At 45.0% G+C, this 254,586-nt stretch overlaps 7 protein-coding genes and 2 long non-coding RNA genes across 24 annotated transcripts in view; 5 read left to right on the top strand and 4 right to left on the bottom strand.

Annotated features, from left to right (window-relative positions):
• Positions 1–11,755: 11,755 nt before the first annotated feature.
• DEAF1 (DEAF1 transcription factor) lies at positions 11,756–55,036 on the bottom strand. Of its 5 annotated transcripts, XM_039537475.1 has the most exons (14): positions 53,944–55,032; positions 51,154–51,251; positions 50,604–50,733; positions 48,188–48,334; positions 47,308–47,447; positions 46,463–46,528; positions 45,624–45,750; positions 43,355–43,483; positions 39,431–39,559; positions 27,705–27,955; positions 18,785–18,850; positions 15,609–15,698; positions 15,068–15,184; positions 11,756–12,354 (listed from the first exon to the last, which is right to left on the bottom strand). In XM_039537475.1, the coding sequence occupies exons 1-14, from the start codon at positions 54,206–54,208 to the stop codon at positions 12,250–12,252; spliced, it is 1,860 nt and encodes a 619-aa protein (XP_039393409.1). In that variant the 5' UTR covers positions 54,209–55,032; the 3' UTR covers positions 11,756–12,249. The 5 variants fall into 5 exon arrangements, with proteins under 5 accessions (XP_039393409.1, XP_039393411.1, XP_039393412.1 ...); XM_039537477.1 differs by lacking the exon at positions 43,355–43,483 and having other exon boundaries at positions 53,944–55,036; XM_039537478.1 differs by lacking the exon at positions 48,188–48,334 and having other exon boundaries at positions 53,944–55,033.
• On the top strand, positions 55,020–68,113 carry TMEM80 (transmembrane protein 80). Of its 3 annotated transcripts, XM_039537482.1 has the most exons (5): positions 55,020–55,036; positions 62,623–62,639; positions 64,667–64,760; positions 64,873–64,965; positions 67,282–68,113. In XM_039537482.1, the coding sequence occupies exons 3-5, from the start codon at positions 64,745–64,747 to the stop codon at positions 67,485–67,487; spliced, it is 315 nt and encodes a 104-aa protein (XP_039393416.1). In that variant the 5' UTR covers positions 55,020–55,036; positions 62,623–62,639; positions 64,667–64,744; the 3' UTR covers positions 67,488–68,113. The 3 variants fall into 3 exon arrangements, with proteins under 3 accessions (XP_039393416.1, XP_039393415.1, XP_039393417.1); XM_039537481.1 differs by lacking the exon at positions 55,020–55,036 and having other exon boundaries at positions 62,623–62,738; XM_039537483.1 differs by lacking the exons at positions 55,020–55,036; positions 62,623–62,639 and adding an exon at positions 62,735–62,793 and having other exon boundaries at positions 64,688–64,760.
• LOC120404630 lies at positions 61,289–204,637 on the bottom strand. 2 transcript variants are annotated; one of them, XR_005598079.1, is made up of 4 exons: positions 203,897–204,637; positions 199,450–199,536; positions 91,974–92,070; positions 61,289–62,669 (listed from the first exon to the last, which is right to left on the bottom strand). It is a non-coding gene; the product is annotated as an uncharacterized LOC120404630 (long non-coding RNA). The 2 variants fall into 2 exon arrangements; XR_005598080.1 differs by lacking the exon at positions 61,289–62,669 and adding an exon at positions 71,360–71,482.
• EPS8L2 (EPS8 like 2) lies at positions 81,792–198,290 on the top strand. Of its 2 annotated transcripts, none has more exons than XM_039537474.1 (21): positions 81,792–82,074; positions 110,021–110,084; positions 112,069–112,124; positions 142,120–142,184; positions 155,848–156,009; positions 157,069–157,218; positions 158,392–158,471; positions 160,396–160,541; positions 168,692–168,771; positions 169,353–169,479; positions 169,834–169,922; positions 181,057–181,131; positions 182,026–182,174; positions 182,475–182,601; positions 184,305–184,399; positions 188,266–188,377; positions 190,107–190,226; positions 193,165–193,297; positions 195,751–195,934; positions 196,941–197,070; positions 197,432–198,290. In XM_039537474.1, exons 2-21 carry the CDS (start codon positions 110,041–110,043, stop codon positions 197,501–197,503), a joined length of 2,196 nt encoding a protein of 731 aa, XP_039393408.1. In that variant the 5' UTR covers positions 81,792–82,074; positions 110,021–110,040; the 3' UTR covers positions 197,504–198,290. The 2 variants fall into 2 exon arrangements, with proteins under 2 accessions (XP_039393408.1, XP_039393407.1); XM_039537473.1 differs by lacking the exon at positions 81,792–82,074 and adding an exon at positions 98,574–98,727.
• On the bottom strand, positions 157,469–160,369 carry LOC120404631. Its single transcript, XR_005598081.1, has 2 exons — positions 160,178–160,369; positions 157,469–157,715 (listed from the first exon to the last, which is right to left on the bottom strand). It is a non-coding gene; the product is annotated as an uncharacterized LOC120404631 (long non-coding RNA).
• Positions 204,638–204,879: 242 nt separating the features above from the next.
• TALDO1 (transaldolase 1) lies at positions 204,880–217,158 on the top strand. Its single transcript, XM_039537480.1, has 8 exons — positions 204,880–205,083; positions 210,958–211,081; positions 212,462–212,569; positions 213,386–213,517; positions 213,860–214,035; positions 214,213–214,410; positions 215,687–215,832; positions 216,637–217,158. Exons 1-8 carry the CDS (start codon positions 204,987–204,989, stop codon positions 216,667–216,669), a joined length of 1,014 nt encoding a protein of 337 aa, XP_039393414.1. The 5' UTR covers positions 204,880–204,986; the 3' UTR covers positions 216,670–217,158.
• A 5,839-nt stretch (positions 217,159–222,997) lies between these two features.
• On the top strand, positions 222,998–238,399 carry LOC120403970. Its single transcript, XM_039535992.1, has 5 exons — positions 222,998–223,293; positions 225,843–226,021; positions 232,265–232,423; positions 234,895–235,037; positions 238,377–238,399. Exons 1-5 carry the CDS (start codon positions 223,156–223,158, stop codon positions 238,397–238,399), a joined length of 642 nt encoding a protein of 213 aa, XP_039391926.1. The 5' UTR covers positions 222,998–223,155.
• LOC120404665 lies at positions 238,384–247,127 on the top strand. 6 transcript variants are annotated; one of them, XM_039537539.1, is made up of 8 exons: positions 238,384–238,572; positions 239,723–239,864; positions 241,248–241,409; positions 241,542–241,579; positions 242,768–242,794; positions 244,429–244,599; positions 246,089–246,165; positions 246,270–246,428. In XM_039537539.1, exons 1-8 carry the CDS (start codon positions 238,404–238,406, stop codon positions 246,288–246,290), a joined length of 807 nt encoding a protein of 268 aa, XP_039393473.1. In that variant the 5' UTR covers positions 238,384–238,403; the 3' UTR covers positions 246,291–246,428. The 6 variants fall into 6 exon arrangements, with proteins under 6 accessions (XP_039393473.1, XP_039393472.1, XP_039393477.1 ...); XM_039537538.1 differs by lacking the exon at positions 246,089–246,165 and having other exon boundaries at positions 246,270–247,127; XM_039537543.1 differs by lacking the exons at positions 238,384–238,572; positions 246,089–246,165 and adding an exon at positions 239,180–239,484 and having other exon boundaries at positions 246,270–247,124.
• Positions 247,128–250,763: 3,636 nt separating this feature from the next.
• The window catches only part of GATD1 (glutamine amidotransferase like class 1 domain containing 1), a 19,507-nt gene continuing 15,684 nt past the window's right edge, over positions 250,764–254,586 (bottom strand). For 2 of the 3 annotated variants that reach the window (XM_039537545.1, XM_039537547.1), the window contains exons 7-8: positions 253,737–253,848; positions 250,764–251,723 (exon numbers count right to left, since the gene is read on the bottom strand). In XM_039537545.1, the coding sequence (XP_039393479.1) occupies positions 251,714–251,723; positions 253,737–253,848 (122 nt within the window). In that variant the 3' untranslated portion in view covers positions 250,764–251,713. The remainder of the gene's footprint in view (positions 251,724–253,736; positions 253,849–254,586) is intronic. The other variant, XM_039537546.1, reaches the window with a different exon arrangement.

Genomic DNA, 254,586 nt, shown 5'->3' with positions numbered 1-254,586 from the left:
CAAACTGGTTGTATGTTCTATAAATACGTGTTATGGGGTTGGTGAAATGTGTGAACTCCCAAAGCACTTTAATAGTCCTACTATGGTGTCACAGACACCCCTTGTGCTTTCCACTCTATCTTGCTACCCAGGCAAGCTGGCCTTAGTAATAGATGGTTGCTAGACACCAAAGATCACAAAATAGTCAGGTTACGCCCAGTCCCAAAGGACCAGTTACTTGCCCCAGGTCAACTGAACTCAAACCAAAGACAATGCGTGTAGCCAGCCCAGTAAATAACAAAAAATTAACTAAGAAAAGAAAGGATAGTTATTACAAGGTTAAAGCAGGCAAACCACGATGATATACAGGAAGATCTGGATGACCTTGTAAACTGGAGTAATAGTAATAGGATGAAATTTTAATAGTGAAAAGTGCAAGGTCATGCATTTAGGGATTAATAACAACTATTGTTATAAGCTGGCAAGGCATCAGTTGGAAGTAACAGAGGAGGAGAAGGACCTCAGAGTATTGGTTGATCACAGGATGACTATGAGCTGCTAATGTGATATGGCTGTGAAAAAAGCTAATGTGGTCTTGGGATGCATCAGGCGAGGTATTTCCAGCAAAGATAAGAAGGTGTTAGTACCATTATACAAGGCACTGGTGAAACCTCATCTGGAATACTGTGTGCAGTTCTGGTCTCCCATGTTTAAGAAGGATGAATTCAAATTGGAACAGGTACAGAGAAGGACTATTAGGATGATCCAAGGAATGGAAAACCTGTGATTTGAAAGGAGACTCAAAGAGCTTGGCTTGTTTAGCCTAACCAAAAGAAGGCTGAGGGGAGATATGATTGCTCTCTATAAATACATCAGAGGAATAAATACCAGGGAGCAAGAGGAATTATTTAAGCTCAGTACCAATGTGGACACAAAAACAAATGGATATAAACTGGCTATCAGGAAGTTGAGACTTGAAATTAGATGAAGGTTTCTAACCATCAGAGGAGTGAAGTTCTGGAACAGCCTTCCAAGGGGAGTAGTGGGGGCAAAAGACATATCTGGCTTCAAGGCTAAGCTTGATAAATTTATGGAGGGGATGGTATGATGGAATAGCCTAATTTTGGCAATTAATTGATCTTTGACTACTAGTGGTAAATATGCTCAGTGGCTTGTGATGGGATGTTAGATGGGGTGGGATCTGAGTTACTACAGATAATTCTTTCCTGAGTGTCTGGCTGGTGAGTCTTGCCCACCTGCTATTTGGGATCCGGAAGGAATCTTCCTCCAGGGCAGATTGGCAGAAGCCCTGGGGGTTTTTTGCCTTCCTCTGCAGCCTTGGGCATGGGTCACTTGCTGGAAGGTTTGCTGCACCTTGAAGTCTTTAAACCATGATTTGAGGACTTCAATGGCTCAGACACAGGTTTGATAGAGGAGTGGGTGGGTGAGATTCTGTGGCCTGCATTGTGCAGGAGGTCAGACTAGATGAGCATAATGGTCCCTTCTGACCTTAAAGTTTATGATTCTATGAAACATACATACTAGGGCTATCAAGCAATTAAAAAAATTAATCATGATTAAACAATAATAGAATATATCATTTATTTAAATATTTGACTGTTATATTTTAAAATATTGATTTCAATTAACACAGAATACAAAGTGTACAGTGTTCACTTTATTTTTGATTATATATTTGCACTGTCAAAACCAAAAGAAATATTTTTCAACTCACCTCATAAAAAAACTGTAGTGCAATCTCTTTACTATGAAAGTTGTACTTACAAATGTAGAATTGTGTACAAAAAATAACTGCATTCAAAAATAAAACAGTAAAACTTTACAGCCTACAACTCCACTACTCCTACTTCTTGTTCAGGCAATTGATAAGAGAAACAAGTGTGTTTACATTTACAGGAGATGATACTGCCCACGTCTTATTTACATCACATGACAGTGAGAACAGGCATTCCCATGGCACTTTTGCAGCTGGCATTACAAGGTATTTACGTGCCAGACATGCTAAACATTTGTATGCCTCTTCATGCTTCAACCACTATTGCAGAGGACATGCTTCCATGCTGATGATGCTTTTTTAAAAAAAATGCATCAATTAAATTTTGTGACTGAACTCCTTGGAGGAGAACTGTATGTCTCATGCTCCATGGTTTTACCCGCATGCTGCCATATATTGTGTTACGGTAGTCTCGGCTGACGACCCAGCGTATGTGATTTAAGAACACTTTCACTGCAGACTTGACAAAAGCACAAAGAAGGTTCCAATATCAAATTTCTAAAGACAGCTACAGCACCCAACCCTAGGTTTAAGAATCTGAAGGGCCAAGGTGTGGAGCATGTTTTCAGAAGTCTTAAAAGAGCAACACGCTGATGCAGAAATTACAGAACCAGAACCACCAAAAAAATATAATCAATCAACCTTCTACTGGTGGCATCTGACTCATCAGCATGGACGCATGTCCTCTGGAATGGTGGTTGAAACATGAAGGGACATATGAATCTTTAGCACATCTGGCACATAAATAGCTTGCAACGTTAGCTACAACAATGCCATGCAAACACTTGTTCTCACTTTCAGGTGACATTGTAAACAAGAAGTGGGCAGCATTATCTCCTGTAAATGTGAACAAACTCGTTTCTCTTATCAATTGGCCGAACAAGAAGTAAGACTGAGTGGATCTGTAGATGCTCACATTTTATATTTTGTTTTGAGTGCAGTTATGTAACAAACAAAAAATCTACATTTGTAAGTTGCACTTTCACAATAAAAGCAGCAAAGAATCCTGTGGCACCTGGCAGAACCAGACTAACACGGCTACCCCTCTGATACTGTCACAATAAAGAGATTGCACTACAGTACTTGTATGAGGTGAATTGAAAAATACTATTTCTTTTGTTTGTCATTTTTACAGGTCAAATAATGTAATATAAAGGGAGAGTGTACACTTTGTATTCTGTGTTGTAATTGAAATCAATATATTTGAAAATGTAGAAATACATCAAAAATATTTAATAAATTTCAATTGGTAGTCTATTTAACAGTGCAATTAATCACAATTAATTTTTTGAGTTAATTGTGTGAGTTAACTACGATTAATCAACAACCCTATACACAAATGAGTTACAGTCTAAGGTTCCAAAAGGTGACAGAGTTGTAGCAATCTGTCAGCTCTGCATGTCTTTTAGGGTTGACTGTGGGGATCTCTGCTTCGGTTTTGTAGCTCCAGCTCTGTGAGAGTCCAAACAGCAAAAAGAGAGAGGAAAATTTTTCTTGTCAGCTATTTGTATTGCCTTCTGCCAAAATTCAAGCTGATGGGACGAGCCCTTTTGCACCTCTCTCTTTGTGGGTGTGATGTCCCAAAATGACCCATTTAGTATTGATGGGCAGGAGATAAGCACGTCTGACGGGGTTCATAGTTACAAAGCAAAAATTTAAATATTATGTTATAGCATGCGATAAAGACATTATAAGTGAGATTAATGCAGCAATTTACAAGCATATCAAAGCATATCACAAGTCCAATCCCCATCTTAAACATACTAACACATGGGTGAAACAGACTCATTTCCAGCAATGCATTCTTCAATGCTTAGATGATGCCTAAAGCCTTGGCAAGAGCTGGCACCAGGTCTTCCAGCATCACTCAAGGTTTCTGACAGGAGATAAAACATGAAAAAGAGCAACATCAGATTCAGCACAGCCCACTTACTGCAGTGTCAGGGAGCTGTGCCCTAGCAAACAGAGCTCAAGGTGAGAGCCAGGAACAGGTCAGTTCTAATCCCAGTTCTGTCACTGATTTACACTGACACACGCCTTCGGGTGGCCTGATTTACCAGAGGTGTTGAGCAGCCCACTTTCTCCTTTGACCTCGATGGGAGCTTCAGGTGTTCAACACCACTCAACATTGGCCCATAATTACCTTTCTATACCTTTGACTTCCCCAGCTGTGAAAGGGGGAGACTCCTTGTTACCTCACTGGGGGCAGGGGCGTGGCGTGAGTGTGCATGTGTGTGAGTGATGATTATAAATGCTGAGCATTAGGATCTGGGCACTGAAAAAATGACATAAAAGGGAGAACAAACAAAATACAAGGGCTCTGCTGCTGTGCGACGGGGGAATTGCCCTGCCCCAGAGAGGATTTTAGTCAGACAGTACCACGGCCATCAGCCTGTTGCATATGAAGCTGTTAAATGCTTTGCGTTTCATTAGAATCCAGATGTTCATTTCCCCCAAACTCTCACAGCTGGATTTTCCATTCTTTCTAATGAGCTCCTGAAATACTAAGCAAACTCTCTCATGAGAGGGACCCTGCTGCTGCCTGACAAAACACACAGGGGTGGTAAGTAGTGGAGGAAAGCCAAGTTGCAGGCTAACTAGAGCTCCTTTCTAATTAGCTGTCGGCTTTGCAAAGAGGGCCAGGCTCAGCGATAAACCAATGCTCTCATTTTTTATAACACTACCCCAGGGCTTACTCGCAACACGCTCAGTCCCCCAAAAGTTTCTTTTTATACCCTACACATAGCAGGACTGTCACATCTGGTCTCCTCTGCCTTTGCTGGAGAGTTTTGGAGATTCATTGGGCAAATTCACACCCTAATGGAAGGGGCTAGGAGCACTGAACACGTAATGCAGACTAGTGTTAATTAGGCATTGGAGTTAAATGGACATTAAGGTTTTACCTCCACTAAAAGCAGCAGCCCCTCTCAATGGCTACCCCATCAAGCTGTCATGAATTCACGAGCTCACGGAGTTTAATTCATGATGCAGAAAGCCTTGTCTAGACTCGCACTTTCACCAGTGCTAGCACTGGTTCAGCTGACACAGAGGTAGCATGAAATTCCCATTAGTGGGAAAGTTGGAGAATTCCTGTCATCGTTTTCTACTGTAAAAAGCAAGCACTTTTCCCCCCTTCATTACTCAGACTTGCTTATCCATCCTAAAGCAGCACAAAAAAAGGGCACAAGCCCGTTTACTTATTTTTGCAGCTCACGTTTAAAAATGACCAGAACGGTGCTTAAAATGACGCAAACTCTGAACAATCCAGAGAGGCAGACTGACAAACCTCAAATTTGCAATGTAAAGCAGTAGCTGGAAATCAGCTCCTTCCCTCCCCTCCCCTCCCATGGCTGGTCTGAGAATATGGTCTTTGTCTTTGTTGAGTTTGAAGACACTACGGCCATCACCTTCCGTAGTGAGGTTCCGGCTAGACACTAACAATTTGCCCCCTCAGCCAGGGATACACATGACCTTCCATCCCTAACCATCAAACCCTCCCTCCCCGCATATCCAGCAACTCTTCCATCCTATCCCTGGCCTAATATCCCTTCACCACCATGCTTCCCCCATCCCTGTACCTCACTGAGACGGCTCCTCTTCCTCACCATAGCACTGGCAGGTGGTTGTCCTGTGGGGCAGGGCTGGGAAGTGAACACAGGATGGAGGTGCTCTCACCTACCTGTTGGGAGAGGGAAGCAGCTCTCCTTCGGCCATTGGGTGGTGGGGGGAGAGCTCCAGGCCCTCTCCCTGTACCAGTTTGGCCTCAGTTCTCCTCCTTTCACACAGCTGAAGCAGCCATTGTGGCCACCGGGGGGGGGGGGGGAGAGAAGAGAGTGCATGGTGCACCTCCCAATGCACATTGAGAGCAGTTGGAGGCCTTTGTAACAGCTGCTGCATTTGCACTGGGAGAGCTGAACGCTTCACTGAGCAGAGCCAGCTCTACCAATTGTGCCCCTGTCAGCTTCCCCCAACACGGCAGGTGCCTTTATGTGCAGCTAATTCTAGTGGCTGAGATAATCCGAGTGTGCAGCCCCACAACATCCCGGCAGGAGGGACTTCATGCCGTGCCACAAGTGTTCCAGAAAACGCATAGCATCTTCCGTGCGTTATTTCCCGCTGAGTTTAGATGTTTGACTGGTGTTTCCGGCCTTTTAATCCAAATGATTTTGCAAAGAAGAAACTCGGGGCTGTGGGAAGCCTGGCAGGGGAAAGCAGAAAACAGGCCGGAATGAAGGGATATGAAAATAGTTTACCAATAAAAAGACAGAGGAGACACTGGTGTCAAGTGGTTAGAGCAGGAGAATGGGGGTGAGTCAAAACAGCAAGGGTGAAATCCTGGCCCCATTGAAGTCAATGGGAGTTTTGCCATTAACTTCAGCAGGGTCTCCATTTCACCACTGGATTCTATCTATGGCTTCACCACTAATACACGATGTTAGCTTGGACAAGTCGCAAAGTCCGTGCCTTGGTTTCCCCCTCTGTAAAATAGGGATAATACCTTGGTCAAGTTAAGTTGAATTCACATGTGCAGAGAGCTTAGAAGTTCTTGCAGGGAAGGCTCGACAAATGCAAGATATTATTAAATCATTTGAAATATACTGCAGTACTCAACAGATAAGCAACCAAGCAATGAAGAGCTATAAATCAGTCATGGAGTTAAAATGACGTAACTATGAACAGGGACCAAAGTCTGCTCAGTGACAGCACTGTATATCAAGAGTATAAACTTTATGGAATTCAATGGAGTTACTCCAGATTTACACCATGGTAACAAATCAGAATATCTTACTGATATTCTGTGTTTGGGCAAAACAGTAGAACTTATTTATTTTCACCTTGTTGCACATTTGTTATGCTTAGATTATAAAGGTTTTCATTTGACATGAGTGTAAGAAGAAACCATTTTAAAGAAAAACTGATCACTATCAAGGAGTGAGCTCTGCACTCCTACAGATCTAACATTAAGAAAACTAGAAGAGAGAGAGGAATTTTCAGAAACTGACTCTTTTAAAAATCTCAAAAATTAGACAATACAATAGCTAAGCTAATGTGGAGAAAGCTCTTTTTAAACTATCCAACTTGGACCAGGTGTAGGACATTTCCTATATTTTATGGCCAAGACTTTCAAAAGTGACTCATGGTTTTGGGTGCCCAATTTCAGATGCCTTAAAGAATCTGATCCTCAGATAGTGGACAACACATTAGCTGAAAAATCAGAACCCTTTAATATGTCTCAAGTTGGAGACCCAAAAACTGAGTCACTCCAAATATCTAGTCACTTTTGAAAAACCTGGTATATAACGCACAGTATACTGTAGCACTGCATTGGGCATTTTAAAATGAAAAAAAAAGAGAGTCAAACTCAAAGTATGTGTGTAATATGTTGGGTAAGGGCGCAAGAGCCAAAAAACCTCACATGCTCTATGAAGCACTTATTTCACCACCTTGGAAAGAATTCTTCACAGTTAGAAATGGATTTTCAGAAGGGGGGTCTCCCTGAGACCCATCGGTGGGTACCATTTGTGCCTGCATTTCAACTGCAGGGACAAATCAGATAGCCTAGACATGCCAACTACTCAGATTTATGCCTGGAAATCATTTTGTGGGCTCTCACAAACAGGGATGCTCCGGACTTCAGCTTGGCTCACGCTATACCCCTTAATACAGATATTGCCTACACACAGAATCATGCTCTGCCCACGTTGCCAGTTGCTCTACATTGACATTGCTGTGTTCATCCTCCATCATATTACAACGGAACAGACAGTCTTATACCTCACATGAATAAGCTGGAATTTTAGTCCCCATCCGATAAAGGCCAGAGTCTCTCACCAATCCTGGGAGATCTGATGGGAACAGAAAACGTGTAGTTCCCACATATGCTAAATGCTCCTTTTAAACCTCATTAAAAATGAGCCATCTTTAATCTCCATCAGATAATGGTCAAAGTCCCACAAACACAGTTAATGGCTCTGGTGGCCTTTCCTCTCAGAAAGACGTGGCTACCAGACAGACAACTCAAAAGATTGAAGAAATCACTAGTCTTTCATAACAGACAGGCACCACTGACCAATTCTCTGAAACGCAGCAGCTAGAATCTCATGGAAGCTGCCCTTCTGATTTAATAATACAGACTGTTCTTTGTTCAATATTTATTATAATTTTACCTGCCTTGAAATGGGAACTGTCAGTGCTTCACTACTGCTCTAGCCATTCATAAAACACTCCCATTACGCTAAGGACTGAGTAGGAACTGAAGATGCGGCCCAGTAACAGCTTTTATACAGACACACACAAAGTACTAAAGGATGCCAAGGTACTTTAGAAGACTAGACTGTATAAACCAGACATCATTTCTGCCCCTGCTGAAAACCTGCAGCCTCCCTTTCGTTTAACTTCATGTAGCAATAGCTTGGGATAGGAAGTGCAGAAAAACACCACTTCCAAATTAAGATGCAGAAGGGACTTAGGGAAAGAATATAAATTATTAGAGCTGATCCAGATGGTCAGTTTTTGACAAATATTTTTGTAGTAAATTTGAGTTTTTGGGGAAGAAATTGACAAAAAAATCTTTTGTTGAAAGTTGTTGGGTATTTTGATTACCTTTAGAACTGATCAAAATGTTTTGATCAGACATCTGCAGCTAAGTTTTAATTCCTGCCAAAAACCAACAAACCAATAAACCAAACCAGCTAGTAAATTTCTGGGTGGGATGTCTGGGGAACAGCAGGACTCTTACAAGGCAGTGCCACCAGATCTTTACTTACAAATTATCAGTACCTCCAGTTTACATTTTGGCAGAAACATACATATTCGAGCACGTAAATGATGGGATTTTGTCTTCCTCTGATGAATCAGATATTGGCCACTGATAAGATATGGGACTTGTGGGCTATTCTAATATGCAAAATCCTACATTCTTATGAACTGACGGCACAATGTAGCTTTTATAAGTGCCTTGTTACGCCCCGTTGAAAGGTTATTTTGCAGTTCCTTACACAGTTATATTCCTCTGTAAATCACAACAGATGGGTCTATTCCGCCAACAATAGCAGTAGGAAACTATTTCTCTCTCTCTGGTGGTGGATAAAGTCCCTTACAATATAATGAACCTGACAGGGGTAAAAACAACAACAACAAAAAAGCCATGAAAATAATTATTTCAAGTCTAAAAGCAAAGTGCATGTATAGTCTTCAGTACTAACACTCAAAGGTGCTATTTTCAAACTAATCTTCCTGTTACCTAAGGCCTCTCTTCTGTGCTCTGGTGTGAGATGCTGTGGAAAGGCACAGTTGCACTTTATCTTATTTTGGCAGAATAAACAATGTCTTGATCAAGAGCTTTACTAACTTGAAGCCACAACTTTGCTCTAGTGAACTCAGAAGTATCTCAAGAAAGTTTTGCATTTATTAAGCAGATGAGGAACCAACCCAAGAAGAATGGGAACCAAGCACAGTTTAGATCCTGAGAAGGAACAAGCCAAGCCACCCTGAATATGCTCCAATTACTATGAGAAGTCACAGAATATTTGTTCTGGATTGAGATCAATGACTCTCTTCACACAGACCACCAGACAGCCATCAGATAGCGACTGATAATCATTACCACTAACCTGTGTTGGATTTCAATCCTCCTCCTATGGGAAAGGGCTTCATGTTCCATCACAACTATCTTCCAAACCAGGGGTCGGCAACCTTTCAGAAGTGCTGTGCCGAGTCTTCATTTATTCACTCTAATTTAAGGTTTCGCGTGCCAGTAATACATTTTAACGTTTTTTAGGTGGTCTCTCACTCTAAGTCTATATATTATATAACTATTATTGTATTGTAAAATAAACAAGGTTTTCAAAATGTTTAAGAAGCTTCATTTAAAATTAAATTAAAATGTTGATCTTACGCTGACGGACCACTCAGCTCGCTGCTGGTCTGGGGTTCTGTTCACCTAGGCCAGCAGTGAGCTGAGTGGGGCCTGCGGCCGGGACCCCAGCTGTCAAGGGTCTGGCAGCCAGAACCCCAGACTGGCAGTGAGCTATGCAGGGCCGGCGGCCGGGACCCCAGACCAGCAGTGGGCTGAGCGGCTCAGCCCATTGCCGCTCAGGGGTTCCATCCGCCGGCTCCTGCCAGCCGGGATCCTGGCTGCCGGACCCACTCAGCTCGCTGCCAGTCTAGGGTCCCGGCCCTGCCCGCATACAGTGGGTACCTCCCTTCTCCCTGGTTCTGGCCCATTCTCTTCCTCTCTCTGCGCTGAGCTGAGGGTGGGAGTACACTGAGCACAGGGCTGGGGGTGAAGGGTCTGGCCAGGAGCTAGAATGAGGGAGGGGGCTCAGGGTTGGGGCAGGAGGTTTGGGTGTGGGGCACTTACCTGGGCAGCTCCCATTTGGTGCTAGGGGTGCAGGTGGGAATTTGGGGGTGCAAGAGTCAGGATGTGGGGGTGCAGGGAGTGTGGGGGCTGGGTATGTGGGGGGGGGCAAGAGTCAGGGCAGAGGGCTGGGGGCATGTGAAGGGGGTGCAGGTGTCAGGGCAGCGGGTGGGGGGGCTGGGTATGTGTGGGGGTGCCAGAGTCAGGGCTGGGGTTGTGGCGGGGGTGGGGTGAAGGAGTCAAGCAGAGGGCTGGGTGTGTACGAGGGGGGTACAGGGCTCAGCGCAGAGGGCTGGGGGTGCGTGGGGGGTGTCAGGGCAGGGGGCTGGATATGCCCCTATTCCACCACCCCCCTTCCCCAAGGCCCTGCCCCCGCTTTTTCTCTGCCTCCGGCAGGAGCAGCAAGCACGCTGACTCTGCTCCTTTCCGACCCCCTCCCTCGCAAGGGCCAGCAGCTGATCTGCCAGCAGGGAGGGAGGGATGGAGAGGCGGAGGAGGGGCAGGAACCCAGGCCGGGGAGCCGGCAGGACCAAGCTTCTGCCCCCTGCCCCCTGAGGGTGGGGGGAGCAGAGGGCGGAGAAGAGTGGGCCGGGCTGGGCAGGATTTTTAATGGCACGCTGCTGCCTGCCAGGACTCTGCCATTAAAAATCGGCTTGCGCGTCGTCTTTGCCGAGCCCTGTTCCAAACCATCCAGTTCTTCTTCTTCTTCTGTTATTGGCAGAAGCAATTACTGAGGAGGGACCATATGTGATACCAGCAGTACAGGAGCTCAACATGAGATATTACAAACTAGTTTCCACCTTGTTTAAATAAATACTGGTTTACTATTACAATAACTTTAGGGTTCATCGATTCTAAGGCCAGAAAAGACCATTATGATCATCTAGTCTGACCTCCTGCATAACAGGTCATGGAATTTCACTGAACAATTCTTGCATCAGTCCCCTCACTTCTGCCCATGTGTCAGTCTACTGAGTGGGACCGTGCTTCAATTTTAAGCCAGGACGTCAGCCCTATGATGAGTGACACTAGTTCATGTTCGATGAACAGAAACAATGGCTAAGGCACATCAGTAGAAGGTTCCAGGCCTGGATCAAAGAAAGCCCTAGGAAGAGTTTTTCATGGGTTGTGGCAAGCCTCAGCTCACTCTTAAAAGGGAGTCTAGGACACTTAGCCTGGCTAGTCTAAGTCACTAAAAGGGATTTAGTTGAATTAGCCACTTTTGTAGAGACTTATTTCACTTACTTAGCCATTCAGCATTTTGTTTTAATAGCTGCAGTGAAGTCCCGATGTCAGTACACTAATGCCAGGAAAGAAACCATTTTCTTACTTTGGTTCAGGTAGATCTGATTTTGGCAAGACAGCTGCCACAAAAAGGCAGCTGAGAAACACCAGTGTCATGAAGCTTCACCTTACTGTGCTGAGCAAAATAGGTCCACGCTGTCTAACAGTGCTCTGGCAAATGCACTTGGTGTAAAAGGAATGTTCCAGATATGCACTTTCATGATTTCACTGTATTTTGTTTAACAATATGACATCTTCTGTTTATAAACACATGCAGAATTTCCAATATGTAAAATTTTGCCCTGAAGGCAAAGGCAAAAATTAATCAGAAAAAGGGCTTCTAATGACAGAATATAGTTTATGGTTTTAAAGACAATAAAATTAAACAAATGAAGAAAGATTTGTTTTTTCAAATGAGAGGTAGTGTGGCATGGGGTGAAATGGAACACTGGCACATCGTAACTTTCACTCCAACCACTGCAGATGACCCTCAAGAGAAATGGCTCTAACATAATCTGCAACGGAGGGGTTTCAAAGTCTTGAAAGCTTAACTTTACAGTCCAAAATTCCTTAAAGCGAGGGTGGTCTCCTGAACAGCAAGTCTAGTTATTTTTCCCAGATCACGTATCTTTAGTGTCTCCTTTGCTACGATTTTGTGTAGGCCTCCAAAATGCAAATGTCGTCACAGTGCTCAAGCGTCTTCTTAAGACGAGCTCACTGAAGAGAAGAGTTCAGTTTCCAGACACCCAACAATATGAGCTCCCATCCAGTTTGCTGATCCAGCCAAGCACCTTCCCTTGTTCTTTGCTGGGACCTTACAGAAGTAGATTTTTCAGACTGCGACTTTCTCCATGACACTGTCTGTGACGTGCACCTCATCCGCTTGCACTGTGACTGTGGCCGACTGACCGCACATGTGCTGGTGATCCTTCCAATCCTGCAAAGGAGCACGCAGAGAGAATGTGAAAAAAGAGAGCATCGGGAAACTGTGGGTATATCTAAACAGCAAAAAAACCCCCAAACCTGTGGCAGTTACTCTCAGAGCCCAGCTCAACTAACTTGGGCTTCAGAGACTGGGCTCCAGCCAGAGCCTTTACACTGCTGTTTAGCCCTGCTATGCAAGTGTAAGTCAGCTGACGCAGGCGCTGAGATTCGTCGCTGTGGGTCTTTTCTGCTATGTAGATGTACCCTGTATGATCTCGTGAAAGCCAACAGCAGTAGCACCAGATATGGACTTGGGATAACTTATTTGTATAGAATGTCTGTTTCCTCACAGAATCTCTAAATATTTATCAGGCTTTATAAACCGTATTAAGGAAGTGCTTCCCCTGACACTGGGATGAAATGCAGCAGCTGCTTAACAGTGCACAGAAAACAATACCAATTTAGGAGAGGACATAAGGAATAAAGTATCCGACCAAAATCACAAAGGGAATTTAAATAGGCAGAAGGTCAATTCCCCCAATTGGAATTTATTCAGGAAACAAGTCAGCTACCCCACCACTGTGAAAAACATGTCAGGAGTTTTAATGATCACAAAATGGTGAGGACCTCGGTTGCAACCCGCATCTGAAAAAACAACCCAACACACTTCTAGCATTGTGCTAGGGCACTGTTTCACTACCAACAGGGGAAAGTTGGCCTTGACCAATACCCCTTTCTGATAACATCCTTTCTTACCTACTGGTCTCCTATTCAAATATTGATCAAATCCAACCCTGCTTAGCTCATGAGATGTGTTGGGATCACAGCCCAGGAGGGGAAGGAGGCAGATCATAAATGAACTAGTCTAATATTTACCAGCAAGAGAAGACAGTTTGGGGTTGCAGCTATCAATAGCTGGATTAAACTACTCTAGTGTATTATATTTTCAGCATCAGCAGCATGCGAGGTGTTTTGTTCGTTTGGAGCAGGCACCTGCACTGTCTAGTAAGAAAGTGAAATTGTGACTGTTCGGTATTGCCTACATTTTATATTGAACAGCTTGTGTTACGTTGTTTGTTACACACTGAGGTAATCTGGTGGGACTGCTGCCCTGAGACTCTCAAGAAAATGACATCTAGATTTTAGCAGGATATTGCAGCAAACATTCATTCATTTTTTGACTATTTTAACAATTGCATTCTAAGTGGAAAATGCAGCTGTAATTACTATTCAAATCAAAACCAGGCAAACAGGATACAAGAAGAGTATTAATTTGTTTAGTATTAAAAAAATTGATTGTTTATTCTCACTGCATTTGACTTCAACCAACTGGACTGAATTAGGACATGCTCCAAGAACATAACTTTGGCTAAACTAAATTTTTGGTTCACCTTTAAGTTCTGGCAAGAAATAGGTATAGAATGTGCCAGTAAACAGAATGTGAGGAACACACGGCACAGAAGATTTGACAATTTTATTAAAACTAATGTTAAAATTGTATAATACACAGGTTAAGACAAGGGTGTCTGTACATCTGGGCATAGTGCTTAAATTATCCAAGGTTGGTTTAAAAGTCATACAATACCACCTCACCTTTTCATATTTGTTTTTCCTCCTGGGAAATCCTGAGTTATTTCTTGGTTTGCTTAAACCATGCCACAATCCACGTATTTGTATGATCACCAATGGCAGAGATCTCATGCTACCTACGGTATCAGTAACACCACAGACCAATGTATTCTGGCAACTTGTTAACAAAGCAGGAAGAGCCAGGGGAGGGTATACATTAAATGTTATTTCTGTGCCTCTGTGACATTTTGGGGATCACTCAGACCAGTGAGGGGTTCTATCACCACCTGCCCTGTCACCTTGAGTGCCTCAGTGGGATGCTGCTATGACTCAGAGCCCTGACACCAGCAGCCAGACTACAAGCATACAGGCCTGATCCTGGCATCCCCCAGCCTAGCTATGCCTTGCAGCCCTTCTGATCCAGAATCTCCCCAAATCCATCTACCCTATGTTGTTAACTCCCAGACACTCAGACTTCTCCCCTTTGGTTCGTCATCCCTGATGGAGTGAAACCTGTCCACGTTAGCCAATCATTGTGGGACACACTCCCCACAGTTTGAACAACAGAGACCTGTTTGGGGTAAAAATCAACAAAAGGTTTCTTTAATAGAAAAATGCAAGCTGTCACAGCCTCACGCTCCTGATAGTTCACTTGGTGAGGGGGGTCAGGACCCATTTCAGGCCTTACCTGGATTTTCATTTTACCTTGGGAGTTCACCTTGAACAGGCGAGTTGCCAATCTTAGAAAACCCTCTCCAAATATTACAAACAGAAGGTGGTAGCAACATCAATGAACATGTAATTGACACACGGGCACATGTTAAGTGTGCATGGGGCACACATGAGGGTGCAATGAAGGTTGTGTGTTACACCACGAGGGAGATTAACGTGTTGTGTGGGTGTGTTTCCTTTATCAGTTGGCGCTTGGAGGAGGTTCCTAATGACAATGCGGAGTCTGTCACAGTCAGTGGAAATGTGTTGTGTGCGCATTAGGGGACAGTTAACTTATTGCCTTGTTTTTTAGGGATTGCATGATGAGAGATGTCACATTTAACTACCCTTAATCTCTTTTTAAAGGACAGTTTAGTTTCTGCAATACAGATAAGTGATGCACATAAACAGAAGAACTTCACTGAAAATGGTCTCATTTTCCTCACCTCCACTGCGGCTTCTCTCTGATTGGCAGGGTCTGCTTGGTACACTGTCCCAGCATGCTCTCTGCTGGTGACGTCACAACCACCACAGCTCAGCACTGGAACATGCAGGCAGGCTGCCTATAGGGACACATACGTCCCAGTTGTAAATTTGCCTTTTAAAAAAATATGATTGACAAACTTACAAGAGGCGACAGACCCTGGGGATGGTAAACAGAAAAAACACGAACCACCTAAAAAATGCGGGAAAAACTCCCCAATAGCAAGAATGACCACACTCTTACAGGCAGCCTGTATGTTCTCAGTCATGGGTGTAATGCTGAGTGCCTGCTGAGGTTACAGTGTGAACAGCAGCCAGTGATCTGTCAGGTCTGCAATCTGTAGACTTGCATTAGAAGATAGGCTCACACATACTAATATGCTGGCCTGTCCTCTTTACCCTGCTTATTTGGGGGTATTCAGTATATGCTTGCACCTGTTTCGCCAGCTATGCTGATTGCCTTTAGACAATGGTGGTATCTGTGACATATAAAGAATCCATTACCTTCCGCTGGCAGAAAGTTGAACAGTAATTGACTTTATGGCATCCGGTGCACTCATTCATTGCCTCCCGACCACAGTTTACACAGGACTGCTGCAAAAAAAGGACAAAGTGGCCAGGTCAGGGATGACAAAAAGCTAGATGCTTTCAACTCAAACAGCAGTCTGGTTACACAGGCTGAAGCTCAGAGCAGTGCAAAGGAAAAAGCAGCACAATGGCTTAGGGAACAGTTCTGGAAATCCACTCTCCCTTCCATCTTAGCCTAAATCACTTCAGAAAGCAAAACAATTTTGAGCCAGCATAGCGATTTCCTAGTACTCCATCCTTCTGCCTTTCTGAAGAGCAAACAAAGCTATGAATCAGACCCTGGGACACTGGGGAAACCTTGCAAACATCACACATAGGTTCCCCCCACCGTGTTTTACTTAAGCTGACCTGATGCATCTGAACACGCAGTCAGCCAATAGAGGTAAATAGTATATACAACTCTTCATTACAGTGGATTCCTCTCAGACTCCACTAACAAACTCTTTACATGTGTCTCTCTAGGCAGAAGTTTAACCCTTCAGCCACCTTCAGATAAACTCAGGGTTTAACAAGAATGGATCAGGGCTTGGAAAAGGGAATTTCATCTAAATTACCTCCAGGTAAGTTTTAAGTATGCATTGCTCTCATGGAGCCTTCACACACAGATATACTCTAACCCCCAGCTGGGCTCCCCAATTTTCATTCCAGATACGTAACAAAAACTTTTATTTTACCAGTGTGCTTAGCTCCTTTACACCAGTTTATTGCTGGCTCTGACTGTGATAGAAAAGTGTGCATGGAAGTTCAAATAGCTGGCTCAAACGCCACATTTAATTTTCCCTGATTTTCACAAGAGGAGGAGGGGTCCCGCATACATGGAACGTTATGGAAGCAACATCTAGGCACATGAAGACAAAATGAGGACTGACTTTCTGCCTTCCTTGCTTTGCTGATCGAAGAGAACATGATTGCTAATATGATCAAAACAGCAATTTCCTAACAGGAAAGAGAGACAGAGGTAAAAAGGCTATTTTAGAAGCACAGACCCAGAACCTGGGGGTAACTGCACCATCTCTCTTCATACAGAAAGGACGAATGGATTATGTAACTGCAACACCTAGTTTCATAAATATTTTGATGTCCATTACTTTATCCTTATCTCAAGAAAACTCCAATTAAAAATGAAAAGAGTTGTACAGTAACTCCTCACTTAATGTTGTAGTCATGTTCCTGAAAAATGCGGCTTTAAGTGAAACGATGTTAAGCAAATCCAATTTCCTCATAAGAATTAATGTAAATGAGGGGGTTAGATCCAGGGAAATTGCTTTCACCAGACAAAAGACTATTTTTTATATATATATATATATATATATAAAAATAATACTATACACACACACACACACACACACACACACAATGTAAGTTTTAAACAAACAATTTAATACTGGTACACAGTGATGATGATTGTGAAGCTTGGTTGAGGTGGAGGAGTCAGAGGGTGGGATATTTCCCTTACTGCTAAATGAGGAACTAGCAATTGGCTGAGGCCTCAAGGGTTAACTCTCTCTCTACACAAGGCAGCAGGAATGGAGGAAGATATGTGCATTTCCCTTAAGTACACTGCCTTGTTAATTAGATCAGCTTGCTGATAGGCAGCTGCTGCAAGCTCCCTCCGTCCTGGTCTGTCCCCCATGCTCTATGGAAGATGGGGTAAGCGGGGTGCAAGAGCAGGGGGACATCCTGACATTAGCCCCCCTCTTCCTTCCCTCCCCGCTGAACTGCATGCAGCTGCTGCACAGGGAACTTAGGGGAGCAGGGAGCTGATAGGGGCTACCAGTCCACCCTGGTTCCAAGCCCCCACGAGCTAGCTGCAACGGGCTGCTCTTCCTGCAAGCAGAGGACAAAGCAGGTGGCTGCCAAACACGGAGCACTGCATAACTTTAAACGAGCATGTTCCCTAATGGATAAGCACAAAACAAGGTTAACCTGGACGACTTTAAGTGAGGAGTTGACTGTATATTTACGTGGGAGGATCATTTAATCCGGGCAGTCAGGGTACATTTTTACAGCTCATTCAGTTTCCAACTCATCAAATTACCGACATGTCATTAGCAAGTCAGAGCAGTGGTGTAATGCCATCACAGGAAGTAGTTCTTGGCTGTGAATACATTGTCACACTGCGGCAACATTAACATAAGCCATATTTAGTTTAGCTGCTTCCTCTCTCTTTCAGGCACAACTGATTTAACATCCAGGCCCCTATTAACACTCAGCTCATTCACACTGTCTGTTTGCATCTTTTCTGCATACCTAGAAATAAAGTCAGTGCAATCAAACTATAGTCAGAGGGTGCTAATGTTCAGACATAAATGCATAAAAACCAAGGAGAGAGTCAAAGCTCCCACCCCTCGTGTGAACTCATCCCCTCTGATCCTTAGCAAAGTTAGTCACTACCACACACAGTACTATGAGATACTGAAAAATACACTAATACACAGAGAGCATAAATATTATGAGAGGCCTGTCGAGTCGTCCAGAGACAATGCTGTGTCCTCTTAATGAGGAGATCTAGTTTTGAATCCCAACTCAAAGCCCTACTCCCAAAGCTGCCAGGAATGTAGAGAGATGTAAAGGTGATGGCCAACTCACAGAGTGAGAGGTCAGCTTCCTATTCTTCACCAGCAGTACCTGCTATGCTAACACAGCTAGGGAGGGACTCAGTTCAGCCTGTCTGGCCAGAGGACAGTGGTGAAATGAGGCTTGTGAACATGAAAAGCCATGTGAAAGGAACACCGGATTTGCCAGATCATATTGCTGGCCCGTCTAGCTCAATATCCTTATGTCTGCTAGAGGACAAAACCAGATACTTCAGAGAGAAATTAAATAAACCTGACAGGCACGGCTACGCAAACACTCACTGCGCTCCATTGTGTCGCACACCATACGTGTGTGTGGACCCAGCTGATGCACACTACACGTTCCCTAGTGCGCTTTGTTGCACCACAAAGCGCGCAGTAAGTATTTGTGAGGACAAGCCCTGTATCTTTAACTGAGAAAGGACAAAGCAGCAAGTACACGCCTAAAGAACATTCTTAAAGCATGTGACATTTACAGCTGGGATTTAAAGGCTGCAACAGCAGCCTTGTTCTTACCTTGATGATGATTTCTGTTTTACCATCGACATCTTCCGTTTGTTGAAATAACTGGTTTTGATATTGCTGCAATGAAAGAGACATTGGAACCATTACTTGGTATATGCACCATGGTTGTGAGGTGTGGCAGCACAGGGAGCTGTTTATATCAAATGAGACGTGTGTCTCGGCGTGATGGTAATATAAATAATAAAGATACCATTACTTCAGCTCATTCTGCTCCAGTACTGGATTGGGGGCATCTGAATGAGCCATTACCATTCCTTAAAAGAAGATGGGGTCCACTCGAGGTAAACAAAAGGGCCTGCACCAAGATGCTTTGCTTTGATCAGACATCCTGGTTAACTGCTCATGTAACTGTCAAGTAATGGCATTGTTAAAGCAATCCCACTTCTCCCCTCCACCCAAACAGGAGCTCATCCGTTAACAGGGTGTCTGAGGGCATGTCTACACTAGGGGTGCATGACATTGTATAGATGCTTCCCACACTGATGGAAGGGGTTTTTCCATCGATTTAGATAACTGACCTCCCCGAGTGGCGGTAGCTAGGTTGATGAAATAATTCTATCAATCTAGCCATGTCTACACTGGAGGTTAGGTTGTCTTAACTACAGCACTCAGGGGTGTGAACATTCCTATATACATGTAGCTAGATCAATCTAAATTGTAAGCATAGACCAGGGCTTAGTCTTGCATGACATGACACTTACCAGAAGAAGCAGTGCGGGTAACAACAGTATACAGCTAAAGGCATTTCATGACCACTAACTTGAGTCAAATTTCCCTCAGACCACTAAAAACCCCATCTACACTGCAATAAAAAACTGCAGAACTGAGTCTCAAGAGCCTGGGGCAACTGACATGGGCTGGGAACTGAAGTGCAGACATTTGGCCTCGGGCTGGAGCCTGGGCTCTGATACCCCATGCGGAGGGACGGTCTCTCAGACTCGGCTCCAGCCTGAGCCTGAGCGTATACACTGCAATTTTTAGCCCCACAAACCTGAATCAACTGACCCGGGCCAGCCGAGGCTGTGTCACGGGTTTTTTATTGCAGTGTAGACGTACCCAGGGAGACCAGATAGACTCTGGAGAAATGGAATAGCCCATAAATGAGAACAGGAAAAAAAACCAGACAAAATAAATGTTTCAAACCTTTTAGAACTGACAATCCTGTCTCCTAAAATACAAAAATAAAAGTAGGGGTAAAGGCTCCACTGCAGTCCAGCTACCCAAGTAGAACTAAAGGCCAATCTAGTCAAGTCAAAGAACATGCATGCAAAATCCTATGGATTTATTATAATCTTCACACTAACCGAGTAGACACATTTGGCAAGGACAGACTGGCAAAGCTGGATTTTTTTAAATATTAGGCCAGGTCTGTAACGTGGTTTCTCTGAGAGGCAGTGTTACAGCCATCTGCTCTGCTGTCTCATATTTGCTGGCATACAAGAAGTAACCTGTCCCAAAGAAGTTCACACTGGGTGTGTCTCACGGGACTTTCAGTCCCCCCTCCCATCAGTTTCCGAGTACAACAGATGTTCTCTTCCCCGCCCCACCCCATCCCCAACCTCCCGTGGGCCCACATAAGGAAGGAGTGAAACCAGATTAGATTCAGTACTGACCCAGAGTTAAACCTCAGGGGAAGTTTAAAAAAAACCAAACATTATATACCACCGTAAAGAAAAGTAGGTTTATCTGAGAGTAGGTCCCCAATGCTTAAACAGATTAAGGGCTTAATTTCGGATCATCTTTATGACCTGGCATCAAGACATTTATGTTCCTGTGAAACCACAACCTTAGAAATCCTTAAGTCACCATGACATGGAATCAAATTAAGAAACTCTTGGGAGCTGGAGAATAATAGATGGAAATATCTCACCCCTTATAGCAAGAGGCTTGGCTTAGCTCTGGCTTTATTAAATTAAGAGACTCAATCTGTCTATGTAGCATGCAAAGTACCAAGCACAGAATCTTTAATACTTCTAGTCATGCTTAGACACAAGTAAACAAACAGTCTCATACTTGCAGCAGAATTTAATACGTACAATTTCCTGCTTAGAATTTGATGCCAAAATTTTGCCCAAGCTAAAGGCAACCTCAGTGGAACAGCAAAAATAATTGCTACTTAGAGATTTTGTTTCTACTTTGGAGTCAGTTTTAAGCAGAATGACTTTTCCTGGGCAAAGGGTGACCTCAAGTCTTGAGACAGACTGGAACGTCAATTTCCACCAGCTGAGAATCTGGGTCTGATCTCCACATTCTAGCTAGTATTTGTTCTTTTGCCAACTTACCAGATATTTATTTGCGCAAAAGAGGCGAAGAATCATACTGGAATTCTTCCAGGAAGGTTAAAACAGACCTTCTAGTATCAAGTGGAAGGCAAACTACCTATGATAATACCAATTAGCTAATGTGAAGTGTGGGAAAATGCCATACTGCTTCTGTAATTGTATTATTTTATTATTATTATTTGCACCTAATGCTCTGATCTGTATGACAACAATTAAGAACATAAGAATGGCCATACTGGGTCAGACCAAAGGTCCATCTAGCCCAGTATCCTGTCTTCTGACAGTGGACAATGCCAGGTGCCCCAGAGGGAATGAGCAGAACTGGTCATCATCAAGTGATCCATCCCGTCACTCATTCCCAGCTTCTGGTAAAGAGAGGCTAGGGACACCATTCCTGTCCATCCTGGCCAATAGCCATTGATGGACCTATCCTCCATGATCTTATCAAGTTCCTTTTTGAACTCTGTTATAGTCTCGGCCTTCACAACATCCTCTGGCAAGGAGTTCCACAGGTTGACTGTGCATTCCTTTTGCTTGTTTTGAACCTGATGCCTATTCATTTCATTTGTTGACCCCTAGTTCTTGTGTTATGAGAAGTAGTAAATAACACTTCATTATTTACTTTCTCCACACCAGTCAGGATTTTACAGACCTCTATCATAGTCCCCCTTAGTTGTCTCTTTTCCAAGCTGAGAAGTCCCAGTCTTATTCATCTCTCTTAATATAGCAGCAGTTCCATACCCCTAATCATTTTTGTTTCCCTTTTCTGAACCTTTTCCAATTCCACTATATCTTTTTTGAGATTAAGTGACGCATGTTAAATTGTTAAATATTCCCCTCCAATACATGCACACACAAGCGCAGTCCCAACCAGCCACAACAAACCCCTCAGCAATGGTCTACACAGTCATACAAACGGATGCACAATGCTGATAGCCAATGAATTCTAGCTCTAGGGGCTGCCACAGGCTGTGAGCTCCATAGCGGAGGACTTCTTCCCTGCCTAATTTTCAGTGAAGAGTTATAGGATAGCCACCAGGAAGCACGCCTATCAGGTACTCCTCCAGGCCCCACTCCTTCCTGGAATATGCAGATGAAGTTATTTTCACCTCCATTTTATTTATTTGAATCAGGAGTCCTCCAATTGCAGGCCACAGATCATCAGCGGTCTGGAGAAACTGAGACACTTCAGACCCAAGCAGAGGGAAATTGGGCGTGGAACTGAACCAAGAGAAAGAATCTCTCTCTTACAATATGGTCTCCAGAAAAATTTGGAGAACCACTGATCTGAACTGCACCGATTGTTGTCCTATGTAGCATAATCCATATACTAACTACTTTCTGTGTACAGCTAGACTCCTAAAATGCCTGACCCTTTTCCATTTAATTTCATGCCCTCCTGCCCTGTACTGTTTCAATCTTTCTGGGAAAACAATTCAGACAATCCAGCTGTTAAATGATCTAATCTTCAGCCTGGTCCTTAAAAGTAGTATCCCCTCTAGCACTGTTATATTGAAAGGATGGGACTTTTTCTATTGTTTTTCTACATTAATTCACAGAGGAATGATATTTTATATGCATATCTTTGGCTTAGGGTCTTGGACTTTTTTAATGGCTTAAACAGTATTCGTTTTGCACAGAATATGGGAAAGGATTTTTGGTGGGTTTACATGTTCTCTAAAACCTGCTCGAACTAAATGGCAGCTTAACAAACACTAAAAATATTAGATTTTGCAGGCGTTTCGGGCTTTGTGTAAAGTTGTGCCTTTCATCCATTCCTTTTGGGCTTATCCTGAAAGATACTAAGCACTTCCTGTGAAATGCTGAGCATCCTCAACCTTTAAATGCAGAGTATCCCCCACCATCACCCCACTCTTTTTAAACAAAAAGACGCAGTGAAACCAGAATTCAGTGACCAATCAAATGTAGTTTTTTTAAGGGTCTTTCAATAAGGGTGGCTGAGAATTTTACTTGACTAAAAAACAGGAATATTGAAATATGAAATATCAAATCATACTTCCTGGATACCAATAAATATTTTATTGTTTAAAACACAAATACTGAGATATTTTCATTTTTATACAAACACATGAAATACCAATAGTTGATAAAAAGAATTTTCTTTAATGTGCGAGATCACTTTAGCCAAAACATAGATCTGTCTGTCACTCACAATAAGCTGACCATATGTAAATGACGTCTGGTGTTTCCATGTGAAAACATACAGCCATACACAGAACTAAAGTATCAGCTGCATGCACACCAAATGTTCACATATACTGGGTGTGTCTTATGGGCACTGAGGTCCAAAGCATTGAAATAGAGGTCAGTCTCATATCTGGGACTAGTTCTAGGGGGTCTCCGATTGCAGAGAGATAGTAGAAGTGGTCTCAGTTCAGAAAATCTTTGGGGTGATGCATAAAAAAAGTGGCTTTTAACACTGGTTTCATTAGTTTTAAAATGCTGGAGTTATTTAAACTTCGAAACTCAGACATGATCAACACTGCATATGTGTATCAATGCTCTGGACCAGTAACACCACATTACAGTGAACTTGTAATGGTTCTAATGGACTGACAACATACCCTAACCATTTGTAGCATTGATGCAGTACTACCTGCATGAGACACTCCCGTGTGCAAACTGAGACAGTTCCCTTGGAGCAGTTACTGTTACAGTAGGGTTGCGCCAGTAAATGGTGGAATCTTATATTTCAGCTTTAAAAAACTGCTCTGAGGATAATTTAAAAAACGTGTCTGATTAATACATAGGTTCTCAGTGGGGGGAGGGGGGTGTCAGACTTTTTAGGGGGCAAGGCCATGGGTGCCAGAGATAAGGGGGACAAACAGCCATTCCTCTCCCCTCCTTTTGAGAACCTGAACTCAGCGGGGATGCAACAAGGGGGAGTCCAGAACCACCCTCCTCCGACCAGAGCTGGGAGGCATGGGACAGCAGAGACCCTTCCTTGCTGGCATGACGGAGAAATGGCTGAGCCAAATCTGAATGAGTGGATTTATGGTCTGGTGTATAGGGTTGCAGCATCACTCCATTTTAAAAGGTAAGTGATGTTCTTATAGTACCATTTGACATGCATTTTGATGAAGTAGTAATCTGACCGGAACAAACACATTAGCAACAGTAGGTGGCAGTATCCTTCTTGCTATTGTAAAGGGTGGATTTTCAAGTTTAAAAATATATATATTATATATATAGCTACGGTGGGGTGTGATTCAAAAAATGGTTGGGAATGGCCTGGATTAATACTTTGTACTTCTATAGTGCCTTCCATCCAGGGCTCTCTCAAAACTTTTCAAACACTTGTTAAGACTTCACCAAACCTCTGTGAAGTACGTACTATTGTTATTTTATTGATGAGGAAACTGAGGCACAGAGCAGTTAAGTGACTTACCCAAGGTCACATAAGAAATTTGTGGCAGAGCTGGAAATAGAACCTGGAACTGGAATAGACTCCCAGTCCTGCACTTTACCCACCAAACCATGCTTCTTAAGCCAATTTATATCAACTAAAAAACACAAAAAACAAAAGGACAGTGAGAATTAGTCCCTGAACATATATGTAGACATAAAAATTACAATTATATCTTGAAAGAAAATATTTGAGATGTTCAGCTTACAAGTTTGGAGTTTGTGATTCTACATTTCCATTGTAACAGCTGAGGGCTTCACAAACATCTAAACCGGAGCATTTTCCTGCTATGAGGTCAGAGGCAAACATCTGAACACAGGATTTGGGAGATACGTGACAGAGGAATGGATTCTCAAATATTCCTTTTAAATATGTGAATGTGTGTTGTCTACATATATATTCCATTACTGTATCTGGATGAATTTTCTTTCTGAAAGCTCTACAGTCCAGCCTTAAACCCACACACCGACTTGAACTACCTAGTGTCTAGCAATTGCCACAGGTTCCTAAGTATACCCAGTGATCTAACACTCCTGCCCAACTCAGACACAACAGACCAATTTAAGGAATGAACTGCAGCCTAAAGCCTGTTTTGCTGGCTTTCATCAATTTATATGACACAATGCTGAATATATTTTTTTTGCTACATTTAGCAAGTCCCCTTTCCCAAAAATTCTCTCTCTGCAACCTCCACCCCTTAAAAAAAGATTTTAAGGAATGCATTCCAGAGACTGAAATTAACCGTCATCAGACAGTAACATTAGTACAGCCTATCAGAAGGAAGGTCTATGTCAATAATTTGACTGCACACGTTTTTTCAACCAATGGTCAAGTAACAAATGAAGATCTATCCCCAGCACAAATCTCTCTTTCAGTCCATGACGACTGGAAGTGGAAGTCTGTCTTTCACATGGTTATGAATTCTACAGATCTCTACACAAGAAAAGCAAATACCCCTTTACTGTACATGGCATAGCTTGATTCCCTTCAGCAACACCAATTAAATTGCGGTCATTTGGAAACTGTATGGTTCATTTGCAATATTTAAGGATCAGCCAGTCTTTAATAGTGATATCTGTGTGTTATACACGACTGCTTCATTATTTCTCACTATCCAAAACGACTGTATCAAAGGTAATCCAGGGGCAAGCTTTCCAGTTTGTTTTCTTCTCCTGCCAGTGAATGTACATGTCAGCTAAACTAAGCATTACATATAAGGTGTCAAATGCCAATATAAGAGTCAGGTTGCTGAACTGAGCAACAGTTCTGCAGATGTGCAAAGAGTGAAGCTTGTATTAACAGCTGTAGCAGCAAAGCTTGTTACTGAACAACCTATTACTGGAAGCAGGCTGATTTCCAATCTAGCAGATTTTTTCTTTAATCCTATGTGCCAAATCCATATTCCAGGAAGATCTGACTCCATAGCTCTGTTCTGGTTTAATCCCTTATTTGGGCTTGCTCTGCATTTCTTATCTAATGAAAAGATCTTTCATTTCAAAATACTTAAAACGTAACACTGCAAAGAGATTGCACAAAACTGGTGGTGATCCTGAACAGAGATGAGACAGCTACTACATTCAACATTTCTGGTAATGCAGGCCCAAAAGTAAATTAGTATTTTTTCTTGTTAGGTAAAGGGATCTGTGCAGCCACAAAAGTAAGAGTTTTACAATTGTTATTAAGGGTCAATACAAATGACCACACCACCTACACAATTTCTCAAAAGAATACAGTCCCACTCAGCAGCACAAGTATCAACAACATATTACAAAATAAGAATGTAAGTGCCAGAGATGGTACAGCTGGGGGTGTATGTTACTGAGAAAAAGTCACTCTCTCACTCAGGCTCACAGTAGTTGCCCTGTAAATTAGCGCTCTGAACTGCTGTGCAGCAGCTGGATTTGATCCCTCACTTCCTGTGCCAGCAGAGAATAGGAGCAGCATAGTGAAGTGAGTAAACGCGGCCCTGGTGGGAGGGTAGCAGTCTGTATTGCCATCAGAGATGCCTTTATATAAAGTGTGCGTAGCATCAATGGCCTTCTAATGAGAGCCCCAACCAGCCTTCTTCATCTGGGAGCCCTGAGGGAAGACAGGGCATAAACTGGAGAGGGGGAAAACAAACAGACAACAAATTATAAAACAACAAAAACAGCTGTGCCTGCAAACAACATATCTCCTCAAAGACCTGTGGGTCGGATTCTCCAATGCCTCATACCCTGTGTAGTCCTTACACCTGTGTAAGATGGGTGCTAAATCAGAAAAATAGCACTTGACATCCACTGTGAACAGGTGTAAAAGACTACACCAGGTGGAATGCAGTGGAGACTTAACCCCCGCCCCCCGCCCACGTATGTGTTAATCAAGAAAGAACAATCTGTTTCCCAGTATAAACACAAGTCAGTTTTGTTAAAGTAACTAAATTCCTGCTCAGACTGTCCTGCTAGCTCTCCGCTCTAGCATCGAAGTCCTGCCAGATACGGTCTTTCATGGATTCTCTCTACACCCTTATCTAGGAGACCCACAGGACTGGAGTCAGCAATGGCTCTGAGAGTACCAGAAGTTCGTATCCATGGCAACAGACACTAGCTACACTTTGTTATCTCAACAGTAAATAAGAATTTGCTGAATAAACATTATGCCCAATGTAAACTCCCCCCCCCAAAAAAACAAAACAACCCACTTCACTCAGTAACATGCCACTGCCCCATCCCTTGCTCCTCTAGCAGGAAGTCAGCAGCTTGAGTAGCATCTTTTAAATGTTTCCTAGTTTGCCATAAAGAAAGCAGAATAACTGTCTAGTTAAGCAGTCAGAGCTTTTGTTATTTCTTAGTTGTGTGGTATGTAGGTCTTGCATGAAATCAGCAGCCCCTTCCCAGACACCAACTGATCCTTGATGCCAGGGCTCAGAATCCGTGATCACTGAAGCAAGAGTTTAAACTATTTCCATAGCTCCCTCAGCTTCTTAGAATCCCAGAATGCCCTCTTCCCCCACCACAAGACACAAGTAACTGAGTGACTTCAACAGAAGTTACGAGGATGCTGCAGGGGTGATGAATAGGACTCGAGGTTTCTGAGACTATGCTCAGTCAGTCTTTCACTTCAACCACAGGGGAAGCTGAGTAAGGTAGCACTTCGCTCACTTAGTAGTCGTAAACAAAGATAATACAGACTCAAGCAATGTCATCTCTTCCAGCATTGTTACCTCTTTCCTCTCCACATCGGCTTGGATTTTCGCTTGAGTAACAGCAGCCTCCCGGAAGGAGGAGCTGGCCTGTTTAGCCTGTTCAATCAGGGTCTTCAGTTGCTGGGCTGTGTTCAGTAAGGAGTTGACCATCTCCTCCAGGTATAGCCAGCTCCGTTGCTCTGTCATCTCTAGTCCATTCACTACTGAGGGGGATATGGCTTTGGTGGGGGTAGTGGGTGGCACAGCCAGGGCAGGAAGGGACGTCAACACTGAATATTAAGAAAACAAAACAAAGCACACTGGATTGAAGTGTTTCAACTCCACAAGATGCTTCTTTTCATATCTCAGTCAGAAGTTCAATCTAACCAAGACCCAGTTAAACAAATAGAATTAAGCCTCCCAACAGAGCAGTGACAGAAGTGTGTAGTGATCCCTTGTGGAGCTTTCAAACTTGAGGGCTGAAGAACATATGCTCTTGAAACACTTAACTCAGGGTGACAGAGGGGTCTGTAAAGCCTATGACTTATTAGGAGGAGGAATTAGCTACAGTGCTACTCTAGTGAAGCCTAATGCAGTCAACTTGACAGCTGAGCTTTTTGGAACCTAGGTAGGCATGGAAGACAGATTAGGGCCCTAAGAGAAGCACATTAATTGGCTGTTTCTGCTACAATGATCAGCAATAAAATAGTTAAGGTTGATATTTGTCATCTTTGAGTTTCTCAGCTAGCTACATACACCTCTACCTCAATATAACGCTGTCCTCGGGAGCCAAAAAAATCTTACCGCATTATAGGTGAGACTGCGTTATATTGAATTTGCTTTGATCCTCTGGAGGGCGCAGCCCCCCCCCCCCCGGAGCGCTGCTGTACTGCATTATATCCGAATTTGTGTTATATTGGGTCGCGTTATATCGAGGCAGAGGTGTATTAAGATATATGTGTGTGGTGGAGGTAGTTCACGCTCACAGCTGTTGTTTCAGGCTGTCTGCAAAACTCAAGATAACAAATTGCATTTGTTTACATCTGATTCACATTTCAGAGGATTGCTTCACAACCATGAGGGCTAGAAACATTTTTGGTTTTTTTGTTGTTGTTTTAAATGATAGCTTAGATTCCAGAACATAACTCTGCAGCATAATTCTGAGAAAAATCCCTGGCCACAAAATCCACAGGACCCTGACTATATTGAAAAGCTCTTTGAGGGATGAAATTCCCATTCTTGGAAAGTATCACACTTCTTCTAGAAACCTTATGGAGGAGGATACAGGTGCAATGAGACAGGCAGAATTGTATTGTAGCCAAAATATTCGAAATTGGAGCATGGTGAAAGTTAATCACCTACATTCATATTTAAGTACCTAAGCAAGGTCTGATTTTCAGAGATGCTCAGTTAATGTCGGTAGGAGTTGGGAGTATTCAGCTCCTCTGAAAATCAGGTCTCTTATTTAATTGCCTAAAATGGAAGTAGGTGATGAATATCAGAGATCCATACTTGAGAATGCTAGTCTGTAACTATGTCCTTCATAAAATGAGTTGAGCAGGGTCACATGAGATTGTGTGTATCTATTCAGATCGCATAGACTCTTGTTCCTAGCTTCACAGGTGGAATCAGCCAGGTGAGCCACCGCAGCAGGAACAGGACGACAACAAGAGCCCTTCTAGCTTACGGAAGACACAGATAAATGATTATCCTCAAAATCTCATCAACACTGGATAACTGGAAGGACAGGCAGGCTCGAATTGTAGGTTATAGTTTTATTTGTTATAAGCAGATGGGGCTGTGACCTGAGAAGTGCAATCATATGTCACAGAGCCATGAATAAGCAGGAGCAAATGCAACAGCCAGGACTATCCTTATTCTCACACGAAGCAATTCGTTAGGAGAGAGTTAAGGCTGACGGTGTTGCAGAGAAGTGCAGCCAACCCCTTCTCCCATTAAAAGCATTCTCTCACGCACACACACACACCTTTTAAAAATATCCCTAAATGTAAGAACATCTGGAAACTAAGTTCAGGCAGTCAGGCAATTCCCCACTGCCACATATTCCTCCTTCACTCACTGTCATCTGAACTAACCCAAAGCAAAGCAGGGGCCACAAATTCTTACGCATTCTTTTTGCAAGTGTTCACAATGTCAAACTGACTCGTGTAACATGTGGGAGCCTGGCTGCACTAGCATTCATTGTAGCATGGAATGTTTAATCAAAATATGAGATTAATACAGACTATAGCTGTATTAGTATTTACAGCTTTAACATTTATATTTACAATATTAATATTTTATTTATAATAGCTGTATTAATTTTTACAATTTAAAATTTATATTTTAAAATTTATATCTCTGGGAGTCTAATTATGGCTAAATCAGGCACACGTGCTACAACAAAGGTGTATTAGAAAGAACAAATCACCACTTTTCTTTGCTCCTTGCCATGACTTTTTCATATTTACCATATTGCTAAAAAGGCCTACGAAGGAATTTAGCAAAATCCCACCAACTTTCAAAATACATTAGCTATCCATATATGTATTTCTGTTGTGTCAGTCACAGGAAGAGTATCTAGGAGTGTCAAAAACGGCCAAATGAACTGCAGTGATAAGATGAAAACTGAATTAATCCCGGATTTACAAGGTAAACAGCTGCTCCTGCTATTAATCAGGCTGTGGATGGGGCCATCCAGTACTGAAATAGGTTTACTTTAACTGTTAAACATTATTCCACTGGTTCACTGAAGTTAGCTGGGAATGAACCATTCAGTGACATATGATACCTTGCAATCCACAGCCATCTGTGACCTGGCTGAGTGCACCCAGGAGCCTCTCATTTGCATCTCTTTAGATCCAATAACTTTCAGCACTGTCACAGATTTCTGGCTTCCTTTTCAATTGGATACACTCCTGAATGCACTGTGCTAGTGAAGTTACCTTCACCGGGGTACCTTGCTGGAGCTGCTCACTGGCCTAGAAGGGACCGATTAAGTGCCCCCTTTGTTATATTGCACAGTTTCACAAATAGTGTTCTTCAACACATTCAGCTGCCAGTGAAATCTTACTCAACTTGAGGAATCCTCCTTTTAATCATTTTAGAATGAGCATTTAAAAATCCACCCAAAATTGTCCTTACTCAATCAGATCTGTTAGCTGTCAAAGTGTGGCAACACAATCTGGTACTCTATTTCAAGAATTTTTCCCTGTCAATATATTCACAAAATCTCTTGCTGTTATATTTGGCTATTAAATGAAACAACTCATGGTGACTAGGATTCACAGAACAAACAAACAAGCAAGCAAGCAAGCAAGCAAGCAGAGGCTTCAGCTTTAGCAGGCTAGTAATCCCCAGCATAGCTTGCCATTGCCAAAGCACACACCTATAAGCATACTAGGCACAAAAAGCAAATGTAAATACTAGGGCTGTCAATTAATCGCACTGTTAAACAACAGGATACCAATTGAAATTTATTAAATATTTTAGGATGTTTTCTACATTTTCAAAAATATTGATTTCAATTACAGCACAGAATACAAAGTGTACAGTGCTCCCTTTATTTTTTATTACAAATATTTGCACAGTAAAAAATAGTATTTTTAAATTCACCTAATACAGTAGGACAATCTCTTTATCATGAAAGTTGAACTTACAAATGTAGAATTATGTACAAAAAATAACTGCATTCAAAAATAAAACAATGTAAAACTTTAGAGCCTAAAAGTCCACTCAAACCTACTTCACCCAATCGCTCAGACAAACAAGTCTGGTTACAATTTGCAGGAGATAATGCTGCCTGCTTCTTGTTTACAATGTCACCTGAACGTGAGAACAGGCGATCGCATGGCACTTTTGTAACTGGCGTTGCAAGGTATTTACATGCCAGATATGTTATACATTTGTATGCCTCTTCATGCTTTGGCCACCATTCCAGAGGACATGCTTCGATGCTGATAATGCTCGTTAAAAAAATAATGCATTAATTGCATTTGTGACTGAACTCCTTGAGGAGAATTCTATGTCTCCTGTTCTGTTTTACCTGCATTCTGCCATATATTTTATGTTATAGCAGTCTGATGACCCAGCACATGTTCATTTTAAGAACACTTTCACAGCAGATTTGACAAAATGCAAAGAAGGTACCAATGTGAGAGATTTCTAAAGATAGCTACAGCACTCAACCCAAGGTTTAAGAATCTGAAGTGCCTTCCAAAATCTGAGAGGGACGAAGTGTGGAGCATGCTTTCAGAAGACTTAAAAGAGCAACACTGAGATAGGGAAACTACAGAACCCGAACCACCAAAAAAGAAAATCAATCTTCTGCTGGTGGCATCTGACTCATGATGAAAATGAACATGCATCAGTCCGCACTGCTTTGGATCGTTATCAAGCAGAAATCATCATCAGCATGGAAGCATGTCCTCTGGAATGGGACATAAGAATCTTTGGTGCATCTGGCACGCAAATATCTTGCGGCGCCGGTTACAACAGTGCCATACGAACGCCTGTTCTCACTTTCAGGTGACACTGTAAACAAGAAATGGGCAGCATTATCTCCTGCAAATTGTAACCAAACTTGTTTGTCTGAGCGATTGGCTGAAGTAGGACTGAGTGGACTTGCAGGCTCTAAAATTTTACATGGTTTTATTTTTGAATGCTATTTTTTTTTTTACATAATTCTACATAATTCTACATTTGTAAGTTCTACTTTCATCATAAAGAGATTTACTGAAAAATACTATTTCTTTGGGTTTTTTTACAGTGCAAATACTTGTAATCAAAAATAAGGTGAGTACGCTTTGTATTCTGTGTTGTAAATGAAATCAATATATTCGAAAATGTACAAAACATCCAAAAATATTTACTACATTTCAATTGGTATTCTATTGCTTAACAGTGTGATTAATCGTGATTTTTTTTTAATCGCTTGACAGCTCTAGTAAATATCATCATTGTTAAAAAACATACAATGGCACATTTATACACTAGTGACAGAAGCATTTCTACAAATACCATTGGCCACAGAGCAATGTCCAACACAGCTGGAAATAACAGTGTTAAGGACATAATAACGGCGTTTTCAATTCCCACCACTGTCTGATGATAGCCTTTGAGAAGGGTCAGAATAAAATTTCTCTCCCTACCAAGTTTGTCTCTCCATTTGGCATAGGCAGATCCTCCTCTACCTCCTGCATGATGAATACACCTGAACGTAACAGTGCTTTCCATAACAACTTCAGGCTAAGTCTTCATCTAGTGCAGCAGCATTGTGAAGGTTAGCTCAGCTCTGAAGAGAGTATTTGTCAGAGTAAATGCTGCTGCAGGGTACAAAATATTGTTTTCACTAAAATGCTGGCTACCAGCTCTAGAGTTATGATAGAAAGTTTACTATGGGGGAAGTTCTTGAAAATAAAGCAACACACCAGGACTGAAAGCTTCAAAGCATCTAAAGGATCTGGATGTACAATTCCCTGTAACTGTAATGGGAACTGGACTTTGAAAAACTCAGCGTAGGTATTTGGAATCATAGGGATATTGTCATTAGATCCTAACAGCCCTCTTCAGGTTGTCAGGCTAATTTCCCGAAGGAGGCTGAGATCTCCTCAGCAGTGGTGAAAGCAAAGCCAGGGAAAAGAAGTCTTTGTCCTCTTTTGCTTCAGACTGGGAAAACAGAAAACAGAACTTAGCACAATGGAACCTAGCTATAAGAAACTCAAATACAGTGAAACACCATTTATAGGTCCCAATTCAGAAAGCATTCCTGTCCATTTTACGCATGGGTTCTCAAACAGGGGGCTGCAAGGTTATTACATGGGGGGTAGCGAGCTGTCAGCCTCCACCCTAAACCCCGCTTTGCCTCCAGCATTTATAATGGCATTAAAATATTTTTAATTTATTAGAGGGGGTCGCACTCAGAGGCTTGCTGTGTGAAAGGGGTCACCAGTACAAAAAATTTGAGAACCTCTGCCCCAAACACATACTTCAAAGTAAGCACAAGCTTAAGTGCTGCCCTGAATAGGGATGGGTTTATGTGCTTTCCTGAACTGGGGCTGTACTGAAGTAAACTGAAAGTCCTCAATTGCTTCAGTACACCGCAGCAATGTGTGCAATGCAGTTTTGACTGTAGTGAACCTCGGCTTAGTGAAGTTCTTGTCAAGAAAAGTGATTTCACTGCATTGAATACTGAATATTCAGTAAGTCAGGGATTTAAATAAATGCAATAAGTTAGCAATTTTCAGGTCATAATTTATCACTTGATATACAAACAACAAGAGCAAGACAAATCTTGTCATGAATTTAGATGAGGTTAGTACTTCCTGAAAACCAGAAGCAGCCAACTGTATGATACAGTATGTTGGACTGGTGACCTTTACTGACAGGTAGCACTGCAAGTGTAGGAACATGAAGCAGATAACTGACATTTTGCCCTAAAGCCCTTATTAAGACAATAAATTAAACAGATGTTTGCACACTATAATCACAGTACTATTTGTATTTAGAGACAGAAAGGAGACCTGCCCTCTTTCATAAGAGATTGTTTGCTAACAACTTCTTCCAATGTTGGATTTTCTACACAATAAGGACTACCGTTTGACATTTGATAACACTATCTAATAGGAAGTATTTGTGCTCTCTCAGTGTTAGCATAAGACTTGGTAAATGCCAGTCAATGTTTACAAACTTCATTGACTTCCTTTGTGAAAAGACCAATATTTAATCAATAGACTCAAGCCCTGAAAGAGAAGCAAAGATTTAAATTTTATTTTTGACAGAGCAGAAATTTATCGCATTGTTCCACCCGGTAGTGCAAAGTTTAGCTGTAAAATGTCATATGCTACTTCGGGATTAAAGAGAATCAAAATCTCTCTGGAAAGATATATTAAAAAGTTATCCCAATGCACACAAGTTAGCCATCTAACGGAATCATTTTGCAGTTAACAAAAATTCTCACATGCTTACAAACCGATCAGCAGAGGCCTAGCTTCACTTTAAAAATACTGTTATTAACATCTTGTATTACAGGCCACAACTCCAAAACAAGTGAATACAGGCATTGCAAACATGCTTCCTGTCCTGAAATATCTGTGCCATCACACTGTGCCAAAGCCCGACTTCTATAAAAACAGAAAGCAAATATTGAAGAATATGAGTGGCCTAGTAATTATTTTATCAAATCTTTGCTTTGTAACGTGTACTTCAGTTTATCTGATAAAAGCACTAAAAAATAGAAAGGCCTGATGAGGGTTTAAAAAGGGAAGAGGAAATTAATTTTTCCTTCTGGTATACAAGCTGCCTGGCTCATTTCTGTATTTACATATCCATTTCTTGGAAGATAAAAGAATTAATAAAAGGGCTTAAAAACTGTTCACCTTCAGCTCTCCAGTGTCAATAACCTCAGCATTTCATTAGATGCCACATGAATACACGTCCATTTGACTCCTTCCTGAATGGCTTCATAGACTCAGAAATTAGAGAAGCAAAAGGCCCATTAGGACATCTAATCCAGCAACCAGCCAGAGCAGAGTACTTGCCTACTGTATGCTTGTTGTCCAGCTTCATTTTAAAGCAGTGTCCCCCAAACTTTTCAGGGTAGTGCCCCCCTTACTCCTGTCTGCACTCCACGACTGCCAGGAGGGTGGGGAGGAACTGGACATGGATAGGGGTAAGGGGGCTGGAGCTGGGGCCGGGAATGGAGACTTGGACAGGGGCCGAGGATGGGGCCGAAGCCGCGGCCAGGCTGTGGTGGAGGCCAGCAGCTGCGGCCAAGGCTGGGGGCAGAGCAGGGTTGGTGGTGCTCCCTCCCCATCCCCCATGGGGCTGGCCCACAATTTGGGAACCGCTGTTTTAAAAGGGACACCATGAACTTCTGTCTGTTACAAGTGACGTGTAAGATTAAGTGGAAGAGATCAGTATTAGAGACCACTCCTTATATCTGAATGTAAAAGTTACATTAATACAACATTAAGTTTGCAGCAAATAATTATATAAAGCATTCAGAAACCCACTGAGCATGCTTAGATGTGATTTTTCAATTGCTTATTAATTTTGGTTTTAAATTGCACCTATCCAAGCCTACCATAGGCTATAGACTAGTTAGAAGGAGGATGAAGGGCACGGTTGTGGGAGTCAGGCATTCTGGGTTCTTAGTCCTGGTTCAGCCACTAATTTGTCATGTGACTGGACAAGTCATTTAACCAGTTTTCCACATCTATTGAATGATGACACTTTCCGAGCTCAGAGGGTATTGTAAGGGTTATTTGTTTGTAAAATGCTTTAAGATACTCAGAGGAAAGGCACAATAGAAAAGTGCAAAGTGCTATTACATGTTTCCCAGTTACAGGAAAAATGGCTGAACTTTGAGACAGGGGCCAGACTTTTAAACAATAAATTTAAATTCACCTTTCAGTGAAAGATATCAACCACTTATTCCAATGGAAATCTGCATTCCAGTGATCAATATACTCCTTACCAATTCTTATGCAGAATGGCTCTATGGACCCTATGGGCCCGCTCCCACTGAAGCCTGGTCTCAGCTGGGGCCTCTAGGTGCTACTGCAATACATATAAACAACAGCAGCATATCTCCCCTTAATTTCAATAGGCACCAGCTCTGTGAGCATAAAGCGTTTTGCCAACATTTAGCGACTAAGCTCTTTCTTGAAATCCCACCATGTACACAGCTTTTCCACAATACCTATTAATGATAAGCCACCCTAAATTAATATATTAGAAAAATTTCCACCAAAGTGTAGGGGACACAACCTCTGTAAGATGCCACCTTACTTGTCGGTACAATCAGGATCTACATGTTCAATTATTTTCAAACCAAGATCTCTCCCAGCAATGAGAACGGGAATTCAACAGGCATAAACATTGTGAAGGAGGGATATGTTCGGATCACAATTTTTTTTGCCATTCTTTCAGACAGATACTTTTAAGCAGTATAGATGGAAAGTTGTTTTGCTAATACAGTGTAATTCTGTTTGAACAAAGACTGGTCAAGTTTCTTGATAGATATCACAAGAATCCATACTTTGGTTATCTACTTTACCAGAACTCTTCTGAACTGATTATTGGAACTAGTAAGACAAAACATTGCAGTTCATAAGATTTGTGCTAATTTTTGGAACTAATTAGTAGAAAATAATTTTTTTTTCTGTACAAAATACTATAATTACATTGACTTCAGAAAACAAATATATAAATGGCACAAGTCAGTCATATTCAGATCTTATCTTACATCCACTAAAATATCATTGCTATGCTGGCATTGGGTCATTAGTGCTGTATGGAACGACCCTGGTATTTACGCATTACATTGCACTGAGTACACTAGAGAATACACATTTTGGGAAAATAAAAGGTTATCAGCCAAGAATTCAGACTTTATACCTAGAAAACGTATGCTGCTCCCAATCTGCATAGTTGCAATGTTTTTGAAATTGCTCCTCCTCTTTCAAATCCAGTAAACACCTTCCCCAGTCTTCAGATATATCACAAAACCTGTCAGTTGTCATTCCTGAGGGACTGGTTAAAAGGCACTAAGTGCATCACAGTTACCAATCTGTGTAACTCCCAGTTTGCTTTTGACAGGTTGAGCTTTTCTTGACAGGTTGACTGTATGTCAAGTTTTACTGAATCAAATCCCTGTTTTACAACTGCTGTTTTGGTGTAGAAGATAGCTTGTGAGGAAAACAAGGAAATACTCCCCATTCCTTTAGAAGGAATCCTTCATACAAGCACCGCTCTCCTTCCATGTGGAAGGAGAGGGTCAGCTACCTCTGCTCTGTCTCCAACATGTCTCACCTACAATTCCAGAGTCTGCAAAGGCCTCGCTGTGCATTCTGTGATTGATGCTGGGAAACGGAATGGAGACAGACTGACCAGAGGAATGGGAGGGGACAGCAGATGCACTTTGTCCACTGCCCAGACTTGGAGAATCAAGTGAAAAATAATACATCCCCGAGTCTATATGAAGTTTTTGGTGTGGTCACTGCAGCTAAAGCAAACCCTAGCAGCATGACTCCCACAATTCCAGGGAGCCGGGAGGGGGATCCTAAAGGGTCATACTCAATGCAGAGGGAATGATCTGGGCCAGTGTTTTTCGTCTTAGAAGTCAGAAGGCACAGCATAGTTTCACTGAGCAATAAACATAAACTATTCTACATTTAGGAGGGACAAGGCCTATTCTTAAGGCAATAATACTGTTGTTTTCCTTTCTCCCAATGGAAAGCAATCCCAGTTCAGTGAACATCAATGGAATTGAAAGCAGTGTCCCAATCTATCACTTTCAAAAACACCTATTTATCAGTTATGTAGGATTTTTTGGGGTGCCTCTTTCAACAAAGAGGACATGAAAGGGCGCTATATTGTTATAGCCCTGTCAGTACCAGGATAGTAGAAACAAGGTGAGTGAGGTACAAGCTTTTGAGTTTACACAGAGCTCTTCTTTAGGTATTTATGTAAGCTCGAACGCTTCTCTCTCTCTCACCAATAGAAGTTGGTCCAATAAAAGATATTACCTCCCCCATATTGTCTGTCTCTGACATTAAAGGTTAGATTTTCAGAAGAGGCAGAGCAGGGGCATGCACCTGTTATGCCTGCAAAACTCAAGTTTAGGTGTGTGCTTTTTTTTTTTGAGGGAAAATCTACTGTGCTCTCTTTTTAAAGTTTGATTCTAACGTTCTGCCCACACTACAATTTTCAAGCCCAGTTAAGGAAACCAAAACAGTTAAAAAGAGAGCTGCACAATAAGTTTTTACAAAACTATTTTTGAACTCTGACCGGGGAGACAGACAATCTAACACAACACAGTTGTCATGTGGAAAGAGCTTTGTAGCATTTGCTGCAGAACTCCACCGGTTCTCCCCAAAACTCCCACAATACACAGTAAGATACCAACAAAGGTTACATCTCTTTCCAAACCAGGAAGTACATACACACAACTTTGGCAAGACTGCACATTCCAACTAATGCAGTTATCATTTAAACTTTCTGAGATAAATGTATTAATCCTACAGAAAAAAAATATACAGCAAAATAGATAAAAAAGCAAACCACCTTATCCTCAACTTTGTTAAGTCACTAAATGCCTGATTTACATCTGGCACCTTTATTCTCATCTTCTCAACATAACATGATTTGCCTTCTGCAGCTTTGTCCTCAGCAGAACAAATCCCTGATCTGCAGCGGAACCTGCTAAACCACAAATATCATTCTGGGATGATACATCTCATAGTCTCAAGGGATGGATAATTGATTTGGGGGCATGGAATCATAAGATTATACCTTGGGGAAAAAAAAGAAAAACCTCCCATGAAGGTGACGGAAAACCTGCTGATCCACAGAAAGGAATGGGAATTTTAGAGTCAGCTGCATGTGAATTTGTATTTGGAGAGTGGGAAAGAGTACCTCAAATATAGGACTTTATTAGTCAAAATCAGCAAAGCTCCTGGCTGACAACATCAAAACACAGCTCTGTGAAAAGGTGCTAAAGGAAACCTCTATCAGATTTAGGAAGTGGGATTTTAATGTAAGCCTGTGTGATACAAACAAAAAAAAAAGGTTCTTAAGGTTTCAAGGAAGAAGTTTTACAAAGAACAGATTTCTGCCCTCTCCCATTCTTAACCTTAGTCCAGCTAAGGAACAGAGGAGTAAATTTACTTCTTTGTACGATCATTAGCTAAGGAAGAAGTTCAGGTTATGGGGTGAGCCCAGGTACTGCAAATTGTGTTTTATTTTAGAGAGACAAAACTTACCTATTTTGGGATGGGAAGTTGGCAGTGCAGCTTCTGGAAAAGGTGAAATCTGACAATTGTCCTGATAACTTGGATAGTGAGGTTCTGGATGACTGACACGGCAAGGTTGCTGGACAGTAGTATCTTGAACTATTGGAAGAAGAAACGGTATTATAAATCCATAAAGTACTGGTTATACATTGCTTTGACATTTTTTGTATTTAGATTGACGTGGTTTCCAAAATCTGTGGTAACTGTAAGCATTATGAATGCTTCTGGAAACAGTGATGTGATTTGCATGGGCGCCAGATTTGTATGATTTTGGTGGTGCCCAGAACAGGTCCAAGCAGAGCCATCCTGTCCACTTTGCGGGGCCCCGCGCTTTGGGGAGATGAGGGGTCCAGGGCAGCCTGGTGGGTTAGCGGGCAGTCTGGCACCGGCAGCAGTGAGCGACCCGGCCCCAACCTGCCCTGCTGGCTCCTGGCATCGCTTGGGGGAGGGGGTGGAAGCAGGAAAGAGGCGGGACGAGGGCTTGGGGGAAAGAGGTGGAATGGTGGCAGGGAGGGGGCGGAGCAGGAGCAGGAGCAGGAAGAGTCAAGGCGGAGCGGAGCAGGGCGGGTTGGGTCACTTGCTGCTGCCGATGCAAGGACCCCGCTAACCCCCCAGGCCGCCCTGGACCCCGTGTCCCCCTGAAGCACAGAGCTCCCCAAAGCGCGGGGCCGAGGGCGGTTGCCCCAGTCTGTCCTATGAAAATTTAAGCCGAAACATTGGTGGAGCCTGGGCACCACAGGCCCATATAACTTGCTGCCTATGATGATTTCACATTGTTGCCAGACAAAGAGTCCATCCACTGTTACTCCATGTGAGTCTCCTCTTTCATTTTGTAAGGTTTCTACAAAGACTATCACCCTTCCCCTCCAAACTTACTTCTATATTGTCAAAATCATCCAAAGATTCCAAAATGCTTGATAAAGGTTTTATGATTCTCAAAGATGGCACAGTACAGATGTTCAGGACTTGCCCAAGGTCACACAGTAATTCTAAGGCGGGGCTGACACTAGAACCCAGGTCTCCTGGCTGCCCGTTTTGTGTTCTAGACACTATGCCATGGTAAGCGAGCATGGAGCTGAACTGCAAGGTTCTGAAATCTTTCACACCACACCTTAAATAGGTTTGCTATATACTAGAGCAGTGGTTCTCAATCTATTTACCACTGTGGGCCGCATATGCAGCTTTGTGTGTGTTATGTGGACTGTATGGCCCTGACATCACATGGGCTACAGCTGTGTGCTGATTGGGGCGCAAGCAGCGGGCTGAGAACCACTGTACTAGAGTGATTCAGAATATCCTATTCTCCTCATTCCCTTCTCTTTTTATGTTGTGCACCTCAACGTTGCATAGAAGGCAAAAGCCTGTATTAAACTACAGGAGAGAAAGTTAATAAAGCCCAAATACATAATCTAGCTCAAAACTCACATCTCTCCTAGCAGATTGCATTATCTTATGTTCTACTCCCTCTGTGCACAGTGTTTCCTCTCCAACTATCTGAAAGCCACTGCACTGCATAACAGTTCATTAGCCTACCTCTCTCTGGAAAAAATATTTGGTGGGGCTTCATATGAAGGCTGTTATATGAAAAGAACTGTTGTACAGAACACTGTACATAACAAGTTAAAGTCTAGTAGCTAATAATCACTTTGGAATAAATAACTCTTATAACAGCAACAATATGCAGCCATATTTTTCATTTTCCAAATGCTTTAAATAATACACTTATATAATACACTCTCATATAGCACTTGTCATCATTAAACCTCACAGCACTCTACAAAAGGAGGTTAGTAACTGTAGCTCCATTTTACAGGTGGGGGAACTGAGGCACAGAGCAGTAAAATGACTTGCCCAAGGTCACACAGCAGGCCAGCAGGAGTGACACAGGTCTTGTGCGTCCCATTCCAGTGCCCTCTCCACCATACCACACTGCCCCTCAAACATTATCTCACCAAGTTCTATCACCATATCGTTATATCTTAAAGTAAATGTCTCATACCAGTTTTGCACCCACCAAAACTTGGCCATGCAAAAAACTGTTTGCACAAAAAGTGGACACATAAGACTTCAGGAGATATTCTGAGGGTGGCTGAGGCCCTTTCAGAAGTTTGCCCATAGTATGGTAACTACATTTCAGTGTCACTATTCTACACATTGCAAGGTTAATACAAATAAAACTTTAGTTCCACTGAAGTTGCCTTCAGACTGTATTTCTTTTGTATGTAGTGGTGGTAGTGTGCATAGGTTAGAGCAGTGGTTCTCAACCAGGGGTACATGTACCTCTTGGGGCACGCAGAGGTCTTCCAGGGGATACATCAACTCATCTAGATATTTGCCTAGTTTTACAACAGGCTACAGAAAAAGCACTAGCGAAGTCAGTACAAACTAAAATTTCATACAGACAATGACTTGTATGTACAGCAGTATAAACTATACACTGAAATGTAAGTACAATATTTATATTCCAATTGATTTATTTTAGAATTCTATGGTAAAATGAGGAAGTCAGCAGTTTTTCAGTAAAATGCTGACACTTTTGTATTTTTATATCTGATTTTGTAAGCAAGAACTTTTTAAGTGAGGTGAAACTTGGGGGTATGCAAGACAAATCAGACTCCTGACAGGGGTACAGTAGTCTGGAACCGTTGAGAGCCACTGGGCTAGAGGCACAGAGTTTAAGACCAGAAGGGACCACCAGATCATCTAGCCTGACCTGTATATCACAGGCCACCTACACTGTGAACAGCTCAGGATTAAACAAAGACTGTGAATGGCTTGCCAACTACAGAACCAGTTTCTCCTCCCTTGGTTTTCACTCAACTGCTAGAACAGGGCCTCATCCTCCCTGATTGAACTAACTTCGTTATCTCTAGCTTGCTTCTTGCTTGCCTATATAAACCTGCCCCTGGAAATTTCCACTACTTGCATCCAAAGAAGTGGGTATTCACCCACGAAAGCTCATGCTGCAAAACGTCTGTTAGTCTATAAGGTGCCACAGGATTCTTTGCTGCTTCTACACTGTACAGCACCCGCACACTAAACCCAACAACTGAAATGAGACTAAAACTACTGTATTACAGGATACTAGACTATTATGTGACACACACACACACACACAGAGTATAGGAGGGACCGAGCTGTACCCGTGCCCAAGGCCTCTGAAATTGCAGGGAAATGATTGAGATATACCCAGAGAATACTGCAAGCGACCCATACCCCATGCTGCAGAAGAAGGCAAAAAACGCCTTAGGTTTTACAAAAAACACATAGACAGAAGACTTAAAAAAAAAAGCAGGATACACATAACTTGGACTTTATTTAATCCAAACTGTAAAGCAAGAGACACTATGCTATTGTTGGGTATGTTTTTAACATTGGTATTTGTTCCTTCTTCAGAACTATTTGAATGGCCAGATGAGCTATTAATTCATTACACTGTTTTACCTTCCACTGTGCAGGCCTTCAAGTAATACTTAAATTATCATTGAAAGAGTAGGGGGAAAATATTTCAATTTTTTCAGTTTACTTTGGAGATGAGAGAGCATTTTTCATCCAGTCAGTTTCATTGCACAGACAGTTTTCCCTTTTGGGGGGTTGTTTTTTCAGAGTAAAAGGGGAAGAGGAAAACAAAAGTGGAAGATGTGTCTGTAAAAAACACAAAAATTACCAAGGAGGACGCAGTATTTTTGACTTATTTTATGAAATTGACAAGATTTCAAACTGACGTTGTCATTTTGAGGAAAAGAGAATTAATGATCTATTCTATACCCTATGGTTAAGCCCTTGAAGAAAAGTCTCACAGCTGCTTTCAAAGCCCTTCCTCTTTTGGCAATGGGAGTTCAGAACCCCACACACATCACTACTGTAAACTGCATGTGTGTTTTGAGGACTTACCAGTGGCGCCAGCGAATACATCACCCTGGGATGGACTTTCTGAGATGATAGCTGTGGCCTCCACAGTTGATGCACGGTCGAAGGTCAGAGCACCAGAAGTAGTGATCTGTCCTGAAGGAGTCACGGTGACTGGAAATAGCAGAAGCACTTTCATAATTAGTGCTCAACTCTGAAGCCTTGGTTGTTTAGCTGTTGATCTCCCTGTTCTGAATCATCCTAAGTCACAGAATTCACAGATCAGTAATTGACCTGTGTTATCAATATTTGGATAACACCTCCATCGCACAGAATGGTAAATGGAAACAAAAATCTCATTTTGGCTTCTGAATTCATTGTGCACACATCAGCTTCCCAGAGTTGTGGCTCATTTTAATCTCTGAAGTGTGGTGCCCAGATCAGTCCTGCACAGTTTTATTCCTATTGCATTACAATCGTTTCAAATCACTACACAAGTGATGCCGCAACACAGAAGCCAACTGAAAATAAAGCAACAGGGCTAGGAAATCCAACAAGGCAGATCTCTAATTCATGGAAACTTTAGTGAGAGCAGCTATTACTGGTCTGAGAAACTAGACTCGCCTCAATATACTTCCACTATGCTTTGGTTCTTTGGACTAATATTACCGTATTTCCCTTAAAAGGAACAACGAACAATATGCAATGCTAAAGCCACAAAATCCTTCCATACCAAAATTCCAAAGACAGTGGACTAAGGTGTTTAGAAAGATCTTAAAACAAACCTATCTTTTTAAACTCCCCTAATCAAGCCCAAGGAAAGGAACCCACCTGCCATCTTGGACTCACTCCTGTGCCTATTGTATGTTCAGATAGATCTTTTCACAAGAACACACACACAACAAGTTTGAGAAATGGCTGCAGATACTCTTTCTTGCAAGGACCGGTTACAAGATGGTGACTACAACTAGCAACATTCACATAGGTTCATCTTTATTTCAGAAGCTCATTTGAGCATGTCAGAGAGCCAGAGAACTGTGTTCAATTGTGTTTTTAAAACAAAACTGTTCAGCAAAAACCAATTTCTGAACCCCCTGAGCACAAGGCTTTGATCATGAGACTGAAGTCTGCAGGATTCTGCAAGAGACCAAGTCAACCCAAATTCTGGACCTCTTTCCTTAAAATGGAACTGCTTTACATTTCAACCAAACTTCCACTTCATTGCCATATACTGCTATGGTCTATATTTTCTTCCTCAGTATTGTTGACAGCTATTTTTCTTGGCTAATAAAAATTTTCTTTCAGACAATACGGGAATGTCTCTTCCTGCCCAACTCATTCAGTAATATTGCAATCCAAATACTGAGACTTCACTACAAGAAAGAGACCGGAAAGTCACAAACACAGAACTATGACATAATTGAAGGTATCAGGAAATGGAAGCAGACTGTTTATAAAAGTGAACCTTTGTTTTCACACAAGTATCTTGGTAATCAAAAACAGTGAGAAACAAAATACAGAAAGATTACATGGTATCTAGATAGGATTTAAGTTTAATATATTCTGAGAAACCTGTTTGAAGGTGAAGATGGCCTATACAGCAGTTCTCACTAAAAACTTCCAGATCAGAGACCATTCCAGCAGCTTAGATTCTTTTAGTATGTCTCAAGAAACAGTGTGAGGCTGATAATACAGACCCTGCCTGCTCTTGAAAAGCAAAAGACCAGCATAAGGAACGGAACCCGAGTCTCCTGAAGAGCACAAAAGGGTAAATTTTCAAAGTACTATTGCTTAACTCCCACTGAAAGTCAAATCAACAGGTGTTAGGCACCTAGTTCTGGAAAATCTACCTCTAACCTCTACGGAACGAGGCCAGGGCTCCAAAGCTTTTGATAGCCCACTGGACCAAAAGACAAGGAAGGAATGGAAATCCAGGTTTCCCATGCAGCAAGAAAAAAATACAACCCAAGTTTTAGCAAACACAAAAGGTTTTCAAGATTCTTAAAAAAATATTTTCCTACAAACAGACTGAACATTTTTCTACTGCGTTTGCAACTCATCTATTGCAACACTGTACTCATGCACAAGAACTAAGAAATGAAACTGACTAATCAGACCAGTCTAGTTTCACTGTCCAATCAAAATGACATACCAAAACTAAACTAACAATCAAATTTATTAAAGCCTTTCCGTTTGGATTCTCTAGGATGTCACTAATATGGAAATCGAGCAAAAAAGACAAAATATGATTTATTGATCATGACAATGCTCCTCTAATAAAGAACTGGCAGGTCTATTCCAGAAGGGAACTTACAAGTGGTAGCAGCTGTAGCAGGAAGCAGGGTGATGTTTTTGGGAGAGTCCTTTTTCACTGGAGTTGTAGGCAATTCGTTTTCTTTTTTTCGCCTTTTATAAGGGACAAACAATCGCACTGGGCCACTCTGAGAGAAAGAGAAATGAGCAGTTATTATAGGAGCTTTCTTAATAAGACTCTTTGTCCTTTTTCAACTTGATCATGTTTGCTCTAACTCTCCAGACACAGCTGGGAGCATACTGTTTTATATGTAGCAGCTCTTCCTGAGGAACACAGAACTAATAAACCATTGGGCTCTCCTGCTGCTGCATTTTGTCAAAGTGCCAATTAAGACTACAGCAGAGATATTTGCTTCTTCTCTCCAGGCCAAAGAGAACAGTTAAGATGCACAATATTTAAGGTATTATTGAGCTCAAACCTTTCAATACAGCTGGTGGTGTCACTCCATAGTCAGCACTAAAGATGGTCAAAATTGAAGGCTAAGATATCATCAGTCTCAGCAAAGAGCATATCCCCAAAACCAGCTACCCACTTGTACCAACAAAATCTCTGCCTTCCCACCCCCATTATGTTACTCACTCATTTCACACAAAATGCTCGCTCCAGCATCTTACCATCATTATCTAAGGAGCAGCTCTGAACTTCAAACAGAGGGATTTCATTACCCCTTTCCTTACTCTAGCCATGAACAAAGCACACTGCATCCACAACACTCCCAGCCCCTTCCTGTCTCAGGTTGCTGATGACTTAAACGCTGATGGCCATGTGACTGATTATCACTAGAACATCAAGCCAATACTGAACGTTTTCAAATTAGTAGCTATAAACTTGCAACTCACCAAGGTCATGTCATCACAGCAGGCAGCACAAGTGCATGAGGCAGCATGAGGATTTAAAATCCCATCCTGAAATTGGGAAGTTACCAGGACAGCATTAAAAGAGTCACAAACCACCCAAAGCATGAACATACTCTAGCAAATGATTCAGGCCTCTCCTGAGAATCTGTCCAGTCCCTGAAGACCCTGGATAGCAGTAAAAAGGACAACTCTTCAGAAACAAAGGGAATGCTGGGGAGTATACCAAGGGAAGAACAACTCCAAAAGCAAAGACAAAGGGCAGGTGAATGTGTTTAGAATAGTATAAAGGACCTCTGCCCAATTGTCTGTTTAATAAGAATACCCATAAAGAATGGGCCTCCCTTCTAACACTATGGGATGTAAAATATCTGGAGTAACCTAGTAAGAAGCAAGGGAACCACTTGTTCCCAGCCAAACAACAGTAAAAGAGGTCCGATTATAGAATTAGAAGGAGGTAATGCAGGTGGGGAGCCTTTAAGGCTATCATTTCCCCATTTCTGCCACATGAAGTTCACTGCTGGAACTTATCCCATGGTAGCTTCTAACTGGAATAAACTCTTTTTGAGCTTAACAAACATTTGGACTGACTTAACTTGGGAACCTGGCTAGGGGTTCTACCCCTTGGTTCTCAGCAAAACCAAATCACTGTTAATGAAGTGCCCTGTTGTAACATCATTTCCCTTTAATACTCCTGTGATTAGGTTAGTGTTCTCCACACCCCACGACTCATCCCTTTGACAGAACACAAGCATTTGGCCAGGACGTTGGAGAGTCAGACACTACCATCCCTTCCCCTGGAGCAGAGACAAGCACAGGCTTGATCTTACATGAATAAGGCACTGCAGTGGCCTCCCTGCATAACGGATGCTTCTTTTCCAATCTTTGCTGCTGGCTCTTCCTGCCATGGCTTCAAACTCAGTGGGGCTGTACCAGTTCTCCCCTTGCTTAATACATCGGCCCCGGCCTCCTGAAACAAGACAAGAGAAGGCATCTGGTGGTTAAGAATAACTTTTTCACTTTTCTGAAGATGTAAGCACTGAAACCACCAGGTGATGAAGCAGTTAATCCATAGCATGTACCGGTAAATATCTGGCACACTAGTCTAGTAGTTCCCACCCTATCAGAATAATTGTACTCATTTAAGACCTTGGTTGTATTAACCAGTGCTTACCACCTCCTGTTCGTTTGTGTGTGCTTAGGCTGCTCCATATCCTAGTCTCATTAGCACCTAGATCCAAGCTGGAAGAATGCACTCCTCTGTGGCACGTACAAAGCTTTCCCAGGCAAATGCCATCAACTTCTCCAGAAGTAGTGCTCTCCTTTACTTTTATTTTTAAGTTTCTAGCCTTTATGGTTGTGAAGAAAAGCTTCCATATGTGAACAAAAGAGCAGCCATGGATGCCTGAATCTGCAGGCAGACAGCTCCAGTGCCTCTATGCTGCTTGTGGTTGTGTCAAGGTTCAGCTTCTGACACAACCAAAGAATCCGTGTGGGAGTCAGGCTTCCTACTCTCCAAAGGAAAAGAGTGGGATAGCAAGAGGCCAAAGCACCCAAGAAGAGCAATATCCAAAAGAAGACTGGCTTGGAAATTCTCCCTTCCCTTCATAACAGGTTTGTAAGAGCAGCACAATTAAAACAAGCACACACCAAACAAAGATGTACGAGTCGCCATCCCTCTCTTGTGGAAGGCAGGAAGGGCCTTTTTACCTGAACCAAGCCTGTTTTTATACAGGATTCCGCTGATATTCCGGCATCGCACAGGGAGTTCACTGTCATACACTGATGGGTCCCAGTTATACTTTGTGCCATTTTTTTCTTGACCAGGTGTTAAGGGAGTGGGAGGAGACTGAGAACCTTTGGGTTAAGAAAAGAAAGATGAAATATACTAAATGCCCACCAAACAGCGTTGGATTTTTAATATCTGTGACACCCAGACTGTAATGCAATTAATTCAGACAGCTCGTGACTGTCCATAATGAGCACAGAATCATACTAAATGACATAATTTAATTGAGGGTATGTTAACAGCATCTTTCAGACCAATGAGATTGTTTAAGGTGCTTCTAGGAGCCCTGGTTAGGTATAACCAGGGGCGGCTCTAGACATTTCGCCGCCCCAAGCACGGCGGCATGCCGCGGGGGGCGCTCTGCCGGTCGCTGGTCCCGCGGCTCCGGTGGACCTCCCGCAGGCGTGCCTGCGGAGGGTCCGCTGGTCCCGCGGCTTCGGTGGACCTCCCGCAGGCACGCCGCCAAAGGCTGCCTGCCTGCCGCCCTCCCGGCGACTGGCAGAGCGCCCCGCGCGGCATGCCGCCCCAAGCACGCGCTTGGCGTGCTGGGACCTGGAGCCGCCCCTGGGTATAACATTATAAAACAGAAAGAAAATAAAGAAGGCTAAATTGTAGAATCACAGAAGTGTAGGACTGGAAGGGGCCGCAACAGATTATCTAGTCCAGTCCCCTGCACTCAAGACAGGGCTACTTAATAACTAGACCATTCCTAGCAGGTGTTTGTCTAATCTGTTCTTAAAAACCTCCAATACCGGAGATTCCACAGCCTCCCTAGGCAATTTGTTCCAGTGCTTAATCACCCTGACAGCTAGAAAGTCTTTCCTGATGTCCAGCCTAAACCACCCTTGCTGCAATTTAAGTCCTTTGCTTCTTGTTCTATTTTCAGAGGTTAATGAGAACAATTTTTGACCCTCCTCCTTGTAACAACCTTTTATGTGTTTGAAAGCTGTTACGTTTCCCATCACTCTTCTCTTTTCCAGATTAAACAAACCCAATTTTTTCAGTCTTCTCTCATAGGTCATGTTTTCCCGACCTTTCATCATTTTGTTGCTCTCTTCTGGACTTTCTCCAGTTTGTTCTTTTCTGAAATGTGGCACCCAGAACTGGACACAATACTCCAGCTGAGGCCTAATCAACACAGTGTAGAGCGGAAGAATTTCTTCACATGTCTGGCTTACAACATTCCTTCTGAAACATCCTAGAATATTGTTTGCTGTTTTTGAACAGCGTTACACTGTTGACTCATATTTAGCTTGTGATCCACTGTGAGCCCCAGATCCCTTTCTGCAGTACTACTTCCTAGGCAGTCATTTCCCACTTTGTATGTGTGCATTAGGAAATGTATCTTAACGAGTTCAAATGGACAGTGAAATAGTCTCCTGGGAAAATGATGAAACTCCCATTACTTCACACACAACACAGTCAACCTGTGGCACTCTTTTCAGAGGATGTTGTGAAGGCCAAGACACCAACAGGGTTAAAAAAAAAAAAACTAGATAAGTTCAAGGAGGATAGGTCCATCAATGTCTATTAGCCAGGATGGGCAGGGATGGTGTCCGTAGCCTCTGTTTGCCAGAAGCTGGGAATGGGCGACAGGGGATGGATCACTTGATGATTACCTGTTCTGTTCCATTCCCTCTGAAACACCTGGCATTAGCCACTGTTGGAAGACAGGATACTGGGCTAGATGGACCATTGGTCTGACCCAGTGTGGCCGTTCTTATCTGAGTCATTTAAAACTGCAATGGCTATGGGAGGATGGATATATTATGTATTTTCCATATCCCGTTTCTAGGAAATGTGACTTTCAATGTTAAAGAGCTGTTGCGCCACCTTGTGCACAGAAAGAAGACTGCAGCTGCCAGTGCGCACAGTTGAATTAAGAAATAATCTTTAGAAACAAAGAAACAGTGCTATCTTGACATTCAAATGTCAACAGAAGGTCTTGGTGGATTCATGACCATTTGCAAAGTTTAAAATATAAATGAGTCCAGAACTAGGAGACGGAACTTATCAATGTTGCCATCCTTTTCAATATCAATAGTTACAATGAAAAATTCATCTTCCTGGGTGGAATGCAGAGACAAGTGAACATGAGAAAAATAAAGAAAAGGCGAGATTTTCTTGAGTGTGCTTGCGAAAGCAAACTCAAAAAATGAGTGAAAGAAATATAGAAGAAATGGGGAGAAAATAATCTTCCTCTACTCCCAAGAAGGACTTGGCTTTTGATTTCAAAGAGTTACACGAGACCGTTTCTAGTTCTAAATACAGAAATAGGAAATATAGGGCTAACCCGTCTGAGTGACACTTAAAAAACAGAGCAGGATTGTGTTATACCTGGTGTGAGAGGTGCAGAGGGCCCCTTCAGCCCTGTGGTTTCTACAATGCTGCCATCTGTGTGAACCACTATCAGAGTGGCTTTTTCTGTATTCAAGCTGTCCCCAATTTGAAGAGCTGTTCTGCCAGACTACAAAAAAATAAAGAGTTTTCATTAATATAATTAAAACCTCAGATATTTGTATGCCTCTCAGATTCTTCACTCTGGACCCCTACAACTCTAATCAGCATGGGAATAGCTAAGATGGGGATGTGTGCTTTCAAGTCAACCAAATTCTGGCTTCAGAACAGTGAATCCAAGGCTATATGCTTCAGTTCACCAGGGCTACATGGGAGGACATATTCAGAGTGAGCTAGCTGTGTAACTCTTAACTTTATTGCTGGTTATGTGGCTAAATTCCTGCATATTGCAATGAAGAGTCCTCCTTTGATCTTAACAGTCTGTACATCAGAGTTGTACTTATCCTGAGATATTACATAGGGCATTATCAACATAGGGCCCACAACATTCTAAAGGAATTAAAACAAAACAAAAAAACCCTTAACTTACCAGCACATGTCCAGATATAGATGCAGCATTTGCCACCGATGTGGTGAAGACATTGTCTGCAGAGGCACCCACATTGGCTACCGTTACTGTTGTCACTTCTACAACATAAAACAGAAGTGAACTTAATATACTGCTGTATCCACAGAACCTGATTAAAGCTAAAAGGGGAGAAAATACAATTGTGGGTTTTTTTCCCCCTATATTATTTCCAATTTTTTTCCAGGTTCTCCTTCCCACCCCCTTGAGAATAAGATCATCCACAGAGGACACTCACAACTTCACTTCTAATGTCACCTCTGGGAATCTTTTCAAAGAATCTAAACTAGAAATAAATGTCATTCTGATTATTGCTATCTATCTTCAAAACTAGCTTGGGCTTATTATTTGAACACTCTTGAGGCTGAGACAGTATTTAACAGCATGTGATTAACTAGGAGGAAAAATGAAGCTGCTTCAGTGTGCATGAGAACTGTAAAAGGGGATTGACTTACAAATCTAAAGAGAAAAGGGAAAAAAAACCTCAGACTCTCTGCCTGTCTCAGCTATAAATTAATTGCTACCACTTCAATAATATCATGATAGAGCATCAGCTAGAATGTATCCAATTTTTTTAAATTATATTTTGCATAAAATTTGATAGCATATTTAGTTATGGAAAGTCTACCAGATTGTCTCTCTTCTGCTGCTGTCTATAAAAATTTGCTTTTAAGGAAAATTTGGTATAAGCTAATAGATGCTCATGATTTATATCAATTTCTGTTTATGCATAAATTAAAAGATATATACAAACCCTTATGAAAACTCAGCTTCTTAACTAAGGGAATCCAAGATGGGTGTTGTAGGATCTTACTCTGTGAAGCCGCACATATATGCCATACATGTGCGGCTTCACAGAGTAAGATCCTACAAGTCCTCTGAGTCTGACACACTTGTAAAGTATAGACACAAGGTGGGTGAGGTAATGTCTTTTATTGAACCAACTTTTGTTGGTGAGAGAGACAAGCTTTCAAGCCACTCAGGGCTCTTCTTCAGGTCCTGTCTCTCTAATATCCTGGGACTGACACTGCTACAACTATACTACATACAAAATTTGTAAAGTAACAGCCGTTCGGAGCACATACAGAATACTTAGGTTGAATCCTGCTGCCATATTTCATGGCATACACACAAAAAACGATTTCTGTATTCCAGGAATGGAAAGGCATGAAAAACAACACCCAGACAGACGTGCATCAAGACTGACAGCTAATTATGGGTAATTGTGGATGCATTAGATTTTTATCGGTAAATGTCGATTTTACTTTTCACACACAAACTGATGAAAAATATTTTAATCATAACTGTAATTTATAAATAGGCAAAGTAAGAAATATGCTGCTTGACAGCTTATTACAGTTTAAGGATATTTACTCTGTATAGCTTGACGTGTGATGTTCACAATTTTTTGTGTTAATGGTTGTAAATCGTTACTTTTTGAATCTGAAAGTCTACTGTCATTAAACAATTACTGTCTGATCCCTCCCTTAATTTCTCACAACTAAGAAAATTTGAATAGATAAAAATAAAAAATAAAAATTGATATTAACCACTGAAATTATGTAAAAAATTAAATTTGAATTCTATTAAGCCTGATTATGGGCTAAAATCTCCACTCCTGGCTGCATGGCAGATCTTGTCTCCAATATTTTGCATTTGTTTAGGGAGTCAAAACTCCCAATGAGAGATCTGTGCACACACAGTGAGCAGAAGGTCAAAGTCAAGATGTGATGTGCAGAAAGAAGCGTCTTACTCACGGGGGAAAACAGTGTATCGTTTACTTGTGAAGGCAGGATGTCACCATTGCATCTGAAGAAGTGGGTATTTTACCCATGAAAGCTTATGCCCAAATAAAGCTGTTAGTCTTTAAGGTGCCACCGGACTCCTCGGTGTTTTTGTGAAGGCAGTGTGGACTGAAGCACTGAGCAAAAGGTAGGGTTATCCTGGTGTCTGTGTCATGTGATGAAACCTCCAGGAATAAGTACAACCAAAATTGGCAACCTTAGCAAAAGGTTGGGAGTCTGACAGTATTTACTTCTAATTCTGAATTTGCTATTTATTTGCTGTGTGGCCTGAGATAAGTTACTTCACCGGTCTGGCTCCCCAGCTGTAAAACAAAGATAACCATGTATCTTTGGACTCAATGTCAAGACTTGTAGCACTGACAAGATGCACGGTGGTGGCTGACTGTGTGGGTAATGAGCAGCCTGGGACAGACTGGATGGGGGAAAGCGGTGGACAGCAGCAAGTCAAACCCAGCAGCGCAGCTGAACCGAGGTGGCCCTTTCCCTCAACAGGAGCTGTGTTCACCCCGAACTCGCTCTCTGTGGAGAAACCCGGGCCCCAGCGCTGTGACCTGCTGGGAGCTGGTCCAGGGACACCCCAGGCAGAGGAGAGGGGTGTGGGGCTGAGCTCGAGTATAGGGTGACCAGATGGCCCAGTTTTATAGGGACAGTCCTGATTCCGGGTCTTTTTCTTATATAGGCTCCTATTACCCCCACCCCATCCTGATTTATCACACCTGAGGTCTGGTCACCCCACTGGAGTAGCTCCGCGCAAGCGAAACCACCGGGACCCCATCTCCGCTGGGCTCACACCGAGCGCTCTCACCCCGTGCACAACTCTGACCCGGCGCTCGGCTCACCCGCGGGAAGGGCCAGCCCGGCGCGCGCGGGGCTGCGGGGCGGTACCGGCCCCAGCGCGCGCCAGGGTCGCAGGCGCGGGGCGCTCTGTGCGCATGCGCCGCGCTCTGACCTGCGAAGGCGGCGGAGGCCTCGTCCGCGCTCGGCAGGGACTCGGCTTCCATCTCGATGTGTTCGGCATCCGCCGCCATCACGGTCACCGCCGTCACTTGCGCCGCTACCTCCTCCTCCTCCTCGGGCTCCGCCTCCAAGCCCGCCGCCTCCGCCCGCTGGTGCTCGGATCCTTCCGCGGCCACCGCTGCGGCCACCGCCGCCGCAGCTACCGCCGCCGCCTCGGCCAAGCCCAGCTGCTTCGCCGCCGAGTCCGAGTCCTCCATCCGAGCCCGCCCGAGGCGGCGGTAGCCGGGGACCGAGAGGAGCCGAGCCCGGCCCGAGCGGGCTCGAGCCCTCTCCGATCTCACACGAGCCCGATTCTCAGCTCCCCGGGCGGGGCGCGGCGCTACCCTAGACTGAACCGAGTTTTCCCGAGCGATCCCGAGTCCTTCCGAAAATAGCCGAGCACTGCCGAGAGCGAGCAGCCGAACTGTACAGTGTCTGCTCCGAGCCTGACCGAGTGGTCCCGAGTCCCTCCGAGCTCGCCCGAGTGCCGCTCCAGGCGAAGGAGCTGAGCTCCACTCAATCCCCTGCCCCTCCCGGGTGACCCGAATGCGGACCGATCCGGGCACCCGAGGGGAGCCGAACCCCTGCGAGTCCTCGCCCGTCTCACCCGAGCGTCGCCCGAACAGCAATCCCAGCCGGGTGGGGGGAGGGACCCGAACCTGCCCGAGGGGATCGGAGGCTAGAGCCGATTAGAGTCGAGCCTGCCCGAGTCCTCCCAGCTCGTCCCCATGGCAGCGGGGAGCCGAGCCGAGCCGAGCCCCCTCCGATCTCACCCGAACGGCCGGGCTGGCCGGGGAGCCGAACGGACAGCACCCGAGTCAGCCCGAAGCAGAACGAACCCGGCCGAGCGCGCGGGACGCCCGAAGGCCGCGGGGCTGAAGGGGAAGTGGCGGGCTCCTCTCCGCCCTCACAGCGCGCGAGAATAAGCGGCAATGGCCGAAGGCGCCCGAAGCCCCAGTGGCGCACGGGATGCTGGGATGTTGGAGGACTGAGGGGTGGCGAAGGGAGGGGAGAGAGGGGGGAGGATATGGCTGCTGTTAGGAGAGGTGAGTGGACGCGTTGCCATCGTTACCGCGAGCTCCGTGTCCGATGGGTCGGGGGTGACGGTTCCCAGCCAGATGGGGTGCGGGGGGGGCAGTGAGGGGTTGCCCCTGCGGGATGACGGGCCGCGTCCCTCTGTTGCAGCGTTGCCATGGTTACTGCACGGCCCTGGTTACGTGACAATCAACGCCAGCCGGCGCGCGGCACCCGGGGGCGATGAGGGTTATTACCGCGGACGGTGCGGTACCGTTCACTACACGGCGGCGACGGGCTCGGGGGGGGGAGGGGGCAGCGCTGGTCAGTGGAGAAATCGGGTGGCCCCGTAACAAGCCGCAACGAGCGTTCAGACGGGAAGGGAATGTGAAGCGATCCCGGAGTCAGCCCCGGGATCTCGCGGGGCGGGGGGGCAGAAGGAGGGTCACTGCGACCTCCCTTCCAGGAGAGACAGGCTGAGTGAGCCCTGGCTCGCTCCCACGCTCACGGAACAGCCCCGCAGGCCCCTCTCCTGCACTTCGACCCCTGAGCAAGCCTTGCCTACAACCGGCTATCGGAAAGCGGGGCGGGTCCGAGGTGATCAGTGCCTGAGGGGAGCCGCTGGGCGGGGGACTCAGAGGAGAAAGGTGTCCGGGAGATGGGGGGTGATGGGTGTCTAGGGGGTTCAGGGAGCTGCGTGTCTGGCCAAAGGATGCAGGGCACTAAGAAGAGGGCTGTTGTGTGTCTGGGGGGAGGTGGGTTTCTAGGGAGCTCAGGGGATGCAGGGGACTGAGGAGAGAGAGATGGTGGGTGTCTAAGGGGACAGTGGGTGGTGAGTATCTGGAAGAGGCAGGGGTTAGCTGGTGTCTGGAAGAGATGGAGAGAAAGGGGTGCCCCTGGTTCATTCTCACCAGTCCCCAGTGCATACCCTTGTTGTGAGTACCAGATGGCTGTAAAGGCACAACCAGAATTTTATTGAGGGGGCCCAGGAGGGGCTCACTGCATATGGGGTTCCCCTCCTTCACATTGCCCTGACCTCTTTCCCCTTCCCTCCCACCCCCGCCTTTCTCTAGGAGAGACCTGGAGTGGTGTGGACTCCCTTCCCCACACCAGGGAGACCTAGACCAGTGGGAACTTTTGTTGTGCCCCTTGCCCGCCTGCTTCTGACTTTTACTTGCTGAACTCAGCTAGACTGTTTGGAGCCAGAGGCTCCATGCTCTGCACTGCTGCATCCCAAGCCTCAGCAAAGGGGACAGGTTGGCTTTGCCTCCCTCGCCTCATACTGCTGCCTAGAGCTGCATGTGAGGAGCAACTGGAGGTCACAAGCACCTCCAACGTCTGCCCTTCGGCTGTGTGCAGCCTCCCACCTCAGGGTAGGGACTGCCTGGTGTGCCTCCCTCTGACCTGTTCAAATCTATGCAAGCTACATCCCTTCACCACTTGCAGAGGGCCTTGCCTCTTGCTTACAACCACAGCTGGGCAGGAAATAGTTTTCCTGTCCCAGGAAATTTTTGAGACACTGAAAAATGTTCCCACCCCAAATTGGACCAACATCTTGAAAACTGTTATGAACCAAACCATACCCCCCCTTCCATTTCAATTGGGGTAAATCAAAACATTTTGATTTTGACCATTTTTACTTTTTTGCTTTTCTAACTAAAAACTCATTTAGAACCAGAAAACTGGAATTTTTTGTTTCAAAAAGTATATGTTTAGGCCATTCAGATTTTTTCAACTTTTTGGAGTCAAGAAATTCATCAAAACCAACCATTTTCCCACAGTTTCAGTTTTGACTAATCAGCATTTTCCAATAAAAAAATTTAGTTGAAAAATTCCCCAGTCAGCTCTACTAATGTTATCACTGAATTCAGCCTAGGGATGTGCTTGGTAGGCTCAGATGCTGCACTAGTGGTGAATCTATCCCAGTAAACATAACTGAATTGTCAGTATCCTGACTAGCTTGTCATGCTTTCTTTGAGTTCTTCTGGCAACATGAATAACACAGCATGGATATTTTGTTTAATTTGTTCTCTGTGTGGGATACTCTATAACAGAGGTGGGCAAACTACGGCCCGCGGGCAACATCCGGCCCATGGGACCATCCTGTCCGGCCCTTGAGCTCCCGGCCAGGTAGGTTAGCCCCAGCCCCTCCCTTGCTGTCCCCCTTCCCCCACAGCCATGCCACTATGTGGGCAGCGCTCTGGGTAGCGGGGTTGCGCGCTCCTGCCGAGCAGCGCAGCAGCGTGTCTGGCTCCGGCCGGGCGGCGCGGCTGCCAAACATGCTGCTCTGAGCGGCATGGTAAGGGGGCTGGGGGGTCCCAGGGGGCAGTCAGGGGAGAGGGAGCAGGGGGCAGTTGAATGGGGCGGAGGTTCTGGGTGGCAGTCAGGGGATGGGGGAGTTGGATAAGCGTGAGAGTCCCGGGGGGCCTGTCAGGGCAGGGGTGTGAATAGGGGCAGGGGATGGGGAACGGGGAGGGGGTTGGATAGGTGTAGGAGTCCTGCGGGGGCCTGTCAGGGGCAGGGGTGTGGATAGGGGCAGGGGATGGGGGTTGGATAGGCATGGGAGTCCCGGGGAGCCTGTCAGTGGGAGGGGGTATAGATAGGGATCAGGGCAATCAGGGGACTGGGAGCAGGGGGTTTGGATCGGGGGTGTGGTCCCAGGGGGCAGTTAGGGGGTGGGGGTGTGGATAGGGGGCAGGGCAGTCAGGGGGCAGGAGGGGTGGGATGGGGGGGTCCCAGGTGGTGGTTAGGGCTGCGGGGTCCTGAGAGGGGTGGTTAGGGGACAAGGAGCAGGGGGGTTGGATGTCGGGAGTTCTGAGGGGGGCAGTCAGGGCAGGAAGTGGGAGGAGGTGGGGGCCAGGCTGTTTGGGGGGCACAGCCTTCCCTACCGGGCCCTCCATACAGTTTTGCAACCCCAATGTGGCCCTTGGGCCAAAAAGTTTGCCCGCCCCTGCTCTTTAACATATAATGAGGTAAAGCAAGGGAAAGAGATGCTGCACCAGTGAACTAGCTGTAACTGGGATGAATGCATTATTAACTATCGGTCAGTAAAATTTTGTCCCATGCCATACATTTCGTAACTGGCAAAACTCACCTTGACTTCAGTAGTAGCAGAATTTGCTTATTACAGCATTCCTGGGTACTTTTAGAGTGAGTTAAAACAACATAATACTGATTTCATTATTTTAATTTAATATGAATAAAAGAAATGTAAACAGTTACACCCAGCCTCCCAACTGACCTTTGCTGAGTGGGGCATCCTTCATTTTGATTAGTAACAATATTTTATACTTATATTAGCACCTTCCTGATGAGTATTTCAAAGCACTTGACAAACACTAATGAATGAAGCCTCTCAATACTTTTGTGACATAGGTAAATTATCTTAATTTTACATATGTGGAAACAAGTACAAAGGACCAGATATTGCTGTGTATCAGTTTAAATCCAGAAGGACTCTTCTCAAATAAGTAGAGTTTCCCTTGATTTAGAGTGGTGTAACTGAGAGGAGATTTTGACCCAGAGACAGTACATGGCTTGTCCAAAGTGACATGACATAAGTTGATAAGTTAGCTAGAAATAGAACCCAGGACTCCTGGCTCCTCTTCTCATGGCATACTTCTATACTAGCAAAAGTAGGATCTGTATTATAGCAGCTGCTAACAACGGTGCAGTTGGATGAGTGTTAAGCTGCTAGTAGATCCGGTTATACCTGCTATTCTCTCACTGTTGTAAGTACTTCGTTAAAAAAAGCCTAACAATGTTCTTTTAATAACATTGCAAAGTCAAGCACTCAGAAGTGGGAAATGCCAGTTTTAAGGATGGTCATGCAACCTTAATTCAGCTCCCTTGTGCATATGCATTATGATACAGTATTTAATTACATGATCACATACTATTTTTTCTTATAGTATTGCCACAGCTTCCCAGAGTGTGCTTAGTCATTCTGTGGGGATGGTGCATGTGCAGTCCAATCATACATGGGAGCTGCCAGGGGCTGGAGCATGTGCAATACAAACAAAATCTGTGGAGAATTTAATAGCCAATGTCTAAGAAGACTCAGCTGATTATGTGTGAACTGAGATTTTTCAGTGACTCATAACTTGGTCCTAGTTGGGTGTTTTTTTCACAGCAACAACAAAAGGCACATTCCTGACAGCAGGTGACCCCCTGTCAAATGTCCAGTCCCAATCCAAAGCAAGGAGATGTGAAAGCTTCTTAAAAAATGAGAATAATCTTACAACCGGTTCATTAACATGGGCAACATGAATTTTTCAGTGCTCTCATTCTCCAAAACAACAGAACCATTTTAGCTGACAGTTTAAAAAAAAATTCAGTTTGAGGTAGATGCCTGGCATGAAAAATTTCAACCTGAATGGTTTAAGTTTGGCAAAGATATAAGTAAGTGAAAACAGGGTCTTATAATGGGAAGTGTTGGGCAAACCTATAGGCATTGCTACCTGCACCACCTATAATACATTTTTGGCATCAGAAATGCTGAATCCTGAAACAGATTTGTAGAAAATGGGCCAAATTCTGTCTTCAAATATGCATGCACACAGTGCTCTTTAAGAAAATTTGGCAGGGGCTACATTTAAAAAAAACTCACTTGTTTGGAACAGACTTTATGGACTTGGTTTTGTATTTGTTCAGTATATCAAACTCCCAGTAAAGTCACTGGGATTCTGCTCATGGAGTATCTGCATGATCCAGCACTAGGGGCACAATTTTCAAAACTTTTCTAAGACGCACATGCAGCTCAAGCATATCTACATGCAAATAGGCCCTCAGAACCATGCTCCTAAGAGCCCACTCGTATATATGAATGTAAGATTTGCACCATGTTTGTATCCTTTCTTGAAAACTGGAGTTAATGAGCCAGATTCATCCCTGGTATAAACCCATTGTCTTCACTGGAGTTACATCAAAGATAGAGTCGGCCCATATTTAATCATCGTTATTTAGGCCGTTGAAAGCAAAGTGATCTTGCACTTGGCAGTCTAAACTAATTTAGAATAATTGAAAATTAGATGTCAAGTTTCATAATGGAGTGGATATGTTATTACTAGATTACGAATTACTATATAATTACAATACTTTTCTCACAAGTGTGTTGTCAGGCATAAGCAATTAATGTTGGTGAAATGTACTGAGATTCTATAGATGCTAAGTAGGATTATTAGATATTATATCATTTGTCCTTGGTACAAATGTAGGAATATGGTTAATGCCTACTTGTGGGCTAATGACAATGGTATACGGTCTTGTGTTTAGAGCAGAGAACTGGGAATCAGCGCTCTGGGTTCTATACTCAGCTCTTTCACTGACTCACTGTGTGATCTTGGGGCAAAAAATTGTACTGCTTTATCTAGCCCAGTATAATTAAAGTAATACAACCTCTGTAGTATGGAGTCAGTTATAGAAGTGTGTGACCAGAGTCCCAGGGGAGCCACATGGAGGTTACTCAATTAGGGTGAACTGCAAAGAATGGGGCAGACAATCCCCAAAGCTGGTGGATAGTCCAATACTTAGATTGACCAAGTCAGCACAAAACCACTTCTATAATACTTTACAGTTACTCAGAAGCCAACAACACAGTTTCCTTAAAGTAACCCAGCCTTAGGCCTCCACCCAGACACCCAAGTCAAATATGATGAAGATTACTGAAAAATCTTATTAATCATATAATAAAGTTCTACCAATCCCAAAGGATCAGACACGTTGTCTCCCAGGTTAATGAATATTTCAGATCTTACCCAAATACATGTTTACAGCCAATTCTTATTAACTAACCTAAAATTTATTAAAAAAGAAAAGAGAGAGTATTGGGTAAAAGATCAGTATGCATACAGACATGAGTACAGTTCTGAGATCAGATTCTTAATAGAGATGGTGAGCTTTGTAGCTGCAAAGAGTTCTTTCAGAATTAGTACAAGGCTATAGTCCTATGTCCATATTCAGGGTGATCCAGATGGGACTCTCGAGATCTCAGTCTTGGGACTTAAGCTTCCCCTGCATGAAGCATCAAGCAGATCTGAGATAAAAAGGATCAGGACCCAAGACATTTTTATATAGTACCACGCCTTCTTTTGATAGCTCGGAGTCCTTAGGTGAACAATAGGCAATCATGGAGACTTTGAAATAGACCTATTTCCTAAGCATCACCGGTAATTAGCTACATGGATTAACATAAGGCAGTTGCCTGTTTTCCACCATTCACAGGTGATTTGCTATACATTTCAAAGAGAGATGAATACAGTGATATCACTATGTTTACAGTTCATTTAAATATTTCCTTTTGATGTCTGAATTAACAGAATACAGCATAGACAGGAACTCTTGATTACATTGTTAACCTCTAACAATATATATGTAAACACACAAAAACACAAACATTATCTACCAATATGTCCCTAAAAGTTGAATCTGGGTCAAGTATCCTGCAAGCTGCTAAACCCTTTCTGGCCATGCGTCATACGGTGTATCTTAGGCTTGCTTACAGATGGAATTCCAGAATAAGAGCTATCGCTATTCCAGAATAAGGGTATCCACACATGGAGTTATTGCACTTTAAATTAACACTCTACCTTAAGATGAAACAAGTTTCAAGTGTAGACAAGCCCTTTTTCCTGTTTGGGGAGTAAGCGATCCACACTAGAGGTTATTCTGGTATAACTATTTTCGTAAGAAATCACACCCTTAACTGACATATTTATATCAATAAAAAATTTGCATGTAGCCCAGTCCTTAGACCCTGATCCTGCAAAGACTTCCACATTAGCTTAACTTTACATGTTGTAAGTAGTCCCCACTGAAGTCGATGTGTAAAATTAAGCAGCAGAGGCATAAATCTTTGCAGGATGAGTGCCTTAATCACAAAGCACCTTAGTTTTGCCTTCTGAAAAATGGGGCTAATACTCAAGAGAAAGTCTCAATTCTGTATGTACCTATGGAGTGCTAAGAGGGATAACAATGGACAGGTGAGCTTTCATTAGGTCAATACTGCCACACTTCAAGAAAATTTAAAATTGTGTTTTACAGGGAAGTTAGATTAGACACTTTCAGAAGAATTATTGCTTGGCTCATACATTTCTTTTTTTTTTAATTGCATTGTGTTAAGGATTTATCTGGGCTTTCAATGATTGGTTGTAAGGAGAGTGTGGTTAGAAGGAAGTATCATTTGAGATGGGGATGGGGCAACATTGTGGTGGTTGGGGACATGGGTTTGACTTAAACAACCTTTGGTTGTAATTTAACAACAGATGACATATTCTGATTCCCCCGCATGCTTCCCTGGTTTTTGTACAGTTCAGAAACGGAAATGTCATCAGGTGATTCATAATGAGTGCTGTGAAGGTACAGATACACAATAATATTTAGTATCTATGTAGTGCTTAAAGTTTTCAAAGAGATGTACACACCAGAAAAGGTGGGTTCTCTCCAAGAAGGTTTCACAGAATGACTTCAGGGTTAATGTATCCTAAAACAAGTTATTTTCTAAATCTGAAGTGGTTGATGTGGAAACATTTCTGTCATTTGTGCATTTTGCAACATAGTTGGTAGCAAAAATGTAGGCTGATTTTCTCCTAATTATTCCTTATTTTCCTTCCGATGGCAGGAAGAACTTCATCAGTTGTATCCTTTTGGACATCCCATCCCTTGCACCTGGGGATGACATGCAAGATCGCTGTCTAATAAGTTTGCACAATATTTATATTAGCATAGTTTTCACTGGTATCCTTTTTTGTGTGTCATCAACCATCAACACCATCTGTTTGAGCTACTGTTGGTAGGTGATAGCTTCTAAAGGTATGTCTTCACAGCAGAGTTATCCCAGGCTTCTACTTGGGTATTGCTGCTATCCCAGCACCCATACACACATGAAGCCCTCTTGCATGAATATACTTATGCTTTCAGCCTGGGATAGCTGGCTGGTCTGGTGCTATAGGCTGACTGTCAGGTTCTGCTTTCACTGGTACTGGTAACCCGCCCATTTTGCAATCAAGGCGCAGGCTAAACCAGTCAAATGCCAATAGTCCGACTCCGCTGATGCTTTCCCCAAATTCCCTCTCCCCCATGTGTTGAAAAGGACAGACAAGTTCTCTTACAGTTTACTGGGAAAGAATCATAGAGTGGGTCAGCTTACAGCAATGCTAAGAACCATGGGCTGTGCCCCTAGAAGTCCTAGCAACACATGAATCAGTGTGGAGCAGTAACTCAGGTATGGTTTTGCAATGTGGCTGCTCACATCCAGGGTAGGTTAAGCCAGGGGCTGTTCATCTGAATGAAGACATACCCTAACTCAGTGATGTGTAGAGGAGTAATGGAAAGAGAGTTGAAACAAAAAACAGTCACCATAGATCCATGGTCTTTAGAGGTGTATGTGGGAGATTAGAGGAGAAGGAGGGAGTGACTGGTTGGTCCATACTAACAATCTAAACAATTAGGTTTGTAGACTGAGCCACATGAAATCCATGCAGCACACACCCCTGAGATTTGACATTACATAGCTGACAAGAGGCACCAAAAGAGCATTGTAGCACACTCCTTGGCTCTCTTTCCTCTCTGGTTAATTCCTGGTGCTCTACCCTCCCTCCCCTTGCCCCCCACTTCCCCAGGGTAACCTCCTAAGAAAAGAGACAGACACCTTATTCTTCAAAGACTTCTGCTACTGGAATTTCTCCAGCATTTTTTGCTCCACCTTCCTTCAACCAGAAAAACAGGAAAACCAAGTTCTGCCTCGTTAAAATTAACATGCTTACATGCTTGGGAACTGGACTACGCCCATGACTTGCAGGTTTTCTCATCCAAAACTGGGTGGGCACCAACGCTAAAATAATTTGTATGTTAACTTAATATCATCTTAAACCTGGGGGACAATAGAACTAAATGGTCTCTAGAAATCCGTGCCAAATTCTCTTAGTTGAAATAGGTGCAGCTCCATGACAGCAGCAGAGATTTTGGCACCTGTATTTTACTGAAGGCATTGTCAGCATTTGAAATGTAGATCACATTTGGCTCCTGTGGTTTCCCCCCCTTTAAACAATGCATAATAAACAAATGAAACAGACTACCAAGGAAATACAAATGAAATACATGCCTGCTGGCTAGAAGACTCCCCAACATACACACTCTTGTAATATTGATCTATGGAAAATTGGTGAGAAAGGCTGATCCAGAGGTTAGGGCACTAGCCAAGGATTTAAGAGGCCTGGATTCAAGATCCTGTTCTACCATGGTCTACCGCAGACTTCCTGCACGACCTTGTGCAAATCACTATTTGCCTAGTGCATCAGTTCCTCAGCTGTAAAATTAGGAATAATAGGGTTCACCAAGGTGTTGTGAGGATAATACTCTAAAGATTGTGAGGTGTTCAGATACTATGCTAATGAGGGCCATGTTAGCTAGAACTACATATTAAAACAGGCAAGAAACCAAAAAGCTATTGTCCAAATTCATAGTATTTGGAACCTCAACTGATTTTAGGTATTTCCATTATATCAACAACCTTGGTATCTTAAGTGCCAATATAAACATGTACATGCATAGATTGCTATGGAAAATAAGGGATAGTAACATTTTGACATTAATATGCTGTGACCGATCGTTTATAAAATAGATTGACTGCATTACTGTTAAAGATCCTTAATAACATTCGTCAGCTGTCATCTGTTCCCTTACAGATCCTGTTCTATTTAAATGGATTTTATTACATCTTTTATTTCTTGGCAACGCTTCTAATGATTATTTATAAAAGTAAGTTACTTTATACATACTCTAAACACAAAACTCAGATGTGTGCATGTTATATTGTGATGACTTGATGGTCTTAGTGGTTTTGGTTTGGTTACGCTTTGTTATTCAACAGGTCAAGTTTTCAGTTATCCGGATAATTACTTGGCTCTTGATCTTGCGCTGCTGTTCATTATGGCCATTCTAGAAGCAATCCGATTATACTTGGGTATGTTGATCTTAATTATCATTGTACACTTTAAGATGGAATGTTTGCCTCATAGTCTTTACACATTAATCATGTTATGAATGTGGATTTCAAACGTGCTGATTTAGCAACGTAACCAATTATTTTACAGACTGTTAAACCTGTATGTTGTTAAACAATGATTGATTGATCTGTATTGCCAGAAGGGCAAATGATAATAGTTATATATTGGTTAAACATAATGTTTAAGTACCACTAAAAAGGGACAGATTCACAGATAACAAGAACTGCTGGAAATGTAACACTCGAGTACTGCTGTGCTATTTATGTATGTTGTGGGAGAGAATAAAGCTCAAAACACAGAGGCCCTGATTCTACTGAAGGGCTCCTTTACACCACTCCAGCAACAGAAAAGCAGTCCAGTGGCTGGAAATAGTGCCCAGGGATTACCCAGTACAGAAGATTTAATTGAGCAACCTAGAGCTGCCACTATTGGTCCACATCCCTCCTTCTTGCAGCCCTCATTTCTTCCAGCACTACACTTGGAGGGCAGGGTATGGGGCAGGAGGGACTCTCACCTTGACTGTGGTCCCTTTGCATTGGGTTAATGGGCTAGAGTGGCACAAAGGGACATATAAGCCTTTGTTCCAACCCCCACCGTAGGCATTACTGAGTCAGTCCAAAGGGTTGCGTGTGTTTGTTGGGGTTGGGGATTCATTTTTTTATATGCCAGGTGTTCTTGAGACATTTATACCAACATACACCATGGGCTGCTGCTGAATTCAGCTAGGTTACATCAGGGATGAATTTAGCTTATTGTCTTCATTTTATAGTTAAAATGTGCCTAAAAGTAAATTCTCTGTATGCTCAGAGCCTGTTTGATGAAAATATTTTATAAATAGAAAAATAGGTTCCAAGTCTGAGTCAATTAAAAAATGAATAACAAACCTATTGACCCTAAAACTGGCTTGGACATAAGGTACAAAATTTTAACAAAGATGCTTAACAATTGGAACAGATGACTAAGAGATGTGGTATATTCTCCATTACTTAAAATATTAAAATCATATTTGGATCTCTTTATAAAAGGTACACCCTAGTCCAGTGGTTCTCAAACTTTTTTTTCCATGTACCACTTGAAAATTGCTGAGGGTCTCAGCGGACCACTTAATGATCTTTCCAAATGTTGTTTATACTGTTAGCTAACTATTGTAAAGCGCTTTGCATAAAAGCGCTATATATAAAAAAACCTTAATAATAATTAACTTTTTTTGTTCTACAAATAAAAGCACACAACTCATATTTTAATATCAGTAGTCTTACCTTTCTAATGTGATGGATGTGCCCTCTCTCCCCTGCTGCAGCAGCTCCTGAGCTGTGGCTGAGAAGGGTGGGGGGTCTCTCCCCCTCCACAGCACCCATAGAGCTGAGGTTGGGAAGGAGGGCTGTCTATCCTCAGCAGCCTCAGCCCTGGAGCTGGGGAAAGTTGCCTCTTTCTCTGGCCACCGCAGCCCTGCACATCCCTAATTCCCCCCACCCCCTCTTCTTACCCCACTGCCCCCTCCCACCTACCCCCTATTTCCCTCAAGGCCACCACCTCACCTTACATGTGCGTCTTCTCAGGGTCCAAGCACCTAATTAGTGGAGCCACGCCTGCACAGCTCCGCTAATTAGGTGGGTGGCCCTTCATTCTCTTGTGTGCGGCCACCCAGGCGCACACCTTAAAGGGAACTATCCGCGGATCACCTGAATGGAGCTCACGGACCAGTGGTGGTCTGTGGACCACAATTTGAGAACCTCTGCTCTAGTCAACAAGTTGTCAGGCTAGATGCAGGAACCATGTGGTGAAATTTAATGGCCTTTCAAGCAACAGGCCTGACTAGATGATCGTAATGATCACATCTAACTTTAAAATCTATTCATCTGGGGGAAATAATGTAGGAGTTGTGCTTAGGGCTTGTCTACATGTGCTGCGTGGATTTTCCACACCCCTGAGCGATGTAGTTATACCGACATAAGTCTGTAGTGTAGACCAAGTCTTAGAGTACCGGTAGATTGTCTTTTCTCCAAACTACCATCCTGATTAGTGTTGAAATGACCGTGCTCATCTGTCTTTCGATTTGTTCTTAAGCTTACAGACAATGGCCTCGATTCAGGAAGGCATTTAATCATGTGCTTGACTTTAAGCATGTACTTAAGTCCTATAGACTTCAAAGAGTCTTAAGCATGTACTTACAGTTAAGCATGTGTTTAAGTGCCCTTACTGAACAGGGCTGCTCTCCAAGACATTGTCCCTGTAAACAGTCAAGATTCATGTAACCTTTTTGTTTCCTCAAGGTACAAAGGGTAACCTGACAGAAGAAGAGGTTCCACTAGGGGTCAGTCTCGTGATTACTGTTGGCAGCATAATGTTGTCTGTCTACTTCCTGGTGTGGGAGACTTACGTGCTAAAAGCAGACGTCATTATTAATGCTATTCTTCTTTTTATGTATGGACTTGAGGGACTACTACAGATTATAGCCATTGCTGCATTTGTCAGCTAAATCTCTGCTGTTCAGAGTTGTAAGGTACATCTGCTTCCAACATTTCTTCAGTAAACAGACAACATGCATCTTTAAAGTCTAAAAGTATTTGGTTTCACTTTCTCCAGTGTAAAATACTGGGAAGAAACTCATCCTTATATTACAGGGTTTAATATAGCCCTACTCCAGCACAGCCCCCCATGAATAACCAGCTAAAATATCCTGTACGGTAGCTCCGTTCCACTGTTTGACTAAGTTCATTTAGTGGCAATGGCCCTGCTTCAGGAAAACACTTAAGCACATGCTCCGCTTTAAGTCTGAGTAATTCCATTGCAGTCAATGGGAGTGCTTCTGGGCTTAAAGTTACACACATAATCAAGCGTATTCCTGTACTGGATCCATGTACTGACCTGCTATGCCTAAAGATGTACATGTGTATTTAATCAAAATTCTGCATCAGATATTTGTATCCAAATTAGAACAAATATAAACCAGCATATTACTCTAGTTGTATGTTGGTGCAATGCCCAAGGCCGGCTCCAGGGTTTTTGCCACCCCAAGCGGCAAAAAAAAAAAAAATAAGTCGGGATCGGCAGCAGCTCCACCGCACCGCTTTCTTCTTCAGCGGCAGTTCGGCGGCAGGGCCTTCCCTCCAAGAGGGACCTGCCGCCGAAGAGCCCAACTTGTCGCCCCTTCCCCTTGGCCGCCCCAAGCACCTGCTTGCTGAGCTGGTGCCTGGAGCCAGCCCTGGCAATGCCATTGATTTTAATGAAATCACACTAGCATAAAACTGGAGTAATGCAGAGGAGAATCCAGCCCTGTCTATATTAAAAGAAAATACTGTGGGCTCAATTCTGCACTACCAGGTACAGGGTTGTATTTGAGGGCAGAATTTTGTCCTGTTGTCCTTATTCTGATCTCACTTGTGCCTTTTACACCTTCGTAACTGACTTCAGTGGAGTTATTCTGATTGATACCAGTGTGTGAGAGAGCCGAATCAAATCTCCTATATGCACAAGGGAACTGTGCTACGGCTGTTGTGGAAACTACAGGTCCGACCACTCCTCATTTCCACTAAGGCCACATCTCTGCTTTGGCAATGTAAAATTAAAAAGCTTTAAAATGGGCATGAATGTTACGTCCCCTTTGTACTACCTGAGCAGTGTAGAATGGCCTTTTTATAAATAAGAATTAGGCCTTGATTTTTCCTTTTGAAAGATCAGCTTTAATGTTGTGTAAGGTTTTTATCGTCTCTTTATGATGTATCTATTTTTATACCTTTCCTTTCCTGTTCGGTTAAATCACTATTTTAAAATCTGTTTGACTAAATGCAAGCTAAGATTTTGCAGATGACCATGGGTTTTTGTAACAGTGTCATCACTGGGGTTTTTTGTACACAATTATAGCCTTCATATTCATATGTTTTATTTTTGTATCAATTTAAAAAAATAAAGAATTCATTACACCCTAATTCTGTTTGCAAATGCAAAATATTTTGGACCAGCTTCTGGGGTATGGCTAAGCTGCACAGAGCACAAGATAGGAGGGTTAGGCAGAGTGTGCGGAAAGGACTCCTTTGATTTTGCTGCTTCTATGTGCAGGCCAGTTCTCCTGTACACTGGGAGAGCATCCTGAGGTCTGCTTTAATTTACACCAGGCTGCAGTGACTGCAGGGGGCTGAAAATGCAGCCAGGGAGTGGTGTTGCCTGGTAGTGGCACAGCCACACACCCTTTCCCCTGCTCTGATGGCAGCAGCGGGGGCAGTGATGTAAGAGCCCATGTGGCAGCACTGTGCCACCAAAGGATCAATCTTAAAGTAGGGAAATTGTCCATGAGCTAGTTAACATCTGCTTCAGAGCCAGATTATATCTACAGTGTAACTAACATCAAAATCTGCATTTCTCCAGGCAAATCTCCTGGGGATGAAATCTTGGCCCTATTAAAGCCAATTTCAGTAGCATCAGGATTTCACCCCAAAGTCAATGCGAGGACTATAGAAGTGCGTCCTAAGAGGCAGCAGATAAACTGAGTGACTGAATGCTTTCATGCTTAATCTGCATAAGTCAAATGGCAATCCTTTTGTTCTTCTACATTTGCCTGGCATAATGGAATCTGCCCCGTCATACATTTTCTATTAATAAAGAAAAATGCACAACCTATAACACTGCTTCACCAACCCTACGCATGATGAAAACATACCATGCATATTTATACCTTGTTTTATTGTATGTGCGTAAATAAATGCATGTTCATTTCCTGGTATTTACTAATGCCCATCTCAGGCAAAGGTAGAAATATAGGGGCCCTTAACAGAATCCAAAGGAAAAACGATGTAAACAAAAGCACAGTTACTTGATTGTCTATATTAGAGCAGACAGGGATAGCACACCTTATAGTTAACTCTGAGTTCCTGTATTTACTTCCCTCTTTTACTTGCCTCTGGTGGTCTGAAAGGGTAGCTGCAAATAGAGCACATTAGACTAGTCCAGCTAGAGGTAACAAATGTCTAACTTCATTAATGATTTAAATACACTTGTTCTCTTGTTTCCAAGTGTTGTCTTGAGTCCCACAGTTAATGCCTGAAGTCATGTGCCCTCTGGTGCAGATAAAGTACCCATCCAACGTCTCCTGGTGTTCCATGCTCTTTGCAACCTTTTTCACCATAGATGTAGATGGGCTCTACATCTGTAGCACGATGTTCTGTGATACGTTGTTGCCTGAATGCATTATTCTCTGTACAGACTGTCAGTCGTTTTGAAATTCTCTCTGAAAGAAACTAGTGGAACACTTAAGAAAACTAATAACCCGAGAAGTCAACTAAGGCCTGGTCGACCCGCCCTCACATGGGTGTAGTTAAACTGGGGCAATCCCCTGTGTCGACACTCGTATTTTGGTTAGAGCGGGTATATTTTTGGCTTAGATTCAACTTGTTCCCAATGTACTTAAGGTGAATTGAAGCCATTCTTAAATCAAAATAAGTGACCACATGGGAGTTTAACTAAACTGATTTAAATTCACACCTTTAGTTAAACCAGTGTGATTATCCTTATAGATAAGCCCTAAACTCTCAAGCAGCACCAAATACTCAGAGCAGGGTCTAATGTTCCAGAAAGGGATTCTGAGCCCTACTGCACTATTAATAATATCAGCTTGGCACACCCAGCTCTCTGGGTCAAAGGCTGATCTCACTGATTATATTGGCTATGGGTGGAGAGAGAAGGAACGAGATTGTAGAAGTGGGAGGCTAGTGATGACGGAGTTAAAAGTCTGACCACCTCTTTTCTCCTGTCTTGCTAGTGCAGCCTCAATCCACTGCCCATGTTCGTGATTCGGCAGTTGTCACATCTCATCTTTACCTGATCTCATTCACTCATTTGTACCCTGAAATCGTGGATGCCTAGAGCAAGGGGGGGGGGGGCGGGTGGACATTCTCTCTGTAAGTTGTGTGTTATTGCTTGAGCATGTTTAAACAGAAGTGCTGGAGTCCTGAGAGCCAGGCTTCTCCTCAATTGCACATGGGTAGGGCAAAGTTTTGGTACCAGGGGACCGTGAAATTACCAGGGTTTCTGGATGACAATATGAACTAGAGGATTTATACCATCCATGGAATGTTAAGTAGTTATGCTTTTATGCCCTCTTGTATGTCACCCTCATGCACTGAACAATCTCCTGGGTAGCATGTGCCAAGCACTCTCCCTCTCACACTTCAAAACATTCATGGGTTCCATGAAGCCAGCAAGCCATAATGCTCACACTCATCTCTCTGGTTGCTATTGCTACTGTGCCCGTTCCTATATTTAATCTCAATCCTACAATGAGCTCTGTCCAAGCAGATCACTGCCTGTGTGTGGAGCTCCTTTCAGGATCAGGGCCATAGACTAAACTATTCGGGACAGAAATTTGTTATCTTTATTCGGTACATTGTACCTGCTGTACAGCACGATGTTCAGTTATATTGCAAGAGAGAATATTTTGGATTTCCTCTAGTATCCCAGCAACAGCAAAACAGGAATATCCTGTTAAACAGAAAGGGTGGTGGACAAGTCAATACTGTCTTTCACTAGATGGAGCCAAGTTTTGATTAATATATTTTATTTGCAGTTAAAAATAATACTGACAGACAAGCTCTCAGGCTCTTCAAGTCCTTTCTCTGAGTCAGTGGAGAAAAACATAGGAAAAAAGGCTGGCCAGGTTCCTATATTTGACTTTATTTCTGCTGATTTAAAAGTGCCCTCTAACGGATGAAATGGCACTTGTGCTATTTTCATATTCTTTATGGAGCTGAAAGGTTTTTTGTATTGTTTTTTTTTTGTTTTTTAAAGTTTCTGCTTGATAGAAAGGAGTGCACAAGCCCAGCTGTTTTCCTCTTTGCAGGGCACCTTTAAAAGGGACTGATCTTAGAGGCTGGGAGACAAATTGTTTAATTCACTAGCGTTCAGTGTTGGAGTTCAAAGTTCATATCTTCTTGTTTAGGTCAACATTTCAAATGCGGCTGGTGGTTTCAAACTAGGGCCTGATCCAAAGCCCCCTCGAAGTCAATGGGGGTCTTCCCATTGGCACCAAGGGGTTTGGATCAGGCCCCTAATCCCTAGTGGAGCTCTCTTCATGTCACAAAATCACCACACAATTGTGTCTGCTCAGGAGAAGTCTAGGAACTGACTGGCATGGGTTATATAGTAGGTGCACGAACAGAGCTGGGTGGGAAAGCTGACTCTGTACTTGCACTGTGCCTGGCATGAGTCAGAGCTGTTAGTCTCTTGAGGTCACCTGTTAGCTGGTTTCTCTCTGATGTTGCAATGCCAATGAGGAGGAGGAGGATGCAGCAATGACCAAGGGCAGTGTTAAGGAAAGGAGGAAAAGATCCAAAGGTTATATAATCCCCATTCAGATGTTGGCAGGGAGGGGATTAGCCTTCCCCACTTAGAGCAAGGGTGGGCAAACTTTTTGGCCTGAGGGCCACATTGGGGTTGCAAAACAGTATGGAGGGGCGGGTAGGAAAGGCTGTGCCTCCCCAAACAGCCTGGCCTCCACCCCCTATCCAACCCCTCCCACTTCCCACCTCCTGGCTGCCCCCCTCAGAACTCCCAACCCATCCAACCCCCCCTGCTCCCTGTCCCCTGACTGCCCCGATTCCTATTCACACCCCCGCCCCCTGACAGGCCCCCCGGGACTCCCACACTTATCCAACCCCCCGTTCCCCGTCCCCTGACCGCCTCTACCAGAACCTCTGCCACTGCTCCCCATGCCCCGGGACACCCTACTCCTTATCCAGTCCCCCCGGGCCTGGCCCCCTTACCATGACACTCAGAGCAGCATGTCTGGCAGCTGCCCGGCCAGAGCCAGACACGCTGCTGCGCTGCCCTGCAGGAGCGCTCAGGCCTGCCACCCAGAGCGCTGCCCACGTGGCGGCGTAGCAGCGGGGGAGGGATGGGGGCTAGCCTCCATGGCCGGGAGCTCAAAGGCCAGGCAGAACGGTTCCGCAGGCCATAGATTGCCCACCTCTGACTTAGAGGAAGTACAGTTGCCTTCCCTGAGTGCAGGGATTTACAAATAGCTGGGCTGGTCCAGCTGAGGGAATCCATTTTATATCCCCCAGTGTCGCTTCTCGGGACACCCAGGGCTGTGAGTCACCTTTTTACCACCTGCCTCAAGCATGATGGAGCCTGTGCTAGCTGGGTATTAGCTCCCTTACACAACCAGCCTGTCAACCACTCAGGCACTCTCCTTTGGGCTACACCAACCCTATCTTCACTTTTGCAGGTTGACAAGAGATGCACCTCAGTCCCCAGGTCCCTTTGAAGTGTCCCTGTGTGGTCGCCAGCCCCGATCACTGGATACCCACAGAAATCTCACATCCTCTGTTCCCAAAGGAACAGCGTACCACAGTTCACTGCTTTACCTTATACCATTATGTACAGCACTTGTGTTCAATTATAAAACAAAAGGAAGTTTGTTGAAGAACGAATAAAGATTCAAATAAAAACCAAAGAAAGGGACAAATGGTTACATATAAAACAAAATCATACCACGCATTCTAGAGACTACACCTAACCAAGCTAACCTATCTAAAGCAGATTCTCTCTCCCAAACTTATTTCCAGTGTTTTCAGACAAGCCTGGCTGAGATCTCTTTTTCATCAAGCAAACCCACTGCCAGGTTATTTCCTAGCTAAAGGGTGCCAGGGTGTCCCTCTGCACTGCCAAATATACCAGAACAGACCTTTGATGTTCACCTTACACTAGGGTCTTTCACCTGCTGTTTACCTCTTCCTGTTAGTTTCCTTCTGAAGTCTCCACCAGCTCTTCATTAGCATTTTTAGTATGCCAATAGACTCCTACTGTATGACATACAATACACAGTGGTCCATCATGGAGATAAGTATCTCCCATGCCCTGCTGAGAAAAGTTTGTCTCAAGACAAACTACATTTGAGTAACCTGCTTTTAACTACAGACCTAGAGAACTTAATTTGTAGTATAAACCCATATAACTCCTCATGCATTTTCTGTACATATACAATGATGATGATGATCGGTGTAACACAGGCTTTCAGCGGAGACCTTACATGACCTCTTTTGATGAACTCCTGGGATCCCTGTGCCCCTTGTATCCCTGTGCCCTCTGCCAGTTGGCATGGAGTCCTTGGGTCACACCCCCTCTAGCATAATACATGGCGGACATGCTGTAAGGAGTTGAGACCAGAGTCTGACTGAGAATTAGGGAGGAATGAACTCTAAGGAAAAGGCTAGAGATGAGTGGAGAACCAGGAGAGCATAGATGGGTGTCTCTGATTCTCTGGCCCCTGGCTGCAGGGAGCTATACTTTAGATCTCTTCTCTGAACTAGGCTCACAAGCTTTGCTTTATACCTTTACTTTGGTTGCAGAAAACCCAGTAACAGGCCTGGTCTACACTTAAAAGCTAGGTCAACATAGCTATGGTTCTTGGGTGTGAAAAATTCACACCCCTGAGTGCTGTAGCTAAGCCAAGCTAACCCCCGGTGTAGACGTGGGTAGGTCGATGGGAGAATTCATCTGCCAACATAATTACAGCCACTCGGAAGTGGATTACTGTCCTGCAGTGATGGAAAACCACCTTCTTTCAGCATAGGAGGCGTCTACACTACGGGAGCGACAGTGACATAACTACAGCACTGCAGCTGTGTCACTGTAGCACTCATAGATCCGGCTATGCTTCTGTTTAGCCCTTGAAGAGTCGGGATGTTCCCATTTACTTTGCTATTTTACAACAAAGCAGACCACAGTGGTAGTTAAACTCCTTTCCTGACTCAGCCGGCCTGTCACATGCCACAATTCCGCCTCATCAAGGAAATCAGCATAAGGAAGAACACTGTAACCTACAGTGTAGGCCACTGTAGTCACTGCCTTCCTGAATACTCCTGGGGCTTGATTCTCCACTGCCCTTTGCTGTCTCATTTACACCAATGCAAACTGGGTGTGAAACGCTACCATTCTGACATGCTGGCATTTCATACCCTTTTTGCGCTCATATAAATTACTGTTAAGGACCAGGCCCCTCACCTCAGAACATCTTTCTAAGCAGTAACACACTTTTTGATCTTGCTATCTGGAGCATGGGCATGGCATAATCAAGCCACTGATAATATTTGCAAATGTACAAGCCTGCTGGAGTGTATAATTATACAGGCCAGCCCTTTTGAAACAGGACGAGCAAGTGTGGTGAAAACTGCCTTAAAAATGAAGAGGAACGCATATTTTAAGAGGCTTAGATCAAGTGTTGGGTGTTGTTTATGCTGCAGGGAAAAGGCCTTTGTTCTCAGCCATCCTGGGGTGTTTGCTGCCAGCATGAAACGACCAATACCTAGAAGCAAGTTAGCCTCCAGGGGTTTAGCACTGAGAGATATTTTGGAGAGATATTTCAGGCCTTATTGTTTCATGGGCTGTCTTCATTTGCAAGCAACAATAAAACTGAAAAATGAAATACAAACAAAGCTCTGCATTCCTCAAGAACTCATCAGCTGCTTTATCCACAACAAAGCAAGATTTGTGTTTATCTGCCTGTGGGAATTCGTGTTTATCTGCCTGTGTTAGTCTGGATCTATAAAAAGTGACAGAGTCCTGTGGCACCTTATAGACTAACAGACGTATTGGAGCATAAGCTTTTGTGGGTGAATACCCACTTCATCAGACGCATGACGAAGTGGGTATTCACCCACGAAAGCTTATGCTCCAATACGTCTGTTAATCTATAAGGTGCCACAGGACTTTTTGTGGGAATTTAGTACACTTTATTTGTAGGAACATAGGAATTGCCATACCAGATCAGACCAGGGCCAACCTAGTGCAAGAACCCCATTAAACTAGCTAGCAGGGGTAACAATAGTAGCAAAAATGCAACAGCTCGGGCTTCAGCATGGACTAGCAACCTGCGAAGCCTGCCAGGGCCCTGGTTGCTAGTCTATGCTAAAGCCCATGCTGCCATCAGGTAGCCAAGCTCGCTAGATGAAAGCCAGCATGGGTATGCCTACCTACATTACAAACACACCTTTACTTTCCAGTGCAAACATGCTCTGACAAGTAGGCAGCACCAGTTGCTTAAGAGGAAGGTGCAGGAAACCCTGCACTCAGGAGCTATGGGATAACCTGCCCCAAGAGGGACTGTTTCCTCCTAAGCTCTAATAGTTCCAGGATGGCTCCTGCCATAAAGCAGGAGGGTTCTTATCCCTGCCCAAACTCTTGTTTTTTTTAAATATTTACTATTCTAGCTCAGGATGTTCTTATTAGCCATATAAGTCTCTAATCCCTTTTTGAGTCCCACCAAGAACTTGGCCTCAGTGGTTTGTGACGGTCAGTTCCACAGGTTAACTGTTGATTGTGTGGAAAAGCCTTTCTTTTTTTCAATTTAAATTTGGTGCCTTTCCTTTAATTGAATGTCCCCTTGTAATAAGAGAATGGCCACTGCAGTTCGCCCTCTCTACCTTTTCTATACAATTGTCTGATACAAGTTTACATTACCCTCTTCCCCTTCATGCTTAACCGGAGTTCATTTCATTTCATGAACTGCCTGCCCCTGCAGCCCCAAACTCTCCTCTGTGCTTAGTGATCATTTTCTGGTTTATACCACTGGAGGTGGAAAATCAAAGCTGTCACATTCTTGACTTTGCTGATACACAACTTGCTGATTATTTCCAGCTCTGGCATTAGGGCACAATCCAAAGCCCACTGAAATCGTGAAAAGATTCCCACTGACTTCAACTGAGGTTGGAGCAGGCCCTTAGCCTACTTCCTAATCCTCTAAGTCACTCCTTGCCCTTCCAGTTTTCGATTCCTTTCCTTTTCCTTTAGGCTGAACACTCATTATTTACCAGGGTAGTGGCACTCTCAGGAGTCTATACTGATAGCCTAAAGCCATGTACCTTTTCCCATAGGACAAGGGTTCTCAACCTTTTTCTTTCCAAGGCCTCCCCAATGTGCTATAAAAACTCCATGGCCCACTTGTGCCACAGAAACTGTTTTTCTGCATATAAAAGCCAGGACCAGCGTTAGGGAGTAGCCAGCAGGACAACTGCCCGGAGCGCCATGCCACAGGGGGCACCATAAAGCTAAGTTGCTCAGGCTTCAGCTTCAGCCCAAGCGTGGCAGGGCTTGGGGCCTCAGGCTTCAGCCTCATGAGGTGGGGCTTCAGCTTTCTACTCTGGACCTTAGCAAGTCTAATGCCAACCCTGTTTGGCGGACCCCCGAAACCCACTCGTGGCCCCCCAGGGGGCCCAAGACCCCTGGTTGAGAACCACTGTCATAGGATATAGCATTTCACAGTGACCCATGTGGCTATCTCCATAATTTATGTGTAGCATAATGTGATGTTCCCCTGGTGTTATCCAGACCGGTGATCTGCTAGGTCACTCCAATCCTTGACTCTGGGAGCCAGCCTTACCCTGCTCTGCTGTGAGAACCCCCACTCCTGGGCTGTTCATGCACAGCCTCTGGCATGTAAGTTGCTCCATGGATTGTGCAACCGAATGACACTAGCCAATATCTCCAGTCCCAGATACAACCCTAGGAATCTCCATCTTGCACTGTCCAGTTATGCCCGCTGGACACTGCAAGCTTATATATATACCTGCCCCTGGAAATTTCCACTACATGCATCCGACGAAGTGGGTATTCACCCACGAAAGCTCATGCTCCAAAACTTCTGTTAGTCTATAAGGTGCCACAGGACTCTTTGCTGCTTTTATATAACTTTGTCAGTTTAACAAAGAAATTGATATGCACCAGGCTTGTTATCCCAAGGAGAATCTCTGATACACTTTAAACCAAACGCACTGCTTCAGGCAGAATAAACAAACAAATCTATTAACTATAAAAGATAGATTTTGAGTGATTATACGTCAAAGCACAACAAGTCAGATTTGGTCAAATGAAACAAAAGCAAAACACATTCTAAGATGATCTTAGCACTTTCAGTGCCCTTACAAACTTAGATGCTTCTCACCACAGGCTGGCTGGTTGCCCTTCAGCCAGGCTCTCCCCTTTGATCAGCACTTCAGTTGCTTGGTGGTGATGTCTGTAGATGGAGGTGGGGGAGAGAGAGGGAGCATGGCAAATGTCTCTCCCTTTTATCATGTTCTTTCTTCCCTCTTGGCTTTGGCCTCCCTCACACTTCAGAGTCAGGTGAGCATTACCTCATCACAGTCCCAAACTGACCAAAGGAAGTGGGGTGACTCACTCAAGAGTCCAACAAATCCTTTGTTGTTGCCTAGGTCAGCGTCCTTTGTTCCTGTGAGGCTGGGCTGGGTTTGTCCCATACATTCCCTGATGAGGTGTGAACTGTCCCTCTGCTCTGGACAGTTTTTGCCTGGGCTTGCTTTAAGCCATGAGGACACATTTTCAGTCTCATAACTATATATATGAAATTACAATCGATAACATTACTGTAACAACAATTACTATAACATCACTATAACAACAATGCTTAGTGCATCATAAGCCTTCCAAAGACAGCCGACATGACAAACTTTGCATTGGATACCACACACTCATATTATAAGAATGAATATAGGGGTGTAGGGTGTTCCCACGAGGTACAGAATATCATACATATGCAGCCAGAATGGGATATCTTAGTGCGTTAAGCTTAAAGTGTGTTGTCCCTACAATCCCTGAAACTACAGGGGTGCATCCTGGGAAGGTCAACTCAGCCATTAATCACTCTGAAGTATGTCAAAGGTACATAATACAGATTACTCAGAAAGGACCTTGTATGTGAAATCTTAAACCAGGAGGTCCTATTCACTTTCTGGACGAGATTAAAGATCCCAAGATGCTTTTCATAAAAGAGTAGAGGCTCTTTCCAGTGAGCTGGCTAAGCTGTCCCCTCCCTGTTATATGTGGTGGTTATTATCTATCTGCCTCTTGCTCTCCACCCTAGGGGTGGCTTCATTTTAATGGTGTTGTAATATATACAGGGTTTACGAAACATTTTTTAGGAAAATAAAGGAATCATTGTGTGTCTTATATACACACACAAGGTATGTATCACTATTTGTATTGGTGGTGAAAGAGGATATTCTTCTTTTAAAGCTGGGCTTCTAAAACATGAACTGTCATTCAGTAAACTGGATCTCTATCAGTCCAGCCTCGCTGTGTGCACCTTGTCATGCGACATTCCACTGGTGAGAACTCAGCAGGGGCGTTTTCTCTCCAGGTAGTACTGCACATATGCAAGGTAGAAAGCTGAAAATCAAGTCCCCTCCCATAACATGCAGGGCAGGAAAACACTGTATGACAAGATTGGACCCCAGGAGCTCAGGCTGTTGATACCAGACCAGTGAATTGGCACAAATCCTTTGCTCATCTGTTTCCTGACTGCAAGAAAGGTGTGTGGTATCATGGAATGTGTGTCAACACTCGGCCCCCATTATACATGGTTTGGGTAAGTCGCCAGTATGAACTGACCAGCCCCTCAGCTGGTGGCACTATCTTAAAATAGTGTGTTATTGCATAGCTGAAATGAGCGACTTGGTAGGAAAGGTACAGAAACACTTCTTTTAAAGTAATAATAGCTTACAAATATAGAACCAGATTTCCCAGAGTTTGGTTTCCATTCAGACACCAAAATAAGTGCCCAGATTTTCCAAATGGAGCTCAGCATGCCGGATTGGCACCTTCTCTCCGAGGACTCCAAAGCACAATTCACATGTCCTCTCTTCCTATTTTGCCAAAAGATACATCAGAATAGCCCAGTAACAGAAGCACAATTTCAGGGTAAGCATTGTCTGCCCATGATGGGAGGGGAGTGCCTTGTACCATCCTTTAAGGATCCCCCCGGCCTTTGAAGAAGAGAAGGAACACTGGAAAATTTGAAGGGACTTTTTGGTTTCCAAAGGAATCCCTCTCCCGGAACATAAGAAAAGTTCTACCTGCAGTACGGAGACCTGAGTTCTAGTTCCATCTCTAGAACTGACACATTATATACTGACTCATTATATAACCTTTGACAACTACTCTCTGCCTTGGTTTCCCCACCAGACAGATGGAGACAGGAATGTGTCCAATTCTTTGTTAAGTAGGGAATTTAAGCTCTAACTATATTGAAACCAATGGGACTTCTCATGGGACTCAGGCCATGTCTACAAGCTGTGCTGCTGTAGCCCTGTACGTACACACTTGCTACAGTGACAGAAGGGGTGTTGTCTGTTGTTGAATAAATCAAACCCCTCAAGAGGTGGTAGCTAGGTCGACAGATGAATTGTTCAATAAATCCAGAGGTGTCTATATGGGGGCTTAGGTCAGTTTAACTGTGTTGCTCAGGGGTGTGAAAAAAATTTGACGCCCCTGAGAGATGTAGCTAGTGTGACCTAAGTTTTAGATGTAAACCAGGCCTAAATATTAGGATGTGTGGAAGAGTTTCCAGGATCAGAGCCTGAGGAGGTACCACTTCTGAAGCATGAGAATACACAAACTTCCCAATGGTGCAGTAATAAATACTCTGATGCCCTCAAAATCTTCCCCAGTAAACACGTAAAAAAAAAAATCCCTCATCTGTCCAGCCAAGTGTTTTATTTCCCTTCCTTCCAACCACAGATTTAATGAACCCTGAAAATAGTCTCCTATAAGCAGAACAGTTACTAAAGTGGTTTTCCCAAGTGTTCTGCTTGGTGCCATCAGCCCTTCAACAGTCATGGTGGATCCTCTGTGTCCATAGAGTAGGAGTTGAGTGAATCGCATGCCTCTGAAAACTTTCTCCTGACCTGATCTGGCATTCCTTGTTCACCCAAAATTCTCAATAAACTCAATGGGGGCCTGATCCCACTCTCATTTACATGGGTGTAAATCTGGAGTAACTCCACTGAAGTTAGTTATGCCAGTGTAAATGCAAAGTAAGAGCAGAATGAACAGGAGTACTTGTGGCACCTTAGAGACTAACGAATTTATTTGTTAGTCTCTAAGGTGCCACAAGAACTCCTGTTCTTTTTGTGGATACAGACTAACACGGCTGCTACAGACTAACCTGTCATAAGAGCAGAATGTGTCTCTAGGTGGTTTGAGAGGGGTGTGCAAGGACTGGGATCAGGCCCCTGCTGGCTTCCATATACTTAGGAGGAGGTGCTATTACTAGTGTTCGTTCATCTTGTATGGAACACTAACACAGCTGTGAAGCTGGAACAGCGACTGGGAGCCCAAGCCACCTGTGTAAACCTATTGATTTCAATGCACAAAACTAGCGTGACAGTAGAATCAGCCCTTTCCTCCCTGCACTTCATATCTACCCCTTGACTTCAATAGGCTTTGCATCGGTCCCTGTGTGCATTTGCCCAAACCGGAGGCTATTTGTCCACATCCTCTGCCTCACTGCAAATTTCCACATTGAAGATGCCAAGGCAGGGAGGCCCTTAATTACCCAAGCAGGAAAAAACACCTAGGGAGACAGAGTGAGCCTGTGAGCCAATGGAAAGCTTGGGAGAGGTGGCTTGTGCTTCACAAAAGACTCCTTGTTCCCCTTACTGAACAGCCAGGTCAGTAATTTCCCCTCCTTATTCTCTTCCACCCCTGCTGCCCAAATCTTCCCAGATGACAGAAAACAGAAATAGCGTCCGCCCCAAAGCCCTTGCTGCCCTTAGCCCAGGCAGCATGGAGCTCTTTCTCCCACCCACCCCGCCGCTGTGCCAGGTGTCAGCAGAGGTGCCCAGCACTGGAGGCAGCTCCAGGGATGCCGCCTGACAGCCAGGGCCTCAAGCTCCTGGTTACACAGTAACCTGTTGTCTGGTTGTGGCTCCACCTCTCCCTGCCTCCCAGCCCTCCCCTCCCTGTGCTGTTCCTCCGCTGCCCAGACGCCTGTCACCTGCTTTCAGTGAAGCTCGGGAGACTGAAGTGGAAGACAGGGCAGAGTGAATATAAAAAGGAGCCACCCTGTAAAATTAGGTGGGTTCCCTCCTTCTCTGTTAAACTATTCAGCTAAAAGCCTCTGGGACACTGGGGTTGCATCCACATCAGCCAAAGTACTTTGCTGAGGGAAACGCAGCAGGGCACCTGGTGTGCTGAGAATGGCAGCAAGACTTCCCTAACAGGGCACAGCTAACTGGGAGAGGAAATAGAGACCAGGAAACAGCAGAGGCTTCTCAGCACTGGTAAGTCTCACCTCTTAGTTCTCCACAGTCCATTATTCTCTGTGACATGTGCCTACTTCAAAGAATGGGGCCATGCAGCTGGGGAAGCGTGTGCGTTTGGGGCAGGGAAAGGTGGTAAGAATTTAGTGCTAGGAGACATTAAAGAGAGGGATTTCTCTAAAGGAAAAAGCAGCAATTTTCCCAGTTGTTTTCCTTTTCTCGCCTTTCCTGCCCAGTGTCCTACCTCCAGTAGGTGGCACTTTCTTGGCAGGGGACGGCTGTTTGGCAGAGAAGAGGCTTTTTAATGAAGTCTGAAGATTGTATTTTTGTGTCGCTATGTTGGGGTTTCCTCCTCTCCGGAGAAGATGGAAGGAATTTTCCCTGTTTCATAATTGGGTCCTTTCCTACTTGCTGGTTTGCTGGGTCGTCCCACAGCACACAATTTTACACCGTACTTAAAAATCTAGTGGGAGTAATTTTTGAGCTGCGGGGCTCACCCATGACTGTGCAAGCTCTCTGAAATCTTTCATTCTATACCTGTAGCAAGAGATATTGTCCGTATACTCTCCCCGTTTTGTTTATTTGGATGTTAAATGTCCTCAGGGGGACATTTGGCGAGACTAGATTTCTTTGAAGTGTCGACTGATGTATTTTTAAACTCTGGGAATTATTCCTCTTATTGTGAAACAATCACGCAGTAAAATACGATGCTATGTCTCCTATAATTACAGTCATTCGGTGTGATTCTGCCTTTGCTGGGCTGCTTTGAAAATGTTCCAAGAACTGTCTGGAAGATTAAACAGGGACAGATCCTTCAGTTCTTGCTCATTTAAAAATCCAATTGCAGTCACTGAGCTGCCACTGCAGGGTTTGCCCCGCATTGAGGCCAGTTTCCATGTCAGGGAAAGCAATTTCAGTGAAAGGGCCAGATCCTCAACCGGTGTAAACTGTCTTACCTGCATTGAAGTCAATGGAGCTACTGCTGTCCACCACCTAAGACGCTATCGGTGAGCCTTCTTGGTGTCAAACAAATACAGCTAATATGGGCTCCAAGAATTCCTCAGTAAAGCTTGCTGTTGTGTGTTCAAGGTTCCATTTCGTTGTGTGATCAAGTGATTTTCTTGGGCACAGAAAAGAATGGTTCAGGAGAAAAAGAGACCCTGATAACTAAGCTCTTTGGAGATACGGGCCTTTTTAAAAAGCTCTGTCATAACAAGGGAGATTGAAAGCCACGGGCTTTGCTATGGAAATGCAAATAAATGCAGTAGAAACTGTCATGCCAGGTGGCATATTGTTCTCATTTAAACAAGAGACATTTAGAGTAATATAAATTATTTAATTACCATCCTAGATTTGCGGTCAGACCTGAACCTGATCCTCAGCTGGTGTCCAAAACTGGTTGTCTAGTATAGGTTGGTCTTTATGATAAAGCGGAACCAAACTGCACTGGGATACTTTTTTTGTACAGTGGTAGGGCCTAGGAGCCCCAGTCATGGACCTGCCCCTCCATTGCGCTAGGCACTGTACAAACCTTAAAGTGATTGCTTGGGATGAGGGTTTGCTTACTAATGCCAGGTGCTGCTTAATGCAGGTGCATGATTATTTGTCTGACATATTAAAGCTCTGATCATTAGGTTTTGTAGTATAGCACTCGAAAGCTGAACCCACGCTAAAGGAACAGACTAGGCAGAATCTGCTATGGGTATAAGTCAGTTGTGGTAGTGAATTGAGCTATGCCAATTTGCTCCAGCTGAGGATCTGACCCCTGGATCAGACAAATCACTTTCCTTTGTGCATTGCAGCCCTTTAGATGGGCTTATGACTGTCCAGGTTCCTTATTAGGGACGACGGAAATTTAAGAGGCCCCACAGTTCTAAAGGCCCCAAACGCTTCCAAAAATATTCCAGAGGTTTTGTCAGATTAAGGAAAAAGTGAACTATATCTATGTATTGTCAGTGTGTGTGGAGATGGAGTTGAGGAATATGTATAGAAAACAACTCAGAGCACCATGTGTGATCAATTAACTATTCTGGGGCATGAAAAAAATCCCACATTGGGATGGAGGGTGGGGAACGGAGTGCAATTTTAATCTCACAGAATTATTGCCTGGTTGATTCTCTCAGGGCTGGATCCCTCAGCTATGTCCTCCTGTCTGTCTCTCTTCCTTTCTCCCTCTCTCTGCTCCCTCCCCCACATCCTGGTCTCTCTCTTCTGTGAATGCTGATTCCGGGAAGGTTAAGTGGTTTTGCTGACAACCATTTTCTCCTAGCACAGGTCCAAATTCTGCCCGGACTCACACCTTGCACAAATTTATAATTTCAGCGTGATCTGTAATAAAACTACCTGCTGATTCTACCCAAATATACACAAACCTGCCAGCCTTCCAAACATCTCCTCTGAGAGACAGTCCCCAGAGGCTGTGCCTTTGAAAGACCATGGACTTTATGGAATAACATCATGGCCAGGGATTATTTCCCACCATGCAATAAAACACACCCAAATGGCCCAACCTTTGCAACTGTTCTTCCTGGAATGATGTCACAATGGCAGTGCATAGCATATCTAACATCACTCCTTTGCCAAGGTATCCACATCAGGTCTCGTTTGACCCATGTTCATCAGATAGATAGCAAAGTGCCCACATTACTAGCTAAGGGCCTTCAAAACCTTTCATCTGATCTTTGAGATACCTCTTTCTTCCTCTCCCATTCTACTCATCTGTAATAAGCAGCCTTATTGAAAAGCTTTCATAAACAACGTGCATATGATTATGCTACTGCTAATCTGAAATTCTCTAGCCACAGAATAGGTAGTGGAAGCTCCCAAACACTACCCGACCTATATTACAGCAGGGACTCTGCACCCCAGCCAAGAATGAGCTAGACATTATGCAATCTGAGGCCAAGCTGAGAACAAACTTTGGCTCCTGACTCCCAGTCCAGTGCCCTACCCACATGACCATGTGTCCTATTTATCTTATCTTTGGGAGTTGCCACTGCTAGAGGGGAGTTTGAGTCTCCACACCCATTCAATCGTTGGCCTCTCTGTCGAGATGCATTTTAGGGTCAGTGGTGGTGGGGTGGACACTTGTCCACTGGAAGCTAGACTGAGACATTTCGTGTGTCTTTCATATACCTTTAAGGGGGTGACAACAATTCACCCTACCTGCACTGGATTTGAACAGACAACCTTGGGGCAAATATACCCTATTACCAATCCCTAAGACAGCTAGTCACTGCAAACAGGGAGTTTAACTTTCAACTGGAGCACTTTAGGGAGCCGGTAATGCATGCAACTCTGATTGCCCTGATACTGCACAGAAAATACCCCTTTTGCTAGGCAGATTTGTATGCAAAGGGAAAGCTTTTCCCTTTGAAGGGAAGCAAATGGTTTCCATTCACATTATGCACCTCTTCGGTGGCAGAGTGATTTGTAATCCTCTTTTAGTGAAACGCATGATGCTGAGGATAAGCTGATCTGTTTTCTTCCTCAGGTCATCTGGATAAATGAGTAGGAATCACAACAAAAAAGGGAAAATAATCTGCCCTGAGAGTGTCCATGTAGCACAACAATTTGGAAGCCTCACACAGTTAGTTTTGGTTGCATAATGAATGCACTTAGGTTCCACCCGGGCTACAGCTCATCAGTGTTCACAACACCACTACTGAAACAGGCTTGTTCCTAGCAGGACTCTAGAGACATTTCCTTAGCTTGTGGGGATGGGAATATTTTTTCTGACAGACTCATTATAAACCATACTCTGGACTACAGAGTAGGAGGATCATTATTCCATACCATGATTCTCAGAAAAACTGTTCCTGTCCACACCAGCCATGCTAACACCCTGCTAGCAAAAGTCACATAGAAAGAGCAGTGGGTGTATTTTCCGAGGCAAAGGAAGCTGCTCATTCTGTGATGCTCTCCTCACTGATGTTTTCAGAGGAAATACAGTTCTTGGTTAGGGGCACCAGTTTCCTCTGTCTGCTCCTCCCACCAGCAGGCTCCTATGGCTTCCACATGGGAAGACTCCACTTGACTTCAATGGGCTTGAGATCAGGCCCTGTTGGTCTCCCACTTAGGCAGAAGATGTATCCCTGAGAGATGGGTATGTCCCTATTTTCAGGCTTGTCCAGGTATCCTGGTTATTCTACAACAATAGGTGTTGTGTCCCAGTTGTTTCCCACACTTACATACTTGTGTGGCGGAGCCTCTAGCTAGTTAAGCCAGTGAAACTGACCGCAGGCAGGCCGAGTGCATCTGTACCTCAGACCTGTCATGCTGTCCTCTCCAAGGCTCTCTAGCGAACCCCCTGCCTGCCCCAGCTAAAGTGCTGCCAAAATCCTCCTGCCCGCACTTTCCGGACCCCCCACCAGAACCACGCCCTGCCCCCACACCAGCTACAGCTGACTGGGGCTTTCCACCATGAAAATGGGGGTCACTCAGCTCCTGCTGCTCCCACTCCTCCCGCCTTCTCACTGGCTGAAAAAGAAAAATAATGACTTCATTGCTGTAGCTCTCAGTCTCCCTGCTTCGAATGGTTGGGGCTGCCTGCCACCTGCTCTGTATGTCTCTAGGGGCAGCTCTGCTCTCCACAGCAGCCAGGCAAACCATCTCAACCCTACGTTTGCTTAAGCCATGTAGTAGAATAGTGCATCTAACCCAAGTAGGGCTGGAAAAGGTGTAGGGGGGGCAGAGGGGGAGACCCAGCTGTTCTGCTCTGGCCCACTGGTGTGAATTACAACAGCTGTTGTTATGGCAACTAGGGATCATTAAGGGTGAAGGGGTGTCCTAGCCATGCTCCTTTTTCCCAACCATCTCCCCACGCAGGCTGAATGGAGGAGCTGGCAAGATTTCTCCTCCATTGCTGGGGCTGGAATCCTTCTGTGGCCAGTTAAAGAGGCTTTAGGGGAGCTTTGCCCTGGTGGAGCAGCATACAGCTGCTTTGACACAGCGGAAAATCTGGATTTTAAACCACAGGGACCAATTACAGCCTTTGCATAAGAGTGCAACTCCCACTAGAGCCAATGAGAAATGCACCCAGCTGGATATGGCACTAATAAGAATATTACAAGCTTCATTAGGATTTGTTCTTTCAATGCAAATTCCCAAGGGGGACAGCAAATTTCTCCTTCATTCTGGACCCCAATTCTGGTATCAGCTCAAAACAGTCTCTTTTATTTTCTCTGAATTATTTCTTCCTGTTTTCTTTTTCTCAGTCGTTTATTGCCTTATCAGTCCCAAATTGTCCAGATTTATATCCCACAAGGGGTAAAGTGCAGTCCATTTGCATGGCAGTAAACCAAAGTATCATCCATCCAGCAGTGAAATTCACCAGCGCTGTGTAACTCCGAAAGCGAAATACTCTCCATAGGAAGAAAGGCGCTAATGGAAAGGCACAGTCCTCCAGACCAACACTCCCCATAACCAGCACAGTTTACATCCTACCCCAGACAACCTTCCTTTTGCCAAGGACAGCTGAATGGGAATCGTCTTGGAGCTTAAGTGTAAGAGTCCCTGAGTCACACTTTGTAGCGAGGACTACATTACAACTCAAAATGATCATTACAATGGTTTTCATCGGTATAAGGAACAAAAGTGCTGTGTTTATGAACGATAGACATGGGCCAAAGCTGGACCCTCTTTGAATTTTATGGGAGTTGGGTCATAGGAGGTTTGGAGTGAGATCCCAGCATCCAAATGTGCCCCAGTGGTTTTGGTTCCTGTTTAGTTCCAAAGCCACAGCCACTGTAATGATCCCATTCAGATGCAGCTTGTCTCCCAACAGCTTCTGCTATCGTGAATCTTCTGCCCTAGGTGGCAGAACTCTCTCGCAAATAATTGATCTCACAAGGTTTCTGGGTTAGTGACTCTAAACTTTAACTCTCCCCCAAGTCAGCCTTCAACCTAAACAATGACCGAAACAATCTGGATCCTGCCTCATCAGCCCAGCTCTATTGACTTCATGAGCGGATTTTCTTAACCCATCAGACTACTTGCTTCCTTTCTGATAATTGCTGCAAGTGGGACTTCTCTGGGATCCCTTCACGTCCTCACTTTAATATTTCTGATACTAACCTGCTGGAACTAAGGAATTCACATACTGATGGCGGGTGCTGGTGCTTAGCAAAGGCCTTTCTGATCGATACTGTGGGCCACAGTCTATGCTGATTTACCCCCAGTTCAACTCCAAAGGGCCAAACTCTGATCTCAGTTACATGGACTTCAGCAGAATTGATCCAGATTTACCCCAATGTGAGATTCGAATCAGGCCCATAGATGTCAGTGTGGTTACCTGGGGAATTAGGCTTTGATCCAGAAAAGCACTGAAGCACGTTCTTAACTTTTAGTGTGTGAGTAGTCCCATTGACTTCAAGGAGGGTTTAAAATCTCTCCCCAAATTCAGATCCACTACTGGATAGTCCCTGTTTCTATAATGGGCTGATCGAAAATCCCCTATCAGCACACCTCCAAATTTTCATGGTGGGTGGAATCAGCAGGCCGCAGGCCTGATCTCCTCTCTTTCATGGTGACATAAACCAGGAGTAACTTCATTGAAATCTACACATCAGAGCAGGGGCGGCTCCAGACTCCAGCACGCCAAGCGCGTGCTTGGGGTGGCATGCCGCAGGGGGCGCTCTGCCGGTCCCCGGGAGGGCGGCAGGCGGCTCCGGTGGACCTCCCACAGGCGTGCCTGCGGAGGGTCCGCTGGTCCCGCGGCTTTAGTGGAGCACCTGCAGGGTCACCTGCAGGAGGTCCACCAGAGCTGCGGGACCGGCGACCGGCAGAGTGCCCCCCCGCGGCGTGCCGCCCTGCTTGGGGCGGCGAAATCGCTAGAGCCGCCCCTGCATCAGAGCCTCAGCATGGCTCCAATGGAACTGCACCAACTGATGTCAGCTGAAGATCTGGCCTTACAGTTTTACATCCGTGCAAAACCAATGCTAGTGAGAGGAGAGTCAGGGCTGGTATCCAGATCCAGATTTGCTGTAAATCAGGCAGTATCTTGGAGTCCCAGGCAGTACCCTATGTGATTCAAATTAAACCTGAAGTAGGCTGGCATGTAAGGAATGTAGATACAGTGGGTTTTTGCCCTGGAAATGAGGAGGGAAGAGTAAACATGTCATAAAAGGCTCAGGGCACTGATTTCAGTTCACTGACCAATCTCAGTTGGGGCTGAACCCTGAAGAAAACATCCAAAGGTTAATTACTCCTGCCGTCACAGCTGCTTTAAAAAAACAAAACAAAACAAAAACAAACCAAAGCTTAATTAGCTGCAATAAGCAGCAACCCAGCCAACTGAGACTCAAGAGAACTAAAACTGGGCAGGAACAGATTTAGCAGGACAGAGAGACCAAAATGCACGGTGTTGTGATCACAGCTACCACTTGCCAGTGCGTGCAGATGACACCTTGGGAGTGCCCAGCTGATTTGGTGATCCTGTCACGCATGGGATGGATTGGGAGGACCCTTTTCCTGCTGCGTCTCCATGTGACAACGGGTGTTCAAATTTTAATAAGTAATTAAATCAAAGTGGATAACTTGTCATCCGAGCTGGAGTTAGAAAATGAAGCACTAAAAACACGTATTGGCAGCTGTCCATGGCTGTGTGTCTTTATTAACAGCTCCCTTAGCCAGTGGATGGGGTGCAGAAGAACAGTAGTCCTGATTACTATTCAGAGAGAACGTAGGGTGAGTTTAATTACAGTCTGGAAAATCTACACGAATCAGTCCCTGCCCTAAAGGGTTTTGTCCTGTCTACTCTGAAGTGCCCCAAGTGCTGGGGTTTCTGCCTCTTCACTTGGGAAGCCATTCCACTGCCTGACAGTTCTCGCTGAGCCAGATTCTCCACTGCTATTTAGCCTCAGGCTGAACAGGCTGTATTAACTGGCGTAGGTTACTGTGCCCTTAAAACAGCCACCACTAACTCTCCCTTCAGCTCCAAGAGCCCATCAGTCTGAGGCTAAAAGGTGTCTTTGTTGCCAGGCTCTCCCCTGGTGGCGCCAGGAGCTCACAAAGACCAATTGTGCTCACCCTGCTGCCCTGCATGGTTTTAAAAGTGCCTTTCCATTAGATGAGCATCAGTCCTGATCCCCTCATTCCCTGCCCACCCGTGCCCTGGGAACTAGCACAAGGGTGTCAAACAAGGGTACTCCTCCTTTGTGCCCACAGGCAGAGCTTTACCTGTGACACCTTTCAGGGCTGGAAATCAGGGCCAAGCCTCTGCACAGACATACAAGAGACCTGGTAGCTCAGAGGGGACAACTTGGGGGAAGCTGATAAAGGTCTGATGGGTTCATTGATTGCAAGGGGTTTGGTGCATCCTACGTCTGTGAGGTAGTATTTGTGCTGCACAGACGACTTTTCCACCCCTTCCCTTCTCAGCACTATTGCCCACTCCGCTGGGTTCCTCCTCCGCCAGCTAGCGTGTTGCAGCAGGCACCTGCCACAACTTCAACTGTTTGGCCCAAGAACAAGAGCTCTGACAAGGAGCCAGGGGAAACCACATGGCTGATGTTCTGTGACACAGAGCAAGATCCCCAACATGGGTCCAGAGCTCAAATACAATGACAGCTTTTTTCCCCTTGTTCCAAGTTAATTATTTGTGCTGCGGTTGTTAAAATGCTTCTGCATCATTAAGATTAGAAATGGCCCTTTTAAGCTGCCTGGACAAATCCAGCAGCGACACACATCCTTCCATGTGAAATGAAACAAAGGGCAAAGCAAACAGACTTCCTTTGGAAGGTCTATCGGGGGATCATTCTGGTTACTGTGTAACTCACTGTTCGGTATGTGTTATACATCCCCCTTTGGGCCTGATCCACAGAGGATATGTTTCCGACAGCTCCTAGCTAGAGGAACTAGTTCTGCTTTAGCTCTAACTGTAGGGGCTCACGCTCTTTGCTGTGTAGGTCCAGGGACTAGTCCTCAGTGCTGACTAAAATGCCAATCATTACAACTGCACACTAGATTCAAGCTACTAGAGAGAATTCAGAGCTTTAGCCTGTCTTTTAAGCAGACCAGATTGCAGAGTTCAAATTCAAATGTGAGCGAAATGGGCGTCTCATTAGAACATCATTCCAGCTCACACTTGGCGTGAACATAAACCACAGCTCTAAAAACTCTCCTTTACAGAATGAGCCAAATACTAAAATGTGGCCAGAAACTACCTGCAGAACCATACACTAGGCTCTGAACAAAGGCAGGCAATGCATCAGCTGGTACTGGAATCTGGGATTAGGGTTCAGCCCAATCTGACACACTTTGGTGTTGGGAGTATTGAGATCCAGATTCAAACTGTGTGTCTTGGACACATCATCTCCCCTCCAGGTATGGCCCCATTACCATAATATCCAAGCACCTCCCGATCTTTAATGTAATTATCCTCACAATAGACCTGTGAGGTAAGGAAGTTGCATTATCTCCATTTTACTGATGGCAATTGAGGCAGAGTGGCTAAGTGACTTGCCTAAGGCCACATAAGAAGTCTGTGGTGGAGCAGGGAACTGAACCCCCGACCCATCCTTCCTGCCTTAGCACCTTTTAAATGGCAAACTGAACTAGTTCTCCCCCACTTTGTCTATTGAGTATATGCTCCTTGTATATTAACCCAGAGATGCGGCGCAGTGATATGACAGGCTGCAATAGATGAGGACAATCTTCGTAGAGCTATACTGAAGCATTTAAAGGTAATTCAGGATTTCAGAAAATGGGATCCCTGTTCCACATACTGGTTCTAATCCCAACTCCTGTCATCAGAGAGACTGAAACAAGCACCATACAGGGATGATCTATGATTCAGACATAGCTGGCTGGTACCACAATGCCTCTGTGTCTGCACCTTTGGCAGATGTGTTTCTTTATCAATAGCTGGAAGTGGTGATTGAAGAAATAAAATGACTTCAATGAAATTCAATAGGACTCACCTGACTGAAACCCAGCACCCTGCTTCCACGGCACTTTGAAAGCCAAAACCTTCACTTATCCTCATTTTCAGTCGACAGTCTATTGTTGCTCTTATTCCTGTGTTTGGAAACAAAGTTAGTTATTCCCGGAGCTCTGACTTGGAAGAGGACGTCATGAGTAGAGATGGCCACAAGTTTTCCATTGAAAAATTCCATTTTGTCAAAATTGAAAGTTTTCCTGTTGATTGTGACAAAATTTTGTTAAGAAAAGAAACCAAAGAACAAACAAAACAAACAAACAAAAAAGCATTTTGCTGTCAAAACATTCCCTTTTGACATTAACAGAATGGAACATTTTGATTTTTGTTTCAAAATGACTCATTTCAAAACTGATATTACAAATTAAAAAAAATAAATAAAACCTGTTGAAAGTGGAACACAACTTTTTGATTTGATCGAAATGGAACATTTTAATTGAGCCAGAATGACAGCTTTTCGAAAACTGCATTTGGTGAGACTTTTTTGGTCATCATTTAATTTTGGAATAAAAACAAATTTCAAAAAGTTTCCTGCAGAATGGAAATTCTTGAGTTTTGACCAGCTTGAGTAACGACCACAGATCCAGATTACTGGGGTTCTGCCGCCAGCAATATTTTTAGAGACTCCTTACAAAACCAGAGAGGAATGATGATGTTGTGATTAAGACTGGAACTCAGAAGATCTGGATTCATTACAGTTTTATTTTGTCTTAATAGCATCGTATACCCCCTTTGTACTGGTGTAAAGCAACAGAGAATCTGACACATCATCATGAAAAAAAAGGACACAGTGAAGACGTTGCTGGAATACAGTCAACTGATGTTGTACAAATGCAGTGAAAACATGTATTTGTACAGTAAATTGGGCAGTGCAGTTTAGCTTGTTGTTGAGGCCAAGAATTTAGCACCATTCAAAGAGAGATTGGACATTTACATGGATAACACGATTATCCGAAGTTATAATAGTTAATGCTAACAGAAATTTTGGAAGGGGTATTGAGCCCCATGCTGCAGGTTTAAACCAATCTCTAACTATTAGGGATTAAGGCGAGACCTTTCTGGGGGGTTTAGACTATGTCTACCTATAGTGGAGTTTCCTGCACCTTCTACTGCTGACCACTGTCAGAAACAGGATAGTGGACTAGATGGACCACACGTCTGATCCAATATAGTAATTCTTATGCTCCTATGTTGACTGGGATCCCCCCACATATCTACCACACAGTCAAGCACGAACACTGGGACTTTGTTCCTCTGTGGATGCTGAGGGCCAAGTTCCGTGGAATTACATAAGCGGAGGAGTCAATGGACTAGGTCAATGGAGTTATGCCAGCTGATAATTTGGCCCTTAGACACATTGATATTTGTTTACGGGATGTAATCTACATCCAACAGACTCCCACTGCCTTCTGATCCTGCCAGCCAAATCAGTCTGGCCAGATCAGCTCCCCTACCCCTTGCAGAGCCATCTACCCCCATAGGAGGAATCTGACCACAAGGGGTGAGGAAACCTAACACGACTCCAAACAAAAATCCATTCATTCTCGCTGGCTGCAGCTGTAAATGGAGCTGGCTGTCATAGGCACCTCTTGTGCAGCGGTGCAAGGAAGACTAGCAGGCATGAAATATTAACAGCAGACGTGTGTCGGGCACACAGGAGGAGCAGCTGCAGGGATATCACCTTACAGAAATGCCACATCATTCAGAGCCACGCTACCCTACAGGTACACGCTGGGCGTGGCATATTGATCAGCTCCAGCCAGCCCTCTGTGCAAGACTTCCTCCAACTCACTAATGTCAAACAGAAGCCCAAGCCATGGATGTCTCCTAAATTTATTGATCCCCGGAGGGGTTCTGGGGAGTAGGGGTTCCAGAGCTCATCAGTGCCACTTCACACATTGTCCAGGGCTGAATGGGCTGCTTCAGTAGCACTCCCAGCCCCTGCCAGGCCTAAGGCTGGGACTCACACCCTCCCCCCATGTGGTTGTGCTGCCACCAGACCAGCTCAAACAATGTCTTGTTTGTTTTATAGGGACACTCCCGGCTGAGTTCCTAAATGCCAGGTTTCAGCCCAAAGTGAATTGTTAGCAAGTGTCCAAAAATATATAGACAGGACGTGAGTAAGAAATAAAAATGGAGCGGGAGGAGAGGGAGATGAAAACAGCAATAGTTAGCTTACAGACTGAAAAAAGCCCTAAAGTGTCAGACACGGTTTCAAGAGATGAAACATCTAAATCCTCCATCCCCTAGCAAAAAAATGCTCAAAATTCCCACGCTTGTAAATGGAATGTATTGATGCAACAGTTTATCCCAACTGAAGCCATCCGTGAACTGCCTGAGGCCCCCCCGGAAACGGGAGGGGGGTGACCCCAGGGCAGGTGAAGCAGCTACTCACTTGTAGGGTCAGACATGGGAATATTTGCAGCTTTATTCCAATAAGGGTATTAGGGGAGCCTGAGGGGCTTCTCAACTCAACAGACTGAAGAAGCCAGCAGTTTAACAGGAAGGAGACCCTGAGAAATGGAGAACATCTCCTTAAGTAGGAGGGGCCAGATTCACCAATCTGGATTTGCACCCAGATCGATCAGGGTGTGTGAGTCAGCACTGAACCTGGTCCAGAGAGTCCATCCCCTCTGGGGAGGCAGGCCAGCGAGCAGGCACTTGTAAATTCTTAATGCATTTGGAGGGCATTCTTCTGTTAACCAACCATGGGTGTAAAGCAATGTCTCCACCCCTAGTTTCACTTTCATGGAGAGACTTTACCCCTTTGCAAGCCTGAGGCAAGTGAGTCCAGCTTTAACACCCACCTTTGGGGGAGTGTCAAAAAACATCCTTAGCAGCCAATTTTTCAGGTGGAGCTGGTGGAAAAGAATTGCAACAGCCTCCCAGTCACACACAGCTCACTGAGCTCAACCCCATCAATAAATCATCTGATGGGCGTGGGGTCTTAGTGTAGACAGGGCAAAGTTTGCTGGGAAGCAGAATGTTGCAATGCATTTGCCTGTCAGCTCTATTAAGAGCAGCTTTATGGATCACTTATGAAATCAGATAACAAATTGGTGTTGAGGGCCAGAGGTATTTTATACACAAGGGAATCTCTCCCGAGGGCAAACTGGAAATTATTGTATTGTGTTAACATGTTAACTTGGTCATCCTGCACGTGTGTTAAGTAGTGGTTTTAATTAAATATTTATGCAGGTAAATGATTAGCTTAAAATAACCATCACTAAGAAGCCAATCACTGACCTGGCTACCATATGGCTGTAGCTGCGGTAACAGTTATTACTCTCAGTATAAGGAAAGAACTGTGATCTGTCATGTCACTGTGCAGCAACTGTGGGCTTTTAAATGACAAGTGCTCTCACTGATGTGCAGCCTGCCTGAGAGTAAAGCTGCTGGAGGAAGCAAGGTTTTGCATTTTCTCATTGTTGTGCTTAAATAGTGTAGTTTGGGGCATTAACACCAATGCATCATGGGTATATTCCACCCTATTTCAAGTGAGGATCTCAGAACTTTTGAGCATTCTTTTACTAAGGCTTACAGCCCCCACTATGAGGTAGATCAGTATATTATACTCTTTTCTTAAAATGGAGGCCTTCAAGCCTTCAAGCAACTTACCCAAAGTTATACAGTGAGTCAGTGACAGAGCTGGGAGTCCTGACATTCTGTTTTCCACTCCAGCCACTAGACCACACCATCACATACATGCCACTGCTTGTCATAGCTCTCAGCTGCTTTAGAAGTCAAGTGCATCCTAGCTTGGAGAAGCCAAATGGCAAATGTGATGCAGTTCTGGCTCCTGGGGGAGGTGTGTGCGAGGAAAAGCTCTTCATATGCGAACACTCAGCCAGGAGACATGGACACGTTGCCATTCATACAGACACTCTCTACACTTTGCGTGAACACAGAGCCCCTCATTCAGCGCCATGTTAGGAGTTTGGCTGGAGTAGAACATTATGTTCCTCTGGAGTTTTTCTTGCTACTCAGGAGATAGACAGTGCTCTACTCATTAGAATACGAGTCTCACACGCACAGCCATGCCCTATTTTGATTGGCCCAGTCTCTGATTTATAATGTAAACACGAAGTGCACCAGGGGGGGAAAAAAAGGGGGTATAGGATTGTTTTCATCTTGAGACTTCAGGTCCGATGCTGCTCCCATTGAAAGTAATGAGACTGTTCCCACTGACTTCTCTGATGAGCCAGCCCTTAGTGTATAATGCCAGGTTGGAAAGAGAGAATTAACTGTCCTGGATTCATGGTTCTGAGTCAGGAGTGGAGGAGGGAGAAATAGTCCCATTTGTGCTATTCGGATGTGAGAGCATTTCACTCTGAAATCGCCAGTGTACTTCCTAAGCAAGCATCTGCCCTATCTGGTGCTAAGGGGTCTGGATCCAAAGCCCAGTGAAGTCAATGGAAAGATTCCCGCTGACTTGGATGGGCTTTGAATCAGGCCTTCGCGTTCTGCCAGCCACCTGAGTCAGACTTGCTGTTGAGATTAGGAATGTTTCCAAAGGTCTCTTGGTCTGTTCCCATCTGTTGTGGACTCTGTGCTAATTATAGGGCAAGGTGGCAGGTTTCACTGACTGCAGAATGGGAGAGGGGAAAAACCAAAACCAGACATTTCAAGGCTTTGGGCAAGAAGAAAAAGCTACGGCACTCTCCGCAAACACAGGCACTGAGCCATTCCCAGGGAGCCTGGAGCTGTTTTTCCATATCAATGACTCATATTACAGACCCGCCTTTCAGGCACTTTTGATTTGGGTCTTTTTAAAAGATTGTAATGAGCTTTTCTATACAATGCCCGTTTATTTACCTGTGCCTGCATTCCCAAAAGGCTCCCCTGATTTTGGGTGTCTCCGTTATGGGGTACCTCCATCTTGAGGTACCTAGGGCCTGATTTTCAGAGCACTCACACTTCCCATTGATCTCACCTGGAATGTGGGGGCTCAGACTCAAATCAAGCCCCAGGGCTCTTAAGGGGGCACCCTAAGGCAGTGAAAATGTAGGCCTTAGCTCTCATTATTATTATAATAGAGTAACAGATGTTAAGGATTTTAGGATTTTAGAAAGGATCATTGTGTTCCTCTAGCGGATGTTCTCCATAACACAGGCAGGCCATACCATCCAGAGATTCCTGCATCAAGCCCTTATTAGATCCTCAGGAATTGATTAAGGCAGGATCCTGAGGCTTCAAACCCTGCGTTCTGAGGGACCCCAGAAGAAGCAGTGAGTCAGTCAGAGAAAAAGGCATCGACGCAGTGCAGGGATGACCCCTGCTGTCTGTGGACTGCCTCCCCAGGAATGGAAGGAAACAAGACCCTATCAGAGGGGCTTGGGGGAAGGGATATGTTTAAATCAGGCGCCATATAAAATCGGAGTTGTGCTCTTCCAGTTATTTAAAATCACCTTCAGGCCTTTGCCACTAGAGGGCCTGATTCACCCTTGGCCTGCACTGTGTGTAGTCACACTGGTGCGCAATGAGTGTAGAATGCCACCAGATCAGAATGGTCGTGCTCCACGCCCACTTTGCTCTGCGTTAAGTGCCTTCTCAAGGTGCCAGGCAATGGAGAGTCAGGCCCAGCATGGCTACCAGCTTTTCCTCACCCTTAGCATTTCTGCCCAGTGCATGGAGAGAGAAAACAAAAAGAGTAAGAATAGGAGAGAATTTCAAAAGCCAGGAAAGAAAGTGCCCAGTTCTAAGCCAAAACTGTTTAACCCTGATAGAAGCACAGATGATGTGCAACATGGCATCCTTGGCAAGGCGTGTGATCAGCAGACACACGACAAGCTGAAACCTGCTCTGTGTTTTTCCTTAACTTGGATTTGACAGGGCTGTCCATACAGAGGCACAGGGTAAATTCAGATGATATGAATTAGCTCAGAGACTGGAGAATCTGCCCTCTGCTAATTCTCCCTTCAGACTGACACTGAAGTCAACCTCCAAACTGCTCCCAAGATCTTTTAGATTCCACACTTTCCCCAGATATTTATAGATCAGCAATGCTGACGGGAACGTCCATGCAGCCAGTTCTGTCATGTTCTTGAGGACAGATTCATCTTCTGGCAGGAATATTCTTTTGTTAGTAGTATACACTATTATTTTGGTCTCTTCACCTGCTTTGGGCCCAATCCTGTGAGCTGCTGAGGGCCTTCAACTCCCATTGACCTCACTGGGCAGTGAGAGCTTCCAGCGCTCTGCAGGAATGGACTGGAGCTATATCTACCTAGATTAAGTGTAGCTTGCAAGATCAGGCTTTAGTCTCTAACCCCTTCTGTTGATCCCCGTTAAGGAGGGCAGCCACAGAGGCAGTCCCTGTCTGAGCTCTAATGCAATCTGGCAGCGACCTCGCAGTCCCTCCCCCGAGGGAGCAATCCATGCCAAACCCAGCCCCAGGAGAAACACATGGGTGGTTTACTTTCAATGCTGGGAAGTTCACCCCACCTAAGCCTTTTCTCAGGAAGCTTTTTTTTTATTTTAATACAAATCCTGAGTTTATTATTGTTCCTGAGGAGCTTAGATAACAGAGGGTATTGGGTTCTTTGGAGAATTCTTCAGCTCTGGTAGCAGAATAGTAGCATAACAACGTACGTTAACTGTGGAAGAGACACATTTTTGTGGCTGCTGATCTACCCTATCATGTGCAGTCAAGGGGAGACCAGCCTTGGTTTCTGATCCAACTCACACTCTGCAGTCAGAGGGAAGATCTGATGCTCTGCAATATATCTACAACATGGGTAGGTACGTAGGGCAGGGGAGATGTGACACAGGCATAGGCGGCAGGTTATATACATTTGCGGTGCTCGGGCTCCAGGAATATTCAAGGCCGGGTGCCCTGCTCCAGCAATATTTGGAGCTGGGTCTCTCCCCCGGCCCTGCCTGGATCGGGCCCTGGCCCCTGCCTGCCACCCCTCCCCCTGCGTGTCCCTCCCCCGCCGCGCCGCGTCCCTGCCTAACAAAAAGCAGCACATGCCTCTCCCCTGCCTGCTCTGTGCTGCCGGAGTAGAGCGGCTCCCGGCAGAACTGCTGTCTGCTGCCCCAGGGTCCTAGTGCCTGCCCTCCACTAATGGCAAGGCAGGCTGCCCTTACCCTGCCCTAGCCCTGAGCCTCTCCAACGCCCCAAACCCTCATGCCCAGCCAGATCCCTCATCCCCCCACACCCTGATCCTCAGCCCCAGCCAGAGCCCTCATCCCCCCACACCCTAATCCTCAGCCCCAGCCAGAGCCCTCATCCCCCCACACCCTAATCCTCAGCCCCAGCCAGAGCCCTCATCCCCCCGCACCCTAATCCTCAGCCCGAGCCCTCACCCCCCCGCACCCTGATCCTCTGTCCCAGCCCTGAGCCCCCCCGCAGCAAGAACCCCTCATCCTCAGCCCCACAGCCCTCACCCCAACCCTCTGCCCTGAGCCCCCTCCTGTATCATGAACCTCTCAGCACCAGCTCCAACCCTCATCCCTCTGCACCCTAATCCTCAGCCTCAGCCCTGAGCCCCCTCCTGCATCATGAATCCCTCATCCTCATCCCCACCGCCCTCACCCCTGCACTCCCTCCTATCCCCAAACTCCCTCCCAGAGGGTGCACTCCCTCCCCCTTCCCACTCACCCCTTCCCACCCACAAACTCCCTCCCAGAGCTTGCACCCAAACTCCGTCCCAAAGCCTGCACCCCTCATCCCCTCCTGCACACCCACCCCTTGCCCCAGCCCGGAGCCTGCACCCAGCACTCAAACTCCATCCCAAAGCCTGCACCCTGCATCCCTCCTGCACCCTAATCCCCAGCCCAGGATCTGCACCCCAGACCCCCCCCATACCCCCTCCCAGAGCCTTAGGCAGGTGGGGGTGGAGTTTGGGGGGGTGGAGTTGGGGGGCGGGTTCTGGGCACCAACAAAATTTCTATAAACTTGCCACCCATGGACACAGGGAGGGCTGAGGAGGCTCCTGTTGGAGGTGTCAGTGCTGAGCACTGCTGGGCAGCAGAGCCCAGGGAAGTGAGTGTGATGGGGTGGGACAAGGAGCTGCTCCAGTCCTGTGAAGATGGACTGATCCTTGGAGGAGGGGGAGAGATTTAATATGGGACAAACCTGGACCATCACAGAGTCTTGATCCTCTACTGTCAGCCCCCCAAATACAGTCCACTATTCTGCCCCTGGTTCTGAGCTGCAAGGAAGCAGCCCCAGGAGGGAGCTAGGTGGGGTTCTGAGGACTGTCAGTATGAGAGGAATGGTCAGTATGAAAGGAACGCTCCCTGCATTCAGACTAGACATCCAGAGATGTCTCCTCCCCAGCCTTAGGGTTCTTTCGGACACACCTGTCCCGTTCTGAAATCCAGAGCACTGTGGTGGCTGCCAGCGACTGCGGTCACCTCCCCACCAGGATGGAATATTTTTAGCTGTGTGTTTATCTTCTGTAGAATCTCTGAAATGTGAAATATTTAATTTGGAGAACAGGGAGTGTTTGTTTCAGGTTCCTAGCAGGACCCACTCACTCCTCTAGTCGCATCCAAGTGCCACACACACAGGCTGGCTATACTCTCACACTCACCTAGGTGTGTTCCCACACAAGCAATAGGCCAAGATCTCCCAAAAACAACAATTGTGAGTGCCTCAGTCTTCAGGTGTCCAGTTATAGACTCCTCACAGGGGCCTGATTTTCACAAGCTGGAGGCATGACACTTCCTGAAAATCTGAACTCTTTCAGGCAGTTCAAGTTGGGTGCCTCACAATTGAGGCACACCAAATTACTAGCCCCTTAAACAAGTTGGCCAGTCTTCCCCTCATCTGAAAGCAGGAGCCATCCATCCAAAACAAGCACCAACCCCACCAGATTTGCTCATGAGAAAACAAACAAAATTTGGGGGGCACATTTTGGAAAACAGTTTTTTAAAAACTTGACCCTAATGTTGCAGAGAAGATTTACAACAACAACGATGAAAAGGTTGAAACACATTTGCTTCTTTGCCCAAAGGCCAACACCTGAGTGCCGGGTGCTGATCTCCCTTGCAACAGTTGACTTCCCTTCCAACTAAAACAAGACAGACCTTTCTTGAATGTCGTGACAAAGTGGGAATGTTCTTGATGTGTTCTTTGAATACTGAGCGGGGAGTATTGACCTGGGAAGGTTTCAGGGGAGTTTTGCTGGGATTGTCTGCATTGGGGAAGGGAGGATACCTGAGCATGTAACATGAGAACCCAGGACGGGGGTTGGAGGCCAGGTAATACCTCTGCCCGGAAACTGGACAAAGGACACAAAGGCTGGGGGAGAAACTGGGGGGAGGCTGAGTGAGATGGCTGAAGGGAATTTCAGTTTGGAGCTGGCTGGGAAATAGAGAGGGGCACCCCAATGGGGCTTGAGCTTCCCAATGGGGCTGTGGCCTCCCTGGTGCCCCCAGATTGACCTAACTAAAGGGGGTCCTGTTGTCTGTACCGGCAAGACCTGTTTTGGACTGTGTTCCTGTTGTCTAAATAAACCTTCTGTTTTACTGGCTGGCTGAGTCATGGTGAATCACTGGAAGTCGGGGGTGCAGGGCCTTGTCTCCCCCACACTCAGTGACAAATGTGAATCATTTTCTTCTTCATTTGTTTTTGTTTAGACAGATGGATTTTTTGGTGGTGGGTAACAGAGCCCTTCACTTCTCGTTCACATGTTCAAATCCAGCTTAGGTTGGTAGTGGCGGAAATTCATTGCCATCAAATGGCTGTTCGGCAGCGTGTGTGAAATAAACCAGTGATCTCAGACCAGTACCTAGTGTATTGGTCTCAACGTCACAGAAACCACACTGCAGGTGGCACTAACAGGCACCCTCATTGGCAAACCCAGCAAAACCATGATGGGGAAACAATGGAAGATGGTTCTATCACGAAGGCATTAGATGGAGGATCAGGAGAGTTGGGTTCAATTCCTGGCTCTGCAACGAACTCCCTATGTGACTTGGCAAGTCACTCAATGCCTCACACACACAAACAGCTGACCTCGTAAAACAAGGCTAATACTTCCCCCAGGAGTGCTGGGAGGATGAATGCATTAATGTTTTCCAGGAGCCCAGTAATGGGGCAGGGGGGACATAACAGGCCATGGAAGACGGAACGACACTCTCGCCTCTGGAGATGGACAGCCCAGGCTGTAGTAGATGTGTGCTGGCACAGCAGCGTAGGGCAGCCTGTACAGCTGCTGGCTGTGCTGTAACTGTTCTTGTGGGCACAGGCAAATTTAGGCACTAATTAGGCCCTTTCCCCAGCGCTACATATGCTTCCAAAACTGTCCAGCGGCATGAACAGATGGAGCTTTGTTATCCTGGGCACTTCAAGAGATAACATCATGTGATCAACAGCTAATGTTTCTAACTGGAGCCTGGTGTTATTTGCTCAGGCTTTCCCTAATCTAGCATTCTTGTGTGATCCTTTCTATCGGCACTGACCACAAGTGTGGCCACCAAAGGCAAAGTAAGGTCAGACCTGCCCCCTGTGTGAGCCCCCAAGGGCAGCATTTCTGTCACAAACATCTCATCATCGCAAACCCCTTTCCACTAATAACATTTGATCCTTGTGCAGGGTCTCCTCTCTCCGAGGATCAGGAAGTATTTCCTATGCATTCATTAATTATGCTTGACAGCATCCACGGAAGGTGCCAGCCCTGCTCTCACTGCCCAGACCTCTCTCCTACCCGTGTCCGTTGTCTCCTTCACCCACTTTGAAGGAAGAGGGGGAGGGAACTTGGCATTGACGGCAACATGAGAGCTGGCCCATGTCATGCCAGGCTCCCTTCGCTCCTGCTGACACCCACAGGTTCCATTTCAGCTAGAGTGATCACATGGCAGTGGCTAACATGCTAAAGCTCCTCCCCCGACTAGGATTCTGTTCAGATTTCCATTACATTTCAATCCCACCATTTGGTGAGACTTTAGAAAATGCATAATCTCTTAGGGACAATTCAACATTTCCTGGGCCAGAAAATACGCAAAGAAGGACTTCAGACAGCTGACTTAATTAACCCCTTTCTGTGCTTGCTCCAGTTAACCCGGCCCATGCTGAATATGATATGCCAGCTCCACCTAGGAAAACATGATCTGCCCCTCGGGGCTGATCCATCAGATAGACGCCATCATGCCAGTCACACAGACAGACATTTCAGTTGCAAGGCTGATGAAGACAAGGACATGGTCTGTTGGCAGCGAAAGGGTTAAACTCCAATGTGAAGCTCTCAGCATCACTCCCTAGCTAGCTCACATTTTGGAGATAGGACTGAAGCAAAACTCCTAGTGGCAATCAACCCTTTATATTAGGGCAGTGCGGACTAGTGGATAGAGCCCTGAACTAGGATCCAGGAGACCTCAGCTCCGCTGCTGACCTGCTGGGTGATTTGAGACAAGTCACTTCACCCATCTGCCTTGTCTATTTAGGTTGTAAACTTTTTGGGGCGGAGACTGTGTGTGTGTACAGAGATTAGCCCAAGGGACCCTAATCTCTGGGGTGCCTCTGAACACAACTGTAATCCAAATAACGAATAGGAATTAAGATATGTATTCAAATGTTGCAGCTTTGGCCAATCTACAGCAGATCTGTAGGTTTTGTAGCCATTTTTAATCAATGGATTCACTTCCTGCCAACCCTTTTCTATTGTAGGGCTATACTGGAAGTGGCATTAGCATGTGTGGTTAGACTGGCTTCATCTCATGCCCCAATAACATGGCTACATATTCAGTTCAATTTCATTTGACTGTTTGCTCTGCTTGTGATTAGTCTTTTTTTAGGGAGGCCATCCCATCTGAGCTATATAGGGATATTCCTATTTAGAGAGATACTACCCTAGACAGCAATACTATGCCAGGCAGTATGACCTCCAGTGGCTAGAGCACTCAGGAAACCTGCATTCTGTTCCTAGCTCTGTCACTGGCCTGTGTGTGACCCTGAACAAATCATTCTCCATGCCTCTGTTTCCTCATCTGTCAAATGGGGGTGGATGATACTGACTAGCGCCGTGCGGAGGACAGAACTCCATTTCATGAAGGCTTTTGAGATTTTGAAATTTGGCTTCCTTGCAAATCAGAATGAAAAACCAAAAATTTCAAAATTTTCCAGGAAAGAAAATTCCAAACAAAATTGATTATGGGTCAAACAAAGTCTTTCATTTTTAAAAGACTGAAATGTGTTGTTTAAGTTTTGACTTTTTTTTTTTATGGAGTATTAGAACACAACATTTCAAAACAAAAAATCATTTCATTCCAAAAAGGTTGAAACGGGGCATTTCAACATTGTCAGAACTTTTTATTCCAGTTTTCTTCAGAAAGGAAATTCCGGCAAAATCAACCCGATTTCATGAAGCATTTTGATTGAGTTGGAACTGAATATTTTGACGGAATATGCTTCTGTAGAAGTTTCTCCGTCGTGCTCTAATATGTGCCCCCTTTACAAAGCACTTTGAGATGAAAAGCACTATATTAGAATGAGGCGTTACTACTATTCCTACACACTACACCAGCATTGCTCAGCCTTTCCAGGTTGGCAAGCCTTTATCCAAAGTCAAAATTTTTCATGACCCTCTCACATTTATTATAAAAGTAAGAGTAAAAAAGTATCAATATGCAATGCCTCACAACCCCCGTGATTGCCTTTTGTGACCCCCTTTCCCCCCTTGGCAGTCACAATCCATGGGCTTTGAAAAACACTGCCCTACACCATCAGATAAATTAACCTGGGGTAGTTCACCAAAACAGAATAATAGAATCACAGGGCTAGAAGGGACCTCAAGAAGTCATCTAATCCAGCGGTTCTCAAACAGTGGGTTGGGACTCCAAAGTGGGTCACGACCCCGTTTTAATGGGGTCGTCAGAGCTGGCATTAGAATTGCTGGATCCTAGGACCCAAGCCAAAGCCCCACTGCTTCAGCCTTGGGTGGTGGGGCTCAGGTTACAGGCCCCCAACCTGGGGCTGAAGCCCTTGGGCTTTGGTCCCCCATCCTGGGGTTGTGTAGTAATTTTTGTTGTCAGTAGGGGGTCGCAGTGCAATGAAACTAATCCATCACCCTGTCCTGAGTCAGGATTCAATATATCTAAACCATCTATGACAGGTATTTGTCTAATCTGTTCTTAAAAACCTCTGTAGGAACCAATTCCAGTGCTTAACTATCTGTATAGTTAGAACTTTCCCCCTAATATCTAACCTAAATCTCCACTGCTGCAAACTAAGCCAGGAGACACAGAGAACAATTGATCTCTCTCCTCTGTATGACAACCTTTTACATATTTGAAGTTATGTCCCTCCTCAGTCTTCTTTTCTCAAGACTAAACATGCTCAATTCTTTCAACCTTTCCTGACAGTCATGATTTCTAAATCTTCTATCATTTTTGTTCTCCTCTGGACTCTCTCCAGTTTGTTCACATCTGTCTAAAAGCATGGTGCCCAAAACTGGACACTGTACTCCAGCTGAGACCTCACCAGTGCTGAGCAGACCAGGACACTCCCATGTTTTACATATGACACTCCCACACTAATACATCCCAGAATGACAGTTGCCTTTTAAGCAACAGCATCGCACTGTCAACTCAGTGATCCACTATAACCGCCAAATCCTGCAGTACGGCTGCCTAGCCACTTATTCCCTATTTGGTATTTGTGCATTTTATTTTTTCTAAGTGTAGTACTTTGCACTTGTCTTTATTGAATTCCGTCTTGTTCATGTCTGACCAATTCTCCAGTATAACACGATTATTTTGAATTACAATTCTGCCCTACAAAGTGCTTGCAAACCCTTCCAGCTTGGTGGCATCTGCAAATTTTATAAGCATACTCTCCCCAGCCCCATCCTCCAAATTATTAATGAAAATATTGAATAGTACTGGTCCCAAGACAGATCCCTGTGGGACCCCACTAGATCTATCCCCCACTTTGACAGCAAACCATTGATAACTACTTTTTGAGTGCAGTTTTGCAACCAGTTGTGCACCCATCTAATAGTAATTTCATCTAGACCTGATTTCCCTAGTTTGCTTAAAGAATATAATGTGTCAAAAGCTTTACTAGAGTCCAGATGTATCACATCTACTGCTACTTTAAATACTGATTTAAACAAAGGCAAATTTCCTACTGAGGGGGATGAGAAACGGAAGGTCTGAGGAGGAAACAACAGAAGAAAATGGTAGCAGAGATAAAGTGATCCTGATACACAATGTTCTAATAATCATATTACTAAATTTGCCTCTTGTTTCTTTTTAAAATGCACACACCTAGTGCCCCATGAAATATGTAGCAAACAACCGCACCCATTAGGAAGATAAAGAGAGATTTCAGGAATTCTTTCATCAGGAAGCATGAGTAAGAAACAAAGTGAGAGCAAGCAGAACCCAGAGCGAGCGCTGGAGGCTGCACCAGTACTGGAGGCTTTGGAGATGCCCCCCCAGAGAGGAAAGAACCCAAGGGGAAGGGGGGGAGGGGTTGATCACAGGCCTCAGTGCTCACACATTTTCTTTGGTCCATGTCTATATTCAAAGCTGAAACAGTTTAACTGTAAATCTATTTAAAACCCACTTACACTCGGTTTATCGCAATTTAGCTTAATAATAATCATACCACCCCTAACTCTTGCATAGTGCTTTTCAGCTACAGATCTGTCGATAAGGAATTGAGTTTAACTGCTATAAGCCAGGTTTAAAATGAGATTCAGAGTGTTCACAAAAGAAGATTTTGCCCAGATTTAACTAACTCAGTTAGACATCACACCCTCAGTTACATATAGACAAGACCTATTGGTGAGAAGTATTAGCGGCATAATCACATGAGACTTCATGATAATGAAATAGTTTGGGGGTGGGAAATCAGGCAAGGGTTAAATACTACTAACAAATAATAGTAATAATGCTGCATTAAATGAGAGGGATGGAAGTACTGAAACACGTGCCTGCTAGCTCCCTGGGCATTTTGTGCGTTTCCTGTTTTGTGTTCTTTTAGACTGTAAGCTCACTGGGCGGAGCGCTCTCTCTCAATTTACCTAGCACTGTTAACTAGCTAACACAATATAAATAATTATAATAGATTCATAGATTCCAAGGCCAGAATAGACCACTATGATCATCTAGTTTGCCCTCCTGTGTAACACAGGCCTTCCCCAAAATGATTCCTAGAGTGTATCTTTTAGAAAAACATCCAATCTTGATTTAACAATTGTCAGTGATGGAGAAAACACCATGACCCTTGGTAAATTGTTCCAATGGTTAATTACTCTCACTGTTAAAAATTTACATCATATATCTAGTCTGAATTTGTCTAGCTTCAACTTCTAGCCATTGGATCACCTCTGTCTGCTAGACTGAAGAGCCTATTATTAAATATTTGTTCCCCATATAGGTACCCCTTCATCAAGCCACCCTTTCATCTTCCTTGTTCATTTAAATAGATTGAACTCCTTGAGTCTATTACTGTACGGTATGCTTTCTAATCCTCTAATCATTTTTGTGGCTCTTTTCTGAACTGTCTCTAATTTATCAACATCCTTCTTGTTTTGTGGGCACCAGAGCTGGAGACAGTATTCCAGCAGCTCTCACACCAGTGTCAAATACAGAGGGAAAATAACCCCTCTGCTCCTACTCGAGATGCCTCTGTTTATGCATTTTAGGATCGCATTAGCACTTTTGGCCCCAGATATACTTTGGGAGCTCATGCTTAGTTGATCCTGTTCCCCATATAGATACAGGGAATCATTCAACAACTAGCGAAGCCACTTCCAGGGTGGAATGTGGCACTATGATCTGTATTAATTAACCTAATATAACACCAGCCCTCCCGTCCATCTGCAGGGACTGACCCTCAGATCTAAAAAGCAGGAGCCGCGACTGCTCGAATTACAGGAGCTTGTGCAGTTTGAGTGATGGTAGCACTCTCATTAGCCACTAGAAGGAGACAAAGCATCACTCCATATTAGTATGGGTTACACCCACAGATACCTGAGCGTGGCTAGGCACCTGGTATGCTGTGACTGCTGCTTAGTACACTAGTTATTATTCTCACTGTCACCTCATGCTCCCCATGTCTGCTTGTTGAATCCACCTGTTGCCTCTCATCACACAGTTAGACTGTAAGCTCTTTCAGGCAGAGATCGTGTGTGTGTGTGTGTGTGTGTGTGTGTGTGTGTGTGTGTGTGTGTGTGTGTGTGTGTGTGTGTGTGTGTGTGTGTGTACAGTACCTAGCACAATGCCCAATTCCTGATGGGCAGCCCGAGCCTTCCACTGACTTCAGTGAGTTCTGGATCAGGCCCTTAGCATGTACCACTCATTCTACTGTAACTGCACTCTGTTACTGAAGTGGCTGTCACAGCATGATGACTCATCTTTAAGAAAATTAGTGGCATCTTTCTACTCTAGATAAATCCAGGGAATTTACATGCGACACTCCCATCGAAATGCCAGCAATGGCTATGCATGTGAATCCCACACTTGGCCAGATGAAACTTTATGAAGCCTTCATGTGTGCATGGATCTTACAGCAAATTAGGGTTGCCAATTTTGGTTGGGCATATTCCTGGAGGTTTCATCACGCAACATAATCTTTAATGAAAGATGAATCTTTAATTGCTGGAGACTCCAGGCCAATCCTGGAGAGCTGGCAACCTTAACAGCAAATTTTAATAGGTGGCAGATGGCTCTGACTTCCTTTGAGGCTCCTGCTAGACCATTATGCAGGATAAATTCTTTGGCTGTTCTCCTGAGTGCAATGGCTTATTCCCCTGGTGCTCCACTGTTATCAACCATCACTTAAAAATCATTTCATTTTATGGCTTGTCCAGATTCAGTAGAACTCCACATAGCTTCTCTCTGGGAGCTTGTATAAAGCTCTGCCATACTTCCACAATAATGGATTTTCTGATGGGGCAGCATGCAGGGGCTGCTACCTCAAAAAACAGATGGGGTGTGATTGAATCTAGCCCTATAATGGGAGGAGAAAGGGAGGTAGATCTCACAGCATTGCGCTTTCTGACAGAATTTATGAAGCAACACAAGTGCTACAGTTCTCAAGGTGACCCCTCTGTCAGTCAGCTCCCCCATTAGAGCTTTCTGTTTTAGGATCCTGGAGGTAAACTGCCAACTCCCTGGGCCAAATCCTGCTCTCATTTACACCCACGCAACACTTTGGACTTCAGAGAGGTTGCATTAAGTTGCAACCATAGTGCAGTGGTTTCAGGGGAGGTATGAACCGCACATAAAACAGCGCTAAAGTGAACAGAACACAGGGGAGGGATAGCTCAGTGGTTTGCGCATTGGCCTTTTAAACCCAGCATTGTGAGCTCAATCCTTGAGGGGGCCACTTAGGGATCTCGGTACTGCGAGTGACAGCAGGGGCTGAACTCAATGACTTTTGGGGGTGCCTTCCCATTCTATGAGATAGATATATCTCCATATATTATTATTAACTGGGGTTTATAGAGCACAGCCCATTCTCCAGCAATCCTAAAGCACTGCACAAAGAGATCCATCAGATATCAGCAGTGTGGGGATTGTAAAGAGACAGCAGCTGCCCTTGTGAGCTCAGCAGCAATTCACACATACACAGCCTCAGGCACTGGAACTGGCTTTAAAAGGCTTTACCTTCTACCTGGGCAGAGATGGATTAATCTGTCATCTAAATGACGGACCTCTAACACTGCAGCAGCCTTTAATGATACCGTGCTGTAATGCCAGCAGCAAGTCATAAAACAACAACATAGAACAAACTGAAAACATTAGGTTAGGAATGGGCCTACAACCTGCTGTGGAATTTGAATCCAGGACTTTTGTCAGTGTGTGTGCACACATTAGGTGTTCTATATAGGGAGCTATAGCAATACAACAGATGTGGGGTGGGGAGAGGTTATGGAAGCACATTAGGTGCATCTAAATACTATTGTCTGCACACACTATTGACTGTGGGCACAGAATCAGAGGCTGGAGCCCCAGATGCCGAACGAAGTCTGATTGTGAAGTGTGGTTCACACCCAGGCAAACATTTCATCAGGTCAAACAAGTGGAATGCGGAATGTGCTAACTGCAACTCCTTTGTTTCTGTTACAGTTTAATGTCTTGACAGCAACATGAGTCTCAAAGGATCTACCAGCAGCCAGCCTGGCTCTGCAAAGTAAGAACCTGAATGACAAAGTTTGGCTGAATGGCTCATCCCCAGAAACTGCAATAGATTATTACCTGCCACCACAAACACATTAGACAGCACTTTCTATCAGAGGGGCTCACAGCTCTTTATAAAAGTGATTATAATTCCCATTTGACACATGGAGAAACTGATGAACATATAGGTTAAGTGACCTGGCTATGGTCAAACAGCAAGTCAGTAGCAGAGTCAGGTCTCCTGATTCCCTTAATTTCCCAGACCATGTCTCCCGAGTCCCAGTGCATAAATCACTAAATTCCCTCCCTCCCTTAATCAAATCTGTATAATCAAAGAAAAACCACAAACACATTTCCTTCCACTCCTGGTTCTCCCTTAAGGGAGGGACTCCACTTTCTCCTGCTCACTTACTTGGGTCTCCCCAGCTAGGGCCAGAGAAGATTCCACCTTGCCATGTCCCAATGCAGTCTAAACCAAACATGCTCACGCCTGCCATCATGCATCAGGGCTTTGCCACAAAGTGCCATGTGGTTTGATCGACATTCTAGAGGGAAGAGAAACCTACGTCTGGTTGCCCTGTTTCTGTAGTTCTAGGGTTCATTCAGGTGCCCACAATTTCTATGGGGCAGATTCAAATTATACTCTGCCTGGATCTACAAAATCTCTCCCTTCTCTCCCTGAAAGATTCAGTCAACACTGGACAGCAGGGTGCATGTGGCAGTACATTACAAAACTCTGAGCTGCTGCCTGCCCCAGGAGGGGGGAAACCAGGACACAGCTCACTATCCTGGCTGGCCCCATTGCTATAGCACCCCCTGGCATCAGGACATGGCATTGCAGGTTACTTTGCTGCTTATGCCCCCTGTTGACCACCTGTGCTGGCTCATAATGGCCTGTTGCTGTTTGGATTTTGTGTGGCCATCACCCCTCAAGTTCAGCCCCTTTCCAGGGTAACAGAAATCCAACTGTAAGTCCAAATAAATACCCAGACTAATAGTTCTTCTGACCCTCTTAGGCAACCTGGAAGTTCTCGCCCCCCCGCCCCCCTTGTCCCAGCAGAGTTTCTCCTATGCTGCTTCCTCACCGCCGCAGGTCTCCTCCACTACGTCCCCTTCCTCGGGGATCTCCCTGCTCCTCAGAGGCCCTACCTCATAGTCCGCCACAGGAACCTGACCTGCTCCTTGAGTTGTGTCCTCCAGCCTAAGTTCCCCAGGCACTTCTGAGAAAGGGGACTCTCCTAGCTCCTCTCTGAACTGAGTTCACAGCTCTGTTTACGTTGTCCTCTCTCTGATCCCTCACAGCTGGGACCAGGCATTATAATTAAGTCTCCATCACATTCAGCTGGGGAATAGCTGTCTGGTCACAGGCAAAGCTGAGCCCGGCTTGCCTTAAAGGGCCAGCCAGCCTGTGACAAAGCCCTACAGACTAGAAGAGACCAGCGGACTCTGGGAGAACAAAGAGAGAAAAATGGGTGATGGTCAGTGGTGGAAGATCCATACATCCGTTGTCTTAGGCAGAGGGTCCTCTGCCCTTTTTGGTCTGACCTGCCTGAAGGGAAAGCCAGTGGGCTACTCCTTGGAGTGAGCAAAACCTCAAACAGGAGTAGGTCAGATCCCCTCCCCTCACAAAAATTAGATCTCTCCAACAGACTGTGCAAACATGATGGCATTCGAGCTTCCTGCAAGGCATCCCAGCTTGTTGCAATCGGAGGCGTCACTGGAGAATTGGTGTCAGTGACTGATACTCCTCCAGCTCACCAGGCAGGGTCCTGATAACTACCTCACTTACACACTAACGCAAGCTGATGTGAAAAACCCATTGCCATTTGCCATTAAGCTGGTTTGAAAAGCCCGTTGCAATTTGCCATTCAAGCACTAGACCAGATCAACTGGTTACCATCCGTGTTGCTCAAATGAATCCAGTAAAAAACAAAAAAAAAAACAAAAAAAACCTTTGAGATTTATTGTTCATTTGCTCCTTTTCTTTTCTTTTGCAGCAGCAGCTTGGGCAAAGCAGATGGTGCTTCGAGAATGAGTGCAAAAGATTTATACCGTAAGTCACTGCCACTGATACACTAGGCTGCTGCTGAGATTTGCCTGAGTAAAGACTGCCAGGTTCAAACTGGTAGAAGGGAAAGCTGAAGGCATTGTTATTGCATGGTTCCTCTTCGTATCTCATGGTGGGACAGTGTGGGGCAGTTGTGAGATGAACTGACATGGACACATCACAATTCACCTTTAAGGGGCTTCTCATTTTCCAATGAAGCATCCAGTAGAAGAAGCTACTGCAGACAGGATGCCAGACTAGACAAGCCATGGGTCTGTTCCAATACTGTTTCCTATACTTCTCCCTGCTGAGGTGCTATGTGGCAGGAAACAGGCAGATGACATCTGTTTTCCTATACACCATGTTTACAGCAGGTTTTCATGACATGGTGGCAGAAAGGCATATGTCCTCTCTGCACTAGCGGTCATGCCATTGCAACCACTTAGTGCAGCCACTCTGATAGGGGCTGCCACCCCCGTATTAATTTTGCTAGTGTTACAAGCCTGTGCAAAACAGACACACTTCCACAGGATCCCTAACAGTCTCTGGTTGATTTAGCCAGACAACCAGGTTCTCGAAAGTGAGAAGCTAAAAAAGACTGTTGTGAGCAGGTTAATGATTATACTCGCTAATTACTCAGTACACCATGAAAAGTCAATGCCCTCTGAAGCTTTCAAAGAGAGAGTTTACAAGGGATCATTTTCTAGAGGGCAAGAAGAGCTTCAGATGAACATGCCGGGCCAGATCCTCAGCTGGTGTAAATTGACATTGCCACATTGAAGTCAATGGACCTACGTATAAAAGCATTGTATCAGAGCTAGGTATTAATAATCATCGACATTACTGATGGATCTCAGCTGATTTACACTAGCTGAGGATCTGGTCCACACTATGTAGTGATCGCCTGAACAAGCAACGGGAGGAGGTGAGACGAGAAATCTTCTCCTCCACACAGTTCAGCTAGGAGGATAAAAGCTCCTCAGTTTGGGGTACTCTAGTTGTGGTCTGGAAAGCCTTCTGTGTGTAGAATTCTCATTGACTTCATTAGCCGAATCCGGCCACAAGTACGCAACGTTAGTTTTGTGAGTGCAGTGTGATGGGTGCAGATATAAAAGCCAGAATAGAACAGAACGGGGCTTTTCTGATTTTGCTTTCCAGCTGCAAAATTACTAAACAACCTTGTGGAATTCTGGCAATTCTTCTGTTCTAGGTTTGTAGACTATCAAAGCATTCCAGCAGCAATTCAATGAGTTGCTCAGACTTGATTAGAAACTTGCCTTTGCCTACTGGTTGCCTGAGATATTTTCACTGTAAGGTGATCATGGTCACAGGCGGGGTGCCTGGGATAGTTGTCGCTCTACAGTGACCTCCGTTGCAGACTGGTTGCCTGGAGATTTGTCACTGTAAAATGACCTCAACCTGGGATAGTGTCACCGTGAGTGACCTCCTTGGCTGAAGGGCTGAGTACTTAGCTTAGCGGATAAAGTGTTGAACAAAGTAATCATTAATCGTTTAGATTAGCTGCAAGGGACCAATACACAGAAGTAAAGGGAGGAGATAAATTCAGTGCTATTTGCACCACTCACTGACTATTTGTGGCCTAATTTCTGTCTGGGGAGAAAGTGCAGGGGTTATTCTATTGGTCACTTGTCTGGCGATTAAATAACATGTGCTTGAGTGGGGAAAAGAAGTGCTGATGCATTGGACTTAGTTGGACCTTATTCTCATTTGCACTAAGGCCCCTTTACACAGTGTAAGGGGGCCATAGTGCCCTCCTGTTATGTTCTGTAATTCCTATGTTATTCTGTTTTTAACTGTATGTTGAAGGTACCCAGAGCTTGACTAGGGGAGGGCAGTTTTTGGTGGTGCAAAGATTTCAGTCTAAAAGCCTTCTACAGTAAATACCTTGATCTTATTTTAGCCTCTTCGGAATACTGGTCAAAATAAAAATTAAACTGAAAGTTGAACATAATCTATTTTAAACATTTCATGTACTAAGGCCACTTTCCTTAAGGCAGATATCCACCAACCAGGGCTGGTGCAAGGATGTTTCGCGCCCTAAGCGAAACTTCCACCTTGCGCCCTCCCCCCCTCAGCGCCCCCACCCTGAGGCACCCCCCTGCGGCAGCTCCCCACCGCCCACCCTCCGCCCTGAGGCACCCCACCCCACCCCTGCTCCAAGCAAGAGCACGAGCACCCCGAGCACGCCATCGCTGCTTCACTTCTACTGCCTCCCAGGGTTGCGGCGCCTAAGCTGTTTGGCGCCACAAGCCTGGGAGGCGGGAAAAGTGAAGCAGCCACATCGTGCTCGGGGAGGAGGCGGGGCAGGGGTGAGCTGGGGCGGGGTGTTCCCCTGTGTGCCGCCCTCCCCACCCTTACTTGCTGCAGGCGGCCCTCTCCGCGCTCCCCTGCCCCAGCTCCCTCCGCCTAAATGCCGGCGGCGACCGGGGTGGCCAAAGATCTGGCCGCTGCGGTCGCTAACGGAGAAAATGGCGCCCCCTCCCCCCAAATCCTAGTGCCCTAGGCGACCGCCTAGGTCACCTAAATGGTTGCGCCAGCCCTGCCACCAACGATGTGAATGCATCACAGAACTGAGACTTCTTATTAGGTAATCAACATGTGGATGTTAAAATACTGGCTTTATGCCCCTCCATAGGGACACTGACAGCTCTAAAATAGCTTTACTGCCCACAACTGGAGATGGAAAATAAGTAGCCAGTGGTTTGGCAAACACTCCCGAAGCATCCATACTCTCTATAAAACAAATTTGTTCTCAAAAACAAACGTCAATCACAACACTTAGGTGAAAAGTGCCTTGCTTTTTTGTGAAGCTGCCCCAAAAGCAATTAGGGTGATCAGATGTCCCGATTTTATAGGGACAGTCCCGATATTTGGGGCTTTTTCTTATATAGGCTCCTATTACCCGCCACCCTCTGTCCCGATTTTTCACACTTGCTATCTGGTCACCCTAAAAGCAATTCTTGTTACAAATTCACCAACACTGAGAGGTTAAATGACAAGTACTGACATCCCACAGCAGGCCTGTGGCAGAGCTGGGAATAGGATCCAGGGCTCCACCCTCCCAGCCCCCTGCTAGACTACACTGCTTGTATATGAATGAGGTAAGCCTTCTGTGTGCTTACTTTTCTGTCAAAAAACCCTCAGTGGTTGGACACCTACCTGTCTCTCCCGCTTTATTGACCCGTATAGGCAACACTTTATAAATGTCATTTAGGATGTCAGAGGCGCTGTACCCAAGTAAATAGAGTACTGAACTCAGACTTGGGAGACCTAGATGCTATCTTTGGCTTGGCCAGCAGCCTGCTAGATCATCTTGGGCAAATCACATTACTGCTCTGTGCCTCAGTTTCCCTGCCCGTGAAATGGGAATGATGACAATGACCTTCTTTGTAATTCACTTTTTAATAGTAAATCTCAAAACACTATACAAAGGAGGCAAGTGTTGCATTAACCCTCTTTCTTTTTGCATTTAGTTACCTTCAATCTGATGGGGATTGAATAGGCTGATTCTAATAGCACTAAGAGGAATTTCTCCCACACATCCATCCTCATACCCTATTCACAGACGAAATAACAATAATTATTATTAATAATAATAATAATAATGCAAAAACCAACCAAACAAAATCCCGAGGTTAATGCAACATTAAATGTTAGAATGTAAGAACATAAGTGTGGTCATACTGGGTCAGATCAAAGGTCCATCTAGCCCAGTATCCTGTCTACCGACAGTGGACAGTGCCAGGTGTTTCAGAGGGAATGAACGGAACAGGTAATCATCAAGTGATCCATTCCTGTTGCCTATTCCCAGCTTCTGTTGTAAAATCAAACACTCAAAAGTCTGGAAATTCTGAAAGTTACATTTTCTCCTACAATGTAAAGTTGGCCACCTGCTCATCCTGTCTGCCTAGTATGAATTCCTACACGTAAGTTTACATTTAACAGGAAGGATTCGGGTAACCAGATGTCCCGATTTTCTAGGGACAGTCACGATTTTGGGGTCTTTTTCTTATATAGACTCCTATTTCCCCCCATCCCCTGTCCCGATTTTTCACACTTGCTGTCTGGTCACCCTAGGAAGGATAGGAAAAGAGAATACCATGTGCAGAATCACTGGTACCATCCAGCTGCTTTGCATCACCAGGCATCCAGAGTATACTAGCAAACCTGGCCCTGTATATGTGCCTTGTGTGTGAACAGTTTATGGTCAGCATCTCCTTCAGAGTCAACTAGCATAGCCGTGCCATGATCAGATGAATGATCCCTCACCCAGTTTGCATGAACAGAGGGTGGATGGGTTGCTCCCAGCTGTTGGTGAGCTTACCTCCAGGTCATCATGGGTACCACAGGGTCATCACTCTTAAAGAGTAAAACACAGTCTCTCCTTTGCTCAGCCCCAAGTTCTGGAAGGGTCTCTGGCCACATTTATAGAACGCACCATGGCTAGCCAGACAGCAGGTAGAAGGACAAGTAGCTATCATGTTGCTGCCTTATTCAACGCACAGGGCAGCCAGCTGAATAAATGTTAACGTGCACCATGAATAAATAAAGCTGCTTCTCTGCTTACTGGCTTCTGTTCTGAACCTAGATGAAAGGACATTGAGGGAAATCCATTGTATTCCTGGCAATCCCTAGAGAAAGGCTGGGAAGGAAGTACTTTAAAATAATGAGTAGTTTACACAACAGGCTTATTGCTATCTTTGTGGTTGCATTAGCCAGCAGCCTCCTACTGATCTAAATTGTTTTCAAGGCTTAATAAATAATACTGTACCCATTCAAGGGTTATGCACTGAACCCAGGGGAAAAAGGATCCTAAGATAACTGAAACTAAGGGTGGGGGTCTCTCTATTGACTTCAGTGGGCTTAGAATCAGGCTGTAAGAGAATATTCTAGTCTATACAAGTACTTAGACTGTGATCATCTGAGCACTTTCCAGTAGTACATTAAGCAGCATGACTCACATCAGTCACCCCTTCCCGATTGGCTGTACACTATACTGATCTACTTGTGCCTAGGGAAGAACTAACTAATGCCTATAAAATGGAAGGGGAATTTCACAGCCTGTAACTGTGCTCGCAGCAAGAAGTTTCTGTGCTGTCTTATCATGGAGTCCAAGCTTTGAGAGTGCTGAGCACTTCGCCTGCTGCAGATTAACCAGCTGATGAAACAGTTAACTTGAGGAGTGACAGCCTGGCAGCCGTGATCACTCGATACCAAAAGCAGTTTGTAACTGAAGAAAGGTTTCTGGGCTGTAACAGAACACTGGGCAAGACAGGCCCAAGTCATTCCCACCTGCCTGGCTTAGGCAAATGACACCATCTGCCTGGAGGTGCTTTGCTTCAGGCAGGGGTTCTCAACCTTTTTCTTTCCAAGGCCCCCCCCCTCATAAAGCTCCATGGCCCACCTGTGCCACAACAACTAGTTTTCTGCAAATAAAACCCAGGGCTGGCATTAGGAGGTAGCATGCAGGGCAACTGCCCGGGGCCCCACACCACAGGGGCCCCCTTAAAGCGAAGTTGCTCAGGCTTCGGCTTCAGCCCCGAGTGGCGGGGCTCAAGGACCCGGGTTTCAGCCCCATGCAGTGGGGCTTCGGCTTTCTGCCCTGGGCCCCAGCGAATCTAACGCTGGCCCTGCTTGGCGGCCCCCCTGAAACCTGCTTGTGGGTCTCCAGGGGGCCCCAGACCCTTTGTTGAGAACCACTGGCTTAAGGCACAGGTTGGTGTGCTGTAGCCAGGAGACTCTGAACAGGGGCAGACTGCATCCAATCTATAGTGATCCATTGGCAGCACAGTTTCCATGGAGAAGTGCCACTGTAGGATCCCTGGCACATAAGAGACCTCATGTCCTCATTGGCGGAGTGGAATGTACTACAGGTCAAAGATTAAATTACAGCCCGACCGATCACAGACTGGTTTCCACAGCTACACAGCCACAGTATCCAGAGCACAGCTGATTTCAGTTATCCAACAGCCAGAGCTCTTTGGGAGACTTGAGTTCAATATCTGAGCCTAGCAGATAGTTGCATGGGCTGGGAGCTTTGCAGAGGGAAGTGAGTGATTTGAATTGGAAAGAAGGTTTGGTTGAGTTGGGTGTGCATGAGCTAAGGGTCAGCTCAATTCGTATTTTTCCCAAGCTGACGTGCCTCTCCCTAGACAGAGCAGAGCGCAGCGAAGTGCTACATAAGTGGCAGTTGCTGGTTCTCAAGAGCAGAACAAAACATTTAATGGGATCATCAAGGTCGTGATTCTGCAATTGGCTGCCTACATGCAGAGCCCTGTGCCCATGTGGAGCCCAGGAGTCCATTTGCATGGACCAGTTTTCAGGATCAGGGTTCTACTGAATAACTGCACAGTCCTATAGTCATAATCTTTGTCCTCCCCCTACCCCAATTTTGACTGCTTTTGCCCCTCACTTTGAGTGTGTTTACACTGCAATCTGCGGTGTGACTGCAGCACGGGTAGGTGTGCCCACTTCAGCACAGTCTAGCAACGTGAATACATATCCATGGTCCCTGGTGTGCTTGAACAGCCCACACTGCTGCATCCACGCTGCTGGTTTTAGCCATGCGAGCACTGGTATGTCTACCCTGCTGCAGCCTCACTTTGGATTGCAGTGTAGACATATTCTTTGTGTCTTCTGTGAATTTATCTTGTACTCTCCTCTGGGCAGGGATTGTCTCTCTATTTGTTCTCTTGAGGAACCTAACATGCTATCAGACACTCGAAAATAATGACGTCAATTCCAGCTCTGTTATAAACATGGGGTGGGGACGAGAATCAGCGTTCAACTGGTGGAACTGAACAAACAGGCCATAAAAGAAATGACAATTTCTAACATCTAACAGGGGCTGATAAACAGCAGCATAAATGAAAATAAAGGGCCCAGTTGATCCTCAGCTGGTATAAATTGGCATAGATCCATTGACATCGGTGGTGTTACGTGCATTCACACCAGCCAAAGCTCTGGCTCCAAAAGCACAAAGCTCTAAAAATTGCCTTGAAACTATCTTTTTCATAATGCTGGGTAGAAAATAGCCATTAGTTATTAATTAGTTAGCATGCTGGACAAAAACAAGGGTGATTATTCAGCATTAGTTACTGGTTATCTCCTGTATAGAACCATGGGCTTGTTAATTATTTCAGCTGAGCTACATGTGACATTAACACGAATATAAATGGATACACTGCAACTGCGCACATGAAATATTTCCTCTTCTCCCCCCGCCCCCCGAAAATTCCACATCTTTCACACTGGTTTAATATGTGTACTTAACGTCTGCAATGTAAGACAAAGAGCACTGATTCAATAAACTGAGCTCAACCAACATTTTTGTTTAGTGGATTTAGGCCATGATTCAGGAAAACACCTAAGCACAAGCGTAAGGCCATCCCAGTTCAGACGTAACTGACACCGTAACCGACACATGCACTACTTGAACTTAAGCTCATGCTTAAAAGTAAACCACATGCTTAAGCCCTGTCTTGAATTGGAATGCTTTTCTGAATCAGGGCCTTAATTTGGCTCCCAGTTTTGGGTCCCAGAGACCACCAAAGAGCTGACTTTGATAAATTACTGCTATTCACATTAGCAAGAAATCTCTCCCCATCCCACAAAATGAATGCAGCTCTCAAAAGTACACTGGCTATTAAAAGCCTTGGAGACTTAACCTAATTTCTCACTCCAGCTCATTTATCTCCTCAGGCCCCTTCTTTCCTGGTTATTTGCCCTGAATGGTGATGGCTGGGGAGGTGTCAGTGAAGTACATGCTTAAGTTTGCTTCCAATAGGTACAAGGAAGAGAGAAAAACATGCCTCTTTGTGATCGTACACTTATGAGAGGATTCGTGCACTTCCTGTTCAGCAGTGTCTAGTGGGTAGAGCACTGAAAAGGGAATCAAGACTCAGGGTACAATGTGTATAGTGGGGTGCTGAGAGCCATTGAACCAAACTGTAAACCTGTTATATAATGGAAACCACTTAAAGCCAGGGGTTTGGCAGCACCCCCAGTTCCAGCACCTAGGTCAAGATTCCAGGATTCAGTTTCCCTTTCTGTCACTGGACTTGGGCTAGTCACTTAATATTTCTGTATGCCTGTTTCCGCATCCATAGAGGTAACTGTCACAATTCATTAACTTGACTGGGGGGAAAGGGTGGGATTTCCATGAATAAAAAGTCAGTGTACACACTGCTGCATACTTTTGTCATCATCATTAAAAGAACTGGGCTGCAATTCAGGCTATAGTGACTGAACAAACTGCCAGCAGAGGTTCTCTGTTGAAACAATCATTTTAAAGGAATGATGTCAGAGGTCCAGAAAAAAATAAGTAGCTTCCTTAGTGAGGAAGAATTGCTGTCCTCTAATTCCATTGCAGCTTATCAGCAGACACTCATTTTGTATATGTAACATGATTGGTCAGTATTATTATTTAATAGGAATTGACTGACTTAGCATGACTTTTTTCAGCAAATTGAGAGCCAGGATTTTCTCATATGTAACACCATCATTAAGTTACATTCCAGGGTGTTGTAAACATTTGTCCCAGAGCGTGGCCAGCCTGACTGAGCACAGGGACTGCTTCCTGAATGTGCCCCCTGGGGTGCAAGTCAACCCACGGGAGGCTGGGAGAGGGTAGAGCCCTGGGGCTTACACTTCTCACTTGGGATCCTGACTCTCCCCCTGGGGCAGAGTCACTCCACACTGCCCCCAATGCAGGGCTGTGGCTAAATCTGGCTCTTAATATCTGGGAAGTGCTTTGAGACCCTTGGGCACAGGGCACAATTAAAGTAACAACATTGTCTCCAGTGGTTCCCTACCCTCTCGTTATGATTGACATGGGTAGTTTTCTGGCTCCATATATGCCCCTCCCACCCCCACACCCAGTGCCTAAAGTCTCTAGCCAATAAGATGCTGTTCATGTTCACCTTTATGGGTCTGAATATTTTAGTCTCACTATGATAATTTCTGCCTAGCCCAGTAAGAACAATACTCAGGAGGAAGAACGCAGCATTCTCCCACCTGCTGGCCATGCAATTCCTACCTCCAGCTCTGATCAGGGATCCAATGGCTAGTGCACTGGTCTGGGAACCAGGAGACCTGGGATGCATTTTACCAACCTGTTTGCATCCACTTGGCAGCAGAGTCTGCTCCGATCTGCAGCAGGCAGCTCTCCACTCTGATCAGCATTCAGAGCTCTGCATTGCTTAGCCAAGTCACTTCAGCTCTCTGTGCTTTCCTCCCACCCTTTATCTGTCTTGTCTATTTAGACTGCAAACAGCTTCAGGGCAGGGATTGTCTCTCACTATGTTTGTGCAGTGCCTGTCACAATGGGGCTCAAATCTCTTTTGGGGATGCTAGGCTGAGGCCACAGGTTGCCCATCACTGCTCTACTGTGTGTAAATAGTAATCAAGAGGACAGCCTTTTGAAGCTGTGCCACTTAAACTTTCCCAGGGCCTGGTTGCTGTGTGTTTATGCCCCGGTGGAAGTTGGTGCTGGAGCTGATCTGGTTTCATGGAGCTGTGCCACTGGAATGCCTGAGGCACACTAATTCCGTCTTTCCCCACTGGCTTTGAATGACTACATTGTTCATATCAACGTCTCCGACTGTGCCACTACAGTGTCTCTCTTCATGTTTCCTTTCCTACCACAGATCTCAGCTTCACGTTACCCCTTGTTTTCCCCTGCTGCAGTGCAGCTCTCCTCTTACTGACAACCTTTCCTCTTAAAGCCTCACTCACCCTTTCCTTTTTCCCTACGCCATCTGAAAATGGAGCTTTTTGAAAGAAGAGGGCAGCATCCTTTCGGCAGTAATCTAGCTGTTTGCTGGTGGTGGGTGAACCTCCATGTGTGTACTCAGTTCAGCTCCCGTAGGCTTGGATAGGTATCTGAATGCACCCAAATCCATGGTCATCACCCTGCTGCCTCATTATTGGTATGACAGTAGCATCTCTAGGGGCCCTAACCAAAGGCCAGGGACTATGCTAGGGACAGACAGGGTACAAGAAAATAGCCTCTGTCCCAGAGAGATCACTGTGTGAAGCAGCGGAGTAGCTGCTGTTGTGAAGTGAGGTTGTGGGAAATGGCGAGAGAATTCAGACAGCAATGCAGGGCCCTGAAAGGTATGTCCACACTTACCTCTGGAGCAATCAATCCAGCGGGGGTCCCCGTCTCCCGTCGACTCTGGTACTCCACCAGGGGAGTGGCAGTAGTCAACCTACTGCAGTGAAGACACCACGGTAAGTAGCTCTAAGTACGTCGACTTCAGCTATGCTATTTTCGTAGCTGAAGTTGCGTAACTTAGACCAACTTATCTTGCCCCTCCCCCACACCCCCAGGGTAGACCAGGCCTGAATGCTGAACAGAACAGAGAGCTGCCTGCTGCAAGCAGAAGCAGACTCTGGTTTCTGTGCTGCTAGGTAGAAGCAAAGTGTGTATTTGTTTGACCCAAGTTCTCCTTACATTAATAGGGAGAGCACCACACAGTCTAGGACATAAAAGAGCTTTCTGTGCTTCCCAGCCTTCTCCCTCTCCCTCCCTCCCCCCAATACCTTTCTCCAGCTTCCCCAATGGCAAACAGGTCCCTGCTGCTTCCTCATTTCCCTCACCAATGTGCTCCCTTTTTAGGATGGACATGGGTAGCTTTCTGGCTCTGTATGCCCTCCCTAGAGAGCCTAATGTCTCTAGCCAAATACAATGCTGCTTACTTCCCTATGATCCAAATTCTGCCCTTGGTTACACACACCCAAATCTCACTGAGTTGCAGGCGTAGCCAAGGGCAGAAGCTGGCCTGCTGTTAATACTCCCTAGCGGGAGAGAGGGCTCTGCGTTCTAACTCCCTCTCTCCTGGCCTCTGGCTGGCTGCTTTCTTCAACCTATGTGCGTTCAGCCGTGTTCCACAGCCCATTGCTGCTTGTCTCTCTGGAGATGCCCCAGAGCTCCTGAGATCTGCTGAGACCTCTAAAGGCTGGTGGTTGTGGTGGGACAGCTATCCAAGCTGATGTGAACCCCAGAAAGTATTCCTCTAGCTCTGATTTTTTTTCAAGCCAGTCCATCCATCCTATTGTTTCATCTTGAAGCCACAGTCGGATGATATTAGGTCAGACTCATGCTGAGCAGATCTCAGCCGCAGCAGCAACAGGTTGGGGAGCTCCCTAATTCTTTGCCCAGAGTTGCCCTGATCACTGCCCTGACACAGGCTAGAGCAGCCCATCAGCTGGCAGTAGTCCCCAAGGGACCATTGTGACTACATCACAGATATTCAGGTAATGATGATTGGTGAGGTGGACTTGTGAAGTTATTCTGACTCTTGCAACACCCAGCTTTGATCCCCAGGCATCTCTTCTACACAGTTCAAAGGGGAGTGGACAGGATTTCTTTCCAAGGGTTTATAATCGTACAAGCAAGACTTTTTTCTCATTGTAACTTTTAAAAAACAAACACTGGCTTTTTTACTGAAATGAAAAGTATTGGGAAAATATTCATTTTGGTCAAAAATTTCCTTCTGTTATTTTGCTGTTAAAAACAAAAAACATTTTTTTCAATTCAAATTTTTGTTTTTTTGGTAAAAACATTCAGTTTTTGAAATATTTTACCAAACCCCCCCCCCCAATACTGAAAATTGGTTTCAAAATTAAAAATATTTGTTTCATTCCCCCCCCCCCCATATAATCCTTGGAAAATGTTTGTGGGAAATCTAGAAAAAATAATATTTTGAATTTTCTTGCTAAAAAGTAACTGGCATTTTTTCATTCAGCTCTACTTATAAGACAGGAGGCTGTCTCTGTTCCTAAGCTTACATGACCAAGGATGTTTTTTTCACTGGGCTGCTTAATCTCTAGTAAGTTATTTTCCCCCACTTGGCTTCTTGTCCCCAGGCCACACACAGCATGGGGTGCTACTGTAAATACTGCCTTCCATCCTTACATGCTGTGACAAGTTAGAGGCAGAGGTGCAGTGTTATTGTTGGCACAAAGCCCTTGCACAATCAGGAGGCTGGCCGTGTTTTTATTTGCTCTTATAGAGTGGGTTATATCTACAGCTAATAAAAAAGGAATATGAGTCCTTGGAATTGCTCTGGTGGTAAACACAAAGCATGAGGAGCAGGAATTTAGTTATGAAACTCCAACTAACAGCTACTGACATGCTGTCTATAATTATTGTTACAAAGCTTTCATACCTTTAGGCGTCATCCAAAACCCACTGCAGTCAACGGAAGCCTTCCCATTGATTTCCAGTGGGTTTCGGAACAGGCCCTTCATCACCAACTAAAAGTGATAGTTTCACCAGGCACAGATCGCCAGCATGACCACAGCAGAGATATACAATTTCTCTCACAGAATTGTTAGGGCCAGGTCAAGATGTAACAGTGCCCTAAGCAAAGATGTGAGTTGATACTTTTAAAAAGTGCTGCAGAGCTGCTGCCAAGAAGGTGCAATGCATTGTGGGGAATATTTTTCCTTCTGTCTTTCCCCTTTAAAAGGTACCTTGATAAAATGTAAGTGGACCTGCCTGAAAATGGTACCAACTATGGATTTACTTTTCATTACGTGTTTGAACAATCCCAGATTTTATCTGTCCCGCAGGTGAGCACTGATGATGTCACAGTGTGCAGTCTAGCCACGCATACTGTGTCCTGCTCCTGTGTGTTACATCTACACTTGGAAGGCTTTGTTGGTGTAGCTATACCAGTCTACCAAAGTACTCTTAGTGTGGACGCAGCTTTTGTCAATAGTGCTTATTCTGACCCTCCTGAGCAAATAAGCTATACCAGCAAAAGTGCAGTTTTGCTCATATAACTGTGTCTACACTAGGGACTTCTGCCGGCATAGCTATGTCACTTGCAAATCACACTCTTTCACACTCCTGGAGCTAGGCTGACAGAAATTTGTTGTATAAACCTGAGCTAGGAGTAACCACTAACCTGTTGTGTGTATCAGGCAGCACTATTTAGTGATATGTAACTGGACTGCTTTTCTGACCCAGTAATCAGTTACTAGCAGTAGATTCAATTTCATCAGTATCTTTAACAATCCAGCTCTGCAAAATGTCCATGGTTGTTTTAACATTATGCAGAGGCATTTGTTGTCTTGCTTCATCTCTATGAGCCTCCTTTGAAGGACTGTGCCCCGACCTGTTGTTTTGGCACAAATGCGAAGAGCCATGCTAAATGCTCATGTTACCACAAAGTGTATACACTGGTAAAGTCTCAAAACTGCATGTTCCAAAAGACGGCTTCCAAAAGTTGCCTGACTTATGCTGGGGGCTAGGCAGGCTTCTAGCAGGCCCCAGAATACAGAGGAGCTCAGAGGTCATTCCCATCCTCATGCTGCCATTTTCCACGGTTTTAATCACAAGTCTCATAAGGTTTGGTGTGTTTTTCCTTAAAGACTCAGCTCCTGGAGTCATGGGAAAATCTCAGCTTTCACTTAAAACAAAAATATGGGGGAAGAGCTTGGGAAAGTACATGCTCAAAAAGCAGAAGGCAAAAGAAGAAACCTGAACTTCACGCTTTTTTAAAATCTCGTGATTGTTAAGCCTGATTCAGGGGCCTGACTCCTGACGTAGGACTTTGTGGGGTTGGCAGGACTGCTGCTTATTGTGTCCTCACAGCGAGTGAGCGTAGCTCAGATGGCCTGGAGAAGCTGCCCTGCTCCCTGCCCCTAATACTAAAGTCACAGTCTGTTGCCCAAGATGAGTGCTCTGAACCTGGCCTTCCACTGCCTTATATCATCATTTACACCTGTGCAAAGGGAGTGTGAAACACTGCCAGATCAGAATGCTGGGAATCTCTCTGGAGTCCATGGCACTGAGTTCCTGGTTATCCCCTGCAGAACTTCTCAGCAATGTGCATGTCTCTCCAGAGTTTAGAAGTAGTGCAGGGACAGACACAGAGCTCAGCTGCTCTGCCATGGCCTCAAGTCCCTAGAATATTTCTAAACTCCTTAAGGATAGGCATGGAGCTCAGTGTTTCCTACCCTGTTGGCTGAGCTCTGAAGCTCTGCAGGGGCCATTTTATGGTCATTGGGAAGGCCTCTGCAATCAGCATGAGAAGCTGCTCATCAAGCGGGCTTCAAAACCTTACAGGGATTTGCTCTGTATCCATGGCTAAAATTTCCATGACCAGGGCCGGCTCCAGGATTTTAGCCGCTCCAAGCAGCACAAAAAAAAAAAGCCGCAGTCGCAATCAGCTCTACTGTCGCCGCTTCAGAATTCGGCAGCTGGTCCTTCGCTCCAAGATGGCGGGAGGGACCTGCCGCCGAATTGCTGCCGAAGAGCCAGACATGCCACCCCTCTCCATTGGCCGCCCCAAGCACCTGCTTGCTGGGCTGGTGCCTGGAGTCGGCCCTGTCCATGACTATCCCCTGCCCTAGAGGAGGCTGCCTATTAGTGGTTCTTTGTATACCTAGTTTGCAAAGTGCTGCAGGAGGAAAGGCGCAAGGTAAATATGATTACTGGTTAGGCTGCATTGCAAGTGTCACTTAGTTGCAGGGCCGCCCGGGGGGGGGGGGGGGGCAAGTGGGGCAATTTGCTCCAGGCCCCGGGCCCCGCAGTGGCCCCCATGAAAGTTTTTCGGGGCCCCTGGAATGGGGTCCTTCACTTGCTCTGGGGGCCCCGGAAAACTCTTGCGGGGCCCGGGCCCCCGGAGCTTCTTCCGCTCCAGGTCTTCGGTGGCAATTCGGCAGTGGGGGGTCCTTCCGCCCCGGGACCTGCCGCCGAAGTGCCAGGTCTTCGGCGGCAATTCAGCTGGGCGGCCCTGCTTAGTTGACATGATAGTCAGTTCTCTATGCTTCTGCATCTGTGGCTGCCCCTTATTATTCCCTCTCCTCCTCAATGCCTTCTGCTAGTAGCAGCAAAATCCAATGCGAGAGAAGAGACAGGGAGCCTCCTTTGTGATGGAAGCCAAATTAACCAGATTAGGAGGTGTGGGATGGAGAGTTTGGGGTGCATTCATCTCACATGTGACTGGGGACAAATGTAACAGACACCAAGACTGAGTGTGGCCCCTTGTGTACAGCCACTTTGCTGTTAAGTTTCTGTTTATAGCAATGGCACAAATGCAAATGGAATGGAAAGAGATGATATCTGGGAACCGATCATCTCTTTGGATCCTGTCACTAGCAGGCTGCTTTCTGGCTTCTGAAATTCCGTACTCTTTGGAGGGCTACAGAATATATGCCCCATATACGGGGGTAAGGGGTAAATAGAGTCAGTGGCATACCAGCATGAATGCTGTAGAAGCCCAAAGTGGTACCATTCAGAAAAGGCAAAGCAAGTTAAAATAAATAGCAAATCTTTTTTGCTATTATGATTTCTTACAGCCTCCGCTGTGCTGTCATCATCCATTAACAGCCTTTTGGAATCAATGGGGTTGTTGGGACATACCCAGTCCATGCTTGATTAATAATTATTCCTATTACAATAGCACCTAAAGACTCCAAGTGTGATCAGGACCCTGTTGTGCTAGGTGCTGTACGTATACATTGGAAGAGAGAGCCCTGCCCCAAAGAGCTTAAAGATTAAGAAGACAAAAGGTGGGGGAATGGAAGCCTAATTATCCCCACAGATGCCCAGAAAGCTTCAGTGACTTGCCCCAGGCTACGCAGTAACTCTATGGCTGAGCTGGGAATTGAACCACAACCCAGTCCAGTGCCTTAACCACACAACCATCCTTCCTCTCCTGCATTTTGTCTGGATGCTGCACTGGGTATGAATGGCAGGAGTCATCCAATAAAAGAGAATGGATCAAATTCTGCTCTCACACTGATGTAAAGCTTAAGTAATTCCATTGACTTCAATGAAGTTACTCTGGATTTATACCAGCTCAGTTGTTTTCCTGTCTCCCTCTGGCTTTGTGTGTGTTACAGTGGCATCCAGCTGAGTGTGCAACACACACATTGCATGCCCCTGGACTGGCTGTGCCTGAAGGTTGATTTAGTCTAGCTCCAACATGCAAGGAGCATATTTTGTTCTACAAAATGGCATCCTCTGCACAGTGTGACCTTGCACGCCTCATATATGGCAGGTCACGCCACACAGAGGAGCCATTTTGCATGCAAGCGTTGAACTGCGTGCCTGACTGAAAATGTCATGGCACGCCGCCAGTGTGTTGCCATAAGCAAGAGAGAAGGGGAAAAATAGAGCAATGGTTACTGCAGGTTTATGCTGAGTGGATCAGAGATTACGAATTGCCAGCTTTTATCAACATGCTCCTTTCCCTTGTGGAGTATGCCATAGTCACGTCAGAGCCCTGAGACTTTCCTTCCCAATTCCCCTCACTAACACTTCACCCCCCGCCTCCATAGGGCATAAGAACTACCATCTTTCAAGTCAAAGAATACAGGAGAACTTCTCTGGAGCCAATTGATGCACCTCTGTCCAGCCAGCAAGAGGGGACCAGTAATGCAAAAAATCCCTTCCTCTGGGTTGTACTGTTTTTGCAGCACCTGTAGGCTGGCCTGTGTATCAGTGCGCTGTTCAGTGCGCTGTTCAGTGTTGTCCTGAAAGTATTCTTTGAGTCGGAGACGGCGAAAGTAGGCTTCCAGATCGCCGCAGAACTGTATCTTTCAGGACAACACTGAACAGCGCACTGATACCCTCCTGAGTCGTCGATGAGCAGTCTGACCTATACATTGAATGCTTCGCCCGGCGTGCACAGGCAGAAATTGTGGAAAAACAACATCGCTTGCCTCATAACCTAAGTCGTGCAGAGCGCAATGCCATCCACAGCCTCAGAAACCATCCTGACATTATAATCAAAGAGGCTGATAAAAGGAGTGGCTGTGTCATCATGACAGGTCATGTGATCAAAAAAGGAGGCCGCCAGACAACTCTCCACCACCAAATATACAGGCACTGCCCTCAGATCCCACTGAGGAATACACTAAAAGACTGAACCCATCTACTCAGGACACTCCTACACTAACACGGAACAAATCAACATACCCTAGAGCCCCGACCAGGGCTATTCTATCTACTGCCCAAAATCCACAAACCTGGAAATCCTGGCGCCCCATCATCTCGGGCATTGGAACTCTCACTGAAGGACTGTCTGGATATGTGGACTCTACTGAGACCCTATGCCACCAGCACTCCCAGCTATCTCCGTGACACCACTGATTTCTGAGGAAACTACAATGCATTGGTGACCTTCCAGAAAACACCATCCTGGCCACCATGGATGTAGAGGCTCTCTACACCAACATCCCACACGCTGATGGAATACAAGCTGTCAGGAACAGTATCCCTGATGATGCCACAGCACAACTGGTTGCTGAGCTCTGTGCCTTTATCCTCAGACATAACTATTTCAAATTTGATGACAATATATATCTCCAGATCAGTGGCACTTCTTGGGCACCCGCATGGCCCCACAATATGCCAATATTTTTATGGCTGACCTGGAAAAACGCTTCCTCAGCCTCCTGTCACCACACCCCTTCTCTACCTACGCTACATTGATGACATCTTCATCATCTGGACCCATGGGAAAGAGACTCTGGAAAAATTCCACCACGATTTCAACAGCTTCCACCCCACCATCAACCTCAGCCTGGACCAATCTACACGGTCCACTTTCTCCTAGACACTACGGTGCAAATAATTGATGGACACATTAACACCACCCTATACCGAAAACCTACCGACGCTATACCTACCTTTCATGCCTCCAGCTTCCATCCGGGCACACCACAAGATCCATTGTCTACAGCCAAGCACTGCATCTGCTCTAACCCCACAGACAGAGACCAACACCTACAAAATCTCCACCAAGCATTTTCAAAACTACAGTACCCTGACGAGGAAATAAGGAGACAGATCAACAGAGCCCGTGTGCAACCAGAAGCATCCCAAATGGCAACCACCAATGTAATATATGCCATCATATGCCAGCAATGCGAAACTGCTGAGCTCCAGTTCGAACTAACCTCGTTATCTCGTCTGTTAGTCTATAAGGTGCCACAGGATTCTTTGTTGCTTCATCAAGTTATTGGTTAGATATTGCACAATACTTTACTTCAGCACTGAAAGGAATAATTTTGAGTATTGTACATGGGTTGGTTGCAATGCCATGAGTCCATCTGCCCTAGCAGATTGAAAACGAGGGTAAAAGCAACAGTCTGGAAGCCAGCAGATTTAGGGTACGCCTTCACTGCAGTTAACTCTGGTGATCAGAACCCAGGTGACTAGCACCTGGGGGGTGAGAAGCCACACTGCAAAGCCTTACCTCAGTCACTGTGTCCTCACTAGTGCTGCAGTCACCTGTATGCATTGCTAGGGCATTTCGGGGCACATCCTATGGTTCTTAGCACTGCAGTAACATGAGCTGCTCTGAATTGTGGAAGAACTTGTCTGTCCTTCTGGGCATACAGAGAGCATTGTGGGAAGGGCATTAGAGGACTATCAATACTCTGGTTCAGCCTGTGTTATCATTGCAAAGTAGGAGGGTTACCAGCCCAAGTGATAGTGGCACTCGGGCTCTTTCATAGCTCCAGCCAGGCCAGCTAGCTGTGGTTGAAAGCACCATTAAATCCAGTGAGAGGATTTTGTGTGTGGATGGGAGGGGGTTGGGGCAACACAGGAGTAAGAACCCAGGTTATCTCTGCAGCAAAGACATAATCTTAGAGTCTGATCCAGGCTGTGACAGTGAGTTACCATGTAACCTTGGGAAAGCCACTTACATTGCCATTTCTTTCTCCCAGCCTATCGGATGGGGAAAATGTAACTACTTCACCTCTTAGAGACGTTGTAAGGACTGGATAATGTTTGTAAAGTATTTTGAGCTTCTCCAGTGGAAGGTGCTGGAGGAACGCGAAGGATTCTGTTATTAGAGGTATCTGATAACCCAGAAGGACACAGATAAATTAGCTAATGTTACAGATAGTCCAGCTTTCCCCTGTATAAAATTAAGCAGGTTGAGGACGGAGCTGTGCCGAACAGCAGCTTGGGAAACACTAATGAGAAAGTTGCTGGCTTCAAAGCCTTGTCTGTTATACTGGTTGAACCTAAAAGTGTGAATTTAAACCATCATCATTAAACCAGTATAAGTCCCTGTGTGGACACTATTTTGGTTTAAGAGATGCTTATTTCAGCTCAGCATAAGTTGACTGAGAACAAGTTTACGCTAAACCAAAATCAGAGTATCCACACAAGGCTTTGCATCAGATTAACAATATTGGTTTAACACCCCTCTTCCCATATTAAACTGACACACCTTTCCTATGTAGACAGGGCCTGTGATGGTGAGGCTATTACAGTCTACTGCTGTCTTTCTGCTTAGAATATTCTGTCTGTGATTAAACAGAAGTGAAGCGCTCAAGCATGCCCCAAATGGGAGCTTTGCAATTCTCCAGTACTAAACATATCGGCATCCTCCTCATTCAGTGTGTCTGTTTTCAGGCAGATTAGTTACGCTTTGAAGTTGGGAGGGGTTGGGCAGGATCAACAGGAAGGTGGAAGGGGATCTTGGAAGAGAAGTAAACAGAAGCCTAAGGTAAAGAGCCAGACAAACATACATACAACACACACCCCAATTCACCTCCTGAGCAGCTGCCAAAGTGTTGGTTTTAGAAGATCCTCACTTGAATGACATCTAAGCACAGCATCTCACAAAGCCAGGTTGTCCTTGTTCTATGGACCTTAAAGGTAACACAAACATACCGCCCTGGAGAATCAACAAAAGGAGCTGGAAAGTTTTGGTTTTCCTTTCATTTTATTTTTGCAGCTACTTGGTATTGTGAGCAGAGCAGTGGAGATGCAGCACTGATTAGACAGCAGAAGAGGCCCCCTGGAGTTGTTCGACACCTGCATAAATTATCAAAGTGACAGCTTTGTACTTACAAAGAAAAGCCTCTCCAATGAGAGGTGAGCCTGGTCAGCAATCCATCTCTGCTGGAGATGCAGGCAGAGAGGTGGAGCTAGTCCTAGAGCAGCACGTCTGACCTGACCAGGAAATAGGACTTGATGCAAAACCAGCTGAAGTCAATGGAAAGATCTGCCACTGATTGCAGTGGGCTTTGGGTGGGTCCCTAGATGTATAGTAATCAGATGACATTGGTGAAGGAAAGGAAGAACATAGAAAAGTTTGAGGTTTCACCAAAGCCCTAGAACTTTTCAGGAAGTTCTACAGATTTCTCAAAATATTTCAAAATTTTGTTTTGGGAAGGTGAGATAATTGATTTGCCTTGCCCCACTTCCCAAATACAGCAAACGCTTCAGAGACTTGGGATTCCATAGCTCATTAAGTTCTAAATGATGAGTTCTAAGCTCTCCTCTCTCTACAGCAGGTGTTGCAACCTGCATGGAATTTGGAGGAAAGAGCACAGGTTGCAGGAGGGAAGAATTTGAAGGAGGCAGCGAGAAGCCAGTCTGCGTGCACATGGCTGGAAAGTTAGCTGCAGTTATGGCAACTCTGTAAATAGTCCCCCTAATAAAGAGCTAGTTTTGTTTTTGAAACATAGAGTTCTCTCATATTGAACAGCTCATATTACATGGCACATGAAACAGCAGAGATCAACCACTGTCCTTGGAAGTGGGTGTTGAGGTCCCTGCTATATAATGAACAACAACTATGAGAAAATAAAAGGGAGGAGAGGATGAGCATACTTGCACATGGAGAGCTGGTTGTATGCAGAACCATACATAGTGAAGGCAGGCACCGCACAAGCTTTCCCACGCAGCTCTGCCCATTCACTCTCCCTGAACTCATCAGCCCATCCTGTTCTAAATGTGCCCTACCCCAGCTCTGCCAATGCACCTCAGTCCTCTTATGTAGCACCCCCTGCTATTCCATTGGTAGGCCCTTATACAGTTCAGCCAGAACCTTTACAGACAGAGGGAAGTATGAGATAAACATGTTAAAAAGTTTTATTTTCCAGACCTGACAATTTGGCCTGTTTCACCAGTAGTAAATTCATTTTAAAAGGAAGGCACACAATGTCCCAAGATCCAAATTGATCTTTATCCCACACAGACTTGGTGTTCTCATTTTTATTATTTAGGTCAGAAATGCTGAATTATACAACTGCCGCTATGGAAAAGTCTTATTCGGGTTAGACATTAATCCCACAGCCTGGTAACTTTGTGCACAAACACTTGAGTGCCTCATTGTACCTTTCCATTCAAGCAGGTTGTGATTAAAATGGAGAGAATAGAAACGGAACATTTCTATAGATGTAGGACACTGAAATGGGGAACAGGGACACAGAGAGATTAACTGTTTTATCCAAGGTCATTCTGGATGTCAGAGCTGGGAACTGAACCCAGCTCTCCTTAATCAGCACCTTAATCACAAAAACATCCTTCCTCCAATAAACCTCTGGCACAGTTCTAACATTATAAAAACATATCGAGTCTGAAGTTTATAGTCTTATTCATTTATGCTTTTGCCAATGTGTCCATAGTAAACTCTTCTATTTGCGTACGCCTACCAGTTAAGGACCAGTAGGAGGTGCTGTTGCTCTGTTAAGTAGCTCCAGAGACAAAACACATGGAAACATGTGTAATGTAGGCTTATGGGTCTCCTGCCAGACTCAAAATAAAAAAAAAAGTCATTAAAAATCAGCTACCACCAACCCACACAAGGGTATGATTGAAAGATGGTGCATCTTGTTCTATTTCCACCTCCATGTTCCTTCCTCAGGACGTTTACGATGTCCCAGCACCACCGGTTAGCTTTGTTGTTAATAAAAACTAAAAATGTTCTTCCTCTGGCCAAGCAGCCAGAAACACTAGTCACAGGCTGTGGTTCCCTGACAACCAGCCCAACCAAGATCTAGTGAGGAAGGATGGTTAACTGCCAACTCAGTTTTGTGAGATGGATTATAGGGAACCAGATTAGACTACCAACCCACCCTGGCTAAGCAGTGATGCAAAGCTAGCTAAATCCTTCAGCATGATGGCAAGAAGGGGTCTTCAGTCCTTCACCCCACAGTGAGCTGAGAGCCTCAGCCTCAGCAGAATTGATGTGGTTAGCACCTAGAGAAGGCGGCATAGGTGAGGCTAATGTTGCTGTAGAGAGCCACCTGCTGGCCATTCTCAAACAGCATAAGAACGGCCGTACCAGGTCAGACCAAAGGTCCATCTATCCCAGTATCTGTCTATCGACAGTGGCCAAAAATGATCCAAGCTCTGAAGTGAGATCAGTTCTGCCTGGCAGGCTGGAGAAAAAAATGCTTGAGGTGAATTCGGAAAAAGGTTTACATGGGAGAGGCAAGACAAAGAACAAAAATGGCGTTGAGGGCTCAGGTTTGACCTGCACCATCTATGCCCTGGATTTTGTTAGTATTATTAGCATGACAGTAGCACCTAGAAGCTCCAACTGAGATCTGAGGTCTCCTTGTGTTTGTACAGTGCAGTCCCTAACACATAGTAAACTCCTGTCCTGAAAAGCTTACAGTCTAAGGTCCTGTCTGCATGAGACAGTTAACACTGATTAACTTGAAACAGTTTTTAAGTTCCCACGTGGACACTTATTTTGGTTTAAGTGAGGCTTATCTTGGTTACTTAACCCACCTGATAACTAACTGCCTTATGCTAAACCAAAATAAACTGAAATAAGAGGATCCACACAACCTTTCACACAGGTCTAACTAAAGTGGTTTAAAAACTGGTGCAGCTTTCTCATGCAGACTGGTCTTAATAGACAAGACAGGATGGGAGATAGAAGTGTTAACCCTCTGCTACAGATGGGAATGGAGAAATAGACACACTAATGATTTGCCCAGGGTTAATTCTCTGATAAAAGCAGGGGATTGAACCCAGGTCTCCTGCATGCTATTTCAGTGCCGCAAGACTACCCTTGCTCTCATTCAAGAAGCTTGTTGTGAAGTCTGTACTTTTACCAGCTTTCCCACTGTCTTTTCATTTGCAAATCCCACCTTTGCAAAGGTGAATAGTGCTAAGACATCAATAGCCTCATTATTTGAATTTAGAAACAACAAACATTTGAACACAGACAGGGCCGGCTCCAGACCCCAGCGCGCCAAGCACACGCTTGGGGCGGCATTTTGCCGGCAGGGCGGCAGGCGGCTCCGGCGGACCTTCCGCAGTCATGCCTGCGGGAGGTCCAGTGGAGCTGCGGAACCAGCAGACCTCCCGCAGGCATGACTGTGGAGGGTGCGCTGGTCCCGCGGCTCCGGTGGACCTCTCGCAGGCATGACTGCGGATGCTCCACCGGAGCCGCGGGACCAGCGCACCCTCCACAGTCATGCCTGCGGGAGGCCCCCCGGAGCCGCAGGACCGGCGACCGCCAGAGCGCGCCCCGCGGCGCGCCGCCCTGCTTGGGGCGGCGGAATTCCTAGAGCCGCCCCTGAACACAGATTTCTCCACTACCCATTACCAAGTTCCTGAGTTGTCTTTTGCTTGTCTCCCACCCATGAGGTCCGGAGGTCATATGAGGGAGGGAACACAGTAGCACAGGATAGAGGTTGACTAATATTTTCCAATAGTTAAAACGACAAGATTCTTCATACATGGTGCCTAGGGAGAGTAGTGACGGGTGCATTAGAAACACTGTATATTAGATTAGGTTCTCACTGATAAATCATGGTCATTTTTCATCAGTCCTTTCTGTGGATTGGAAACTCATATTTGACCTGTAAGTAGAGCTGGTCAAAAAACAGAATTTCCATTCTGTGGGAAATTCCACGATAACTTTTCATTCCGAATCAGCAGCAAGAGTAAAATATTACATCAGAACAAGCATTCCTTCCCCCCTCCACATAAATTTGATTTGAAACCAGCAAATTGTGTTATTTCTGCAATATCATTTTGATAATGTCAAAACAATATGAAATACTACATATTGGAGTATAATATAATTGTAATTCTAATAGTCAAACTGAAATTAACTGAAATGTTAATCAAAACAAAATGTTACGACACTATTGAAATGAGAAAGTAAATAATTCGTTTAGACTTTGTCCCCATCGAAAATTTCCTGAGAATTGCCATGTTCCCACAAAACATTTAGATTTTGACAAAACTGCATTTTCCAATGAAAAAAATTGTTCCATCAAAAATATTTTGGACTAGCTCTACCTGCAGGTCCTTTGGTGTCTTCCACAGATTAGCAAACACTGTTGATGCTTGACCTATAATATTGCTCAGACACCACTGAGATGGAATACAGTGTATTGTAACAACATAGGGCACAGTTTAGTAGTCCAGGAGAAAAGGGGAGATACACAATGCAGTAAGAGAGACCCATACTCTGCTTGTTGAACCAGCCCTGGCACCTAAGTCTGCAGCTGCCTACCACAGCATAGGAGTGATTTGGACTGTCAGTAAGAGAGGCCTGCAGGTGGTGGCATTGGCCAGCTCCATTTGTGTATTAGGCGCAAGCAACCAGTCAGAGCTAAGATACCCCCTGAGCACACAGGTGCCTCTGGCCACAGGGCTGGTAGCACATGCACAGATGTGGAAGGACACAAGTCCTACTTCTGAAAGTCATGGCACTTGGGTACCAGGTACAGTAGAAATCCCAACAATAGATTTTAACATATAAACTCACTGGACAAAATACCAAGGCACCACCTGGCCATTGAAACTCCAAACCAGCAGTGTCCCCTCCCTTTGCAGAGTGGCTGCTTGGGAAAGAGAGGGGAAGGAGGCTTTGGTGCAAAGGAGGACACCACACCCAGGTATCGTAGGGCTGAGACAAAGGCCCAGACTGTGCCTTTGCTGTTTGTTACACTGGCAGTTGGCACAGAACAGGGAAATTATTGAGTGATCCATCCCCTGTCGTCCACTCCCATCATCCGGCCGCCAGAGGTTCGGGGACACCCAGAGCTTGGGATTACATCCCTGACCATCTTGGCTAATAGCCACTGATTGACCTGTCCTCCAGGAACATATCTCAATCTTTTTTTAACCCATTTGTACTTTTGGCCTTCACAACATGCCCTGGCAATGAATCCCACAGGTTAACAGTGCATTGTGTGCAGAAGTACTTCCTTATGTTTCTTTTAAACTTGCTGCCTATTAATTTTCATTGGGGACTTTTGGTTCTTGAGTTATGTGAAAGAGTAAATAACACTTTCTTATTCACTTTCTCCACTCCAGTCATGATTTTACAGACCTTGGTCATATCCCCCCTTAGTCATCTCTTTTCCAAGCTGAACAGTCCCAGTCTTTTTAACTTTCCTCATATGGAAGCTGTTCCATCCCCCTAATCAGTTTTGTTACCCATCTCTATACCTTTTCCAATTCTAATAGATCTTTTTTGAGATGGGGCAACCACATCTGAACAAAGTATTCAAAGTGTGGGTGTACCGTGGATTTTATGTAGTGGTATTACGCTATTTTTTGTCTTTTTATCTTTCCCTTTTCTAATGGTTCCTAATATTCTGCTAGATTTTTTGACTGTCGCTGCACATTAAGCTGATATTTTCAGAGAACTATCCACAATGACTCCAAGATCTCTTTCTTGAGTGGTAACAGCTAATTTAGACCCCATCATTTTGAAATAGGTAGTTGGGATTATGTTTTCCAACATGCATAACTTTGCATTTATCAAAACTGAATTTCACCTACCATTTTATTGACCACTGTTTTGTGAGATACCTTAAGTCCGAAGCAGACTACAAAGAGTTACAATCTTGAGTAATTTTGTATCATCTGCAAACTTTTTCACCTCAGTCTTTACCCCTTTTCCCAGGTTATTTATGAATATGTTGAACAGCATAGTCCAAGTACTGATTCCCGGGGGACCCTGCTATTTATCTCTCTCCACAATGAAAACTGACCATTTACTCCTACCCTTCGTTTCCTGTCTTTTAGCCAATTATTGATTCATGGGAGTACCTTCCCTCTTATCTTATGATTGCTTACTTTGCTTAACAGCCTTAGGTGAATGACTTTGTCAAAAGCTTTCTGAAAGTCCAAGTATACTCTGTACACTGGATCACCCTTCTCCACCTGTTTGTTGAGCTCCTCAAAGAATTCTAATAGGTGAGGCATAATTTCTGTTTACAAAAGCCGTGTTGACTCTTCTCCAACAAATCACGTTAATCTATGTATCTGATAATTCTGTTCTTTATTATAGTTTCAGCCAGTTTGCCTGGTACTGAAATTAGGCTTACCAGCCTGTAATATCCAAGATTGCCTCTGGAGCCTTTTTAAAAAACTGGCATCACATTAGCTGTCCTCCAATCATCTGGTACAGAAAGGGATTTAAGTGTTAAATTGCATATCACAGTCTGTAGTTCTACAATTTCATATTTGAGTTCCTTTAGAACTCTTGGGTGTATACCATCTGATCCTGGTAACTTATTACTGTTTAATTTATCAATTTGCTTTATTTGGGATATACATTTAATTTGAGCCTCCATTGTGGTGTTTTTAAAAAGTTTCCATGCAGCTTGCAGGCATTTCACTCTTGTGACTGTTCTTTTTAATTTCTGTTTAACTAGCGTCCTCATTTTTGTGCTGTTACCCATTTTGAAGTTAAATGTACAGTGGCTTCTTTGGTATCTTCCCCACCACAAGGATGTTAATTTTAATTACATTATGGTCGCTATTACCAAGTGGTCCAGCGATATTCACCTCTTGGACCGGCACTTGTACCCCACTTAGGATTAAAACAACAATTGCTTCTCCCCTTGTGGGTTGTTTGCTGGAACTCTGTTGTTTGTTCTTTGTGAGTAATATATGGATGAAGAACAAGGATGGCCTGAAGAACCTGCTGAATCAGTTTCTTGCTAGCACTCAACTATTGACATATTTTGAAAAATATCTAAAGAAGTGACTGGCCAGCTAACTTGGTAGATACTGTAGCATACAACCACATGAATTGGGAGATGCCATGGGATTGGGGTTTCCCAGGCTGGTGGGGTTTGAAAGCATTACTTGGCACTTCTCTCAGTCATCAGAAAGGGAAGGGCAAAATCAGCTCACGTACACATTGAAGCAGTTCATCATTGGTAGATTTGGACATTAATTGCTTTGACCATTGGACTTGTGTTCTATTGGGCCTCCCTGCTTTTCACCTGTGTCCATTCCAATTTATCTTCTCCTGCTGGACTTTCTGTATAACCCCCTCCTCATGGGCAGCGTGTGAACTGCCAACTGGGGGAGGCTAGCCCCCAGCCCTGCCCCTTCTGCTCAAGGCCCCACCCCTTCTGGCCCCCCTGGAGTTCAGAGCCCCCACCACCACCATGGCCACTGGCCCAGTCCCACCCCAGGCTAGCCCCCCAGCCCCAAAGGAGTACTGGGAGGGGGGGGCAGCAGGCGGCCCCAGCCCCAAAGGAGTGCCAGGAGCATGGGCAGCATGCAGCTGCAGCCCCCCCTCAACCCCAGAGTGCAGGAGTGTGGGTGGCACACAGCCCCAGCCTCCCCAGCCAGAGCACTGGGGGCTGGAGGACTGAAGCCACACACAGGGAGTGGTGGTAAGCAGGTGACGGGGCCACATCTGGCTGTTTGGGGAGGCACAGCCTCCCCCAGCCTATGACACCTGCCACCCATGCCCCAACTCAAATCTCTGTACCATCCTTCCGCCTCCTTCTGCTTCGTATTCAACTTCCTTCTCCTCACTTCAGGGTTCTGCAGAGTTCTGCTCCTGCCTGCCTCTCAGCTCTCATTTCCTCCTCTGTCTTGTCACTCAGTGCATTGCTAGCACCACTATACCTTGCTGTCTCATCCCACACCTGATGCTGGGCCATTTCCTGTCCATGCTTGGAGCCACCTCCTTACTCTGGGGCACCAAGCGCTCTCCCTCGCCTCTTTTCACTGCTTCCTCCAAACACCCTGCCTGCTTTCCACTGCTAATCTCTGCTTGGGTGTTCCTTATGGTCACTGCCGCACCTGATCATGATAAGATAGGTGCATGCCTGTCTATAAATAAACATATGAAGCAACACAATTCCTGTTACAAAAGCTTGTTGTGTGAAAGCAAGCCAGATGCTCTGCACATGATTCTCCCCTTCCCATCCCCTCCTTCCTCCTCCATGTTTGATACTCACCCTTTTAGGCTACATCAGGGCCGGCTCCGGACCCCAGCACGCCAAGCGCGTGCTTGGGGCGGCATTTTGCCGGCAGGGCGGCAGGCGGCTCCGGCGGACCTTCCGCAGTCATGCCTGCGGGAGGTCCACCGGAGCCGCGGGACCGGTGGGTCCGCTGCTGCCGCGGCTCCGGTGGACCTCCCACAGGCGTGACTGCGGAGGGTCCGCTGGTCCCGCGGCTCCGGTGGACCTCCCACAGGCGTGACTGCGGAGGGTCCGCTGGTCCCGCGGCTCCGGTGGACCTCTGCTCCACCGGAGCTGTGGGACCAGCGGACCCTCCGCAGGCACGTCTGCAAGAGGTCCCCCGGAGCCGCAGGACCAGCGTGCTTGGGGCGGCCAAATTCCTAGAGCCGCCCCTGGGCTACATACACACCACAGCTTACGTTGGTATAAATTATGTCCCGTAGGAGTGTGAATAAACCAGCCCCCTGAGCTGGTAAGTAAGTTACACTAAGTGCTGGAGTGGACAGCACAATGCCGGCGAGAGACGCTCTTCTGCTGACATAGCTACTGCTGCTCACTGGGACTGGAGTAATTGACAAGAGAGCTCTCTCCCATCAGCTTAGAGCATCTGCACTAGCAGCACAGCTGCATTGGTGCAGCTGCCCCACTGTAAGCTCTGTAGTGTAGCCATTAGTTTATGGTCTGATTCAGTTCCCATTGAAGAGAATAGGAGTTTTACTGTTTACTTTAGTAGGAGCTGGACTGGATTCTTGGATAACGAGTTCCTCAGGGTGGGGAGCTTGCAGTTTTGTTAGATTTGTAAAGCTCCATGGCACCCTTGTGACACTAAATAAATAGCAGCAGCCGGAAGGTAAGCTCTAGAAAGTTGTAATTTTAGCATTCATATACTTCTTGACATATTTAATGCAAGGGACAGATGTGAAATAATTAACCCTCAAAACAGCCCTATAAGTAGTGATATCCCCATTTCACAGATGGGGAAAACAGACTGAGAGGTAAAGTGACTCACCCGTGGCCATACAGCAAGCAGTGGCAGAGCCAGGATTAGAAGTCAAGATCTCTCAACTCCTAGAGCTATGCTCTTTCCTGGAGACCACAATGCTTGGGATTATACAATAGGGAAAAGGGCTGCTAGGAATGGAAGTGTGGGAGATGAAGCCCATGCGCGCAGACTGCCTGTCGGAGTAGCTTAAAAGATGCAAAGCACATCAATTTAGTCTGATGGGGGGCGGGAAATAAACCCACTCCTTTATACACTATGAGATTGCATTGAGAGGATGTGAGCTTCATCAGGCATCAAGACTTTTTGATGTAACTATTGTAGCTCTCAAGGTTAACCCCTAAACGTGATGATTAATGCTGCTCAAAAAACTGACATTTCAATTTTTTTTTCAAATCCCCTCCCACTACATTTTTCAGAGTTTAAAAAAAACAACTATTTTCAGTTTTCCAAAATTTTATTGAAAGTATTATTGATGTCTTTGAAAATATCAAAAGAAAAAAAGTTTTGATTTTTTTTTTATTTGGACAGAAACAATTTGGTAAATTTGACCTGAATCTGCATTAAAAAAAATTTTGTCAGACATTTTGCCCAGCTGTAATGTACAGTTTTTGTGCAGGGTGGTGGGTGTTCATAATTTCCTTTTCAGATCAATTTTGCTTTGTGGCCCTGAGCCAGGTTTCTCAGGCAGGGGAGCCATAACTCACTAGCTCTCTTCTGATAACCTCATAGTTTATCTGGCTTTTTAAGTTTCATTTCCTTGACAAACAAGCACTCTGCCCCCTGGCTTTCAGAAATCAAGTTACCGGTAATATGAAAATCCAGACGTGTTGTTTGTGAGTCTTTGTAATAAAGATTAATATCTTTTTCTACACATGCCCTGTTTCCACTGGTTTGATTAAACCAATGAATTCAGAAAGAGTGAGAAAGGCAGTAGAGCCAGTCATGTGAACTACGGTCCTTGGATCCTATTTCACTGATAAATGAACATTAAATGCAAGGCTTGTTTTCTTCTTTTTTCAGAACAAAGGAAGAAATACTCCAACTCCAATGTAATTATGCACGAGACATCACAGTACCATGTACAGGTGAGTTTGCACAGAGCCTTTACGGGAATGAGCAATAAACTGCATCAGTGATGGGTGCTGATAATGACACCTGGTTCATTTATATCATGACCCTTGCTTAATTCACTATGCATGACTCATCATGGAACCTAATTAGTTCAGAGGCCAATTAGAAGCCTTTCTACGAATGAGCAAAGGTCAGCCTACCCACACGAAGTCATGAATAGTGTCTGACAATGAAACCTCTTGAACTGCATGCTCCTTTCTCCAGTATTTGGAACATAGTCCGCTAGTTCTTTTTTCCTTTTCCCTTGCCCAATGCCTTTTGAGGGCTAATTGAAACATACTGTTACAACCTGGCCCACTCCATGCAGTCACCAGTCTGTTGACAGTGGACTTGTGCTTCCAAGCCAACTGGGTCTGGGTAGAGAGTCTAGTCACTGTTTCTTAGGACACGCTCCTGGGCTCAGACCTCTTGCCTGAAGGGACAGGGAGGTTCTGTCATCCAATTACCCTGAATCCAGCATTTAAGATTTCCCAAGCTCTCCAGTCACAGATACATGCTCCCCCAGCATTCTACCCAGGCTTTGGGCTTCCAGTTTAAACCCTTCAGGGACAATCTGGCAGGAAAGCAAGGAACACAGCAAAGAAATTTCTAAACCACAGTGATTTTACTCTTAAAGCACCCAACAGTTAGAGATCTTTGAAACTAACAAGAGTACTAAGACGGATCTTCCCCCTTCTGTGATTCCATGATTTGTCTATGTTTCAGGCTGGGCAGGGTTCCTCCTGCCCTCCAAAGTCCTTCTTACATGTGGCGATGGTTGGCTCCTCCACAGAGCTGCACTCCCTCTTAAGTAGGCCTCCGGGCGTCCGTCTACACTTCACTGTAAACCCAGGTCTGTGGGACCAAGGCTTGTGGACTTGGTGTTTCCGAGCCAGTGCTTGGGCATCCACACTGCCTGGGTTTACAATTGCTGGACCCAGGTCTCACAGCTGTGGTAACAAGTCCATAATGCACTACACCGATCTTCTGACTTGCATCTGCAGCTTGAGCTGCAAAATGACAGGGCTGGACCAGTGTCTTGGGGGAAGGATAGCTCAGTGGTTTGAGCATTGGCCCGCTAAACTCAGGGTTGTGAGCTCAATCCTTGAGGGGGCCATTTAGGGATATGGGGCAAAAATCTGTTGGATGATCTAATTGGGGATTGGTCCTGCTTTGAGCAGGGGGTTGGACTAGATGATCTCCTGAGGTCCCTTCCAACCCTGATATTCTATGATTCTATGACTCGGAGCCACCCCTCCTAACAGGGTCCATTCTCCTCCTCAGCCAGCCCACACTGAGCAGCTTCCTTTTATATTCTTCCTCCACTGGGCACATGCCCACAAGAATGAGGGAGCATGGTCTCTTGGGCCCAAAGCCAGTTTTTAACCCTGGCGTCACCAGTGTGGGGTTGATATGCCCCGTCACAGCCATAGCATTCTGGTTCAATACCAAGCATGCACCACTAAGTTCTCTGGATGAGTTTCTCTAGCTTGCCCAGATAATGCCAAAGCACTGCCCTCTGTAGCAACTTACTCAGCAGTTTTAGCATGGTAGCCTGTTACCAAGGTCCAGGCCTGTCGCAGCACCTCGATCCCCCTGAGCTTATCTAGAGACCCTCAGTTCTGTAAGACAACTCTATCAGCATTTGGCTGGCAGGCTGATGTCAAGGCAAAGACTGGGCCTCTTGGAGCTTGCTGGCTCAGCAGCTCCGGCTTTCTAGTCCGAAGCCAAGTAAGCCTCTGTGAAAGTCACAGCCAGAGCACCAGTGGTTAAAATAGGTCCACACTGGTGAGGGGAGTGCAACCATTGTGGTGGTTGCAGATTGTCATAGGTATTGAGGTTTGCAATGTTGTTGTAGCCATGTTGGTCCCAGGAGATCAGAGACACAAGGTGGCTGAGGCATTATAGGAACTCGTCCAATAAATATATTAATTCACCCGCCTTGGCTCATAGGTATTGACATCACATTATGAGAGGACGTTGTGTCATCTCATGTGATGGGACATGGCATGTGGAAGAGAACAGGACAAAGGAATCAGCATAGCTAAAAGGAATCCATGTCCCCAAGTAGGCCTGGAGCCAGCCAAAGAGTGTGTGTGTATGTGTGTGTGTGGGGGGGGAGAACACTTGTTCTCTCAGCCTCTCTTTCCACTCTGTAGTGCCAAGAGGGGAGAGGCAACTGACAAGGCCACTCTGTGTAAGGGAGGGGAAGTCAGTAGCAGGGTCTCCTCTCCTTGCTCCCTGAGGGGAGGGAGAGCTGAGTGAAACAGGATCTGCCTCTCCCCTCACCCCCATGCCCAAGGGCATAGGAGGAACCCGCAAGGCATGAGGAGGAGGCAGACTGGGGCCTCCCAGCCTGGACAATCCTCCTCCCACCAGATGCGGATGCTGCTGCTCTGCCTAGTGGAGGGAAAGACTCAGAGACCCATCAGCTTCCCAGCCAGGCACCAGCCCCTCCTGCTGCTCCCACTTCAGATTCTCCCTCATATCACCAGCCAGTGAAGAGGTAGGAGGAGGGGGAGCTTTGGGAGAGCCGAGTTCTCCTAAGCCAAGAAGAGAAAAGGCAAAAGCTCTCGCTCTCTCTGCCTTAAGCCAAGCAAGGGGAGCTGTCCTCCCTCATATGATCCCCCACTTTAAACTCTGGTTGATTGGCACAAGCTTATAAATGAATGGAGCGTCCTATAGTGGTTTCTGAAATCCATCTGCCAGAACAAGAGGGCCCCACTGAGTGTGACCTCCCACCAGGATTGATACAGGGGCTCCCTCTCCATCTATTGTTGCTTGACCCTGGTGTGTCCTGCTCAGTTATTTCCAAACCTGTTTGACAGCAAGGTAGCAGCGCTCCCACCTTCCATTGTTACAGACATTCCACTGCCAAAAGAGGAGCCAGCCTCATCAGAGAGACAATCTCTGTCTGCTCTGCTGAGCCCTGAAATGTAGCATTTTGGTGGTGATCCTGTCTGGGAACATTAGGCAATTTCTCCATAACACCAAGATTTGGGTCTTCCTGTCATGTCAGATTTTAAAGCCCAAAGGGACCATTATGATCATTTAGTCTGACCTTCTGCAGAACACCAGCCGCTGAGCTTCACCCAGCCACGACTCAATTAGCTAGGCAGAGGGTCAGAATCTACAGGCAACACGAGAATAACAGCCTCGCTGCTGTTCTTTGCCCATCACTATGGGGGGCTGTTTGAAGGGGTGCACTGGAGAGGAAAAGCATTCTACCCAGGGTCATCACCCTATCTGGGGCCTATTAATAGGTTGTCGGGGATCATGGCCACCCTCCCTTATATGGCTAAACAAAAAAGGGGACGGGAGCATCCTGAAAAATGTTTGTTGCAAAATGGCCTTATCAGTGTGGAAAAGGTAGAGAACCACTGATACAGAGGACATGGAGAGTCTAACACAGGTGTGTTTGGTTCAGCCATCTCACTGCTATCAAGCTGCATTTTAAATAATTATTTTCTAACTTGTTGAAAATTAGGAAAACCATAGACGTAAACTAAAGAGCTAGAGCAGGCAGCAGAATTTGATGATGCATGGACTGCAAAGTCTGCAGAATGGTGACCAGCCATCCTCTGCTGTGCGCAGTAGCTAAGGCCTCATAGCAGTACTGTTCTAGAGGGACTCTAGGGAGACTGTTGCTTCAGAAGATATCACTGCCACAGATTAACATTGCATTGGGTATTGGAGGCTGAAGCAAGGGCAGGCTGCCAATGGCCTCTCATGGGATGTGTGGATCCAAGTGAAAGGTCTGTGCTTGCTCCTTAGCTCCCTGAGGTGGAATGGTATTATGGAAACAACACAATCAGCAGACAGTGTAGAGCAGTGGTCCCCAACATTTTCGTCTGGCAGGCGCCAGACGAAGGACCATGGCGGCGGTCGCACATCCGCCGAAATGCCACTGAATTTCAGTGGCATTTCGGCGGATGCTCAACTGCTGGCCAGGATGCAGACGCATTTAGATGCCCTCGCGGGCACCATGGCACCTGCAGGCACCGCGTTGGGGACCCTTGGTGTAGAGGAAGCATCTCTTGCTGTGCTGGGGCAACATCTTCTGCTTGATGCAGAAGTGGCATTGAGCATCTAGCCCTGCCCAGAGGTTGTCAGGTGGAGGAGGAAATGGGTTGATCCCCGTGGACCGTTTCCAGACCACAAGAAATAAAAAGGTATCTAAAACCAGTTGGCCACTTGTCATATATTTTAAATGAATGAGGCAGGAAAAATAGTGAGATGGATTTTTGAGATAAGTTCTTTCCTATCAGAGGTTCCTATATACTGAAAGGAATATCCTTCTCTCTGCTGTAGAGACCTGATCCAGGAAAGCACTTAAGCACCTGCTTATCTTTAAGCAGGTACCTGAGCAGTCCCATTGAGTTCAACGAGGCTAGTCAGCTGCTTAAAGTTAAGCTCCGACTTAAGTGCTCTATTGGATTGGGGCCTTTTTGTCTTGTATAATTAAAGTTCAGAATAAGTAACTTGATGGCTAAGAGTCCCACTTTTACGGTTGGTCACTGATGTGCATCTTGATTTACACTTAAGAAAAGGTCCCTAACACGTGACAAGAATATTAAACCATAATTTCAACTAGACCTTACTCTAGAAAAAGTGTGGTGTATAACTGCACCAGAGGTGTATAAATTTTGTATTGTCCATATTGTCACAAATGACAGTGTAATAAAACGTTTAAATGGCTTCATTTCCCACTGGCCTGTCATTTTTATATGCACACTTGTATAGACACATGCTACACATCATAAGTTGAATGACTAAAGCAGGGATCAGCAACCTTTCAGAAGTGCTGTGCCAAGTCTTCATTTATTCACTCTAAGTTAAGGTTTTGCGTGCCAGTAATACATTTTAATGTTTTTAGAAGGTCTCTTTCTATAAGTCTATAATATATAACTAAACTATTGTTGTATGTAAAATAAATAACATTTTTAAAATGTTTAAGAAGCTTCATTTAAAAGTAAATTAAAATGCAGAGCCCCCCCGGACCGGTGGCCAGGACCCGCGCAGTGTGAGTACCACTAAAAATCAGCTCATGTGCCACCTTCGGCACACGTGCCATAGGTTGCCTACCCCTGGACTAAAGGTTAATTTTTCTTCACATCCCTTTTCATAGGTCTCAGATGCCATATTTTCAATCTGGTTTTTATTTTAAGCTATTATTAGAAGCCCCACAGTGTTATGCACCAAAAGGAAGTCACGGTGACAGAGAAGGGACTTTAAACAGTGACACACACATCAGCCCCCATTAGTTATGTTTCATGTCACCCAGCTGTGAGGCCCCACCTTGAATGCTGATCAGAGCAAATAGGTTTTATTGCCACAAGGTGCATGCGTTTTCATAAAAAATGAGTTGGTCTTTTATATGCATAACAGCGATTTATATGCTGATAAAACTCTTGTTACTAAATTGCAATCATGGTCCATTCCTACAGTATATATTGGATCTGAATCACTTTAGGGGTGAAAGATATTACATTTTGCTTTTAGGCTTTCAAGATTTCTTAAAATGAGATAAATACAAGACAGTAGCAAACTCTTCCCCCTTCTCCAGTAGCTTAAACAAAATAATTGGTCCAGTATCTAGATAAGACTGAATGATTGGAAGGGGGGGGCATTAATCTACCAATGCATGCTATAACAGTCATGTGAGCAACTATGACTCCAATAAATATTTATATAATCAACAGCAAATAGCAGAGGAATTTATGAAGACTGTAAAACAGGTCAATGAACGCCATAGAGCTGATTAGAATTCCTGGCACTGACTGCAAAACAGTGCAATTCACTGTTCGGAATTCAGTTTTGTCACCTCAGTAACATAAATATATATAATATTATTGCCTTTATGAAATAACATTTGGTACAACATTTTATAATTACCACAAAACACCTGAGGGTGTTAATTCTCACCTGACTGCACGGCCAAGCATGGCTTTCAGCAACAGGTTCTCAGAGCACACCTGCCATGGTTTCATTTATGTCAGGCCTGATTCAGTACCCAATGAAGACAATGGGAGTCTTTTCCTTCCTTCGATGGGTGTTGAAATGGGCACCTATTAAGTGCTAGGGATTTTACACACTTTCCTCCCTCCATCCAATCCCATATCTTGGCCTGTCTTTCTCACATCTCCTCATAGATGTCTAGCTATCAACTTAAATGCAACATGACCAAAACTGAGCTTTTCATCTTGTTCTCCCCAAACTCTTCCCCCTTTCTGTCACCATGGATACAACCACCATCCTTCCAGTCACTCATTCAGGCTTCATCTTCGACTTGACCCCTCTAGACCCACACGTCCAGGCAGCTTCTGTCTTCCTGCATCTTCCTATATAACATTTCTAAGATCTGGGCTTTTCTGTCTGTCCAGACTACCAGTGCTCTTGTCTAGGCTCTTCTCTCATGCCTTGGCACCTCTAATCTCTTCCTCTTTGACCTCATCTGCAACAAACTTGTCCTTTTCAGATCCATTTAAAATGCTGGTGCCTGGATGATTTTCCTAGCACATGGTTCTAACTACATGAACCTCCTTCTTTGAGCCCTTCTGCTGACTCCTCCTCCTCCTCCATATCCAACACAAGCATCTCATCTTCGCTTTTGAGGCCCTTTGGCTTTTAGCACCACCGTACACAACGGATCTCTTACCTTAGTTCCATGCTGAGCCACATGAGTCGATCAGTGAGGCCAGCCTTTATTACTGAGTAGTACACTTCTCACTCAGACACCTTTGTGACATCTCCCATGCCACCCCTTCCAGGTGGGCAAATCCATCAAGCTATTATCTTCTCCTCCTCCTTAAGACTCACCTCTATCACGATGCATTGCCTTCAGAACACTGCTGACAATGGCTAGCCAGGCAGGGGGTGACTGCTATGTATTATGTTCATACTCATCCTCCCCAGGCACCCCATATGTCTATTTTATTCACCTGTGGTGTTCCATCATAATTCTAGACTATGAACTCTCTGGGGTAAGGACTTTTTGTACAGTGCCTGGACCAACTGGCTCCTTATCCTTGATTGAGGCCCCTCACCACCACTGTAATACAAGCAATAATAATATGAAATGATGTCTACTCCAAAGAGCTTACATTCTACCCCTGACAGACAAGGAACAGGGGAAAAGGAGAGCAAGGAACAATGCACACTGTCTTCTCTGACGGTGAGATTCATCGCTCTGCAGGGAGTCTATGCAGCAGACACAACCTATTTTTCTCCCTTACAGCTTAAATAGACCATTGCTTTCAAAATGTTACTGGTTTTTCCAGCTCTTTATGTGATACCAGGTTGCAGCTACAGATCTGATTTATTTGCATGCCTCTTGTGAAAGGTCAGAAGGTTCCATGGCTTCCACTGGAATCATTGCAGAATGCCAGACAATATTATCCAATAACTATGGAATTAATTTGTGTCACCGCTACATTCTCTGCAGTCAAACAACATTAGCCCAGGAGTTTCCCAATGCTCTTCCTATGCTGCACTTGCACCTTATCTGCTCATGAAGCATCTGTAAGTGACACTGGATTTTATTTTCTAGGCCTTTGAGTTGGATCATCCATTGTTCATCAGCTAATGTTACTCAGAACAAGGTTACTACGGAGAACTGTGCAGACCAGGGGCCCCTCAGCAGCACTGGCATCCAAGATAATTACTTGTGATCCCCTCCTCTCGCTCTCATTCCAACTACCTGTATACATAGAAGAGTTACCGTGGTACGAAGGGGTGACCTGGAGGTGAAGAGCTCTGTATTCCTTCATCAATCCCCTATGTAGGGCCAGCTTTATAAGCAGTATAAGTGGCTGCCTAGAGGGTAATCGGTCTCACCTTTTTCCATACTGTGACTCCATGTTATTAAAAATAAATAAATACATTCATGATTCCCCTCCCATTGAGCAATAAAGAAAGGGAGGGGGATTGTGCCCCACCCTGGGCCAGTTCACACACAGCTTGGGGTTAAAAATCTATGGTTCAGAGTGCCATATCTAGGAGGTATTGTGACAAAGCATGGAGTCTTCGCAACTAGCCAGTTGGAATTGCTACACTGGATACTGTCTCTATAAGGATAGCTGGAATGGGAGCCCAGTGGGATGGGAGGGAGGGAGGGAGTAAGAATTATATACCTATGCTGCCAATGCTGCTGAGGGGCAGTCTTGCCCCGATCCACACAATCCCCCTCTTGGTAAACTTTATTCTGTGCCACGTGATTGAACAATAGAAGATGCAATGCACAGGCCTAGAAAACAGAATCCAGTGTCATGTACAGACGTTTCATGAGCAGATAAGGTATAAGTGCAACACAGAGAATACTGGAAAACTCCTGAGCTAAATGTTGTTTGGCTGGAGGAAATGGAGCAGTCACACAAATTAATTCCATAGTTACCAGATAATATTGTGTAGTGTTTTCCAATAATTCCAGTCCAAGTGAGGGAACTTCTGCCTTTTCATGAGAGGCATGGATATAAATCTGTTTTGGTCTACAATGCGTTTTTCTCCTCAGTCTTCTACTTATTCTGCCACCTTGACCTTAGACTGGCAACCCTGCCCTCCCCAACCCATGATAATAATGTTCAAATGATGACCATGGCGCAGTGACATTTGGTTTAAATGTCTCAGCACTGGGGAAAGCTACAGATTTTTCTGCCAATACAGAAGTTCCCATTTTTCCAAACTCTTCATGGTGGGCAGGAGGGGCAGAAGACATTTAGCCACAGAGTGAGCTGAGCTGTTTTTCTAATCCTGCTTCAGTTACATACAGACATCTGTTTATTTTTGGTGCCTCATGCTTTCCCCTGAGCTAGGGCCAGATTCTGCAAGGTGCTGACCACTCTCAGTTCTCACTGTCCACCCACAGAAGAGCTGGTTGGGTAAAAAACAAAAACAGTTACACCACATTTTTTGATTTTATGAAAATTGTGTCAAAATATTTCCAGTTTTTTAAAAAGTTTTGAAATGTCATTGATGGTTTCCAAATCCCCCAAAATGTTGATGCTCATGAAGCATTTAGTCCCTCATAGGGTTTGGACAAGAATAGATCCATCTTCATATCATAAGGAGGAGTTTATGACTGACATCAAACAAATAGTTTCAAAAAATGCTGGATAGTTCCAAACACTCTGGTTTCCAGATTTGTCCTACTATTTACCCATGAAAAGGGAGAAGGAATGTTAGGAGAGAGAGTCAAGTCCTCATCCAGCATCTTCTGCCTTAGAATTCTCTCCGCTTTGAATTCTAATGACTGTCCCACAATGCCATTGTTGCAAACCTAACAGTCCATCCCTCACAATGGTCATCTCCCCACTTCCAATCCTATTTTTGCCCCCCGAACACCTTGTGCCTTTCTGGCAACATGGTGTGGGAGCTGCCAAGATTCTCAGCTAGCCTCTCCTCTTAGGCTATGTCTACGCTACCGCCGTAAGTCGACCTATGCTACGCAACTCCAGCTACGTGAATAACATAGCTGGAGTCGATGTACCTTAGGTCGAGTTACCACGGGGTCTTCACCACGAGGGGGGGGGGGGTCAAAGGGAGAAAATCTCCTGTTGACTTACCTTACTCTTCTCATCATGGGTAGAGTACTGGGGCTGACTGGAGAGCTATCTGCAGTCGATTTGGTGGGTCTTCACTAGACCCGCTAAATTGACCACCGGTGGATTGATCTCAGAGTGTCAATCCTGGCTGTAGTGTAGACCTGCCCCTAGACTCTGTCTACACCACAAAGATGTGATTGTAGTATGGGTAGGCATACCCATGCTAACTTTGATCTAGTTAGGACAAATAACAATAGGAGCATAGATATGCTGGCATAAACTTCTGCATGGGCTAACAACCAGAGTACATACCAATGGTACCTGAAAGACTTGCACTCTGGTTGCTAGTCCATGCAACCATATCTACATTGTTACTGTAACCCATGCTGGCTAGATTAAAGGTAACACGGGTATGCTTACTCATGCTACCATCACACCTTCACTTGCAGTGTAGACATGAGTTTCCTCACATGAATTTGTTTGGTTTCTAACACTTTGTGTTAGAATTACTTCAGTAGTATTCACTGTATCAAAATCCTGTTTTGTCCCTCTTTTTGCCATGCTAAATAGTGATCAAGGAAAAAAAGCCGTAATAACAGGCAGTGCTAACCCATGGTCACATTGTAACATTCAGTGCAGGAATACAGGCCCAAGCTTTCTGTTGTGCCTGAGTCTGCTGAGTGGAACAGAGACTATGCCTCAAACACACCCAAATCCTCCACCACTTGCTGCAACAGAAGCTGTCTTCTTAGGACCAGGATATGCTGGCTCTAACCCTCGTGGTGATTCCCCAGCACTGTAGGAATCTTCAGTGATGGAGACTGGGCCAGTTATCATCCACTTTGCACTCCTAGGGACAGAGCAGGGGAGACTATTGACTTTGGCTCATGATTTACCCCCCTGCCCCCACGGTCATCAGAACACATGGCCTGATTCTGCTGTCACTCCTACTAGTATAGACCAGCAGCAAATGCACTGAAATCAGGTGAGCTGTACTCGTGTAAAACCAGTGAGTGCAGAGTCAGTCCCACAGTCTCTCCAGATGATACATTACTGTGTAACTACTAGGAGAGAAGGTAAGCCTCCTCGCTTCTATTGCCTCGCAATTCCCTCTGCTGGCAGATAAGTCACTGGGAAGCATTATCTAGCCTGGCGAGAGAGCAGGTGTTCTGGCTGTGAACAGTGGCAAGTAAAGAGAGACTAGGATAGGAGAGTGAGAACCAACTTTGATTGAAAGGGTGGAATTCACAGGCTACAGGGAACAAATGCCATTTTTATGCAGAATACATCCCCTCTCCCTTCATCTCCTCCACTTCCCAGCATGGTACTTTCTCTTACACATAGCATCAATAGCAGCCTAAAGCCCAAAGGTACAGCACAATTATGCAGACACCAAGGTTCAGAGGCCCTGAGTAAGTGTGATTATATCCAAGTGCAATGTTTAATGGGTTCACTGCATGCTTAAGAAAATGGTAGGATGTGCTTAGACCTGGATGGAAGTGCCTGCAATTTCAGTCATGTCTGGGATTATGCTACCTGATCAGAGCTGCCTTCAGTCCGAAGTATAGAAGTTACACAATGTGTGGGAGGAGGTGATGACTGAATTCAGTTTGTTATGGCGACGGAGCTCGTGTATAAGCGCTATAGAAGCTGGGTGCAGATTTCTCTGGATTTGGGAGGAAAGAAAACTGGGGAACTCCTGTGATGCCACCAGTGCTTAATTTGTAATGAAAGAGGTGCTCAAGCAGGGTTTTTTGTTTGTTTTTTTAAACTTTCATAACTGACACGGCAAGCCCAGAGGTGCCAGAGCTATGAATTGCCAAGCCTAGAGGTGCAGGGGGTCAGCTCTCGCAAGCCCTGGCACAAATTAAGCACTGAATGCCACAGTGCAGAGCTGAAGTGACAGCAAAACACGGTGGGGAGAGGGTGGGTGGGATATGAAAACAAGGAGAATTCGTTTTCTGTAGCTGAGCTGGGACGCAGAATCTGGCAGGTTCTGAGACCTTTTATATAAATAGGTACTACAGAGTGCATTGGAAGTCACGGGCCACTTTCATGATCTAAAGCACCAGAATGACTATAGCATTACTGCAGTGTCTGGGCCACTACCATAGAATAAGAACATAAGAAAGGCCGTACCGGGTCAGACCAAAGGTCCATCTAGCCCAGTATCTGTCTACTGACAGTGGCCAATGCCAGGTGCCCCAGAGGGAGTGAATCTAACAGGCAATGATCAAGTGATCTCTCTCCTGCCATCCATCTCCATCCTCTGACAGAGGATGCAGTTGCATTTTTGCTAAGGAACATGGGAGAGCAGAGGAATGTAGTGGAATTCCGAGTTGGGGCATACAGGAAAGCAGGAGTGTGCCCTGCAGGATAAGTCCAACAAGACCCTTGCATTTGGGGCTTCCCTCCTTCCTAAAATGGAGCAGTAAGGAACACTCTAAATCCTGCAGAAGCTCCCCCCAACCCTTTACAAAAACCCCTATTGTAACCAGAGATGCCAGTTTCCATTAAGGTCTCAGAAGTCAAGGAAAAGTCATGCCACTGCGCATGGCGTCATTTTGGTTCCGTGGTACATGAGGTGATTTAGCAGGCTGGAGTAGAGTTAGGAGTCAGGTTAAAGGCTACCCTATATGCTGGGTAGCTTTGCAGTGTACAGAGCTTTGTGGTATAGCTGCAGCGTGGGTAGGACTGACCCCGGATAGACAGCCCAGACAGAGCCTACAGATCACTTTAATCCCATTTAAATCTCCTGTGAGATCTACTATACAAAGAGAGGTTTCAGAGTGGTAGCCGTGTTAGTCTGTATCAGCAAAAAGAACGAGGAATCCTTGTGGCACTTTACAGACTAACAAATTTATTTGGGCATAAGCTTTCGTGGTCCTCATTCTTTATACAAAAGAGAGAAAACACTGAACGTGTTCAGTCTGGGGAATGATTTCAGACCTAATCCAGCAGATCACTTAAGCACAAGCTGAATGTTGAGCACATGAGCAGTCCAGGAAAACAATGTGACTAGTCACGTACTTAGAGTGAAACACGTGTTTAAGTGCTTTGCTGGACTGGCACCTTAAAACATGTCCTGCTAAATCTGCAAGTGATGGAATTTAGGGCATGCCTACATGGGGACACTTAAAAAAGTTAAGTCAAATTAACTGAATGTATGCTTTAACTTTACATTACAGCCTTCAGTTAATGTGGCTTAACTTTCCCGGAGTGTTCCCATGTAGACATGCCTTTCTGCGCTGTGAAATCCTATCATGTATCAATGCTTTCCTCAGGAGTCTATTAGGTATTGGCACTGACATAATGATGGTTCATAACACAGAACAGGCCATCACCTGACAGCACCATGTGACTGTTTCTCATGTGAGTTGCTGCAGGCTGTGAGGAGCCTACATAATCTAGCCCAGGGGTCAGCAACCTTTCAGAAGTGGTGTGCCGAGTCTTCATTTATTCACTCTAATTTAAGGTTTTGCGTGCCAGTAATACATTTTAATGTTTTTAGAAGGTTTGTTTCTATAAGTCTGACATATAACTAAACTATTGTTGTATGTAAAGTAAATAACGTTTTGAAAATATTTAAGAAGCTTCATTTAAAATTAAATTAAAATGCAGAGCCTCCCGGACCGGAGGCCAGGACCCGGGCAGTGTGAGTGCCATTGAAAATCAGCTCGTGTGCCACCTTCGGCATGCATGCCATAGATTACCTACCCCTGATCTAGCCCAACTTCTGAGATAGGGTGCACACTCTCATATACTGTAAATCTCTCTTGCAGCCTACAAAGTGTGTGTAACACTGTGCCCCGCTGGGTTGTCAGTATCCACGATTGAACCTGGAACCTCTGGATTTAGCACATAAATCTCTACTGCCCAAACTAAAAAACCATCTGCTTCTTAGCCAAGGCCGTAGCAGGCTCATCAACTTCTCTATGCAGCCCAGCCACTACCGAAGGGGGACAAAGTGCTGTAGTGAGTGGGTGTGGGACAGACATGGCTTATTAACAGCTCTGCAGAGCTAAGCTGACTTGAGGTCACCCTCACTCTTATTAGCCTGACACCTCTCCTGTGTGTGTTCTCCCCGCTGCCCCCGCAGCACTTAGCCACATTCATCATGGATAAAAGTGAAGCCAGTGTGACAGTGGATGACGCCATCAGGAAGCTGATGCAGCTCAACTCTAAAGAGAAGATCTGGGCCCAGGAGATGCTGTTGCAAGTGAATGACAAGTCCATCCGACTGCTAGACTGCGAGTCACAGGTAGGTCATGAACTTTCTCCTCCAGGGCAAGATGCAAAATGGGCAATAGACTGCATTCAAAAGTATGCCACTTTCCAGCTGGCTGGGGAGGGGTAACATGCTTTTCCGGGGCTACTAAACTGGGAAGAATTGATACAAAAAACCACAACAGGGACTGGCTGATTTTAACCTATAGGACAGAAGGGTTTCTCTAGAGTTTGAGTGCACAGCAAGGTAGGACTGAACTAATTAACCAAACTCTCAGCTCCTTGCTGCTACGCTCAGGGGTGAACGATATGTCAGACCTCAGTGGACGTGACAGGCCAAGGGAGATTGATGGGTCCAGTCAGGATTCCACAAAATGGTTTGGGTGTAATTCTTCCTTGTTAATGATTTGTATTTCTGTAGCTCTAGGAGCCCCCAACAGAGATTGATACCACACACACACACACACACACTCTTCCTGCTCCCAAGGGTGTACAAGCTAAATAGCCAAGCCAAAGGGTGGGCGGAAGGTCTCATTATCCCGTTTAATAACGGGGAACTGAGGCATGGACACACTTGCCCAAGGTTACCCAGGGAGCATGTGGCAAAGCCAAGAACAGAGCCCAGTTGTCCCGAGTCCCAGTCCGGTGCCTTAACCACAACAGCATCCTTCCTCTTGGTGCTCCCAACCCAGCCCCATTTGCCTGTGTTGCCGCAAGCCCAACACTGCTAGTTCACTGCTGCAGGTGGAGCACAGCAACGAGGTGACCTCTGTAGCACCAATATCAATGTGCTGTGTTGCAAGCCCAAGAAGCAGCCTGTGCTCTGGGACCTCATCCCCAGAAAGCAAGGTGGGAAACTCAACCTCCTCCTAGTTGGTCTCTAGTTCCAAGGCTCATTCGTCTTCCCAAACACTGACGGGACAGTCTTCAGTATCAGACACAGAACTGTGGGGACATGAACTGCCGGGAGGCACCTGCCCTGTGAGGTCTCCTCCTACCTGCAGCAGTGACTGCGTGAGGCAATGCCGGGGATGGCGAGGGGTTATTTTAACACCACTCCTGTTTGCATGATGCCCTGCCCATTGTCTTACAGGAGGAGCTGGAGGACTTTCCCCTGCTGACGGTCCAGCTCTGCCAAACCGTGCTGAATCAGATGCGCTACACCTCCATCCTCCTGCTGGTGTGCCAGGACTCTGAGCAGCACAAGCCCGATATCCACTTCTTCAACTGCGACGAGGTGGAGGTGAGCAGGGAGGGAAAGTGAGAGGAGCTCTAGGCGGGAGACGTCATTGCTGCTTGGGGCTAGATTTTCAAACCTTCCCCCTGCTTGGGCATGTCAAGAGAAAAAACCAAACCAGAACTGTGTGCGCAAATGACGGTGCAAGCCTCCATGTGTGGGAGCAAATGCAGACTGGATGCACAGACGCACAGTCTGCATGAACTTATCCTAAGCTGGCTCAAGTAAGGGTGAAGAGCATGCAGAGCAATGAATGTTGTCATGCAAGGGTAGTTTGTATTGATCATTGCCTTTCGTTCCACCCTGTCTAACAGACTAAAAGCAGAGACATTTCACCAGAGTATGAATTACAGCAGCAATGCTTCCCATCACTCCTTTTAGCTGGTAGGACTGGAGCGCATTCTGCCTGCCTTAACTGCCTGGCCTGTCATTTACTGCTGCTGGAGATCCCCTTCTCAGTCATAGGAGTGTAAATTGGTGCAGATCCATTGAATTTAGTGCAGCTGGAACGCAAGAGAATTATGTCAATATATCTGGAATTACTGGGAGGTTTTCCCTGCACCCCTGTCCATTCTGGACCCTCAGTTGCCTCTTGCAATCCTATCTCTTCCTCTTCCAGAGAGCCAGTATGAGCCTGTGTAGCTTTGTCATCAGGCACACAGCCAGGAGTGCAGTCAGGAAGTGCTCTCCTTATCTATGCTGAGATTTCAGCCCCACTGAGACTGCAGCTGCCAGTGAGCAGCAGCAGTGCCTTCAGCTGCACTAATACAAACCCCTAGCGTAAGCTCAGTTTACCCTAGGGCAACACAATTTGTATCCCAGTTCCAAATCAAAAGGTGCAAATCACCAGCGTAAGCACGTAACTACCCTAGCGGTTTGCACAGACACCAGTGGCTGAAATCCTAGGACATACGATGTCCAAGACTGCCCAAATCCTACTGCTTCATAGCTAGTCACTTGAAACTAGTCCGCCTGCTTGCACCAGAATTCACACTGGCTGCTCAGATAGAGGCAGTGAGAGCACTACACAGTGAAACTGCAAAGTGCTGAGTTGACTTGTAATGCAATATGAGCACGTAGCCAGTGACATTCTCAGCCAGCTATTTCTCCATCGCGCCACCTACATCCTCCAGTTCATTCAAAGCAAAGCCTTTATGAGATCACTGTTTTGTGTTTGAGGCGGAGATGGTCCACGAGGACATAGAAAGTGCACTCGCCGATCACAAGCAGGGAAAGAAGATACGGCCGCAGACGCTCAAGTAAGTGCTGCAGACAGATGGGAACAAATGCCCCCTGCTCTCATCGGCTACATAGAAAACAGAACACAAAGGCAGACAAGGCTGTCCTGGATCAGTTTGAATCCAGAGACAGGTTACGGTCAGGCTGGGATTTGAGATTAGGGTTCTAGGCCAAATGAGAACTGGAGTTTGTTGGCAGTGAAATCTTGCACACTATTCTCGGGAGATTTTGTCACATCTGAATGAGAGCAGGAAAATAGGCCCCCTCCTGGTTTTGGATCTAACCCAGAAATGAGACTAAAAGGAGAGGTTCAAATCCAGCAATTCAGGTTTATCACATACCTCAGTTTAAAACAAAACAAACAACCAAACAAAAACCCTCAAAGGGCTTTGATTTAGATCAGGGGTCGGCAACCTTTCAGAAGTGGTGTGCCGAGTCTTCATTTATTCACTCTAATTTAAGGTTTCACATGCCAGTAACACATTTTAATGTTTTTAGAAGGTCTCTTTCTATAAGTCCATAATATATAACTAAACTATTGTTGTATATAAGTAAATAAGGTTTTAAAAATGTTTAAGACACTTAATTTAAAATTAAATGAAAATGCAGAGCCCCCCAGACTAGTGGCCAGGACCCGGGCAGTGTGAGTGCCACTGAAAATCAGCTTGTGTGCTGCCTTTGGCACGCGTGCCATAGGTTGCCTACCCCTGAATTAGATGCTCTGCTTTAGGTCCATCTACAGTTAAAGTGTTTGGGAGGACACAGGTAAAAGGCTAAAGTCAGACCTGGTGTAAGCTGGTTCAGTTCCATTGCAATTTACAAAGGGTCTGCATTTCTTCAAAGTTTATCCTTCTTTTCACTGTCTGGAAATGGGAACTGCAGGCACTTTGATAGATAAACGTTCTTGTTTCACCGGGGTTCCGTTACCTTCTGTCCAAATGCCATTTGGTAACTTTTACAGCAATACTCTTTGGTGAATCACAAGTGATATTCTGGCTGCTGTGATACAATAGGGGGCTCTAGTTCATTCTCCGCTCCACACGAGGAATCCCGCTAGCATCATAAAATATTCTGCTGCTTCAAGACACCAGGTGAAACTGCCTACACCAATATAAGTCAGTCTTTTCTGAAAGTGTGATCCCTACAGACCAGTGGCTCTCAGCCTTTCTAGACTACTGTACCCCTTTCAGGAGTTTGATTGGTCTTGCATACCTCCAAGTTTCACCTCACTTAAAAATGACTTGCTTACCAAATCAGACACACAGTCAGGAGTGCAGTCAGGAAGTGCTCTCAGCACACTATTCCTGACAAATTGCTTACTTTCTCATTTTTACCATAATTTTAAAATAAATCATTGACAATATTTATATTCCACTTGCATTTCAATGTGTAGTATATAGAACAGTATAAAACAAGTCGTTGTCTGTATGAAATTCTAGTTTGTACTGACTTCCCTAGTGCTTTTTATGTAGCTTGTTGTAAAACTAGGCAAATATCTAGATGAGTTGATGTACCCCTGGAAGATCTCTGTGTACCCCCAGTGGGTACTCCTGGTTGAGAACCACTGCTACAGACCAAACAGGAGGGAATTCAATGTAATCCATTAACATCTAATGTTCTTTTACTCATAGACATTTACCAGAAATGCACATTGCATCCCCCCTCCCAGTGTAGACCAGGCCTAACAGAGTGGGTCTTTTAGCTCAAGCAGCAGAGAGACACTCACGTGTAAAGATCCAGACATATCAGGTTTGATCCTCATTGCCGATGGCCTATCCACTGGTGCGACATTGCCCAAGTCCTGTGCACAAGGGTGAATTTCAGCCAAAACAAAACAACACAGACTGAGTTTCCCTTCCCCACTCCAACTGGGCACTCTCTTGAGAACAGGAAAGGCTGCTATTGGTGGTAGGATTAATTGCTTTTGTGTTCTTTACCCTGCAGAGTAAACCAGGAGAAAATAAAGCAGCGACAATCTATACTCCCACCGTCTCAAGGGCCAGCTCCTATCCCTATCCAGCACGAGATGCGAGGCTCACCGATGAACCACAGGAACCGGGTGGCTCCCCCACCAGAGCATAACGAACCAGGTACTGGAGCCCTTCAATGGCTCTGTAATATGAATGTGTGACTAATGCAAACAGTTACGCAGGCTGACTCCCATCCTGGACCTCTAGAACTGCCCTGAACTCATTTTGGGTCTGATGTCATAACACGAGAAAGCAAATGTCATTTCACGGAGTTACAAAGTGGTCTCCATAGAACTGGAAAACAAACACCCTTTGTTTATGCATTTCAAAAATGCAACCAACTGTGCATATTTCTACCTGCCAGGCTAGCAACTGGTAACCCGAGCAGTGTGAGTAGGCTCAATGAATCAAAGGCCTGGAAGCTGCTTTTGAGGTCATTTTATAATCATTTGTATTATGGTATTAAAGTATTAATATGTATTAAAGACTCAATGGAGCCAGGACTTCACCCAGAGAGACTAAGTGACTGGCCCAAGATCCTACAGGGGGTCTGCAGCAGAGTCTGGGATAGAACTAAGGTCTCCTAAGTACCAGGCTAGTGCCTTACACACAAGACCATCCTTCCTTCGTTAGGCCTGATACTTTGTTTCACTTTGATCAGAAAGATGTTTATTTTCCTCTCAGAAAGAAGTTCCTAGAGCCTGCGCCACCTCCCGCCCCCTAACCTACAGCCCTGAACCCCCTTGCCGTACCCAAACTCCCTCCCAGAGCACGTGCCCCGTGCCCCAAACCCTGGCCCTGAGCACCTTCCCGCATCCAAATTCCCTCCCTCTTACTTAACCGGAATTTTTGACTTACTGGCACCCCCAACATGCCGGATAACAAAGCTTCTACTGCACACAGTTGTAGAAAGGTAGGGCTGGAAGGGACCTTGAGAGGTCAGACAGTCCATCCCCCTATGTGCTGAGACAGAACCAAGTAAAACTAGTCCAACCTTCACAGGTGTTTTTCTAACCTATTTTTAAAAACCCCAATGATGAAGATTCTACAACCTCGCTTGAAAGCCTATTCCAATACTTAACTATCCTTATACACTTCTACCCCACTATGTCCTCGGGAGCCAAAACATCTTACCACGTTATAGGTGAAATTGCGTTATATCGAACTTGCTTTGATCCGCCAGAGTGCGCAGACCCGCCCCCCTGGAGTGCTGCTTTACCACATTATATCCAAATTCGCGTTGTATCCGGTCACATTCTATCAGGGTAGAGGTGTAGTTAGAAGGTTTTTCCTAATAACTAACCTAAATCTCCCTTGCTGCAGACTAAGGGCAGGTCTACACTACGGGGGAAAATCGATATAAGATACGCAACTTCAGCTATGTGAATAACGTAGCTGAAGTCGAAGTATCTTATATCGAATTACCTACCGTTTTCACGGTGCGGGATCGACGTCCGCGGCTCCCCATGTCGACTCCGCTACCGCCGTTCGCGTTGGTGGAGTTCCGGAGTCGACAGGAGCGCGTTCAGGGATCGATATATCGCGTCTAGATGAGACACGATATATCGATCCCCGAGAAATCAATTGCTACCCGCCGATACGGCGGGTAGTGAAGACGTACCCTAAGAGGATTACTTCTTATCCTACCTTCAGAGGACAGAGAGAACAATCTATCATTGTCCTTTTTATAACAGCCTGAGGGTTCTTTTCCCAGACTTCTTTTTTGAAGACTAAATATATCCTGTATTTTTAGCCTTTCCTCATAGGTCAGGTTTTCTAAATCTTTTATCATTTTTGTTGCTCTTCTCTGGACTCTCTCCAATTTGTCCACATCTTTCTAAAGTTTGGCACCCAAAAATGGACATAGCAAGTAAAGCAGGACAATTACCTCCCATGTCTTATATATGACACTCCTTTTCGGACACCCCAGCATGATATTTGCCATTTTCACAACTGCAACACATTGTTGACTCATTCAATCTGTGATCCACTATATCTCCCAAATCCTTTCTGCAATACTACTTAGACAGTTATTCACCATTTTGTAGCTCAGCATTTGACTTCTTCTTCCTAAGGCCTAGTCTACATTGGGGGGATGGGGGGCGGGACGGGGAATCGATCTAAGTTATGCAACTTCAGCTACATGAATCACGTAGCTGAAGTCGACATACTTAGACCTACTCGCTGCGGTGTTTTCACTGCGGTGAGTCAACTGCTGCCACTCCCTCGTTGACTCTGCCTGCGCCTCTTGCGGTGGTGGAGTACAGGAGTCGATGGGAGAGTGCTTAGGGGTTGATTTATTGCAATAAATCGAACGCCGCTGGATCGATCGCTGCCCACCGATCCAGCGGGTAGTGTAGACATACTGTAAGTGTAGTACTTTGTACTTGTCTTTATTGAATTTCATCGTTGACCAATTCTCCAATTTATCAAGGTCCTGAGGGGACGAAATACTCTTTCCCAATGATGGACAGTAGAGGACAAACAGCTGATCTGTTCTTCTGTGTAAAGAAACACTATTTTAGAATTAGCTTTGCATAATGAAAATAATACGCAGCTTGGATTAGAAGATAGAAATTTGATTAATTTTTTAAGCAACTGATGTACACACTGTACATACTGGATTTAGAATGTCTTGTTCCTGGATTCAGAAACATCTCCAGGATAAAAAGGAAAATAATATTTATTACTTGTATAATTGCAGTACCTAATGGCTTCAATCAATATCAGTGTCTCATTGTGGCAGATGCTGTATAAACACTCACTAAGAGACAGTACCTGCCCCAGAGAGCTTTACAATCCAAATAGACAAGACAGAAAAAGAAAGCGTTACTATCTCCATTACATGGTAATCTAGTAGGTCTTTTCCAGCTCTCATTTCTATGATCCTAAGCTCTTATGGTATATTTTTTCCAGTTCTCTCAGATCAAATATATAGATTACACACTTGGATGATGTAGCTGGTGTTGTTGCCCCAAGATATGCACAGAAACATAGAACTCAGGAGCGGCTCTAGGAATTTCGCCGCCCCAAGCAGGGCGGCACGCTGCGGGGGGGCGCTCTGGCAGTCGCCACCGGAGCCGCGGGACCGGCGGACCCTCCGCAGGCACGGCTGCGGGAGGTCCACCGGAGCTGCGGCACCGGCGGACCCTCCGCAGGCACGGCTGCGGGAGGTCCACCGGAGCCGCCTGCCGCCCTCCCGGCGACAGCCAGAGCGCCCCCCCCGCGGCAGGCCGCCCTAAGCACGCGCTTGGCATGCTGGGGTCTGGAGCCAGCCCTGATAGAACTTACAAATGTAGCCCCAGGAGCAGTAACAGTACACCATGCTGCTGTTACATTTCATAGCAGTACTGTCATCACAGAGAGCACTCTGTTCAGGATTCAAAACCACGGCCGTATACACATGAGCAAACTGGAGCTGAAAATTCAAATGACCTGCTGCTGCTGTTCCATAGCACAGGCACTACCATTAAAAGAAACCAAGCAGCACAAGACTAGAAAATACCATCCAAGCTATAGCTTAAACAGAGGTTGTCTTTCACCCTCCACACCACCAACCTGATCCATCTTCCACTCCAAGGAGCACAATGATAGGCCCAAGACATAAACTTTTATTATGCTACATTTCTCAACTAGCTGACTTCACTGCAGTAACGTGACTCCAGCCAGCTGCGTCCCCTTTGCTTCCCAGGTGTAATCCTCAGGTACATGACTAGCTGGACAGACCACTGTGAAGACATAGGCCTCAATCCTGCAAAGAGCTCTATGCAGGTGGATTAAGGGTACGTCTACACTACGGGACTATTCCGAATTTGCATAAACCGGTTTTGTAAAACAGATTGTATAAAATCGAGTGCGCGCGGCCACACTAAACACATTAAATCGGTGGTGTGCGTCCACGGTCCGAGGCTAGCATCGACTTCTGGAGCGTTGCACTGTGGGTAGCTATTCCGTAGCTATCCCATAGTTCCTGCAGCCTCCCCCGCCCCTTGGAATTCTGGGTTGAGATCCCAGTGCCTGATGGGGCAAAAATCATTGTCGCGGGTGGTTCTGGGTAAATGTCGTCAGTCACTCCTTCCTCTGGGAAAGCAACGGCAGACAAGCATTTCGCGCCTTTTTTCCCTGGATTGCCCTGGCAGATGCCATAGCATGGCAATCATGGAGCCTGTTTTGCCTTTTGTGACTTTCACCGTATGTGTACTAGATGCCGCTGACAGAGGCGATTCAGCAGCGCTACACAGCAGCATGCTTTTGCTTTTGCATGACAGCAGAGATGGTTATCAGCCATACTGTACCATCTACCAATCCATAAATTGGTAAAAAGATGAGCATGGCTACCAGTCGTTTTGCACCATTTGCTGCTGTCATAAGTGCCCCTGGCTGCTCTTAGCCAGGGGCGCAAAAGCCAAAATTGGGAATGACTCCCAGAGTCAATCCCTCCTTTTTGGTATCTAAAAATAGAATCAGTCCTGCCTAGAATATGGGCAAGTGTACTAGAGAACCACTGTATCAGAGAGCACAGCTGCTCTGTGTCAGATCCTGCAGAAATTATGAGCTGTATGCTATTCACAGGAGGTGCTCCTGCAACAACCCCACCTGTTGATTCCGTTCTTCCCCCAGCCTTCCTGGGCTACCATAGCATTGTCCCCCCACTTGTGTGATGAAGTAATAAAGAATGCAGGAATAAGACACACTGACTTGTTAGTGAGAAATGAGTGGAAGGCAGCCTCCAGCTGCTATGATAGTCCAGACAGGACAGTAAGGAGTGTGGAGCAGAGGAGCCCAGCATCCCTCTGCTAGTCCAGGGGCAATTGAATCTTTTTTTTACATATGAAGGGTGGGGGCTGACAGAGCTCAGCCCCCTGTTGCTATGACGATGATGGTTATCAGCCATACTGTACCATCTACCATGAAAAATTAGGGCCAGGCACCCCTGATCGACCTAACGGATGCTAGTCTTCATGGTTACCAGTCCTTTTGCACTGCCCCATGTACCAATAGGCTGATGATGAGGACGGATACCAGTCGTATTGCACCATCAGCCACCCATGGTGGGGGGGAGCAAGGATGTTGGTGTTGAGTGCTGCAGCATCCGGTCTATCTGCAGCATTCAGTAAAGATAGGGTGACATGCTAAAGAGTCAAGAGAGGATTGTTTTCCCTTTCACTTCTGCGGGTGCGTGGGGAGGTGTGTAAATTGCCGAGCTATGCCCTGACCCACCGCGGACACTGTGTTTGACCCTAGAAGCATTTGGAGCTCAGCCAAGAATGCAAATACTTTTCGGAGACTGCAGGAACTGTGGGATAGCTTGAGTCCTCCAGTCCATGAGCGTCCATTTGATTCTTGGGCTTTCCGTTACGTTTGTCACGCAGCAGTGCGCTGAGCCCCTGCTATGGTGTCTGTCTGGAGATTTTTTAAAAATGATTTTGAATTTCGTCTTCTGTAACGGAGCGCTGATAGAACAGATTTGCCTGCCCTTACAGTGATCACATCCGCATGGTCCATGCGGGAGCTCTTTCTTTATTTTGATTTTTAACTGCATCGCCACACGTGCTGATCTGAGCTCCACGCTAGGCAAACAGGAAATATTCAAAAGTTCGCGGGGCTTTTCCTGTCTTCCTGGCCACTGCATCCGAGTTCAGATTGCTGTCCAGAGCGGTCAGTGGTGCACTGTGGGATACCGCCCGGAGGCCAATACCGTCGATCTGCGGCCACACTAACCCCAATCCGATATGGTAATACCGATATTAGCGCTACTCCTCTCGTTAGGGAGGAGTACAGAAACCGGTTTAAAGAGCCCTTTATACCGATATAAAGGGCCTCTTAGTGTGGACGGGTGTGGCATTAAATCGGCTTTACGCTCCTAAAACCGGTTTAAACGCCTAGTGTAGACCAGGCTTAAGTCAGCGTGTGCAGCAGTCTGCCCATGCAGAGATCAGTGACGTCAATGGGTCCTTAAACTGTAGAGATCACTAGCTCATTACAAACTGGCAAACATGCATCCTGGCAGACTGCCACATGCAAAGAGGCCACGGCTCAAAATCCTAAATAGTTGGCATTGGCCACAGATTGCAAAGACAAGACTTTGGAATATGTTGGCAACCGACCTCTTCTGGGACAGTCTCTTTCAATGAGATATCAAAAATGCCAAGGAAGATTTTTATATCATTCATTGTATACTTGGCATGAAACTGATCTCTGTGGTTTCCCCACCCCTCCACCTAATAATGTCTATGATGTAGTCCCATTAGGCAGGATCTGAAGAGCACTTAGTGGCATTTTGTTTCTGGTTCCACAAATTGCTTCCTTTACTATAGTATCAGAGGGGTAGCCGTGTTAGTCTGGATCTGTAAAAGCAGCAGAGAGTCCTGTGGCACCTTATAGACTAACAGATATCTGTTGGTCTATAAGGTGCCACAGGACTCTTTGCTGCTTTTCCTTTACTATTTTTCCAATACCAGTTTCACTAAGAAGCTTGGTATCCCCTCCCCAGCCACAAGCACAGCTGTGTCTGAACTCTCCCTGCTAACCTACTCCTTCATGTTCATGGTCATACGGGACTGTTCCATGGCCAATCTGGATTATAGTCACCAGCTACATCACACAGCGTAGTCAAGTGTATGTCTTATCCTACCTCATAGATGAGGATAGAACTGTGCACCTTCTCCAGAAATACAAGCTCTGGCCTCTTCAGCTGAAGCGGGATCTTTAACAGCTGTTATTAGGGTTTTACACAACAGAGGCTGCAGCCACTAGAGGGCAAGATAGTCACACTTGAGCAGGTCTGCCATTCTATCCACCCAAGGACAGTGGTGTACAGACACTAGACAATGCACTACTAGGTCTCCCACTGAACACTCTTGTTTATTATTTGCTTTACAGTAACACCCTGGGGCCCACTTATTATTGGAGATGCATTTTACGGGGCTGGACATTTTAGAGTTAAGCCTCCTGTATTTTTCATAGGCAACACTTCTGGTGCACATCTTTATCATAAAATGGCCAAGACCCACACACCCTTAACTCTGCTCTTCACAGTACATTCCAAATGCTTTATGGAATTCTCAAAATCTGTCCACTACATCAACAGGGCTGGCACTGCTTAAGTTCAGGGACCGTGTCCAGATAAAATGGAGTCCAGCATGTATCAGTGGGACAGTACAATATCTTGAATGTTAGATGCCTCACTGAATCAGTCCACCATTAAGACATAATTCAGTGCTTTCTCTAGAACACCTGTCCAAACTAGTCACCTAATCCCCTCAATTAGGGATGATATGCAGGCAGTTTTTGTGGTTCTCTGCCAAAACAATCTCCCAATGCTCCCATATTATATATTCTGTGAATCTGTCTGAACTCCTATGGCACTTGCTAAAGGAGCCTTCTGGGACTTTGGACTCTTGTTTCCTGAACTTAGTCATTATTCTTTTAACAAAAAAGCTGACCCAGAAACTGCTTATTCTGAAATACCAATATGTCATTGACCAGTCTGTCATCTGAAAGCCTGTGGACTACCTGTGTCTTTGTTTTTATTTACTCCAGAGTGAGCTTATGCAAGTTAAACAGAATTACATCTTGAGGCAGCACGTACAAGTCTGCACAGAGCTCCTCTGATCTTTGTACAAGCATGTATAAAATATCAGTCAAGCAGAAATCCTGGCACACTGAGACTAGCAGACTAGCCTTTGCATTTATTTGTGTCTTTTATTCTCTTTTCTTCAGTCTGACCATCCCTTGTATTTTTGATCTTTTGCCCATGTGACAATAGAAGCTTCTGCTGATGGATGGTGTGGATGTGTATTTCAATCAACCTTGACCTAAGAGTGCATGTGGCAGCTCACATTATGTTGCTCACAGTGTCAAGAGACTGCAGGTTTGATCTCCAGCAGGCCAGTCAAGTAACAGTGAAGTCAATGGAGCTACAGCTGAGGATCTGGCCCTGCATATTGTTTTCAGTAGCTGCAACTAACTGGCTGTTGTTTCTTATGATTCATGCACTGTTTGAATTTGCAAGCTGACAATAAATCAATACACAGATATCGCAGACAGGTGCTACATCTCTGAAGGGCTTAATTAGCACTGTTGATCTCCTAGCTGAATGTTCTCTGCATTCCCATAGACAAATTTTTGTAACCCAGCATAAATTAACATGCAAAACCCAATTAAGTTTTATCACTCAGTTGGGTACAATGCCTTTATTATTTGTTGGGAGTGCACCCCTGTTTTCATCCTTCTGATTGTTAACACCCTGCCATTTGCTTGCTTGGCAGAATTTGAACGACGCAGCTCCAGCTCCCAGGAGCATGAAGAGTCCCGAGCGATCTTAGCACAGAAGATTGAAAAAGAAACGGTTGGTAGCAGGAGTTGGGCATCCATAACAGGCAAAGCGATGTGGGGAGAAAGGGAAGAAATTTGTCCTTCATGGACAAATTGTATGCAATTTAATCATTTAAAACTGGCACCTAAATACCCACCAAGAGGAGATGGACAAGAGAGAAGATGATGCATAGGTCAGATTGTGCCATTTGTACTTGCCTTATTCCTTGAGTAGTTGGGACTTTTCAAAGAGTGAGGTACTAACTTGATATGGAAAAGAGTGCCCTGATTAGGCCCAGAGATGCTATTCATGCAGTTTATTTTTTCCAGTTGCCATGCAGTTGGCCAGATACCACATTGACAGATGCAGTAGAACAGAAGTGCCTAGACACAGAATTTTGTGCCTGGAAATCACACCATTAGAAAAAGATCAATTCCACCTTATTTCATGCCTTGATAAACAGCTCCTCCAGGGGCTCTAAGGAAGTGATCACTAGACCCTGGGACTGAGGCCCTGGTGGAAGTTATACTTCAGTGCTTGGGCTCCTAAGTCTGATGCAGTAGCTGCTCTTTTGCCCTGGGTTCAGCATTTTTGTCTCTTTGCTCCATTCACAGCAAATCCTGAACTGCACCCTGGATGACATTGAGGTATTTGTTGCCCGGCTTCAGAAAGCAGCAGAGGCATTCAAACAGCTGAACCAACGGAAGAAAGGGAAGAAGAGCAAGAAGAAAGCACCAGCAGGTATAGTCAATCAACCAGCATAATAAGCAAGTGGGTGAACAAGAGGGCTCAGTTAATGACTTGGGAGGAAATCTAAGCAGGCACAAATTGGCGTCTTCCTGAAGCCTTCAAGTTCAGGTTCAGTGACATAACAATACATTCAGCACCATTCTATAACTCCAGCTTAGTAAGCAAAGATTGCAGCATGGAGAAAAGATGTTCGCCGTGTCTTTATTATGTATGTGCTGCACTGCTAGGGCTCCTGAAATCTAATGAGCCAAATAACCCCTTGTCATGAAAACCAATTACTTTAATTCATCAGAAATTTGAAAGCATGCTTTGCTCAAATAATCTTTCTTCCCAACTTCTTTTCAGAGGGGGTACTGACTCTTAGAGCAAAGCCTCCAACGGAGGCTGAGTTCATCGACTGCTTCCAGAAAACCAAGCTGGCTCTCAACCTCCTGGTAAGGTGCAAATGTATTTCATTCCTTTTCTATGCTGTACTAAGAGTGTTGTATGCCCATGCTGTATACCTACAGAACACAATTACTATGCATGTATATTGGAAAACAACTGTGATGTCTCAAAACCAACAGAAAATAATACTGAAGCACCAGCTTTATTTCCTCCTGGTTATTTTAGTACGGGGATGGGGTGGGACATATTCTAGATTCGTACATCATAGTCACTTGCTGACAAAATGCTGGTTAAAGCTTTTATATAACGTTTCTTGAAGCAGGTTTCTAATGGTAAAAAGGAGGAAGGTCCAGGCACAAAAATATTGTTACCACTTTTGACCTGAGCTTCTAGTCAAAGTTCAACCCTGAAGTTTGTGCTGGTAGGGAGGAGAATTGAAGGATGGAGTCCAGTACCGTTGAGGCAATCGTGTTTATTTACACAGAACACACAAAGTCTGGTTCCCTGAAAACAGGAGGAACCAAACAATAGAAGACAGTGTCCTTGCTCACAACACCTCCCCAATGGCACACTCTCTCTCTCGGCTTTTCCCAGGATTGTGTTACCCGCTGCTTGCTAGGCCGCTGTCTGTCTCGCTATTCCATCCACACACCCTTACCCAAGGGAAATGACCTGTGGAGCGCACCACCCAGATGGTCAGTTACTGGGCAGGCTCACATACCCCATTTAGTCTTAGGCAGGACGGCTCAGCTGTCTCTCAAAGCTATATTAAATGAGGGGTGGAGATCACAACAGTTTAAATGAGGTTTAACCCAGCCCTCAACAATACGTACATATTTGCAGGCCAACATTTGTGTGAGCACAATTATCACAGCTGTGAACGCAAATGGGCCGTTAGACATCTAGATACTCATTCGTGCACAAGTCAGTGTTTTTGCACATACACTTCCACTTGCTGCCTTTAAAAAAAAATCTGACTAGTTATGCAATTTTTCTACTTCTCTGTTTCGATGGGGGGGCAGGAAAGAAAAGAGGTTGTAAATAGGAAAGAAAAAACCATTGTGCTTTAACATTGTTCACATCGGACACGTTACATATAGCGTTACTTTGTATGAGCTCCTAAAATACTGGCCCATGTGGAGGGCCACATAAGTAACTGAGCATACCCATGCTTCTAATTTTTTTCCCCAAATGCTTTATATAGCTCTTACTTTCCATTTCTCCTCTGGATGAGTTGCCGTGTTACAAACAGTAGAGCCAGGTACTACGAAGCGTGAAGATGTACCAAATGCTGCTGATTCTGCTTAACTATACATATTAGAAAAGCAGGGTAATGCCTCTGTTTGAATGAATTTGTCATTTCATAGAACTCTAACCAAGCTTGCCCAATGAACCAGATCTAGCAAGATTAGTTTTAAGGAAGTTATTTGCAGAGAAACCACAGACTGTAAACAAGTCTGGGGCAACTAGCAGACCAACTTCAGACTTTTCTATTGCAACTGAATATTAATGCACATTCCCCCACCAGGGAATGAGCTGGCAATGCCAGCAAACCCCACCACTCCTCCCCCTAGTGACCATCACTCGTGGGGAAGAGCCCTGGGGCAAACTCTGATAGGATAACTAACACCAAAGGCCAGATTATGAACCCCACCACAAAGCTCACTTTGTGCATCCAGGGCAGCAAGAAGTGTCCTTAAAAGCTGTGCTAAAGAAGTGGCCGAGGATTCACCTGGAATACAGGAATCCTTAGCTGGCATGACTGGATTTACCCCAATCTTTCCTGATTCCCTCAGGCAGCAGGGGCTGGGGAGGAAGTATGACAGAAGAAGCAGGGTCGGGGCAGAATTCTGGTCTAGCTGCTAAATCAGTCCTTGAAGGTGCTGTTAACTTGTGCTGGAGGCCTGCCCACAATCAAGGGAGGTTTAGATCAGGGGTCTCAAACTCAAATGACCACGAGGGCCACATGAGGACTAGTACATTGGCCCAAGGGCCACATTACTAACACCTCCCCCCCGCCGCCCTCAGCCACGTCCCCACTCTACCCCTTCCATGAAGCCCCGCCTCTTCCCACCCCTTCCCTGCCCCCATACCAACCCCTTCCCCAAAATCCCCACCCCAACTCCACCCCCTCCCTGCCCCCAAGGGGTGTAGGAAGGGTGTGGGGTGTGGCACGGGGTTCAGGGCAGGGGGTCAGGTGCAGAGTGTGGCAGGTGGCTCAGGGAAGGGGGTTGGGGTGCAGGAGGGATGCGGGATTAAGCAGGGGTCTCAGGGCAGGGAGTCAGGGTGCAGGGTACGGCAGGGGGTCAGGGTGTGGCAGGTGGCTCAGGGCAGTGGGTTGGGGTGCAGCAGGAGTATGGCAGAGGGTCGAGGTGCGATGGAGGATCGGGGTGCAAGGTGCGGCAAGGGGCTTAGGGCATGGGGTTCGACTGCTGGAGGGGCTAGCGGGGTGAGCTGTGGCCCGTCACGCACCGGGGGCAGGGCAAGCTCCCTGCCTGCCCGCTCTGCCCCCGCGCCGCGCCGCTCCGCTCCGGGAAGCAGCTGGAATGTGGGGGAGCAAGGGCACAGGGGTGTGTGTTGCTTCAGGCACCATCCCCAGCATCTCCCATTGGCCGGGAACGGGGAACTCCAGGGAGCGGTGCCTGAAGCAACAGCAGCACACGCCCCCTGCACCTCTCTGCTCCCACTTTCTTTCTGCTTCCCGGAGCAGCGTGGGGGCAGGGCAGGCAGGCCGGCAGGGAGCTTGCCCTGCCCCTGGTGCGCACCGGGCCAGAGCCGCTCTAGGTAAACACTGGGGGAGGGCGGGGGGGTTGCGAGGAGCTTGCGGGCCGCAGAAAATAACCTCGCAGGGCGGCCTGCGGGCCACGTGTTTGAGACCCCTGGTTTAGTGCCACCTTTGCTCAACCCCGCCTCTAGGATTAAGCTACAAAGAGGAGGAGGAATTATTTAGTTTGCTCAGAGAATGAGGGCTCAGGTTAGGAAAAATGGGATGTAATTAAGTGAAGCAAAATGTAGGCTGAATACCAGGGGAAATCACTGAGCTACAAGTTCTGTGAGATTGGGGAATGATCACCTAAGGAAAGTGGTGAAAGTACCATCTCTTGAGTCATTTTAAAAAGTCTGGACTGGAGGATATTGCAGGGAACATTCCTGCACCAATTCTCTAGGAGTGACCTAGTAAGTCTTTTCCATTGCTAATTTTTCTGACTCTGATAGAAAGAATCACTCTGGCTCTTCAACTTTGCTTCGTTGGAGGAAAAGTGACACCAGAAGCATCGAGATGTTCCAGTTAGAATGTAAACAGTTTGGGACCAGGGTCAGCTCTGTTAGGCATTTCTACAGTGCCTAGAAGTTAGACAAAAAACCTACACACATGCTAATAAGCTTGCCAGAGATCACCCCCAATTCCAGCAAGGGCTCTGGTAGGTGATCAGCCCTTCAAACTGCACACAGGAGTTTTTCTGTGGCTACAAGTTCATAACAGCTTTTAGTGCACTGTGGGTCTTTGATCTTCAGAGCCCATGAATAGCTAATCAGTCAGACAATGGCGCTCTCCTCAGGGACTAGCTTCAAAAGGTTGAGTCTGGAGGTGGGAATTTTCATTCACTTCCCTCCAGGTGTTTTCTAGGAAACCCACTTAACTTTGTTTGTCCCAAAAATTCCTTCTTGTCTTCATTGTTTAAAATAGTCCTTTGAAGCTCATAACACTTCCCAGAGTTTACACTGGTCATGTTTGCGTCCTAGAGAATTTGTATACAATCCCACATCCACATATAAATTTTGCATTTACAATACAATGGAGTCCAAATCTACTGAAACTTAATTCAATAAGATCTCCCAAAGATATTGAAGGAAATTGCCATATGCATCACAGGTGCCTTAAACTGGTGGAGTTTATTTCTCTTTCCATATGGGAATCGTTATACTGATATAAAAGCACTTTTATACCGATATAACTCCATCCACACTAGGGGGTTTGTACCACTTTAACTATACTGGCATGGTTAGCTCTATACAACTTGTGGGTTTAGATGAGCCCTTAGTCATAGACACAAACTGCTGCCCTGAGGAATGTAAAGGGGAAGTAGCAATGAAAATATTAATAAATTAAACTAGCCCCAATAGAAACACAGCATTTGCAGAATCTCAGGTTGTGTAACTGCACACGCCTTAGGAGATGTATCTAAACCTACTAAGTGAAGTTGTTGAAGCAGAAGTCAGCTCCAGCATCACACCCTTCAGCACCGAGTTTGTGATAGAAAGCTTATGTTAGAGACCAGACAACAAAGTGTTTGTGAGATCCACAAACTCCATCCTTAGCTGTAGACAGAGAGCAGAGTAAGTGTGAGTGAATTAAAGTAAGACAGGATCAAAATGGCAAAACAAAAGAGGACAAAGTCAAAAACATTATGGCTATGAAAAGACATAATCAATCAGAGGCAGTCAGGATAAAACAGAGAAAGAAGTAATGATTGGATGTAGCAGAGAGAAGTGGCATGAGGTTCAAACTTATTGGGATAGTCATTGTGTAGTTTGAGATAGAAAAGCTTAAAAGCTATTAAAGAGTTCAGGAAGAGTATAGTAGAGATATTTTGAGTCTCATTAAATTTCAATTTCTCAACATGAATTCAAATTTTTGCCTTAAAAGTTTGAAGTCAGAGGAGAATGTCTGAAGAAATTTGAGGCAGGGAAAAGGAGAACTACTCAGCCCCAACAACACACAAGAAAGGCAAAGGATTATTATGGCCCCAACAACACCCACACAGGTTTTCAGTTTATAACACCTGAGGCCAAAACAAAAATATTACACAACCCAAGGTTTATTTAAAGGCCACAACAACCCACCAGAGTTCCATTTTTTTCCCAACCAAATCCAAGCCACCACCCCCAGGTTTTAGTTCAGCCACAGGTCATAAGGTTACCAGCCAGAGGAGTAGTTCCCAAGATGTTTGTGGGCAAAGCAGTCCATGTCTGGTGTTGTTTAACATCATAAACTATTTACAGTTTACAAAGTTTTCTGCAATGTGTTTGGCTCCTCTCCTCATGCACCAAGTCTGGTGTAGTTAAAAAAAAGGAACAATGAAAACTGGGCCTTTAAAAAAAACTGGTTTGGGTGCCAACACTGCAGTCTCTGGGCACGCCCAACCTGGTGTTTTTCTGTGGCAGGTGGCTGCAGGTGTCTGTCGGTGGACAGCAAGGCAGCCATCCAGGTCTGGAATGCAGGATGGTTGGTCTGGGGAAACTGGCCTGGGCGGGTACTGAGAACTGGCGGGTAGGCTCATAAGGCTTGTCAAACAGTGGGGAGCCCTCAGTAGGAGAAGCATCAGTGCCGTCATATGATCCCCCCAGTGAGTGAGACATCAGATAGGCAAAGGGGGCGTGTTGGAGGCAGTAGGTAAGAAGAATCCCAATAAGGGGGGGAACAGCATGAAACGGGTTTATGCAAGCTTGAGGTGGGTGTTTCTACAAGTAAAAGCCTTAGTCTATAGTTGGTTGGGTGTATTTAGCCAATGAAAGGTAAGGTAGGGTGTATGCCAGAGTGTGAAAGCTAGAAGTGGGGGTGGGGGGCCAAAGAAGGGGTTGGACCAAAGCAGTCCAGGACCCCGCAATCAGGAAGGAGACAGGCCTCAAATGAAAAGGAGGTCCAAAGGAGGATCTTCAGCACTGTGAGGGCAGTACAGGTGCTAGGAAAAGATCCTTAAGGGTGGCCAAAGCACAAGTTGAAGCAAAAAAATGGACCAGAGGAAAAAGTCTTGAAAAAAAAAAAAAAGTCAATTTTTTTTTAATTTTGTTAAGAGAAAATTGGTTTGCTTTTACCCTTATGCAGGGCAAGACTATGAGCAGTTTTCTTAACGCAGCGTTTTTGGCACACACAAGACATGCTTTGACTATTGACAGGCAGTAGCATTGATGTACAGGAGCATGGGTTATGATGAGGTGCACATGTGAGGGGGTGCCCACAGAGTGGGCGTGCGTGCGCCGTGCCAGGGTATGGGGCCAGAGTGCTTGCAGGAGTGCCGCGAGACTGTCGGGTACTGAGGGGGGAGGCAGGCTCCCGCTCATAGGACCTTCAGGTAGTTTTGCGTGAAAAAGTACGAGCAGCCCAACTGCTTTCAGCAAACGGTAAAGGTTAGGCTTTAAGCGTGGCCCGCTGCGGGGCAGGGCCAGGCGGTCTTGGGCAGCCCGGCAGGGAGGCATGGCGGGGTGTGAATAGCCAACGGAGCGGTGAGAGGCCACTGCAGAAGAGGATGCAATCAGGCCGGAAGGAGCAGAAGGCGAGAAACACATGCTAGGAGGTTGTCCAGTGGCACGCCAAACAGGTTGTTCCTGTGCTGATGATGCTAGGACTGGCAGGTTCCTCACCTGGTGCCAGGGCTGACAGGGGCACTGGCCTGATAGGAAGGGAGGTTAAGGCAAGGAAGCCTTGTAACCTTAGCAAGCCAAGGGCAAAAAATTAAAAAAATGCTGCTGCTGCTGCTTAAAGGAAAGGGGCCTGGGCGTGTGAGAGTGGGCCGGGTGGTAAAATGAGAGGTGAGCAGGCTGGTCACCGTGCTGATCAGCAGGCAGGCCAGTGCAGGAGTGAAGAGTGAGGGCCACAACAGGCTGCTGCCAGGGGTTCGATCAGCTGGGGGTTAAAAGTGCAGGGCAAAGGTGGGGGCCCGCCAGGTGGGCTGGGGGCATGGGGCCAGCTCCGCCTCTGGTGGACAAAAAGGTGAAAGGGCTGCTGGAAAGTAAAAGGATGGGGGGTTGTGTGATGGGAGGGGGAGAAGGGCTTTGGAGTAGGAGGAGGCCATTGTTTCTGGGAGAGGAGGAAGGAATTGAGGTGGAGGAAGGCTAGCAGGGTCAGGAGCAAGGTTAGGGGTGAGTCGGTGGAGACAGGAAGCCACTATAATTAAGAAGGACCAAGGCCCCACAGAAGAATGTCAGCCTAGAAACCTGTTTTGTTTAGTCTTGTTGCAGAGAGGGCAGTTTTGTCTAGTTTTTCTCAGTGCTGCAGGTTTTTTCTTCTCTGTCTTGAAAGGAACATTTTGGATCCATCTCCCCCTTGGCCTCTGGTGTGTTGGTGTCTCTGTAGGGTATCTTGAGTGCTCTCTCCTGTGTGATGATGCGTGTCTCTACATAGGATGTCCTCGGCTGTAATGCGGACGTGGATCTGGATGTCAACCTGACGTATGGGCGTCGTGGAAGCGCGCAGCATTGGCTTGTGGGGGTTGGGTGGTGGCACGTGGGGAGGCGGGCTGAAGAAGCAACTGTATGGTCCCTCCAGCCCTTGGCTAAAGAGATATTGAGTGTCTGAGAGCACAGGGTGAAAGAAAAGTTGAGACCAAAGAGAAATTGAGTGAGTGAAAACAGGAATTCAAAGTAGATAACATTGAAGTGAGCAGCAATGCTGGATTGAAGATTGACAGTAGCTGCACATGATGATTACTGATTGACCAGACTGCTGATCCTGACAGTGATAGCAACTGTATTAAGGGTCTCCGTCCTAGGGAGAGGAGGGAGGCTTAGGGAGTTTTACAGGGTTTGAGGAGGCGCTGAGGGGGAGTGCAAGGGCAGTGGACTGAGTTTGGGGGCTGAATGGGCTTGTGGGTGGGGACCTTCCCGGGGCGGGCTGACACGGGGGCGGGGGGGGGCTGTGGGGGCTAAGGAGGGCTCCACTTGAAAGGAGACGGCTCTGCATCAAGGAGGGGGCCTCCAAGTCAAAGGCAGAAGTCAGTAAGGTCAGAAAGAAAGGAGTGAGGCAAGTCAGTGAGGGAATTCCGGGGAGAGGGGCTGTCATCAATAATTCCAACACTTCAGGAGTGCAGCATCAAGTAGAGTCTCACTCACAGAGTAAATCCAGGCCCATCAAGGGAAAAACTAAAGTAGAAAAAAAAAAAACAAAAAAAAAGAAAAAACAAAAAAAAAACAAAAAGAGGCATAAATAACATAAAGAGAAGAGAGATAAAGAGAGTCCAGGGTTGCCTTCCACCCCAGTTGCAGTTTAGGCCCAGAGATGATCAGAGGAGGCCAGAGCTCCAGTATCAATGAGGGAGAGGGAAACAGACAAAGTACAGACAGGCAGTCAGAGACTGAACCCTGGACTTGGAGCTCTAGAGAAGAGAAGAGGCTGAAAAGAAAGAGAGGAAGGGAGAAAAAAAAAAACAAAAAAAAAAAAAGACATTCGAAAAAGACCATCACAAATTTTGAGCATTGAGCAGCTGCTGTTCGCTGTTCGTGTCAGCTGCAGCTGCTGGCCTGCTGGCTGGGCTGGGGGTGTGGGTGCTGGGGCTGGGCTGTGCTGGCTGGGGTGGCTGTATCTGCGGATGGCGACCCCAGCTCTGGGGCATCAGGGGGGGGCGTCCCGGTGACCACGCAAAACAATTTCCTGATGGCTGGTTTTGCCAGGACCTCTTCCCCGAGCACCCTTCCCTCCCCCCACCGGCCACCCCCCCCCCCTCAACCACCAAAATAAAAAAGCCAAAAGCTAAAGCTTCCTTTTCTTCTTCTTTTCTTTTCTTTTTTTCTCTACTTTTTTCTTTTCTTCCCATGCAAAACAAACTTTTCTCCAACCAACTGACTGACCACACCCCCACCACTAAGAAACTTTCTTAAATAACCTTAAGAAAAAAACAAAATAAAACAAAAACAAAAAAATAAAATAAAAGTGCTGCCTGCTGCTTGTGCTTTGCTTTTTTTGCCTAATTACTTCTTTTTGTGTACCTTCATTTCCTCCCTTCCCTCCATCTGCATTCAGATTCAATCCTGAGTCCTCCCAGACTTCCTGCACTCTGGAGGAGTCTGGAGAGGAGGATAGGGGCAGGTGGGTGGGGACAAAGTGAGTTAAAACAAACACTGGTTTTACACCCTCCATAACAAAATAACATGGAGGGTTCACACTCAGAGATTACATGAATTTTACAAATTTTAATTGCTTTTGCCCCTGCTGACAAAACCTGTTAAAACACCAACATAACCAGTAACATAACTGGTCTTTTTCTCTCTGGCCTTACTCCTCTTTAAGAAGCCCTGTGAAAAAGAGGCTGAAAGAAACGCACCTCATCTCTGGGCCACCCCCGCCGTATACCCAGTCCAATGTGTACACTACACATGTAGTGTTCCTCCCTTGTCCTGTACATTCTCCTGGTTCTTTCTTTCATTCCATTCTTATCCCTCCCCCCCAATCCCCAGCGGACTTAGTCAGGCGCTGGTCCATGACCCATGGTGTCTGACAGGAGCCCTCCAACGTTTATCCTTCCAACTGTCACACGACCCTCGATATTGAAATGGCTGGGAAATGAATCTCCGTGCGTGGCCTGCCAATTGACCACTGTGATGATCTGACCACTGGACAGAGCAGACAGAAGGACAGAGGAAACGACGAAGCCCCCAATGTGTTAAAAAGCAAGTCCTCCTCCTCTCAGCCAGCACCCGAGTGAGTTTGGAGATGGTATAGCAGCTCAGAGAGACCAGAGAACAGAGACAACAAATCGATCAATCAACTCATCACACCCTCCTTAGCTAAAGAAAGAAGCTTGGAGAGTGTGTTGTTAAGTTTGAGCATCAGCATCAATGTTTATAACACAAAAGTAAACAAAGTGATTAACAGATCATAATGGTCATGCAATAATCATCAAAGATTACAAAATAAAAAAAAGGTTAAAAAAATTGGAGAGAAGAAGAGGAGAGAGATGGCTATGGCTACTTATTGGGGGGGGAAGGTCATGAGAGTAGTGCAGGGTCAAGCTTTTTGATAAAAGTTTCAGACAGAGACATGTAGTCTGAGTTAAGTTTCAGTTCATAAAGAGTTCAGACTCAACAAAGTGACATCAATTCTTTTTTACATTTTCTTCTCCATATTAATATTTAAAGACACACACACCCCGCCTAATGTTACTTAGAACCTACATAGCACTTCCCCAACATGAATCCGTCCTCACATCTCGCTTGGGAATTGGGCAGCTCCATTTTGCATAAGGAAACACTGAAGCAGAGAGGTTAAGTGATTTACCCAAGACCGCAGATTCGCTGCTAGGGCTGGGACTAAATGCAGCTGCTCCTGGCTCCTAAGACTGTGCTCAGATGACCTCACCTCTCTCTCACAACAGGATGCATGCAGCAGAAATAATTAAGGCACAAAAATAAGGATTTTAGCACATGCAGAGCCGCAGTACCTTGCAGTTCCAGTGAGAGATCTAATTTTCCATTGTAGCAATGCCAACAATTTGTGACAGAGAGAGAAAATAGAGGAGGCATAGACTGAAGTGGTGTCACTACATCTCCCATTGATTGCTGCAAAAATACACTTGATTTTCATAATTTAATCCCAGGCATCTGTTCTTCCTTTGCAACACAGCCCATTTCAAAAGGCAGAGCATTTAGGCCTTGTCTATGCTTGGGATTCTGCAATCAGTGGCCATCAACTTCTCTAGATACACTGGTGCAAACCCCCAAATATACTCAAGGCCTTCGGCCATGTCTACACTACAGTAGTACAGTTGTGCCAATATAGCATAGACGCTTCCCACATTGACGGAAGGGGTTTTTCCATCGCTGTAGTAAATCCACCTTTCCAAGAAGTGGTAGCTAGGTTGATAGAAGAATTTTTTCCCATAAGCCTAGTTGCATGTCTACAGTGGGATTTAGGTTGACTTAATGATGTCACACACAGCCTTGAACAATGCAGCTAGATCGACCTATGTTTTAGCTGTAACCCAGGCCGCAGTGAAGAATTTTCCCTGTTGGTAATTTACTGAATACATTTGCAGGGCACCTAGCTCACAATGGGGTCAGATGCCTAAATAACTCTGAAGTTCTAGACCCTTTTCTCTACCCAGAAATTTATGGTTCAGGTTTTCAAAAATGACCAATACTTTTGGGTTCTCAACTCAAAACATCTTGAAAGCTTGTGATTTTCAGAGGGCAGATGTTTGGCACTTTCTGAAAAATCAGGCCGCTTTATGGGTTCTCAAAATGGACACCAAAGAAAAGAAAAAGAAAAACAGAAAAAAGAATTGAGTCACCCAAAATCATTATGTCACTTGGGCTAGGTCTCATGATTGGAAGCTAACCATTTATTTTTTTAGTTCTCAGTCTCCTACAGTAAGGGAAAGTACCAGAAAACAGTAATCTCTCTATATCACAGAAGATAGGAACCAAAAGCCAGGTTTGGATTAATCTGGGATTCTTCTCTCTTTTCAGGCCAAATTGAGAAAGCATATCCAGAACCCGAGTGCTTCAGAACTAGTGCATTTCCTGTTTGGGCCACTGGAACTGGTAACCCTTTAAATACAATTCTTATTCTTACTAATGTGCCTATGTAAAAAGTAGCACTAGTAGAGAATAAGAGGCAGACAGAAAGATACTGGACATGATCCGGATAAGGGCAGGTGCGCCAGTATTAGGTGTACATGTGCAAGATAAGAAGTTACAAGCAGCACAGGGGGCACAGAACCTGATCCTGCATTAGTGATCACCATTGTACCAATGCCAATCGTGGGCATATAGCTCCCCACATTATCCCAGAATACTAGCAGGTGCAAATATAACCACTGTTTGGGGCATGTTGTGTGTTCTCCATAGTCTAGTACAGCTCCTGCTCAGAAGATTCAGTCCTTTAGTTCAAACTATAGAGTCTTGTGTTCTTAGCATTGGCAGTCCCTGATCATGACCAAGATGGCAGCCATTGTAGAAAGTCAGAGGGGCAGTACATAGCCAAGCTTGCTAGATTAGGACAGCACTGAAACCCATTTCCTTAAAGACACCAATCACCTATTTTTACCCGGGGCACTTGCAGGGAGCATATGGGGATTCAGACTACTGTGCAAAACTGCACAATGAATTCACAGTCAAACCTTGAAACAGCACAACATTCATCTGGGTTCAGGTTTGATTACAAACTTGAACATGGCTCAAACTATTCACTAGGGTTGCGAGCCTTTTCAGACTTAGGGCCTATGGTCATGAGAACAAAATATGGTTCCAATTTGGAGCGGCCCTGGGCCCCAATTTCAAGCAAATATCACTCAATATTAGCCCTGAAATACTATGAGAGATTCCCAGTTTCAACAAGAAACCCAGAGAAACTGATTTTCAGTTTGAGATTGTGGGATTTGTTCATGAAGTGAAAGTTTGTAACTGGCATTGTGTGTATGTGTGTGTGTGACCTAGATCATCCACAGCTGTGGAGGCCCTGAACTCGCAGGGTCTGTCGTCAGCCCGCTTCTCTCTAAAGACACCACAGATTTCCTGAGAGGACACCTGACACCGAAAGAGATGATGCTCTGGGAGTCCATTGGAGAGACGTGGACCAGATCCAGGTAAGAGTTAGGCTGGGCAAAGGGACAATCAGCAGATTTCCAAGTTCTAAGAACAATTCAGAGCAGCATTTCACTTCTGTAGCCCATTCAGGGGGGCTGAGCGTGAGGGCAGGATTTTGTCCAATAGGCTGAAAAACTAGGGGCCTGATTCACTGTTGTCCTGCACCTGTGTGGCAATTTACACCCTCTGCACTGATGTAAGTAATGTCAGCAGGTACAGGGCCATGGGGACTTGGGTCCTAGAAATGTACCATTTGAGGATCTGACTCTGCATATAATTTTTCCCTCCCATCTTTTAAGAGCGGAATGGCCTAGAGAGTCTGTTGTCCCAACCTACATCCCAAAGTTCCGCAATGGATGGGAGCCGCCCCTGGAAATCTTCCGTGGAGCCCCATGGGAAATAGACATTGGACATTTACAAGAAGAGGTAGGTCTCATGCCTCAAGTCATCTTCCTTTTCTACTAACTTACTTGGCCAGCGGGCCAGATCCTCTGCTATCCCAGTTTATACCAGCTACAGATCTGGTCCTGTATTTCGAAGATGACCTCAGGGACAAATGCCAGGTTCACGGCAAGAGCCTTGCTGTTTTTCAGCTGGGTTGATGCAGACGTGAGACCTACTGACTTTCTTGAGATGAGGCAAAGGGCTTTATTCTCCACTCCATTACTGCAGTGAAATGCCATTGAATTCAGTGGAGTTCACCAGTTTTATGCTGGCGTGAGCAGGGAATCAGGTGCAAAGAGTCAGTGGGTTGGTTGGATTAGAACCCAGGTTCCTAGCTCTCTGTTGCCAGTACTAAATCTCTTAGGGCAGGTCTGCACTGCAAAAAAAAACACCCAAAAACCTGCAGCAGTGAATCTCAGAGCCCAGCTCTATAGATTCAGGCTCACACTCTGGTACTAAAAATAGCAGTGTAGATGTTCTGACTCGGGCTCTGAGACCCACCCCCATTGCCGGGTTTCAGAACTCAAGCAGGAACAACTAGTGCTATTCTTATAGCTGTAGTGCAAGCCCGAGTCTGTAGACCTGGGCTCTGAGACTCATTGCAGTGGGTGTTTTTTGCAGAGTAGACTTACCCATAGCATATACACCTTACAGAGCAGAGGCCTGTCACAGTGCAGCTTGCTCACTTGCCCTATTGCTGAAACCCTCTTAACAAGTTATTCTTGATTCTTCCTGAAAATAACAGGCTCTGGCTAGAGAATGTTGGACTTATTCTTTACCGGACCCTGGAGCTGTCATGATCAACAGCAATATTTTAATCTGGAAATCCAGTTACCATCTACAGTATCCTGGCCTCTTCAACAGTAGCCCAGGAATCACACCATACTTCAGGGGTGGCGGTGCCGCCATCAGGTGCTTCCCAAATATACAAGATATCGGTTGACCTAACTGTGCTACAATGGAGTTTGTGATGGTGTCTGAAATACAGTAAATGGGTCGATCAAGAGCTGAATTTGTTCTTACTCATCTGAATAAACTATAGAAACTCGGAAATACATTCATGGATTTTAAGGCCAGAAGGGAACACTGATCAGCCAGCCTGACCTGTATGACACAGACCTTAGCATTTCACCCAGCGGAGGGAATTATTCTTCCCTACAATGTAAGCAAGCCACAAAGAAGAAAAATAACTTGTGCTTCCTCTAGAGCAGGGGTCAGCAACCTTTGGCATGCGGCTTGCCAGGCCAAGCACCCTGGCGGGCCAGGCCGGTTTGTTTACCTGCTGTGTCCGCAGGTTCGGCCAATCGCAGCTCCCACTGGCCATGGTTCGCCGCTCCAGGCCAATGGCGGTGGCAGGAAGCGGCGCGGGCTGAGGGATGTGCTGGCCGCCACTTCCCGCCACTCCCGTTGGCCTAGGATGGCAAACCGCGGCCAGTGGGAGCCGTGATTGGCCAAACCTGTGGATGCGGCAGGTAAACAAACCGGCCCGGCCCACCAGGGTCCTTACCCTGGAAAGCCACTTGCCAGAGGTTGCAGACCCCTGCTATAGAGCATCTCTTTTTGAAAGACAGCCAATCTTGATTTAAAGACTCCAGGCGATGATTAGTTTATGACTACCACCTTCCTGTATCTGATGCAGATTTACTCTCTTTTAGTAACACTATGACTCCATTTTACCTTTCCAGCTGTCATCAGCCAATGGATATCCTTATCGTAACTCATCGATAAAACGTGGACAGACACCTGATCAAACACAAGCAGTTACTCAACATGTAAATAGGTAATGTACTAGTCCCGGTGCTTGGCACAATGGAGCCTTGATCCTTGATTGGTGGCCCCAGGCACTATCACAATACAAAAATAAATACTAAAATATTTGCCCTCTCACCCCCTTTGGTACCTCTCTGCTATCATTGGGCAGCAGCAGCAAACACACAAACTCTGTGCCTGCAGTGCTCGCGCGCTGCCAGTGCAATCAAGCCCCCAGAGCTGAGCGCGGAGGCCGCTCCCAGCGCTGTTTCCCCTCCCCAGGTGGAGGTGGGAGGGGACAGGCTGGGGGAGTTTCTGCTCCAGCGCTTGCTGACTGACCGGCACTTAGCGCGTCGCAGCAGCGCGCGCGCAGCGCTACCGCGGCAGCGCTTTGAAGTGCTAAGTGTAGCCACAGCCATTGATTCATGCTAGTTGTCTACATCCAGAGATGTCAAATAATTATTCATGCATGTACTGCCTGCCTGAAAAGCATTTTAATCAGCACATATGCAAGGAAATGGGTTACACCCAAGTGTATTTCATCTTTGTAGAGGAAGAATTATCAGCTGATTTGTCAGTCAGTCAATATACTTTTATTTCAGACCATCATGCTTGAGATTAAGAAGTTGGTGGAGGTTCTGTTTCCCCGCATATTATCCTGTGTTTGGGATACTTTGTTGCAATGTTTGTTCAAGTGGAACAGTTGTATGGCTACACAAGTTACTCGCTCCTTTATATTCATTCCCCCCGGTATTACATATTTAGGAAAAACACTTTAAGGATAGAATACATGCAAAAACCTACAGATGGTCAAGATTTTTCTGCTGAGATTTTGACTGTTGAACAATGCAGTAATTTGGGGGGGAGGGGAAAAAGTAGTGTGATTTCAACATTTTTTATTTTTAATGAAATGAAAAATTCCAAATAAAAAATGTTTTGTTTGAAATAGGAATTTTCATTTTGCTTTTTGACAAACCAAAATTGTTTCAGATTCCTTCCCCATCAACAAATTGAAACTTTCCCCAAAATATTCTAAATGAAGTAGTTTTGTTTAAAAAAAAAATTCATCCAGCTCTATACAACAGCTAGGCATTTATCATTATTATTATTACCACAACATCTTATTCTAGGATCTGTTGTGATTTAAAAACTGTTTGTCATGGAGATGAGGATGGGCCAACCCCAGAACTCCAGAGCTGAAACCCCCAGATCCAAACTCTGGAAAAGCTCAGATCTGAATCAGATCTAAAACTTCAGGATTCAGATTTTTTTCTAATGAGCCAAACCAGAAAGCCAGATGTGATATCCCCCTCTCCCTCCTCCCGTGCCCCCTCCCAACTCACATGCAGGAGTTTGGGAAAATTTAAATGCCATCAACTATGTTAGCTAGTTCCAATTAACTGGAAATCAATTAACACATTATAAACTCTGGTATAGATTGAGGCCAGGACTACACTGCAGACCTATATTGGTATAACTACCTCGCTCAGGGGCTTGAAAAATCCACATTCCTGAGCGATGCTGTTATACCGAACTCGCCCCCCATGTACACAGCCCTATGTTGATGGAAGAGTTTCTCCCAATGACATTGCTACCATCTCTCAAGGAGGTGGATTAACCATCTCTCAAGGAGCTGCACTGCTGTAGCACTGTATGTGAAGACAAGCCCATATTCAAGAAAAGCATGTGGCCCACTGCATTCCACCTTTTATAGCCAGAATAGGGAGTTCTTTGGTAGGAATTACAAATCAGTTAAGTACATGAATAATTATTTTTATTTTGCAGTGTTTTATTGATAGAACATCAATTTGTAGCAGCCACAGTTATAAAAGAAATCTCTCTTAAAAAGTTTTGGTGCATGAAGAATTTATTCTAACAGACATTTAGTTCTTTTATCAGTAAATTCCCACAAGCAAGCTTCGCTATCCTTATGTTTCTCTTGTTTTACCAGCTCTTCCACTTTTCAGATAGGATTATATTTAGCAGCATCCATGACACAGCTGTAGTCATATAGGCTTTGATTCCAGCTAAGCACATGCTTAAGTACTTTCCTGAATCAGGGCCAGGTCTACGCTAAAAAAGGTTTGTTGGTATAACCTTCCTAGTGTAAACACGGCTTGTTCTAGCAAAAAAAAGTTTTATACAACTATCCTGAGCAAAATAAGCTACACAAGCAAAAGCACTAGGGTTTTTGCTAGTATAAAAGTGTGTGTGTCTGTCTCACTCACACTCACACACACACTCACACACCACCCCTCCGCCCGCTTAGCTGGCACTGCTATACCAGCAAAAGTTCTACTGTAGACCTGGTCTTAGTAATGGTGGGGAAAAAACCTGCTGCGGATTCCTCTGCAGTTAAACTCCTCAAGTGCCAGCCCTTCCCCTGGTGACTCACTTTGCTGCTGGCATGCTACAAAAATACCACACAAACATTCCTCCCTCTCCCTGCCTTCAGGGCAACTGCTGGGAAAGGTTACCACTCCCTTTCCTGTCTAGTAGATTCAGGCTGCCGATGAATTGATTCCAAACCCCAGCCAACACCACAGACTTGCTACTGATAAACTGTACAGGGCTATAATTATTATGACAATTTATTGCCTGGAACACAAGTTCTCCCAAGCAAGGAAGACTAGAGGCAACATCTTATGACAGACGTCACAGCTGGCTCTCTGTAGGCCACTGCTCACATAAAATGAAACATATATTCATATATGCTTAAGAGCCATCATCTTTTGTACTTGGCATAGACCTTCCAGTTACTAGTTTTTGAGTGGGGAGCGGGTGGTTTGGGACATACTAGAATAATAATAATAATAAAATAATAATAATAATAATTAATAAAAAATCATGCCACTGAGGATGTGTTTCCATAACAACATGCTGGTTATAAGCCAATCAAAAGTTAGGACTGTGGGGGAAACAAACCTTTTGGTTTTACTTTTGGTATTACTATAAACCTTTTGGTATTACTATACACTCCAAAACCACACAATGGGCTGGGTGTCAATATCTAGACAAACAGACCAAGAGAGAGAGTGTTTGTTCGAGGGATGCAAAGCTAGAATAATATTTGGATGACACTAGCAAGCTTGGGCCAGATTCTCAGCTGGCATTCATCAATGGAGCTACACCTGCTTTGGTGTATATCAGCATAGCTCCACTGGAGGAGAATTTGGCCTGCTTATTTTACACTCACTATAAAGACTGAAAGCTCCCAGCCATCTGCATTGCATAGCCACACAGACCTGAAGATCCATAGAGAAAACATCTTCCTGGTTCTATTTTACACCATTTAAACATGGTAGCTTCCCCCTCCTCAAGATAAGGAGCCTGAGTCTCTCTTGAGAAGTTATTTACCCCATACAGAGTGGTAGTGGTTTACACCCATTTTGCACATGTGTAAATGGCTACCCAGGGTGCCAAGGCACTATAGAATCAGGCCCATGAAGTCTACTCAGATTTATGGCATGAACAGCTGACATGCTCTGGTTGGCTGGCTACTATAACTTTGTTTCAGTACAGTAAATTCAAGGGTTTTCTGTGTCTCCACAAATTTTCTTAGTCCTCACTTCAGCATAGAAACTACTAAAATGGAGAACAAAACTGGCTTTTTGTATGTCTGCTTACATCAACCTCACAGCTATGCATTGGTCATTGGTTGAAGAGCCTGCACTTTGCATTTGTGCAGGACGTTTTACTGTAACGTGACAGAAAATCTGTTCACTTCCTGGTCACAAGTAAATGCGACTTGTCCAGGGCGATTGCCCCATTAACAATCTACAGTCTCTTCAGCTGCATGCTAACATAGTTATTACAAATACCAGTTCCTCCAGCACTGGCATTATTGACATGACTGTCAGAGGAGCCCTGATTATAACCTCATTTTGTCTCTTGAAGGAATTTTGAGGCACAAGGAATGGCCCAGCCGAAGAAATATGCCAAAATCCGCTATGATTTCACTGCTCGAAATGCCAATGAACTCTCAGTGCTGAAGGATGAAGTCCTGGAGGTAAATTAATAAACTCGGGAGCAAATCTTTATAGTCCCTGCTTTCTAGAGAGGGAAAGAAGATGCACCAAGAGACTGAAAAATCCCAAATAGTTTTCCTCTGGAAGTTCTGAATGGCAACATGACATTTCATTTGGATAGTAAGCTTTAAATCTGAGTAAGAAAAGGATGGCTGGTACTTTTCCAGTGCCTTAGCACAGGGGGTTAGCTGAGATTTGAGAGCAAACTCTGGTTTAAAAAAACAGCAGCAAAGAAAAGAAAACCATATCATTATAATACAATGTCTGACAACATACTGAACCCAATTTCCAAGCACAGGGCTCAGCCTTGCAGCACTGAGTACTCTGGCCTGAATGCAGCAAAGCACTTAAACCTTTGCTTAATATGCTCACCTTTAAGCATGTGAGTAGCCCCACTAAAATTCATTGTTTGCTGCAAGAAGGGTCTTTCTGCCTTAAATTTCAGTATGATGGTGAACTCGGGGACTATTTTCCACTAAAACATGATACAGAATTTTTAACACTACCTGTCTTCCTCATTGCGACACAGTTTGCTGTCACAAAATACATGATATGACTTTAGTCTACATCAGGGATAGGCAACCTATGGCACACGTGCTGAAGGTGGCACACAAGCTGCTTTTCAGTGGCACTAACACTGCCTGGGTCTGGCCACCTGTTTGGGGGAGCTCTGCATTTTAATTTAATTTCTGAATGATGCTTCTTAAACATTTTTAAAACCCTATTTACTTTACATAAAACAATAGTTTAGTTATATATTATAGACTTATAGAAAGAGCTTCTAAAAAAGTTAAAATGTATTACTGGCACACGAAACCTTAAATTAGAATGAATAAATGAAGACACGGCACAGCACTTCTGAAAGGTGGCCAACCCCTGGTCTACATGTTAAGGCTAGATTGGATTAAGAGACAGACTTCTGTTAAATATGTATCTTGAATAATTGTGTGGTTGCATCACATTGGGTTAGCAAATTTATAGATTAGGAAAACTGACATTTTAAAACCTTGTTTCTCAAATATAACTATATTAAAATCTTAATGCAAATAAACACTGAAGCACAGGCATATGGTTCAGAAATCTTTGGGTTAAGGACAGTTTTCACACACAATTTTTAATCGGAGAACAAGCAGAGAAATCAGAGAAAAAACAGAACAAGCCTGTAAGAAGAGACAGGTGATGACACGAAGAGAAAGATATTCTAATAACAATACACCATCTTTTCCATGTCCTGTTTATGTAATGGATGGGCTGTAATCAGGTTATATGAAAATCCTGCAGGCATTTTTTCCACCTCTGGCAGGATTCACTGTTGAAGAGCATTTTTTTTTTAAAATGTAAAAGCAAGGCAAGCATTTCTGGACACCATGATCTCTCTCATCAACTAAAGCTTTAAAAAACAACATGCAAATTAAGCAGGAGCTAGGGGTTCCTAAGGACACTAGATACATTTTTCCTCAGCGTTGTTGCCCAATAGACCACTATTACAATTGTTGTATCAATCCTTTTCAGGGAGTGTTTATTAATGTGACATTGGAATTTAATGTTACATGAATCTGTTGCAGTTTCCTTGCCTGTATTACAAAGCTCCCATATAATTGTGTGTTTTTTCCACTGCAAGCCCATGTGAAGATGTGAAACTTTTGTTACCTTGCACGTGTCATGAATGCCTGATGGGCTCAAGGGCTGAAGTACTTTTTCCCCTCACAGGTGTTGGAAGATAATAAGCAGTGGTGGAAACTGCTAAACCGGAGTGGGCAGGCTGGTTATGTCCCCTATAACATCCTGGATGTGGTGAAACTGGAAGATTATGAACAACTCTATAGTCAGGTGATGTTTCATTGGTGATCAGCTGCAGTGCATAATCAGCCTCTGCTTATGGCTAGCTTCAGTAGGCATAAAAAAAAGAGGGGGTGGGGAAGATACCTGTAGACCTCTTAATACACCCTCTCCCTGCCTGTATAGGTTTTCATAAGTTGTGCTGTCCTCACAACTAAATGTTATTAGGAAGTTAATGCTCTATTTAGGCACCTCACAGCTGGTGTAGAGGGTGGAGTGATAAAGTAAAGCTCCACAATGAAGACCCAATTAGGCATTCAGCAGAAAGCCAGAAACCTCTGTGAAAACAGCTTCTGGGCCCTTGGAGAAGATACAGCTCCACACTCAGCTCCTAGAGGATTAGCTTATAACTTGAGACAGACTTTTTCTCTTTATGTACAATCCTGTAGTTTCTTTGTTTTCACAGATGTGCCTTACACCAGAGGTTCTCAATCTTTTTCTTTCTAAGCTCCCCTCCCCCCATATACTATACTCCATGGCCCACCTGTGCCACAATAACTGGTTTTCTGTATATAAAAGCCAGAGCCAATGTTCAGGGGTAGCAATCAGGGCAATTTCCTGGGGCCCCACGCCACAGGGGTGCCCATGAAGCTACATTGCTCAGGCTTCAGCTTCAGCCGTGGATGGCAGGGCTCAGGGACCTGGGCTTCAGACCCATGTGGTGAGGCTTCAACTTTCTGCCCTGGGCCCCAGCGAGTCTAATGTTGGCCCTGCTTGGAGGCCCTCCTAAAACCTGCTCGAGGACCCTGGACCTCTAGCTAAGAACCACTGTCTCACATCACCAAGAAAAACCTCAGAGAAGCCATACTCGCTTAGCAAAAGGCCTGAGTCATCATTGCTCTGCACTATGTTGTCACTGACTCCATTGCAATGTGGGAGTAAAACACTACCAGCTGTGACTCAATGGCATTTTGCAACCACCATGCACTGGTTGAAATCCCTGTGCAAGCTGCAGGGCAATAGCAAATCAGGCCTTTGGTTTTGTTCCTGAGCCAGCTAGCCCCCTCCACCAGCTTGCAGACATTTTGCACATCTCTAGGCTTCCATTCCAGGATCTCAAAGTAATTTAGAGATGTTAGTGAACTAGCTCTTGTAATGTTGCTGGGAGGGTGGGTCATTATCGTGACCATCATAGGCATAATGACCTGAGGAAACAGGCACAAAGCCCCAGATTCTCAAAGCGATTTAGGCACACAACTCTCATTGAAATCAGTGGGAATTAGGTGCCTAAATACCATTAAGGAACTGGGCCAAGGTGCTTAAAGGTCTGATTTCCTGGGGACTAAGCCCCTGCAGCTCCCACTGATTTGACCTGGAGCAGTGGGTGCTCAGCACTTCTGAGAATCAGGTCTTAAGGCCCCAATCCTGCAAACACTTATGCAGGTGCTTAACTTTACTACTGTGAGTGGTCCCACTGAAAGAAAGAGGTCACTCACCAAGTCAGTGACAGAGCTGCTAATAGCATCTAGCTCTCCAACTTCCTAGTCCTGTGGCTTAACCACTAGATTACATCACCCCCTGTCAAGATATCCTCATGGTCATCTGTTCTCTTTTCTGTTATTACTAATTATTAATTAACTTTTATACTGTGGTAACCATGAGAGCAACCATGTCAGGGCTCCGTTGTGCTAGGCACAGTATAAATATATAGTAACATGACAGTCCCTGTCCCAAAGAGTTTACAAGATTGAACAGGTGGGTGACACAAGTGAGTCAGGGTTGGCAGAACTAGGATAATAAAAATAATAGGAGGCATGCAATTCTTAGCCAGTCAGTAGTCACAAATTTGCCCACCTGCCTACCTCATCTAATGCCATCTCTTACAAATGGGGGGCAGTAGAATTTCACATGCTTTTGAGTTTTAAGCATAATGATTTTTTTTCTGTGGTTATATGGCCACGTCACTGAGAACTTCATGTACTGATGAAAGGCTCTTGCCAGGCTAGTGTAAATGATGAATTATTTATCTAAAATGGGAGTGGAAGGTCTAGGCAGACAATAAATTCAGTATTGTCAGTCCCAGGTATTCAAAAACCCTGGAGTGCAAGATGAGATAGACTGGGGTGGGGTGAGATTGATTTAAAAATCATGAGCTATTAAAGATATCATACAATTTCTTTGCTGTATGGATTCTGAGCCTTAGGGGCCACTTATATCACATTTTCTGGCTTTTCAACACAGTCGTAAGTGCAGGAGACTAACCTTTCATGTAAATAAAGTGAGATTCTCACAAAATCACTTGACAGCTAGAGTGGAGACTTTCAGAAAATTATTCATTATTGCAAGGTGCATGATAAAATCCTGAGAGTTAGCAGCACTGTAAATTAGTATATTTTAAAACGCTCGGTGGCAAGTTATTAAGCAATGAACTTTGGGCTTTGCAGGGCCAACAGTACATGATCACATTTAGCTTGGCATGATTTTGCAACACAATGGTGAGGTCTTCTTGCAACCTGAGGTACACCGCTACCTCAGTATAACGTGACCTGATATAACACGAATTCAGATATAATGTGGTAACGCAGTGCTCCGGGGGGAGGGGGGCTGTGCACTCCAGTGGATCAAAGCAAGTTCAGTATAACACGGTTTCACCTATAACGTGGTAAGATTTTTTGGCTCCCGAGGACAGCGTTGTATCGAGGTAGAGGTGTAGCAGGTGACAATAGCATGTGAATATTCATGCCTTGGCTTATGGAGATCCTTGATTCAATTTCACTGGATGGTGTAAAACAAAATTAAATGGAAGCTGGTCAAGTACAGTTTCTCATAATTACATGTTAACTTCAATAGAGCTAGACCAGTTTACAGAACAGCTGAGGACCTGGGCCACTGTGCTCTAATCTACTATGGTTGTGGGGGGACAAATATTTAATAATGCTGAAAAAATACTTTACTTAATAAAAACCCTTTTATTTTTTATTCTAACCAGAAGTACAAAGGAGACTTGAGTCCGAGAGGAATTGGCCCTGCCAGCCCTACTCACAGGATTCCTGGTAGCTACGCTGGTGATAAATGGGGAAGTGAAATGTTAGCCGGGAACTCTCCTCACAATGCCAAAGAACGTAGGTGCATAGTATCAGGGTTCTTACTGTTCACCACAACTCAGACATGTATATTGTTTCACAATACAGAGTCCACAGAACTTGGCACTGTGGTTCTGGAACTTAGATTTAAACTGAGAAGCTTCCACCAGTGTGTTCTTTCCTTTGTTTGTGTTGGGTGCTAGTGGATTTCTTCTTAGAATCATAGAATATCAGGGTTGGAAGGGACCTCAGGAGGTCATCTAGTCCAACCCCCAAATCCCCAACTAAATCATCCCAACCAGGGCTTTGTGAAGCCAGACCTTAAAAACCTCTAAGGCAGGAGATTCCACCACCTCCCTAGGTAACCCATTCCAGTGCTTCACCACCCTCCTTTATTTACGACGAAGTGGGTATTCACCCACGAAAGCTCATGCTCCAAAACGTCTGTTAGTCTATAAGGTGCCACAGGACTTTTTGCTGCTTTTTCTAAAACTGTTCATCTGTCTTAGTTTCCTTAGTCACTGTGGATATGGGCCTAAATCTATGCATCTAACTCCATATTTAAGTACCTAAAATGACATAGGCAGCAAAAAACGGGGAAAGATCTTCACCCCTACTCAGGCCTGTTTATACCATATAAAAGGGCCAGTGCAGCACACAGGGGCTGTAAGAACTCTGGTTCTGGCCAGGGGAGGATTCCCCCAGTGCAGTCACTATGGAAGACAGCCAGGAAGCTGCTTTCTGAGACTCCCTGTACAAATCCTAGTCTAGGGGGCCTGCCAGGGCTGTGGCCATAAGAGGCACAACGAGGCAGGGTCACAACACTGTTGACATTCTGGGCTATGCTGTGGCCCACAGAGCAGCCCTGAGGAAGTTGCTGCAACTTAAACAGGCCCGCAAGACTGTGCGAACTACATTGTGGGCCCTACAACAGCACCGAATCAGGAGTGGCTTAAAACCACCTTAACCTCTCCTCCCCCTGGGCAGCAAGGTGTGTGCTGCACCAATCTCACTCCCCCTGTGTTTAGGTGCCTACTAAGTGGCCATTCAGGCACCTACTACTATATGTTGTAGCAACCATATCTTCCCCACTATTTTTTCTTTAGCTTTTCTTTGACATTTTCTCTACTGTACAAAAACTGTAGTACTCAGCACACTCCCATGCACACTGTGTGTGGTTACTGCAAAATAAACAACCCCCGTCGTCTTTAATTGTCATATACGTACAATGTCATCACTTTAAAAGGGTGCTGGACTTCTGGCTCCAAAAGGAATCACCCTGCTCTTTGGAATTTTCCACCAAGCACTTTTCAATTTCCCAACCAGCTCTGACTTTAGTAAAGTAAAGCTCCAGCCAGCTAAAAGTAAGGTGGTCTGCGGGTATGTGTTCATTTTTCTCAAACCTTACAAATCATGGCTTGGTTTATACTGCCCCTTAGAATACACACTTATGAAATAAAATTTAATCGTTCCCCATAAAGTTTGTCATTATGTACCATGAAAGAGAAGAGTTTCTTTACCAACTGGAAATTATATAGTTTTAATAATGACAATCATGTTGTGAACTAGAAATCCCATCACAACAATTCATTCTAATGAGAACTGAATACATGCCATTCAGTTATTACCACCATGTAAAAAAAGAGACAGATCGCTCAGGTATTAGTTAGAGACAGGTAAGACACAGGAAGATGGATTTACCCTATGTTGGTATGTCATTTCTGTCCAGTCCTGATATGGTGGCTAGTAACTACATAACACAATGCCGTCTCTGCTGTCTGTCTCCTTGCTCTCAGGATCACCAACAACTATTCCAAGACTCTCCAATTAGCTCTCCAGGAGTTGCTTTAGAACTCAGGCTAGGATTTTGCATTGCAGGATTCATGGACACAATACCTGCACCCAACCACTCACTCATCTTAGGAGCAAGTGACCCTATGACTGGTTCTCAACTAGCTTTTTGAAAACTAAAATCAGCCTAAAACTCTGCTACAAGGACTTGTGTCTGGCTGTTATTTTGCATTCCCTCCCTCGGAAGAGGTATTGTGGAAATACAGCATTTAAAAGCATGAAAGGGGGTTTTCAGACCTCAAAAGCTGAAAAAGGAATTTGAAAAGATAGGCACTAGCTTTGGGGCCTGTGGGACATGAAAGAACCCTACAGTTGGTTCAGAATGTTACTACTAAAGTGATGGCACATCAAATGTTTCTTTTACACTTTGTTCCTGAAGCAGGTTTCATGGTCAAAATGTCATGTCTCACCCACCCCGCAAAGCACTTAAGCACCTTCTTTAAAGTTAACCACATGATTAAGTTTTCCTCATGTCCTATCTTGAGCATGTTTTTTTTACAGAGTTAATAGAGCTGCAGAGTCAAATTCTGCCTTTACTTACACCTTATGCAACCCCACTGATTTTCACTGGTTGTGACTTAAGACAGAATTTCGCCCCCCGGTCTCTAATTTGTCACCTGAAAGTGTGCTTCGTTTTCCAGAACTTATCCATCATATGGATGAGGTGAATGATGAGCTGCTGAAGAAGATCACAACGAGTAAAGTTCAGCCCCCCCAAAGAAACTTTAAGGTGGAGAAGACTCAGCAAGTTGCCGTGCCCCTGACGTTTGAGTCAAGCGCTGAAGAGGTCAAAGCGTGGCTGGAAGCAAATTCCTTCAGCAAAGGGTAAATCTGCACAGCTGCTATGTGAGATGCTGAACTTTCATTGAAAGGGGGGAGAAGTAGGCTTTTGACATTTTTATTGGATTACAGGATGCTTATGTTTGTTTAATTTATAAAGCCTGTGAGCAAGTGACGCTTCTACCCTGCTCTTAACACCGTCAGTACGCACAGCCAGTACAGAGTCCGAACTACTCCCAGGGGTTTTGTTTTACTGACAAAGAGACAATCAATGTAACACAAATACCAGTCGGTGTCTTCTCTCTAGATGTGACTACTCCTAAAGTTCCTCCCTGAGGACTGTTCAATCTCTACACCACCTCTTCAGGGGAGCACTTCCACCTCCCTTATATCCAAGGTGGAGCAAGCAAGCCACCTGTGGTCAGCAGGACCCAGTTAGCATCTCCCAGTAGGATCAACCCTGGATGACAGGTGTTTTCCTTTTACTAACCCTTACTGCTGAGAATCCCAAAGGACTTTGCAAAAGCAGTTAATTTACAGATGGGAACACTGGGGCACCGAAAAGTTATAGGCCAGATTTTTAAAGGTATTTAGATGCATAGAGACAGAGAGGCACCTGGTGGGATATTGAAAAAGTTCAATTGCCTAACTCTGTTTAGTATCAATAGGAGTTAGTAGCTTAGGCAGTTCTTGAAAAGCTCACTAGATCCCATCTATATCTTTAAAAATCTGGTCCCAAGTGACTTGCTCAAGACTGCAGAGCGAGTCAATATAAGAACTAGGGTTAGAACTGGATCCCATGTCTGGGCTGTAATTCCTAAACACCTCTTACCTAGAGATTATAATTAAGTGTATAATAACTAAATATGGGCTGCTAACTTTTCATAATAATATTAAATATATATGGAGACAGAGCCTAATCTCATGTGTTGACTACTCATTGAGTCGACATTGCCATAATAGGGTAAACCTTCATAGACTTCTCACTCCATTTTTCTCCTTCTTCTGACCCATTTGTATCACATGCCTTTCATTACCTGTGTTTTTCTAGGACTGTGGAGCATCTTGGCATACTTACGGGGGCCCAGCTTTTCTCTCTGAATAAGGAGGAATTGAAGAAAGTGTGTCATGAAGGAGCCAGAGTATACAGTAAAATTACAGTGCAAAAATCTCTCCTGGAGGTAAGAAGTTTTCCCACAAAATCCTATTAGTATGGAACCCAGTAGCACAAAATACTAGCAAGCTCTATTAAACAGGCATTTTAAGAAACACAGTTATATTAAACAAGATAAGAGGCCTGCTGAACACTCGTTTTAGCATAAAAACAATAGACATCTTGTGAAAACTACAATTTAGAAACACTGGGCCAGATCCTCAGCTGGTGCAAATCAACCTAGTTTAATGGAAAGATCTGGCCTATTAACTTATCCACTATCTCCTCGAAAGCAGCTCCACTTTGACAGCATTCTATATTGCTCATTTAGGTTAAGCTGTAAGCCGTTTTTTGAGGTTCAAACTCTTTATGCTTTGTTGCCATTCCAGAAATGTGGAGGGGATTCAGAGCTTCAAGAAATTATGAGGCGTCGCCAAGAGAGGAGTGATTCCACTTCTTAAAGTTCTATCTGCTTTTTTCAACTATTAGTCATAGTAGTGCAGAAAAAGGGAATAACAGCACCGATCCCTGATCAAAATGAAAAACTACAGAGACCATCACCTACCAGTATAACTGCCAGCAAACTGACAATTCCTGAAACACTGTTGATAAGGAGGATACTCATTCACCAATATGCTATCATGCTGGGAGAGAAGTTTTAGTATTGCATGAAATATTATTTTTATATCTATATATTTTATACAGAAATGTTGTGTGTATGCAGTCCAGAGCATGAGCAGGATCTGAATTCATGGGATTCTAAATGTACGAGGCAAGGCTGGATTCAAGTTAAAAAAAAAAACAAACACACACACACACACCCAGAACCTCATAATATACTGCTATATGGCTCTCCATTGATCTGATAAAGCTCTAAAAAAAAAGGCTAGAAATAATTCTCCCAACAAAGGACTGCTTGAATGCTTAGAGTTTCTGTACCATAAAGGCTAGAGCTTTTTTTCCCCTTGTTTCCTTCTTGTCTGTGGCAGAAACACTATAGCAACAGTATCCTGAGTTTCCCTGTTTATGAAAGCCCAGCAGCAGTAAAGTTTCCTCCCTCTCTTCTACCCCTGCGCTCCTCTCAAGCCTTAAACATTTTAAAACAAGGGCTGGGCCTGTCTGTATCTGAAGATGAAATTACAACAGTGTGTAACAGATTTTAGAGTTGGATCATCCAGTTTAAATATATATACAATGCTACTGAACACTAAAGAGCAGTGAGTAATACCCTGAAATTATTTGAATTTGCCAGTTGGGAAGCTGTGTCCAACTACATTCACCCACACAATGGCTACCAGTGGATGCAGGCTAGTGTGACTATGCAGCAGTTTGACTTGGCATTGATCCCGACCGGCAAACCACAGTATTGTCAAACCCAAGACTTCAACAATCAGAAGATAAACCCATAAAACTTACTCCCCATTCCCTATCCATGTAGCCCAGCGCTCTGCTTTATTAATATAACAATCTGGCACAAGTAATGAACATCTAGGAAATTAAAAGGAAGTTGGGATGGCTATTTCACACACAATTAAAAAAAATCATTGGGAAAAAAAAGTCTGAAAAATTGCTTAATTTAGCAAATACATTTAATAGTACTTTACTTACTGTTTTTCCTAATGCTGTTAAATATCTAGATTGCACTGACAGGCTTCCAGATTATGTATATATAAATGATGAAGACAAGGTCCCTGCCCAAAGTAATGTATAATCAAGTAATTGTGAAATGATAAATTAACAACACATTTTTTAAATCAGAACAAGTATAAAATATATTTCCTGGATTTTAGCATGCACAGTGAAATTGGCACATTTCCAGTCAACAAACATATACACCTTTTCTTTACTTTTTCCACCAGCCTTACAGAGTGGGAAGGACAAATAAACGTACAGGTACTGCTCATTGTCTGAGATGGTAATAATAAAACTGGAGTGATCTGTTCTTTCCTTTATCCACGTTAACTTTGGTTAATGGAAATTCTCGCTCTGATCTTGGAAAGACTTACACTAGTGTTTACTTTACACTGAGTATACACACATTGACTTCAGTGGGAATACTCACCATGCATTAAGTTAAGCACACGCATAAGGCTTTGCAGGAAGGGGCCCATGCTTGTATATTTAATCAAATACAGAATGATTCATCATACTGAACTGTATGTACCTGTAAATGGAGGAGTAAGTGTGGGAGTTGGTTTCTGTATTAAAAGAATACCGATGCATTATCTGTTTTTTGTAACATGTTTCTAAATGGATGATTTTTTTTTAAATAAAGCCTTAGACAAGGCCATCATTAGTACCAGTGGGGATAAAATAATGACAGAGCAACAGTTAGAGAAAATCATCAGTGCAGAGAAGGCACTAGATTGTGAGGATAATATTCTTTCCCACATCAGCAGTTACTTACCAAGGTAGCTGGAATTTGAAAAGGGCACTGGTTTGGCTCAGGGAGGAATGAAGGAGATCATTCTTCTGGAGAACCATCTGGTTTTGACTGGGGTAGAGGGAAAGCAAGCATTAATACTGGAAAATGATAACAACGGTATAAGGATGGCGGGCTAAATGAATTCTAAAAAAAACAAAAATAAACCAAAAGGTGACCTAAGAAGCATAACACACCATCTTTTTCTTTATGTATAAAGGAAACAAAATCGCCCACGATTACAACTAGTTGGATTTATATTAGCAGTCCATTCAACAGTTCTGTAAAGAATTGTTGCCAAAGCTGACAGCATCTATTAAAATGCTAAACCACATCATAGGTTTAGTATCCATATGAATGAGCTATGCATCTGATATATTTGTACTGTCTGCAGATAAAGCTATAATGTACATGAATATAATTGAACTAAGGATAAAATGATATAACCATGCACTGTTTTAAGATTTATTAAAATAGTTAAATTATAACGCTTTCTTGCTCTTAATTGGATATGAGTGAAAACGAGAATTTGGGAGCAAATGGCTGGTTTTTCAAAAGTTTTGTTGCAGCAAGTCTGTTGATGTACAGCAACAGTAGATCTGTGGGTAGCCTGTTTCTTCTTGTTTGTCAGCAAGTAATGATCAAAAGTGAGACTACTTCAGCATAATGATCATTCAAAACTAGAAATGGAGTAAAACCTAGTTCTGAAAGAGCCCAAACTGCGGGAAAATTAGGATCTGGATCCAAACTTCGCATTCTCTGATACTTTGAGGGAGGAACCTCTTTCACCTCTGGAAGAGGCAATTTGGAGAGTATAGCTGTATTTGCAAGTGCACAGCTTCAAATGTACTGCATTTCATACAAGCAGACTGATGCTAATGATGCCCAAACCTAGAGGAGCACAGCAGCCAGTGGAGGTATCCCTGTCTTGAGCCTGCAGATTCTGACAAAGAGGCTATGGTCAATGAGGAGTATAAGTTTCTTACCAATAATCATGAAATTTGAGAATCCCAAAACAGTAATGTTTCTTTCACCGATATCATTTTTTGTGTTGGACAAGGAGTGGGAGGTTTATGCAGCGGAGTATTCTGACACATCAAGCAAATTATGGGAAATCACTGTCACAGCTCTCACAGATGAGGCATTATAAGATAAAATCAAGGGAAAGGTATGATCAAAGTATCTAAGATAGGCTCCATTGCTAAGGCTATGTTTTAGTGACGGGTATTTTTTGTAAAAAGTCATGGACAGGTCACGGGCCGTAAACAAAAATTCACAGCCCGTGACCTGTCCATGACTTGTACTATATACCCCTAACTAAAACTTGGGTGCTCGGGGGGGGGGGACGACCCCGGGACCCCCACTGGTGCTAGGAAGGGCAGCGCACAGACCAGGACCCCCGCTGCTGCTGGGGGGGAGGGGTTTGGCAGGCTCCCTACCTGGCTCTGCGCGGCTCCTTGGAAGCAGTGACATGTCCCTCGGCTCCTAGGTGGAGGCGTGGCCAGGGGGGCTCCACATGCTGCCCCCGCCCAGAGTGCCGGCTCTGCAGCTCCCATTGGCCTGGAACAGCAGCCAATGGGAACTGCAGGGGCGGCACCTGCAGGCAGGGCTGTCCTTACCCATACCCAAAGTACACCTCTGCGTAGGGCACCAGGAAATTTGGGGAACCAAATTTTCTGGTGCCCTATGCAGCTGTGTGCTGCTCCACCCCCTGCTCCACTTCTTCCCCATGATCCCCACCCCTGCTCTGCCCCAGTCCCAGCTATTCCCACCCCTGCCCCACCAACACTCCACCCCTTCCCCTGAGGACTGCAGAAGGGGTCCGGCCTACCCTGCACTCACCAGGCAGTGGGAAATGGAGCAACCCAGCCCCAGCCCGCTCCGTGGCTTCCAGCTGCACCGCCAGCTTGTGCTGGGGGGCAGTTTCCCTCCTCCCCCCCAAGCCTGCTTCTGTCCCCCCAAGGAGGCGTGGGGCAACCCTGCCTCCCCGCACAGGGGCTGCGTAGGGCACCAAAATGGCTAGGGAGGCCCTGCCTGCAGGCAGAGGCAGCATGCAGAGCCATCTGTCCGCCCCTCTGCCTAGGAGCCAAGGGACATGTTGCCGCCTCCGGGGAGCCTGCCCCGAGGTAAGAGCCGCCCAGAGCCCTTGCCCCATCCTGTGCCCCAAACCCCTGCCGCTGCAGAAGTCACAGTGGTCACGGAAAGTCGCGGAATCCGTTACTTCCATGACCTCTGTGACAGACTCGCTGTCTTAAGCATAGCCAGTGTGTTTTGCCTGTTCAAAGGCCAGTCGACAGGCTGTGGAACATTCCCAACACCCTTTTCTATTAAACTATTCAAGCAGCACAGCACTGTGAACAGGTCCTTTAATCATCTAATAGAGAGTAGCAACATATCTAAAAATGGAGGAGTTTTGTTAAAATTAGTGGGCACATTGATGCTAATAACTGCCACTTTGTTTGGAGGGGTGCAAAACCCCCAAAATGGTCCAGTGCACAGTACCAAGAGATCCACAAGGAGGGCAAATACATCCCTGCCTATAGCTCGGAGGATGGCGGGGAAGGGAGGAGGACAATTGGGCATGTTGACACAGCTCCTTTAATGTCTTTGGCCAGCATGTACAGCCTGAATCTTGCTTCATAGGTACTAAACAAATGAATGCAGCCCACATACATCAGACAAAAAGCAATCCTACACCTGCCTTCTTGTTCAATATGCAGCCTGCTCCAGCATGGGAGGGGGGAGGGGAGATAGCAACTACATCTGCCTCATGGCGATGCTCCAAACCCCCAGAGCCAGACAGAAAGGGCCAGCTGTAAAAGGGGCAGACACCTGAAACAGGCCTTCCCTACAATCTGCCTCCTTTCACCATGCCAGCTCACTCTCTGCCTGAAGTTACCAAACACACAGGAGCACTCGATTAATTGCCCAGTGCAACTTCACCTGTTATTAACAGCGTAGTAACTCTGGGTCCTTTGATAGATCTTTATTCTTTCCCCATATATCCCCTCAAGCATTAGCTACCCACTACCCCTAACATGGGCATACCAGCTTTCTCCCATCAGCAGGCAGGGGGGTACTATCTTCCCCAATGAAGGGACATCTTGTCCTGTCCCATAAAAGGGCATGCAACCACCCTGGTGCCAGGGAAGGGAGGAGCACTAACTTTCCCTCCACATCAATGGGAAGCCAAATTCCCCATTCCTCTATGGAGAAGAGCATCTGCTTTCATCTCAATAAAACAGAGAGGGTTTGTAACACTCACCACCACCTGCTTTTAGTGTGAGAAATCTTGTCCATGACTGCGGTGGATCAGCTTCCTGAAACCACCAGCTTCTGGCAGTACAAGCACTGCCTTTCAGGGCCTCCCTCTTGCTGCAGAAGTAGCGATAAGTACACCCCAGCCCCAAGTCCTTGCAGCATTCCTGGCAGCGTCCAGCCCCTTATCCACTGAACACACACACAATTGCCATGCCTGCTATTCCCAAACGAACAGTAGTGCACACCAGTTTGTAAGATTCAACTCAGGATCACCACTTTGCTTAACACCACAGCAGTAGCATAGCTGGGGGGGAGCGGGGCAGCAGCCGTTCCCCCACTGAGCACAAGTAGCGCCTTTTTAATTTTACTCACCTGGGAGGAAAAAAAAAAAGGCACCACCCACTTTTACTGACAAGCAGGGGCGGCTCTAGACACCAGCGCGCCAAGCAGGCGCTTGGGGCGGCCGTTTCCCGGGGGGGCGGCATTTGGCTCCGGTGGAGCTCCCGCCGGCATGCCTGCGGCAGGTCCACCGGAGCCCGGGACGAGCGGACCTGCTGCAGGCATGACTGCGGCGGGTCCCGTCTTCCCGCGGCTCCGGTTGAGCTCCCGCAGGCATGACTGCGGCAGGTCCGCTCGTCCCGGGCTCCGGTGGACCTGCCGCAGGCATGCCGGCAGGAGCTCAACCGGAGCCGCGGGAAGAGGGGACCCGCCGTGGGACCGGGGAAGGGCAGCGCAGCGCTCCGCGCTGCTTGGGGCAGCCCGATTTCTAGAGCCGCCCGATTTCTAGAGCTGACAAGGCGGCGCATCGGGTCTTCTGCGGTACTTCGACAGCAGGCCCTTTGCTAGCTCCGCATGTCTTCAGCGGCACTGAAGCTTCATCACTGAAATGCCGCCGAAGACCCGTGGAGCGAGTGAAGGTCCTGCCACTGAGGTGCCACCGAAGACCCAGAGAGCCGCCCCATCAGTAAAAGCACCGCAGTGAGGAGGCGCCTTTTTTTTTTCCCCGCTCCCCCTGTTCCCTCCACCTGGCTACGCCACTGCAGAGATATATTTATAATGAAAACAAGAATAAGTTTATTGTCAAAGAACAGAGATCCAAGTGATTGTAGGAATATTGGAAACAAATGGTTACTTATAAAACAAAATCATAACACACTTTCTAGAGACTAACCTTGACTAACAAGCTATCCTCCTGGCTAAAGGATCTGATTTCACGCAGAGTTCTTTCCAAACTTTTCCGCTAACACTGGCTGACACCCCCTCTTTCACAAAGTAAATGTACTGTTTACTTCTTAGGTCTGTGGGTTTTAACCTTTTTTCATTTGCAGACCCCCTACAAAATTTCTAACGGAGGTGCAGAACCCTTTGGCACTCTGACTGCGGGGTCCATAGGTTGAAAACCACTGCCGTAGGTGAAGGATGCCAGGGTGTCTTCTTTGTCCCCCAACTGCGTGAAACCTTTGATGCGTATCTCAAGCTAGGGTTCCCTCCCCCACACTGGTTAGTTCTTCCCGTTACTGTTTCCTCTTTGAAGTTTCTACAAACTTTCCTGAGCCTCCAGTGCAGGCTGGTGAGCAGAGCCCCGCTGTGAAACACACAACCCTGAAATTCCGCCTCATCAGCCAGCCACGCGACCCTTCCTGGTCTGGGGAAAACAGGTTTTCTGTCCCTTCCTGCTGAGCGGGGCCTAGCCACAGCCCTCAACAAGGTCACTTCCAGGGCAGCTAGTAACCGCTCACGCACCAGCCGCAGCCCCAGAGCCAGTGTCACACGCGTCACTGACGGGAGGACCCACGTGACACCCTCGGGCAGAGGCCAGACCCTGGAGAGTCCTGCGCGCCCTCGTGACCCGCTGTTTCCTCTCGCTCCGCCCCCACAGCAGGGGAGCAGTTCCCCCTCCCCCGTCTGAGAAGATGATCCGTCTCTATGCTTAGGCTCAGGAGCCTCCGGGATGTATTAACCCTCACACGCCACCTACTCACCCAATCAGATGCCTTCTTCCCTCCCCCGTCCTGATTGGCTAGTTCCCTCTCGCCTCGCTGTTGATTGGCTATCGCCTCCTCCCTCCACGGTCGTGAATGGCTGTCAGGGCGGGGGCGCGCGCGTCGCCGCAGGAGTCGCCCTCCGCGCCGGTCTCGCGCTTCGTGGGCCCCGCCTCCTCCCCCTGGCGCTACTGTTGGACGTCGGCTGCGGCGAGCGCGCGCTGGGTGGCCTTTCGGCAGGTATATAAAGGGTCTCTGGGCCGGCGCCCCTAACGGATTATGTCAGTGTCCCCCGTGAAGCGGCCGAAGATGGAGTCCGTGCTGGAGCAGCTCAAGCAGCACACCACGGTGGTGGCGGACACCGGCGACTTCCATGGTGAGATCACACCCCTGCGCCCGCCCCCGCGAGGCATGAGGGGCCCGTTATCCCCGTTAGGGCGGGGGCCGGTCCCAGTCCCCCGTGGCTGATTCCCTCCCCCCACTTACAGGGACAGTGGGCGAGCCCGCCCCCTCCTACACACACACACACCCCCACACCCGCGGGAGGGTGGGGGAGGTGAGCCCGGAGTTCTGGCGGGCTCGGCCCTGGCGAGGGGGGAGGCGTGGCGGGAAGGCGGCTGCTCCAGGGGTCTGAGCGCTGGGCAGGACGTGCGCGCTCCCCGGCTCGCTGGAACCACTGGGTGCCGCCGCCCCTCCTGAGGCAGGTGGTTGGGGGCCCGGTCCTTCCTCCGCGCCCGCTCTGTAAGGGCCAGGCCCTCCGGCTCATTCCCTCCCTCGTGTCCAGGGCAGGGGGGTGGAGGCCTGGCTTTGCTTTAACTGGTGCTGCCTGTAAGGGGAAGCAAGGTCTGGCCACTTGCTACTAATAGCCCCTTCCTTGCATTGACTCCCTGTTTGGCAAAGTGTAACCATCCTATTGAGTTTGGGGGTCTTCGTGAATATGGGAAACGCTGATTCCACTCACTTACAGCCTCACGTGTTAAGTGAGCAAAACATAAATGGAACACTGTGAACTGTCCCCATGGGAGATAGTGTAGTGAGAATGAAATATTGAGTGGGAATTAATCATTCCCTGATGGAAGGGAAGACTTAGGATAGGCTATGTCTACACTACCACTTATGTCAGCAAATATCCCACCTCCCTGAGCAACATAAATTACACCTGCATAAGTGGTAGTGTGCACAGTGCTATGTCAGTGAGAGAACTTCTACCCCTAGCATAGCTACTACTGCTACTCTTTGGGGGTGACTTAATTATGTCACTGAGAGCAGCTACATGAGATCTTACAGTATAGGTATAGGTACAGCAGTGCCACTGGCAGCTCTCTAGAGTAGACATAATCTAAGTATTTTGGTCTAAGTTGTAATCTACTTGGAGAACATAACCTTGTAATAAAAAAAACCTTTGTTAAACTTGGCTAAGAGTTCTTTGCCTAAAGCTGTTTTGTCACTTGTGTGCTGTTATGAAAGACTGAAATGTCCCAGTTGCTTAATGTGTGATGGGTGGTGAGTTTGCAGATGAAGAGAGGATAAGTGCCTTCTGCAAATTGTGGTCAGTCTTGCAGGACACAGTGGGATCCTATGGTTATATAGCAGTGCAATTTGCTAGTACAGAGAAGAGTTGGACTCAACACAAGAACACTGAACAAAACTATATAAATGCATCAGGAACTGAAGGCTTCACAACAGGAGAAGGGCCTTCACCGCAATACCAGCCTAGTAGCAGGAATCACACATGCATAATACCATCTTTTCTACCCACTTCCTTTGTGACTCACTTGGGAAGTCAGCCTTCCTATGATTCAGCTGCTTCACATGTAAAATGAGGGTAATATCTGCCTCATGCTGATAATTAGTTTTGTAAAATAATTCTGGCTGTCTGGATGGAAGGGACTGTAGAAATCCAAAGTACTAATATGAAATGGTTAGCAGTGCCTGTGTGGGTACAGGTGTGTTACTGGAAATATGTGGCCTCACTGCACTAACCTGTGTAGTTAGTGCTCCTATTAACAGATGTCATATGTATGACCTACCAGCACTGACCTTTGAACTAGGATCTTGAAAAGTTGTTTGCATTATTAAAATGCAAACATGGATGTTTCAAGGTGTCTTAGATAAGATAATTGGAGATATACCAATCTTCTAGAACTGGAAGGGAAAAGGTCATCAACTCCAGCCCCCTGCCTTCATAAGCAGGACTAATTTTTGCCCCAGATCCCTAAGTGGCCCCCCTCAAGGATTGAACTCACAACCCTGGGTTTAGTAGGCCAATGCTCAAACCACTGAGCTATCCCTGTCCCCAATAGATTCAACTATTGTAGCTCTACTCTTCTAGTTACTGTTATCACCAGAATTCCTGAGTGCAGCTGTCCTTAAATTGATAATGGAAACAAGTGAAGGGCTCTGAGCTAGCATTTATAAAAACTAACTACTTGTTGATGTTAACTACATATGTACCATAAATCTTGTTTACATTTTCCATTTGGGAAACTAATGGCCCTTGGTACTTTTAACACCCTGATTCTGATTCAAATATTTCATTCCTGATCAAATCAGGGTTTGGTAAATTAATTGGAAATATTATAAAAAATTAGGAAGAAGTTTATAAACAAGGCTTATTTTTACAAGACTGGTTGTCTTCATTTCTCTTCAGAAAGCTGTTACATTTTGTTTACTTGGCTGGTTTTGATTTTTTAATGGCTTCCTTATAGTTTTCTCATGGTGAAACAAAACAGTGGAGAGGCAGAGAGGAGTTAATGTAAGAGGAATTTTGTTTACTTTAGCATGAAAATGAGTAAGTACTCTTGTTCCTTAATTTAAAAAGGGTGGGGCTAGATTTTTTTCTGTACAAGAGACATCTTACACACATTTTGCTACAGGATTTAAAGAGTACTGTATAATATAGTGTACTCAGTACACTTAAAATTGAGGATTTGCTTCACCAACTTCAGTGAAATACAGACGCTCCGCCAAGACCTGACTTATGCAAATTTGCACTTATGGAAAAAGTTCCGTAAGCCAGAAATAGGATTTTAAAGTTGCGGAAATTTTTGTGTAACATACAGGTATGTTTCCGACTGTGCAAAATTTGAGTTATGCAATTGTTCCATTCCAGAAAGCCTTGCATAAATTGGGGGTTATCTGTATATGCAGGCTTAGTTAACTTAGTCTTGAACCATGTTTTAGCTTTGTGTCCAAAGGCCTTTAGTAATGGGAGTCTCATATTTAGTGATTTCTATTAAGACCAAGAGTGTAGTACAATAGTTTTGGTACAGTACTTGGGTTTCACCTAAGATTCAGAAAAAAGTGGGGAACAAGTAATTGGTGGGGTTCAGTATTGGTGACCCAAAACCAAAGAGACACAGTAAAAATACACTTTAAATGAGTATTTTGAAGGCATTAGAGTAGGTTATACAAACCTGTTAACTCCTGATATGGGGTGCTGGCTTCTGAGCATCTTAATTGACCCCAAGAGTAGGCCTTGTGTGGTAGAGGACCATAGGGCAAAAGAATATAGAAAGAGCAGCCACAGCAAGGTTCCTGCAGCGTGAACTCAGTAGTGCTGAAGGTAGCTGAGAGAGCAGACTTTGCTGATGGGAATGGTTACTAAAAGTAAATAAATACAAGCAGTGAACAGTGGATACAAATACGAGCAGGGAGCAGTAGAGGTTTAAGTGGAACAGGCTCATAACAATTTTCAGGGGAAGGCAACTACTGTGGAAACCACAAGGATTTTAAGGGAGAATTTCTCAGGCTCTGATTTGGCCAGGACACAAGTCCACATTCTGATCCCTGGGCAGAGGTGATCAAGAGCCACATGAGATCTTTAACTCCGATATCTTGGTTTTGTCTAATTGGACAAAACTTTAATGCATGTAAAATTTTGAACTTGTGTTTTTTGTACAAGCCACAGTCCTCACAGGAGATGTCCAGGTGCTATGGGGACAAGGGATTAACTCTCCTGAGCCTTGAAAGTCCCAAGGAGGTAGCCAAGTCAGTCTCATAACTTTTGTACAAAGAAAAATTAGTTGTTACAATGATGCTGTGTTCTGAATCCAGATATAACCCATATATTTTACATTAATACATGAATAATTCATGAATTAATGTGAATATCTGCTGATTTCTGAATCTTCAGCACTATCAAGTATGGCTAGTGGTGGCCATTAACAGACCTTCTAGGATCTAATGTCTGAGGGTATGGGAATTTAAAACATTGATTCTGTAGCCTTGTCAACAGATAATATGTATTTCATACTATAGTCAGCAACAGGTGCTGAGCACAGTCTAGCTGCAAGTTTTAACCATGCACTTTAAAACCATTCTGTAGTTTGTCCTTGACTACATTTGCTGTTAGTGCTTGGTACTGGTTCAGCTGCAGCTGTTGACACCAGTCACCAGCAGTGTGTATTTTTTTTTCCAAGTGTTGATAAATATTTATTGCACTATATAGTAGGGAAAATTTCTGGTCTAAGGAGTAAAGGACCATTCTAGTCCTGACCACCTGTGTGCTTCCGCTGAAACATTGGGCCAGATGCCTCTTGTCTCCATCTGCAGAAAAGCAATGTTCCCAGCAAAAGCAAAGAACACCTGATAAATTATGAAACTGTTAGTTTCAGTCTGCTGCTCTTGTTGGTGTGGCAGTATGGGCCAGACTAGCATGTACTTATTCTTCTGCACAATTCTCCAGCCAGTCAACATTAAACAGATGCTGTAGCAGTGAGCAGGATTCAGAATCCACATTTAAACCTTTGCTGAAAACTTGTTCTGGAAGGCTGTAATGTAGCCCCTTATTATAGGGAGCGAACTTTTGAACTCTACCTTCAACTGTGTTGGCATCATAATTAGTGACTGGAAAGTGCCGAATGACACTGCTTCTATAGGGAGGGGATACTGGAAAAGTCAGCCCTTATCATATACCCAGATAACATGTCAGAAGTGTCATACATTTGCTTGTAATCTTTAGCATAACTGAGTTGTACAGACTTCTGTAACACATGACAAGCAGTATATATGTTGCTAGAGTCCTATAAGATACTTTAGCCAGAAGTGTATTGCAAATACATAGGATGCTGAAGAGGATAAATGAGCTTTATCAGTACTTACCCATCTTGGAGTTGCATTGTGTTGTCAGATAAAACATGGACGATAAACGAAAAACTGGAAAAAATAATGTATCTGAAGGACCTATGTGTAAGAGGAACATGTACAGAGAACCAAGATCTTTACTTAGAGGAAGCTGCTAGGAAAGTGTAGCTTTCTGTACAATGTTTCTGAGCATTATCTGTAGAAATTAAGTAGAATTTTCTAAAATGAGTTTCCTCTTGGAATGCAAAGTATTCAGAAAAATGAATTGGTAATTTTTCATAATTTTGACATTTAGCTTTTTCAAGATACCTTATGTCCTCTACAGTGACCTCTGCTTATAAAGCTATTTGCTGAGTCAAACATTGCATGCCAAACACTACTCCGGCATATTAGAACCAGACAGTGTACAGTAAAAACCACTTTGTGGTAAACATATGTCATCTGAAACAGGGGTTCTCAACCTTTTTCTTTGAGGGCCCCCCCAACATGCTATTAAACTCCATGGCCCACCTGTATTGTCATAACAGGTTTTCTGCATGTAAAAGCCAGGGACTTCATTAGGGGGTAGCCAGCAGGCCAATTGCCTGGGGTTGTCATGCCACAGGAGCCTCTGCAAAGCTGCATTGCTCAGGCTTCGGCTTCTGCCTCAGGTGGTGGGGCTCAGGGCCCAGGTTTCAATCCCAGGCTTTGACTTTCTGCCCTGGGCCCCAGTGAGTCTAATGCTTGCCCTGCTTGGCGGCCCCCCTGAAACCTAGATAAGATAGTTGAGTAACTTCTACAATGTCTTGACCAATGGTTTGTTACTCTTTGGAAACAATAGAGCTTAAGTACTAAATAAACCTTGCTTGATCTTTTCTCTATAGCTTTCAGTCATCGCTTTGTACAGTGGTTTTAAAACTTTTTTTGTATTGGTGACCCCTTTCACACAGCAAGCCTCTGAGTATGACCCCCTGAGTTTGAGACCCTCTGGTATAGACTCTTGGCACCATTCCCCAGACTTGCAGGCAGCCTCTTAACTGCACCATTCCTGCCTCAAGAAAACACTGAACTCTGATACAGATTTTATTGCTTAAGAGGCATGTTAACTGAGCCTACAGTAGTAGGATCATACTTGATTGGTCAGGCTGGGTAACCTATTTTAAACTAGCAATCTTTATTTTTGTAGCAATTGATCAGTACAAGCCTCTGGATGCTACTACAAACCCATCCTTGATACTAGCTGCGGCTCAAATGCCAGCTTACCAGGAATTAGTAGAGGATGCTATTGAGTATGGAAAAAAACTTGGTGGGTAAGTAAGACCATTAATTTAATTAGGCTTACAGTTATGACAGCTGATGCCTTATGTAACTATTTGCAGTAGCAGCCATAGTGTTTGGCCTTTTCATAACCGAAGCAAACACATGAGTTTTGCTCCTTAGCTAGTCTTCTAGACTAAGTTCTAACAAAGTGTAGGTGAAGGGATGCAACATACAAATCAGCAAAGATGGTGACAGGCTACGTGTGAGGGTGTATAATCCAGTGTGAGGTTTTGTCCTCAGCACTATAAAGACTATCCCAATGAGTAGTTTCTGGTAAACATTATGGGTATATCTACCTAGCAAAGAAAAATCCATGGCTTGCTTGTGCCAGCTGACTCTGGCTCATGGGGCTCTGGTTATGAAGTTGTTTCATTGCTGTGTAGACTTCTAGGCTCAGGCTGGAGCCCAGGAGCTCCAGGAACCTGAAAGGTGAGGGGGACTCGCAGGGTCCTGAAGGCCAGGCTCCAGCCTGAGCCCAGAAGCCTACATAACAATGAAACAGCCCTGTAGTGAGAGCTTGTTGGCTGGCACAGACCAGTTGTGGGTGTCTAGATGCTGTGTAGACATACCCTGTGAAGCGAAGTGAGTCTTCATTTTAATTTAGATCCCTTTTGAAGTAGCTGTGGGCTTGCTCAGGGAAAGCATTCCATGAATAGGTAACATGAAAGAAAGCACAGATGTTTATGGGAGAAACAAATGGCATATGGACTCTGGTAGTATTGGTGAAGCATAGATGGGACAAAAGACCAGAGTGTATAAATAAGGAATAGGAGAATTACTCTGATTTAAAGGCTTGAACTGTATGTGGGGGGAGACAGACTTAGGATACTAGCTGCAGTCTCTCACATCAGGGCTGCCCAGAGGGGGGGGCAAGAGGGGCAATTTGCCCCAGGCCCCACAGGGGCCCCCACAAGAGTTTTTCAGGGCCCCTGGAGCGGGGTCCTTCACTCGCTCCTGGGGGGCTGGAAAACTCTTGCAGGGCCCGGGCCCCGGAGCTTCTTCCGCTCCTGGTCTTCGCAGGCGGGGGGTCCTTCCTCTCCTGAGCGGAAGGACTCCCCACTGGTGAATTACAGCCGAAGCAGGACCCGCCACCAAAGTTCAGCTCGGTCTTCGGCGGCAATTCGGCGGGGGGCCCTTCTGTTCTGGGACCCTTGGCGGGGCCCCCCCACCGCCAAAGACCAGGCTGCACTTTGGTGGTGGATCCCGCTTCGGTAATTCGGCGGCAGGGGTGTCCCCGCTGCGGGTCTTTGGGGCATTTCAGTGGCGGGTCCCGGAACGGAAGGGCCCCCCGCTGCCGAAGACCCCAGGCCCCCAGAATCCTCTGGGGGGCCCTGTCTCACATTTCACTAATTACATTTTCATTCTTTCAGGTCAGAAGATGAACAGGTCCAAAATGCAAGTGACAAACTTTTTGTGTTATTTGGGGCAGAAATACTGAAGAGGATACCAGGTCGTGTGTCCACAGAAGTAGATGCAAGGTTTGGCTTTTCTGAACCAGAGCAAGATTTGTAGGCGTCTTGTATGCAATTTGTAACCAGGGTGTTCCTAATCTGCTGATCTTGTAATGGTGAAATGTTCAGAGTTTAAATCACTACCTTTTCTGTTTAATTGAACTGTGAAGTCACAATTTGCCTGTCTAGGTTTTTACTACATGCTAGACAAAACTAAGTATGAAATGGGGTTAATCTTCAAGGCAGTTGTAAATAGGGTTCACCTTCGGCATAGTTAAGGCATAGATCACATTCTCAATCTATCCACCATTCTTCTTGGACTTAAAGAAATTCAGGCATCCAATTTAAACGTAAGAGTTGAGTTGGGTTTCTTTTCTTTGCCCTTCTCCCACCAAAACTTACAAAATGGTACACTGTGGCTTTTAACATGCACATGGGGTAAGGCCTGTTAACTTCCTTGATTCTTTTCTACCTTTTCAGCATCTAAATTCTTTATGAAAATTAAAGCAATAACTTTTAATTTTCCCTGAGAAATATCCTTGGTTTTGTTGAGCTTTGGGCCCACTTAATCCTAGAGAATGTTTTACAATTTGGGTCACTTTAACTACAGCCCCAAATAGAAAAGCTGTTTATTGGGAGTTTAAAATTTAATACAGGAGGCGGGATAGTTCTTCTGGTTATTATGGCTAAATTAGAGACACTAATAGCCACTGTTACTCCATGTGAGAGCATGCATCACTGTCTACCATTATCTGTTGGTGGAAGCTAGAAAAAGATGGATCTGGGATATAAACACAAGACGACAAATGTTTAACTTGGATCAATGTCTTTCTTGTTTCAAAGGTTGTCCTTTGATAAGGAAGGAATGATTAAGAGAGCTAAGCGCCTCATTGACCTTTATAAGGAAGCAGGAATTGGTAAAGATCGCATTCTCATAAAACTGTCATCAACGTGGGAGGGGATTCAGGCAGGCAAGTAAGTGTCTGTAGCTGGTATTTATTTTAATTTATATAATGCTTCTAATGGCTGGTCATGAAAATTTAAAAAATCCTATCAATGTGTTGGCTGTTTTGAGAACCATGCACCAGTAAATTCAGTTAGTGGGGTTAAATCTAACATGAGCAAGACTTTTTTTTTATTCGTGGGACAAATATGCTCATTCTAGTGCTAGATCACTGCTTTAGAGCTCAATAACATGTTATAGTTCAGTAATTAACTAGTGACATTTAACTTTATGAAGTTATTAAACTAATTATTTGATTGTAGATTGAATGGAGGGGGAGGACAGACTCCATTCTAAAATGACCTTTTTTGCAGGGTTCTGGAAGAGGAGTATAAGATCCATTGCAACATGACCTTACTCTTCTCCTTTGCTCAGGCAGTGGCCTGTGCTGAAGCTGGGGTCACCCTAATTTCCCCTTTTGTAGGGCGTATCCTGGATTGGCATGTTGCAAACACAGACAAGAAGACTTATGAGCCCTCAGAGGACCCAGGTAAGCTTGCCTCTGAATGTAATTGGGGAAAAGTTCACTACAAACAAGTTACTTTTTAAATCTTCTCTTATGAATGCTTCTCTAGAAAATACAGTATTGGGTACTAAAATTTCTGATTTAAGAATCTTTGCATTTTAAAACTTATTGTCTTGAAAATCACCAGTGTTTTCTTCATAGGAGTGAAGAGTGTCACTAAAATCTATAATTACTACAAAAAGTTTGGCTACAAAACTATTGTGATGGGTGCTTCATTCCGAAACACTGGGGAGATTAAAGCACTGACAGGCTGTGACTATCTTACCATTTCACCTAAGCTTCTGGGAGAGCTCAGTAAAGAGAACACCAAGCTAACTCCCACACTCAATGCTAAAGATGGTAAGTCAGTTTTCTTTCCTTGTATAATACAGACTTGTTCCATAATCCCGAGACTCCTCTTTACTACTGAACATAGCTGATATATGGAAGAAGCCAGCTTTGGTAAGTGGTAGTACATAGCTTCAGCTTAAACTTAATGCTTCTTGCCTCCATCCAAACTCTTTTAAAGGAGTAAGACTTGGCTCATCTACAGTAACTGCCTTGTACTGTCTTCATGACCACCATGGCTATCAGCAGTCCTTGTGGCACTGCTGTTGAGGGAATCAAGGCTTTTCCACACCTTTGATCTAGTATGTAGCCATTTATATTCAGTTTACTTAATATCTTGGGTCCTTTTGCATGCATTAGCCAGTAACTACCCCAGAGTCAAGTCAAGATGTCTGATTCAGTTTAAACAGTGATACTTTCATAAAATAAAAATTGGGGTGGGAGGGAGAAACCACCTCTAATTTGTATCCTGGGACTTGAAGGATTTTGTAAAATCCTTCAAGCAAGAAATTAACGCTAATTTTGCAAGAATGGAATTCATCTGAAGGACTTCAGGTAAGGCTAGAAAAGATCATACACCTATACAACAGTCAACATTTGAAACCCAGAGTTTTTAAAAACCAATCTCTTTTGAAATGGTACTAAAGTGTTGCAACTTATTTGGTTTAGCAATGTTTTGCTGTGGTGGTTCTTGCATGTGGTCTTGGTAGCTGTACCACTCTTGTCTTTCCTTCCTCTTAGCTTTATAAATAAATATTAAATTACAAAATTCAGACTGGGAATTGTGCATAGCTGCAATTATGAGCTCTACTAAAGGCTCTAAGCAGTGAGCAGGCTTGTTATCAATTGAGCTTTTGTTCAGCATCTGCTGAATAATTGGAACCAGTTGCTTGCTTGAGTCCTTGCTCATTCCCACAGTGTCTTGTGTAACATTTTTATACTGTGGGCTGAAAGTTTAGTGCCATTAGGAGCCAGATACAAACATGAGAAACATGAATCCCCTAGCCTAAAATTTAGACTAGCAGGATAACTTCCCCTAAGATAAGAGTTCAGAATCAACAATATCTGATTTACTCCCAAAATGTGTTCACACAGTAAGTCTGACAACCTTGTCAGCAGTGTGGGTGGGGGGAGGTGGATTTCAAACTTCAGCTAATGTGGGGACTACATCAGGGAGTTTAAGGAACATTTTATTTTGGATAGCAATCTTGTATTTGAATTGAAGGATTTTCTATTTTGAGATAGATAATCTATAAGATATTCTGTTACAACTCCCTTTTTTGTATAGCTCAGACATCTAACCTTGAGAAGATTCACATGGATGAGAAGACATTCCGCTGGGAACATAATGAAGACCAAATGGCTGTGGAGAAATTATCAGATGGGATCAGGAAATTTGCTGCTGATGCAGTTAAATTGGAGAGAATGTTGAAGGTAATTCAGCATAGAATTCAGCAATTTATATGCCCCTTTTCCAGACCTTTCAGAATGACACCAGCTGACCCACAAGTGAGGTGTGGTGCTGTCTTGATTTTTAAAGTGATGTTTATTCTAGTAGCTAGACTTGTATACAAATCATGCAAATTGTGATAAGTATTAAGTCACCATACCTATGTGCAAAGATGGTTTGCTGCCTAGATAGCATATGAAACATGTACTGGGTATTCTCATTCCAATGTATATGTAATGTCTTGTTATACCTCCTGTGAGCGCCGACTAATGCAAGATGTAAACAAACATGAATGTTATCCCAAGTGCATGGCAGTATTTAGACTGCACTACAGCTAGATGAGTCAGCAGGTGACATTCTGAGGAGTTTGTATGGCTGTCAGAAATTCCTGACATAGAATCTGAAAATTAAGTTTCTGCCTCAAATCAGTAGTACTTTATCAGTATTGGTGTCTGAGGCACACTAAAATGCAGTACTTCCATAGGGATTAAGTTTAACTTTGGCAGTAAAACACTTATGATTTACAGGATGCATGGGGGAAAATGTTGACTATAAAAATGGACCTTAGTTAACTATTTTAAAATACCAGTTGAAATAATTAGGTGAATTAATAGCATCTTGACTGTACTAAATCTGCATGTATATTTTTGTAGCAGTTGTAGACACTGCTAATGTTGACTGCATAATTACTATTGTACTGGCTTAGTCTGGTGTCAAAGCACTGCAGTTTCCAGACTTATCTAGGACTCTATTGGAAATGTTAACTGCAGATTATTCTTTTTTCCTAGGAACGAATGTTCAGTACTAAAAATGGAAAGTAGAGAAACCAAAATTCCTGCTGGATTGTGGAGGCTGAATGAGTGGGATTATTAAAAATGGATGTACAAATATCTACATGTAAAGTCTTATGCTATGTATGGAGAGTTTTCTGTATTCCATGCTTTTTTATCAATTTGCAAAGGGACAAGACTTTCAATGTGTAGCAATTTTGGCAATGTATTAAAATAGTTTGTGTAATGAGTTTCACTATTGTGCACTTATTTAGATCAATATTTACATATTGCTGTACTCCTTGCCACTTTTCAACTTAAGCCTTTCACTAGAATTCAACAAGTAGCTAACAATTTTTAAACCCTTAAATGTACCTCCCAGATGATCCTAGGGAAACTAGTATTTTATCCTTGAGGTACTTACTGTGGTTTTGAAGGCTGTGTATGTATGAGTGCCTTTCCAGTACAATAACTAATCAAATTTACTGCTCCAGGCTAGGAAGATCTATTAAGTTTTAAAGATCAAACACATACTCAATAGATTCTTTCAGTAAGATCATGAATTGTTTTTTGTATCTTTCTGGAAGTGAGGTGAAGTTGTCACTTGTAGCTGGGTTTCCTGAATCCCAGTCCAGCAGCCTGTCCAAATACCTTTTATTGTAAGTGGACTTAAAGAAACAAACCAAGAGATGTACTCTTAGAACATGTGGCTGTGAAAGTAAGCATGAAATAGCAGCTTCAGAATTATGTAGAAGCTGAGCCCCTGGGTTTTCCTCACTCCTTCCACTGAAAATGACAGTTACACTCACCTTATGCTTCTAAATCAGTAGTTAATAGTTCTGAGGTGCTACCCCATTTTATAGCTGAAGCATAGGGCTAAGACTTGCTCAGACCTAAATGAATTAGCAGTAGAGCTAGGTCTAAAAGCAGTAAGAGTAAGTATCTTATCTTATTCCTTGAGGGTATTTTGAGACTGCCAGTTTTCCATTGCACTGTGTGCATACCCTAGCTCTAGCAAACATTTATTTGAGGCACCCTGTGCAGTTGTTTGGGCCCTGCATTATACAGGGCCCAGACACCTGCACTCCTGTGGTGATCTCAGGCCTTTCCTCACTTGGTGTTAAGATATCTTACATATCAGTGGCTTTACTGACTTGCTATTTGCAGTTGACTCTAATCATTACCTCACCCCCCCCCCTTTCCTTATGTATTGGACTAATTACTGTTACTCAGACAGGCTTTTTAGCTGACACAGAGCTCTAATTTACCCCAGTAAAGGCACTAGAAGCCTGCAGAAAGAAAGCAGGCATTTTATGGTATGAGGCAGTGAAAGTCAGTTAAATCAAAGTTGCCAAGCTTGATTTCTGCTGCTCCAGTACAAGGATTCTAGCACAAATGTTTAGTCACATTCTACCACTTAACTGACCAAAAATTAGACAGAGGTAATCAGAATCAGTCCATGCTGCATAAAGCCTAAAACATTTAAAAGCATTTTATATAAGTACATGGAAACCTTGACTTGACACTCAATCCATGCAACTCTAAACAATCAAGATAGGCCCCCCCAAAAGCTGCTGAAATTATTGAAACACCAATCCAACCTGCTCACTTTACAGCTTTCTATTAACTTGAAATTCTGGAACAAACTACTCCATTGCTGTTGCATAATGAGTGAACAGTTCCAACTACTTCCATCTTAACAAGGTTCCTTGTTCCATTCTAAACAGCTCCCTGTTATCATTTCCTCCCCTTCCACAAAAATGAAGCCATTATAGCAGAAGAGCATATACTCCCATTCTTCTAAAGAAAGGGCTGTTCCTACTACAACACTTGTTAAACTGAGTTCTTTCTCTGCAGAATGCACAGTGGAGCTCAATCAGTGCTTGATGCCTGTCCTTTTTGCTGTATTTTTCTCCTCTGGTTCATAATTAAATCTGCCTCCTGCCTTATTAGTTTATAGGGGTCCAATTATGTCAGGAGGATGTGGCCCTAGGTTGACACAATTAACTGTTTCCTGATTAAATTGATAACACAGTAAATTGTATTTGAACTTTCAGCCTCCTAAAAAGCAGCACTAAACTTATACATCAAGAACATTCTGCTCTGTTATACCCATGCATTCACATTGAACAGTACAAGGGGGAAAAAACCCAATGAGTAACAGGACTAGTCATCACTGTTATTAGGTGACTGTGCAAAAGGTTGACAACCTAATTTAGCTAAGGCCAGAGCAGGGAATGCTCCTCTTATGTTGGTGTTAGCACAATTCTGCTAGAGAAGAAAATGCTCAGGCACCCCTAACAACACAAGACATGCAAGGGCCCAGATTTTTCCACTGACTGTGTACATGTAACTCACTAACATCACTGGGCCTTATCTGCATTCAGGTGCTAGCACCATGGATGAAAAAGGCTGACTGGTAATTTCCTTGCATTCTATAATTCAGTCAGACTCAAAGCCTTTGCTGATCTCCATTAATGTTTTTAGAGGCAGCTCCAATTCCCATTGAAACTTAATAGTAAGACTCCCATTAACTTAAATGAATTAGTTTGGGTGCAGAGAATGGGTAGTGAAGTGTCCCTATGGGTAACTCCACTTCAGGTGCACCTGTGTCTTTGATCAGAGACTTTTCAGTAAGCAGTGTCTGCTCAGCTTAGGCATCCACATGCTTATACTGAGGATATATAGATCTGCATGGGAAAACTGCATTCCTTCTCAGCCACCCTTCAGCAGGAGATGAAGGATTGAGTATCCCAGCTTCATTTTAGGCATAGTTAAGCTTGCCGTGCTGTATCTTTTCTGTGGATAAATAGGTCAAAAGCTAGCACCTTTAAAAAGAGAAAAACCAAGCCCCTGAAAGGCAAAATCCTACTGGTTTTCTCAACTGAAGGCTTAGCTAAGCTTTTAAAGGAGAGTTTGCAAACTGCTTGTACTTAAACAGTAAAAATACATTTAGGACTCTCATCATGCAGGCCTTAGGGTTGCAGGCTGTACTTTGAGAATCAGGACAGTCCCATAGATTTCAGAATGGCAGACAGCTGCAAGCAAGAGCCAAGGCCCAGGAATTTAGCTCTCCCAGAGGGCAGTAAGCAGCACTGCACTAAGAAGCTTCCCTAGCCCCAGAACTATTGCCAATCTCTACCAAAGCCACTCCCCTCCCTTGGATGACCTTGGGCAAGCCACTTAATTTTTGTTTCCAGTGTAAAACCTATTTTTTTCTGTCTGGTCTCTTCAGAACATCAGCTCTTTGGGGTAGGGTCCACCTTTTTGTTGTGTGTCTGTAGAACACCTAGCTAGCACAATAGGGTCCTGGTCCATAACTCAGGCTCCTGAACACTACCACAATACAACACTAGAAATACTTCCAGAGATGTGGGTCACTGCAGCAAGGTCTTTCGAAGAAAATAGGACAGTGAGGTTTCCCTCAGAGTCAAGACACGCTTACAACTTTCAGGCCTTTTGTGAACCAGCCCACAGCTCTAGAGGCACCAAGCTTGAACAAACTGCCTACCAAAACCAGGGCAGGTCATGTCAAAAAGCAGACAACTCAGAGCTAGCACAGGTTTTAGGCATCTGCAAACCTGTGGAGTTTATCCTCTGCTAAAAAGTGAGCTGAACCTAAATTATAGTGAGGCAAAATAGCGGGGAGAATCTCCAGAAAACAAAACAGTAGGTTCCCTGGGTTTGATGTAGTTCCTTCATCAAGTGGTTTTTGACTTCAGTTCTAAACTATACATTGAGGGGGTAATGCTCAGTTCCTCCTAAGCTACTTTGTAAACTCTGAAATTCCACATTTTTTTTAATATATATATAGAGAGAGAGCGAGCGCGGGAGGGATAGCTCAGTGGTTTGAGCATTGGCTTACTAAACCCAGGGTTGTGAGTTTAATCCTTGAGGGGGCCACCCAGGGATCTGGGGCAAAAATCTGCCTGGGGATTGGTCCTGCTTTGAACAGGGGGGTTGGACTAGATGACCTGTTGAGGTCCCTTCCAACCCTGATATTCTATTATTCTAAAACACAGCCTTAGGCCACATGATAAGTGAGGTACACAATACATTATGACTTCTTCCAACAAGAGACAGAGGCGTTTGTTCACACACACTGCTCAGCAAAGCTGAGGATTTGGCCACAGGTTTTTAAAAGCTAGATGTGTGCAAATACACAATCATAGTTGTGCTTTTCCTCTTGCTTCCTCCTGAGAGCCACCAGTGTTTGCTGTGAGGGTCTTATTTACATAAAGCAAAGAGTGGCAATACACACCATTAGCAGCAAACCAGGAATCCCATGCTATGGGGGGGGGGGGGGGTTAGAGTTTGGGAGTAGTGGTTTAAGAACATGACAACATGGTGCTGTTATTCCTTCATGTAACTTCTACAAATCTAAACAATGCAAACTAATGGCACCACGGCAGTAAGACATCATTGGTTCCTACCAGTGGGCACAGTGGTACACTATCACAATGCAATCTGACCTGCCTTAACACCCTTGAATGCAGTGGGAGGTTTGGGTATGGAAGGCATACAGGATAAGGCCTTCTTGTTACCTTGAAGTCACTAAGGATGGAGACATTGCTGCACTAGAAGAGACCATTCGTCCAGCTAATCTAGTATCCTGTCTCCAGTAATGTTCTTTAGAGAAAGTCTATAAAGCACATGGACATTTTTGCAAGAGTATCAGGGAGAGAAGGAAGAGTTCCCTTCTGAGCCTTTCACAAGCAAACAGCTTACCTCTGGAGGGGAGAGAGCTATTCATGCTCATAAAACAGGGTAATCCATCTCTGAACCTAGCTCACCATGGGCCTGATCCAAATCCCACTGATTTTAGCAGGAATCACCATTGATTACACTGAGCTGGGGATCAGGCTCTGTTTGGTGTTCCTGTGCCAGTGGATTCCACAGGTTACTTATATGGTTTTAAAGAAATGTATAAATGAATTTAAAATTGGATTGAGCCCTGGGGCCTGACAGCCTCTCACTGCAGAAGAGGTCCAGCATGAACAACTGCAATGCAAGTTTCCTGGCCCTGCCCCAACAATGCACTTCATCCTTGACCATCTTGAGAGACAAAAGGGTAGTTCTTTCTCCACATCCACCCCATTCTTTGGTTCTCTGCTGCCTGGACCAGCTAGCATCATGGTTTGTGTGACACCTTACCATCGAGAACAGGATTAAAATCACTAATGTGTTTCATCTAGACCAGAGTCATCATGTAGGAACAACATTTGGTCATTGTCAAACTGGGCCAGATTTAAAGTAATCAGGAGAGAAACCCCGTTACCCGTAAGCTTTAGCACTTCAGTCCCCTCCCTCTCTCTTCCCTGTTCACAGTGTATTGCATTTCTATTTCATTGATCGTCCTTGCAGTGTAGGACAAGGTAAACAGGAGCACTGAATGGCCTTGGTAACATTCCCTGGGCTCAGCTGGTCAAAACTGGTAGAACTCCGTTGAAGTCAATATAGTGATTACAATTTAAACTTGCTGAACATTGGGCCTGTTTATTGAATTACATGCAGCTCTTCAGAATGAGAAGCGTTAAGGTCATTGTAAAGTAGGATGCGGGGATTCATAGGGACATGATTAAGCCCTTCTTTCAAATAGAAATAGACATTGAACAGAAAAATCTCAGGTGACAGATCTGACCTGCAGCCTGCAGATGGATTGCTGCTGTCCTTTCAAACAGTGTGAGGAATGTTTTTTCCATTACAAATAATTTAGCTTTTGCAAAGTCACTATATCATGTGGCAGGCAATCAAATGATCATGACAGCTAACCCCTTACATGCCTGATATGAAGCTAAACATAAGCTGTGATGTTTGGCCCTAGAGTCACATTTCCAGCTTCTGGGTTGGGCTCATCTCTAGTCAATTCTTTTCTTTCTCCCTACAAAACTCCAGGAGCCTCTTCTACCATTGTGGATTTCTGGAAGCTGCTCTCAGATTTGCTATATACTTATTCCAATGTACCATGTGCACTGTGGAATTGGCATTGTATGGAAACAAACACCATGGACTGTGTCCTCTCTCTGCCTCCTCCCTCCTTTACAGTACCAGGACACACAAAAGCCACCGCTGCATGAGCTATATCTATCATACAGCTCGTACACAAAAATCTTTAGCCTGCCTTTTGATAATGACCATAGACAGCGCTAGAACTCTTCTGTTGAGCTGTGGTGCACCATGGGGCTGTCTGGATTATCTCTCATTTACAATTAAACAAAATCATAAGTTGAGCTTGGCTGGCATCCAGTCTCCTTTCCCCACTTCCCAGAGCTGCGTGCACTGCCTCTGCTCCAATCAGAACTCGAAAGCCTCCATGTGCTGGAGCGCAGCTCGAGTCCTTAAATAGCTCTTTAATAAGGAAACTGCTGTTAAGGTCCATGGATCAGAGATGCTGCCATAAGCTCACCTGCCAGACCCCTTTCTCTCCTCCTGCTGTCACAACAGTGGTGCACTTCACCAGAGTCACTTGGTCCCTATTGTTTTCATCTGGGAGTTGTATGCTCGATATCTCTGGCCAGCACACCAACAGCACAGAGCATGGAGATTCTGGGAAGGTGTGAGTCCTTTTCCCTCTGGATAACTGTGCTGTCCTTTGGAAGGGTTCTCTCCATGGATTTCTCTTACCTGGGATCCTCCCTGAGCCTGCAGTCCTCTTGCCAGGAGAACACAACACAGGTAGGTTCCTTCTCATTTAGTGCATTTTGCATCTTTTGTTACTAAATGGAAACCCAGTTGGGGTTCCCTGGACTTTATACTATGATGTTACTATTTAACTGGCTGCCTAATCAAACCTTGTGTTTTGCTGGCACATAGAGCTTTAGGGTGGGATTTTCAAGAGCACTCAAAATGTCTTAGGAGCTCAAGTTTCATTGAGATTTCATCCCCTTTGATACATATTGCCAGGGTCTGGATTTCAAAAGCCTCATCTGTAATTGTAATCAGTTATGCAGTGAATACTGTGCTACAAAGTATGTAATGCCAGCTGATGTCTTCCATTCCCAGAGTACAGGTGGCAGGAGCAGGCTGCATACCTGGTAAGGTTGCAGTTTTTATGCAAATGATGTAATAGATTTAAAAGACCCTGCCCAGGGAAGACTAATTTCAGAGCTGCACTGTGCTGCTCCCACAGCTCTGAAGCTTTTTCAGTTGGAAGAATGTAGCAACTACTCAGGAATCCAGACGCAAGAGTCTCCCAGCCCATCTGGGCTGACCATATGAGGAAACAGAAACTCAAGGAGAACCCTCTGCTTCTGGCGCCCAACCCCAGAGCACACACTGGGTGGGCTGGGGTGCTGACACCACAATGTAGTGCTGTGATGTAATGATCAGTGTGTCACGGCAGGGCTCAAATCAGCTTTGATGAATTTTGAAGCTAGATCCAGAATTTAACCAAATTCTCCAAGCCCTAAAAAAGGAGCATGTGGATTAGGTCCCATCTTCCCAGGGTTATCTCACACAGCCCTGGCCTGCCCCAGTTTGTCTTTAGCCAGCTCTGATTACTTCAGGCTTCTTCTATTTAGCTGGCGGAGTCTTTGTCTTCTTTATTTACCCATCAGTCTAGTTACCGATCCTAAAGGAGTCCCTCTGCTCCACTTCTACACCTTGTCTTATACTCTTGTACTGTGCTGTTTACAGAAAAAAATCCATTATTCACATGGCTCACCTCAACCCTCCAGAATTTCACCCAGCTGCCAGTACTGAGCAGTGTGCACACCCACATGTCACATAAGCTCCTAGAAAGACCAATTTGGGAACATTAAACAGGATGGAAGCATTCCTGACTGATTGATATTCTCATGGGTGTTTGTTTAGTCTTTTCTTCCAGTCTGGAAGAGACCAAGCCATCATCTTGGCTGTGTTACAGGGCTCGCAAGAGCAGGAGGGGTCATTTTAAAGCAGAAGACAGCTGAAGAGCAAAACTATTTAAGAGTTACAAGCTCTAGGCCAGGTGTAACTGGGTATCAGTGAAGCAAAGCCATTTTCCAGCAGCTGAGCATCCAGCCCTATGTTTTAAATAGTGCAGGGCTCTGTCGCATGTCCTGCTGCAGTGTGTATATTAACTGATGCCCGTGCTTATGAAGCACGGAAACCAAGAGAAACCACATTACGCATGAAGCACCAGTGAATATACTGGACCAGATCCTCAGCTGGTGTAGGTCAGAATAGCTCTATTGAAATCAATGGGAGTTAGGTACCTAAATACCTTTGAGGATCTGGGCCTCGGTGCCCACTGGGCTGTGGAGGCGATGGGGTAAGTGTGTGACCAGAGGGGATTATTCATAGTTGGAGGATGATTTTGCAGAACATGTATCAACCTTTCCAGTAGCACATGGCATGACTTTAAAGCAGTGATCCACAAACTTTTGAGGGTCATGTCCCCCTCACCCCTGTCCACGCATCCTCCCACCCCCAGGAGCTGAGGCCAGGAACAGGGCCACAGCTTGTGGGAGGGGAAGATACAGACAGGGGCAAGGGGCTGAGTCTGGGGTTGGTAGCTGGGCCTGCGGCCAGGTGTGGCTCTACTCCCGGCCTTTCCCCCAGCCTCAGCCCCGGGCCGGGAATGGCGCTGCAGCCAGCGGCCACGGCTGGCACAGGACTGGGAGTGGAGCCACACGGAGGCTGGGGACTGGGCTGGGAGCGCGGCCGGGGGAGGGACCAGAGCAGAGCTGGGGGTGGGGAAGGGCTGGGTGGTGCTCCTTCCCTGCTGTGCCCCCCCTCAGACAGTCCTCCGTTCCCCCCGGGGGGGCATGCCCCCACTTTGGGGACCTCTGCTTTAAAGACATCTCATGAACATTTGACTGTTCAGTGTGCGCCTGATCTCTAAAAGGTAGAAGCCCATTTGCCTGGGCAACTGCATTTGCTAGCACAAGTACCACAAGTGCACACGTGCACTGGGCACCAGCCAGTGCCAACAGCCAGATGGGCATCTTGCAGGCCAAATGCATGTGTGTTTACCCCATCTGCAACCAGTTACGATGTTTGCACATGCCAGTCTCTGCCCTCTGGCTTAGAAAATTCAGCCCTGAATCTACATCCTGCTGCTAACCAAAACTCAGCTACAGCAGATCTCTGAATTCATAGCTGGCTAACTTCACATAGGGCAGGGATCCCGCTCCCCGCTCTGCAAATATTCCTCCGAGATGGGAAGTGAAGGAATGAAGTGCTGTGAGAGTCTCTTACGCTGCCAGGGGATGCTGTATTAATTGTTCACATGCCATTGCCAGGTACTTTTATATTACCAAGGGATTGCTTCTCCTTGTTCCAGTACCGAAGATGGGATTTGCAGGGCTGTGAATTGCACTTCCAGGGTCCCCTCCACAGGTTTACAGAACTCCACAGCCCTGTGCCAGCTAGAGGGAGAGGCGGCCATCTTCCCCGCTTCCCCTGGATCCTTCCCCATGAGGTAAGGTGGGTGGTGTGTGTTAACGGCTTCAGTGAATGTAGCACTGGTGAAAAGTGCTTGGCTGACAGGTACAGAGCACGGCAGGGCCAGCTGCCCCACACACTGCCCCACCAGCATGCCTCAGCCAGACCTTCAGGCAACCCTTTGAGGGCTGGAAAAGCCAAATCCAGCCGTTTGCTTCTCTGCTCAGATAGGGGTGGGTAGGTGGGTTTGTGATGCTAGCCAGGAACAGCCTTTGCCTTCCTTGCTGAAGATGTGGGGAGAGCTAGCCACATCAGAGCTATTGTTTGGGTAGCAAGCCTGAAGTATTGTCCCAAACTGATGTGTCAGTAGATGAGGTTTTGGAACAAACTGATAAATTAAACAGTGACCAGGACCAGATGGTATTCACCCAAGAGTTCTGAAGGAACTCAGATATGAAATTGCAGAACTACTAACTGTGGTATGTAACTTAAATTGGCCTCTGTACCAGATGTTTGGAGGATAGCTAATGTAACACCAATTTTTAAAAAAGGGTCCAAAGGAGATCTTGACAATTACAGGCCAGTAAGCCTAACTTTAGTATCAGACAAATACATGAACATGTTATGTTGAGGGAAAAGTCAATGTGGCTTTTGTAAAGGGAAATTATGTCTCACTAATCTATTAGAATTCTTTGAGGGAGTCAAAAAGCACATGGATAAGGGTGATCCAGTTGATATAGTGTATCTGGATTTTCAGAAAGCCTTTGAAAAGGTCCCTCACCAAAGGCTCTTAAGGAAACTAAGTAGCCATGTGATAAGAGGGAAGGTCCTCTTATGGATCAGTAACTGGTTGAAAGATAGGAAACAACGGAAAGGAATAAATGGAGAGGTGAACAACATGGTCCCCCCAGGATCTGTGCTGTTCAATATATTAATGATCTGAAAAAGAGGGACAATGGTGAAGTGGCAAAATTTGCAGATGATGCAAAATTTTTCAAGATAGTGAAGTTCAAAGCACACTTTGAGGCATTACAAAGGGATCTCATACAACTGGGTTTCCAGACAACAACATAGCAAATGAAATTCAACATTGAAAAGTGCAAAGTAATGAACATTGGAAAAAATAATCCCAACGGCAAACTGCAGCTACTGGGAGCTGCGGGCGACCGTGCCTGTGGATGGTCAATGTAAACACTGTCTCGTGGCCTGCCAGTGGATTACCCTGACAGGCCACAGGTTGCCCACCACTGCTGTAGATAGTTCTCTGAAAACTTCCACTCAATGCATAGCAGCAGTAGTCAAAAAGGCAAACAATATCGCAGGAACTATTAGAAAGGGGTAGAAAATAAGACAAAAATATCATGATGCCCAAAGCCCACACCTTGAATACTGTGTCCAGAGCTGGTTGCCCCACCTCAAAAGGATATAGTGGAACTAGAAAAGGTTCAGTGAAGGGCAACAAAGATGATCAAGGGTATGGAACCACTCCCTCAGTCTCTCCTGTTGAAGCCATTTGGAGCAGAGGATTGGATTGTGCATTTCCCACGTCGCAGGTGAGTGCTCTGATCAGCAGGCTACAGAGGCCTTCTCATGCTTGCTCTCTCTCTCTCTCTCTGTGGTCCAATCAGTTTGTCACTCAGTGGAACAGCTTCAACAGAAGTGGTCAAGAGAGGCTATATCAGAATGTCTTGTAGCTCAGAGGTTAGAGCACTTGCCTGAGAGATGGGAGATGTGTTCAAATCCCTTGTCCTCCTCAGGCAGAGGGAGGGAGTCTCTCATATCCCAAGTGAATGCCCTAACTGCCGGGCTAAAAGTTACAAGGGAGGGCCTCCCCTGAACCCACTGCACCTGTCTGGCTTCTTGCAAAAAGGCACCCCTATCTCCAAGTGAGGGTTTGCAGCTGAGAATCCCAAGCAGAGGGAGGTTCCTCCCGCAGCCAAGACTTGAGTCCCTATCTCCGTGACAGGGACAGGGTTTAGTACTCTTCCCATTGGTTATCTTAGGCGCACTCCTTTGTGGATCCCAGTTATTTTCCACGAGCTTAAAAGTTTGGCATGGCAACTCTGAGCATCACCACACCTCAGTGTCTTTGAGTCTAGCCCCTGCTCTCTCCATTCCTCAGTTCCTCACCAGTTAAATGGAATTGATAATACTCCCTTTCTCCCACCCTCTGTCTTCCCTATTTAAATGGTAAACCCTTCTCCTACTAGGTATATGTACAGAGCCAAGCACAACAGGGCTCTGATTTCAGCTGGGACCTGGAGGTGCTATTGTAATACAAAACAGCAGTGCACAGCATTCTACTACAGTGATATCAAGCAATATGCCCCTCCCTCCTTCCCCCAAACCACCTTCTTCTGGTGCATCAGGCACAGCTCCCCACTCTCAGGATGGCAAATCCTATATCCACTGAGACACCAAACAGCAGCACAATGACTACAAGGCAACAGAGATCACAATTGCACCATTCACTTACAGGATCTCATGGACAACTGACAATATGATCAGCCAAGGTGGCTTGCATGAAACACTGCCACTCTACTCTCACAGAGTGACAGCTAGTTGCAGCCACAAGGGGCATTGTAGTGATTAGCTGTTCCAAGGCAGGCCCATTGTCATTTGCATATTTGTCCAAAGGCATGATGAGTTCTGTTGGCTGTTCAGATTCACTGTGTTTCTTGTACTGACTTTTTATTTTAGCTATTCTGGAAGGGTTCAGTACTTGGACTAGGTTTAATGTCACTCGTATTTGAAGTAAGGTTTAAGGCAAGGTCCCTAGTAACTATCTTAACCAGGAGTAGCTGAAGCAGACAGCTTCCCTGGAAATTGGTGTGAGGGACAGGGCTTGGCTACACTTACGGTTTGCAGCGCTGGTCATCCAGCTGTGTAGGAGCAGCGCTGGTGTGTGGCCACACTCACAGCTACCAGCGCTGGTGTGTGGCCACATTTGCAACATTTGCAGCGCTGTTGGGAGTGCTGCATTATGGGCAGCTATCCCAGCATTCAAGTGGCAACAACGTGCTTTTCAAAAGAGGGGGGTGGAGGGTGGTGTACTGTGACAGGGAGCGGGGAAGAGAGAGAGAGTGGATTTTTGGAGCCAACACTGTGTGTTAGTTTCCTGGATTGAAAAATCACAAAATGTTCGCGAACCCTTGGTCTTAATTGCAAACAGCCTGCCTCCAACGCTGTTTCTCTGTCAAGCAAACATTCACTCCCTGCCTCTCATTTGATCGTTCACAGCCAGGTACAGATAGCTCCTGTTTGCTGTGATCAGTGTTTGTTTTTTAGATAAGCAGTTCAACGGAGCTCCGATCGGAGTTCACAACAAAACAAAGAGAGGCTGCATAACAAAACAAAGAGAGTAATTTAGTTAAAAGCTTTCTGGGATATCTCCTTATTCCCTGGAGGCCAATAAAAGCGCTGGTGTGTGTCCACACTTGATGAGCAGCGCTGGATCACCAGCGCTGCAATCGCTACACCCCAACCTGGCCAGGTGTACAGCCAGCGCTGCAGCCAGGGAGTTGCAGCGCTGGATGTGCCTTGCAGGTGTGGACGGTTACTAATTGCAGCGCTGGAAAGCCTCCACCAGCGCTGCAACTTGCAAGTGTAGCCAAGCCCTCAGGCAGGGATTAATGCCAATTGTGTATCACTTCCTCTTGGTACAACTGTGTGGCAGGATTAAAGAGCGAGGTGGAGTGATTTGCACGTAACAGGAGTTCCGACAGTGCGGGCCAGATCCTCCACTGATTTCAGTCATTCTGCCTCTGCTAAAGTCAGTGGAGCTACACAGACTTACAGCAACTGGGGAGCTGGCCCTAGGCTCCCCCCCGCCCCTCCCCTTCTGTCATCTTCAAATCAGGAGTTGGTTTTTCTGGAAGATGAGCTTTAGCCAAATAAGTGACTAGGCTCAGTACAGGAGGGGCAGGGTGAAATTCTCTGGCTTGTGTTACACAGAAGGTCAGACTAGATGGACTGATAGTCCTTTCTGGCCTTAGAATCTATAAGAAATACAGAAGCAACAAAAATGTACCTTGGAAGGATATCTTTCACTATTGCTCTAACCCCGGGTAACATCTTAGCATTCTCATCTCCACACCACAGACTCCCAGCTGCTTTCCAAATGTCCAAGACCAAAATTAATCATTTCCAGTTCAGAACCACCTGCTCTCTCCAATCCAATGTCAGAGAACTCGCTCCCCCAGTAAACACCCTGAAATGCTCCTAACGCCGGACAAATCTAAAGGGCTTACTAACTGCCTCCAGCTCCCAGACAGGTAATTCCAGCCCCCAGACAAGGGTTTCCAGATCCTCAGTGTTAAAGGAGTGTGAGACACCCAAAACACCAGTGCTCAAGCCAGGGGTTGCTCAGGAGGTTGTCAACAGCCACTTTGGACCCTTGCACTGCTAGGGCATTGGCAAATGGCTGCAAGTCACTATTGACCAATAGCCATTCCAGGACCCACATGAAGCAAGATCATGATCTCAGGCCAGGCCTTCAGGGGTACTGCCCTTGCATCTAGGAACCCCGACATGGACCAGGACCCCACCATGCTAGGTGCTGTAGAAACAGAACAAAAAGATGGTCCCTGCTCCAAAGAGGTTACAACACCCACTCCCACGACTGGCTCTAATTAGCAGCCTTAGCTCAGATGCCAAGAATCAGCAAGGCTCTAGAGACTGAACCAGTCACCCAGGGAAGTGATGGCAGGCAAAGGATAAAGTGAGGGAGAACCAGAGGCAGCACAGCTCCCCCTTTGCTCCCTGGCTTGGGTCCCCAGCACTCCCCCATTGGTTCTTTGGGTGTGGCAGTGAGTGGCTCCCTCTCCTTCTCCACCCTCCTTTAGCACCGCTGGGAGATGCTTGCCCTGCTGTCTCCCACACTTTGCCTGTTCTGGGAATCAGCAGACATCCTCCTCCAGAGCTGGCCACTTTCACCAGCAGAATAATAATTTAAAGTTATTATATGATAAGGCTACTCTAACGCAATAACACAAATAGACTCCCTAGATAATGGATAGCAGACGATGCTAAATAAAGAAACAAAATTACAAAAAATGATCCTCCTCTAAATAGATATTGCCTCTAATATGGATGAAGTCTAAATAATGGCCATCTAATAGCCCTGGGCCCAAAGCACTTCCTGGTGGCTAATGACCGTCTGGATGTCAGGATAGCTTGAAATGAAATGAAGTACCACTCAGCCCATCACATATTAATTCCCCAGGAAATGTCTCGCACTGAGACCAGTAGTTCTAATGCAGCTATGTGCTAGGGGCCTGATGCTGTGGGATGCCCAGCCAGTGCTGGGCTCCCAACCCCCAGTGAGGGTTGAGGATTCTTAGGCCCAGATTTTTAAAAGGTATTTAGGCATTTCTCCATTCAGTGTTGCAAGGCGTAAGGTCCAGATCCTTAGGCCTAAGACACTTTTAGATGACAAAGTCTAGTTTTTCAAAAGCAGAGCAAAGCCTAAATACCTTTAAATATCTGGGCCTTAGCAGCTTGTCGGATCAGGCCCTAGTATCATAGGAAGAAAATGGGCATAGCTGAGTATTTTTAAAGTAGCACTGAACTAAGCGCTCAGCTGATTTTAATCCTGTCTCCAGGGAACTCAAACAACAAAACCAAAACATCACATCCCTTTTCATTTGTCAAAAAAACCCTAGTTTCTTTTCCCTTCATTTATAATGAATCTGAAATTAACACAGCCAATCTGTTGTGGAGCCAACATATGCCACAATCATCTCACCTCAAAGCAATTTGGTTTGTACCCCATCCTGTTAACTTCTGCTGTTCCCAGAACTGCCCTATTAGTTCACTGCTGCTGAAGAGGCAACAGAGAAAGATGGGTTTTTGTAGGACCCATCACAAAAGCAGCTCACACCATCTCAGCAGTGAGACATGGGAATGCAATAAGAAAAGAAACCATAGTGAGTCTGGAGAACTCAGTACACTCAAATAATATTAAATTAGGTCAAATCTCCTTTTCAAAAGGAAGGGCCAAATTTTGCACATATTTTAACCTCTGAAGTCAGTAGGGTTGTAGAGAATTTTCCCTAACAGGAAATGGAAACATCGTTGAACTAGATTTTACATGGTTTTTCTCTCATGTAGACAGCTTTCCCCACAGTTCAATGATGATGATGATGAGGAGGAGTTTGGACACAGTAGTAGGGGGAAAATCACTTTCCAGGAATGGACAAGTCAAATTGTTGTTTGATTTACAGCTAATCATGCAGATGCTTTCAAATATTCCCTCTTGTACATTCCCGTGTTCCTCTAGGCTCTCCAGCTGCTGCTGGTCCCAGACTGTGCTCGCTCCCAGTCAGGATAACAACTCCAGTGTCCAGTTTGAGATGGTGATGACTTATACCCTGGGTGCCCGCTCTGATACAGGATCGACAAACACCTCTCCGCAGACTCCGCTTCTGCCTCCTCTCAGGTAACTCCCTTCCATTTAGTACACCGCATGTCAGCTACAAGCGGTAATAAGAATAGCAGAGTTCAACTAACTAATGCTGTACTCAGCTGTGCCCTGCAACAGAGATGGCCATTTCCTGCCATATCCTTGGAAACAACATATGGAATTAAGTTTAGGTCTCTTTGGGGTCCATTGCACTAAATGCAAAGATTATGTATTATTATGGGCCAGGATTGCATGTAAACCCTCTAGGCAGGAGATGGGATATAAGGCCTGAATGTTCAAAGGACTGTATTGAACAGTGTGCCAGGCATGAATGGACTTTTGGGATAATGTGTGTGAAATGGATTTTCTAAGAAATATCTAGGGGGAGGTTAATGCAATCCCCCACCTTCCGTCATGCAAAAATTCAGTGTTTTGAAGCTATGCTCTGAGGTGTGGGCCTTTGCTGATCCCCTGTTACAGCAAGCCAAGATCAGAGGCCCAAGCTGTATAAAGGAAAATCATGGATAGCTCAGCCTATTCTGAATCTGAGACAGTTATTAACTTGTGCCACAGCAAAAACTCAGCTGTGGGTATTGAAGGACTGATATGTACCCAAGCCCAAGGTTAGAGTTGGGGTGACCTCTGATAAGCTTTTTGGCATTTGTATTATTGTTTTTAGTATGTTTTCTCTTGTATGCTTTCACCTTAAGAATAAATGTGCTTGCTTAGAAAGAGCTGTGTGGTTATTCAGAACTACTGGCAACTACACTGTTCATAGCTGTTGAAGAGAAACCAACGCACAGACACTGGTCTACTTAGGCAGTCTGGCTTGCTGGGGATACCAGTGTAGGCAGGGAACTGTGTAGCCTGGAAAACCCCCAGTCAAGAGGGGAGAGGCAGGTCTCTGCCCAAGACAGGTGATGGCTGAGGAGCCGGGAGCCTAGAGTGGGTGCCTTTGGTACACCATGGAGGGGGAATACAGGTGCAGTTGCCCTGAACCGTGACACACCCCTTTCAAATGTTTCTTCCTATAACACTAAGACAATAGGGTGAGAAATTCTGATCTCAGCACAGGACACTGGCAGCAGCATTAATCATGATAAGCTGCCAATATGCCACAAAGCTCTCACATTTGTATAGTAGCATTAGGGTGTGTATCCTCTGTAGGCTGAAGCACTAGTTGCAAGATCTCACACATATGTGCACACACATGGTAGATATGTCAGCACTGGAGGCTAGGGAGCAGTATTTAGCCAGTAGAGGGAAACATGACACACCAGATCACATCTGATATTTCACCCCACAGAAGGCATCAGTGCCCATAGGGAGGCAGTGTGGTGTAATGGATAGAGCACTGGACTAGGACTCAGGAGACATGGGTTCTATTTCCAGCTCTGTCACTAGCCTGGCTGGATGAGGAAGGTTTCTAACCATCAGAGGAGTGAAGTTCTGGAACAGCCTTCCAAGGGGAGTAGTGGGGGCAAAAGACATATCTGGCTTTAAGACTAAGCTTGATAAGTTTATGGAGGGGATGGGATAGCCTATTTTTGGCAACTGATCAAAGATCAATTGCCAAATTATCAGCAAAGTATGCCCAGTGGTCTGTGATGGGATGGGATCTGAGTTACTACAGAGAATTCTTTCCTGGGTGTCTGGCTGGTGAGTCTTGCCCACATGCTCAGGGTTTAACTGAGCGCCATATTTGGGGTCAGGAAGGAATTTTCCTCCAGGGCAGATTGGCAGAGGCCCTGGAGATTTTTCGCCTTCCTCTGCAGCATGGGGCACGGGTCACTTGCTGGAGGACTCTCTGCAGCTTGAGGTCTTCAAACCACAATTTGAGGACTTCAATAACTCAGACATAGGTTAGGGGTTTGTTATAGGAGTGGGTGGGTGAGATTCTGTGGCCTGCATTGTGGCAGGAGGTCAGACTAGATGATCATAATGGTCCCTTCTGACCTTAAAGTCTATGAGTCTATGACCTTGAGCAAGTCACTTCACCTCCCTGTACCTCAGTTTTCCCAACTGTACAGTGAGGAGAATGATACTGACAGTTGTGAAGTGCTTGAAGATCTATCGATTAAGAGTGCTGTATAAGACCTATGTACAGTTATTATAGGAGGCACACAGGCTGGCACATAAACACAGAACTTTGATAGCTCATATTTATATAATACTTTCCATTTCAAAGGATCCCAAAGAGCTTTACTAAGTTTTTCTATAAACTATACATAGAGGTATCATTCCATTCATCACTGAAATGCAGCCACTTCTGGGAGTGGAAGTGGCAAGTATTTAACAGTGCACATCGTCACATGTTTGTACACCTGTAACTACAGCTAGTCAGATAATAGGGACCATTTTTGAAAAAGGCTCATTGAAAGCGTTCACTTTCAAAAAACCAAAACCCCAACACAGGCAGCCATGCAAAAACGAAAGGGCTCAATGGAGAACTAAATACAAAATCAGGTAGAGAGAGTTCTTCAAAACCATGGTGTTTGTTTTTACAGAGTTCCCCAAAACTGTGCTACAGTGTATAATCTGAGTGTCTCAGACCAAGATGGGGATGTAGTGAGGTGCCGATATGGGCGGCGAGAGGAGCTTGCCTGTGCTTTCTGCAAGAAGTACCCTTTTCTGCATTTGGATGAGGCAAGTATGTAGGTCCTGTGCCCTCACACCCAGCAGCAGAAGCAACCAAGCAATAGTGGGACCAGTTATGTGATATACTTATAAGAGAACTTGCGGTGGTCAGTAGCGAGATGTCATTGCAGCCTGACACAAATGCAGGTGAAACCTTGTTTAACCCAGTAGTAAAAGTCCACAGTAGTTAGTAATGGGCAAGCAGCAAAAAGCACAGAGGTTTGTCTCAGCTTAGACACTATCAATGGTCAACACCAACTCCTCTTACTAACAGACAAGCCATCCACCTTGAGAGGAGTCAAGAATGTGCAGGGTGAGCAGGATTTACCTGAAGTTTGAATACTCACTGTAACAAGTTCCCTTACCTTCATTCATTGCTGCCTCAGTTTCCCTCTGCCAGCACCTTGGGTTGTCTTATAGGCTGCTATCTTCAGTGCACTTGGAGCAGGGAGATGACCTAGCTAAGTCACAAAGTCCACCCCATCTGAGGTGGGACAAGAAGGCCACCAAAAACCAATTTTCCACCTAGCCTCTTGCTGTTTCCAAGGCCTTCTCCTGGGCTTCCCAGTCCTGTTGACTCAGGCCCAGAGGAAAAGGGCATCTTCCTACCAATACAGGGAGCCCCAGCCTGGGCCATTACCTACAGGCATCCACTCAGGCTTGAGCCCCACACTGCACTATACTGCCCACATCTCTTCCTCCAGCCCCCTGTTCCCTGGGTCCCTCTGAAGTCAGCCTAGAAGAGCCTCCCAGCCATTTCCCAAGCTTCCTGCAGTGCTGCTAACTCTCACGGTATTTGGTGGCTTTTCAGAAGCCCCAGCCCCCTGGAATCATGTGATTAGGGGAGACTCTCAGTTTTCATTATTTTTTTTTTAAAGGATAAGCTTTTAGCCTTCGTAGTTGTGCAGAAGCTCGTGACAATGGGAAGGAAGCACCCTGCAGGCTCACGAGCCAGAAGGCAAATTAACAGCACCCCAGATTTATCACTTTTAAACCAATCTCAGGCTTTTTGAATGTTTGGGGTTAGCAATGCTGCCTGGACATTATGGAAAGCCCCACCACTGACCCTACTTTACCCCTACACATACTGAGAGTGAAAGGAAGACATCTGCTTTTATAGCAGCCCCTGCCTCTAGCCTGCAGTCACATGACCCCAGTCCATGAGCCTGCCCAATCAACTTGCTCCCTTTGAACAGTGGCATCACCTGGGGACTCAGTCCCATGATTCATGAGAAAACCAAACACTGGTGGAGCTCCCTCCCTTAAAAGGCCAGCTCCTGCTGTCACACTCAGCCAAAACATTATCATTATTGCATTAAGGTACAGTAGCACTGAAAGGCCTCAGCCTATGTCAAGGCCTCATGCTGCTGGGTGCTGTACACACAGAGTAAGAGACAGCCCCTGCTCCAAAGTGTGTGATCTAAATAGACAAGCCAGGCAAAGGAAGCCTTGTCATCATCCCCATTTTACACCTGGGGAGCTGAGGTGCCAAGAGATTAAGAGCCAGGTTTTTAGAGGTATTTAGGTGCCTAATGGTGCCGATAGGTGGGATTTTCAAAATGCTCAGCAGTGGCGTGCCATGACTTTTCAGGAAGGCATGCAATGCTACATTCGCATGCCCTAGCAGGGGCGCTGGAACCATTTGTATAGTGGAGGTGCTGAGAGCCATTGAACCAAACTGTAAACCCTGTATATGATGGAAACCACTTCAAGCCACAGGGTGAGGCAGCACCCCCTCCCCCCCTAGTTCCAGCAACTACGTGCCCTAGGGGGGTCTGAAATGGCATTCTCCATGCACTATGACCTCACATGAATGGTGCATGGGAGGTCATGCTGGGCAGAGGAGACCATTTTGTTCTACAATGCACTTTGGGGGGGCCAGACAGGATTGGCCTGAGGGCTGTCAGTTGGACCCCATTTTGGGGAAATGTAGGGTATGCAATGCATGCCTTGCACACACAGATGGCACACAACTGCTGCCTAGGCACTTGAAATCACTGTTGAAAACCCCACTAGGCATCCATCTATGACTTTAGGTGACTAAGTACTTTTGACAAATCTGGCTCTAAGAGACTTGTCCAAGGTCATTCTGGGAGTCCAGTAACAGAGCCAGAAATTGAACCCCAATTTCATGGGTCCTACCACAGTGCCTTAACCACACCAGGAATCATACTCAGAGCTCCTGGGTCCGTCCTTAACTTTGTTTAAATCTCAAAAGAGGCTTGGTTTGAGATTTGAGAGCATTTTTTTCTCTGAACCTGTTCACTCCTTTTTTAATTATTATATGGAGATAATGAAAGGTCATTGAGTCCAGCCCCCTGCCTTCCCTAGCAGGACCAAGTACGTCTAACAGCAATAGGCAGTGTTCCTGATGGAACACACCAAGCTCTTGTTGGTCTTCTCCATCTCTCAGCTGGATGAGTCCACGTTCTGAACAGAGACAACATCTCAACGTGGCAGCTCATTTGGCAAGTCTAGGAGGCACCCCTGTTCACATCTGGAGAGCAGAAATACATCCCAGAGATCTCCATGCCAATTCTGGCCAAGTGTGGCGAAAGTGTAAAGTTGGAACCGGGGAAGATTTTCTTGGTATCTTCATTCAAGTGACAAGTACCAAGCAGAAGCAGGGTGGCTGTGTCTTCCTACGTCCAACACGTGCAGTACTTACTACAACAAGGCCCTGACCTTGACTGGGGCCTTTGACTGTTATTGCAGTACAAAATTAAAAAAATAAATAATAATACAGTAATAATCTGATAACCTAATATTTTAGTTTATCTATATGCACATTTTAAAATGGTATTTTAATTGCAGTTCTCAGGCAGTTAAATATTTGATAGTAATACAATTAAAAAAAAAGTCCATCAGGAAATAGCACTAGCCTTTTAATATACTCAGTAAAAAGTAGCCAAGTCCTTAGCTTAGGAGTTCCTGTCTGAGGCGCTACTATTATTATTCTTTGTTATTTTTTATTACAATGCACCGAATAGCCCCAGCCATGGACCAGGACCCCACTGTGCGAGGCACTGTACAAATAGAACACAAAGATACTGCCTGCCCCAAAGTGTTTACTGTAATGCTGCTGCCCAGCACCCAAAATCTAACCACTCCTTCAGGTTCTCACTTCTCTGAATTCACACTGGGAGCCTTGTTTTTGGGCCTCCTGCTCTAGTCTGCATGTCTTTGAAGTGGGCTCCATTGCAGAGCTGAACACAAGGCGCCGAAGCCACAATGCTCACTGCTCCAATCCACCATGTACATTGCGACATGTGAGCTGAGATTGGCACCGAAGGGCTAAAATTGAGGCCCTGTAGCCTGCACAGCTTCTGACTGATCTTTCTTTTGGCTTCAGGAAGGATGCACCCTTACGTATGATGGAATGGGCTCCGAAGGCACCCACCCAGTGGAGCTGATGGCGGAGGATTTCCCCAGGAAAATGGTGGTCCTGAAGTTTGAGGATGGGATGCATGAGATTCATCCATACAATGCTTCAGGAGCGGGTGGGAACGAAGCCCTGAGTTCTGTCCCACTTCAGTTCATCTTAACAGGTAACAGTGCCAGTCCCAAGTAGGTGCACTAAGGATTGAAGTGTCATCCCAGGGAACTTCTTCCCCAATTAACTTCCATCATCTATCAAACTTGTGAAATAAATAAATATATATACACCTTTCCTGTGTCTATTGGGAATTTTCTCAGACAAACATTGACTTATTGGGAAATCTTATACGGAAGCAGAATTTGTCTCCCTAACGATTAGTTCCTTCTCCCTACCTCACAATGAGATGTCACACCTTCTTTGTATTTCATCAGAATATTAGCAGAGCTGTGGTATCAAAATTTTACATTAGAATCATAGAATAGAATAAAAGAATCTCAGGGTTGGAAGGGACCTCAGGAGGTCATCTAGTCCAACCCCCTGCTCAAAGCAGGACCAACCAACTAAATCATCCCAGCCTGGGCTTTGTCAAGCCTGACCTTAAAAACCGCTAAGGAAGGAGAGTCCACCAACTCCCTAGGTAACCTCAAAGGCATTCATGACATCTTAGTCATTGTAGTAACCAGTTATGATGTCATCACCTTCTACCTATGACATTATGTTACTATTAATACCCGATGATGTCACAGGTTTGGCCACTTCAGGTTTTCTAAACAAGAGGAGAAAATTTATATTGGGGGACGGGGGGAGGGGGAGATCAAGGTCTGCCATTCATCCCAGAAACTAGTTTAATGATTTGAGGAACAAACATCAAATCAGTTACTGGATCTTGGGAAGATCAATTGTGTACTAAAATAATTGAAATAGAAATAAATCTATTTCCGTTATAACTTGGAGCAATAGCTCAGCATTCCTGTCAGCCTATATCCTCTGTCAGAGATATCCTCTGGTGTTCATCCTGAATTATATTCAGATGAGCCAGGATGCCCATCAGGATGGAGAATGGAAGGAGAACATTGGAGATGTTTGTATTACTGTAGGTAGGGGGTCCCAGGTCCTCAAAGGCATTTAGGTACCTAACTCCCATGATACAGTAAGGGAATACACCTTTAAGGATGGGGATTGGGAAGACATAGACGTCCTCTCCTATAATGGATCAAAGGAATTATTGGGATGTTTTTGTGTTGGGAGGGGGATGAAAAGGGTCTCAGTAGAAGAAAGGAAGTGGCGTTAAGACAACATGTTCCTGTTTTGTTTCCCAGTGGAGAAGCCAGTAGAGGATTGTGCCTTTGGAATTAGAAGGCCGATATTTATCAGCCCTACCCCAGGCGATGGGGACAGGATCAGTGTGCTGCCCTACGAGGACGTTTCCTTCACAGTGATGGCTGTCAGCACAAGAGAAAGGTGACTGAAATGGAAGAGAGGCTGCACAGTTAAACTGAACCCCACAACAAGACCAACCCTTCCAAGCTCAGAGAACACACCACCAGCCCTTTCAGGTTTCATCATTGCTAACATGATGCACATTCAGAGCGTGGTCCTGCAAGGCACCTGAGTGTCCTTAACTCCCACTGGCTCAGCAGGCACCAGAACCTTATAGGATCTGCAGCCACAATCAGCAAACCAATGTGTGTGGCAGGTCTGCACGAAAATTTAGTGTTGTGAGTTAACACATGTTAAAGCATAGCTCAGACTGGGGAAAACTGCACTGCAGCCACCTATTCTGTGGGTAGTAGAGGAGGACTTCATTCTCCAAGGCTAGCAACTCGGTACCTTCCACAGGACCAGTTGCTCTGCAATAAGGGGATAAATAAATGCCATACACTGATGTGCCAACTTGATTTCTGGTTTGAAATGCCTGTAGGACAGTGCTTTGTGACTGTGACTAACGTGCAGTATCAGTTCAATATCTGATGTCTACTTAATACAGGGACTATATTGTGCCCTGGCCAACAGTTTAGATGGATGATCTAATTGGCCTTTTCCTTCTCAACCATTACTGATCTAATACACTGACAATAAATTGACCACTTTTTTATTTCCTATCTGGTGAGCATAGACAGATGGTATGCATCTGTAGGGCCTGATCCAAAACCCACTGGTCAATGGGAGTCTCTTCACTGACTTCAGGGGGCTTTAAATCAGACCCTACATTTCCTGGGTACATTTCTTGTTAGTTCTTCATCAGGCCTGTTAATAACATGCTGTTAGAGCTCTCTCTTTCTTGTACTGCATCTGCTGTGGCAGCGATTGGCTTGCATGTAACGACATGTCTTAGCCTGGGGCGGGGGTGCTGTGTGGGCAGAGCTGGGGCAGTGGATCAGCCAGCATTGACTGCAGTGGAAGTGGGAGCTCCTATTCTTTTTCTATTCCTTTCTGCAGAGGGGTGTTGGGCTCTGTAACTTTGCCCTGAATGCCTTGGAAAGGCCACTCAAAATGATATTCTCTAGCACTTATTGAAAAGTAAACCCTACCTTGCCCAGTGCACGGGCTGCAAGATAAACTAAGTACACCTGGTATTTTATGCCCACCTTAGTGACCTGTAGGATAGCAGCAGTACCAGTGCAGACAGGTTTTGCACAGCATTATTCATGACCCTGCACAGAAAGCACAGGCATGCAGCTGAATTAATAAATCCAGCCAGATGGCAATCGGTACTGCATCTATATCATTATCTGCTGCGCTGACATGATCTGCCCTCTCAGTTCTGTGCCTAATTACAGTGTCAGGCTCACATTTGGATGATCCTTGGAGCTTGAAATGCAACCCTTTCCTCTTTTCGGGCAGGATGGCGGACTTGCAGGTTCTGGGTCCTTACGGGCTACGCACATTGGGTCCGTGGATGGCAGATGATCTCTGCACTGTCTCTGTGAATATCACCTGGGAGAGCAGGAACCCTGCAAGATCGCACCAGGTTCCTGTATGTTTTGTGGCCAGCACATTGTCCGGGTGAGAACTGCCAAAGACGATTGTGAGCACAGCTGTTCTGCATTAATTTCAGTGTAACTAGGGTAGCTTAAGGGCTGACCTGCTCTGCTTGGCAGGTGACTTTATCTTCTTTGCTTCTTCTTTGGAGTCTAGGTTACAGTCTGAGCTCAGATGCATTTGGATTGTGCAGAGTGAGTATCTGGGAAGGGTTGTTTTCTGTCGTCTCTCATATTTTCCCATCAGTCTGTGTGGTAATTGCAAATCCCTCCCCATTAGGGCAGCAATCTGGTCAGTTCTACATGCAGAAATGCAGATTTCACAGGAAGAACCGAATATCCTGAGCTTGCTGCAGCTTGAGCCCATTTCAATCACAAGACACTGCTGGATGTTCAGTGTGATGTTACATTGCAGGGATGAATGGGAGCCTTCTCCCCTGGGTCAGTCTCAGCTCCTCTGAGGCAGCCTAAGGGAAGTAAAATCACATTCCTTACCTCCAGGTGATGTGTCACTCCAGTGAACTCCTTTCCTCTAGTGCCCTTACCACATTGCTGCTGGTTGCATGTTTGTCCAGGACAGCAGGAGATCTGTATAACCTTCAGGCTGATTCACCATAAAACTAGGAACTCATCAAACTAAACTACACTGCTGTCCTGGCCCTTTATCCCCCAGGGTTGAGTGACTATCCCAGATATGGTATCTTGCTGCTGATTTACACAGCAGGGTGGGCTGGCTCTAGGTTTTGTGCACAGGAAGAGGTGCGGGTGGCAGGCAGGCAGACATACATAACCCATGGGAGAGGGAGTATTTAGCTGGGTAGGTCAGGGTTGGGAGCGGGGGTTAGCCATTAGGGCGACGCATGTAGGATAATTGTGGCAGGAGGGGGGACGTGTGTCAGTGTGGCTGGGTACATGTTATTATAGGGCACTGGGCAATGTTCTAATTTTTGACAGGCCGTGTGTGCAAAAAATTTCTTCTGTGCAAATGGTTGTGCTTCTGTGCAAATTTTTGTGCACATGGTGTTTTGCCCACGTGTGTAGGGTTTAGGATCTGTGTGTGCACACAAGCGCACAGCTTAGAGGGAACAGTGGCACTGGGGTGGGGAAGCCAAGGCTTCTGTCACTGGCTGAAGGTTTGAAAAGTGGGCATAAGAGGAGTGTAGACACCTGACTTCATGGCTAGCAAGCCGGCCCTCCTCTTCTCCGTGGTTCTGGAGAGTGGGGCTTAATGCAACAGCTACCATAGCACATGGCATGGGCCAGCTGTGTCTGCAACCTCCTGCTCACTAGCTGAGTTTAATATTAATTGTAGATGAATACCTATTGCATACTATTGCCAAAGAGGGTTGTTTAATTGGTTTTTCATTTTCCTCTCTCTTGCAGAAGCTGCTGATTACTCACAGGTCACAGGTAAATAAAAGTAGCATGTAAGATGCTAGGAATTAGTAGAGGGAAGTTCACTTGCAAACCTTAACACTTTGGTTATGCGTTTAATCTTTTATTCATCAAGTATGGCACCGGCTGAGTATAAATGTAGAGGTTTGTGTGGTGCAAGGGCACCACCTTGTGGGGTTTTTGAAAAATCCCAGTCTGCCTTTAGATTCTCCAGGCCATACAGAACTGCTTTGTCTATTTAAAAACAGTAATCCAAAATCAGAGGTCTCAGCTTTCTCTCATGTTTGCAGAAGCTGCAAATTTTGCTAGATTGTGCCCAGCCGTGTGTCGATGTGCAAGGGTGAAAGGAAGAGGGTGCAGGAAATCTCCCTCCTTGTATCCTTAAGAAGGGGGCTGGCTGGGCACAATCCACTGAGAGAGTTGCTGCTACATGTTATTGCTATCAGCCCCACTAGCCTTTCGGGGAAGAGGCCACCTAGCACAACAGTGCTGGGGGAAAGGCAGAATTGCCAAGATACAAGACTAGAGGAACCGCTGCTGATTCAATATGGCAATTCCTATTTTACGTTCGATTCCCAACGAAGATCACTAGCTCATCCCTAGGACAAAGTGTAATAGCCCAAACCTCCAAGCACCTTCACAGAGCTGCCATTAAAAACAAACAAAAACCTGACAGAGAAATAGTTCTTCCTTTCCTGAAAATGTGGAATGTCTCCAAAAATGACACTGGGCCTAGGTTAGCGATTCCTTAATGCTGAAGAACCATTGCAGAGAGTCAAGAAAGGGGGAGCCAAAGAAGTGATTCTGGAAGATTCCAAGGACAAGGTGTACAGCCTCAGGCTCTCCTCAGTAGCCGACACCGTTCCTGAGGTGCTTTACCACTTTGCCCCTTCTTATATCACTATAGCTGACAGCTCAGTACTGCCACACCCTTGGGCTCTTGGGAGATACTGGGATGAGAACCCAAGGTGTCCCACGGGCTGTGATACTGTGCAAATAGGGTATAAAGGCTCCTCTCTCAGCTCCTCCAGAATGGACACATTAGAAACATGAGGGACACACCTTCTCCCATCCATCTCCTTCAAATTAATACAGATCCTTCCCTCACTGACACAGAGAAAAAGAATACACATCCATGCCTCTTCCTACATACCCAGAGAGCTCCGCAGGCACACACCCATACTTACATTAGTGCCATCCATGTTTTCACACATCATACACTTCTGAAAAGTGTGTGACCTGGCTTCTAGCTTCCTCCTCCCACAGAACATGTAAAACATGAAAGAGAAACTCTCCTCCATCCAGCTCCTGAAAATTAACTCCTCTATTTCTACAAGTCACTCCACACCCTGCACATCCACAGAAATACTGGCACAAATAATGCCGCACAAAAATGTCTGCAGCAGAGCTGGTTGAAAAACGGGACAACATTTTCACAAAAATAGTCTGTTTCATACACACCCCAAATACTGGAATATGAAGGAGAGCGAGCGACACAAATGGCGAAACTGCAGTGTGTATCCAAGAGGAAAATTCTGCCACAGAACCATGAATAGTCACAATTCCCAGGCTGTGGTAGAAGAGGCTTGGAGCTATATTGCTGACTGTGAAGGCTGCTAGGACTTAAAGCCAGCTGTCCTTGTTTCTAGGGGTGTTTGTAACTTGCGACGTGAAGCTGTGCCGCAGCTTGAACAGGTCCAGGCTATGCCCTTCAGGGTGCAGGTCCTTCAAAAGCAACGATTCGCCATGGAAGATACTAGAAACAAAGATCCATCGGATCACCGCTGGGCCAATCCAGATCACCAAGGGCCCTTCCAACGGTAAGAGGTCATTCGATTTCTGAGGCATTTGTTAATAGGCTCTTCTAAAACAGGCTGCGAGAGGGAAGGCTGGGAGCAGTTGGTGTATTATCCCAAAGCACCAACCTCACTACTGAGAATATAGGATTGTGGAACTCGTAGCTCTTATGCAACAGAAACAAGCAGCAGCTCGCTCTAGGGGTGCGCCTGTTGCACAGGGTTCCACGCCACCACAAAGACTTTGGTTTTTGAGGACTGCAATGATCACCAAGCACATGATTTTACAAAAATGGCAGAGTGGGCTTATGCCCAGAATTTAGAGTAGTGGCATTTGGACCTGTCTGAGTTAGCGGTCACTCTAGGTTTTGACTTCCAAGCAGGGCAATCTCTAGGCACCACAATGTCCACAGTAATGGGGGAGCCATAGGGAATGGTGCAGACAACCCCTCAAAATTGGAGGGAGGTTGTCACTTGTAAAATATTAGATAGTGCTCATTTTAGTTTTTTTAACAAAAATGGGATCATCCCAATGTCCATTAATGTGTGAATCAGGTTTACATAGCCAAGAGTTCCCCGGATTGTTTTGGGCATTGCAGCATTGTGATTGATTATATGTTCATTGGTAGCATCACAATGTTGCATAATCGCATCAAGATAGTAGATCACAACATGAAAATATAAAACTCAGAGGGGAGTGGGCTAGCTGATTCTATACCACTGGGCAGAGCAGTACCAGGTACCAAATACTCCCCATGTGCCCACATCAGTCATCTTATCTGACAAAAAGCTTCTACGAGCCATAGTAATCAATGCTGAATACATGAGTATACAGGGGATGCAGTAGTCAGATAACACTCCTCAAGCCTCCCGGTAGTACTATAGAGGTAAGGAAGGGATATATAGGGATCATTCCATCAATCACTGAAGGAAAGCCACTCCTTTCTTAGCCATCAGCAGCAGATTTTGGTATGGCTCCAAAGTGTAGATGTAGTGAGATGGCAAAACGTACATGCCACCCACTAATGTTCTTTTCCTTTAGCTGCTGCTTTGGAGACTCCAGGTAGACCTGTACATCTTGAAATATAGAGAGATGTTAATACAAATAATGTTTTCCATTGGTGGAGCATGGAAGGCCTTATTGCGTGTGAGCATGGGAGCAACCTTATTATGGAAAATTCTAATCGGGCCAAAATAAAAGGTGCCTCAACAACAGCAACAAACATCTATAAAAGGAGAGCAGCCTTTTCTCAAAAGAGCTTCCACCTACACTAGAGCTTCAACCTGCACCTTCTGACAGACCAGCTAGTTAGAGTTTAAAGTACCACCTAACTCAAACTAGAGATTTTTGTATGTGGACAGCTGGCAGGCTGGGGACAACTCGAGTTATACCTCATGCTAACACTGGTGCCTCACTTTCATGAATACCACCAATGCACCCCAAAATACCATTTGAACACTAGAGCTTGTTGGCAGCTTATTGGAATTTTGCCTCTCTGTGTTTCTTTTCCAGAGAGAGAGACAGGGTATCAAAATAAACCAACGGTTAGCACTTTGGTGCTTAGAAGAGGTTTAGAACATTTCACAAGGGTGAGGCCTGTCCTACAACTTCCAGCACTTAAAATCTGATGGTTCTCCCCTGGAGGTTCCTGAATACATTTATCACATCTGCCTCCTCTCCCTCCTCCCTGCAGGTACCAACTACGCTGCCTTAGTGGTTGGGATAGTGCTGGGCTGCACAGTGGTGTGTATCGTCTTTCTGCTGTTGAAGAAGTCCTTTGTGGGGGTGCCATACAGGAATGTATCCCTAAGAATATGAAACTATCACAGCAAAGGGCATTTTGAGAGGAATTCTAAAGCCACTTGATAACTAACCCCATACCAGATCCAAAGCAGCAATAAAATGACTATGGAAGAGTTCAATTTTCTTCATTCCACAAAGGGCCAGTTACAGTGTTAGCAGATGTCTCAACTACCATTGCAAAGGAATCATAAAAGTTTCTTTGTTCAGGTGAGGCACTGCAAGTGTCTGTTACATTTGCAGAGCTGCTACAATGTCTGCAGCTGTGTTTTAGTATGCCAATAAGCCAAAAGAAAACTGGATTTTAAGAGGAATTACAAGTCTAATTTTAAACTGAGAAAAAGATGGAAATACACACTGAAGGTTATTATTCAGTATCCACCTCTCAATTTGGTGAAGTCCAAGTGTGAGAACAAGACCCATACTAAGAAATAACAAAAAAACAGCAGATATGTTCAGACAATGCAAGAGCCTTTTCTTTAGAGTGACACTGGCACTGTTTTTTGACTTTTTTACAATATTAAAAGTACACTTGCTATTTGTGAGGCATAGGGACAAATTTAAGTCTCTACTGATGGAAACTTGACACACATAATAAAGGTTGCTGCTTGGATGCAAGAGCTGAGATGCCTACTATGCATACTTCTCAACCTGCCAAGACCCAAACACAGAACAATACTCTGCATAACAATGTGGGCAGATTCAAAAAGGGACAAAAATTATTCAGGCAGGAAACTTCAAATGCCATGGGATATTTATTTTTTAGCGACACTCTTTCCACAACCGCAGTTTCATGATTATTTATGTCTGATGTAAATACACTTTCAACAATAAAATGAGGGGGATGCCGAATTTGTGTGGAATGTTTAACTTTGGGACTAAATGAGGGACAGCTGAGAGATGCTCCAACAGCTGGGCACATAACAATGACTTAAGCTTTCATTTCTTTCTGTGCCTGTACTTCAACTTTGTTTGCATTTAACTAATTTCAAAATGAATGGGAATGTTAAACACGACAGTAGTTTTGGTGCCAAGAACATACCATATATGCATTTGAGAAGCAAATTCAAGAGACATATTGCTGTTTTCAAAACATTTTCCAATAGTTCTTCAATTATGAAAACTGTAACTTTGAGACTATCAGCCCCTCCAGGGGCGAGGGGACCGGAGTGTGTGTCAGGAGACAGAAGCTGATTAAAAGTGACATCAGCTCTCTGTGCTCTGGTATGTGTGAGGGAGAGGAGGGGATAAATGGCACTAACTTTTGTAACAATGTTCACCCTAACATATTTTAGTAATGCAACCGCATTTCTAAATAAATCAAATATATTTCACCATCTGAAATCACTGCAATGTTTTCTCAGTCCAGGATTTCTTCCAAAATTTAAAAAAGCCTGAGCCAAACAGTATCCGCAGCTTCCTTTGTGCAGTTACCTTTACCCCTTTTTCATCCTGTTACCCCTTTCATTGCTCCACTCAGCAGAAGCCAGTGTCCTTGCACTTTTATCCAGTGACCAAAGGACAGGAAGACCCTCCCAAAGCTAACATGCTCTCTGGACATGTTTTGTAAGACAGCCTGACATTCTTTCCACCCCAGTGTAGACACTCACTACAGTGAGTTCTTCCATCACTGTAGTAGTAAATGCACCTCCCTGAGAGGCGGTAACTAGGCAGACGGAAGAATTCTTCTGTCAACCTAGCACTGTCTAACAGCCCTGAGTTTAAATTGGTCGTATCGTATGAAAACTGTATTTTTTAAAAATAGTGTCAGCATCAGTCGTTCACTATTTGTCACTAAAATTTCTAAGGCTATCACTTGGTAGTCCACCACGCACATTAGGGTGAGGGGTTCCTTCTCAAAATAACTTACTTACTTTGCTATTAGAAATCAGGTCACTACTAAACAGCCAATGTTCTTTTTTCATCAGACAGTGCAAGCAGACATTATGCATCACCTATCCAGCCACTTCTTGCTAGGGCATGAAATGCCTACTCCCTGCTTTGCAATAAAAATGGCTACAATATGGGGACTATTTAGATCAGAAAGAAAAAGCGCACACGAGAGGGAATAATGAAATATAGGGAAGATGCCTCTTCTAGTCCCATAATGTGAGAACAAGGAGGCACTCAAAAATATTAGGTAGTACAGTTAACATACATATTTTTTACAATGATTAACCTGGAAAACTTCCTCGTACAGGTGCATACAAAGTTTAGTAGATAGTCACCAGAGGCAAAAGAAATAGATAAGCAGCTACAACAGAAAGTGTTATGATGGATAGTTACCTTTTTAATACTTTGAGCTCATCTAGCATCTTCAATCCAAGGGTCACCAAACACATTGCCAATTAGGAATCAAGCCTCAGCATTCCCGTGAGATAGCAACGTGGTTGTAAGTCCCTTGTGTCAGAGGGGGAACTGAGATGTTAATAAGTTTGCACAAAATCAGGTAGGAAGCCCAAGGCACAGCTTGAAATAGAACCCAGTTTACTACCAAAATCCAATCAAAAACTATTTTGAATTAAGTTATGTTTCACTTTGTGCTTTCAAAACCACAAGTTATTGCCATCACACTTCTAGTTCAAGCTGCCATTGGGGAAAAAATAGTACTTGGGACTATAATTCTGGGTGAAATCAGCCTTGGTGAAATGACAAGTCTTCTCTACTGGCCCCTAAATGTTTCAGTTAAGAAAAATAAAAGCAGAAAAGACTGGCAGTCTTGAGAGCAACTTTCATTTTCCTGCTCTTAGAGAACTAGGTTTCTCTCAACTGCTTTTAAATGGGGTGGGGGGGGAAATGAAGGGAGCGGCAGGAATATGGACTATCAAAGCTGGGAACATTCTAGAGAGAGATGGGAGGCAGCGTAGGCTGGTGCAGTATTTCTCAAACTTGTTTGATCACGCCCCCCCTTCTTTGTGTCTGTAGTAGTTTATGCCCCCTCCTCCCGCCACACAAGCATACATTCACACCGATAAAAACAAAAACACCTCCACCACCACCACCCAATATGCGGCTCTCACTTAAATATTAAAAACAGTAAGGCTTTGATTCAAACAGAGCCAATGATCCATTGTAATAAGAGCAAAAGCAAAACAGCGATTGTGCTTGCTGCTTACAATTAAATGTGCATGCCGTGTCGTAGCAAACAGATTAATATACAGATGGCAACGACTTTGTATAATGCAAGGTTAACAGAAACCCATCAATATGAACAGTGCCATCTAGAGTCAAATGCACAGTGCCATCTGAGAAGCTACGATGTCTGGAGGAATCAGCTTTGCTAGTTATTCTTTGCTGTGGGTAAAATATGCGCAGTCTTTCCCCCTCCCTAAAACTGCTCATGTGCCCCCACACTCCCAGGGGCCTGCCTCCCAGTTTGAGAACCTCTGGTCTAGTGGATAGGGCTTTGTCTGTTTTGTCTATTTAGACTGTAAGTTCTTTGGGGCAGAGCCTATCTCTTGCTCTGTGTGAGTACATCACCCAGCACAATGGGGCCCCAATCTCAGTCCTGGTCTATTCTAGAGTTAGGTGGACGCAAAACAGCTTACGTTGACCTATGTAAGCATCTAAAGTAAAATTTTGCTCCCACAAACATAACTAGCCCGTTACACTGACTTAACTCCACCTCCATGAGAGGCGTAGAGTCAATGGCGATGTAATTAGGTTGACGCAGTGTGAGTGTAGACACTGTGTTGCTTACATCGACTGTTGCTGGCTTTCAGAAGCTGTCCCATACTGCCCCACCTCTACATGCTACTGAAACAGATGTTCCACATCATTTCACTGGATGGTCCACCGAAAACTGCAGCTGAGATGTATGTTCTGGCAGCAGAGAAGAAACTAAAAGAAAATCCTTGACAGAAGCTGACAGGGATGAAGATTTAACCAACATTTCCATCATAAGTGCAAATCTGAAAGCAGGGCTTCAGTTTATAACACAGCCAGAAAGCCTAGAAACCCCCATAGCAAATTATTTAAACTCACACAGCAGTTCTGAGAGGAAGTAGAGCTAATAAACATTTCCCCTCAGAAAAGGGAACAAGGCTGGTCTGCCAGATGACTATGATTACAGCATCTCATGCTCCCTTTAAGAAAAAATGAAACCAGGAGAAACTTCATGAGTCCTGCTCCCTAGAGAATACTGCAGAAAAGGGTGGTCTCAATTTCAGTCATGAAAAAAAACAACCATGAATGTATCCACCTTCTGGCAACAGCTTTCACATGGTTAGGACTACGGTGGAGGGAAAACCCTTCGTGGGCTGACGGTCCCTTTCATTTTTTAAATGGATGGAAAGGAACAAATAACATGCTCAATATGAAATGCAAAGAAAATGAGTCATTGATCTACTAAGAAACTATGTGCAGGATGAAATCTATTTGGTCCAAGTAAATTCACTTCTAGATTTTTACTTCTGTAATAAAATTAATTCCAAGAACAGACAATCGCACTGTACTTGCCAGAGGTCAATATTTCTGACAATCCAAACAATACAACTTCATAATACATGCTGCACAAGACAGTACTGCAAATGACTTTTTAGAGGGTCCTTTAAAACAACCTTTGAGCAGATTTTTTAAAGAAGTGCATTAACCTGAATATACAATGAGAAAAGAGCACATTATGTCAGTGGTATCGCCATGAGCTGCTTCAGACTCAATTGTTCAGTTGCACTCATGCAGGATTTATCTAAGCATTTTCCTTTATATCTCAAATCTGTCACACTTTCAAAAATCCATTTAGAGAGTCTGGAGCCAACTTTGTGACTCATTGGACAGAGGGCTAGAATAGACTTCAAACTGCAATTCAATGCAGCATTAATTGTGGAGTTTGATATTTGAACCACAGGCACCAGCTGATAAATGAATGGCCCTAAATTGAGAATATTCCAGAACTGTTTTGCTATGGAGCTGAATTATCAGGTTCCCAACTAAGGGCTGACATCATATAGCCCTGGAGTGGGATCTCTGCCCTTTAGCACAAGGAGAAGTGTTGGTACTATAAATATATATGCTCTTTTTAGGATGTTTTCCCCTTGTCAAATGTAGAAACTTCTTTTTTCAAGGGCAGGGGGGAGAAAATCTGCAAGAAAAGTTTCACTACCAGAAAGATAAGTGAGACTATTTCAGGATCATATTTAAGGAGTGACACATATAAATGCTTTCTTGTTCACAAGCTTTATCCACTCTGCATGTACATTGGTACTGCCTCTTCATGATCATCAGCACTTCTGTTGACTCTGTGGCCCTCTTCATCAGCAAGACATCCCATTCACAGACAAGAAAATCTTCAGTCTCTCTGGCTCTTCATCCATTCCAGCTACAAGGAGGCCAGCTCCTTCATTTCCTGCTGAATGAAACACATCCAACAGCATGACATGGCTAGCTAGCCCACAGCTGGAAAGGAACTTCTAACTGATATTCACCTAATCCCATCCAGATTTTTGTTATTTGCAGTCTTTCGTATTGGCAGATCCAAGAAAAACAAATTAAATCACCAACCTATTAACAACAAATATCTGAAATCTGTTTGTTCCTACTATACAAAATATATGGAGCTGCCCAAATACTAAGTTATCAAAGCTCAAAGTGTGACAGATCTTGCAATCCCATGCAGTATTTTGGGGGGACATTGTAGTAAATTTACAAATGGTTTATTCATGATTGTGTTCTTCTCCATGGTGGAGGGTTACCGCAGCTCCTACGGAAACTAAAACCAGTGGGTGGTGATTAAGGTGAGTCACTGAGACTAAACAACTTTAGAAAGGTACTGCCCCCATGGTGGTTTGCATATACTGGCTCATGATGAGGTTTCCAGAGATTAAGAGCTTATCTACACTACCAAGTTTTGTTGACAAAACTTGTCGACACCCAAAAGTCGCCAAAGGGTGTTCACACTTGCTCCCTCTGTCGAGGGATCTTGTCCACACTGGGGGCACCATCATCGACAGGGTGAGCAATGCACCATGGGTATGTATCCCACAGTGCAGTGTAGTGGGAAGGAAGAGCTGATCGCTGCGCATTTTGGGATTCTCTCCGAATTCTCCCACAGCCCCCTCAGCTGCCGAGAGCAGCATCATGAGCAGCTCTGTGAGCTCTCCATGCCATGCTGCTGTGTTCCTAGTGCCAGGCAGAACAAGAGCATTCCAATTATTTGCATTTTGTTCCCCAAGCGGAGCAGCCCATAGATACTTCCTGGAGCACTGAAAGGGAAGGGGCGCATGCCTGCAAGGCAGCAGAGATCAAACACTGAGCAGAGCAATCAGGGCAGGCATTGTGGGATACTGGTGGAAGCCAGTTCTGTCGACAAAAATAATCAACAGTGTCTACACTGTCTCTTTGTCGACAAAAAAAGGAGGGGAAAAGACAAAAGTCTCTCGTAGGAATGGAAGTTTTTTGTCGCCAAAAGCGGGCGTTTTTCACGACAAAAGTCCCATTGTAGTGTGTGCGCTCTTGCTCTTTTGTCACCAAAAGGCAGTTTTTGGGGACAAAACTTAGTAGTGTAGACAAGGCCTAAGAGATAAGGTTTTGTTGTAAAAGGATGAGCTTGAACTAACACAGGGCTTCTTTCTGATTCAGCAAATGGACAGAAGCTTATCTCCAAGGGGGACCCCCAACCCTTGTGAAAGGATTGGAATGATTTTGGCCTACAAGGGTCCAATAAAATTGACGGGTGACTCCTGGTATGTTTAAATCTGTGTATTGCTTTTACTATGTTTTTACTGCAAAGCTTTTACCTTAATAATAAAGGTGCTTGCTTAGCAATTACTGTGTGGTAATTTTTAACTTGTCAATACACTGTTCATAGCCCTAAGTGAGAAAGCAAAGCACAGGTGCTGGCCTTTAGACATATTTGGGTAGCTGGTGATAACAGAGTGTCAGGCAGGGGAGCTATGCAGCCTTAAAACCCCCTGGTCAGAAGGCAGTGGGACAAGAGTCCCTGTCCAGACACAAGTGGCAGCTGGAAACACGATACCCAACTGGGAACCCTTGGAGCGGACCATGGATGGGGGGAATACAGGTGACGTTCCCCTGAAACTGTGACACTACGAATTTACACATGAAAGATTAATTTCTCCTAATGAAAAGACTGAGTGAACCCAAATTCCATATTTCCCTTTATCAGTCTGCGTGTGTAGCTGTGCATTTCAAACCCAATAATTGTAAGTCAAAAATGCTGTTAGTAAAAGGAAATTAAGACACAAGAGACAAAACATGTAGTTAAACTGCCATTTAAAAAGACTTGTATTTCTGCTGTTATATCAAATTGTCATCTTTGTGGCACTATTCAGAGTTATTCCTGAAATATAAATATTTCTGGTCAAGAATCCATTCCCACGGTGCTTTACCCATATTTCCTCACCTGCCATTGCAGAGATTAATAAGGTTCTGGACTGCTATAACAGTGGAATTCTCATTCTGTCCTGTAACAAGGTGCCTGTCCAGAACTATGTGTATGGCATCTGGCTTGCTGGCTGAATCAGAGAAAAATATTCAAATACTGATGTCAATGGACACTGCTTCATAATTTCTATTTCACACATCCAGTGAGACTGCAGTACAGAAGTTAACTTTTTCAAATAGACATAGTGTTTGGCGACTAATTGATATGCTGAGCTGTTTACAAGATAGAGATAAACCTGACCCTCCAATCAAAGCTTCCTGAGGATTTCAACAGGAATTGCCTGCATGGAATGATGGACAGATTGGCCCTCTATTTGTACCAGTCCTCTATCAAGTTCCCTGGGTATTTCATGAGGCTATCCTGGGAAACAAATTTTGAAATGCATTTCTTTAGCTTCCATTCACCCATGCAATGCATTATAAATACCCCTCATGGAAGAAACCAAGGTTAGCAATCACTGCCTTACAAAGAGCCTGCAATGATACAGATTTTCTGTCCAGTGAAAATACTAGCAAATACCAGTATATCAGGATAACATGTTGGTATTTCACCAGCCATTTTGGTCTTTTGTCTTTGATCAAACTTTTTTATGTACTATTTTATGAAATCCCATTAAACTGTCATTCTTTTTCTGTATTCCACCCCCTTCCTGACAACTGATGATGATAATCCAAATGCGTGGGTGGGTATAAATATCTTAGCTCTGAACATACTCCTCCTGCTGCTCAATCCACTCAGTAAAGCTTCAGCCAAATCTGTATGACATCACAAGTCATCACCATGGAAGTGACTGTGACATCAGATGCTG

The sequence above is a fragment of the Mauremys reevesii genome, linkage group 4 (genome assembly GCF_016161935.1).
Source record: "Mauremys reevesii isolate NIE-2019 linkage group 4, ASM1616193v1, whole genome shotgun sequence".
NCBI lineage: Eukaryota > Metazoa > Chordata > Testudines > Geoemydidae > Mauremys > Mauremys reevesii.
The sequence above is the reverse complement of the archived record's forward strand: the minus strand, read 5'-3'. Positions and strand labels throughout refer to the sequence as shown.

Excerpts from the sequence above, each read along its gene's own strand:
- DEAF1 (XM_039537475.1), bottom strand. The coding sequence starts at position 54,208 with ATGGAGGACTCGGACTCGGCGGCGAAGCAGCTGGGCTTGGCCGAGGCG. Across the intron at positions 46,529-47,307 it reads CACTGCAGTGCCTTATTCAT|GATGGGATTTTAAATCCTCA; the intron begins GTAAGATCAAGC and ends TCCCAATTTCAG. Across the intron at positions 43,484-45,623 it reads TGCTACAGCTGCTACCACTT|TCACCGTGACTCCTTCAGGA; the intron begins GTAAGTTCCCTT and ends TGCTATTTCCAG.
- TMEM80 (XM_039537482.1), top strand. Across the intron at positions 64,966-67,281 it reads AGCAATCCGATTATACTTGG|GTACAAAGGGTAACCTGACA; the intron begins GTATGTTGATCT and ends TGTTTCCTCAAG.
- EPS8L2 (XM_039537474.1), top strand. The coding sequence starts at position 110,041 with ATGAGTCTCAAAGGATCTACCAGCAGCCAGCCTGGCTCTGCAAA. Across the intron at positions 156,010-157,068 it reads TGCTAGACTGCGAGTCACAG|GAGGAGCTGGAGGACTTTCC; the intron begins GTAGGTCATGAA and ends ATTGTCTTACAG. Across the intron at positions 188,378-190,106 it reads TGAAGGATGAAGTCCTGGAG|GTGTTGGAAGATAATAAGCA; the intron begins GTAAATTAATAA and ends TTCCCCTCACAG.
- TALDO1 (XM_039537480.1), top strand. The coding sequence starts at position 204,987 with ATGTCAGTGTCCCCCGTGAAGCGGCCGAAGATGGAGTCCGTGCTGGAG. Across the intron at positions 212,570-213,385 it reads TCCACAGAAGTAGATGCAAG|GTTGTCCTTTGATAAGGAAG; the intron begins GTTTGGCTTTTC and ends CTTGTTTCAAAG. Across the intron at positions 213,518-213,859 it reads GAGGGGATTCAGGCAGGCAA|GGTTCTGGAAGAGGAGTATA; the intron begins GTAAGTGTCTGT and ends CCTTTTTTGCAG.
- LOC120403970 (XM_039535992.1), top strand. The coding sequence starts at position 223,156 with ATGGAGATTCTGGGAAGGTGTGAGTCCTTTTCCCTCTGGATAACTGTG. Across the intron at positions 226,022-232,264 it reads CCTGGATCCTTCCCCATGAG|GCTCTCCAGCTGCTGCTGGT; the intron begins GTAAGGTGGGTG and ends GTGTTCCTCTAG. Across the intron at positions 235,038-238,376 it reads TCTGCATTTGGATGAGGCAA|GAAGGATGCACCCTTACGTA; the intron begins GTATGTAGGTCC and ends TTTTGGCTTCAG.
- LOC120404665 (XM_039537538.1), top strand. The coding sequence starts at position 238,404 with ATGGGCTCCGAAGGCACCCACCCAGTGGAGCTGATGGCGGAGGATTTC. Across the intron at positions 241,580-242,767 it reads ATGCATTTGGATTGTGCAGA|AAGCTGCTGATTACTCACAG; the intron begins GTGAGTATCTGG and ends TCTCTCTTGCAG. Across the intron at positions 244,600-246,269 it reads CACCAAGGGCCCTTCCAACG|GTACCAACTACGCTGCCTTA; the intron begins GTAAGAGGTCAT and ends TCCTCCCTGCAG.